General features: G+C 38.9%; 12 protein-coding genes across 27 annotated transcripts; 4 read left to right on the top strand and 8 right to left on the bottom strand.

Annotated features, from left to right (window-relative positions):
- Positions 1-15,148: 15,148 nt before the first annotated feature.
- On the bottom strand, positions 15,149-23,161 carry LOC143864823 (RING-H2 finger protein ATL58-like). The gene is made up of 3 exons (XM_077375671.1): positions 22,437-23,161; positions 22,259-22,344; positions 15,149-15,636 (listed from the first exon to the last, which is right to left on the bottom strand). Exons 1-3 carry the CDS (start codon positions 22,638-22,640, stop codon positions 15,225-15,227), a joined length of 702 nt encoding a protein of 233 aa, XP_077231786.1. The 5' UTR covers positions 22,641-23,161; the 3' UTR covers positions 15,149-15,224.
- Positions 23,162-26,000: 2,839 nt separating this feature from the next.
- On the bottom strand, positions 26,001-32,249 carry LOC143864831 (uncharacterized). Its single transcript, XM_077375679.1, has 5 exons — positions 31,436-32,249; positions 30,784-30,854; positions 27,709-27,814; positions 26,401-26,533; positions 26,001-26,296 (listed from the first exon to the last, which is right to left on the bottom strand). The coding sequence occupies exons 1-5, from the start codon at positions 31,504-31,506 to the stop codon at positions 26,132-26,134; spliced, it is 546 nt and encodes a 181-aa protein (XP_077231794.1). The 5' UTR covers positions 31,507-32,249; the 3' UTR covers positions 26,001-26,131.
- A 4,522-nt stretch (positions 32,250-36,771) lies between these two features.
- Positions 36,772-56,846, bottom strand: ATSPS4F (Sucrose-phosphate synthase family protein). Its single transcript, XM_077375458.1, has 15 exons — positions 55,980-56,846; positions 54,843-54,932; positions 49,492-49,718; positions 47,408-47,471; positions 46,454-46,656; positions 45,207-45,687; positions 44,305-44,436; positions 43,632-43,763; positions 43,183-43,359; positions 42,076-42,129; positions 41,834-41,896; positions 40,219-40,609; positions 38,917-39,374; positions 37,717-37,844; positions 36,772-37,165 (listed from the first exon to the last, which is right to left on the bottom strand). The coding sequence occupies exons 1-15, from the start codon at positions 56,166-56,168 to the stop codon at positions 36,886-36,888; spliced, it is 3,069 nt and encodes a 1,022-aa protein (XP_077231573.1). The 5' UTR covers positions 56,169-56,846; the 3' UTR covers positions 36,772-36,885.
- Positions 56,847-75,948: 19,102 nt separating this feature from the next.
- On the bottom strand, positions 75,949-78,877 carry LOC143864773 (putative carboxylesterase 18). The gene is made up of 2 exons (XM_077375591.1): positions 78,321-78,877; positions 75,949-76,818 (listed from the first exon to the last, which is right to left on the bottom strand). The coding sequence occupies exons 1-2, from the start codon at positions 78,854-78,856 to the stop codon at positions 76,281-76,283; spliced, it is 1,074 nt and encodes a 357-aa protein (XP_077231706.1). The 5' UTR covers positions 78,857-78,877; the 3' UTR covers positions 75,949-76,280.
- A 15,588-nt stretch (positions 78,878-94,465) lies between these two features.
- Positions 94,466-124,037, bottom strand: LOC143864761 (eukaryotic translation initiation factor SUI1 family protein). Of its 4 annotated transcripts, XM_077375568.1 has the most exons (10): positions 123,827-124,037; positions 118,054-118,106; positions 117,596-117,796; positions 102,494-102,605; positions 101,277-101,467; positions 100,646-100,740; positions 100,160-100,567; positions 97,812-97,920; positions 96,180-96,828; positions 94,466-94,912 (listed from the first exon to the last, which is right to left on the bottom strand). In XM_077375568.1, exons 3-10 carry the CDS (start codon positions 117,728-117,730, stop codon positions 94,788-94,790), a joined length of 1,824 nt encoding a protein of 607 aa, XP_077231683.1. In that variant the 5' UTR covers positions 117,731-117,796; positions 118,054-118,106; positions 123,827-124,037; the 3' UTR covers positions 94,466-94,787. The 4 variants fall into 4 exon arrangements, with proteins under 4 accessions (XP_077231683.1, XP_077231682.1, XP_077231684.1 ...); XM_077375567.1 differs by lacking the exon at positions 118,054-118,106; XM_077375569.1 differs by lacking the exons at positions 118,054-118,106; positions 123,827-124,037 and adding an exon at positions 117,943-118,034.
- Positions 124,038-129,714: 5,677 nt separating this feature from the next.
- On the top strand, positions 129,715-137,715 carry LOC143864843 (protein NRT1/ PTR FAMILY 5.4-like). 2 transcript variants are annotated; one of them, XM_077375703.1, is made up of 5 exons: positions 129,715-129,847; positions 130,742-130,959; positions 131,996-132,519; positions 133,506-133,972; positions 136,790-137,715. In XM_077375703.1, exons 3-5 carry the CDS (start codon positions 132,373-132,375, stop codon positions 137,589-137,591), a joined length of 1,416 nt encoding a protein of 471 aa, XP_077231818.1. In that variant the 5' UTR covers positions 129,715-129,847; positions 130,742-130,959; positions 131,996-132,372; the 3' UTR covers positions 137,592-137,715. The 2 variants fall into 2 exon arrangements, with proteins under 2 accessions (XP_077231818.1, XP_077231817.1); XM_077375702.1 differs by lacking the exon at positions 131,996-132,519 and having other exon boundaries at positions 129,721-129,847.
- A 7,349-nt stretch (positions 137,716-145,064) lies between these two features.
- LOC143864725 (CCR4-NOT transcription complex subunit) lies at positions 145,065-169,164 on the top strand. Of its 2 annotated transcripts, none has more exons than XM_077375511.1 (12): positions 145,065-145,279; positions 153,014-153,124; positions 154,809-154,895; positions 158,989-159,042; positions 159,290-159,438; positions 159,792-159,945; positions 160,032-160,166; positions 167,157-167,228; positions 167,312-167,385; positions 167,474-167,615; positions 167,901-167,979; positions 168,880-169,164. In XM_077375511.1, the coding sequence occupies exons 1-12, from the start codon at positions 145,133-145,135 to the stop codon at positions 168,975-168,977; spliced, it is 1,302 nt and encodes a 433-aa protein (XP_077231626.1). In that variant the 5' UTR covers positions 145,065-145,132; the 3' UTR covers positions 168,978-169,164. The 2 variants fall into 2 exon arrangements, with proteins under 2 accessions (XP_077231626.1, XP_077231627.1); XM_077375512.1 differs by lacking the exon at positions 145,065-145,279 and adding an exon at positions 148,904-149,065.
- A 3,895-nt stretch (positions 169,165-173,059) lies between these two features.
- Positions 173,060-177,647, bottom strand: LOC143864732 (RNA-binding (RRM/RBD/RNP motifs) family protein). Its single transcript, XM_077375520.1, has 4 exons — positions 177,453-177,647; positions 174,108-174,319; positions 173,685-173,865; positions 173,060-173,590 (listed from the first exon to the last, which is right to left on the bottom strand). The coding sequence occupies exons 1-4, from the start codon at positions 177,484-177,486 to the stop codon at positions 173,436-173,438; spliced, it is 582 nt and encodes a 193-aa protein (XP_077231635.1). The 5' UTR covers positions 177,487-177,647; the 3' UTR covers positions 173,060-173,435.
- A 5,769-nt stretch (positions 177,648-183,416) lies between these two features.
- Positions 183,417-189,854, bottom strand: LOC143864839 (serine/threonine-protein kinase Aurora-3-like). 2 transcript variants are annotated; one of them, XM_077375693.1, is made up of 6 exons: positions 189,667-189,854; positions 189,345-189,587; positions 188,202-188,297; positions 184,329-184,543; positions 184,169-184,241; positions 183,417-183,851 (listed from the first exon to the last, which is right to left on the bottom strand). In XM_077375693.1, the coding sequence occupies exons 1-6, from the start codon at positions 189,796-189,798 to the stop codon at positions 183,744-183,746; spliced, it is 867 nt and encodes a 288-aa protein (XP_077231808.1). In that variant the 5' UTR covers positions 189,799-189,854; the 3' UTR covers positions 183,417-183,743. The 2 variants fall into 2 exon arrangements, with proteins under 2 accessions (XP_077231808.1, XP_077231809.1); XM_077375694.1 differs by lacking the exon at positions 188,202-188,297.
- Positions 189,855-190,924: 1,070 nt separating this feature from the next.
- LOC143864765 (smr (Small MutS Related) domain-containing protein) lies at positions 190,925-197,018 on the top strand. Of its 7 annotated transcripts, none has more exons than XM_077375584.1 (7): positions 190,925-191,165; positions 192,736-192,942; positions 193,133-193,528; positions 194,010-194,482; positions 195,748-195,817; positions 196,279-196,338; positions 196,709-197,018. In XM_077375584.1, the coding sequence occupies exons 3-7, from the start codon at positions 193,194-193,196 to the stop codon at positions 197,001-197,003; spliced, it is 1,233 nt and encodes a 410-aa protein (XP_077231699.1). In that variant the 5' UTR covers positions 190,925-191,165; positions 192,736-192,942; positions 193,133-193,193; the 3' UTR covers positions 197,004-197,018. The 7 variants fall into 7 exon arrangements, with proteins under 7 accessions (XP_077231699.1, XP_077231698.1, XP_077231694.1 ...); XM_077375583.1 differs by having other exon boundaries at positions 193,130-193,528; XM_077375579.1 differs by having other exon boundaries at positions 192,736-193,528; positions 194,067-194,482.
- A 1,507-nt stretch (positions 197,019-198,525) lies between these two features.
- LOC143864816 (NAD(P)-binding Rossmann-fold superfamily protein) lies at positions 198,526-212,946 on the top strand. Of its 2 annotated transcripts, none has more exons than XM_077375660.1 (5): positions 198,526-198,804; positions 199,100-199,169; positions 209,455-209,636; positions 210,064-210,236; positions 212,675-212,946. In XM_077375660.1, exons 1-5 carry the CDS (start codon positions 198,595-198,597, stop codon positions 212,742-212,744), a joined length of 705 nt encoding a protein of 234 aa, XP_077231775.1. In that variant the 5' UTR covers positions 198,526-198,594; the 3' UTR covers positions 212,745-212,946. The 2 variants fall into 2 exon arrangements, with proteins under 2 accessions (XP_077231775.1, XP_077231774.1); XM_077375659.1 differs by having other exon boundaries at positions 198,534-198,804; positions 209,443-209,636.
- Positions 212,947-235,855: 22,909 nt separating this feature from the next.
- LOC143864759 (DNA (cytosine-5)-methyltransferase 1B-like) lies at positions 235,856-263,091 on the bottom strand. 3 transcript variants are annotated; one of them, XM_077375565.1, is made up of 14 exons: positions 263,001-263,091; positions 253,523-253,675; positions 244,176-245,144; positions 243,176-243,719; positions 240,988-242,488; positions 240,687-240,851; positions 240,026-240,224; positions 239,795-239,906; positions 239,451-239,598; positions 238,879-239,076; positions 238,504-238,782; positions 237,526-237,687; positions 237,179-237,397; positions 235,856-236,108 (listed from the first exon to the last, which is right to left on the bottom strand). In XM_077375565.1, exons 2-14 carry the CDS (start codon positions 253,527-253,529, stop codon positions 235,968-235,970), a joined length of 4,644 nt encoding a protein of 1,547 aa, XP_077231680.1. In that variant the 5' UTR covers positions 253,530-253,675; positions 263,001-263,091; the 3' UTR covers positions 235,856-235,967. The 3 variants fall into 3 exon arrangements, with proteins under 3 accessions (XP_077231680.1, XP_077231678.1, XP_077231681.1); XM_077375563.1 differs by lacking the exons at positions 253,523-253,675; positions 263,001-263,091 and adding an exon at positions 249,710-250,011; XM_077375566.1 differs by lacking the exons at positions 253,523-253,675; positions 263,001-263,091 and adding an exon at positions 245,460-246,048.
- Between the last annotated feature and the right edge of the window lie 203 nt (positions 263,092-263,294).

The following is a 263,294-nucleotide window of genomic DNA, read 5'->3' as shown; positions in this document are numbered from 1 at the left end:
ACCTCGTTTGCCTTGTGCAGGACTAAGCACTCACCACAGGACTCATACTCAACCTCCCTCGTCACTCGCTCTCAGTTCTTACGCCACTGCTGTACCTGTTACCGATTTTAGGCCTAACAGATTGGCGCCATCCGTGGGACCAAGAACTAAAAGCTGTTCTTACATATCTCACTTACAAAAATGGCAGGGCGCAAGAGTGCGCGGTTAGCTTCTGCGCAGAACGACCAAGCCGCGCTACCTCGCAGGACCCGGAGCGGTCGAATCGCCTCGATGGTAGTGGCAGCATCTGCCGACCAAAGCCTTTCTCGCTCGGAGCATCACAATCCCGTGCCCACCTCGGAGCAAGTCCAAGCCCTCTTCCAGCAGATGACGGCCCTTGTTGGTCAGTACCAACAACTACTTCAAGCACCCCCTCCACCTCCTCCAGAGGCCCCGCGATCTGCCCAAGGAGTCCACAGGGGAGAGTCATCACGTCATGGGGAGGGCAGAACTCATCACTCCGCTAGACAAGTTTATCGCCCCATAGTGAGGCACGCCCAGACAGAACCTCATCACCACGAAAGATCGCGGTCTCGCTCCACGCAGAGGCGTCGGCCTCACGAAGATCGTTTGCCACCGGCAAAATCTCGGCCTCGTCGTAGGAGTCCGGAAAGTCAGTCCGGTTCTGCGGCAAGCCCATTTGTGGGAAGAATCAGGTCCCCAGACCGCAGAACGGATCCGCTGCTACAGAGAATGGAGGAGATGAACCACCGAATAGAGGAATTGGCGAAGGATCAGAGCCGGCCCGCCTCCAGAGCGTTCTCAAGCAGAACGCCGTTCACTAGTGATGTCCTGAGTGCTCCAGCACCCAGAGGATTTAAAATGCCTGCCGTCCCTCAGTACGACGGCACTACCGATCCCGTGGATCATTTGGAGACATTTAGAACAATGATGCTCCTCCACGGCGCCTCCGACGGCTTCATCTGCAGAGCCTTCCCAACGACGCTCACTGGCGCGGCAAGAGACTGGTACTCCAGGATCAAACCAAACTCCATCAACAATTTCGATGATTTTGGAGAGGATCTGGTCCGCCATTTCATGAGTAGCCGTAGGCCGAAGAAAACGACTGCATCCCTGATGGCCTTGCGACAGGATGATAATGAACCCCTGAAGGTGTTCGTCCGCCGATTCAACAGGGAGGCACTACAGGTGCCCAATTTAGATCCCTCAGCGGCTATGAACGCACTCCTCACCGGTGCAAGATCTGATGATTTTCGTCGAGCGGTGGCTCGGCAAAATCCGCACTCACTGGCGGATCTCATGGCCGGGGCAGAAGAGTACATAACAGTGGAAGAAACACTGGCAGCTCTTAATTCAAACCGGAGGATAACCTCTGAAGAGAAGAATCTGCCTAAACAGCGTAGGGAGGATAAACCTCCCAGGAAAGAGAAGTCTCCACCCCCTCAGAGAAGAGAAGAGAACTTCACACCTCTCAATACCTCTAGAAAGCACATACTGGCGGCGATCAGTGAGGAGGAGTTTGTGAAGTGGCCGCCTAGAATGATCTCCAAGGGAAACAGAAGAGATCCTTCAAAGTACTGTCGGTTTCACAAGGACCACGGCCATGACACAGAGGATTGCTGGCAGCTCAAGGGAGAAATTGAGCAGCTGATCAGCCGGGGTTATTTGAAAAAATACATCCAGAATGACGGCCGCACCCAAGAGCGCAAAGGAAAGAGTCCCCAGGGCCGTAGCCCTCGAAGATCACAGCAGCCCCCTCCTCAGGATAAGACTTCTCAGGTCACCGACGCGCAGCCTGAGGTACCCCGATCTCAACCAAGGGGGGTTATCAATACAATCATGGGCGGACCAGCCGCTGGGGGCACCTCCTCTGCTGCTCGAAAAGCATATGCACGGCAAGTTAACGCCGTTCACACAACCAGCAAAAAGTCAAGAACGGAGAATGAGATCTCCTTCTCGGACGCAGATCTGGACAGCCTTATTTTGCCCCACGACGATGCATTGGTGTTAACCATGCTCGTTGCTAACTGGGAGGTAAAGAAAATTCTTGTGGACAACGGGAGCTCAGCGGATATTCTATACTACCATGCCTTCGAGAAAATGATGATAGGCGACGACCGTCTAAGGCCGGCGAACTCATATTTGTTCGGCTTCTCCGGAGAGGTCGTAAAAGTGGTAGGACAGATCGAGCTCCCTGTTCTTGTCGGAGATTCACCATGTCAAGCGTTCGCCATGGTTAACTTCCTGGTAGTGAAGGCCACCTCGGTCTATAATGCTATCTTGGGACGGCCTGGCCAGAATCTGATCCGAGCAGTCGCCTCAGCCTACCACCAAAAAATGAAATTCATAACCCCTAATGGCGTGGGGGAAGTTCGCGGAGATCAGCCTCAATCAAGGGAGTGCTATGCAATGGCACTGAAAGGAAAAAACGCAGTGGAATCACTGCCAATCGAACTGCTTGATGTAAGGGACGAACTCAGGGGTACTCAACCCGCTGAGGACCTACTCTCCATCCCACTGTGCCCGGAGGACGGTGAGAAAGTCGCTCTGATCGGTTCCTCCCTTAGTAGTAGCATTCAACATCAACTCACCGAGTTTCTCCAGGGCAATGCAGATGTCTTTGCATGGGTTCCTGCCGATATGCCCGGCATCGATCCAGAGATCAGCACTCATAGGCTTGGTGTCGATTCAACCTGCAGACCGGTGAAACAGAAAAGGAGACACTTTGCTTTTGAAAGGCGACAGGCAATAAAAGAAGAAGTGGAGAGGCTTCTGAAGGCTGACTTCATTCGTGAGATTCGATATCCGGACTGGCTAGCAAACGTAGTCCTAGTCAAGAAGACTAATGGAAAGTGGAGAACCTGCGTCGACTTTACTGATCTGAATAAGGCTTGTCCCAAGGACAGTTATCCGCTCCCGAAGATCGATCAGCTCATCGACGCCACAGCGGGTCATGAACTGTTGAGCTTCATGGACGCCTTCTCCGGATATAACCAGATCAGGATGTACGAATCGGATATACCAAAGACCTCATTCGTCACAGATCAAGGGACTTATTGCTACCGAGTCATGCCCTTCGGCCTCAAAAACGCTGGAGCTACTTACCAAAGGCTGGTGAACAGACTGTTTCAGAACCAGATCGGCCGAAACATGGAAGTTTATGTGGACGATATGCTGGTCAAAAGTCGAAGTGCACAAGACCACGTGTCTGATCTCAGAGAAACATTTCAGGTCCTAAAGAAGCACAACATGAAACTCAACCCCACCAAGTGCACTTTTGGTGTCAGTTCGGGGAAGTTCTTAGGATTCATGGTGAGCCAGCGAGGGATAGAAGCAAACCCAGAAAAGATCAGAGCCGTGATGGAGCTTATCGCCCCAAAAACCATCAGAGAAGTTCAGCGGCTCACGGGAATGACAGCGGCGTTGGGTCGCTTCATCTCCAAATCGGCGGAGAGATGCCTGCCTTTTTTCAGTGCGGTTAAGGGCCTCAAAACTGCGCCCTGGACGGAAGAATGCCAGATTGCCTTTGACGAGCTGAAAAGGTATCTGTCCTCCCCGCCATTATTAACAAAGCCGGAGCCAGGTGAGGAGTTATTTCTATATCTCTCCGTTAGCTCCACGGCACGGGCAGCTGTCCTCGTCCGCGAAGAGCACCGCCAGCAAAAACCAATCTATTATGTCAGCAAGGTTCTTCACGACGCAGAAACACGGTACCAGCGGGTCGAGAAATTGGCTTACGCGCTGGTAATGGCTGCAAGAAAATTAAGACCGTACTTTCAAGCTCATACTGTAAAGGTCTTGACTGACCAGCCGCTTCGGCAAGTACTCCATCGACCAGATATCTCCGGACGACTTGTGAAATGGGCCGTAGAGCTGAGCGAGTTCGACATCCAGTACGCTCCAAGGCCAGCCATCAAGGCCCAAGTACTGGCAGATTTCGTAGCAGAGTGCACCATCCCCCAGCAAGTCGCCGACCCTGAAACGGTACTACTCCCAGTTGCAGAGAAAGCGGTTCCTGACGAATGCATAGCAGAAACTCAGACAGAAATCTTGCAACCGCCGGCAGAGCAGGACTCCATGACCAGCACACCAACCTGGGAAGTATATGTCGACGGTTCTTCAAATAAAAACGGCTGTGGAGCAGGCCTCATCCTCACTGGGCCTGAGGGGTTCACTGCGGATTATGCTCTGAGATTCGGATTCCGTGCGTCCAACAATGAGGCAGAATATGAAGCCCTCCTTGCCGGAATGAACCTAGCAATTCAGACCGGCGCCCGGAAATTAAAAGCATACTGTGACTCACAGCTGGTAGCAAATCAGATCCAAGGGGTCTACGAAGCACGAGATGAGCGTATGGTTAAGTATCTTGCCAAGGTTCATCAACTCTCCAGCCGGTTTGCCAGTTTCGAGGTCATCAGAGTACCACGAACAGAAAATGCCAAAGCAGATGTACTGTCGAAGCTGGCTGCTTCTGGATACACCACTCTTGGAAGCATACGTATGGAATTCCTACAAAGATCTAGCATCGAAAGAGAAGCCGCAGATATAATGCAGGTGGAGAACGAGCCGTGCTGGATGGATGAGATCATTCATTACTTACGGGACGCGAAACTTCCCGAAGATAAGAAGGAAGCCCGTAAGGTGATACAGAGAGCCGCCCGATTCTCCCTCAGCAGTGACATTTTGTATAAAAGGTCCTACACTCTCCCGTACCTGAAGTGTCTGGGACCAAGTAACGCCGCGTACGCATTGCAAGAGACTCATGAAGGAATCTGTGGAGAACATCTGGGGGGCAAAGCCCTGGCGATCAAGGTACTCCTCAGAGGATTGTATTGGCCCACCATACGACAAGACGCGCTGAATCTGGTTAAAAAGTGCGAGAGGTGCCAGAAATTCTCCCCCACCATCCACCAGCCTGCTGTGGCGATGGCCCCAATTATCAGTCCACTCCCTTTTGCAGTATGGGGGATGGACATTCTGGGTCCTTTTCCACCGGCTTCCGGAAAGCGCATATTCGTAGTAGTGGCAATCGACTACTTCACCAAGTGGGTGGAGGCAGAACCTCTAGCCCAGATCACTGAGCAGAATATACAGAATTTCTTCTGGAAGGCAGTGGTCTGCAGATTTGGGATTCCCCGTGCCTTAATCACAGATAACGGCAAACAGTTCGACTGCCGGAACTTTCGGAAGTTCTGCTCTGACCTAAAGATTGAACAGAGATTCACTTCGGTTGCTCACCCCCAGACCAATGGGCAAACGGAAGTAACTAATAGGATCTTGCTTCAAGGGATAAAGAAGAGGCTGGATGAAAAAGCTGGCCGATGGGCAGATGAGCTCTACCATGTTCTGTGGGCTTACCGCACCACTCCTCGCACGACGACTGGTGAATCACCATTCAACCTCTCTTTTGGAACCGAAGCCGTGATACCTGTTGATATAGGCACCCCATCTCCCAGAGTCATCAGTTTCCATGAGCAACTGAACAGCGACGGACTCCGCGCCAATCTCGACTTACTAGAAGAAATCCGGGAGGAATCTCGAATCCGGGTCGCCGCTTATAAGCAGAAGGTGTCGAATTATCACGACTCCAAAATTCGCCCCAGAGAATTCAGGACAGGGGATCTGGTCCTGAGAAAGGCAGCCGTCTCCCAGCCGATGAAAGTAGGGAAACTTTCCCCAACTTGGGAGGGACCCTATCGAGTGAAGGAAGTTATCCGGCCAGGAAGCTACAAGCTAGAGACACTGGAGGAGCACCTATTACCCCACGCATGGAACTCCAAAAACCTCAGGAAATATTATCAGTAGTCGAATTATCCGGCGTGAAAAGGTGATCTTGTAAATTTGTATATTTGTTGTTATGAATAAATAATCTTCTTGCAAATTCAGTGTCACTTTTATATCTGAAAACCCAGTTCACAAAACTTGGGTACTCACTGGAAACCCAGTTCACAAAACTTGGGTACTCACTGGAAACCCAGTTCACAAAACTTGGGTACTCACTGGAAACCCAGTTCACAAAACTTGGGTACGCACTGGAAACCCAGTTCTTAAACTTGGGTACTCACTGGAAACCCAGTTCACAAAACTTGGGTACTCACTGGAAACCCAGTTCACAAAACTTGGGTACTCACTGGAAACCCAGTTCACAAAACTTGGGTACTCACTGGAAACCCAGTTCACAAAATTTGGGTACGCACTGGAAACCCAGTTCTTAAACTTGGGTACTCACTGGAAACCCAGTTCACAAAACTTGGGTACTCACTGGAAACCCAGTTCTTAAACTTGGGTACGCACTGGAAACCCAGTTCTTAAACTTGGGTACTCACTGGAAACCCAGTTCACAAAACTTGGGTACTCACGGGAAACCCAATTCACAAAACTTGGGTACTTGTTAAAAGACCAGTTCGTCACAATTTGACCATCAACAGCCTCATTCACAGGTTATCAAAATTAAAAAGACAAAGTCAAGCAAATCACTCAGTTGAGAAGTATCAGAGACAGACAAATGTGATTTCATTGATCAGAATATGTGGGGCCTCGAGGGCCATTACAAAATTCACTTTAAAAATGCTGGTAAGAGCTGTAGGGTCTCAAGGACCATTACAAAAAGATGTCAAAACAAAAACAAAAAAAATTCTAAGCATCTGGAAGAGAGGTGATGTCAGCAGGAGCATCAGCAGGAGTATCTGACTCCTCATCAGTAATCTTCGGCCTGGCAGGGAGAGTCATGTTCTGCATCAATAGGTTTGGATTGCAGGCCTGGAGCTCCTGGAGGCAGTCGTAGTATCCAAGACTATAAGCCTCGCTCGACAGGCTGAAAAGTTCAGCCTCCTTTGCCTCTGTGGCCTCTTTCACTGCCTTCTCCTGCCTTTCAGTAGCTCTTCCTCTTTGAGCCTAAATGGCTTCAGCAGCCTTGGCCAGTTTCCTCTTCTCTGCGGCCAGATCCTCTTTCAACAACCTCCTCTCCTCCTCTATTCGCCCGATGCTCGTTTGAAGCTCCTGCACCTCAGCGGCCAACTTTCCGTTCACCTCTTCAGATGCAGTAATGGCTTGGGAGAAATTCTTACTCTTCTCCTTGAGGTCATTATAGTAGAGCAAGATCTGAAGAAAGAAACAGAAAGAAACAGGCATCAGTATGGTGAAAGGAAGAAATGGGCAGAAAGTTAGCAAATCGAAGCACCACTTCCTTACCTGGTAAGCTGAGGATAACACAGCCTCCTCTCCTGTAGCTGGCGGCTCGTAAAGGACCTGTTGCTTGTCCTTCCGCAGCAAACACTTGCTCATGAGCTCTGCTGCTACTCGGCTCTCGCCTAGGGCAGTGTCATCCTTCAAAACGGCCCAATTGGGTCGAAAGACATGCTCACTAAGTCCCGTAGGAGGACGAGCCCCAGAACCGGCTCCGGTAGAAGCACCACCGGATTTAGAAGAGCCACCGCCCTGAGCAAAGGGGCCTATTAGCTTCACCGTAGTCTTGGGCCTCTGGGATGGGGGGTGGAGTGCCCTGTGACGGGGCCGGACTCCCCAGTACAGTCGCCTTTCTCTTCTGGCGCTCCTGTTGTGCCTGTGCAGCACCCTCCTGTGCCCGTGGCTGGGCTCCTTGCCTGATTTTCTCGACGGTTGATTGTTTCTTCATCTCTGCAAGACAAATGAGCAGCCAACGGTCAGAAGCAAGTATATAAAAAATAAACAGATTGCATAGACAAGTCTAGCTACATACGTTCTGGAGTCGCGGCACTCACGCCCAGCCCGACCAGAATCGCCTATTCAGAAAACTCCTTACAACGGATGAGGCCCGATTGCTCGATCTCCTTCCGCATCAAGGCGAATGTTATCCTGTCCTCACCTTCGAGGAGCGGCTTTCGACTCAGTTTTGAGGTATCTGGAGTGTCCCACACTAGAGGGACGGACCAGGGCTCACTGGCCTCCTGATCCACAACATAGAAGAATCTATTCTTCCACGAGTGAATCGACGAAGGAATGCCAGTGATTATCTTCCGTTCAGGGCGCTGGCTAATGTAGATCCAGCCCCCTTCTTTATGCTTCTTCAGGTGTGCACACGCACGGAACAGTGACAAAGTCACGCTCCTCTCTAACCGACCGTGGACGAGGTATAAAAACCCAACTAATAATCTCCATGAGTTCGGAGCTACCTGGGCCGGGGCTAGTCCGTAGTATCGTAGCACCGCTGAGAAAAAGGGGTGCAACGGAAATCGGAGTCCTGCCCTCAGTGACTCCTCATAAATACAGAGATCCTGGCTCTCGTTGCAGGCTCTGTCTCCCTCTATAGCTGCCCTCAGTTCAAATCTCGGGGGCACACAGTATTTATCCCTGATATCTCCCAGCATAGACCTGGTGAGGTAGTTCTCCTCGACTAGAGCTCGCAAGTTGTATTTTGGATCGGCATCCATCCGCGCTCTAGCGATCACCTCCACCGCCCGGCCAGGAAGGAATGTTGTGGACGCTTCAGCAACGTCGCTCTCAACACTCCCTCCTGCTCGCGGGAGACTGCCAGTCAAGGGTGGAGTGGCATTCAGATCTAAGATCACTTCATCCCTATCCCCTCCGTCGTCACTATCTACAAGGTCTATCCTATCAGACGCCCTAGCCACTACAGGCTCCTGAGGCATCCTAAACTCCGAACTACTGCTAGTGGAGGACCCCGTACCGGACTCGGAATTGGAAGTACTACCAGACATAGTAAAAGGAAGGGCTGAGAGGAATACCGGTGAGTGGAGCTCGTAAAGATCTTGGAACGCGACTGCGAGCTACGGGCTGCGAACTGCGATCTGCGATCTGCGGACTGCGAGCTGCGAACTGAGAAGTGGAAACTCCCAGAGCAAGAAGAGGAAAAAGATGAAAAGTAAAAAGTAAAAAGTGAAGGGGGGTAAACCTCCTTATATAGTTTTTAAGAGGCGGTTTGGCAATAAATGCGATGCACGCATCTCAAGGTCATCCGGATTGCGCCACGTACCCCCTATTTATGACGGACACATTCTCCCACCATCAATACGATCAAGCACGCGCGTAAACATTCACGTCCCAAGAATGGATCTCCGCACTCCGCACTCCGCACTCCGCATTCAGTCCGGAAAAAACCGTACTGGATATAACGCGTTCTCACACAACGACAAAAATCAGTCCGGTCCGCACCGAACTGGCCGCAAGACGACAAAATTCAGTCCGGAAAAAACCGTACTGGATATAACGCGTTCTCACAAAACGACAAAAATCAGTCCGGTCCGCACCGAACTGGCCGCTAGACGACAAAATTCAGTCCGGAAAAAACCGTACTGGATATAACGCGTTCTCACAAAACGACAAAAATCAGTCCGGTCCGCACCGAACTGGCCGCAAGACGACAAAATTCAGTCCGGAAAAAACCGTACTGGATATAACGCGTTCTCACAAAACGACAAAAATCAGTCCGGTCCGCACCGAACTGGCCGCTAGACGACAAAACTCAGTCCGAAAAAAACCGTACTGGATATGACGCGTTCTACAAAACTCCGGACTCCACTTCCAGCCGAACTCCGGACTGCGAACTCCGGACTCGGAACTCCGAACTCCGGACTGGATATAACGCGTTCTATGAAGCGCCAGGAACCAGCCCGGTTGAAGCCGTACTCCGGACCGCGAACTCCGGACTCGGAACTCGGAACTCCGGACTGGATATAACGCGTTCTATGAAGCGCCAGGAACCAGTCCGGTTGAAGCCGAACTCCGGACTGGATATAACGCGTTCTATGAAGCATCAGAACCCAGTCCGGTTGAAGCCGTACTCCGGACTCCCAACTCCGGACTCCGAACTGCGAACTCCGGACTGAATATAATGTATTCTGCAAAGCGCCAGGAGCCAGTCCGGTTGAAGCCGTACTCCGGACTCCGAACTGCGAACTCCGGACTGGATATGATGTATTCTGTAAAGCGCCAGGAGCCAGTCCGGTTGAAGCCGTACTCCGGACTGCGGACCCCGGATTGTGGACTCTGTACTCCACACTAAATTCTCCGATTCACCTCTGAACAACATCTGCCCATCCAGAAAAACGATCGTCACACTTTCCCAAGTCCCTCAATGACTTGGAAAACTGGGGGGCAACTGATGGGGTGTGAAAACACCAGCCTCTCACAGGCTGCCACCTGTCCCAGAGTAGGTGAGATCCAGCCTCTCACAGGCCGCCACCTGTCCAGGACACCTCACCCGTTTTTCCCTATAAATAGGGAAACAGGGCTCAGACAAACGGGTAATGCTAAAAACCCTCTTCTCCCTAAAAACTGACATTTCCCTTCGCTCTTGCTCATACTGACTTGAGTGTCGAAGGACCTGTCCGGACTAAAATCCGGTCTGGTCTTCTGACCTCGTTTGCCTTGTGCAGGACTAAGCACTCACCACAGGACTCATACTCAAGCTCCCTCGTCACTCGCTCTCAGTTCTTACGCCACTGCTGTACCTGTTACCGATTTTAGGTCTAACATGTCTCAATTGGACCCGTGAGCTACATTGATTAGATTTGATGAGAATTCATATGGTGAGTGCGCCTGAAGTCCAGTATTTTCTGATAGTGTAGTGGGCCCACTTCACTGGATGATCTAAACCGTTCATATGTTGGGCCACAATCTAAATAGGCTGTACCACATAGATCATCTCATTAGGATGATCCTAACCCTTTGATCTATAGAGGTTTCTATAGTGGCAGTCCCTCTACAGATTGGAGGGTTAGGATCATCCTATGGAGATGATTTACAGATTACAACCTATTTACATTGCGGCCCAACAAATGAGCAGCTTAGATCATCTTGTGAAGTGGGCTCCTCTGTACTTGCTAAAAACACTGGGCTTAACGTGCACCCACCATATAAAATCTATAGAAACCTCTATAGATCAGAGGGTTATGATCATCCTATTGTGGTGATCTATGCGGTAGAGCGTATTTAGGTTGTGTCCCTACAAATGAACGGTTTAGATCATTGTGGCCCAACAAATGAACACTTTAGATCCTCCTGTGAAGTGGGCCCCACTATCTGTACTGCTAAAAATGATGGGCTTCCCGCGTACTCACCATAGAAAATCTCATGGACCCAAAACCTGATCAATTGTAGCGATGTCAATGAACCCAGATGGTCATCCCATGGCTCCCAAGGATCCGAACGACAATGGACAGGATTTTTGCACAACAACCGAATCGGAATAGTGTCCATTGGATCCATATCCTAAGATCTTTAATATTTTGCATCGTGTGAACCGGAGCGTCTTAGCTCCAAATGAAGGATTTTTAGTTTAGTGATAAAAGTGTGATCTGTTTTTATTAACAACTCATTTATATGTTTCTTTTTTCATGAAATTTTTCTAAAGGTTTCATTTAGCCGACTCTAACTAGTTTGGGACGAAGGCTTTGTTAAGTTGAGTTGAGTTGAGTTGTATGTTTCTTTTTCTCCTTGTTCTCCTACCCCCGAATTGTGTGCAACATAAACAGGATAGACCTTCCAATGGACGGTCCGTTTTAAAATGGATATGATGCTGACTCAAAATGTACGATCCAGAAGCCACTCCGAAAAGGATTAATGGATCATGACCAAGCCATAGGTGGATCAGATCCGAAGTGGATTCTTGGACACCCCTAATCAATTAATTTTCTGGTAGCCAATCCAAATGTGTCCTATCCGCACTCCCATGTTTTGAGAATGGCACTCCTCAGTACTTTATTAATCACTTTCTTTGGTGGCTGATGGGAATTTGGGAATTGTAGTAGCCTTTAACAACAGCTGAGCTGATTGGATAAGTACAAATTGAAGAAAGGAAATGAAGGAGTGCAGATATCATTTTGCAGAGAGAGAGAGAGAGAGAGAGCTCAGGGGTGTCAACCCTTTTTAAATTGCTATACGCTCATTTGTTTTCTTTGCTAATTAACTCTGTTAATTTATTATTAGTGTCCATTAAACAAATGTTATGCATTCATGTCTTCAGCAATACATCACCTAACCCAAAAAATTTATTAAGGACAAAAGACCTCAGTAGTATCTAATGCAAGTTTATCTTATAATAATGATTAGCAAACAATAGAAGATTCTCAAAAGGGGGCATCAAGCAACATACAGTTGGAGATCTAAAATTTTATATTCCCCATGACTGCTTTTTTATAAAATATTGGAGAGCGTTAATTATTAGAAATTATGCCTATCACCATCTCACGCTTCATTTCTTTTATTCACGCTAGTAGCATTTAAGGCTTGGATAAGAGAGAGGGACCATCTTCAGGTGAGATGTGGCAGACAAGGGTGGCATGGCATAGAGCGAAGAAAATGTCAATAGATGAGCACCCCATATATGACCATGTAGAGATTTTAAAGCTTTTCAAGCTGGGACGTGATATTTGAGAGGAGTGAGAGTTTGATGTTTGAGAGAAGAATTGGAGTGCAAAAATGCACAATTGATGCAAAAGGACATCCACGACTTTTTGTATTAGAAACCTGCATTTCATATTCTCGAATCCGGGCTGGTCCCCGAATCTCTCGGATCGGGGTCCACACATATATATAAATTAAGATTGCAGGTTTGGGATCTGAGAATTTTGATACATGTTTTTCTTTCCATTTTCATTTTCTCTCGCTTCTTCTATGTTGTAACTACATATAGTAGTGTACAACATGTATTTTGAACAATGTTTTCTAAGGAAATAATCTCTTATATCTTATGTAACTAGATTTTTGTACCAAATATTAGGCCGTGATTGTTTATGATTATGACAACAATTGTTAGTGTTGGATATATAATATAACCCGTGTATGTTCTAATATAAGCCCAATAAGATAATGGACCGGTGTAGTGGGCCTACATGGGCTAGTGTCCATTAACCAGTCATTAACTCTAATGTGTGTGTGTGGGGGAGGGGGGCAACAAACTTGGTATTCCAAACTAGATACCTTGGGTGTAATGCTTCAAGCAACCTTGCTTGACCTAATTAACTCTAACAGTAAATGCCAAACCGATTCTTGGACTCAAAATTACATTTAAATTTGAGTCCAATAATGAAAGAATTAAATGGGCGATCTTGGGGGTGGGGGTGATGGGGGGTGTCTTCTTACAAAAGCTGTCCTTCAAGATTTAAGAATGCGGATGAAAGTTTCTTGTCATCAATAGTGATGAAGGGCGACTCCCTTAATATTATTCTTAATATTATTCGATGGTTAGTTGGAAGTCATCCCTGCCCTTGGAGGCTTTCACATTAGATGGATGAATTTCAGGAAATAGTGGGTCTCGACCTATCTTGTATCGGCATGTTAGAAGAAGGTCGGCAAACAGTGAGGCTGACTCAGGTGAACGGGCTTGGCTTGTAGATGTTTGCTTCCCTACCCAATTAGGCCGCCCGGTTGTATTTTGATGTTGCTACCTCGCTAATTCTGTTTTTTCTCTACTGTTCTGACCATGTCGGTTGCTTTTCTCAAATCTTTTAATTGAAGTTCTACATCATTCAAAAAAAAGTGTAATAAAGCAAGGATTGCGGTAATCAACCCAAAAAAAAATCCAAATTAAAAAAAATTGAGTCCAATATAATAGGTTTGGCACTCACAATCGTTTGTCATAATCCTAAACGAACGGGGCCTTAGAAATAGTAGAGTGTAAATTACAATGCTGGTTCCTAATTTGAGCAATATGATATAAGAGATTAAAAGTTGATGGAGCGTTAATTATGAGAGCTCCTAATGTACATGCATACATACATATGAACATACAATCATAGTCACATACATACATACACACATCGACACATAGCATATATACATCTGGGATGAGCTGATATAGATAAGTGGGAAAAAAGCTTTAGTGACTAAGGCCCTCTTTGTAAGATTATTTTATTTTAATATTATTTATAAATTGGACATTAATGCTTTTTTTAAAGCATAAATCATATTATTTTTACCACTATTATTGCCATTGATCGCAAATTATCATACTTAACTTTAAAAATTAAAATCATTTGCATATAAGATTATATGCAAATAATTTTTAAGGGTATCCACCTATGCCCTCAAGCAATGGAATTTTGAGTACATAGAAGTTTTTTATATTGATTTATATGTTTAGGGAAATGATATCTGCGCTCCAATTTTTGACAGCCCTTTAATTTGCGATCAATAATAGTGGTAAAAATTGGAAAAATTGGATCGCATGTTTATCAAAACATTGGAGCGCTGAAATCATTTCCCTTATATTTATTTCTTATATATTATTTTATTTTATTCCCTAAGCTAGCCTTACAGCACAACCATGGGTTTCACGTGTGTGACTCCATAGAAATTACAGAAATATTAAGGAAATGATATCCCCCAATGGTTTTTATGAGAATGGTTCACTGCTTGAGGAAAAATTCACCCCCTTTTAACGTTTTTCTTTGCCTTTAAAACTTAACGAATAACGTTCAAGGGGGTATTTTACCCGTCAGAGGGGGGAAATATCATTCCCCAAATATTATTATCACCTGATATTCGAATACACAGAATTGGACATGAACACGGAAGGTAAAAAAGAGTAAACCAGAGCGAGTCAATGATGGACACATGTAAATGTTCCGTTACCTCGAGTGGACAAAGGGGTTTTTAACTCACTTGGTAGGCTCGACCATGGTTTTAAATTTCGATATCTGAAATTTCGGTGGGGACTAAAACCAAAATTTTTCTAAATTTCATTTTCCGCCATTTACCAAATTTCGTTTAAATGCCATTATTTATTTATTTTAACAGTGATGCCAGCAATATGATACGCTACAATGAGTATAAATACAAACACAAGCGTACATGCATGCATTGTACCGACAAAGAAAGAACTCAAGACTAAAGTGGGTGTAAAGCAAATTTTACACTCATTTTTCCACTTAAAAATGGGAGTAAATTTAGTTTTATACCCATTTTTAAATGCAGGCCCATTTTTACACTATAAAAGGCGTATATTTAGTTTACGCCCATTTCTAAACTTAAAAATGGGTGTAAATTTAATTTTACACCCATTTTTATACTTGAAAAAGGGAGTAAATTTAGTTTTACACCCATTTTTTAGAATTAAAATGGGAGTAAATTTAGTTTTATGCCCATTTTTACACTTAAAAATGGGTGCAAAATTTGTTTTACACCCATTTTACATGGGAAGAAACAGAGCTAAGCAAGAACCATAAATGCCCTTCTCTCATTAACCCACATATAATTACAAGATAAACCTTTCTAACAACGCCCTCTCAGAGTCTCTCCTCAACACTATCATGATCTGCAATATCAATCACAACTGAACCTTCCTCATCACACCCACACTGTTCAAATTCTCTTCTTGCATCCCAGATCTCCTCCCCCTCACTACTACAATTGTCCCTCTCCTCTCCTCTCCACCTTTCATCCCCTCTTTGGAGAGCTCCCTCTCTGCTTCCCTCATAGAGACGTTCCCGGGTTTGTGTTTCATTTGCTTGGATTTCTCGAACATCGAGAGAGTTGGGGGAAGGTTTCGCAGCCGGAAGAAGTGAGACCCGACAGAGAGGACAAGTAGTGTTGGCAGCGAGCCATAGATCAATACATTCCATGTGAAAGGTGTGGCCACAAGCGGGGATTTGTTGAAGCCGGTCGTTAGCTTCATATTCCCCAAGGCAAACAGAGCATCTGCAGGAGGAAAATTAATGGGTTATAGCCTATAAGTGACAGGAAAACACATCTTACTATCACTATAATTATCATCAAGTTTATAGGAAAAGGGAGGGGAATTAATGGGTTTTAGCCTTTAAGTGACAGAAAAATACATCTTAATATCACTATAATCATGGTTTTAAATTTCGGCCAAAACATTTCATTTATTTTGGCTGCTGCCTAAACGAAATTCACTTGGTTTTGAAAAATTACAAGATTTCGCCCGAAATTTCAGTATTTTGTTAATGTTTCGGTCGAAATATGAGAAATATGTGACTTTTCATATTAAAAAAAAATTCCGGCAAAATGTCGACATTTCGACGGAACCCCTGACAAAAATCAACTCCACTAGTAGAAAAGAGAAGAACAATGAGATTACTTTAAGATATTTTTTAAAATTGATAAAAAAATAAAAAGAAAAACCAGTGGCGAAGAATCTTACCTAAATTTCAGGCATGATTTTGTACCGAAATATTTCCGTGATTTTACAAGATTTCGGTCGAAATTTTGTACCGAAACCGAAATGTTTCCGTTTCACTGATGACTGAAACCGAAACTTAAAACCTTGACTATAATTATCATCAAGTTTTGTAGATTGAGGAATTTCAGAAGGTGGTGGTACGTGATATGAAAGTACATTTTTGTACTGTGATTAAGCCTATATTAAAACATCATTCACAAACGGTAAGTGAAGAAACAGATGTTTTGGCTATAGAAGAAACTAACCGGGATGTTTTAGTCATTAGTAATCTATTACCAATCCGTTAATCGTTTTCGTTCTATTTGTCTTTATGTTTTTTAGGGGCATCCCCTCCTCTGTAATTCTTATCCTATAAATGCAAGCTATCATTTTCAAAAGATACACCTTAATATCACTATAATTATCATCAAATTTTGTAGATTCAGGCCTATTTGTTTGGATTATCAAAAAAAAAACCGGGCCCTTGGGAATTTCAGAAGGTGATGGTAACTAGTAAGAGCATACCATGTTTAGTTTCTAAAATTTGTATGCACATTTGAGATATCTTTGTTTGTTTAATTCACTAATAGGCTCATACAGTTTGCATAACCAACTAAATTCTGATCAATATACATTATGATTTCATATCGTATGAAGGAAATGATAAAAAAACTTAAATGGTTAAATATAGCCTTTGTAATAAGGACAGCGTCTAAAAGATTGTCAGCTCAGACAATCATTGACACGACTATAAGGGAAAATACTCCATGCTTACAAGTTCTTGTTTTTGGGTATTATTTGAACGATCTTATACGGTTTAAATCTAGATTCTTTTTTTTTTTTTTTTATAATGTTAAATCTAGATTCTTTTACGATATATTTTGCTTGGGAAGTTGTCTCCATTCACGAGGTAGCTGGTCTGAAGTGCCACAGACCAGCCGCGAAAAGCCTTTTACGATGGACCTTAGCAAATCCCATTTTGCTTTTACTAACTATAACTTGGAAGTGTATTATGTCTTTCCATCCATTATACAATTGTACAGATGTTTCAGCACACTGGCCCTACTGAGATTGCCACATCTAACACTGACATGGGTGTCCCATACGTCAGAAACAGACATAGACACAGGAGCAGAGATACGAATCAGCATTTTTTGAATTCTACGACATGGGTGTCCCATACTATGAGATAAGACACAAGGCATGTATAAATAAAATATTTTTTTTTAAATGATGTATAAATAAAATATTATAAAACTTAAATAGATTTAACTGAGAATATGGAATTAATAGTAATTTTAAAATATCATCTATAAAACTTACATGTCCAAAATTATGATTGCAAATATGTGACACTAATAAGCAAAAAACATTATATGCTAATTCGAAGAGAGCAACGTATGTATCAAAATTCAAACATTATAGTTATTTTGACCAACAGAAATATTTATGAAGTATTCAAGTATCAGTGTCCGATAATCAATATCATAGTGTGTCGGAAGTGATACGTTTAGCCTACAAAGTATATGGGTATCACAGATCTGCATTATTGTATTGATAATCGCACACCTCACTTTATTGAACACTCTTTTAGCCAGACTTTCATAACATTTAAGAAATTGAAATAGCCTTTAACAACAAATTACAAAAGAGTAAATAAGAAGAGTGTCATTGGGGTTGAGCCTGGTCAAGGATTTATGCCTCAACCTTGAGGTCGCAGGTTCGATTCTCATTATCAAAACACGGGAGTGCAGATAGATATCACTTCACTATGTATATAAGTATTAAGTTGTTTGCCTAAACAATAGCTTCATGAAAAATCAAGAACAGTTTTCTTACGTAATCTCAAGATAATCCAAAAAGTAAACTTTATGACTGATGCAAGAAAAAAAGTCGCAATTTGAATTGAGAAAACCTACGATCAGTGGACATGGATTTGAATTCCATGTTGTCAGTTCCCAAACACAGTTTTTAATTACATTGGTTTGAGTTCCAAATGGCAAGAATGTCAATGGTACAAATGATGAAAGTATGAAATTGACAAATCATTTGACTTTACAACTAGAGGAGAATGAGTGACAACTGAGCAAAAGAAGGTGCATAATGATCCTTTTGGAAATTGTACAGTTCTCTGTGTCACAGTTAATCCGAGAAGCTAGCATTATAGAGGGTTTTCAACTTACCATCAACAACTAAAAGAAGGAATGTGTTTTCTTTGACCATGTAAAGATAAGTGGATGAGAGTATAGAAGATGATTTAGAAACCAAATTATAACTGGATGTGAGTTGAAAAAATGTTGGTTAATGATTTAAGAAACAGATGGTACAGAGGAGAAGAGAATAACTGAAGTTTTGATTTTGCTTGGGGAGAGAAAAAGGGCCAGAGACAAAAAAATGATAGTGGTTTTGACCAAAAAATCAAATTTTATCTCCAACTTTGCATTTTTTAATAAATTCACTAAGTGGAACATCAACTAACCAGGTTTTCGAAGAGAATCAGTTCTTGCTTTGTTGGTCATTTTCAAGTTAGCAGTTCATTTCTGAATATAATTTGTGAGTTTTTGAATGTTGGTTCCAACACAAAGGGAAGGCAGAGAGAGCAACTAAGATTGCAGTTCGACTAAGCACTATAGTTACTGCCCTATGTAGAGAGTGGATACTCGACCATATTTACTTGTGTCACTTGAACATCAAGTACTCAACTCGCCAAGAAATTGAGAGAAAGGGTAGAAATCAGTTCTTGGATGTCATTTCCAAGTTGACTGCTCATTTCTGGATAGACATGGCAAGTTTTGGAACACTGGTTCCAACGCAAAGGGGAAAGAGGCCAAATATAAGTTCATGATTGCACGGCAATTAACATCCTATGCATAGAGTGGATACACAACCACATTTACCTGTCACTTGAATATATTGCATTCAAGGTTTCAAATTTCAGTTTAGGATTTGGTTTCGGGCGCCACAGAAACGGTAACGTCTCATGGACCCAAAACCTGTAAAATCACAGAAACGTATGGAAACATATGCAAATACTAGAATTTTAAGATGAAACTTCAAGAAATACTAGGATATGCACAAATACACGATTAGAAACCATCGCATATGCAAGATAGGCATCCATATTGGTTTAATAAACATCGAACACCTAGTGACATGCATTGTCGCACATGTCTAATAATTCAGTACACACTACATTTCACATATGGGGGGCCCAATGCACGAGGCTCTCACCATTGCGCGGTCTGGGGAGGGCTAGATGTACGCAGCCTTACACTTAATGGTGGCAATGGTTCGGTTTCGGTTTGGTTTGACCCCCAAACCGAACCGAACCGAAATTTGAATCGGTTAACCAAACCGAGGTTCGGCCAATTTCGCCACTCCTTACTCATAATCATTGGAAATCGGGGGCAACGGTTCGGTTTGAAATTTGAATCGGTTTGGTTTAACCAAACTGAAACCGAATTTTTGGGTCGGTTTCGGTTTGGTATCGGTTCGGTTTCGGTTAGATTGCCACCCTTACTTACACTACATTTTACATGTAATTGAAATAAAGTTTTATACATAATACATATACCACATTTCACATGCAATTCATAATAAAATAATTATCTAATAGATAATTATATAGGATACCACTAATGCACTTATGATTTTGGTTCGGTATCGTTTCGGTGGGATGGAAATGAAAACATTTCGGTTATTGTGTGATAGTTTCGATGGAAATTTAAATCCATGATTGCATTTACACCATCCACCAAAAAATTCAATTTCACATGAAAAAAAAAAGGTATCATATACTAGTGTCCATTCATATTTCAGGCTACATGGCTCGCCCCAGTTGCAACTCTACATATGTAGCCACATTATCTATCCCAATGTTTAAAAACTCCCTGTTTTGACTTAGAACATGTACAGCTCAACTTGGCACAGCTAGGCGCTAATTATAATGAGTCCACAGAATATCCGCCATGTATATGAGTGCCTCAACTGATCGTTGTCGAATTCCCAAATTTTCTGTTGCGTTGACAAGGTCAAATCCAGAAATCAGAAGAACTATTTCTGAGCAAAGTCTTTCAACATTACCCCTTTCCATAATAACAAGTTTATACTTCTGACTCATTCAACAGGCAAAGCCATTTGATACACATGAAATCCAAGAGACACTATCAGTCATTGCGTCAAATAACAATAGATTGCCCTGCTACAACTAGCCTCACACGTAGGTTTGTCATTCATCACAACATCAAATCAAATCGGGCAGTTCCATAGCTAAATCTATTTTGAACTTTCAATTGAATCATGCCAAAGCAACAACAACAAGCCCGTATGCATTTCGTTCTAATAATCGATGACCAAAATCAAGCTATCTCTTGCAACATCATACTAAATGTTTCATGAATGAGTGGACGGAGGGAGATTTATAGGCAATGGGTATACAAAGAGAGTAAGCTGCAATACCCGGAGGTAGCAAGCCTTTCCTGTCACTACAAAGTTCACCATTAGTTCTGTAGAAATGGACCATGGGAATTTCCCTTGTGGGAAGACATGAAGACCCAGAGAAGATTGGACTCTTTGAGGACAATGACCACAGAACTTGAAACACATGGTGGACTCCCTAAGGACCCAACAGAGTTACTCAAAAGTTGAGAGTTGCTCAAGTACTCGACTGAGTCATTCAAGTTTTTCCAGACGCAAATCCATAGAGCCAGTGTTACAAAATGCGGATGTGGGTCAAAACGCGCTCAAAGCAAATCCTAGTTGAGTTGGCACAACGCGGTTAAGTACTTGGTTGAGGACTCGGTTGACGTGGTAATAACTCAATAGAGTCAAAAGGAGTTTTGATTGAGTTTATAAGGCAAAACATGGACTCGGACAAGAACGCGACCAAGGTAAGAGGAAGTCGACTCGGGAAAGTCCACGATAATGCGGAGTTTTGAAACTATGCATTGAGCTGAGAAAGTCGCTTTAGTACTTGAAAAGGTTAAAAGAACAATTTTTCAAGTACTCAATCACATTGATCAATCAAACAGAGATTCAACAACTAAAAGCAAGATCAATTCTTTGGATACTTCCTTTCTTCAAACGAAACGAACAAAGATGGAAACAGATCGATTCTCCAAATGCCCTTCTGTATATTCCTCAATGTCCCGGCTCTTCCTCAATAATCCTCTGCTTTCGGAAGAAATTGACAAATTTCTTGGGAATCCTACAAGAACAATTCGTTCTTTTTTCTCTGAGAGATGGTTAGAACTTAATCTTGGTTCAAATCCTACCAAGAGGTCCACTAGAGATCAGAAATTGCTGAAGAAACAAGCTGTTTCTTTTGTTGGTATCAGAAAATAAAGAAATTGCTGATACATTCAAGATAATTACGTATTTACAAAATACAGTCTAAATTCATCCTATTTCATTAGATACGAGATGTGCTATGGTTCTGAAGGATGAACCACTGAGTCATTAATTCTGGATTGAGTAAAGAAAATTCACTATTGAGTTTCTTTTTAGCACTTGATAGATCTTTTCAATGGTTTATGAGTAACCACCTGAACTAGGCATGGGATCAAGGGGATTGACTTGCAACCCCTCAGTCACCCACCGAGTTTTTGAACAGTGGTTCGCCTAAAGAAATTAATGTATAACAACAAGCAACTGTTCTGTATGTTGTAATTAGGCACATCATGGTTAGAGTGGTTTCTCACAAATTGGACTTTTCAAAAGGTGGTTCCCTTTTTTCTCAGACAACAACACGAGAAAAATGAACTAATAAGTTGGGCCCAGCCTACAGTTCAATTGGACAATGATCTGCGTTGCAACTTTGAGGTTGCTGGTTTGATCCTAGCTTTAACTACCAAAATGGGTAACACTGATAAAAAAAGAAAGAAAACAGATTAGTTTCTGTCTTTTTTTGGTAGGTAAGCTGGGGTTAGGCAAGACCCCTAACAATGTATGTTTGGGCAATTTGTTAAGCAAAGCAGCCTATTTGATGCACACAAGCGCAAATAAAGTGCATAAATTGCATATATGTGGTCTCATACATAAGACAGTGAACTGATAGTAAATTCAGCAAAAAGAAAACTCATTTTGTCAAATTGAAATAAACATATGACAATTAAGCAACATTATAATTAAATTACTTACTGTATCTCTCTGATTGAGAAGCTCTCCTTGAATATGATTACCGGAAGCATCTCCCTAAGTTCTTTTTTTAAACCCGAATCGGATGGCTAAACCACAAGAACAAGGAATGAAAACGAATAAACATAAAAGACCATAAAATTTATAAAATTTGGAGAATTAGTAAAATCAAAAAGCTTACTCTAGAACTGACTTCATCAGCTTGGTATGAGGTCATCATTCGCAATGAGTCCACTCTCCTTCGTCGCAGGCAAAAGAAGTAAAGCAAAAGTAAAAGACTAAAAGTGAAGAAAAGAGGCAGTGAGAATATGAAAACTTGGAATAGTTTCAACTCAGATGAAGTTGTTGAGCAACAAACAGGTGGGTCTGAAGAACTATAAGACATTATCAACCCCTTCAAGATTCAAAACCCGAAATTCTAAAACTTAAGAGAACCCAAATCAGAAAAACCAAAGATCTATATGGGAAAAACCATGTGAATTACTCAAGTTGAGCAAAAGAAGAGAACTCAAATAAGCAAAAAAAAAACTGAAATTCTAAAACTGAAAGAGAACCCAAATGAGGAAAACCAAAGATCTATATGGAAAAACCATGTGAATAACTCAAAGTTGAACAGAATAAAGAGAACCCAAATAAGCAAATCTAGAAACCAACTGAAAATTCTTAACTGAAATTCTGGACTAGACAAAACTCTGATCAGTTTCACAAAAGAAAACCCAAATCATTAAAACCCAAATAAGCAAATCTAGTTAACCACTTGAATTGCTAAACTAGAAAACAATGGAAAGAACAGAGAAAGTGCAGAAAAGAAGAGTCATTATATGGAAGAAAAAAAGAAGATGGAAGCCCTAGATCTGACAAAAAGAGAGAAAACCGAAAACAGAAAGGATCTTTTTTTACTAGTTTACCAAAAAAGTAACTGATTGAGATATTTTAAGCAAGAAAAAGACTGAACAATGGAAATATCAGAATTTGTACAAAACCCAGAAAGGAAATCCAATGTATTAGCGAGGATTTGATTGAAATTTAAAATAGAATTTTTCGCATTATGGAAAGGAAAACTAAAAGGAATTTTAACTAACGAGATTTTATATGGTGTAAGCCCTTATACTCCCTTATTTTTCAAAATGTACTGTACAGACCCCACTATAGGACGATCCAAACCGTCCATGTGATGGGCCACAACGTAAATAGGTTGTTCCCCAAAAATCATTTCCACAGGATGATCCTAACCCTCCGATCAATAGAGATTTCCATAATAAGCAGTTCCCATATAGATCGGAGGGTTGGGATCATCCTATGGAAATGATTTTTTGGGCACAACCTAATTACGTTGTGGCCCATCACATGGACGGTTTGGATCATCCTATAGTGTGGTCTGTACAGTACTTTTTGAAAAATAAGGAACTATAGGGGCTTACACCATATAAAAACTCTTAACTATAAGTCTATAATCAAAGTCCAAAACTAAACTCTTGTTTCCTTCTTTTTTTTGGGCCCAAAAACTCCTTTATCTTTCACTTAAATGACTCCTAAACCCAATCCGAAATTCATTTAAATAAGATTAAATTAAAATAATCTTATTGTTAAATAGAAGCATAGAGCACGACGGGAATCAATGTTTTAAAAAAATAAACAGGTCTTAACGGACAATATATTTTTGTCTCCTCTTTTGTGAAGTTTCATTTTGCTTTCAATTGAAGGTGTTCTAAGTTCTAAGTTCTAACCACAAAGCAAAGGCAAAAGGGTTTTTTTGTATAGTTGATTTGTCAAGGGGGTGGCCCGGAAATAAAGGGGACAAATATATCACTTTCCCTATATATCACTTTGGCTCTTTTTACCACTTCTTAGTTCTTACCGATTGTGTAGGCCTCACATGGTTTTAAATTTCGGCCAACATCCGAAATTTCGGTGGAGACCGAAACCGAAATTTGGTGAAATTTTGAATTTCGGCCTTAAAAACTGAAATTTCAGGATTTTGAGAATTTCTGTCCGAAATTTCAAGAAAAATTTAGTTTTTTTTTTAAAAAAAAATGTTACAAAATTTCAGTCCAAAATTTCGAAATGAATTAAATATTCTTTTTTAATTATTACCAAATTTAGACCAAAATTTCAAATTTTCGATCGAAATTTCGGTTTTTGAGGGTCCGAAACCGGTACCAAAACCGAAATTTTAAACCATGGGCCTCACTAGACTTTTAAAAAAAAAATACGTGCACCTATGTGCCCAAGCAACGTGAACAAGGCCTTAGATTTTGGGAAATCAAGAAAAAGTAAAAAAAAGGTGGTACTCTCGGTCTCCATATCAATTTCCTCAATATATCGGTAGTAGCATTTATATGATGGTAGATGCACGTGCAATCCCAAAAAAATTGGGACCCACATTTTTGGGTGATCTAAACCGTTAATTTGTTGGAACCTGATGTAAATAGGATGTGCCCAGAAAATCTTTTCCATAGGATGTTCCTAACCCTTCGGTCTGGGGAGGTATAAAATGGACGGCACAGTACAAAAACCTCCACAAGTTGGAGGGTTAGGATCACCCTGTGGAGAAGATTTTCTGTGCAAATCCTATCTACACCGGGCCCAACAAATGAACGGTTTAGATCACCGAAACAATGTGGAACCCCCTGTTTTTCTTATCATCAAACAGGTGTTATCTATCATTTCTCCTTTTGGCCCTAGCAATCTTGGCTGTGCTCATATAGCTCTTTGTCCATGCCCAACCTTCGACCTGTGTTACTCGTGCACCAAGGTTTATACATGTTTGTTTGGCAACAAAAAAAAATTGGGCAACCTACTGCCACTTTCAGGTGGAGTCAGCTGCAGCCGCCTTGCCTGCATCTGCCATCAATGACATTGTCACTGCCTTGCCAGAGTCCATTGCTGTTGATAACACCAAAACAGATTCCACCCAAGAGACAGAAGAGCATTGCTCATGTGCATACATATAATATGAAATACACATAGTATGTACTTTTAACATTATTAATGTTTCATCTGCATTTACTTAACAATCGTTTCCTAAAGAAACTTCTCTTGTATTTTGTAGTATATTGAGTATGAGATAAGAGCTTGAATTTATGGAACATTAATTATTTGAGCGCCAACTGTAAATTGTAATTTAAAAAAAAATAAAAAATCACTCGGACCCATCTTGTTTGAAGATCTAAACGTTCATTTGTTAGCCCCAACATGAATAGGCAAGTGGGCCCCAACATGAAAAGGCCTTGCTGATAAAATTATCCCCATAGGATGATCCCAACCCTCTGATCTATAGATGATTCTTGAGGCACAACCTATTTACATCGGGGCCCAAGAACCTAATTGTTTGGATCTTCGAATAAGGTGGGCACCGGTGTATCTTTGAAAAAAAACATTGTTTAGGGTTGAGGCCTTGGACGACCCAACCCAACTTTTTTCAAAATCTTAGGGCTAATATCTCTTTTACGTATTTTTCCTGTTTCTGCCTCAGGCTAACCCGAACCCAACCTGACTCGACCCAACCCAATCTGGGAAAATGGGTTAGACAGGTCAGGTTATGGTTGAGATATTTAGAGGCAGGTTGGGTTAGGGTTGACCATCCTCGAACCGAGACTCGGGATGGGTTGAGTTATGGTTGAGGGAATGCTATCTCGGGTTGGGCTAGGTTTGGCCTCAACCCAAACCAGCCCGGCCCGATTTGCACCCCTAATATTGTTCTCTTCCAGGATTTGCATTGCCAAACTAGAGAAGAGTTACCTGGTTAGCAGAAAAGCATCACTCAAATTCAATACTGAATTACAGGCTACAATATATAAATCTGCTGAAATGAAACTTATATACAGTAGTTATGTATTCAAAGGTCCCAATTCCATCAATGGCAAAGAATAGAGGTTAGACATCCCTTATCTTGAGCTTGACTTCGGTGTGGGGATGGAGCAGCTTCTTCGGACTCGGCGGAAGAGAGCTGAACTTGTGAACTAAGAGTTTAAAACATGGAAGGAACACTACATAAAGTGCACCCAAGATGAAGGGCGCCGCAATGAGCCAGCCTAATAACTGCAAGGGAAAAGTTTCAGTTTGAATGCAGTCTGTGTAAAGATGGAGATTGATAGAAACAGAATGTTTAAAATCAAATAAGAGGAAAGTTTAGGGGTTCATACAGCGTGGACGAAGCTAAGTAGAACTTCTCGCGAAGCTTGACCTGTCACGACCTTCTTCAAAGCATCGGAATTCAACGGAAAATGGGGACCACCAGAGATGACTTCGCCGAGCCGTAAGAAGGGAACCACTAGACTGGACAACAGAATATGCTAACATGGATCAGAGCATAAACATGAATGTAGAAGTGAGTAAATCTGTAGGTAACCATTCACACAGTATGATAGTTTCTATATTTTCTGCTCCCTTTTCTTCCTGGTTATAAATACACTAAAGAGTATTTTCCCTCAAACTTGGGGAATTGTTACAAATAGAAAAAATAATTAAAATATGGAAAAATACAAAAGAAAAAACAATAATTTGAAGCTCTTTTGTTCACTTAAGACTTGGGACTATTAATGATAGAAATCACAATAGAATAAGACCTGCCAAAGGCTCACATTTCTCTCAAGCCAATACCCATGATCCATATCTGTATGATAAATTCGTATTGCTTTCGCAAAAAAAAGCATAAGTCATATTTTTCAGTTAGATTCAAAGGACAGTTTCATCATTAAAGGTCAATTGCATTGAAGGACAATATAATCATGGGCAATCTCTATTTTCTTTTACTTATTCGCATAATCTAGAGGAAAATAATTCACAGTACCTGTTGTTATTCATGGTCACTCCGGTGGTGGCCATGGACACTGGGTGATTTCAGTAAATAAATAAGAACCTAATGTATATAGCAATACACTGCAAAATTAAGTGGATTTACAGGTTGTTGCATGAAACATAGAAACATATCATTACCCATGAACAAAGACGTTGGGGTCCTGTACAATGAGAAAAAATAACACCTTCTTGCCTCTAGCAAAATGTGCAAAAACAGGGCTTTTCAGGAAGGGGAAAGAATCTGCGAATTCAACTATTTGTAATTTTGTATTAAGATCTCTCCCTCTTTTAGCGTGAAAACACATGCAATTAGGTTAGTTGTCTTACTTTAAACAATAGTTGAGGAGGTTCATCTATATTTTCAAAAGGTAGACAATCTTCTCTCTTTCTATTGAATATATGGTGCTCTAAGTGTTCCTACACATCTAATAAGTAAATGGAACCAAGTCTAAAAGATACAATGCTATATTTGTCAGCAGCCAATGACTTATCAAGGAATCAAAGGTTTCACTGTTTAAAAATATGATTTCGCAATAAGGATGCCAGTAACAAGGTAACAGGGAAGAGAGATGAAAAATCTTAAGGGCATATAACCAATTGCAGTAGAAAATGAATAAAATGACGGCCTTTGACAAGGGAGAAGGCAACCTTACCTCAACTCTATAGGAGTAGCAACAAAATTAGCAAGCATCACACTAGGTGCATGGCAATGATTTCCAAGCAATCCAATAGCGAGCACACATAGAAATACGGTGACTCCTGTTAGTGACAGGATCAACTGAAATCAGTAATACATTTAAAACCAACATCCTGATAGGGATCTCAAGCAGAATCCTACTGATAATCACATTTTTGTAGCCGAGAGGCAGGCGATAGCTTTAGTATTTATACAAGAAAAATATGGGAATAGCACAAGCCTCTTATAAGTTATAAGCATGGTTTAAAATTTTGGTTTCGGCAACCGTTTCGGACCTCACCGAAAACCAAAATTTCGGTCCGAAATTTGGTAATTTTGTTCGAAATTCCAGACCGAAATTCCGAAATTTTGTAACACTTTTTTTTTTTTAATAAATGATGGCATTTAATCGAAAAATGAAATTTCGGAAAATTTCGGTTTCGGTTGAAATTTAAAACCATGGTTATAAGTATGTTTAGAAAACCAAGCCGAACCGGTCTCCAGTTGAGGTACCCATAACAGGGATTCAGCAAAAGTAAAAGCAAGTTAAACCCAACCAGAAAGGTGAAAACCACCACTGTGGTACAGAGAGTCCGATATGGATTAGATGAAATTTTTGTTTTTCATTTAGACTTTTATCGATATTTCATTGAAATTTATTTTACTCTTCTTTATGTTTTTTTCCTCTAAACAATCATATTTAAATCTAACCCTTTTTTTAATTCAGATATATTGGCAGAAACACAGTTTGATGTTAGAAGTTTAAAACAGGAGCACAGTTCACAAACATATACAACTAAAAATGAGAAAAGAAGAAAAAAAACTGCTACATCCTTATTACTCAGGCATATGATATCGAATGACCAGATTAGGACGAGACACGCCTTCATTTGCTAACTTATCATCCTACATCACTTATTTCCTATAGGCAAAAAAATGGCTAAACCTGATATTTCATCTAGGATTTCAGTTTTTTTTATGAGTTAGAAGAGACATCTTTTCTCACTATAGTGCTGTGCTTAGCAAAGCAGGAATGCGTCTTTATCTTTGTATTGTTTGTCTCTTTTACCTCTATTACTTTTTTTTATGGAATTCTGGAGGGCACAGGTAGCTTTGTGAGAAATAAAAAATTGAAATTGCTTGGGTGAATCGTTGCTCTCATTACCTTCTAGGAACATTTGGCATGAGCATAGTTATTAAAACTGCCCTGTTCCTGTCGAAGTGAACCATAATAGTTCATAAGAAAACTAACCACGTGGTACTAAACTCGTTTTGTGTAAAAGTTTGATAGTTTTTTTTTTTTATGATTATGGCCTCAAAACATTTATTGACACTCATAAAAAAGAATCTATTTACATTTTGATTTTCTTTTGAAATGTTTTTCTTCCCATGTGTATCTCTCCAAAAAGGGTAAAAAATGGATGAAATATAGACATGGCTAGCAGAAGGAGATGATCATTGTGACAATATTGATAACAAAGAGTTTACTCCGATGGCTTTGCTTCATTAAGACACATTATTAGGGAATTATTCTTGTCTGTTGATGCTCTTAGACATGCCCTCTTGTATGACGAAGTGATTACCATGAATAAATTGGAATATGTCAATGTTTTTAAAACTGAATGAAGGGCCTAACCCTTGAAGAGGGCAATTCCATCCAAATTAATTCAATTCAAACTAATATATGTGTTTTTATGGAATTTTGAGTAAACAAGACTGGTTTTTAACCAGTTCTGATCCAATATAGTCAATGCAGGATTACTCAAAATGTGCAATGGATGGTTAGCGGTTAGCCCCTCCCTATGATTCGCTTTAGCTCAATTTCAATGAAAGCAATGAGGATGCCATAGGGAATGGGTAAGGTTTTTCAAATGGTTATTTAGCCTTTGAATGATTTGGAACCACATTAGTGGTCTTTAGCGTGGATCTTCCTTTACTTCCTCTTCCTATTTTTAATTTTTAAAAAATAATTACTGGATAAAAAAAGGTGTCAGCTTTTAAAAATAATGTCTTTAAATCAATGAAAAGAAGGAAAAAAAAACAAAGGTTATTCAACTCAAGTTTCTTCATACATGATCCTTTGTGCTCATTTCATAAAAGATAACAGAATTAGAAATGCCGACAGGTTGAAGATCCAAACATCAAATTGTATCAATACCATAAATGCAAAAGTAGGTCGTCCTCGAAACATTAACCAACAAAAATTTAAAATGAACCCAGGTCACATGAAAGAGCAACTTATAGCTAAAGTTACAATAAGAAAGAAAGCAACATAATCTTACACAAAAACTCCTAGCCAGAGACGAAGCATGCCTTTATTGATAGCCAGTAGTCACACAGAATTTATATCAGAACATGTCAATCTTTTTTATTAGCAATGGCATGCTAGTCCTTCACACAGGGGAAAACCCCCACATGAACTTAGGTTTACCCAAGGTTCAAGACCTATCTGTGATACCCTAATACATGTGAGATGGGTATGGAGATTACATGAACACAGATATTATACTTTATATTGTGAGACAGACCCCAGCTATTCTATCGAGACTATCACTTCTGAAGGCCATTCTTGGTTTGAGACAGTTAAGCATACAAACACAGCCTCAAATTGCCACACAAACTTCATGACTGGCCAGTTGTGACGTTTATATTAAAGATTTTTGGGACATGGAATTAAATCCCTCGGAATGTTGTATCTTTCAGATGCTTCTAATTTCTCAATATAAAATTTCTTTTTAAAGAAAGAACATCATTCTTGGGCTTGACAACAATATAACACCCATCAGGATTATTATTTCTGATAAAAGAAAATTTTCAATTCATCTCCTATTTGTTTTGGGTTCAAGAAAGGTCTATTCACAGGTTATTATACAGTTGAGCCGATACTGAAATTTAGCTGTTAAGTCAAAAAAAAAAAAAAAACAACAACAACAACCAAGAAATTGGATACCATTCAAAAAAAAAAAAACAACCAAGAAATTGGACTATCAAGTATTAATATTATTTTTTTATATTAAGAGGCAAAGTATTGAAATGATTAGAAGTTCCATACCACAAATTGGGAATACTCCCAATGTTATGCCAAGAGCTGCAGAAAATGCCAATTGCTTTGGTTCCGCGCCCCTAACAAAAAGCACCATAGAAATTTCTTAGCAATTTCTTGATAGCTTGCCATCCAGAAATCGAGATCATATAAAGGGAAGAAGTCATTGGAAAACCATTGGATCTAAGTAAATTTATGAAAGGAAGAGAACACCTAACTGATTCTAGCTGAAATTTATAAGATGTATAATTTTTTTAAAAGAATATCAAATTTGAAAATACAGAACACAGGTGACAAATTCAGTCCCAAAAGTTTGAGAAACAAAACAGTGAACTACTCCAATTTCATAAAGATAAGTAAAATTATCAAAGGAAGACTAACCAAAATTTCCATATCTTAAATGGTAAGACAGTAAGAGGAAGGAATTAGACTCCGTCCATGTAAAGTAAACATTTTCAAACTTAAAGCAATTTATACAATAAAAAGGATCTGATGCATCTCAAGACAAAAACAGGCAAAAACCCAACTCTTTTGCTCAAGATGTCAGAAAATTATTGAAAATATATACCACAAAACCAACCCAACTCAAATTCCCAATTAAATCCATTCATATGAAATATCAAGAACTCAAAAAACAAAAGAAAGTGAAATTCATAATTACCTTCTTAGTATTTCCACAAGAGGATCAATGATCTTCTTATTGAGCCATGGCATTAATGGAATCCCTGGCATTTTGGTGCGAACCCTTTGATATAAACCTTCTTTCTTCTCCTTCAACCTTCTTTTCTAGAAATCCCTTAGACCAAAAAGCCTAAGCCCATATAGGGGGAAAAGGCCCTTGTGAGAATAGATTTTTGAAATGAAATTCCTTGGATAATGATGAGAATATTTCTTGTGGGTATCTTTTAAGAAAACCCTTCACCCAAATCCTTTTCCTTCCTCTTCTTCGTATTCACTTTCCTCTTCAATTTTCTTATATAGAAAAATAAATCAAACGCGTATGGGAAAACCCCCTTCTCATAAAATCTGATTTTGGAATTGGTTTTCTAATGGAATTATTCTGAGACTGATTTGGATTTTTCTCTGGGTATATTTTCTACAAACTCCTTCGATTTGAGCCCCCAATTTCTACTCTTCACAGAAATCCCACAAATAAATATAAGAAAAACAGACTCATAAAGTGGAAAATCCCCTTTTAGTAGATAAAAAACAAGGGAAAGCGTAGAAGAGTTTTAAGCCCTTTTATAGATGGAAAAAGAGAAGATTATAAGATATTGGGATTTCCGTGGGTCCTTTATTTTCAAATTAAGAACTTGGATGGTGTTTAAAGTCACTGGATGAAGTGGATTTAGAACTTTGGATTGAGAGACGCTGAAAATGGTTGAATTTTCGGTATCTTTCTTCTCCCTTTTGGGTTTCTTATCAGAGAGATTCGTCTAGAGAGAGAGAGAGAGAGCTGCGTTTATTTATGAATTGATCGACTGATGAGTAGATGACACGAGGTGAAGGCGACTATCAGATACAGTAACTGTTTCAGCCACATGTTGAGTATGATATCTCCACTACCATCTGATGAACCCCACCTGATGGCCCATGAAATCCACCCTGAGCAGAAAATCCTAAGCCTTCGATCAAGTTGCTCAAATTTGAATTCTTTCAAAAATAACAGAGAAATGATCTAAATTCATATCTATGATGGGTCCCAGAAAATGATTTGACACACCTTATTGCATTGTTGTTAATTGCATTTGTTAAACAACTAATTACTTTAAAAGCTTAAGCGGTTAGAGTTGGTGTTATTTAATCATTTGTGCTTCAATCAATTACCATGCTAAACAACCAATTACTCAAAAGCTTAAGCTGTTATGAGTTGGTGTTACTTAATCATGTATGCTTCAAATCATGGCCTTTTCATACGTAGCAAAACGGGATTTCGTTTGGAAGATAGAAGACAAAAACCAATGTTGTGACACATGCCCAAAAGACAAGAAATGTTTTGTCTTTATTAGGGGTGTAAACGAGCCGAGCCGAGCCGAGCTTGGCCATGCTCGCCTCGGCTTGTTAAGCTCAAAAGCTCAGCTCGGGCTCGGCTCGGTCAGGCTCGGCCAGGCTCGCGAGCCTTACCGAACTCGGGTTATATTGTGTTCACACCCCTCATCTTCCCTGGACAGCCCTACTAGTGTAATTTGACTAATTTTTTTACACTATGGGGGGTGGTCCTAGTAACAAATGGGGTTCCAAAAATGAAGTGACATATTTTGCCCCCCCCCCCCCTTTCACTCCCTGGACAACCCTTTTAATGTATAAATTAATATATAATATATATATTTCAATATATTAAATTCTTAACAAGCCTTAACGAGCCGAGCCGAGCAGAGCCTGGCCTAAATTGGGCTCGTCTCGTTAAGCTTAACGAGCCTGGTGAGCCGGCTCGGCTCGGCTCGTTAAGGATTCGAGCCGAGCTCGAGCGAGCCTCCGAGCTTGAGCCAAAATTGACACCCATAGTCTTTATTTTCCAAATGTAATCCCGTTTTGGAAGTGTTTTCCAAACTCATAGAAATGCATTTATTGGCATCATCATTTTGCATGTACTTTTGTAGTTCAAGTTTTTTTTTTGTTTTTTTTTCTGGATGCAGAATGCTTTTGGTTCAATGTAAAGCCTCTAGACATTGGGCTTCTCATCTTTCATCTGCAATCCTTTATCTAGAACGTTAATGCCGCAATGTTATTTTACAGCATTTCGACACATTAGTTGATCCAAATCGTGAGATATGGAGTAAGATTCTGTCCCTATTTGGTATAGCCTGGGGTTTTCCCTGATCACATGACAGAGTTCTTGGATAGTTGGTCACTTGCCCCATGGCAAAAAGGGAGAGATCTCCTGGAACTTGGGACTCTTGGCTTCAATTTGGATCATATGGAAAGAGAGAAATGCCAATAATGTGGTAAAAAATGTTTCATTTCCTTCCCCGAGATCATCTCCTTAGTGGTGTTCTGGGCAAAAGCCCTCCCTGATTTCTCCTTTTATTCGGCCTCTGACATTAAAAGATGTTGAAAAGAGATTTGTAATAGCAAAGAAAACGAAGATATGATTGCCCCTAGGTGGTCTCCCCAAGATAATAGGCAATTGAAGTTAAACTTTGACAGATCTAGCTTGGGAAACTAGGAGGCTTCAGGCATATGAGGTCTTCTAACATATGACAACAATATCACGAAGTGGGCTTTCTCAGGCCCAATAGGGATTATTAACTTACCAAATTCTCCAAAAGCTTAAGCTCTTGGGGAAAGGCATTATTTATCTTTTATACTTTAACACTCCCTTGCATGTGTGGCCCACTTGGCAAACACGTGGCACATGTGGTCCCACTTTGAGCCGACCATTGCATGTGGGTTTTTGCTATCCGGGAGGTTTGAACTCGAGACCTTTTGCTCTGATACCATGTTGAGAGAAAATAGTTAGAGGGAAAATGATGAGTTGAGAGGATCTCCCCGCACTCTATTATATTTATACTAGAGATACATGTACAAAGTCCATTATGCCCTAAAGCTTATCACACAATCTAACATGGATAAAAGATTCTAATGATACAGAAGTGAGGCCATCCTTCAAGGCATCAGATAGATGTCAGAAAGTGGAATGGAAAATCTCATAGTGGAAGAAGATTCCCTAAACATTAGACCTGGCAAACGGGCGGGTCGGGCCGGATTTGACCCGGCCCGTACGGGTCAAACGGGCCGGGTCAAAGTGACCCGGAAAATTCTACGGGTCATTGACATTGGACCCGCACCCGGCCCGTATGGGCCTGGTCGACCCGCGGGTCACCCGGATTTTCGACGTATTTTTTAAGAGTTTTTTATTTATTTAGGGATTTGCTAGCCACCTTCTCCTGGGCTATTTTTCGGCTTGTAGCCCCTCCTTTGCTGCAAAGATTGGGTGAAGTACGCTCTGGGCAAAGGTGGCTAGCAATAAAGAGAATAAAGAGAAGTAATCATTACGGATTTTTGAAAGATTCTAGAATTTGTAAGTTTGAAATGAAAAATTACCGCAAAAAGGTCAAAAGTAAAAAAATTACATATAAAATATGACAATTACCGAGAAAACTACAAAAAAAAAGTAAAACAATATGACAATTATAAGAAAAAAACCGTCTTTTGCACTTTTCTACGGGCACCCGCGGGTCCACCCGACCCGGCCCACTTTTGACGGGCCGGGTGGACCCGCGGGTCAATTTCTAACGGGTCACCCGGACCCGTAAATTTACGGGCGGGCCGGGTGGACCCGCGGGTCCGGGTCACTTTTTGCCAGGTCTACTAAACATAGTTGATTAGGTAGTTGGAAGGCCGATCCCCACAGCCGTAGAGAATTTTTGAACTCTTTGATAGGGTTGCTGGTAATTCAATATGTTATCATCACATAAGAAGGTCGATGAATGTAGAGGTGGCCAGTCTAGCTCGCTATGGTTTGGAAAGATCCCAACTGAAGTTTTTGTACTCTCTTGTCCTCCTTGAGGAGTTCATGTTTCTTTTTTCCCTTTTCTTTTTGTATTTCCTGTATTGTTTTTGAGTTTGGGTGCTATGACTGCCTTGGTCATGGTTGCCTTTTAGTTATAAAATTTCACCAATTCAAAAAAAAAAGAAAAAAGAAAGGTTGATCCAAACTATGTCCATTGGATCCATATCTTTGTTGGGACCTGGGTAGAACTCGCCCTTAAAAGCTAGCCCTTGAGGGGAGGCTGCTCCACCCCTAATAAGCCCATCCACATTTTATTTTTCTGATGACAGATCGTTGCTTTGGCGTGGAACCCCAACAGTCATAAGGTCTGAAATTACTTGAATCATCCATAAAAGTAGATGAAACATTCTAGATTTGTTTGGAAGGCGCCTACGAAAATATACACTATATTTTCCTTAGTTTACATCTATCCGTGAAGGAATGGGGCTATTTTTGTAACATTTGAAAAACATAATAAAAACCACAAACAACATTTCATTTTCATGCTTTTCGTTTTGATGATGATTTTTCTTTCTCTCTGGGTCTCTGACAAGTAGGAAAGAGGTGAGTCTTGAGAGAGACAGAGGAAGAGAGATAGAGAGGAAGAAACGGTTTTGACTAAGATAACCCAGTCATAACTCATATTTTGTAGAGGGGTGGCCCCGGAAAGAGAAGGAGCGAATCTTTCAGCTCCATATATGTATGTAAGCAAGGTTTTAAATTTTGGTTTCCGAAGAATTTCTGAAATTTCTACGAAATCAATTAACGTAAAAAATTTCGGGCAAAATCCTCGACAATTTCGGCTGAAATTTTGGGATATTATTCAATAATGAATAAATACCATATTTTTTGGTGTTATCGGCCCGAAATTTCGGGGAAAATGAAATTAAAGTTCAAGGAAAATTTTGATTTCAGTCTCAACTAAACCCAAAATTTTAGATTTCGGTCGAAATTTGAACCATTTTTTTAAGGAGGAAAATGATTGTGAGCTTGAAGCTCATATAGCTTATATAAGCTTGAGGGCCCAAGCACACGTGGGCACACGTTGTTAGGATGATCCATAGCATTCATTTGAAAGGCCCTTACATAGGTGTGTACAAAAAATCAACTCCATAGGATCATCCTAACTCATTCAAAAGTGGAGGACAAAATGGACAGACACCTTTTTGCCACAAATCTGCCCATTTTTCCCCCATTTTTGCCCTCCGCTTTTGGAGGGGTAAAGATGATCAATGGATGGTTTGGATCCCTCAAGCTCATATAAGCTATATGAGCTTCAAGCTCACAATCATTTCCCTCTTTTTTAAGTAGTATTATTTTTCTACGAAATTTTAGCCAAATACACTCGTGTAGGCAACGTTACTACTCATTTGAACTTAGAAATAAACAAATTTTATATTGATTTTTGGCAAGGACACCCATGTAAGACAATATTACGACACTCATTTTGGACTCAAAAAAAACAAATTTTATACTTGATTTTAGTTAAGGACGCCCATCACATGTAAGACAATATCTCATTTGAACTTGAAATAAAACAAATTTTATACTTGATTTTAGTCAAGGATATATACCCATATAGAGACATAACAAAAGCCCTCATCAAAGTGAATATAAAATCACTTCATCCCAACACTTTCCAACGCAGTAGAGATGCCATGGCTTCCAAGAGCTTCTTCTTCTACATAGACTATGTTGGGGCTATCTGTTGGAACTACATCTTCCATTTTGTAGCTCTCTTCCCCTCGCAGGAATCTCTCACTCCCACATATGACTGAGCCCTTGAGAATGAGGGTCTTGTGGAGACCTACCAACAGTTCGTCATAGTCCGTATCACCTTTCTCGCCCACGAACACGACCGTGTGGGAAATATCAATTCCCCATCTGATGGAAATATACCTAGATAACAAAGAAGCAAAAGAAAGGAATTATTTAGTAGAGAATTTTCTAAATTTGGGTTTCTTTTGGCTGTTTGGGTCTAGGGTGAAAAGAAATTAGGCTCAGCTTCTTTCCATGTAAAATGGGTGTAAAACAAATTTTACTCACACTTTAATTAAGCCCTGTTTGGATTGCAAGAAAAATATTTGTGACTGAAAATATTTTGTTTGAAATTTTTCTTTCTTTCAAAGATTTAGAATGGAAATGATACGATTGTGGTTAATTTAGAGGGATACTACTATAAATTGAGGGTCTCACTAAGTAAAAAATTATTAGTGTTAGTTCAAGATATCGATTCTCCTGAGTAAAAAAAAAAAAAGTAAATATTTGTCCTTCTGCAATCCAGACAGGGCCTAAAGAAATAAAATGGGTACAAAACAAATTTTGTGTAGTAACATTTGTTTTACATCCGTATTTTTTTACGAAGAAAGAGATGGAGCTTAGGAAAAGAGAAACAAAAGGAGTGGAAATGATTAAACAGAGGGGTGGAAATATCATTTCCCAACGCTTACCTTAGTGCTTGAACTCTCGATGCGAACAAGGGAACCACATTCAAGCGTGTGGAGGCACGGGTGTAGATGAGGTTGCAACGGAAGCCCCGCATACGTAGCCTTTGGCGTATGTCGTCAATTTTTCGACCCTGAAAAAGAAGAAATTCCATGAGAATTTCAAAGAGGAGTGCAATTTTCGCAAGAAATTAATCAAATAATCAGAATTTACTTAGCTGCAAAATATATTATTACTAGAGCTATATTACTAATTGTCAATATTCCTATTCAATTTAGTTCAATATAATTAGGAAAATGATAGTTACGCCCCTTTTGATCACCAGGACACCCATTGCCAGTGTACTTTACAATCAAAGCCACTGGATTTTTCTAACATCAAGTACATTGGCCCCCTTTTTGTCATTCATACACCGACTCTGGGTGGTGTCTCTGGTGATCAAAAGGGGCGTAAATGTCACTCCCTTATAATTAATGAAAAAGGATCACAATTTTCTGTTAAAAAAGGAAACTAATAAAAAATTTCAACCACCGTTAATATTAAACTGCCATAAGAATAAAGAATAAAATAAATTGGCATATACAAGATTATCTAATTTCTTCGGTTGGTAGTGAGTCCATACATCAATAATATCTAATTTCTAGCGGGTTTTGAGCCGCTATAATATACAGTCACAAATATCTCTGATATTTTTTTTAAAAAATAGTTAGAATGTTTGTGTGTGTGTGTGTGTGTGAGATAAATTGACAAAATTTTAAAATTATTTTAACATTTTGAATGATATTGAGATATCTTTATATTTTATTTTATATAAAATATCAGAGATATTTTATATTTAAATTTATATTTAAAAAAATATATAAAATATCTCTGATATTTTTAATTTTTATTTATATTTTTTTCAATTTTTTACTTTTCCAATTTTCAGTATATAAACCCAAAAATAAGAAGAAAATTTTAAATTTCTCAAGTACACTGTTCCAACAAAATTTATGAGAAACAATTTTTACTCTAATACACACCAAACCTTTGGTTTACCAAACATATTAATGGGCCTCCTTTTGTTTATCTTTTCCTTAATATGACCAATTTTCAGGGAAAGACTGAGAAAAGAGGGTGAAATGCAGTCATTTTTAAAGAAGAGACAAACAAGAAAGGGTGGAAATGTCATTTCCCAAATAATAATCTTTGAAATGATTTCTCACCTTGGCTCCAGAATTCACCGAATAAGCATAGCAACGAGAGCTACTTGCTTCCTCAACGCTTGCCACATCATCCCCGGCCCCACCATCCACCTTGGCAAGCCTAGGTACTACAGATCTTATATTCTCTCCCGGCCACCTGTATTCCACGTGGGCCCCATATTCCACATCAGTAACAAAATCCCTCCACGGATAATACACCTCGCTCCCACTACAACAGATCAACGCATCGAAATCATCGGGTGCCACATGGCAAGATCTCAACGCTTCCACAGTCTCAGCCAATGTGGACCCCGTAGAGAACACAAATCCCGTACATCCAACTCGGCCCAATCGGCCCGCAGCCATCACACCCTCTATAATTTGCCGGAGTCCGGCAGTGATTTGGCCGCCGGCATCATAACAATCGGCAGTCACAACAAAGAGCCTCTGCCGCCGGCCCGGCGAGAATCCAGCACCGCCTGTTAAAGTATAAAAGATTAAATAACACCATCACTAATAGCTTTAAGTTTTTGGAGTAATTGGCTATTTCACATGGTATCAGAGCAAGGTCCTGGGTTCAAAACTCATTGATATTAAAAATTCACATTTAATGGTGAACCCGAAAGACGGCCACATGTGCCACGCGTAGGCCAACCTTAAAATAAAGAGGTGCCACACGTGAGGGGGAGTGTTAAAGTATAAGAGATCAAATAATGCCATCTCTAACAGCTTAAGCTTTTGGAGTAATTGGTTGTTTGAAATGGTATCAGAGCAAGGTCTTATCTTCAAAACTCCTTGATATTAAAAATTCGCATGTAATGGCGAACCAGGGGCCATATGTTCCATGCGTGGGCTAACATTTTAAAAAAATGATAACACATGTAATGGAGAACCCAACTGAGGGGCCACATGTACCGCGCGGTTAGGCCAACCTTAAAAAGAAAAAGAAAAAAAGAGGGGCCACACATGAGGGGGTCTTAAAGCATAAAAGATCAGATAACACCTTCTCTAAGAGCTTAAGCTTTTGGAGTAATTAGTTGTTTCACATGGTATTAGAGCAATTAAAATTTCACATGTAACGGCCAACCCAAGAGGGCCCACATATGCCACGTGTAGGCCAACTCCAAAAAGAGGGGCCACAGGTGGGAGGGAGTGTTAAAGTATAAAAGATAAAATAAAGTCATCTCCAACCGCTTAAGCTTTTGGAGTAATTGGCTGTTTTACATTAACATTTGGAGCAGTTGGTTGTTTAACACCCTAAAAAAGACTGAGCCACAAGTGAGTGGGAGTGTTAAAGTATAAAAGATTAAATAAAGCTGTTACCGGAAATTGGGTGCTCCGGCCGGTTGTGGCGTTTCATGAAGGCTTCGACTACGGCCTTTTGCCGGCCAGCGGAATCTAGGTCACCATTGACTTTTGATTCTCCGTCGATGGAGAATCTTATCGAGAGATCCTCAACGTCTCTTAGGGAATCACTTAAGGGCTCTTCAACACTTGGCGCAATCTCGAGGTGGGTGGTGGGATGGCGATTCCGGCAATGTTCGATGTGGGAGAGGTAATTCCGGCAGTGCTCCGGCCACGAGAAGTGGTGGATGTTTTTTAAGCCGCTTTTTCTACAGTCGACCCACATGGTTTTGTCTGCCACAAGTTTTAAGAGGGCATCAGCTATGGCCTTATCGTCGTGTGGATCAATGAGTAGACCGTTGTTGAGTGCCTGTAAAACGGAGAAAAAATAATGATTTGGTCGCGGTATACATGACGGCTTCATGTTTTGGAATTTCATACAGTAACCATAAAAAAGGGAAATGATATCCCCCTCCCCTTTAACGGTTTCTGCGAGAATGATTCACAGCTTGAGGATAAATTCACCATTCACCCCCTTTAACGTTTTTCTTTTCCATTAAAACTTAACGGATAACGTTTGGAGCGGGGGAGAGGGGGGATTTTCTCCATCAAAGGAGGGAAAATATCACTTCCCTAAAAAAAGAGAAATAATTTCAGCACAACTATGTTTTGATACATGCGCTCATGTATCTTGTCTTTTAGCATTTAATTGTCACGTAAGTGCTTTTTGGGAACCGTAAAAACCTTGTACAGCTCTTTAAATACTAAAAGACAAGAAACATGAGCGTCTTGTATCAAAACATAGTTGTGCTGAAATCATTTCCCAAAACAAATTAGGGTTTCATGTATTCAATTGGGGTTGTTTTTTTGGCCGTATACATGAGAGCTGCATCATAATATGGTGCAGAATGCCAGAATAGTCTGTATTGGGAATTTCATGTGGACATGGCCAGTGTTTTGATATTGACACTCTCTTTCTCTATGTATTTGAAACTTCTGTCGCCAGCTAACCAGAAGTTTAGAAACCAATTGTATGGAAAGAAATTTAGTGTATCCAAACATGCCCAACCTGGGTCCTTGAGTGTTGAGAGTTAAAGAGGCCAAGATACATGTGGCTAGGAATTCAGCCTATGAACATGGATGATAATAACATTAAAAATGATCAGGAAATCCGGCCCAAATCCATTCATCTCAGCAAAATGGACCAATACATGGGCCTAGCCCATCGAAGATGCTCAACCCATCGGGCCCGAAGGCCCATCTCTTGTTAGAATATGTGAGATCCTAAGAAGATTTCACTAATTCTTGGATGATTTACAATAGAGCTCAAGGTGTGCTTATATTGAGCACATACATGATAAACATAGAAAGAGATCAAGTAGACTATGGAAAGAGATAATGATGGAATATTCTAGTCTAATATACTTACTAATTAAATCTAGCTGCCTATTCTAGTGGGTTGCCTCATTAACCAACTTGCCTAATCTCCCACAATAAGATTTAACAGTGAGATCTACACCTAATCCAACGGTGGATCTCACATAGGATCTCACATATTCTAACATCTCTCTCTCACACACACGCACACACTTACCTTGTGGATGTCGACGGGCCCACCATTCTTGGTTGCAACGACAGGTAAACCGTAAGCAGCAGCCTGCAAGAAAGTAAGAAACAATCAATGAAGGGTTCTTTCTTTCAAAATTCAATATTGTGTGTATATAGAGTTCTTAATTAAACTATTCAAATACCACAATCTCATGCATCCACCAAGCTAGCATTTGATTACTAGAGGTTAAAGAAGAAAATCCGTGGAATGAGTAGATGTTTTATTACCTCTATGATGGTGAGACCAAATGGTTCCACGAGAGCCGGATTGATAAAAACACCCTGCAAAAGTGGTAATGAAAATCAATTTATTTTGATTCCTCATAAAATAATTAAACGTTACATGGACCAAGTAGATGACCTGAAATAATGGAGATTTTACCATTCTTGGGTAATTACAATCAACCTTTTATGGCACTATGCCTACTTTTTCTCCTCTCCCATTATTAGTAATGACACCCCCTACTTTTTCTCCTCTCTCATTATTGGTAATGACACCCCCTACTTTTTCTCCTACTCTCACATTATTTGCCGCGCAACCAAACACCACTACACAATTTTCCGAGGTAATTCTAGGCAAATCAAAATTCTTGTCTCTTCCCTTTGACTTCCTATTCCACTACTCTCCGAGTCGGTCCAAGCAACCAAACGTAGCATAAAATAAGGGAAATGATAAATGCGCCACTTTTCATTACTTCGAACACCCAGATGCAGTGTACGTGGCAATCAGGTCAGTTGAATCCTTCCCGAGTATATCAGCCCCTCTGCGGTCATAGATACATTGCAGCTGGGTATTCCAAGTAATGAATAGGGGCGCATTTATCACTTCCCTGAAATAATTAATGGCACCCATATGAGTTTGTCGCTTATGCAATTGTAGTTGGGACTCTGGTAGAACACACCCTCAAAAGCTAGCCACTATGGGGTGCCTCGGTCCTTATAAGCCCTCCACATTGGTCTCCCCCTTCACGCGGGAGCAACATGGGATGATCTGAAGAGAGATCTTTCCCGAGGAATTTTCTACATCTTTGAGGGTATACCACAACCCAACTCTAATACTACTTCGCCATTAAAAGCTTGCCATTAAGGGGAGTTTGCCCAAGTCCTTATATGCTATCCACATCAATGCACTTGTTGGGACGTGAGTAGAACTGAACCTTAAAAGCTAGTTGTCAAGGGGAGGGTGCCGAAGTCCTTATAAGGGTGCCGAAGTCTTTATAAGCCCTCCACATCATTCGCACTTTTCCAATGAGGGATAGTTGTTTTTGTGTGAAACCCCAACAAATGTGTCTTGTTAATGCTACTATGCTAGTGAAAGGAAAAGAATATAAGTACCTTAGTCTTGGCAGCAAGTCGATATATTTGGGGGACATCGGACTGCTTGTGATGTTTGGGATAGGCCACCTGACCGTACAGATCGTATTTGTCGATGAGTTTGATAACGGCAGTAAGAACTGTTGCACTGCTCCCTGACATCTCTTCTATATCATCTCTGTTTCCAAGTATTAAGGTCTGCATCCCCAAATCATATGTAAATATCCGTGGGAATTTGGTGCACATGTTTTCTTCTATGAAACACACTGGAATTTTTTGTCGTGTTAAAAAATTCGGGTTCATATAGGCCACGTTTTGCGGCCATGAAAATTTATTCCATGAAATATTTGTGGGCCCAATTGAGGGAGAGGGAGATACTTCAGGGAGAGCCAATTTTGGTGGTTTGAAAACTAAAAATTAAGCATTTTAGTGCATGGTTTAATTAATAAAAAGGCCACAAAGCGTCTTACCAAGTTCGCAAGCTCTCGCAGCGGACGACACTCACCAAATGCCTTGAGTAATGTGGTGACATTTTTCTTAGGATCAGGCCTTGACAATGCAAGGATCATCGGCTTGTGAGGATTTGTGAAAAATCGCATTATCTGCAAAGTTAATACAGATATTAAAGAAAATTAGAAAGAAAAAAGAGATTATTTCTGCAGAGTTTTGTGACTTTTTATAATTTGGGATATAAAAACAGCCAATCCTAACTGTTCATTAAGGGGCAGTCATGATCAAATCAATAAGACATGTCAACGGCTGTGATGTCTTCCTATAATTAATTTCTTGTCTGAGTTTTATAAAATGCCTTTAGGCCCTGTTTGGATTGCAAGAGTTTTTTGTAGAAGTTTGGAAAAGAAAAACTTTTACAAAATTTCTTACTCTCTCTATTATTTGATAACAAATGGAAAAAAAAAAAATGCTACTTGAACTACAGCTGATCGGGGACCTCGATTAATAATAATATCCATCCAAATAAGACATTACTATTATCATTTTTTTCTAAATTGTGTATGTGAAATAATTTCCTAGGAAGATTTTTTCTACGAGAAATACTTTTCTTGCAATCCAAACAGGGTTAGGAAAAATATATAAAATGAAAAAGAAGAAGAAAAGAAATATGATTAAGGAAAAGTGTACAACCTCGGACCATATTGGCGGTAGATCTCTTCTGCTCGGAGTTCTGTTGGGTCCAATCAACGATGCAAGATCGACATCACTTTCTATGGAGTCTTGTGCCACCACATTGCTAAAATCCATCCCTGGTGGTATCACCTAATAATTTAAAATCAATGTTATATATTAAAAATAATAACTCCATACTAATCGGTGAAATTTTCACTAACGAAACGTGCAGTTTACTAATGATAGGGGTGCAAAACTCAGTGCCATCATCAAACAAGGGAGTGCCAATATTATTTCTCATAAGATGTAATTTGCAGATTAGAGATTTATAATTGAAAGCTATATATATGGCCATATGGGTAAAATAATAATTTTCCTCTCCATTTTTTTCTATGTAAAATGGTCATAAAAAAAACAAATCTACGCCAATTTTTCAAAAGGGAAGTGACATATTCATCCCCTTTTATTTCTTGGGAGTGTCTTTATGATCATAGTAAGCAAAACGTGATTCTGAAGAGAAAAAAAAGATAATTTAAAAAAACCATGAAAAAAAATTATTTAACACGTTTAAAATTTTGTTATTTAAAAATATATATAAACCTGGGTCAGGATGGAAAGTTAGACAAAAAACATATGTTTTCTAAAAAATGGAACTTTAAACTAAGTATTTCTCGAATGATAAGATTTAATGAAGTTTTGAACTGCAAACCTACATGTTTATGTTTCCAAATATGTCATTTAAAACGTAATTTTGCTAACTATGTTTGTGACTAGCTACTCTTTTTAAACTACAAGAGGTTGCCCGGGGAAGAAAAGAAGCTGCATATATCATTTCTCTTTTAAAAACTCATTTTACGTCCAAAGAAACAGAGATGACAAGTAATTAAATACAAAACATGAGAAAGGGAGGGATAGCTTACCACCATTCTAGGCATGTATCTTCCAAAGCAACTAACTCCCCTCCTCCTTCTAGCCCTTAGCTTCCTCTCAAGCTTGATATCAAACCCATCATAGAGACCCCATTGTTCTTCAATCTCTTGCCTAGTACTTGTCACCACCATCTCAGCAGCATCTAACCCTAATTCCTCTCCCTCAATCCTCCTCATGATCTTGTACGTTGAATTTATATCCTCCTTTGAGAGTCTCCCTTGCTTCAACAGCTGCTCAAACTTGTTTCGCCCAAGCGAGTGCCCCGTCAGCACCATTGGAACATTTAGGGCTCCGGCTAGGCGGGCCGCCACCTCTCCAGCATCTGCATAGTGGCCGTGGATCACGTAGGGCCATGTTGGCTTCCCTCCGTCGAACTGATCGCCTAGGGCACGGGCCATGTCGACTATGTGCGCCAGGGCCCGGTCCACAAACTCGGGTATGTGTGGCCACAGTGACTCCTTGGGTATGTACCTATCATGAATTATCACATGAAATCAGAAAGTTCCAAATATGGGCTTGTTTTAAGCAGTTCGGAGACCCAACATGATCAGTGGGCTTGATCAGTGAGACTATTAGCTTATCTCACTTTCCCTTGTTTTATTGAAGCAAGTTGGAATTGGCACCCATAAATTTAGGCATTTTAGACTTACAGGGCAGACTAACGGAGGTGTTGTGCCTAATTTTTAAGGGACTCCAGCAATACATGTTAGAGTATTTTTACGGTGAAAGCCTGTATAGTCCAGTATTTTTTTAAATATACTGTACGGCCCATAGCATAGGATGATTCAATGGTCCATTTGATAGGCCACAACATAGATAGGTTGTGCCCAAAAAATCCTTACCATAAGATGATCCCAGCCCTCCGATATATGGAGGTTTCCATAACAGACAGTTCCTCTATAGGTCGGAGGGCTAGGATCATCATATGGAAATGACTGTTTGGGCACAACCTATTTACGTTGTGACCCTTCAAATGGACAGCTTGGATTTTCCTATGGTGTGGGTCATATGATACTTATTTAAAAATACTGGATTACAGGGCTTACACAGTATAAAATCTCATATATGGGATTTGCTAGGGACTTTCGCAAAAAGGCATTTCACCCGTGGCGGTTGCATGAGAGAGCAGATGAATTAAATGAAAAAGACTGACCTACCTTATTTCCCAATTACATCCCTAATCTTAAGAAGTGATTAATGTTTAATTTTATTTTCAACAAAGAAAAAGAGTATGTACCTGTCACGTGGTCCACATGGGAGCCGAATTATATAGGCCCCACTGCTATCTCCGGTGGCATCGGACGGACAGATCAACATCTCGGATGGCTCACCGTAGCTCCAGTCGACGTCTGGTGATGAGATTTGGCGGGTCAAGAGATCAACACGGTAGACCCCTTTGGTGGTGGCCAGGGCTTTGGCCAGCTCAACCACATATTTAACCTGATCACCACGAGAAAAAAGGGATATCAACAGATAATTAATTCATAAAACCTTCTTTCAGAGCTGATAAGCAACTTAATTAACTGCTAGCATCAATCCCCCATTAATGTTTTTTTTTTTGCACAATGGCTCATCCATGGCAAGATGAACCAAATGGACGGTCTAGATCATGGGTGTCTTATGTGGACGGCGATGATGGATTTCAACGTAGAACTTTAGAAAGCAAATGGGTTTAGAAAAATCAAAATGCTAAAAAGAAAATTGCTTTTAAGGACGTTCCTGAATGACACTTACTGGAGCCCACTTCTGCCATGTGATCAGATCCGTTGATCCTATCGGCAACCATAGGGCCGCCTAAATCCCGTTGAGAACACCATGATCAGATGATCCAAGACCATGTGAGTCACCTCATGATGTTCTACACGATCAACTGTCGTGATTTCACATAAACTCCCCCTACGACCCCATTTGGGACCCAAAAACGGTCTTTTTATCTTTAACAGTAAAAGTGATTTTCTGCTTAGTCGATCTCTATGGGAAAAAAATAAAGAAGAAATAGTAGTGAATTTAGTGATCCAGTGCAAATCATTTGTACCATCGTACCAACACATGGATGGTGAGACAGTTCGTCTCGATCGTCCATCAGGCGGGCCCCACTATAAAACTTGGCCAGTGTGAAAAAAACCCACTAATAGACGATCCTAACCGTTCATTAATCTTTTGAAAATTGGCAATGCATTAAGGATTTTACCTGTCCACCTGTATCTGAATCTCTTCCCAACTCCATGTTTTCACCGCGTACCAAGCCATGCAAGCTACGATCAGAAGAAACAGATAGTCAGGCATAGAATAAACAAGAAGGAAAATGATATTCACACATTCGGCACTTCTCTTAACAATTTTTCTTATCTGCTTTTAGAGGCTCTTAAGATTCTCTAGTTGCTCTGAGCCTCTGAATGGCCAATCAAAAAATTAATGAAGTGTGTAGTGTGATTATCAATACAAGGGGTGTGACCTTAATAAAACAATAGGTCCCTATTAAGGGCAATCCGGACCATCCAAGCACGTGCCCTCACCTTAGATCTCAAATGGGTCAAAAGCATGCTGATCAACTGATGCTAATTGTTTTTCTATAGCCTAAAATGGATAGTAAAATATTATCCATAGGCAACCATCAAGATTTAGGGTGAAACTAAACTTTAATTGAACCCTCATTAGGGTTGCCCTGTTGGATTTTTTTTTTTTTTTTTTTTTTTGTGTGGAAATGATGGTATTTTATTGATGAGAAAAGCATGCTGATCAATTGATAGTCGAACCGTGTGGCCCTTCACAGTATCAAATATCTCGCATAACCTCCACAAATAATATTATCCAATTCTCCTCTAGCCGCCAATCTGATGGCAGGTTTGGATGTTTTTACATTATAAGGATATTTGATACCCAATCTGGAGGCTTGTAGAGTCCTTTTTGTTTTGGATTTTGGATTTTGAGGACTGATTGTGAGTCCAAAACTGATTATTGGACTCAAACTTAGGTTTATGACCTGTTTGCTTTAGATTTTGAGAAACAATTGTGAACCTGAAACAAACTAATTATTAAACCCAAATTCACGTTTAGGCCACGCTTGTTTTGGATTTTTAGAACTGATCGTGAGTCCAAAACTAACAATTGGACTCAAAATTAAACGTAATTTTGAGAACTGATCGAGAGTCCAAAACTAACCGTTGGACAAAAAAATAATTAAGGGAAATGATATTTCCCCCCTTCTGAGGGATAAAATCAACGTTATTTGTTAACTTTTAAGGGAAGTGATATATCCGCCCCTTGTGATTACTTGGGACACCCGGCAGCAGCGTACGCAGCAATCAGTCCCGCTGAATCCTTATAACGTTAAGTACATCAGACCGCTGGGTGTCCCAAGCAATCAAAAGGGGCGGATATATCACTTCCCTTAAAAGTAAACAAATAACATTGATTTTATCCCTCAAAAGGGGGGAAATATCATTTCCCTTAATTATTTTTTTGTCCAACTGTTAGTTTTGGACTCTCGATCAGTTCTCAAAATTACGTTTAATTTTGAGTCCAATTGTTAGTTTTGGACTCACGATCAGTTCTAAAAATCCAAAACAAGCATGGCTTAAACGTGAATTTGGGTCTAATAATTAGTTTGTTTCAGGTTCACAATTGTTTCTCAAAATCTAAAGCAAACAGGTCATAAACCTAAGTTTGAGTCCAATAATCAGTTTTGGACTCACAATCAGTCCTAAAAATCCAAAACAAACAGGACTTTACAAGCCTCCAGATTGGGTATCAAATATCCTTATAATGTAAAAACATCCAAACCTGCCATCAGATTGGCGGCTAGAGGAGAATTGGATAATATTATTTGTGGAGGTTATGCGAGATATTTGATACTGTGAAGGGCCACACGGTTCGACTATCAATTGATCAGCATGACGTCATAAGGATTCAGCAGGACTGATTGCCGCGTACGCTGCTGCTGGGTGTCCCAAGTAATCACAAGGGGCGGATATATCACTTCCCAGTTTTAAAGGCAAAGAAAATCGTTAAAGGGCGTGAATATATCCTCAAGCAGTGAACCATTCTCAGAGGTGGGGTGGGGGAATATCATTTCCCAAAAATAAGCATAATTTTGAGTCCAACAATCAGTTTTGACTCACCATCAATTCCGAAAATAAAAAACAAACATGGCCTTAATTTTGAGTCCAATAACGGATAACCAATTTAGAACTCACAATCGGTTCTCAGAATCCAAACAACTAATAATCAATAGTAGGTGGCATTATCAGAAATGGGTGAAATTAAGAAGGGTACCTGATCAAGACTATGTAAAGGCGCTTGGCCTTGTCAGTGTCCGACCATATCTTGAGATCAGAATTGATTCTGTGGATGCTATTATCCCTGAGCAATTCAGCTTGGTTAGCATCTCCTTTCTCCTTCTCGCCTTCAGACAAGTCGGATAGATCCTCTGCTGCATCGTTATGCCCTTGCTCACGCTCCAGACGTCGCTTTGCGAGCCTTTGGGCATCGTCCCATGCGATCTGCCATGAAAATTTGGGTGAAATAATTTTTAAAATGTATCTCCCTCTGGAAGATTTTGTGATGCCAAAATGATTGCTTAAATCTTTAAAAAGGACTCTCATCAGTAGCTTATTTTTCTTTTATCTCTTTATATTTATAGATTTTAATTTACGGCTCCGATCTCTTATATCTTATTGCTCAAACCAGGAAACCAGCATTGTTCATATGCTTATATGTTATAATCTCTTACTTCTAATACTTAATATAAAAATCCAATCACATAAGATATAAAATTTTATACGGTGTGTGGCCATATAGTCCAGTATTTTTCAAAAAGTACTGTATGGCCCACTCCATAGGATGATCCAAACCATTCATTTGTTGGGCCACAAGGTAAATAGGTTGTCCTAAATAAATCATTTCCATAGGATGATCCTAGCCCTCTGGTCCATAGGGGATCATCGAATGGAAATGATTTTTTAGGACCCACCCTATTTATGTTTTGGCCCAGAAAATGAGCAGTTTGGATCATCCTATTGAGTGGGTCATACAATACTTTTTGAAAAATACTGGACTATATATACGGCCACACACCATATAAAGGAAAAGTTTGGATCATCCTATTGAGTGGGTCATACAATACTTTTTGAAAAATACTGGACTATATATACGGCCACACACCATATAAAATTTCCTTTCTCAGAAAATTTGTTCATTACCTACATGAGAACAACAACGTTGTTCAAAATACCTACTACGTAAGTATATATATTGTACGTAGGTATAAAAGAAATGTTCTTTAGTCTCAGTGACAGTGGCGCCTATGAAAGTAGGGCAGCAGCACCGGACTCCTACCAGTAAGGGGTCATTAGACTTTTTCCTTTTTGTGTTTGATAGAGATAACAATTTTATATGGTGATTGCCCCGTATAAAAAAAAATCGCCAGAAGCTCCTGATTTGGCTAAAAGAGCAGAACCAAAGAAACAAACAATCTTTTTTTTCATCCATTACAAACACATATCTTTTATTTCATCCATTAGATTAGCGAGTTTCCATGGAATGCCTCCCTTTGGCCCCATGAGACTATGTCAGAGACCGTGTGACTTTTTTCTTGACACACAAACATGTATAAAACATGGTGCACCAATAACGTGGGTAAGATAAAGACACAGAGTTGAATGCCACATGGTTAGAGGTGGAATGGGCGGTTAAACAACTATACTCCTATTTGGTAATTAATACTCTCTAATACCTCATATAAAATGCATCCATTTACAATATTAATTATTAGAACTCCAACTATTCAATCCAAATTTGCAAAATATCCCAATTACTCATCGAGAATCATGATTTTATCTATACAATTTTTAAGTTTCTGAAAATATATTCCCTATTGTTGGTGCTTTTAAGTGTGGCCCACATTGGGACCCACACACGTTGTGGAAGTACAACTCTTCTAGAAGGTATCCATTTTAAGTTGTATTTGGAAAAGGAGTTTTAGAGATAAATCCCAAACTATTTTTAATTAAAGAATAAAAAGTGTGGTGGGATTTGAATTCCTAGTTCCACTTAAATTCCCCAACTTTATAAATATCTGGGTAACCTTGATGGGAGGATATACCGATATTATATATTTAGTTTTCCATCAAAAGGGGTCCCTAATCTAAGAAGAAAAGAGTGCCCCTGCGATTTCATCAATTAAGGCCTAAATGGGAGATCAAAAGAATTTCCTTTCAGCGTTCGTGGGATGAGTGGAGATCAAGGGTTTTGCTAGATGGATCAGCTTAAAGTTCTAATCGCCATGGCCGGAGCTATGCTTCCGCTAAGAATTACTTTGTAATTTCAGTTAACACCTACAGGTTTGTCAATACCAATTATATTAACGAGGAATGATAGAATGAAGGGCGTCCTTGCAAAACTAGCTTCAAGGGCGTTCTAATTGGTTGATTTATGCAAAAGTCAACTAAATTACAGTTGTTACTCTAATAATTAATGCTCTATATATTTATAATCTCTTATACTTATTGCTCAGACCAGGAACCATTTTTGTTCCTCTGCTGATGATATACACTCAAGAATTTCTAATACTAATAAAAAAAATCTAGTGTTATAAGATATAATAAAGTACCATATGAGGAAATGTCATTCAAATTACGTGTACGCGAACATTAATATTGTTCACAATACTTACAGTATGTAAGTACATATTATATGTAGGTTTTTCGGTTTTCTCAATGGAATCTATTGTGATCGCAACAATAATGGACTCTAGCATGATAGCGGCAGGGACACTAATGGAAGATGCAAGTAGGAAGACTTTTGCCTATATGTGGTATTAGGAGATCGTCGGGTTTTCTTCATGACAGACAGACATGCGTTAAACCTGGTGAACCAAAAACATAGGCACGGCAAGGACAAAGAGTTGGATGAAGGAAGTGTGTGGCAGTGATGGACAACACAATATGATAATTAAATCTCTAATATCTTATATAAAATGATAGGTTCTAGCCTTATCAGATGGCAATTACCGAGAGAGAGAGGGGGGAAGGGTGTCCTCTTGGTAAATCGGATTTTAACCAAATTCAGAAATTTCTTTTTTCCTTCAATTATGAGAATAAATACAAATTAACTTTCCTCCCTCCATCTCGAGAAAGATGGCAACTATCTCATAATTACTACCTCTACATAAGAAAGCGCATTAACTAGGTATGTTAAACTAAAACATAAAAGAAAAAATTCAAAACACAGAAGGTGCTTAAGGAAATAAATCAAATCTCCAAAGGGAATGTCGCCAGATGTGTAACATTGCCGCCCCTTAAGCCAAGCCATGTTCTCATGGCGTGAAGGAAGGAAAATGTGTAACTTCCACCACTGTATTATTTTCAGCTTCATCCAATGGCATATCAGGTTCCTCCAAGTCTCTAATCATTAAAATTTGCATGCTCTTACATCGATGATCGGGTGTGAATCACTCATCATAATAATAACAAAAACCTTGTGCGCACCTTTTACACATCTCCTCTGATGAGACCTGTTTGACCGGGGCGATAATCGTTCCGGACTCACTCTTTGGGTTGGGTGGGGTAGTTGTAACACTCGACCCAACATTTGTTGATCCTCCCAAGCCCGTATGACTCTTCATAGTGCTCATTGGAAATGCTACACAAACTAAGGCCTGGGCATGTAGATTTCCGCAAAACTTCTCTTGTTGACGACGAGCTAGACTCATCGCATCCTTTAAGGGAAAAAGGTTGGAATATTAATACCTCTTGTACAATCTTGTCTCGCAAGCCTTGTATGAATGTTCCCATGAGCGCCTTGTCTGTCCACCGGTCAACCTGATTTGCAATCCGTTCAAATTCCTCTTGAAAACGTTGGACAATTTTCGATCCTTGTGTTAATTTGAGCAGCAACCCATCTAAGTTCTCATGATCAGTCAGACCCAGGGGCGGAGCCAAGAATTTACACTTTGGGGAGCCAAACTAAATTACGCTTGGCTGTGTTGGCCATTGGGGGTGCCATGGCTACTAAACTACCTAAATCATGCATGTACATGCATGCAATATAAAAGGAATTTTACAAGTCATAGCCTCCCTCGTGCTATATGTGCATCCGCCCCTGGTCGGACTGAACCATAAGAAGAGTGCTTCTGTGAGTTCTTTCCAAGAACGAATACATGTGGTTTTATGCGTTCATTGGACCCATGTGGAAGCCACCTCGTCCATGTGAAATGACACCAATAGAATCCTTTCATGATTTGCTATCCTGTGATAGTTAAAGAATTGCACTGCCTTATATATAAATTCAAGGGGATCACGCCCATCAAATCTAGGAAAGCCTATCCGTGTGAAGTGCATTTGGCTCCTTGTACATTTTGAACATGACTACCGTTAATTGATTCGCCTTCACCCGAAACAATCAACTCGCCGTCACCGGCAATATTTGACATCTATGATAACAATTGTTGCATTGCCTGTAGAAGGAGATTAAACTTGTCATCAAGTTGCTCCTTCAACTCAGTCACTTGTTATTCAATGCGGTTGACACGAGCTTCCATCTTTTCCGCCGGTGGCACCTTGTTTCTTCCTAGGCATGCCTAAGAATCGATTACTCTGATACCAAATGATAGGTTCTAGCCCTATCAGATGGCAATTACCCAGAAATAGAGAGGGAAAGGGTGTCTTCTTGGTAATAACAAAATTGCAGAGATTGCTTTAGTCCTTCAATTATGAGAATAAATACAATTAAATTTCCTTCCTCCATCTTGAGTAAGATTACAACTAGCCCATAATTACTACCTCTAAATAAGAAAGCTTATTAACAAGGTAATTTAGAGTAAAACATAAAGGAAACAAATTCAAAAAGCACAAAAGGTGAAATAAATCAAATCTCCAAAAAGGGAATGTTGCCCGACGTGTAATATGAAATGCAGCCACCAACAATAATAAATAATAATTATTAGAGCCCCAATTGTAATAAAGACATTTGCTATTTTTTTATTTGGTTTGAAAAAGAAATGATATAGGGAAATGTTATCAGCACTACTGTATTTTGATGAGGGCACTCCTCACTTTATTAAAAGTACGGTATGGCCCGCTCCATAGGATGATCCAAACCGTCCATTAGACGGGCCACAGCCTAAATAAGTTGTGCCCAAAAAATCATTTGCATAGGTTGATCCTAACCCTCCGATCTGAATGTTAGAAAGTTGATCCTAACCCTCTATAAATCGGAGGGTTAGGATCAACCCATGGAAATGATTTTTGGGGCACAAGCTATTTAGGTTGTGGCCATCTAATGGACGGTTTGGATCATCCTATGGTGGGGGCCATACCGTATTTTTAATAAAGTGAGGAGTGCCCTCATCAAAATACAGTAGTGCTGATAACATTTCCCAACAATCTGTTCCCCATTTTAACTTTTCGAGAAATTGTTGTTTTTATCAGCGACTCCCCTTTTCTTCCCCAGGACAGCCCCTCGGCCCCCTTGTAAAGTAATAGATTAGTCAGAACTCATAAACACACTAGAGGGGAAGGGGTCTAATATATCACTACCGCTTTATGATTATTTCTGTTATTTGTTATTATTTTAAGGAAATGATATTTCCACCGCCTCCCTCTCTCTCTCTATGAATGTTGGAATACCTGCTTCTTTTTGCGGGCGAGATGCCATATTCTCCAGCACATATTCTCGAGCCTGTTATTGCGTTCACGTGTATTCCTGGTCGCGATCACCTGCGTTCACGAGACTATTCATCAAAAGCTCTTCCACACAATCTCAGAAAACCATCACAACAAAATTCAATGGAAAAGCTAATCAAACACAGAATAAGGAATTATGTTAAAGAGGATAACATATTCCACAAATATGCTAAAATACTTATATTCCACAACTTTCCAACCCTTCTTTTCCAAGTGCAAAGTAACGAATTTTCTTTTATTGTATAAGGAATTATGTTGTCTGGGCCCTATTTTTCTTCTTTTCCAACCATTCAACAAGCAAAATTCATTTGATTGAATGGTTAGGATTGTATTGCGACAAAATCAAAGTATGAAGAAATAAATAAATAAGAATTTTGCATTGATGCTAGTCACACTACTATCTGATCATAATCGGACGGTTAGGATTGTATAGTGATAAAATCAAAATGTGAGGAAATAAATAAATAAGAATTTTGCCTTGACACTACTATCTGATCACATTTGGACGGTGCTATATAACTCGAGCAAGTGATGGACCCCACAAATCATCATCCTATTGTTGGTTGTCAAATTAAAGCTGATCAACAGGCGGGGGCCCAATATAGACGGTCTCTTATTTGAGCATAGGATTGATCAATCGATCTTAACCGTCCAATTTACAAACTTTTCTCAGATCATATTTAAACCTTTCCATTTTAAAGCCAGTATTCAATGGTTAGGATTGTCTGAGCTATGAGATTTCTATCCTGACCAGATATTTTCACAAAAAGAAAAAAAGAAAAAACAGACATAACTATTTTCAAGTAAAAGAAGAAATAAAAGGGTATTAATGTAATTTTATAATTAACAAATTAAACAAAAAAGGCGCAATGATATTTTGGCTACTCATGTCGGGACTACCAAGTTTTGATAATTACACTAACTTATTTTGTCTTTTATTATTTAAACAGCTGTCAAGGCTATCATAGTTCCTAAAAAGCTCTACGATAAACAAGAAAAGACAAGCTGAGTTTGTGCATTTATTAAAAGACAGTAGTGCCAATATCAGTAGCTGGCATTTTCTGGTTGTTTTTCCATTACCTTTATCCAGGTTCTGTGGAGGTCAGATTCGTCGAAGCTGTTCACCACCTCCTCTACGAAGTATTTGGTGGGACTGAACTCGAAACCCGTTTCTTTGGATAACGAAGCGTTTTTCCTCTTCTCCAGTTTGCTCGCTCCCGCGTCCAGAATCGCCTCCAAATATCCATTAATCCACTCATTTCCCGCCATATCTTTCACGCTTCTCCCCGTTTCTTTTTAGATAATTAAAAAAAAAACCAGATTTAACTGATTTTCCGAATAGAAAAAAAGAAGAGAAAACAGGAAAACGAAAGCAAAACGATTTCGAAAATCGAATTAAAAGAAGAGAAAAAACAGAGAGAACGAGGAGTTAAAAACTTAAAAAGACGAAAAAGAACACTTTTTTCTTAGATCTCAGTTTCTTATGAGTTGATTGATGGTTATAGAAATCTAATCGAAAAATCAGAATTCTACCGGATTCTCTGGAATATCAATAAAAGATCAGAAAATCGTAGAGTTCGAATTTCGTTAAAAATCAAGTTATCAGAGGCTTGAACAAATTCATTCTACTGAAATGAAGAAAAAAGATGATCGAAACAAAAAGGTTCGTTCGTTCGTTAGATCTGAAAGATTCAGATAACAGAGCTCAGATTCCTTCAAATCAAAAGAAAATCCAAAAGAAAAATCAAAGAAGAAATCATACAAGTCACGGATTTGGTTGGAATCGAAAGTAGAACGGATCGAAAGCCTGTGCTATTGAGCGATTTCTAAAAAGTAGAAAGCTCGAATTCCTTCAAAATCTCATAAAATCTCTTGAAGAACAAAGACAAAGACAAAAACAAAGAAGAGAGAGAGGGTTTTGGTTTCGTCCTACGAAACCGAGTTAAGTGATATAAAGAAGGTTCATTTTATACACCTCGGATTTGAAATCACTCCTCATTTCCAGTTAAAAGGGCTCCGATTAAAATGACCAAATTACCCTGTGCTTTCGTCAATTTAATTTGCTTCTTAATTAGGAAATGATATATTGCACCCACTTTCTTCCCGGGACACTCCATTATAGTTTATTGGTGAGTGGTGACTACCTTTTCTAACACCAAGGAGCTGGCCAGGGAAAGAAAAGGGGGGCAGATATATCATTTCCCTAATTAGAGGGGTAATTAATATGGGATCCACCATAGATTCCGGTAATTATAGGCGTAATTAAAGAGGACCCGGTATAGGTTATGATAATTATAGGCGTAATTAATAAGGGACCCACCATAGATTCTGGTTTGTCAGTTGGGCCCCACAATGTATCCCCAGTGACCCCCAAAAAATCATCTCATCCTTTAGAAGATCCTAACAGTTTGATCAGTGGCTTGTAAACTGCACGTGCACAGAAGATAGTACTTTTTTCGAGTGATCCTAACCCTTTGATTTTCCAAATGGATTATTACAAAAACAAAAGGGTCCACGTTAAACAAGAAACCTAAATATTTGATCGGAGAATTGAAAATTATATAGTAGATGAACGGTTGAGATTATCATAGATGGGAGGCGGACCCATCTCAATCCAATGCGCCTGACTAGAATCCTCCTAGACAAACTTTTGCCCAAAACAAGCAATCAGCAAGAGTAGGAGTACAGGTGGGCAGCCACCCTCAGATCACTTTGCAGGTTCTACATGGTGGCATCTATGTGCAATCCGGACCATTGATCTTGTAGCCCTCTCATGGCGTGACCCACATGGTCTTTGTCCCATGCCCAGTTAGATATCTTGTCTGTAATTAAGATATGGATCAATTACCAATGGGGGACAAAAATTAGTTGATATTATCAACAGGAGTCTTGTCATTAAAAACTGGACGAAAATGCATTTTTCTTAAGCAACACGTTTTGCTTTTCCACTTTTCCCTCTTCTCCCTTATTTTCCTCTTCTTTTTTTTCACTTTTTCATTTTCAACTTTGTTTTTTTCTACATTACCAGTCATCTTCTTCATCATTTTAGCCACCATTGGAGGAGAGAAAGCTCGAAAACTTGAAACGTGAGTTCATTCCCATCTCTCTCTATATCTAGGTTTTGTTTTTCATTTGTTATAGGGTTTTGTATTTCTCTTTCTCCCTTTCAATGGAGGATGAGGAAGATGAATCGTACGGTAGAAAGAAAAAAACGTGAAAATGAACGAGTGAAAAAAAACATGAAGTAAAAACGTGTTCATAAAGGACTTGATAAGCCCATTCGGAATTTGGTAACCCCATTTTAATACTGGATAACCCCAACCCAAGAGACTTGAAAACCCCCTTCAAAAACTCCAGTACCCTTGGGCAATTTTAAGGGACTTGATAAGCTCATTCGTAAGTTGGTAACCCCATTTTGATACTAGATAACCCCAATCCCAAATACTTGAAAACCCCTTCCAAAACTCTAGTACCCTCGGCCAATTTTCAAGGACTTGATAAGCCCATTCTGAAATTGGTAACCCCATTTTGATACCTGATAACCCCAATCGTAGAGACTTGAAAACCCCCTTCCAAAGTCAAAACGTGTTGTATATGCCAAAGGATATTTTCGTCCAGCTTTTACTGACAATACCTCTTTTGTCCCCCGTTGATAATTTTTGAAAAGCATGGGTCATGTTGATAATTTTGCCTAATGTTTGTACCCCATTGGTAATTGGTCCAAAAGATAAAGGCCTACAAAATTAATAGTTTAGCTTTTCTTGTGAGAACCATAAACAAAGCTCAATTGATTTAAGGGCTAGGATCATCCGAACAAAGCGGAACAAATGAAGATGAGGCAGAGTTTTGGCCGTTGATGGTCTGATCAACGGACCCAATCATGTCGAAGTAGAGTAAGTGGGCCCAAAAAGTGACTGTTACAAAAGAGCCTAAGAGTCGCTATCATTTTAGCATTTAGGAAAAAATATTTACAAACTTATTATAAAAATGTCGGCAATGGACAAAACTCTATTTTGAATTTACCGGCCTGAGAGATGCGTGGGAACAACTATCTTAGCCAAATGGACGAACATTTGAAACTTTGGAATTATTCTCTTTTCAATTGAAGTACATATGGGTGTGCATTAAGTTTGCAATATGAGTGCAGTTTGGAATCTAAAAAAGCTTAAGCTACACGTAAACCGAAAGTTTTTTTTTTTTTTTTATGGGCAAAAACCTAAAGTTTGTCAAGTCAACAACGCAAATTTTTTGTTTGGACTGCGAAAAATCATGGTTAAGTTGGAAACTAAGGCCCCGTTCGTTTGAGATTATGTCAACAAATTGTGAGTCCCAAACCGATTATTTCAACCAATTTAGCCTTTACAATCGGTTTTCATAATCTTAAGTAAACAGGACCTAAACGAGTACAAGATGTTTAGTCACTGCTAGGGTCAAAATAGGCCTCCAACCACGTGCTGACACGTGGCTCATGTCCTACACACACCTCGTCACGCACATAGCCCTTTTCTCATTTATTTACGAGATTGTTTTAGGAAAAAATACACTTACACCCCCTCAACTTTATGACACATTCAACAATAATCCTATAGTTTCAAACTCATCAATTACACCCTCTAATTTTTCAATGTGTATAAGGTAGACCCCATTTTTTGAAACATTATCAATGCTAATTAAGATCTCGTCTCTAGTCCGCCGACCAAAAGCATAGTGGGCCCACATTGTTTGGATGATCCAAAGATTCAATTGATGGGCCCTGATATAGATAGGGTGTGCCCAAAAAATCAGCTCCATAGGTTCATCCTAACCCTTCGATTTGTGGACGAACCGTCAATTGAAGGAGTATTCCTTATACACATTGAAAAGTCAGAAAATGTAGTTGATGAGTTTGAAATTACAGGGTTTTCGTTGAATGTGTCACAGAGTTAAGGGGGTCTATCTATATTTTTCCCTTCTTTTTTTTAACCGTGGCAAATGCGCGTGGGGAAACTACACCACAAAACGACAAGGATGGACGTGTAGCTTTTGTTCATTGGGCGTGAGAATGTTATTTTCTTCCCAAATATAATTAAATCTGTTGCCACGTAGACCCTCCATTCAACAACCATAACGGCAGAGGGAATTTTTTCAAGTATGACGAGAGTGAGAAAGAGACTAGCAAGGCGCGCTCGAGTCATGGAAATCATGACTTCAATCTCCGCTTCAATCTAGACCATTGATCTGGTAGGCCCAGGTAAAAAAAATTTAACGGATGGAGAATCTTAACCATTTAATATGGTTTTAGGGGCACGTACAGATGTGTGAGATCTAGACAGTTCACCTTAATATATCCTTTGATCAGAGTGATAATAATCAATATCTTGTCCTCATGCCCTAAATTTGCTTAGGTGCGGTTTGGATTTAGGGGAAAAAGTTCATGGAAATTTTTTTCCTTGGAAGGTGAGTTTTCCCATGTGTTTCGTAAACTCATTTTGCATGGGTTTTTTCCTAAAATAAAAAATTTCCTATGTTTTTCAAGGAAAATTTCTAACCTAGTAGACCTTAGAATTTGATCTTATATGGAATATTCTTTCTATGAGAAAATTTATTTTCTATAGTTTTCTTTGCTTAGTCCAAAGACCCATCCCATCTTTGGGGAAGAAATAGAGGGAGGGAGATTTCCATAATTTCAGTTTATAATTTGGCCGATGAACCGGTAATTAACTCAGCCGGTACTCGGTCAAGTTACCCACTGCCAAAATGAGTAATTTAGCCATTCAAATAAGCTAGAATATAAAAGAAAGATTATAAAACTTATCTCGATCGGCTATGGCAGTGGTTGATCGGGCTGAATCTTTTGCTTTCTCTCTAGTTTGCCTAATCTCTAGTGAGAGAGATCTCTTTTGGTTAGCTAGATGGCAGCAGAGACCAACCACTCTGTTTAAAGAAAAAGTCCTCCAAGAGTCCTCCTCGGCTTAATTCATTTATCCAATTACATTATCCAAACCTACCTGATGACGGCTACAATAATCATCTATGTCTTAATAAGGATAAAATGCACTGATCGATTATCCTTGTACCATTTACTGATCACTCTGGTCAGTGGGTAATTCTAACAATTTCACTCTTAATCTTTAGATTGTTGATCTTAATAAATAATAGCTCATATAAGATCTTGCATGACGCACAAAATCAAATCAAAATTTCTTATACTTAAAAGGAAAACAAAATTTTGGTTTAAAAATTTTAAAATTTGAAACTTAAAAATGTTCAGAAAGATTGATTTTCACATTATGTCATCTACAAGTATAGTAAATTAGATCATGAAGTATAATAATATACCTATTGAATATCAATATTTGTTTCTTTTCTTTTTTTTCCTTCTTTACGGGGACCTGCCATTAATTGAGAAGCTCGAATCCAAGGAACACGTCGTGTCACACATATTCTCACCCTGGTCATATGATGAATTGACCAAAGAAAAATCTAAGAAAAAATGGAATAAAAAAAGGGAAAAAAAAAAAAAAAAAAGAGGGAGATAAGAAAAGGAAGGTATACACAGAGCTAAGAGAATTTGAGGTGGTTACAAGATAACCAAAAGGCGATCAAGTGGAGAATATGGGCTCAAGACAAAAGGAAGGGATATTTTATAGAATATCCCCCTATTGGACTAAGATACTCCCTTTCTCACCATTCCTCCCTCTATCTTCTCCAACAATAATCCCACTGATCTTTTGACATTTGGCAAAGGGGCTGCAACTGCAACCACTCAGTGGGGGAGAAAGGCTCTTGTGTTTTCTCTGCTACAACTTACAAGTCGGCCTTCGCCTACACGTGGCATATGTTATTGTGATTGGGGGCATTGATTTGGTGGGCCACCAAATAGAAAAGTCTTGTTTGGTGGGCCAGTGTAGATTTTTTTTAGGGAGATGATATTTTCACCCCCTGCATTACGTGCACAGCCCCTTATAACCTGATTTGATATGAGAATTGGGCAACTGCAACTTTGTGTCAAATCACCTTATAAGGAGGGGTGTGCAAGTACTGCAGGGAGGGGGGGTGAAAATATTCACCCCCCCTTTTTTTAATGTCCCAAAGGATCGATTGTCACATTTCACAACTATAGATAGAGAGGGGAGTTTGTTTTGGATCAATTTTACGCACAAAAACATGTAACTTGAACCAAATCTTATTCAATTCTTATCGAGGAGTTTCAGTTTATGATGATATCCCTCTAAATTAACCATAACCATAATATTTCCCTATAAACTTTGGTAAGAAAAAAATTTCCCGAGTAAATATTTTTCCATCAGAATGTAACAAGGCCTAAGTAATTGTTATTTTAGTGGCGGACAAGTGTCTACCCAACAATTAAGACTCATTTTGGGACCCAATTCCCTATTTCCCTACTGGCAAGTGGTCATGCCAGAACTTTATTTCCCAAAAGCCTAGATTCCATCTAGGGGTGGCAATCCAACTGAAACCGAACCGAAAATTCGGTTTCGGTTTGGTAGAACCGAACCGTTGCCCCCGATTTCCAATGATTATGAGTAAGGGGTGGCGAAATTGGCCGAACCGAACCGAAACCGAACTGAAAATTCAAATTTCGGTTTGGTTTCGGTTCGGTAGAACCAAACCGATTCAAATTTCGGTTTGGTTTGGTTTGGGGGTCAAACTGAACCGAAACCGAACCGTTGCCACCCCTAATTCCATCCCATCACCAAAACGAGCAAATCAGAGCCTCAAGTTATGACCACTCACGCTTGAGATAATTTGATGGCAAATCTGCCCTAATGCGGTGTTCGGCAATAGCTGAACTCTCCCAGGTTTTGCCCATCACAAATAGGAGAAATTATACGGTCCAGCTCAAAAATACAATGGGCCCACATTGTTTGGATGATCCAACTCCAAATCATTCATTTATTGGGCCCTCATGCAGTCAGGGTGTGTCAGAAAATATTTTCCATAGGATGATCCTAACCGTCCGATTTGTTGAGGCTTAAAATTCATGGCACAGTATAGAAACCTTGGATCAGAGGGTTAGGGTCATCCCATGGAGAAGATTTTCTCACCATATCTACATCAGGGCCCAACAAATGAATAGCTTGGATCACACAAAAATATAGGCCCCACAAAATTCGAATTCACCCCAAATAGATATTAAGGGTGCAACATGGGCCAGGCTTAACCCGACCCCCACAGATTTAACCTGATTTTTGCTCGGCTTGGGTTGCGTTTAGGGTTGACACCCTTGGCAACCTGACCCCACCTTGCTTCTTTAATTTTATTGTGATTTTATAGCAATTTCAAAATCATAGAATTATAGGATTGTGAGGTTTTCTTTTTGTTTTTGCTCTTTGCTAACCTGAACCCAACTCAATTCAACCGGGACGGACTGGGTTTGGGTTGATAGATTTAAAGGGGCTTAGGTGGGGTAGCATTAAGGCTTTGGATTCTTAGAATGGGTATCCAAATCTGATTCTTATTCCTATTACTTTAGAAACATAATGGGGAAAAAAAGACTTAAGAGTAATGCTTGGGAAATCGGTTTTACAAACAGAGAAGAGAAGGAAATCGAACAAGTAGGTTATTGCCACGACATCACAAGTGACACAATCAGTTCTTCAGTTTAGGAACTTGCCAAAAAAAGGTGATTTTAGTACACATGGCAGATTCTGATTGTCAATTGCCCATCGGTCTTATTTCTGGGTTACCATATCATTTTTCAAAAATTTAATTCAAAAAAATCAATAAAAGTTTGATTTCAACCGATGCTGGAATCAGAATAGCATACCGATTCAAGCTCTGATTCCAGCAATCCAAACGCGTTGATACACAATTGGTTGTGAAATATGTAGTATATATGACTAAATTCCATTGTTGCTGAAATTCTTTTCTCACTTGAAGGTCTCCAATCTCTGTCCTTCAATCCAGCGATAGCCGGTTAAAAGACTGGATAGCATTGTGGTTTTGCTTGGCTTTTTTCTCTCTTCCTCTCTCTTCTCCCTATCTATCTCTCTCTCTTCTCTATCTATATTGGTAATGACACCCAATACCACTACTCTATGAGGTTGACAACCAAACATCACTTGCCACAATTCTACGAGGTAAGTTCTAGGTAAATCCAAGGGTTGTCACTTGTCTCCTCCCTGTTGACCTACTAACACCACTAATATACAAGGCGAATACCTGCAACCAACCAGGGTCTTTGACGGATGAAAATCCAAGTATGCATGGATTATCGAATGCTGGTGCAAAACAGGGCCAATTAATGTTTTCCTAGAGCATAATTATAGTAGATCAAAATCAGGATCATCATGATTTGAGGCTAGCAAAGAATCAATGGCTTAAAAGATCTAAAACCAACGTCTGTTTAATCTATTTAACGGCTATGATCATTCAAACATTGCATCCAAAATGCAATTGGGCTGCACACAGAAAGGGCTAAGTCACTCTTACGATCAATGGTAAAAGACAATCTGGGAAGTCACTTTTACGATCAATGGTAAAAGTCAATCTGGGAGCAACAACGACGCATATGTATGAGATCATGACCATCCATCTTGTAGAAGATCATGTTGAAACCTACATGATCTTGGCCCCATCTCGAATGGGTAACCCACGCGTGAGATAAAGGACTACAAAAAACTGGCTACTATTACTATATAGGTCTCTATTTTCATAAGAGTACAGTCCAGTGGAATCATGAATTCATGACCACGGGATCTGTGTTTCCTGTTATATAGGTCACAATCATCTCATCTGAATCATAGTTTTCTTCATTACTATTTGTTCTCTTCCAAATGAGCACACTCACCTGCCAAATCCCTCTCCTTTTTCCCGCTAACTAACCATCTTGAACAACTACTGTGTTCTTCGTTTTAGATTATGACAGCCGATTGTAACTCCATAACCTATTATTCAGCTCAAAATGACGTTCAATTTTGGGCCCAATAATAGGTTTTGGACTTGCAATCGGTTGTCATAATCTTAAACGAACAGGGCCTAAATTTCTCTTCTGCCAGTTTATGATCATCAGAAGAACCTATTGTCTTTCTCCTGCACAGTTGATTACTAAATCGAGCGCCATTTTCATCACACTATTTTGGCTATCCTTATCACCATATCCATGTAACTGAATGACAAGTTAATGAAACGTTGTGATGGAACGGTGTGAGAAGGGGTTGCAGTGAAAGATCTTGACGGCTGAGCGGCCATGTAGGGAGTTCTATAAGAACGAGCCTTTGCGCGATTGGTTTCTTATTGGAAGATACTTAAAGCCCTTTTCTCTCCACTTTCTACATTCCTTCATTCTTCCATTTCCATCCGCATTTGTGATTCGTCTCTGTAACCATCAATCCAGATCTTCTAGAATGATACCTGCCACATCCATATCTAGAATTATGCAAGCAGAAGTAGCTAGGAAGATGGGGAGGAGGTGTTAGATCGACCTCTCTGAGGAGGTGTGAATAGGACAAGACAAGACAACATAACATGTAACGTTGCCTTGGTTAGTAAAACAATCAAAACGAGAATTAATTCAGGAAGAAATAAAAAATGATCTAAGATGGAAAAGTGTATGATCATAGGACAACAGTGCCTTCCTTCAAATCAACAAAAGAGTGAGTTTGAATTTTAGGGAACAAACAATGTATACTTATTGAAAAAGTAAATACTCAATCTTGCATTCTGAAGGTTTCTGGTTGCAACTTCCAAACTATTGCACTTCATGTTGAGAGATATTTTGGGATTGCATAGTATTTAACTTTTGAATATAAAGCAAGAGCATTGGATCAGTGTATTTTTTCAACAAAAAACTTTGGTGAAAAAATTACAGAAATTTTCAGACAAAAAAAGACTATTTTTCAAAAAAAGAAATTGCAAAGGTTGGTCTGTTTTGCGACCATGATTGGAGAATTGGATCAGTGTACATATTTGTAATTCTTTTACAATGGGATTTCAAATTTTTGAGTTTAAAGCACAACATCTAGAAGAGTCTGAAAGTAGGTGTACACGTGAGAACGGCAATACAAATAAATAAAAAGTAAGCTAATTTAAGACTCAAAGAACATAAATTGTGAAATTGTGATGCTGATTCAGCATCCTAGGAAGAAAGTTTATGCAACCATAGTTAAAAGTTCAGATAAGAATATGGAATATCTTAAAAAGAAGTTGACTGAACATTTAGACCTCAAGAATGTAGATTTTCCAGTATTCACAATGTTGAGGAAATGGAAGCCTACTTTCAGACTCATTTCTCTAATCTTTTTTTTTTCAATGGGCATTTTTTCCCCCAAAAATAATCGAAGAAAAAAAGTCATTTTTGGGATATTCAATTTATGTTTAGTTCTCATTTCTCTAATCTTTGTATACAGAATCCCACTTGAGGGTTTTGTAGATCCATGAATAATGCGTTGCTTGCTAACTAGTTGTGGAGATTTGAAGAATACGGACTTCTGGACCAAAAGAACAGAAGCATGGAGTCAACGACTGAAATTGGATGCCTTGTGACACATACATGACATATAGAGTTACATGCTACCACTGAAGAAATATCATGAAGATTTTTATCCCCTTTATGAGAGGTATGCCCTTCAAGATGTACAAGGGGGATAGAGTTCTTCTTTAGAGATATCCTTGGTCTAGCGAGAGGCCTTTGACGGATGTGTTTCTCCATTTTTTTGCAGTGGCTATTGACTACTACCAAAGACATTTCGGTTAAAGATTCCTTCTATTGCATTAATGGTAAGTTGGAAGGTTTACTCTAGAAGAAATTTTTTCGATTGGGAGATTGATAGAGTTGCCTGGTTCCTGAAAATGTCGGAGTCTATGTTTATCAAGCAAGATGAGAGGACAAAGAGGATTTGGATATGGGCCACGAATTGGGTTTTCTCAGTTCAATATTCTACCAGTGCATGGTGCCGGCCTTTTGCTTTCCTTGCAAATTAACCGGCTACGGATAGCTCCTGCTCCGCCTAGAGTGTGTGCTTTAGGGTGGACCGTAGTGTTCCATTGCACAGTGACCAGAGAGGTCTGGTCGTGAATTCTGACGCTATTTGAGATGTATTGGGTGTTCCCTAATCATTTTTCAGATATTTTCAAAGGCTAAATCCGTGCCCCTTGGCCTAAAGGGGATGAGACTTTATGGAACGTAGCCCTTCTGGCTGCGATTTGGGTTGTTTGGGAAAAGAAACAGTAGACCACATCTTTATCCATTGCACAGTAGCAAGAGAGGTCTGGTCGTGAATTCTGACACGATTCGAGATGTATTGGGTGTTCCCCATTCTTTTTCAGATATTCTCAAAGGCTGAAGCCTTGCCCCTTGGCCTAAAAGGGACAAGACTTTATGGAACATGGGCCATTCTGGCTGCGATTTGGGTTGTTTAGGAAGAAACATTAGGCTATTTAAAGGAAAAATCAGAGGCTCATCCAGTATCTTCCAGAAAGCGCTTTGAATGTTGCTTCCATGTGTTAGAGTGGTTCCCAGCTTTAGAGGGATTTCTGATTACTATCTGGGACAGTGGAGATTGAGGTTTGTTTTAGGGGGCTTTAGTTGTGCAGGATTTTGAAGGTTGTGTGAACCCTTGCACTCTGTCCATAACGGTTAGGGGAGGGGTTTGGACTTTTAATGTGTGGACATCTAGACTCTTGTGGGCTTATATGAACTTCAAATGAATACTCCAACGAGAACTTCAAACTTACGCAGAAATTGAAATTGTGCATTAGTCGTCAACAAATGTGCAACTTTGAAGTCTTAAAAGTTTTAACATTCAATTTTTATTGTTACTCTGAGGCTTTATGGCCTCCAAATATTTCCAAAAGAAAGATTTGTACGTCCGTGTAATGGTAACTTAATTGTACTTTTAAAATAAATAAAAGTATTGCACAACTTATGGATCTTGGTGGGTTCGAACCACCATCCTCTTAAGAACGTTGTCGTTAGACCTCATTTCCCAAGTGCTTTACCATTTGAGCTAAAGATCCACCTCTTGCCTACATCATATGAAACCCAATATAATAGCAAGTAAATGACCAGAAAGAGAATAAAGTCCAGGGCTATCAATTCCCAGCACTTGGAGGCACTTGGAGGCACAAGGAAGACGGCCCTAAAGTTCGTGTGAGTATTAATGGCAAACTGGTATATAAATATCTGGACTAGGGCAAGAACCATAGAAGGAAGAAAAATGGTGAATTCAGCCCGGAATCATCCATTGAACAGTACCTATAAACAGCATACAAAAACAACTTTCGAGTCATACTAATGGATGCCAAAAATTTCAGGAGAATTTGACAAAATAGAGATAAAAATATTCTGAGTTCCTAGATGCAAAACAAGAAAAAAGAAGAAAAATCAGTAACAGATGTTCGTCAGCCTCTTATTCGTGCCATAAAAGTGTGCACAAAACTGCAACAAAGTGAAATTTCGCCCTATTAATTAGCATATGACAAAACTGACTAAAACAGCACGGCATCAAGTGAAAATATTATGAATAATAGTTAGCTAGAGAAGCATTGGAATGCATTACAAATAAAAGAAACTTGAATAAGAGATTGCCACTGAGAAGCAAAACTCAAAGAAAAGTGAAGGCGGACAGTTAAAACCCACTACTACCAAGTAAGAAATGCCAAAAATACAAGACAATAGGAATTACAGCAGGAGCTCTCTTTTGCCTGATGATTAAATTTAATTCTAATTATGTTCAAAGAGCAAGGATAGCACCTTAGACTTTTAGTCATACACAAGAAAAATTGACAAGAACGAATAACATATTCTACAAACAAGTTCTATAGCTTTTCCATACGTAAGCACAAGGATTAATAAATCTAACTATACTATCTCCAAAAAATTATTCAAGAGATAACAAGTGAGGTTGAATTACTTGCTAAAAATGTCTTGGATGTTCATACCACCTCCCCTGACCTTCTTAGCCATATCTATCATAGCTAATCCTTTTCTCATTATCCAACAGCACCTCAAAAGCTGATAAGCGAGAACTTTTTAAAATATATATATAGTTCAAATAAAAAAGAGGAAAATTGAAACAAATGCAAGTCCCTCTAATAAAAAAAGGGATACTGATATCGGCATTACCATGCTTTGATAATTGCACTAACTCATCTAGTCTTTTATTATTTATACAGCCGTAAAAGGTTATTACAGTTCCCGAAAAAGCTCTAAAAAGCCAATTAATAGAGAGGCACACCTTGCACTATTTTATGCTTAATCTCCACGCTGAAGCACACCTCTGGCCAACCATTCCATAAATCAAAGGAAGAGCCAAATTTGAAGCTCGGTAGAGACTTAACCCATGAAATAGTGAGGGCAATTACTTTGATGAATAGGAAGTCCGAACTTTTAGAGACACCTTTGAAGACTCGCGTTCCTTTCTTTCTAAAGCACCCGAATGAACTTTTAGAGATACCCAAATGAAGACTTTGGCAAGTTTTTATGAAATTATTACCAAGATAAGTTGTCAATTTCGTTTCATTTCAACCGAAATGTCTCATACGATTTACAAAAAGGATATAAAAACCAGTAACAAAGCATACTAGTCGAACTTCCGTTCCGTCTCGATTCGTCCATAATGCCAAACATGATGACACAGGGTGCTTCCTTGTTTTGTCCAAAGCCGACTTTTTTGAAATTTACTGTTACTCCAATCTAACAGCACTCTTTAAATTTTTACTGTTTTACATTTATTTTATGTTCATTTTTACCTTTTTATAATCGTTTGAAGGGTGTTTTCATATTTTGCCTCCTAAACAAAAAAGACTAGAAACCCATCTAAGCCGCTACTTTCTTCACTTCTACACTCCATCTTTCTCAATTCCTTTTGTTAATCTCTACTGTCATTATAGTCGACGCCATGGTTTTAAATTTCGGTTGACACCGAAACCGAAATTTAACGATATCCGGAATTCCGTCCGAAATTTCGAAATATTGATTGTCTTTACCGGATTTCGGCTGAAATTTCAGTTTGAGATGATTTTTTTACGACCCCCACCCCAACATGAATTGTGGGCAACTTTAGCGCTTTTTGACGCCAAATCATGGTAAAAGGGGGGGCGCATCCCTCCTACAGGAGGGTGAAAAAAGTCATCGTCCAGGCCGAAATTGGTACTGAAAAAACCATGGTCGACGCATTAGCAATTTTTTGTGTTTGTTCTACTTCCAAAGGGTATTTTCTATTTCCAAAGGCTTCTATTCTAATTTTACACGAAGGTTTGGGAGGCTTGGAAGTGGAGGAGTCCATTCTTCAAAATTGTATACATATTCGAAAGAGGTACCCCCTACATACTGCATACTACATTTTTAGTTTATTTCATTTCTATTTCTATGTCTATTAAATTTTAAAAACAAGATGAGTTCGGGACCTTCGGGATAGGAGTGCAACTCAGGTCGGGTTCAACCCGAAAAAAAAAAAAAGTCGGGTCGAGTCAGGTTGAGTTGAGTTCGGGTGGGGTTCGGGTTGAGTTTTCCCGACCCGGGTTGAGTTCAGGTCGGGTTCGGGTTGGGGGTTTGGGCAACCCGACCCAAGTGAAACCCGACATTTTTTATCAATTTTTTTTTAAGCTTAAAAACTCGGGTTGGCTCGGTTTGAACTCGGGTCGGGTCGGGGTCCGGTTAGAAAAAAGGGCTCCTTGAGTCAAGTCGGGTTGACCCTCGTCGGGTTAGAAATCGGGTCGGGTTGGGGGAAAAAAAAGGTTCCTCCGGTCGGGTCGGATTGGCCTCAACCCGACCCAGCTCGAACCGAGTTGCACCCCTACTTCGGGAGGAGCCTCATGTATTTGTTGGAAGTGCAAGAGTCTTTTTTTTCTTATTTTCGTTGATGTATTGCAATAAATTTGATGTTTAAAATAATAAAATGTATCTGCAAGCAATAAAATATATTGCAATAAATTTGGTTAGTATAATGGTTTCTCACATTTTTTCAAAATCTCATATTTTGTTTTTTTTTTATTTTTAATTAAAAAATTTTGGTCGTAAAGTCTTTTCCGAAAGAAAATACCAAAATGTTCCGTCCCCACTGACCAAAATGAAACACCGAACGAAACAAAATTGACAGCTAAAGCCTTATTTGTTTTGGATTTTGAGGATCGATTATGAGTCCAAAACTGATTAGGCCCTGTTCGTAGATGTTTGGGAATCGATTGAGTCCAAAACTCTTTTTTTTTTTTTTAAATGGCAAAGAAATTTCATTAAAAAACAGAGACCGAGAAGGTCCCTCAAAGTATAGAACCATAAAATTGAAAAGGAAAGGAATACATGAAGAAATCGAATGATTAGGGAGGAAGGAAATCAAAGAGTTCAATGCTCTCCCTGGAAACTCCCTCTTTGGCTAATCTGTCCGCCTCACCATTAGCTGACCGCTTAATATGAGTGAAGGATATTGATGTTGGCCCAATTTTGTCCTAGATCTCATCAAACAAAGCAGCGAATCTCCAAGGTACCCCGTGAGGATCTCTTAGCCATCGAATTACATTGAGAGAATCCCCTTCAACCACCGCCTTATTTAAGTCTACATTTTGAAGCAACTTAATACCTTGGTGGACAGCTCGAACTTCTGCTTCACTAGCATCCGCCACATCAATTGGCCACTAAATGCCCATAACACCGCGCCATCTTCATCCCTCAAAATGCCTCCAATGCTCGAAGGCCCTGGATTCCCCATTCTAGACCCATCAAAGTTTAGCTTAAGAATCCCTTGGGATGGAGGTTCCACACTTGAACTAATTTGGGATCCCTACTCAATCCATTACATATTTCTTCCCATCCATGCCATAGATCATAAGCAGATACAAACTGAAAGCATGGTAAAGTTTTCACCCAAGATATAGTTAGGGCAATCACTTTATTGAAGATGTACTGGGCTCCCCTTGCGAATCCCTTGAAAATCCTTGCATTTCTTTCCATCCATATCACCCAAATAGTGGCAACAAAAGAGAATCTTTTTTTGGACTTGAATCTTTATTTCTTTTTTGAATGGTACATTTAATTGTGAGGGCTAGAGGGTGAGCCTTGGCACAACGGTAAGGTTGCTCCATTGTGACCTGGTGGTCACGAGTTCGTGTCACGGAAACAGCCTCTCTGCAAAGCAGGGCTAAGGCTGCATACATCTAGCCCTCCCCAGACCCCGCAATGGCAGGAGGCTCGTGCACTCGACCGCCCTTTTAATGGTACGTTTAATTTTGAGTCCAATAATCAGTCCGGGGCTCACAATCAGTCCTCAAAATCTAAAACGAACAGGGCGTTATTGAAATTTTTGAGTCAAGCAATCGGTTCACAATCCGTCCACAAAATCCAAAACAAACAAGAGATGAAAATATCTCAAAAGGAAATCTGATAAAGATGAAAAATAGCTCAAAAGGAATTCTTTATCCAACAATGCACCGTATACTAAAGCAATAGATATTGCATCAAACAGATACAAAGAAATAATAGGTCAAAAGGAACTCTGTATCCAACAATCAACTGTACACTAAATCAAGATAAATTTCATCAAATAGAAACAAAGAAAGCAAGCAATATAGTGAAAAAAACCAAAACGCAAGATGATGATAATAATAAACGAGAGACGATCGAACCTTCTCTCTGAGATTCTTCTAGGAGCTTCTGTTGCGATTCTTCTAGAAGGTTCTTCGCAAATTTCCTCTTCTCCTTTCTATAATAACCGCCTAGGGTTAGGGTTTCACGGAATTTGAATCGAGAGCGGAATCCATGAAGGAAGCATAAAATTTAGGGTTCGGAGCAGCACCAAAGCGGATGAAATTGGGAAATTTGGGTTTCTCCAAAACTTACACAGAAATAGGAAGGCGAGTCATAAGTTTTGGGATTTGCTAGGAAATTTTATAAAAAGGAATTTCGCGGTTGGCCATTGCATTTAAGAGAAGCCACATCAGATGAATCTATAAATCAATAAGACAAAATCTCATATGGCGTTCGCGCGTGCTTTTGCTTGCAAAAGTAGGAATGGAATCGGCCACGTCCCGTTTGATCCAGACCGTATATCTGCTGGGCCCGTTTATAGATGAACCCTTTGGATGATCCTAATAATTGGTTTGGCTAGGTTGCAAGAGGAAAAGAATAAGATTAAGAAATTTGTGAAGAACCCCGAATTGCCCACCCCTAAGCTCCGATTGGATTGTCCAAAGGATTCGGAATCGATGCATACTCTGATTCCTATTCTCATTCCCCCCTTTAAAGGAATGAGAAAAAAAAAAAAATTTAATTCGAATGAATTCTAATAAAAACTCCATTCCAATTACTATGGAATCGGAATACCACCTCTTGTAGTCGGATACTGAATCCGACGCTTCTCCCACTAATACTAGACCCGGCAAAAAGTGACCTGGACCCCGGGTCCACCCGGCCCACCCATAAATTACGGGTCCGGGTCACCAATCAATGACCCGTTTGAAATTGATCCGCGGGTGCCCGTAGAGAAGTGCAAAAGGGTTTTGGCACCTTTTGGCACTTTTTTTCCGTAATTGTCATCACTTTTATTTTTTCTATGTAATTTTTTCCGTCATTGTCATAACTTTGCTTTTTCTATGTACTTTTTTCCGCAATTGTCATATTTTAGAACATTCTTTCGGTTTTTTTTTGTTAATTTTTCCGTAATTTCTCATTTAAAACTTAGTTGCTTTTTCTACGTACTTTGCTTGCATTTTACGTAATTTCCCATTTAAAACTTAGTACCCATGGTTTTTATTTACTGCTATTATTTATTGCTAGCCACCTTTTCACAAATCGTACTTCTGCCAATCTTTGCAGTTTGCACCACGCGACAATAAGACAAATCTCTCAAACTGTCAACATAAATGGGTTGCGAAGTTGGCTAGCAAATCCATATACAAATAAAAAAAATCTTAAAAAATATGTCAAAAAAATCCGGGTGGCCCGCGGATCAACCCAGTATGGGCCGAGTGCTGGTCCAAGCTTAGTGACCTGTAAAATTTTCCGGGTCGTTTTTTACTCGGCCCGTTTGACCCGGACCTATACGGGCCGGGTCAAAACCGGCCCGGGCCGCCCGTTTGCCAGGTCTAGCTAATACCGTCGGAGTGTCAATTCTGCCTCCTCAGATACCATTCTTTAATGTTTTTTTGAACCAAACGTTGGAATCGGACAGAATTTGAATTTGATCCCATTCCAATGCCTGATTCAAAATATCCAAACGCACCCTATTTCTCTCTGATTTCTCGTGGTGTGTAAGGCTTTGTTGTAGATGTAAAGGTCGTTTGCCGTTCAATTGGTCTTATGACACCCAATAATGTTTATTTTTTGTCATTTGAATGGGAAACGTTGGCTGTATTGGCTTTTGCTGTGGGAAGTGATAAATCCGCCCCTTTTGGTTACTTGGGACACCCAGAAGAAGTGTGCGTGCGTGGCAATCAACCCCAGTGAATCCTTCTGACATGAAGTACATTAGCCCCTATGCAATCATTGATACACTACTGTTGTTGGGTGTCCCAAGTAATCCAAAGGGGCGGATTTATCACTTCTCTTTTGCCGTCTATGTTTAACAACAAAAAACACACATTGGTTAAGGTTGTATGTTTTTTGAGTTATTGGGGATACAAAATAAGGCTTAAGATGAATGGCTCAAATCAGTCAAAGGTGGGACCCAGCATGTGGAATAGATGGGCAGTATAAGAAAAATCGTTTGACCATATTTAATCCTTTTTTGTCTGGGCCCGGCCCAGGCCCCTCAATGGAATGTACAAGCAAAGTGTAAATTAGTCTGGCCCCACCAAGTGTAAATTCCTGGCTTTGCTCCTATTGGTGATGCATCTCTATCGTTATTAATGTTGCAATAAATATAGTTGTCATCAACTTTTAATTTCCTTTTTTAGTACTGCAATCTAGGGGTGTCAATGGATCCAGACAGTCCGATGGATCGTCCGAATCCAAACGTTAATGAACTCCCTAAACATATGAATAGGATCCATGGGCATATTTCAAATCATCAAATCTGGGATCCAAATTTTTTTGGATTGTGTATGGGCACATGCACAGATGCCCCATTGGATAGTCACAATCCGAAATGGTTTACAAAAATACCCTTCAAATTTTGTTAATGCTAACCTTTCTATGAAGGGTATTTTGGTCAAAACCTCTCTTATCACTTAATGAATCGGATGGGAATGCGACTTCACTCATTTCAGTCGTTTCATTTCATACTTTCAAGAAGGAAAAGAGAGAGGGGTTTTGTTCTTTATGCATCATATTCTTTGATAATAGTTATACATTATATTTGTGTATGTAATTTTGATTAGTTTTATTATTTATAAGCATTATTATACACATAGATTAAACATAGATAAATTTTTAATTTAATTGAAGAAAATGCATAAAGACACACTAATAGTGGACTGCCATTCTATCTCTTTTTAGAAAATTAATTGTTTATTTAGCTTAGTGGGACATAATAGGACACTCCGATGGACGGTCCGAATCAAAATGGATCGTGATCATGACATGGAAAGTAAGATCTGAAGAACAATCCGACTCTGACCCGACCGATAAGGAATTTGAATGGATCGTGACTATGACATAGGTGGATCCGACCCGAAGTGGATCCGTTGAAACATGCGCTCCAATCGGAGCTTAGGGGTTGCGCTCCCGGAATTGCCTTCCATATTTTTATAATTGCACTAAATCATCTTGTCTTTTATTATAAAACCAGCCGTCAAAGCTTATTACACTTCTCAAAAAGCTGTCAGAAGCCAATTAAAAAAGAGAGGACAAAGTAATTTAGTGCAATTATCAAAACATGGCGGTGCCAATATCAATTGCCATTTTTTATTCTTTGCAATATATTTTGAGCAGTGATAAATCGACTCCCCATGTGTCTATCTCCCTCCTCTTTCTCTCTCTAACCTAGAGGAGAGAGAAAGACACATGGGGAGTCGATTTATCAATTTGAGGAGTCGAATTATGGCCGTGCTAGTTTGACAGATACCATTAATGATCAAAGATAAATATCGGGAAATGATTTTTGCCGTGTAGTATTTAAAGGGAGGTAAGAGGAAATCCCTTTAAATACTACACGACAAACAAGTGGAGCGTATGTCCTGACAAATAGAAAACAACTTACACATAAAAGACAATAAGAGTTCGTACAACATGAAATTATAACGATAGTGATATCTAACAACACTACAATAATCTGAACGTTGATCCTTTGTAGTCCTTTATCTTACTCTTGGAATGTTCGTTCAAGGTGTAACGATCACTATGCGAGTCAGCTCATGATTTCTACAAGATCAACTGTCTATATTTCATATACATCCCCTCTTAGAAATTAGATTTTATTATTAATCGCAAAAGAGAATTTCTGCATAGTTATTCTCTACTAGTAGAGATACACCCAAAGGCCCAAAGAGGTGATCTTAACCACAGGATTAACAATTTTGTTCTACATTTTTAACCTTACTAGATTGCTTCTCAATGAACTTCCTAATCTCCGTAATTACCATTGAAGATTCGGGCAATTTTGGAAATACGTAAAATCCATGTATAGTTCTCGGATACTCTACCAAATACGCCTCGAAACCTGATTTTTTCAGCCATTCAAAATATCGCTTCTGCCAGTCCTGTAACGGGTCAAAACCTGCTACGAAAATGAGCGTAGCGGGAAAATCCAAACCCGATATGTCGACCGATCTCGGGCCCCCTGACACGTTGGCCACCTCGTGGTCCCGGTCCGAACCCTCTGGTAAGAACACTTTCCACACCCAGTCTGCCAAACTCAATGAATATAATGGAACTCGGACGAGTCGTAACTCGGCCGGGGTCCGCTCCTGTCCGCCTAAAAACGGTTGTAACAACACCAGACCGATCATTTTAATTGCCCGAAACTCGGATTTTGGGATCTCAGAGATCATTCGGGCCACGTGGTGGGCCACGTTTCCACCGGAGCTGTCCCCTGCGAGGAAGCATCTGTTGAACAATAAATGATTAATAGGTATGCTAGACTGAAGGGCGCCCTTGAAAGAAAAGCTGACAGGGCGCCCCAGTTGGCTGCAAGGGACTTGCACTTTGGCCACATGCTGCCAATTGGGGCGCCCTTTCGGCCTTTTATTTTTTTTATTTCATTTTTGGAAGGGAGCCCCTGAATTCGTCAAAGCAAAATGCTTAAGCTTTTGGAGTAGCTGTACCACGTGATTTTATATGGTGACCGACCTTTACATGTAAAGGTTGGAGAGAGAAAACCCATCCACCATCCACCCTTTATTTTTTATCCGACAAAAGCCTCTTTTTTTTTGACTCTCTGTTCGAATAAAAATTAAGGGTGCGGAGTTTTCTCTCTTTCCGCCCTTGTTTCTACACGGTCGGCCACCATATAATTTCTCCTATATTAGACCTAGAAGCATGAGTCAGGAGAATGTTGTAGTATAAATGATTAAATAATACCTACACGAGATTTTATATAATGTGTACTGCATAGGATGAACCAAAGCATCCATTTGTTGGGCCGCAGCATAAATACCTTGTGCCCCAAAAATCCTTTTACATAGGATAATCCTGACCCTCTGATATATAGATGTTTCCATAGTATGTAGTCCCCATATAGATTGGTGGGCTAAGATCATCCTATGGAAATGATTTTTGGGGCACAACCTATTTACCAGTGGCTCAACAAATGGGCCGTTTGGATCATACTATTGAGCAGGCCGTACCATACTTTTGAAAATATGGGTCATTATCAAAGATTACAAAGAATGGGGACGTAGGAGTGTCATTATCAAAGAATAGTTGCACTTATCACCAACAAATACAATCCCTCCAGTCTATGGAGGGACTACACATTATGGAAACTTCTATAGATCGGAGGGTTAGCATCTTATGAAAATGATTTTTTGGGCAAAACCTATTTTGATTGTGACCCGACAAATGGACAATATGGATCAACCTATGGAGTGAGCCATATTGTACATTTTGAAAAATACAGGACTGTACGGGCACATCATATAAAATGTCCACCAACTCTAGGATGATCCAAACCGTACATGTGATGGGCCATGATGTAAATAGGTTTTAGGGGTGCACCTTAGGTCAATTTTTCATAATTCGGGTTGAGCTTTTACCTTAAAATAAGGTTCGGGTTTAGTCCAATTCATTTTTTAGCAAAAGCTCAACCCGACCCACATTGCTCCCCTAATAGGTTTTGCCCAAAAATCATTTCTATAGGTTGATCCCAACCCTCAGATCTATAGAGGAACTGCATATTATGGAAACCTCTATAGATTTGAGGGCTAGGATCATCCTATGGAAATGAGTTTTGGGAAACAGCCTATCTCCTTTGTGTTCCATCGCATGGACGGTTTGTAAAGTACTTTTTGAAAAATGCGGATTATAAGGTCTCACACCATATAAAATCTCCTAACTCTAATAGGCTAATAGCTCAAGCTTTTAAAGCAATTTGTGGTTTCACTTCACACCTGGCCCAGTCCGCGCCGGGAATCAAACCGTTAGATTTGTCAAGGAATCTGATTACGTCGACGCCATCATCGTACGGCGCAGGGGAACGGTACTCGGGACACTGTCTGCAATGAACGGACACGATGATGGCAGGGATCTTGCGAGCAATCCTACGGCACATAGCGTCATATTCCCTCGTGTCCGGAGATAGAACGACAAAACCCCCGCCGTGAAAATAAACGATGACGGGAAGTCCGTTTCCTCCGTTACCGTCATTGACGGTTTCCGTTGGAGTGAAGACTCGAAACCACACGTTTCGGGTCCGGTCAACGGTGACATCGAAGGTTTTAACTCCTTTGACCGGTTTTCCGTGAGCACGGGTACGTGGGACGAGGAGCTTAAGGAGACGGCGGTTAACGGTGCCGTTATCCCGCCGTGCGGCGTTTGCAGCGACGATGATGAAGTAGCCAAAGAGCTTTGTCGTCCACGGGAGTGAAGGTGAAGAGCGGGGCTTTTCGGTCATTTCACCCTTCTTTTTTTTCCCTCTTCTTTCCATTTTTTGGTATGTTTGGGGAATTTATTTGGTAGGTTATTTTATAAGGGAGATTTTGGGGTAGTTGGGAGATAAATTGGGACAGTTAGACAGTTACGATATTTTCTTATTTGAATCGAACGGCTAGGATTCGTTAGGATTGTTTGCTTTGTCATTTTCACAGTACTTTGTTCTGCCTCGGATAAATGATCATATCAGGGGAATCCAAATGTGGTACATTGATTGGATCATCAGGGCATCTTTGATCTATCAAAGCTTTGTTCAGGGGCAGTGATATTCGCACCCCCCGCCCGACCAGTACAACACTATACAAACCACTACCGGTCTCTCTTTTAACATAAACGGATGGTGGTGCCAACAATTAATTTATTTAAATGCTTGAACAATGTATGCCCCATGTTTCTCAGAATGACTTGTACGGCCCACACCATAGGATGATCTGAAACCGTCCATTTAATGGCTCACATCATAAATAGGATGTGTACACAAAAATTATTTCCACGGGATGATCCTAGCCCTCGGATCTAAAGAGAAACTGCATATTATGAAAACCTCTATAGATCGGAGGGTTGCGATCATCCTATTGAAATGATTTTGGGGCACAAACTATTTACGTTGGGCCCATCAAATGGACGGCTTGGATCATCCTATGGTGTGGGCCGTACACTTCATTTTGAAAAATAAGGGTGGGGCCTACAATTGGGCCTTAATGTTACTAGGCCCCCAAATCAACTCCATCGCATGATCCTAACCCTTTGATCTATAGTAAACTACACCCTATAGAAATTTCTATAGATTGAAGAGGATCATAGAATGGAGATTATTTTTATGGTAAGGGGGCCTACCAATTGAATCATTTATATATTTGAACAAAATGGACCCACTTTATTTTTAAAAGAATACGTGCACTTCCGTATATATTCCAATATAGAGATGATTTCCAGGGAAAGGCTCTTTTTATTGGTTCAAAATGCACTTTATGATCCAAACCATACATTTGACGGGCCACAATGTAAATAGGTCGTGCCCCAAAAATTATTTCATAGGATGATTGCAACCTCCAAATCTATAGAGGTTTCCATAATATGAATTTTCTCTTTAGATTGAAGGGCTAGGATCATCCTATGGAAGTGATATTTTGGGGTGCAATCTATTTAGGATGTGGTCCATCAAATGGACGGTTTGGATCATCATATGGTGTGGACCTTACAATTCATTTTGGAAAACGTGGACCTTACAGTTCATTTTGGAAAACATGGGTGGGGCTGGGGCCTACCTGAGCAAGCTAGGATTTGAATAAATTAAATGTTGGGCCCACCATCCGTTCATGTGAGAGAGAGAGAGAGAGAGAGAGAGAGAGAGAGAGAGAGAGAGAGGTTTGTATTCACGACGTTTAAGGGAACAAATAGAAGTTTTTTGCTTTGATTTGAACAACTGAGATCCGTTAGGATGATCTGATTGAGAAAATAGCCCAATACTACCCCTAATTTTTTTCTATTGGGAAAATCCAAAAAAGAAAGTTATTCTCGGCAGTATTTCTATTCTTTTTTCCTTTGCATAAATGAAAAAAAATTGGAGAATTGTGTTTAGCTGACCCTTACGCCCATGTCCATAATTGTCCACTCTCTGTGACATTTAGAAGTGATTTCTGATGATTTTTCGGAGAATTAGATTAGTACTATAGAAATGATTTTTGGGGCACAACCTATTTCCATTTTGGCCCAACATATAGACAGTTTGGATCGTCTATGGCGTAGGCCGTACAGTACTTTTGGAAAACATTGGACTATACAGCCACACACCATGTAAAATCTCCTCCTGTATATGTATATATTGCAAATATTATTTTGCGGCCAATGAGTAGTTTTATTCTTGTATATTACTATTGTCACTAATAGTTAGATAAAAAGGTGATATAAAAGTACAAACTTGAGTGACTTACCTAAGTAATTTAGGTTAAATTTTGTTCATTTTGTTTCATTATATTAAATTTATTTTTTAGTTATTTATTGGGTTTTTTCTTTTCTACGCTATATTATTTTTTTAATGGTACAAAGAAGGTAAAAAGATATGGCCACGACCAAGATGGTATCAACATGAAAAAAAAGAGACAAAAAGGGAGAAGAGATGAACACTAACACCACACAGAGTCGGCCGGCGGGGATCAAACACCTCCCAAACGAGGCTTGTCAAAGCTCATCTGCCTCACTGTTAACCGCCATCGAACGTTACGATAGTCCAATTCCCCACACAAGCATGAATCTCATACATAAAGGCCGCCAAACTCCAAAGGTGGGGGTGAGTACCATTAAACGACCTAATCATATTAAGGGAGCCCCTCTATCACTAAAGATGATAAGGTACTACCAACCCCAACTGAAGCCTATCAATTACTGCCCTAAAGGCAAGCTCATCTGCCACACCGTTAGCCACCCAGCTTCTAGCGTGATGATATTGCCAATTCCCCACACAATAATGCATCTCATCCATAAAGGCCGCCAACCTCCAAGTGTGGGGTGATTACCATTCAACCACCTTATCATATTAAGGGACTCCTGGCTCCCTCCACCACTAAAGATGGTAAGGTAAGCCCACTTTACAAGTCCCCAATCATCCATGAGAAGATCTCCAACACCAACGGCCCCGGCTTGTCAAGGCTTGATCGAGCCATCAAAATTCAACTTCTTATTTGCTGTATTAATTTTATTTGATATATTGTTGGGGCTCATGCTGATAAATACTCTCATAAAGAAGACCGTTGGAGAACAACTGCACTTTGTTTGATAGTGTGTCTGGGTCAATAGAATACATACTTATATGAGGAAGACCAAACAAATCGCTACAATATGAAGTTATAAAGAAAGAGATATGTAACCACTAAGGCTGCCACTTGGTTTTACCCGACAACCCAGGTTAACGACCCAAAAATAACCTGTGGAAATCTTGGCTTTGGATTGGTTGGGTGCTTATCAAGGTGGCAAAGGGCATGGCACGAATAGCTACAGTGAGTGTGCTGTGCCGGCCCGGCACGAATTCGCGGGCCGTGCTGGGCCTGGTTGGGTGGCCCGGCGGGCCAGCACGACACGGCCCGGTTCCCCTTTAGAAAATGCATATTTTTTTTAGGAAAACCCAAAAATACCCCCCAAAAGTTGTTTCAAACGGCTAGTTAGTGGGTATTTTCGTCCAAAACATATATTTTCATAAAATCTTGAAAATACCCCCCCCCCCAACAACTCTTTTTTGGGGGGTATTTTAGGATTTTCATTGTTTAAATCTTTTATATTCCCTAAATACCCTCCCCAGCAACTCTTTTTGTGGATATTTAAGTCATTTCATGTCTTTTACCAAATTAACTCCCCCAACAACTCTTTTTTGGGGGGTATTTTGGGATTTTCATTGTTTAAATCTTTTACATTCCCTAAATACCCTCCCAACAACTATTTTTTGTGGATATTTAAGTCATTTTATGTCTTTTACCAAATTAACCCCCAACAACTCTTTTTTGGGGGGTATTTTGGGATTTTCATTGTTTAAATCTTTTTCATTCCCTAAATACCCTCCCCAACAACTCTTTTTGTGGATATTTAAGTCATTTCATGTCTTTTACCAAATTAACCCCCCCCCCAACAACTCTTTTTTAAGGGTATTTTGGGAAGTCAAAAAATAACCCACCCAACCCTATAAATACAACTTTCCACCCCCTTCATTTCTCACCAAAGCTCACTCTCTCTCTATTATCTAAACTCTCCAATTAACTTCTCTCTCTCCCTAATCAAGTTCACCCTCTCTCCCTCTCACAATCAACTTCTCCCCCTCTCTCTCCAATCTACTTCTCTCTCTACTTAGTAGCACTAACTACTCATTAAGAGGGCGGTGATTGGCGATTAACACGAGGACGGCGATTGGCGATCAACAAGAGGGCTAAATTTTGCTCAAATAGGTTATGGTTGATACCCATTTAAATATTTAATTACAATTCTCCTTTCATTAATTTTTTTAAACCTCTCTTAATGGCCGATTCGAAAGAAGTTTTCTTCCCCAACATTGGCCATAACAGCAACCAAGTCATGGCCAATGATGAGTTAATAGAAGCTTGTTTTGGAGGTCAGTGGAAGGAAGACGAGGTTGAATTTGAAGTCCAAAATGAACCCAACCTTAGTGCTAATGGGAGCCAAGCTCCTTCTCGCTCTAAAGTTAAAAGGGGGAGAACTTCAACTGTTTGGTCTACCTTCACTCGTGAAGAGATAAGACGTCCCGATGGAAAAGTAGAAGTTAGGGCAATTTGTAAACATTGTAAAAGGGATCTTAGTTGTAATGTTTCGAGTGGAATGAGCCACTTAAAAAGGCATGCCGACGCTTGTGGTAAAAAGCATGGCCCGTTAGACCCTAAGCAAACTCAACTTAGTCGCACGTCTAGTTCAATAGGAACATTTTCCTACTCTTATGATAATAATAGAAGAGAACTAGCCGCATACGTTATACACTCCGAACAACCATTTGTTTTTGGAGAAGATAAACGTTTTGAAAAATATGCTAAACAAGCTTTAAATCCTGCTTTTAAAATGGTACCTAGAAACACTATAAAATCAGACAGTTGTAAACTTTTTAATGAACGTAAACAACAACTGATTTCATATTTTGAAGGATTTAATAGGAAAATTGCACTTACTTCCGATATTTGGAGTACCAAAAACGGTTATTCATATATTTGTGTAACCGCACACTATATCAACTCTAATTGGCTTTTAGAAAAAAGAATTACTAGCTTTAGTCTTAATGATTAATGGTTTGAAGAGGATTTTTATGTGAATTTCCATCAATGGTTTGAAGATACTCGATATAGGTATGTATGGGGCTTCCTTTGATCGGACAATCTCTTTTGGATAAAAATCTGCTGCATAGTTTGCTTACTTCCATATGTGGGAAATTGTCCATTTTTTGAATAGGGAGAGCTGATCATGAACTTGCGAAATTATGTTCTTCTTCCATTGGCATGGACTGATTCCTTTAACAACGTTTACTGCTGTCAAAGGATCAGGGATATTGTCATGGGACGAAGATTATAAATTATCACAATCTTTTCATCATGGATCTACGAACGAGGGCAAATGCCCACACAATCTAAAAGTATTTATATATGACCTTGATTTCCATTTATTAACATTATAAAGAGAGATACATTGGATTTGCACGAAGAGTTTCTTTGTAATTCTAGATATATTGTCTAGGTATGATTTTAGACAATATTGGCATGATTGACTGCCGCCTTCTTTAATTATGAAATGGTAATTTATTCTGTTAATAACATATAAAATAAAAGAATGGTTAGATATAGGGAAATGAATTTTCACCCCCTTAAAATGACTATTTCCATCCCTTGGTTTGCCATTTTGACGACAGGACAAACCAAAAGAGGTGAAAATAACAAAAGTAATTTCAGAAGGGAGGTGATATATTCTCCCCCTTTACTTCCCCGGAGTGACCCGGGGAAGAAAAGGGAGTGAGTATATTACTTTCTTTCAGAAACAAAGTGTTTTGCTAATGTCACTTCACAAAAGGATCACAGATGACGAAAAGCATTTTTTTTTTTCGTTCAACCTTCTTTTAAAAGAGATTGTCTAAAATTCGAATCAGCAGAGGATTTTTATCCAAAAGAGATTGTCCGATCAACGGAACCCGAATCCCAGCTTATATGGTCGGAGATACCGATGCACGACATCAACGGAACCTAGATCCCACCTTATGCAGTCGGAGATACCAAGGCACGACATCAGCGGAACCCGGATCCCACCTTATACGGTCTGAGATACCAGGGAGCCCGAATCCCACCTTATATGGTTGGAGATACCGAGGCACGACATCAACAGAACCTAGATCCCACCTTATACGGTCGGAGATACCGAGGCACGACATCAACGGAACCCAGATCCCACCTTATACGGTCGGAGATACCGTGGACGATATCAATGAAATTTGGATCTCCACCCTCCGGTCCAAGCCATGCGCTGGCCCGGAAGGGCACAGGAAGTGAAGAGGTGGAATTGGGAATGATCCTCCGAATAACACCCAAAACGCTTCCCATGTAAAAGACTTGTCCCTACAAAGGACAGGCAGGTCTGTCGACTCCACGCTGATCACTCGAGAGAAAGATGACTATCATATAAAAGGAATAGCCAAACATCGCACCCACGACGGCGTGGTATAGGTATCCTTTCTCTCCTATAACCATCTAGAGATGGGCTCGACATTCTCCACACCAGGAAAGGCCAACGAGCGGTTCCTCAGAAATTGATAATGAAACATACGGACGGACATTCATACACAAACTAAAAAGGCTCGGACCTCAGGATAAGGGTCCAGCCGCACTACTACCATTCTACTTAGATGGAAAAAGAGCCTGGTTGAGCAAAAAAGGCTCGGACCTCAGGACAAGGGTCCACCCGCACTACTACCATTCCACTTAGATGGAAAAAGAGCCTGGTTGAGCAAAAAAGGCTTGGACCTTAGGACAAGGGTCCAACATCACTACTTCCATTCCACTTAGATGGAAAAAAGCATGGTTGAGCAAAAAAGGCTCGGACCTCAAGACAAGAGTCCAGCCGCACTACTACCATTCCTCTTAGATGGAAAAAGAGCCTGGTTGAGAAAAAAGGCTCGGACCTCAGAGCAAGGGTCCAGCCACCCTACTACCATTTCACTTAGATGGAAAAAGAGCGTGGTTGAGCAAAAGAGGCTCGGACCTCAGGACAAGGGTCCAGCTGCACTACTACCATTCCGCTTAGATGGAAAAAGAGTCTGGTTGAGCAAAAAAAGGCTTGGACCTCAGAGCAAGGGTTCGGCCACCCTACTACCATTCCACTTAGATAGAAAAAGAGCCTGGTTGAGCAAAAAAAGCTCGGACCTCAGGACAATGGTCTAGCCGCACTACTACCATTCCACTTAGATGGAGAAAAAGCCTGATTGAGCAAGAAGGGCTCGGACCCCAGTACAAGGGTCCAGCCTACTACCATTCCACTTAGATGTAGAAAAAGCATGGTTGAGCAAGAAGGGCTCAGACCCCAGTACAAGGGTACGTCCACACTACTATCATTCCACATAGATGGAAATAGAGCCTAACTAAGCAAAAAGGGCTCGGGATCCAGTACGAGGGTTTGGACACACTCCGCGTAGATGGAAATATAGCCTCATTGAGTAAAAAGCGCTAGAAATTCGGTACAAGGACTCAGCCGCACCCACGAATCAAAGATAAATCTGGCCAGACCCGAAGGTAAGATCAAGATCCCTTCCTCACGGCACAGCATAAAACATAATGGTCAATGCCCCGCTCAGCCTCCTCGCACGCATAAGGGAAAACAAATGGAATATATCTACATTGCTCACAAGGCATACAAACAACGATAAAGAGGCCCGTAACCAACGGGGCCTTCAAAATAACTTTTTTCAAAGAAACAAAAAGAAGAAGGAAAAAGGCTCATGGAGAAGAAGACGGAAAAAACCCTCCTTTGTAAGCCTCAAGAGAAACCCTTGGGTTATGAAATGAAATAACCCGCTCTACACGTGTCCTCCTCCGATTGGGAGGTCAATCGGCGCCCCATAACTACACTGTGACCCCATGAGAAAGAACCGCTGAATGTAGTAGCACGCCCCTTCGGCTTCCCAGATTACCATCAATACCCTCGTCACTATATTCTGTGACCGGATAAAGAAACTTACTCCCTTGGTCCATTCAGGTATTATGATAGGGAGAAAATACGGTAGGTCCGTTAGATCCCGCCACGTGTCACCCTTATACCAAAGGAATCTAATTATGATCAAGAATAGTATAGAGACAAGTGTTGGGGGGGGAATAAATAAATTCCCCTTTTACTTTAGACACATGGCATACATGCTAATGCATGGCAAGCACACCGACAAGTGGCAAACATGCTAAAAGCATGGCATGCACAAGGACACTTGGCTTATACTCCAAAACATGGTGTAAGAACTCTAAGCCTATAAAAGGCACCCCCTTGCTCAATGGCAAAGGACACTCTTCTTCCCCCCATAAGCATGTTTATCTCTATTAGTCTTGCTTAGATATCTGTGATACTAATACCTGACTTGAGCGTCGAAGGATGCCCCCGAGTCCCCACTCAGGGACCCTTCTAACGTTGTTTTCTATGAGCGTAGGCACCCATGAATAGGAGCTTTACCAACCTAAGCTGCTGGTTTTGCCGATAGCGCTCGCCCGATGCCCAGATCTGGATTTTGGCATCATCATGTATGACTTCTGGTTGAAGATGAGTTAGATGACTCCCATACCATAGACGTGTTTGGGCTAAAAAATCTGAACCATTGATCTTAGTATTCCTTGTTGAAGTGACATGATCCAAGCATTTAGGGTTTCATTAAAAAAATCACAACCGTTGATCTTTGTAGTCTTTGTTGAAGTGCCATTCTGTTTGGGTGACCCAATTAAGGGGTGCCTTCCTCAAAATTGACGAGCTAGTTTTCAGTCCGGTGTGTGTGTGTGTGTGTCAGATGTGACATGCATCTTATTATGTTGCTACGTCCATGGTGCCATCTTGTGGGCCATACCATGCTTTAAAATACAAAGATCACATCAATCAGAGAATCCTAACCCGTACAGGTGTGGCTCTTTGGCTTAAAGTCTTGAGTAAGCTCCCCAGAGACGAGAGTTTGAATCCCCCGGGTTTGCCCGATGCCCGTGGTTTACGGATGATTGCGCGCATCCGGAGGGAATTAGTCCCACTCTAGAAAGTGGGGTGGGGACATCATCAAGAGAAAAAATAGAGAATCCTAACAGTCCGTGAATAGATTGTACTAGCATTGTTAGCCCATGCCCCATGCCCCATGCTATATATGTATGTGTGTAAAATAATGGCCCCACCTCATCAAAACATGAGGTGCGAAATGGCGGGCCCAACAATATGCATGGGCTATGGTGGAGATCATGGAATCCGCAAAAAAAAAAAAAACTAAACAAAAAAACGGGATTGGAAAATTTGGAGTTTATTAGGGTATTGGTTAAAAAAAACGCAGTCAAAAAATCAGAAACTCAAAAAAATGCCTTTAAAATATCATTTACAAGATATAGTTAGGGGTTTCAATGGATCGAGATGGTCCGATGGATACTCCGAATCCGAACTTCAATGGACGGGATATGGGCATACTAGAAAGATCCATGGACGTGTTTGGATCCTCATTATAGCCTTATAAGATCCGAAATTTCTTAGGATCGGATCCAGACATGCAAAGAAAATCCGATGGATAGTCACAATCTTACAAATTACCATTATAAAGTATGTAATAACCAAGGTTTTAAATTTGGACCAAAATCCGAAATTTCGGATTTCAGTGGAGAACGAAACCGAAATCGTGGTAATTCGAAACGTTACAAAATTTCCCCCCCGAAATTCAGTCCGAAATTTCAGGAAAATCCCAAAATATCTGGAATTTTGACATTATTTAATATTCTCCCGAAATTTTGGCCGAAATTTTAGGAGAAGATAAAAACATATTTAGTAATTTCGTCTGATTTCATCTGAAATTTCAGTTTCGGTGAGGACTGAAACACATTCCAAAACCGAAATTTAAACCTTGGCAATAACATATGAAATGTGTAGGGTATTTCTGTAAAATCAAATAAATTCCAAATTTCTACTATTTCGTGATTCACTTTCATTTCCCTCCATTTTCATCGATCGATACATCTCTTCCTCCATCATTTTCTTTTCGTAACCCTAACCACTCGGGCAATCCATTCATGTCATCGCTAGTCGCTCACCTATACCCTAATCCATTAAGCCACTCCATTACGTCGATAGTCACAATCTTGTCTTGCATGTGCTTCATCCACAATAATTAGAAAGAAACGACCTATTTGGATCACATTTTTGTAAGGGAAATGATATATCCGCCCCTTTTGATCACTAGGAACACCCCCTGTCAGTGGATCAGCGACTAAAGAGGGGCTGTTGTACTTATGTCGGAAGAATTCAATGCCCCTACTTGCCACAAACACTGACAAGGGGTGTTCCTAGTGATCAAAAGGGTCGGATATATCACTTCCCTTTTATAATCTTCGAGATTTGTAATCGTTGAGTTTTAGTCAAGATAAAAAAGAATAACATTTTTATTCATTTGTGTATTCAAAAGTCTTGTTTGGATTTCATTTGGTGAATAACTCTTCATTTGTTGAATGGCTACGTTTATGGATTTCCATCATTGTGATTTGTGCAAGTACTAGGGAGGCTCTAAGTCATTTGAGAGATATTGCATATCTTATGATCCAGTAAAGGACAGGAGTTTACTCATAGTCGACTAAGCATTTTACCTTCTTTTTAACATTTTAATTGTGTACAATGTAAGTAGGATATACTAGGATCTCCGATGGAAGGGTTCGATTTGAAGTAGATCATGACAGGAGACATGAGAAGTAGGATCCGATGGACGGTTCGATTTGAAGTGGATCGTGACAGGAGACATGAGAAGTAGGATCCGAAGAACATTCTGAATCCGATCCAACCGATAAGAGATTTGAATGGATTGTGACTAAGACAGACATGGATCCGATCCGAAGTGGATCCGTTGACACCCCTAGATATAGTGGGGGTAAAGTAAGAAAGTAGGCCAAAAAAATGTGTTTAAGTCGTTTTCCCAGAAAAGATAGTATTAAACTAAACGAACAAACCGATAAAAGGTGTTTCTTCATTAAAAAAATACGTTTAAGAAACGGCATTTTGCCAAATATGGGTTCACTCATAGGTGTAACATGGATGGCTGCATCATATGCACGGGTGTGGGTAGAGATGGTGGGCCCTATATGTCAAAACATCAGGTATAAAATGGTGGGCCCCATTCATGCTATGCATGGGCATAAAATGATAGGCTTTACCATATAAATCCATGTGTTGTGTAATGATAGCCCCCACTCGTGCTAAGTGTAAAAAAAATCCGCTATATAAAATTTCACGTAAAAACGGCGGTAATGAAGTGTGTATAAAATATAGTGGGCCTACCCATCCAAACATGAGATGTAAAATAGTGGACCCCAAAATATGAGGTGTAAATTATGGGCCCCACCCCATGCATCATTTTGGGAGAGATGGTGGGCTCCACCATACAAAACATAAGGTGTAAAATGGTGGGGCCCAATATGCTATGCATGTAGTGTAAGATGTTGGTCCTACCCATCAAAACATAAGGTTTAAAATGGTGGGCCACACCTTGTGCATGGTTTTGGTAGAGAAGTTGGGACCTACCCATCAAAAGATGAGGTTAAATGGTGGGTCCACCTGATGCATGGGTATGGCTGAGTTTGTGATGGTGCGGCATTGTTGCCGGAATCAATTACAGTGGCGGGACAAAAAATTTCATGGAAAGAAAACGAATGACAAATGGAAACGAACACTATTAGTGTATAGGGAAATGATATTAGCACTGCATCCCATCTTGTCGTTTAGTATTTAAAGAGGGGAAGTGATAAATCCGCCCCTTTTGATTACTAGGGACACCCAGCGCCAATGTGCGTGGCAGTCATGCCCGTTGAATTCTTCTGATGTAAAGTACATTAGCCCGCTCTGGGTGTCCCTGGTAATCAAAAGGGGCATATATATCACTTCCCCTTAGAGAGCTATCACAAGGATATTACAATTCTCAAAAAGCTCTTACAAACCAATTAAGAGAGAGAGAGAGAGAGAGAGGAGCTAGGGTGCATCTATAAAAACATTGCTGATATCATTTCCCTAGTATATATTATAGATAGATTATAATGAGGGTGACCTTGTATCCAATCTTTTGCAAGGGCAGCCTTCACTTTAGCATTCCTTATATTGTAGATAATATATATATATATATATATATATATATATATATATATAGAGAGAGAGAGAGAGAGAGAGAAAACGGTTCCTACACATATGTGTAGATAAGTTATCTACACACTAGCTTAAAATACAGTGGGGGCCACATTATTTGGGTGATCCAAACCATTCATTTTTAAGGCCCTCATATAGATAGGGTGTCCACAAAAAATCAGATCCATAGGATCATCCTAACTATTCGAACTTTGGAGGCAAAAAATGGACTAATTTGTGAAGGTTTAAAGACATCCATTTTACCTCCACAAATCGTAGGGTTGGGATGATCCTATGGATCTGATTTTTTGTAGACACCCTATCTATGTGAGGGCCTTTAAAATGGATGGCTTGGATCACCCAAACAATGTGGGCCCCCACTGTATTTTAAGCTAGTGTGTAGAGAACTCTCTACACATATGTGTAGGAACCGTTTTCTCATATATATATATATATATATATATATATATATATATATATATATATATATATATGAGAAATTATAAGGTGGCCGCCCGGGAATTGTGGGTGGTACTACAAAAGCACCACGCTTGATATTTGATCCAACAACGGCCTCTTAAAAAGTGGGCTGCTGTGACATCACGGGCGGCCACCACATAAAAACTCTAGATAGATGGATATCTAAAGCTCACTCAAGACTTAATAAACATTGGAACCAAGAGATGATCCTGAGACCATGTATGGAGATCATTATGAGCAGGGGCGGAACCAGGAATTTACACCGGGGGGCCGGACTAGTTGTAAAAAAAATGCATGATACACACACACATCCATAGAGAGTATATGGTTTTCCTTTTTTTTGGCAACATGCTTTTCTTGCAATCTAGTTTCTTTGTATGGCTATAGATATTGGCACTACCATATAACAGTTGCATAAACGGCTTGTCTTTTCTGTTTTAATTGGCTTGTAAGAGCTTTTTGGGAGTTGTAATAACGTTTCAAAGCTGCATAAATAATAAAAGGGGATTTGCTAGTATCCATCACAGAAGGCATTTGGTGGATGGGCTGTTGCATTTGAGAGCAGCCAAACAGATGGATTTTGTCTTCATTCGTGAGATGGCTGCTCTCACATGCGACAGTCCATCCGCTAAATGCAGTCTGTGATGGGCAGTAGCAAATCCCTAATAAAAGACGATGAGTTAGTTCAATTATCAGAACATGGAAGTGCCAATATCAGTAGCCTTGCCAAAATAAGTTACTCTTATTAATATTTCCCTCACTACTGGTGCTTGGTCATGTAATTGGGATTGAAATTCCTACACTTTGATTAGAACTGATATACGGTGGGCGACCGCTTTATTCCCAATCTTACCATTTCTGTTGTAACTTGGGTCGGATGAGTCAAGATTTTTCATGGGAAAACCGGATAGACTTATAAACCCAGTGCTACCCCAGATGGTTTTTCTGATTGAATTAGGTTTTTACATACTGCAACATGATTTCCACCCTAGTCCCACTTTGTGATGAGTTGGCTCAACAAATACATGCTGCACTCTGATTTCTTCATATGAAAAGTAACTTAATTTCATCACAAGCTTTTGACATTCTAACAGAACATGAGGAATCCATGAAGAGATGACATTCATAGAAACCCAAAAAGCTTAGAAGAAGTAGGACTCTAGATTAGAAAATGCAAATGTAGAAAAGGAAAACCATATGAGGCAAAGACAAAACCCTAAAACCTAAAATAAAGAAAGCAATTGAAATGAATGATTTAGAGATCGATTCGATTACCATTTTTGCTGAAGGGGGTTTAGAAATAAAGAGTATATGGATGGAGGTCCCCTTAAAATAATGGGGTGAATATTCACTTGATCACTTATTCACTTCCCTTTCCAAGTTTCAGCAGAGAACTCTCCTAAAAGGCTAAAATGGAAGTTTATACGGTAGTTTTTTACTTTTTGTAACATAAGGCTAAGGAGATGGCTTAGATGGGGGAATTGATATTTTCACCCCTTGGAATTGATATTTTCACCCCTTGAGAAACTATAAAATAATAGATATTTAATTTTTTTGCAAATCTTTGGGGGGGGCGTGGCCCCCCAATGCAATACGTAGTTCCGCCACTGATTATGAGGTAGTTGTTGTATTGTGTTTTTTTTTTTCTTTCTTTTTTGAAATGGTATTAGTCTGTTAAGGAAAAAAGAGTGTATGACCAAGGCAGTTATGGGCCTAGGGCCCAGGAGTACAAATGAAAAGAAAACACAGAAATTCTTAGGAAGAAATTCAAAAAACTCTAGCTCCGCTCTACTCACACCTACACGTCCGAGACTATCCGCCTCATGGTTTGCCAACCTCATGACGTGTTGGTCGCAAGCCGAGACCTTCGAACTGATCCAATATCTCATCAAGGAACTTTGAAAATCTCCAAGGATGATGAGACTGGCCCTCCAACCATTGGAAGACATTTAGAGAATCACCCTCTACCATAAGATTATCCATCTCTCTAATAACCGGCTTATGGTCGGAAGATAGCCCTCACTTTCACTTCCGCTTCATTAGTGTTCGCCGTACCTATAGCCCTAACCATCTGTTGTTGTATTGTATCGTTGCATATCACAAATGCCCAAGTTTGTGGTAGATGCTGTATTTGTTGCACATCACAAAGATTCAACTTTGTGGCACATGTTGTAGGTAGCAAATGCAGAGTGCCATCAAGACCCCAAGTCTTTTTAACACATGAAAATGACATGACATAAGATTTAAATATTTTGGGCTTATATGGCACTCTGCATAGTCTAATATTTTTTTTAAAAGTACGTTACAGCCCACTCCATAGGATGATCTAAACCGTTCATTTGTTAGGCCACAAAGTAAAGAGGGAGTGCCACAACAATTATTTCCATAGGATGATCCTAACCGTCGGGTCAATAGAGGTTTCTAGATTGTGCAGTCCCTCTTTAGATTGGAGGATTAGGATCATCCTATGCAAAGGATTTTAGAGGCACAATCTATTTATGTTGTGTAACACCAAATGAACGGTTTGGATTATCCCATGGAGTGGGTCGTACACTACTTTTCGAAAAATACTCTACTTTTTGAAAAATACTGGACCATACAGGATTACACCATATAAAATCTTTTATATTCACACATTTCAGATGATAGAGACACCCTAAAAAGCATATTCATACCTTCATCATCCAGGCACCCCTACAATGAATATTCACACCTTTAAAATGATACAAACACCCTACAATGTATATCCTCACCTTCCATATGATCCTCACCACAGGATTAACCATTTTGTTATATTGTTTTAACCCTGTTAGTTTGCTTCTCAATGAATGCCCTCATCTCCGTAGTAAGCCTCGAAGTTTTGAGCAATTTCAGAAATACATAAAATCCATGTACCATGTTCGGATACTTGACAGACAAAAGGCATCGTATTCTTATTTATAATCAAACAGTTGAAAAAATTTTAAAAAAAAATTGGAAAAAAAATTCTTTTCCAGAAAATTCCTACAATATAAAAAAACACCCTACAATGTATAGTTTCATAGGATGATGATCCTAACATTGGATTCTCTATCGTGCAGTCCCTGTACAGATGAGGGTTCGTATCATCCTATAAAAATCATCCACGGTATACAAACTGTTTACGTTGGGGCCCAACAAATGGACGGTTTGGAACATCCTCTGAAGTGGGCCCCACTGCAATTTTCAAAATGCACAGGATTTCACGCGCACTCACCATATAAAATCTCTTTAATTAAACTCCATTTTAGAAGACTTTTCCTACTGATAACTATTCTTCCCCGGTAAAGGCAGCATACTTACTGATCTTAAAACTGTTACGCAAATAGTTTTAACAAGAGTTAAATAGTTCTTCAAACTGCCTCACAAAAACAAAAGATGGCACTTTAAATCAATGTTCGTCTCTCAGCTACACTAAATACAGGAACACTACATCCACCGCTAGTGTGGAAGGAACTCGCTTTCCACCATTTTAATGGAAAATTTCTCTCCCCAGTTTTCTTCTTATTATTTTCTTTTGCTGAATTATTTTCTTTTGATGAATTAGATGGAACAAGAAAATTACCTTCTTCTCTTTTTTATTTCTTGGTCTTGTCCAGCACTTCAATGTATCTCTTTGGAATGCCATACTGTTCCATGAGGTGTTTTGCCAAGTCCTCAATCACCCCTCCTTGAACCAGCACTTCATTCTGTCCTTTCTTACCTGAAAAAGGAGGAAAAAAAGTAACTTTTAGTTATGGATTTTTAAAATATTGAAGATTTTTCAAGCATTAACTTGAGAATTAAGTTCATCAGAGGAATACATGGTTTGTATATGAAGCTGATTTTTCAAGCATTAATGTTGTTCATCAGAGGAATATATATATTCCTCTGATACGTACCAGGGCATCACACCACCAGCAATCTCGAGGCATCGCAGCTAAAGCTCGGGCTTAGAGAATCACTCAATCTAGGATAAGCAAGTTTCAACAATTTTTCTTTATTCATCATCATCATAAAATTGGCCAAAGGCCTACATTTAAATAGTCTTCATAAGACTTCTAGATCCCCCCCTATTACTTTAGTAGAGTTGTCCCCAAAATTAGAAGCAAAACCCACAAAAATTCATAGGGACTCTCCTAATTGTAGATACTCTAGAATGACTTTTTAAAGCAAAAGAAATTACAAAGATATAACGGAAAACTATCCTAAGACAAACACTAGACTCTAATTAAACAGAAATTCCTAATAGACTTGAACTTCTAGCAAACCAATTAGGAAATAACTCCTTTGGTTTAAATTTTAAACAACTCTTATTATTTAAAAGAGGGATGATAGATGCAAAGGGCGCCCTTGCATAAAGCGCAGGAAAAGGGTCCTTGGTTGGATCCACATCATTAAGTGTAACTGATTTTACTTTCTCAACCGATTTTCAAAACAAACCGAAAATGACGTGGATCCAATCAAGGGCCCTTTTCCGGCTTTTTCTACAAGGGCACCCACCCTTGCCTCTATTATTCCTCTATTGAAAAACAACCTTTTAATATCCTAAGAGTCCTATGCACAAAATAAACAAAAGCCAAGTTGAGGTTTAGGTGGATGGTTGTCATCACATTCACCTTAGATCAATTCTTCATGAGCTAGGTTGAATTAGGGTTTTGAGGGCCTTAACCTATCTAGCTTGATAGATTACGATTTTCCCATCAATTGACTAGCTACATGTTAAAAGATCCTCCACTTTGGGGAAAAAAAGATAAACGGCATTCTATTGTTCCTTGACAAAGTTAGCACAATTTCCATTAGAATTTTTCTTGAAATTACTAGGACATTATGCAAGTAGGTCTAAGAAATTAAAAAAATCAGAGGATATTATATCAAGAAGTGGGGCATACTCTACAATTATGTCATATGTATTCCTAAGACGGGATAATGAAAATTTGTAGTAAAGTGCCAAACAACATGATAACAAAAGAAAATGAAAGATGGTATACCTGGAAGTTCTGCCACCGATGTACTGCATGCAAACTTCTTCTGAAGCTCTGATGCCAATGCCTCTGCATCCATCAAGAACGATTCCAACCCTGAGACTCTCGTCACCTTCTTGTTGCCTTGCCGCCGTTCTGTCATTATCTGAACTGTTTTAAGAGCACCTTTGCGCACACTTGACTCATATCCCCTCGTCACTCTGTGGTGGATTTGCATTCGGCTCAAAAATGTTGCTCCTAGATCCTTCTTATGAATCGTGGTTGGGTAACTTGACCCCTTTTTCACTGTTCCCTTGTAGAGAGCATCACATAGTATTGCATCTAGAACCACAACCGCCTTGTCTGTTGGCTTGACCAAATTCTGATTTTCTACATATCTAAAGACAAGGTCAGTGGCTTCTGATGCGCTGAAAAACTTTCCAATGTCGGCTCCGACCGATATAAATATGGGATTGACATGTGTGCTTGGTTTATAAATCTCAACCACCTCAAGCTGAGACTTTGGTTGGCGGCCTTCATTGGTTGCAGAATCCTTGTTCTGGTCAATAGTCTCGGGTCTCCGCCTCTCTGGTCTGAAGGACTTGTAGTCTGGATGATTGCGGTTTACAGCTAGCAACACAACCTCCTTTTTATGCTTGTCATCCTTCGTTGAGATCTGATCAAATAGTACAATCAACAGGGTAGAAGCAATAAGTATCCAAGAATGAAACGGATGCCAGAGGAAAGCTTTTTTTTTTTTTTTTTTTACGATTTGACCTCCCATCATGCATGGTTTGAAATTTCAGCCGAAAACCGAAATTAATCTCCGAGACCGACACCAAAAGTACCTTGAATCGGTGTCGGTCCAAGATTTCGGCCACAATTCTGAAATTTCGGTAATCGGTCAATTTTAATTTTTAAAATTTTTCCCCAAAATTAGAATTTTAGTTGAAATTTTAGCTGACAAATCGGATTTTTCCAAAAAAAAAAATTACCAAAACCGAAACTGAAATTTCAAGCCTTGCCAGCATGGACAAAGAGGACATAACTATGTCAAGGTCCATATCAAACACCCCATTGAAAAACACAAATTGATCAAGATAAATTTATTTTAAATGAAGTAAAGAACTCCTTTGACCTTTTATTGAGCCAAAGTGCAGTTTCTATTATAAAATCAGCAAAGTTTCACGGTTCTGAGCTCAGAAACCATAAAACCATTTCTGAATCAAGTCTCAGTTTTTTTTAACAACGGTTACTAGTAATCTCTAACAAATTTTTTTTAAATGTTTATCTAGCAAATATAAGCAGATTTGGAAATCCAGCCAGCTAAGGAAAACTAGGTGAGATGAAAGCAGGGTACTCTGCTAATTTTCCAAAAGAACCAAAATATACTTCTCACCAAGTGGGGAGAAGCACAACAAATTTCTCTTCCAATTGATGGTCAAAGTAGTTATCTTAGTCATCATCAGATGAACTTGATAGTTCAACTATTTCCATGTAAATGGCCTCTTATGCAAAGAATATCTGTATCATCCACACAGAATTCCCATAGAATTGACTGCAATTTGGTAATGTTCAACATCATATAAATACATTACCAAGTTCCTTTTCAAGATATTGTATTTTTAAAAGCTGAGAAAAAAGATAAGATATGTGCACCAGTCCTGCAGATGATTTAGATTGCAACCACTTTGCGAGTTTTTTGTGTGATGATTTCTTAACATCCAGAGTGATGCCTGGAGGTCTGCAAGGTAATACATGACCTGACCTACACATGATTTTATAGCAGCATTGGTTAGTAAATCATGTGATGCGGAATAAATCATAATTGGAACTTAATTTGGAACTAATGACAATGAGTGAAATAAAGATTATCTACACAAAATGAGATAAAAATTATCAGAGATCCAATCACAGCTTCTTCTTTTTTTGAAAACAAGCAAGAAAACCATGCTTCACCCAAGAACATGTGTTCATGAAATAAATTCTCCCTGTATCTAGCGCCCTCCCAAAAGCTTATACGTGAACCTTATAAATTTCAATTACCATGTCTCAAAAGCTTAGTATTTGATTGACGGATCTTGGCTATAGCAAAGGTTCCAAATCAATAGGCCCACTTTTATGTGAACCCAAACCCCTAACCCCCTAGCAGTTTTCACACATCTAAAACCCCTAATTCCACTTCCCTGCTCTAAATAGGACCCTTTTTTTAATTATAAACCCAATAAATCAAATTAAAGTTCACAGTTATTCCTAACATAGTTTCCATAGTGGGAAGCGAATGCAAGAACCGATGCAGGAAGTAGAAGCCAGAAGTGAAAGGTGTAACAAGATATTATTCATAGTATTCTTTACAGAGTACTAACATAGCAGCTGCACCAGCCATTAGTAAGGCGACAACTTGCACAATCAGTTCATTCCTACAATTCAACTCTTGTTTCGGGATTAACTCTTTCATCCGCTTTGTAGGACGACTAGGCATCCTAGTCTAAATAAGAATAGTGAAACTTAATAAGACGAGGCATCCCCATCAAACCCAACCCAACAGAACCCAAAGGAGCATCAACCAACACCATGAAACGCCCGGAGAGGAAGATAATGATGCGATTGGTACGTAACTACGTACACAACCCTCGATAACCAAGGTATTCCAAGAGGACTATTGTTTCTGCCAAGGAGGGAGCAGGTCTCACGGAAAAGGGGGGAAAATCAGCAAGCGAGGATAAACATCAAGAAACGATGTAGAGAAAGGAGGAGGGGACTGTTTAAACAGCCTTATCTAGATGTCTAACAGTCCAAGGATTGTGCGAACAACCAAGAAAAGATGAAAATAAGCGGGAGAAGATGTGGGAAAATAGAAAGGGGATAAGAGGAGGTAGAAGTTGAAGGATAAGGATCCAGGTGTTGTTACGAAAGTGGACAACACCGCATATGGGGAAGAGAAGGAGAGACAATGGGAATAAGAGAAAGAGGGAGAAAGTAGAGGAGAAATGAGAGTAAGAGGAAGAAGGAATGGTGGGAGGAAGAAGGGAGAGAAGAAGAATAAGTTGGAGAGAAGAATAATGGAAGAAGAAGAAGAAGTAGAGAGAGGGTAAGAAAGGTGTAAAAAGAAGCAAGGTGGAAGCGGGAAGAAAGGGAGAAAACCCTTACCTTGGGTGTGCGGTTTTCTCCCCTTATGGTTCTCGCTCACGTAAAATCAAGGATGGGGAAGTTGAACGATCACTCCGAAAGCTCCCTCAATTAGGGCCATAAATAGGGTATTTGAAAAGCGGGATAGCTTAAGTGAGTGGAGCTAACAACCAGCCAATAGGAAATAAGCTCACTTGAGGCATTGTGTAATGAGTAATGACCTAAGTGCCCTCACTTAAAAACACAAGGAAGACTAGTAACTTGAGGATAAAATTGTCCAATGATGAGTTGATACATAATAAGTGATGGTAGGCGTAGGGTGGGCCCTAGATGATGTGGACAATCCCTACATCGAGCCTCCAAAACATCCAAATACTAAAACAAGTCATAAAACTCAACTCAACTAAGCCTTTGTCCCAAACTAGTTGAGGTCGGCCAATGAACTAAAACAAAAGTCATAAATGCAAAAATAATAGCTAAGCAAATATAAAGTCCCTAAGAATGCCATAGTCATGGCCGGATCACATCAAATGGGTTTGAATCCCATCTATATGCTTCTCCTCTTACATTGTTATAATTTAAAATTGTAAGTCAAATAAATCCATAGCAAGCACTCTACCTAGTCAAACATTTTATGCTCCCACCAATTCAAACGTAACAGAGTCGTTTATTTCTTTTAGAGTACGATGTAGGTACATAAATTATAATTTTATCAAAGAGTAGAGAAAAAAGATCTGATTTGGCAATTCAGCTGCTATAAACAACAAAAATAGAGCATGCCAAGAAAAAATTCATGTCAACCGACCAAAAGACCAAATTAAAAACCCATTAACTGAGTATAAATGTTGATAGACAATGAGAGCAGGTATATATCCTACCACAATGTGCTTCCCGGCATGGGCAAGTCTTTATCATTAACAGTTGTGTGCAAGGCTTGCAACAGGCATTTGTCTAAAAGGTCATCCATTTCTTCACTAGACAGAGTATGCTGGTCCTTCTCCTCATTTGCCTCTTCAGTAGAAATATTATCGGCTACCTTCAAACCACTCATATCACTAGCTATTGCAGAAATTTCATTCTTTATATCAATGGGTGCTAACACATCATCTTTCTCTGAATCAATAACTTGGTTCACAACTTCTCCGTTATAAAAATCATTATGTAGCTCATTTGAAGAACTTTCGTAGGAATCGGATGTCAGAGAAACTGATGATAAAGCAGGGTCCTCAAGCACAACATCCTCCAAAAATCCCGCATTTGGCACGTAGTGACCTTCTACTGATTCCCTGCAAGATACGCTTTACGTCTTAACACTGGTTAAGATTTTTATGAAACATCCAAGCCACTTTGCCTACTATACTTGCCACAACAAGTCACGGTAATAATGTGTTATCCGCAATGCCTTGCCACGCAACCCGGCTTTTAGTGCTTCAGAACTACTCATCGTAGTAGTCCCAACCTGCCAGAGATCAATATTTGTCAAGAAATGACTAAATATTGAGGAGCATGTAGTTATTGTCAAGCATTTACTACTGTGAAACCTAGGGATGCAACTTGGGTCGGGTTGGACCGGTTGGTCAGGTTGAGGCCAACCTGAAACCGACCCGAGGAACCATTTACTCAGCCCAAACCCGACCTGAGTTCCAACCTGATGAGGTTCAACCTGACCCAACCTGAGGAACCCTTTTTTCCAACCCAAACCCACACCGACCCAACCTGAGTTTTTAAGCTTAATAAAAAAATGATAAAAAATGTCGGGTTTCACTCGGGTTGGGTTGCCCAAGCCCTCAACCAGAACCCGACCAGAAAACTTGACCCAGGTTAGCAAAACTCAACCCGAACCCGAACCCAACTTTTTTTCGGGAGTTGCACAAAAACCAGTAAAACTTGTAATGGCACACAGAATGCAGAACGAAAACAAACTTCTCCTAAAATAGTTTCAGGTGCGAAATGAAATTCATAGCCTTTTAAGTGGCTGTTTAAAACAAAGCTTACCGCAATTGGTGCTGGATTGCCAGGGACTTTTACAGCCCAAAGTTGTCCTGCTGAAAATGATGAAAGACCTTCAGGTGGTATACTTATACCAGGGAACATCAAATCTGCGCCTCCAATGACAAAGCGAGATACCTCACCCCCCTTGAGAAGAAAAGCAGGCAAGAGTTCGGGAACCGTCCAGAGTGCATAGACTGCCAAGGTCAACAAAATATCAGCCTAACCACTCCAAAATAAAAATATCATTTCACTATATAGTTGAGAATCGACTTTTAGTGTCGCAGAGTACTCCATCCATGCAGTGTATGCACACATCAACTCAACTCAACTAAGCCTTTGTCCCAGTGCATGCACACATGCGGCAAATAAATCGGCCACATATTGATGTTTCGGGCAGTGATTCATATGCATGCTGTGAGTTTCTAGGAGATTGTAAATCTCATACCTTTATGAAATTATATCCAAGAAAACAGTCAACAGGAACCATAAACCATGGCACGAATAACCCACCAACTCATTTGAACACATAAATAATAAGAAACATATAAAGAAGATGGACAGAGGAACAGCTCAAGTACTTGAAAGCATGGTTTTAAATTTCGAAATTTGCCGAAATTTCAGATTTCGGCCTTTACCAAATTTCGGCCCGAAATTTTGAGAAAAATGTGATTTTTTTTATTTTATTTTTAATACACTTTTTTAATTTAGTACCAAATTTCGACCGGAATTTCGGTCGAAATTTCGGAAATTTCAAGTACCGAAACCGGTACCGAAATTTTAAACCATGGTTTAAAGTAAGGCATGGACCACAGTAGCAGTATAATCTTTTCAATGGCCAAACAAATGTAAATCAGAGTTGTTGCAATTGAATAACAAAACTTTGAAGCCATATTAAAAATAAACTACCGTTGGATGCTTTCTAAGTAAATGAAATAAAATATATAAAACTATGCAAAACGAGCATGACGAATTTGAACACAGTATGCATGAAGCAAGAGAAAAAGAAAGGCCAACATAAGCATAATTTGGTGGACCAATAAAAAGGTAAATCCGTATTCTACAGCCAAAATAATATATATAGGAGGATAAAAACAACAAAGAGACAATAATGTACAAAAAGAATTAGAGACAATTAAGAAAACTTGTACACAATACACCATAAGTATAGGAAGAAACTTATACACAATGGAGAATAAGTATAGTAAGTAGGCATTAAGGACCTGTTGGGAATATTTCAGTGCCTCGGCCATCAATATCAAAAATCATCGGAAAGCCTCCTTCCACACCATATACATGTGCTCGATTTGAGAATTTAGCAATTGTTATCTCCACCTAGAATAAGAGGTCACAACACAGTTCAATAAATACAAATCAATGAACCAATAACATAAACACAGACAATTCTATAGGTTTTTTTTTGTTGTTGTTGAAATGGTAGACAATCCTTCAGATATTGAGATAAATCAGAAAAGGCAACATTAGCAATCAGATCCACAATAATATGTGAAAACAGATCATGACCATGCATTTGAAAAGTTTGACTGATAGACATTGCCAAAATATATTGCTCATCAAGCATCAAAGAATTTAGAAATGGCATGCCTATCATGCTATAGCCTAATTACAAACCATCTGCACAACTATTTAAACTGGTGATAAGAGGAACTATATGAAACAAAAAACCAAGGAGAAAAATAACAAAAAACTAGAGTGACCACCTTTTTTGCCTAAATATTTGACTTGCATCTAAACAAATGGAGGATAATACTACAACCGAAGGCCAATGACATGAACTTGAAAAACTGGCACACAGTGAGGGCGAGGTTTCTGAGCTCTAGCTCAGCCTGAGCTAGAGCACTACAAATACACCATCTTCAAGTTGTTTGACTAATCCAATCCATTCACTCTATAGGACCTCACATAGATAGGGTGTTCCTAACAAACCATCTCCATACCATAATCCTAACCATTCGATCTATAACCCTAACCATTCTAACCATCCATTTTAAACCTCGACAAATCATAACCATAACCTATAATCCTAAGCATAACCAGAAATCATAACCTATAGAATGAATGGGTTGGATGAGTGAAACAACTATGGGAGAAAAGGTTTCTGAACTCTAGCTCAGGCTGAGCTCGAGCTCAGAAACCTTTTCATAAAATCTTACAGCAACAGCATAGTGATGAGCACATTTTTTTTTTTTGAATGGTCGAGGACATTATTTTTTTTAATAGCTGAAAAAATATTAAAAAATGCAGTATCACACATAAGACCGGATGAAGGAGGTCCTACAAATAATACAAACAACACCCAATAAAAGGAAGAGAACCCCATAGGCCAAGGTTTACCCCCCGACTCCAGCTAGGCTGGGAGCCTGGTATTCCCAAAGCTAAACCATCAAAGTTCAACTTAAAGGACCCAATAATTCGAACTACCCACCAAATTCAAACAACACATGCGGATGTACCATATCCACCTCAAGTCAGCCTTGGAAACCAACACAAAGTTCTTACGTGAAGTGGCCCATAAAATATCAAAGCCGAATATCGCGAGCAACCCACTCCTTGGAACACCCTGGTGTTTCTCTCCTTCCAAGGAGACCAAAGTCAGCCACCAGAGACAGGTTCCACAAAATTCTCCCTCCCCCAGAACCCAAGAAGGAAGACTAGGACTAAATAACACTACCAATCGGGCTGGGGAATACCCATAGGAGCCCAAAGAGGTCAAGGACAAACATCCAAACCAAAGAAGCAAATACAAAGTGGAAAATGAGATGATTCACCAATTCAGCATCTGCGATGCACTTCAAATAAAGGTTGGTGATGATCCACTGACGATGGATAAGGTGATCCACAATAATGGTCTTATATAAGCGCACTCCAACATAAAACCAAGACCTCGGCACCAAGATACACCAACGTTTGGAAGAATACATCAATGATCCACGGCAAGAAGAGATTCAAGGATAAATGGAGTTAAAGGAAGAGACTCCCAGGGGAAAACAAATCCACCACAGTCGAATGAATAAATGACGCCTCCGAATTGCTGAAAAGCTATCATCCTCCGCCACTTCCCAATGAAAGGAGATAGCCCAGGTCACAAGACCTCCTAATAAAAAAGTGGTGAGCACATTATATGATTATTTTATTTTTCACGAATGAAAACCAATGTGTAGCAGTGGGTGTCATGTAAAATCAAGGGAAAGTTGGAATGGGCATTGACTAGAGTAACTATGAAACTATTAACTAAGCACCTCAGAAACGTATTCACTCAAAGGCTCATAGTTCTTTTATCCTACGAAAGCAAAGCTGTTCTACTATGTTTTCTGAGACAAAAAATCCAAAACCTGGCATTGATAAATTTGTTATCCAATCCACAGCATACTTCAGCAACTTTATTAGTGGAAACAAAGACTAGGGAAATCAATTACTCACATCCCTCTTTCTCCGTCAATTTTTACTATACGTGATCACTACTCCGATCTTACAATGATCCATTTCTCTAGATCAGTCAAGCAATGAAAACAAAGTAAATAAAATAGCATGTGCATTCTTTCACCTCTCATCTTCAAGTTCACCAGTTGTTTGTTTTTTCGTCCCAAATCAACTATCCCCAAAAGGAGTGCATCATAGGAAATCAATTGAGCAATTACCACGTCAAGTTTGTACATTTCAGTATTGCAACTGCATTAGAATTACTTGGCATTAGTTATTCATCATAAGCTTCTACAACAACACCCACTACAGTGACGACCACTATGGCAAACCATATGGCATGCACATGCAGGATATGTTTGAATACAGTTGTGTAACGGATAGAATTATCAAAATATGACCAAAGTGTACAGAAGAGAGAGACAAACTGGAATACCAAATATAATTATTCAAAAAAAAAAGATCATTGCCAAATATAGAACGACAAAAATTGTAACAAAAGCTTAAGCCAAAGGTGTAAGAGTATCATGGAGACTGTCACATATATAAGATCCGCTAAAGAGCTTGCCACCTTATGACAGCGTAGCTAGTATAATGAGCGAAAAAACAGAAAACATAGGATCTCCTAAAAAACATCTGCCTATCCACGGTTAGACTTAATTGCACCTATACCTTCTAATATAGGAGATTCCCCTCAACAACCACAGACATGCAGAAGGATAAAGCAAAACTTTCAGACAAAACCTAAAAGCTTCCACAGAATGAAAGTAGTATCAAGAACAGAATGGGTAAGCATATTGGCAGACATCTCTCTATGGTCAAAATTGAGCTCACAGTTAAACAGTACACAACCAAGAATAAACAAGTGGAACCAATAATTCACAGCCCTGGTTGCACCAAGAAGGCCCCAATAAGGCCCTTCCAATCAGAGAAAAGACTTCCTGAGGATAAATCTTTAAGATGACATGGAAGGAAAATCAAGTCGCATCTACCAAAACAGCATCAAATTGTGTAAAATGTACATACGAAACTTTCAATGACACAAGCAAAAACCAAAAAGTTTCATTTTAGAAAACCAATAAACCCTGATGAAGTGGAGGCCAAACCTCCTTGAGTTTATGGAAGACCCCATGTCCTCCCATGGGCCTTTTGGAACAAGCAGAAGCGTAAAAAGTTCGGTGTTCCGAACCTCAGATTTGCAATTCCTCTGAGAAGGAAGAAGAGCAAGAGCTAAAGCGATGGAGGAACAAGCGTGCGCCGTGGCAGCACCTGTAAGGTTACAGTCTCTTTCTGTTTGCTCTGACGCACGGAAGGGAGGGAATCCTCATTGCCCCTTCTAAATGGTTACAGGACTAGGGCCCTACTGGCGATGTCTGCTGTCTCGCTAGAAAAGCTCGAAGGGAACAATCCTGAATAGAAAGGCAACTGCCTGTAGAGCCGCAAGTGCTTGAATTGCGATCACTTTTATGCGAGAAAGGGAAGTCATCCATGCCATAGTCACAAATACTTGCCTCAAGAATTTCTCGTGGTGCAAGTCTCGGGAGATTTTAAAGTTTTTGTTGCTTTCAGGTTTATATGAGGGAAAAAACTGGAAAAAAAATTTAAAAAATAAAAATCTACGAAAAAAAATAGAAAATTTTAAAAATATTATGCAATTATTGTGATATTTTTGTGATATTTTCAAGTTAAACCATTACGAGTTTATATAAGGAAAAAAGATTGAAAATAAAATACATAAAATAAAAATCTAAAAAAAATTAAAAAATATCATCTAATCATTGAGATATTTTTGTGATGTTTTTACGTTAACATATAAAAACGAAAACATCACAATATTTTAAAAACCCCGAGATGATTTTAGGTTTTTTTTCCGTTTTATCAAAATGTCACGATATAATCAAGAAATTTTGAAAAAAACAGAGATGTTTGTGACCATTCCACATATCCTACATACATAACTCGACCCTCGTAGAACAAATTTTGTGTGCTATCCACTCCTCGAAGCCCACGTACCCATGAACACAGTCAGACCATATTGAGCTAAATTTGCAAGTAAAATCCGACCATAATGAGCTAAGTTTGCAAGTAAAAATCCCTGATTTGGAGCACGGAGGCTGGTGTTTCGAGAGCTGCTCTGGTAGAAGTTGCTTCGCATCTTAATTTCGACTCGGATCCAGAGGATGATAGCATCTTGTCGGTAGAAAAGAGAAACATCGGGAGAAGATCCCAAGGGGGTCGTGGCTTGTCTGTGGAAGTAATAAAGAAGGTTGGTGATCAGGCTAACCAGGTCGTTCCTAGCTTTTGCGTGCGTTGCGGAGCTTTGGTCTTAGTGATCGAGGGGTGCGTCGGTTTTTGGGCTAACCAGAAAATAGGGAAGCCAGATGTGGTTATCAGAGTGGATAGTCTTGGTAATTCTGAGCTAGAGACATTTAGTATGCTTTCCTTTATTAACGTGCCCATAGAAGCGAAGATCTGTTTGCCTCGTCCATCTGATAGTGTGGAGTTGCAGGGTTTCGAGAAAGGGTCCAAGGAAAAATATCCAAGTTATTCTAGTCCGACGAAGCTCTGTCAGGGGGAAACCTTTCCATTTCCTCAAGTTTTGGCAAAGGAAGTAAATTCTCATCTATTTGGTGAGGGGATGAGATTCATGAGGGCTCCCTTGGAGATATCTGAAGATCCTCCTGGTGAACCTGTAGGAGTCAACTTTATTGAGGAAGTTGATGTTATTGTCAGTCATATTCTGGAGGTTAGTAAGGATCTGGGTGTGGTTTATGCCGGACCTGAGGAAGATTTTATTTCTGAAATTCAATCAGCTGAGATGAGAGATTCAGTGAATAAGGAGTCTTTGCGCAAGGGGGCCGGAGAGTCTTCAAGAAGGAAAGATAGAGAATTACAGAAGTTAAGGATGGATTTAAACTATGCTAGAGAAGTGGCATTGGATGGGGAGTCTGTTGATCAGAAGAGAAGAAAACCTAGTGGTAGGAGGGGGGAGCGGTCAGCAAAATCTGGTGTGTTATGAAGATTCTTTCATGGAATGTCAATGGCCTGAATCATCAGAATAAGCGAATTCACATTAAGGAGTTGGTTCGAAAGCTAAAACCGGATCTTATTTGCTTGCAGGAAACAAAATTTGAGGTTGTAAATAGAAGTGTTGTGCGAGGGTTGGGAGTGCAAGCGGACTGGGACTTTTTGTTTGTGGGATCATCTGGAGCTTCGGGTGGGATTTTAGTAACATGGAATGAAAATGTCTGGAGAAAACAGGATGTATGGAGGGGTAGGTTCTCTCTGTCGGTGGTCTTAAAAAAGGAGGAGGGCGATTCGATGTGGTTGTTTTCAGGGGTTTATGGGCCGGTCCTTAGAGCTGAAAAAAGTCTGTTCTGGGAGGAATTGGAGAAGTTTAGGGTGTTTTGGTCCATTCCTTAGTGTATTCGGGGGGATTTCAATGAGGTTACAGAAGTGGGAGAAAGACTGGGTTGTGGGAGATCTACCATAAACATAAAAGCGTTTGCTGATTTCATTGCAAAATTTGAGCTACTTGATATTCCTCTGGCGCGAACTTCTTTTACATGGTCTAGGGGCCCTAGCAGAAGTCGGCTGGATAGATTCCTTGTCAGTGCTGAGTGGATGGTTCTGATCCCTGAGAGTTTTTCTAGAGCTCTGGTGCATTCGGTCTCGGATCATTGCCCTCTTCTTCTTGATCCGCGTTTAGAGTCTTGGGGACCTCCTCCCTTTAGATTCGAAATGGCTTGGCTTAAATATCCAAACATGGAGGATCAATTGGGAAATTGGTGGTCTTCGTGTAGTGTGGAGGGTCCTACAGATGTGGTGATTGGGAAAAAAACCTAGATTTGTTAAGAATCAATTAAAAGCTTGGTCTAAGGAACAAAATCATCTGGATCAAGGTAGGAAGTTGTGGTTAGAAAGCCGACTAAAAGAACTGTTAGCTCTGGAGGAATGTGGTTTAAAATCAGAGGTAGAATGGGAAGAGTTGGGAAAAGCCAAGCAGGAACATAAAGGGTTGTTGTTGCGGGAAGAGATTTCTTGGAGACAAAAATCAAGGGTGAAATAGCTGAAGGAGGGAGATAAGAATACGGCTTACTTTCATGCGATGGCTAGTGCTAGAAGAAGGTCGAATAGGATCGAGTCTATCTCAGTGAATGGAATTATGTTGAATTCTAAGGAAGAGGTTTCCTCGGCTATTGTTGATTTTTATGCTAAGTTATATGCTTCAGAAGGAAGTTTGCGTCCTATTCCTGAGGGAGTGGAGTTCAATAGCTTAAATCTGGAAGCCAGCGCGAAGTTGGAACAACCTTTTGAGCCAAAGACAAAGCTCCTGGTCCGGATGGTTTCTGCTTAGCTTTCTTCCAAGCTTGTTGGCCGGCTGTTAAAAGTGATATCCTTCGTTTCTTCAAGGAGTTCTTTGACGATATGGGTCTTGATAGGAGCACAGGGGCTACCTTTATAACTTTAATTCCCAAGGTTAAAGGGGCCTCCAGGGTGTCTGATTTTCGTCCAATCAGCCTGGTTGGATGCTTGTACAAGATGTTGGCCAAGGTGTTAGCTGACAGGATTAAAGTTCTGCTTCCTTTTGTAATTTCAGATAGTCAGAGTGCTTTTGTTAGTAAAAGGCAAATTCTGGATTGTTCTCTAATTGCGAATGAAATCATTGAATCATATTCAAGAAGTGGATCCGGGGGCGTGTTATGTAAGCTAGACATGGAGAAAGCCTATGATAGAGTCGACTGGGATTGTCTGGATTATCTTCTGAGGAGGATGGGTTTCGGAACTCGATGGAGAGGTTGGATGAGGCAATGCATTTCCTCGGCATGGTTTTCTGTCCTGGTTAATGGGTCGCCAAAAGGTTTCTTCAAGTCTTCCAGGGGGCTAAGGCAAGGGGATCCTCTCTCTCCCTTTCTTTTTCTAATTATTGCGGAAACCCTCAATCGATTGATAGTAAAAGGAAGCAGTAGGGGGCTGTTGGAGGGCTTTATCATTGGTCGTAACAGAGTCGAAGTGTTGCTCTTGCAATTTGCTGATGACACCATTTTGTTTTGTGCTTCTAACGGGGTGAAGATTTTAAATTTGAAGGCTTCGCTAAGATGCTATGAGCTGATTACTGGTCAACGATCAAATTTCCAGAAATCCAGTTTGTTTGTTATCAATATTCCTTTATCAGAAGCTCTCGATTTTGCAAATGTGATGGGTTGCAAGTTGGAGACTCTACCTTCATCTTATCTTGGGCAACCTTTGGGGGTTGGAAAGCCGAGAAAAGAGCTCTGGACACCTATTGCAGAAAGAATATAAAGAAGGTTGGAAACCTGGAAAAGAAACCTTGTGTCGAAGGGTGGAAGATTGGTGTTAGTCAAGGTGGTTTTGGCTAACATACCTGTATACTATCTGTCCTTATTTAGCTGTCCGGTGAGTGTAATTTTGAGAATTGAAAAGATTCAAAGAAGATTTTTGTGAGGTGGGTCAAATAATAAAGGAGGAATCCCTTTAGTAAAGTGGGATAAGGTTTGTGTTCCTATAAAGAATGGAGGGCTGGGGATCCGGCGATTGAAAGAGTTCAATCGTGCTCTTTTAGGCAAATGGTTATGGCGTTTTGGTGTGGAACAATCTTCGTTATGTGTAAAAGTTATTGGGAGTAAGTATGGTTTCTTACAGGGTAACTGGTGTTCGGATGACAAGTATGGTAAGAAAGGATGGACCATTTGGCGTAATATTTTGAGGTTCAAGCAAAGTTTTGAGGCGGGGATTCGGTTTAAAGTATACATAGGAGATCGTATCAAATTTTGGTTGGACTCATGGTGTTGCGCCAAACCTTTGGCGGTGCTTTTCCCTGTGTTGTTCTCGGTGGCCTTGGACAAAGAAGTGAAGGTATCTGATTGCTTCGAGAGAATTCAAAATAGGGTGGTTTGGAACCCGTGTTTCAGAAGAAATTTCTTTGAGCGAGAATTACCGGTTATCTCTCAGTTGCTTCAACTCATTGAGGGGTGCTATATAAAAAGAAGTGGGGTGGACAAACGGATCTGGATATGGGATTCATTTGGCTTCTTTTCCGTGAAATCCTTTTATTATCAATTGATGCCTGCTTTTGGATCCCTTATTTCTGCTGCTGTTTGGAAGTTTCTGGGGCCCCCATCGGTCTGTTTTTTCAGTTGGGCAGTGTGTAACGGGAGGATTCAGACCAATGATTTTCTAAGAAAAAGGGGTATGTGCCTGGTGGACCATTGCTCGCTCTGTCTGGAGAATGGGGAATCAATTAACCACCTCTTTATTCATTGCAAGGTAACAAGGGAGATCTGGGGCTTCATTCTGGACAGGTTTGGCATTTTTTGGGTTTTCCCAAGGTCTATAGAAGATTTATTTTCGAGTTGGGATTTTGTGCCCTAGAAGAAGAAAGGTAAGGTGCTCTGGAGGATATGTTTAATAGCCTTGTGGAGGGTCATTTGGAAGGAAAGAAACTCGAGAGTTTTCGAAGGAGCGGCAAAGTCATCGTATTGGTTATATAATAAAATCATAGCGTTAGTTATTTTTTTGGTGAAAAGCAACCCTCTGTTCACTTTCGTATCAGCATTCGATCTTTGGGAGGGGTGGCGCATTGTGTGCTCTAAAGGTTTGAGGAGAGAGAAGAGAAGTCAGAAATGGGAAGCCCCCCCTGAAGGTTTTCTTAAACTAAATTTTGATAGGTCCTGTCTGGGTAATCCGGGTCCAGCTGGGATTGGAGGTCTTTGTAGGGACTCCCGAGGGGGAGTATCGTGGGCTTTTGCAGGTCCAATTGGAATGATTGATTCTTCTGAAGCGGAAGTAAGGCCTGCATATCAGGGGATTAAGCGACTAAGTGATGATTCTTATGATAGGGTAATTGTGGAAGGAGACTCTTCAAATGTAGTCGGTTGGTTAACGGGGAGAGTGGTCCCTCCGTGGAGATTTTTGAGTTACTTTGAGGAAATTTCTGATCTCATTGCAGTCATCTATTGTTTGTAAGCATGTTAGACGCGAAACAAATGGGGAGGCGAATTCCCTCCCTAGATCTGGTGTTCTAAAAGAGGGGCTGTAGTAGTTCGATTTCCTTCCCCCGTGAGAAGTGTGTGATGTCTTCGTGTCTTTTTTCCTTTGTGTTTTTGTTGTTATTTATGTATTCTCTCTATGTATCTTTGGTGGACCACCTCGGCTCCCCTTTTTAATATATTACCATTTCAAAAAAAAAAATCCCTGATTTGTTCAACACCCACAACCTGGGCACTGACTCGTGTAAGCAAGTGCATCTACTAGTTGATTATTACATCAGTGCCTTGTGCTTCAAAACAAAAGCGAACATGTTTGCAACTAATGTTATGTTGCAAGTAATGTATCACAATTAGTAATGTATCACAATTAGCATCATGATCAACAAATAAAACAAACTTGACACTAAATCAAATAGTACTGCCAACAAGTGCACGTCCTGTAAGGTCATAGAACTCCAAATCATATGTGAAATTCCACTATCGTTAGCTTACCTACCAAATAAAAAGAAGAAAATACTGCCACCCTGTATCATTCACTTCTCACTAGAATACACCCCTAGTCTCCCCTCATTGCTCAACAGTCAAGACTGCTTGTCCAACATGTGAATCATCACAATCAACGTCAAACAACTAATCAAAGTTTGGTGCTGCCAAAACAGGTACCTCGGACAGGTTTCTCTTGACTATTCAAAAACTAGATAATGCTTTAAGTAACTACTCAAATCTGCGATTCTTTAAGAAATCGAAAATAGAGCGCTTATCGAACTGATATTTAGTGAAACGATGTTTCTCCACAACAGCCCCTTGTGGTAAAGTCTAGAGACTTAGAGGAAAGAAAAAGGAAGGTACAACTTGTCAAGTGGACTTAGAAAGCTTAAAACTATGTTGATTGAGGAATAAACTTTGGGGATAAATGGCATGCTTGGATGAGAGAGTAAATATCAAATCCATCCTTTTATATCCTTATAAACAGTAGCCCAAATGGTTATTCTCAGAGCTCGAGATGTCTTTGTCAAGGAGACTACTTATCACCTTTCCTCTTTACTATGGGGGGTGAAGCTTTGAGTAGAATCATTTGTAGGCAAGGACCTTATCGAAGGAGCTCACATTAGACTATTAGAGAATTGGGAAGCATAACTCATCTTCAATTCATCGATGACATGCTCATCTTTTGTAAAGCAATTTGGGAACAGGTCAGTATTATCAAAATTATTCTAAAATGGTTTGGGGTTGAATCAAGAGCTCAGTAATTGGTAATAGAATTGAGGAGGGTAAAGTTGCTGAATTTCCTAGTATCAAGGGCTGCAAAACTGAGAAGTTCTCGATCTTATGCCTCGGCCTTCTGTTGGGATTTGGTATTCCTTGTAAATCTTGATGGGCCTCGGTCATTCAAATAATGGAAAAAATGGCAAGATAGATCTCTTTAATCTATTTTTTTCTAAAGGCTACAACAAACTTACAATTATCATATGTATTGAGTTTTATCTATCCAAATATTAAGTTTTTCATACGGAAATAAAACATTGTTATTTACTTAACCTCCCGAAATTCCTAATGTATAACAATGTTAACATGTAAAAGAATTAAAATTAGCCAAATTCACGAATCTTTTTTTGACGCTAGCCGAATCCGACACTCGATACCCATATTGGATTCTGACACCCGTATCTGTACCCATGCAGCATAGTAGAAAATCAATATCCAAGACTATCTGAACAAAGGGAATTTTAGACTTGTCAACAGACGCTCCTTGTGCCAAGCCAAGAAGGAATCTGCGAATCATTTCCTGGTCTTTGGTAAGTACAGCAAATGGATTTGACATAATATTATCAGGAGGTTAGGAGTTAACTAGGTCTTTCCTGAGTGAATTATGAAGCTATTTTTCAATTAAAATCTTCAAGGTTTGGGTCTTCTAGGCAAGGTCCTTTGGATGTCAGCTCCTTTTGCCGCCATTCGATCATTATGGAACGAGCAAAACAGCAGAATATTAGAGCAAAGCTTCAACTAAAAACGGTGCGAAGCTGAAAATTAAAATACAGATTATCGATGGGTTAGGGCCATCCTATGGAGATGATATATGGGGTATATGCTATTTACGTTGTGACCCAACAAATGAACAGCTTAGATCATCCTTTGAAGTGGGCCCCACTCTACTTCCGTAAAATACGGGACTTCACCTGCACTCACCATATAAAATCTCTCTCTCTCTCTCTCTCTCTCTCTCTCTGTGTGTGTGTGTGTGTAAAGCACCCCGCGCGATGCGCGCGTACTGCATAGTCACATGATCACAGCATAACAAAGCGTCTAAAATGGTAATACAGTAACAAAACTAAGACAATTTAATAAAGCCTCTAAAATGGCAATACAAAACTAAGAAAATGAGTGGGATTGGAAATATCCCTCTAAATCTTGGGAAGAAGAAAAATTTCCCAAGTTTTCCATTATAAATGCTTTTCTTGCAATCCAAACAAGCCGGAAAAGTTTGAAAAAGGAAAAAAAGTTCTTGAACAATTTCTTGGAAAGCTATTTCGTGGCTGGCTTTTGCTTGTGAGAACAGCCACCTCAGATGAATTGAATAAATAAGAAAAAATTTGCCAAAAGGTCAACCTGTGTGGTTGTTCTCACATGCACAAGCTAGCCGTGAAATTGCGTGACAAATCCCTTTTTACACAGAAAAAAATATAACTTAACCACCCCTATTTACAGCTTTAGTATTTTAGAGCAATTATAAATTTCAAAAGGAATTTTTTCCATCAGAATTATTTATCTTGCAGTCCAAACAGGGCTGCAAAAGTTTGGGAAAGAAAAACATTCTTAAAATTGGAGTGTACAGCCCACACCATAAGACGAGCAAAACCGTCCATTTGATAGGCCACAATGTAAATAAGTTGTGCCCTGAAAATCATTTCCATAGGAGGATCCTAGCCGTCTGATCTTTACACGTTTGATTATATGTAGTTTCTCTATAGATTGGAGGGCTAGGATCCTCCTATGGAAATGATTTTTTGGGCACAACCTATTTACATTGTGGCCATCAAATGGACGGTTTGGACATCCTATGGTGTGAGCTGTAGAATCCATTTTGAAAAATAGGGGTGCATAATGTAGGATCAGGGGGTGAATTTATCACCGCCCAATGCAAAAAAAACTTATATGAAGTGGGCCCACAGAGCAGTAACGTGGGAGATATGCAGGAGAGAGAGAGAGAGAGAGAGAGAGAGAGAGAGAGAGGACATTGGGTTTCCTGACAACAGCAGCAAATGCTGACTTTCAAATTAGATTTTATATTACATGGAGACATTGTTATTTTGTCGTTTAGAGGGGATAGGTGGAATCATTTTGTAGAGAAAATAACTGCATTCATGGTATTTTCACTCGAAAATCCTCCGTGTCAGTGTAACAGAATTTCCACAACCAGAAGTGGGGCCCACGTTATGGAATTTTATTTGTAAAGCTGGAGAAGTCCGTCCCAAAATAGGTGAAATTACAGGTGTCGACATAACAGATTGTGAATCTCTTTTTAAAGACGTAGAGGGAATGAGTGAGAGGGACGGAGAAAAACGCACGATAAGCGGGAAACGTCATCATAGAAGTGGGGCCCATATTATGGAATTTTATTTTGAAAGCTGGAGAAGTCCATCCCGGTCAAATTACAAGTGTCGACATAACAGATTTTTCAAAAAAATAAAAAAAATTCCGAATTTCCGTATCCTTATTATATATATAGACATATTTTATATATATAGGGTATTCTAGAGGGCTGCTCAGAGTGAGCGATACCTCATAAACCTTTTCCCGATATATATATATATATATATATAAGCTACGCTCGAGTGCCCAATCACATACGGGCCCACTTTGTTAGGATGATCCAAAGCATTCGTTTGAAAGGCCCTATCATAGATAGGGTGTGTACCAAAAATCAGCTCCATAGGATCATCCTGACTCATCTATTTGTGGAGGGCAAAATGGACAGACCACAAATCTGCCCATTTTTGCCCTCCACTTTTGGAGGGGTTAGGATGATTCAATGGAGCTGACTTTTGCTACACACCCTATCTATGATAGGGCCTTGCAAATGAATGCTTCGGATCACCACAAAAAATGTGGGACCCATGTGATTGGGGCACTCGAGCGTACCATAAGCTTGGTACGCTCGAGCGTACAATCCTCTCTCTCTCTCTCTCTCTCTCTCTCTCTCTCTCTCTCTATATATATATATATATATATATATATATATATATATAGAGAGAGAGAGAGAGAATGGTTTCTACACACTAGTGTAGATAAGTTATCTACACACTAGCTTAAAATACAGTGGGGGCCCACATTGTTTGGGTGATCCAAAGCATTCATTTGATGGGCCCTCACATAGATAGGGTGTGCCCAAAAAATCAGCTGCATAGGATCATCCTAACCCTTGAACCGTGGAAGCAAAAAATGGGCAGATTTGTGAAGGTTTATACATGTCCATTTTACCTCCACAAATCGTAGGGTTGGGATGATCCTATGGAGCTGATTTTTTGTGGACACCCTATCTATGTGAGGGCCAATCAAATGAATGGTTTGCATCACCCAAACAGTATGCCTTCCACTGTATTTTAAGCTAGTGTGTAGATAACTTATCTACACTTGTGTGTAGAAACTGTTCTCTCTCATATATATATATATATATATATATAAAGGATTGTACGCTCGAGCGAGCGTACCAAGCTTATGGTACGCTTGAGTGCCCAATCACATGTGTCGCACAATTTTTGTGGTGATCCAAAGCATTCATTTGCAAAGGCCCTATCATAGATAGGGTGTGTACCAAAAATCAGCTCCATTGAATCATCCTAACCTCTTCAAAAGTGGAGGGCAAAAATGGGCTGATTTGTGGGCAAACAGTGTCTGTCCATTTTGACCTCCACAGATGGATGGGTTAGGATGATCCTATGGAGTTGATTTTTGGTACACACCCCATCTATGTAAGGGCCTTTCAAATGAATGCTTTGGATCATCCTAACAAAGTGGGCCCACATGTGAATGGGCACTCGAGCGTACCATAAGCTTGGTACACTCGAGCGTACAATCCTTTTCCTTATATATATATATATATATATATATATATATATGGACACACACACACATGCACATGCATATATGTCAAGAGAGCGAAGGAAAACGCTTGTTGTCTTACACCTCTCATGAATCATCACATGCGCCTCACAATAACACCATTAAGTTGCTCACTAGAGATGCTCTCCCATGACAGGTTGTTTTCAAATATTTGGAAATCGAACACTTGCTCTCCCTGAAAAAGGTTGGAAGGTTGAACTGCCTCATATACTCTCCTTGCACAAGGTCTTGGTGCTTTTACTTTTGCGGAAGATAACAATCAAAAAATTATATTGGTAACATAAAGTAGCACACAGCCCAGGGTCAAGATGAACCCGAGACAATATATAAAATAACATTAGTAAAACTACAGTAACAAAAACAACTACAAATGGGGAAACAAATCTTCGATGTAAAGTCGCCTCCTCTTGCCAAGGTATTTGCCACATTCAGGGTCCCAAGAAGGACGTAGCACTTTGGATATTGATTCTTGCATGATATGCGTGATTTTTCGTTTGGCTCATCTTTGTTATAGCTTACTAGTTAACTTTATGTTTCTGCTTATAGTTTATAATTTACGTAGTTGTTGTGTTTGCATTTAACTATCGGAAAACAATAACAGAGTGTACAAAAAATCCAATCACATGTGTAAATATTATCACTATCTAAATCTCAAGCATACCATTAAAAAAAATCTCAAGCATCTAGCACCCAATAAGCACAAATCAACCAATACTATCATGAACTTGGTGCAATCGAATAAACAACTTTTACCTTTGGAGGTAGTATCAAATCAATATCAGCATCTGAGGCATGTGGAAACCTTTCCTTTATGGTTCGCTTAAGCTTTTTCCTATCAGCCCCGGACAAGCGCTGCAATGACTTCGCCTCAACTGCCTTCTTGAACATTATGCACAGCTAGTATTGATGATGATCCAAAGCACCAAGTCCAAAAAAATCACTAAACAAACAATACTGCATCACATAAATAAAATAAATAAGACACCAAAATATTTGCATTTTCATATGTGTGTGTGTGTAATTATTATGTGAATAGGTTATTTGACTGACTATCCTTTCATGTCCATGAATACATAGTCAAGTGTATATGCCATGGTTACCTTCACTGTACTAAAATCGTATCCAAAGTTTTAAATGTTTGATGTAAATAACAGTCTCTGAGTCATATCAATGCTTTTAAAGGCGGGAGGCATAAGGCGAGGCATTTTTACCCGATCTGTGAGGAGTAAAAGCCGAGGCATCAGGCGTTTACCTCACAAATTTCCTGGTTTTCAAATAAAAATTAAGGAAATAAAGAATATAGCAAAAAATTACAAAAAAAAATCTTGAAAAATATATCCCCCATTTCTAAAAACAATATAATCATCCAACCATCACATTAATACACTAACAAAATAAAGTACATGAATATATTTTCCAAAATTCTCTCTCTCTCTCTCTCTCTCTCTCTCTCTCTCTCTCTCTCTCTCTCTCTCTCTCTCTCTCCTTGATTTCCTTTGCATATCTCTATGCAAAATACTTCTTATCACTCATATTTATATATAAAAGATCAAATGCATTCCAACAACCACCGAATCTTTGAGAAGGATGGCTATGGGCCTATGGATGGATATATAAAGGAAAAACGCCAAAATTGGATTTCAACTCATCACAATAAGAGTGTACCATGAAAAAAATTTCTATGATCACCAGCTTCATTTTGATGATAGAAATGCACTAAAAGTGATAGATTTTGATTCTATTGAACAGTTGCAGAGTAATCACAAAAACAAGGTGATTCGGATTGTAGGCCCAATAAGAGACATATTTGCCCATTAGGACTCTAAGGAATTTATTTACATGTTATTTAGTTTCCAGGATTTTTATTTCTATAATTTAGTTGTTAGGATTTTATTTTTCATGGAATTTTATTTCCATTGCCTATATATAGGTCTCATGTATTAAAAATTAGGAGTTTTTGATGAAATAGAATACAGATTCTCCCCTCTAAGTTCCTGTTTCTTCTTACTCTTTCCCTTTCTTCTCCTATAATTTCTACTCTTCTACTACTCCTTTTCCCCTCTTTCAATTCTATTCTTCCTCTTCTTCTGCCCATTCTCCTCTTTCCCTCATTTCTCTTCCCATAGCCTGCATCCCAAGGTTTAGAGGAAAAAAGTTTTTAAAACACCAATAGTCACTTAAACCTCTCAAACGACCATGGTTGATGTTAAAATGGTTTTAACAGTTAATTTGAGAAGATAAAATGCCTCACAGGAAAAATTGGGAAAGAGAGCCACAATGAAATTAATGCCTCACAGGAATATACTTGTGAGGGGTACCCCTCACTAGTATAGAGCCATTTTTTAATGTTTCGAGATATTTTCGGCAAGCCTCGCCTTGAGGGGTGCCTTGAGGTGTATGGCTCAAACACTTTAAACATAAATATACATACATTTTATTTGACTGACAAACCTTGTGTCACTCTGAGGCATGAATGCATTGTCATGCATATATGATCTGAATATCTTCTATATATAAATATTGTATATGGGACTGTCCATATCAGCGGTGAACAGTAAACCCCCATTCCTCTTTAATATAATATATATATATATGTCTCTCTCTCTCTCTCTCTCTCTCTCTCTCTCTCTCTCTCTCTCTCTCTCTCTCTCTCTATATATATATAGTATCGCATAGGGTGAGCAGCCCTCTATAAAACACCATCTACATGTAGCTTCACTCATCCAACCTATTCAGCCTATAGAACCCACATAGATTAGGTGTCCCTAACAAACCACAACCCATAACCCATAACCCTAACCCTAACCCAAATAGTTAGTAGCCATCCATTCCAAAACCTCCACTAATCATAACCATAACCATAACCCTAACCCTAACCATTATCCTACCTATAACCTACAGAACTAATGGGGTGGATGACTCAACCAACTATGGCACATAGGGTATTTAGACGACTGCTCACCCTGCATGATAACCCAGAAACCTTTTCCAAGGAATGCTAAACTGAAGTGCGCCCTTGCAAAAACCTGGCGACAAGCGCGCCCGATTGGATCCATGTCACCCAGCCACATTTATAATTGCAGTGCACCCCATTGGATCTACGTCACCCAAACACATTTATAACGGCACTCAAAATGAAAAATAAAGGTTTCTTTTTGCAATTAGGTGCCCTTGCTGTTGGGGTTTTGCAAGGGTGATCCATGTGGGCCCAGATCAAAGGGTCCCACACAAGATAATATTAAACATGTGTGGATTTGAAATGTGTGAAAAATAAGATAAACATAAAAGGAATGTCTCTTACCTTTCCAAAAAAAAAAAAAAAGGAATGTCTCTCTTTCATTTTGTTGTAAAGAGTTTCCTTAAAAAGGGAAGTGGGAATATCTCTAGGAGAAAATATCCTATGAGAAAATATCTCCTAGTAAACTTACTATTTATACTTTTATAGTAAGTCGGCGATTTACTACTAAAAGTAAATCTGCAACTTACTACTTCTGTTTTGAATAAGAAGATATCTTTCGTCTGAAAAGAAAAACCATGCATTGGGATGAAGAATTGTGAGTCAAGAGAATCTCTCCCACTACTTTTCTGTTTTGTATCTTTTTCTCTTCTTAGATCAGTGTTCCTTCCATATAGATGATTAATAGAGGATGCATTTCTTTAATCTAATCTTTCTAGGATTTGAAAGATAGGTTTCTGAGTAGGGTTTGTTTCGCCTACTCTAATGTATTTGTGCTTTGGTTCATCTTTATTTAGAAATTACATGCATACATAGAAGGTGTACTTGAAAGTCTCATCAGCCAGATCGGATTATTGGTCATATAAATTCCAAAAAACAATTTTAAAAGTCCAAAAATACAATTTTGGGTCAAAGGGGGCCGCCTTCAGTGTAGCATTCATCTGTCGTGTAGCATTCATCTGTCTGCAGACACGGGCACGGGCGTATCTATGCACTACTAAAGCAACCACATTCTTCCCCATGGAAAAAAAAAAGGAAAAAAGAAACACCCAAATTATTTAGACTTTTAAGCCGTGTTTTTTTGAGATTGTGAACTCAAGATTAAATGTAATTCTGAGTCTAATAATCGGTTTGGAACTCATAATCGGTTGTTACAATCTCAAACAAACGGGGCCTTAGTTACATGTTAATTATGAAATAATAATCGAATATGCATGCATACATATATAAATTTAGGTAGATATCTGCTTCCAGAACAATATACTTCAATCAAAATTGCATAGATTCATGCATGAGTGTGTGTATTAAACTATTAATAGTTCGGAAGCATTTATATAAATTATGTGTATCAGTGTATGTATATAGTTCTGCACATATCCAGATATTTGAAGGCCTTGTTTGTTTGAGATTGTGGCAACCGATTGTTAGCCCCAAACCTATTATCGGACCCTGTTCGTTTGAGATTATGACAACTGATTGTGAGTCCCAAACCTATTATTGGGCTCAAAATTACACTTAAACTTGAGTCCAATAATAAGTTTGGGGCTGACAATCGGTTGTCATAATCTGAAAGAAACAGGGCCTATATGTAATTTTGAGTCTAATAATAGGTTTTGGGCTCACAATCAGTTTAAATGAACAGGCCCTTAGCAAATGAAACAACAATTAATTGATTTGATTCATTGAGGAAAATTAACTAACGAATCTTCATAAAAACTAATAATCCAGCAAAACGAATCGATTGAGCTGATTAAAAAAGAAAATGAAAGGAAATTACTAAAGCATGATTGACAATACAAAAATTGGCAGAACAAAGAAAATTGTGAAAACGAATAAGAAGAAGAAAAATAGAAAGAATTGCGTGAATTATAAGGATTAAGACTAAGCTAAACAGATGATATCTGATTCAATTGAAATATCGAAGCAAGTGAAAGAAATCAAAAAAATCAAAATCCAGGATAAAAACTTACCGATAATTTGACATCTTATTTTGCTTCGGAATCTTAAAAGATGGATGTTTTTTTTTTGTTATTGTTGAAAGCTTTCAACCTTTCATCTAATAAGCAGAGTTCCTCTCCTTCGAATGTTTTGGAAGCAGCAACAATAGGGAAAAAATCAACAGTTCTATCCTTAGATTATTTTGTGTTTCTGCTTCCTAATATAATTTCAAAAAAACATCATTCCATAATTATATACATCAACTTTTGTAGTTATAGGATTGCCAGAAGCCCATTCTGGCGCAAGATAGCCTAAGATTTCCCTCAAGGTTGTTAGAACCCGGCTGCAATCTCATCCTATGAGCTTCGATATTCCAAAATCTGACATCTTGGGGCAAAATTTAGCATCTAATAGCACATTCTCTTGCTTGATGTCGCAATGTATGATGCAATCTCTGCACTCTTCATGGAGATAGGCTAATCATCTAGTAATCCCAAGTGCAATTTGGTATCTAACCTTCCAGTCCAAAAAATCAGAATTCTTATGGAACAGATTACAAGCTAGAGAACCATTTGGCATGTAATCATAAACCAGCAATCTTTCACTACCTTCGGCGCAAATTCCACGAAGTCGAACTATATTAATATGTTGAATAAGTCCAATTGTACTCACTTCCATTCGGAATTGCTTCTCCCATTGTCTAAAGCCCTCAAGTTTCTTCACAGCCATGGCATTTGAATTTGGCAAAGTCTCTTTAAAAACAGAACCAAAACTACCTGCCTCAAGTTTCTCTGAGAAATTATATGTCACCTTCTTCAAATCCTTGTAGCTAAACATCACAAAAACCCCTCAGGGAATCGATCTTTATCTCCGTCTTGCGGGTTCTGAACTTCCGGCGACTAGCATTAAGAAGGGAACTATTATTTGGTATATTGTTTTTAAAGGCGGTTTAAATCCTTGGTGATGTTTAGCTACAAGGATTTGAAGAATAAGACATAATTTCTCTGAGAAACTTAGGGTAGGTAATTTTGGTTATGTTTTTAAAGGGACTTTCCCAAATTCAAATGACATAGCTGTGAAGAAACTTGAGGGCTTTAGAGAGGGGGATAAGCAATTCCGAATGGAAGTGAGCACAATTGGACTTATTCAACATATTAATATAGTTCGCCTTCGTGGAATCTGCGCCGAAGGTAGTGAAAGATTGTTGGTTTATGATTACATGCCAAACAGTTCTCTAGCTTGCAATCTGTTCCATAAGAATTCTGATTTTTTTACTGGAAGGCTAGGTACCAAATTGCACATGGGATTGCTAGAGGACTACCCTATCTCCATGAATAATGAAGAGATTGCATCATACATTGCGACATCAAGGCGGAGAATGTGCTATTAGATGTTGAATTTTATCCCAAAGTGTCAAATTTTGGAATGTCGAAGCTCATAGGATGATATTGCAGCCGGATTCTAACAACCATGAGGGAACCTTAGGCTATCTCGCGCCAGAATGGGCTTCTGACAATCCTATAACTACAAAAGCTGATGTATAAAGTTATGGAATGATGCTTTTTTAAAATTATATCCGGAAGAAGATACACAAAACAATCTAAGGATGGAACTGTTGATTTTTTCCCTATTGTTGCTGCTTCCAAAACATTCGAAGGAGAGGTACTCTGCTTATATGGTGTAGACCATTATATATTTATATTCCAGTATTTTTCAAAAAGTACTTGTAGTGCTTACATCATCGGATGATCCAAACCGTTCCTTTGATGGGCCATAAGGTAAATAAGTTGTGCCCCAAAAATCATATCCATAGAATGATCATAACCCTCCGATCTATAGAGGTTTATGGTGTAAGAGGGTTAGGATCAACTTGGTTACGAGTCCCCCTCAATCGGGGGAAAGAGGGTAATCCCTTATCAAAAAACCCAGATTTCCTGTGTAAACCTAATATTGAACACACACAAAAATGAAAATAAACACAAACTACAAAATACCTGTGTAAATGGTTGAAGAGTACAGCAACCCTAATGTCAAAAAAAAAAAAAAAAAACGAAAAAAGCAAAATAAAAATTGGGATAGAGAGTACTGACTTTTTTCTTCTTCTTTTTTGGATTGAAGAAGACGAAGAAAGGGCGTGAGATCTAGGGCTGAAAATCACCTTCTCTACTTCGTTCTCTGAAAATGAGAGAGAGGTGATGATGGACGACAAAGGAAATATGAGGGACGAGGGATGCGATAACCCTAGCCTTCCTTTTTTTTCCTCTGAATATCACGGAAGCCTCGAAAACGAATCTCGGTATTACGAAATTTTGGTTTGGTAATTACAAACGGGCCCACTTTGTCTAGCCAATGGGAAACCCCTATTACACTCCAGCGTAATGTGGGACTCGACTGGAATTTTTGAAATTATCTGTGTATTTGAAAAGGGCTCAACTGTCATTTTACATGTGATCTGTAACCCACTGGGCAAATGGGAATGCTGTTAAACAATAGTGCGCAGATACCCCCTCTAAGCTGCTGCTAGAAACACTCGTCTCTTTCCCATAATCTACTGCTATATAGCTAGAGAAAAAAAGGAATTTTTTTTCTTTCTTTTTTTTGAAAAGGGCAACAGCATATATATATATAAAAACAGAACCGAGGTGGTCCTGAAGGAACAAAGATAATACAAAGATAGCAGTACAATAATTCAAGGAGGTAGATAGTCAAAGCACTCAAACGCGGCCCGAAAGACTCCTTTCTTGGCAAGGGTGTCTGCTTCCGCATTGGCTGATCTCCTGACATGGCGAAAAACTATTGAGGAGCCCTTAGCTCTGTCCTCTATTTCCTCTAAGAGAGGCAAAAATCGCCAAGGGGGAGAAGCGTTACCCGAAAGCCAGCGAATAACATTTAAGGAATCCCCTTCGACGATAATTTTGTCGCACTCTAGACGAGGCATCGAGAGAAGCCCGCTATGAACGGCTCGGACCTCTGCCTCGTTTGAGTCTGCCACTCCGATAGGCCCCGAGTAGGCCCAGAGGACTTCCCCTTTGTGGTTTCTATATAACCCCCCTACTCCTGCCATTCCTGGATTGCCGATAGACGATCCGTCAAAGTTAAGTTTCAGGGACCCCGGAGGAGGAGGATTTTTACTTTGGTAGCCGAATTTGGGTTGGGTTGGGTTGGGTTAAGCTTTTTCGCAAATTGGGTTGGGCCGGGTTGGGAAAAATCAACCCGAATTTGAAATTGGGTCGAGCCGGGTTGGGCTGTCGGGCAACCAGACCCGACCAGAAACCCCAAATTTGGGTTCTATCTGAAGAGTTCTGTATATGTGTTTTTCTTTTTCAACATTGAAATAGTCTCCACAGTCCACAATTGACGGTTTGGATAATCCTATGGTGCGGGCCATACCGTACTTTAATAAAGTGAGGAGTATGATCATCAAAATATAGTAGTACGGATAACATTTCCCTTTGTTAATGGCTAGTCCTTGTTTGGTTTGGATTTTCAGAACCGACTATGAGTTAGAAACTAATTATTGGTTCTCAATATCCAAAACAACCCGACTTGAGTTTAGATGGTCAACAATTGGTATCATATCAAATCGGGTCAACCCGACCCAACCCAGCCTGAATTGGAAATCGGGTTGGGTCGGATTGAACCCAGTCGGATTGGAAATTGGGTTGGGTCGGAAAATATGGGTTCCTCGGGTTGGGTCGGGTAGAGACACAAGTTGCACCCCTAACTATGACGAAAAAACTACTTTTCCTTATTCACTATATGCGGGTCAAATTACAGAAAGTTTGATATTATGAATGCAGGACACCTGTAAAAATATTGACGAATTCTGGGCACCTTAAGAGGAACAACAATTATGGAAACCTCTATATGTTGGAGGGCTAGGATCAGCCTATGGAAATTATTTTACGGGCACAGCCTATTTATGTTGTGTTCCATCACATGGACGGTTTAGATCAACCTACGATGTGGTCTGTACAGTTCTTTGTTGGCCCGTGCATCGCACAGGGTTTTTTTTTTTGCTAGTAATCTATATATACTAGTGGCATACACGTGCGATGCACGGGGCAACATAATAATGTATGTTATAGAATTTGTTTTTTTTTTAAAGAAAGAGAAGAAGATAACATTTGTAAAGAAGATTAGGATTCAGGAATTAGAGGTACCCCACTGAGAATTAGTATTTTTTAGAACGGAAAGTAGATTTTTGAAAATAGAGAAAATGTTATAATACATGAGAGAGAGAGAGAGAGTAGGGGCGGCGAAACAAAATTTCTTAAATCAATAAATAAGTGATCAAGCAATAAAGCCCTCATAATCATCATGCAACATGAAACAAATCAGAGGTCCTAATGTCCACCTCCGAGAATAATTTATCTTATCAATATTTGCTCTCTATCAAAAGTTTTGAACATTTGACAATGAAAAATAATAGTTACGTCAAAAAATAATAATTGCACTCAACCATAAACACAAAGATGTTATCAAGTTTCTAAAAAACATTATAAAATGTCATTACATGTAAAACAATGGTTTGGATTTCATGAAGAATACCCAATTCTTTGTCTATCTATGGCTTGGATTTCATTAAGAATTCGTTGTCTATCTCCTTTTGATGTTCCTCAGCTCCACCATATTATGCAACTTTGGGTTTCATGAAGAATACCCAAATTCCGAAAAAAAATAGATATAGGTCATAAGTGGAAAGCTATAGAGAACCAAAGATATGCAAGAGGAAGTAACGAAAAGCATACCCATTAGTATGTAACAGATAAGAAAAAGTTCCGTTCTTTAAGTCGTTGAATTGGAACATGACAATAGAACTAATGACTGCCGATTGTATAAGCAATGTCATTCCCATGTATACATGCTCAAATATTGAAGCAATCCATAGACCCATGTCTGCTTTTAACCTACCTTACTACCATTAAACAATATGAGACAGGGTATAAAAATGAAATTACCATTCTGAAATATATTTAGTACTTCTAATTGGCTCTTTCTAGCAGACTATTTCCTTTTCTGTAACTGAACTTTATGTGAAATCCTGTAAAAAAAAATGCACAGAAATCTGCCCATCTGTAACAGTACTTTATGTTAACCAGTTATAGTACCTAACCATACATTTTATGTGCTCATAAATGACTGTCCGGGATTTCTCAACGTATGGGTGTTTTTTCTCATAAAGGTTATGACATTCAATGAGATATGTTTTCCTCAAATCACTGTCTTATATTATTTGTATTTCTAATTTCGTGTCAATCTCACATGCAGGTTGCATGTATTTCTGCATATAAAATCAAATTGTCTCCTCATAAAAATGGTGCATCATCTAATTCAATAATCCTGTTCTGCATCTGCAGGGTGTGTACTCTGTTTGCAGTGAGCAGTCCCCCAAACCCCAACAAACATGGAATATCAACAAATACAACAAAACAAAACAAAATGTGGAAGATGAACATTAATTCAAAAACTAAGAAAGGAATTGTTAACTTACCAACTTCTCCAATAGCTTAAGCTAAAGCTTAAGCTTTTGGAGAAAGGCGTTATTTATCTTTTATACTTTAACACTCCCCAGCACGTGTGGCTCACTTGGCAAACACGTGACACATGTGGTCCCACTTTGAGCTGACCATCACATGTGGAGTTTTGCTATCCGGGAGGTTTGAACTCATACCTTTGCTCTGATACCATGTTAACTTACCAACTTCTCCAATAGCTTAAGCTTTTGGAGAAAGGCGTTATTTATCTTTTATACTTTAACAGGAAATTAGAAACAATTCGAATAAATTGGAACTATAGAGAAATTCCAAATGAAATCCAAACACAACATAAAAAAATAGTGTATTACAATTAAAAATTCATCCAACAAAAAAAATGAAATATAGTCGAAAAACAGCAAGAACATTAATTCAGCGGAAAAAAATATCAGACAAATCTAAACCAATGATGGAGACTAAACAAAAGCATGAAATTGGATTGAAAACAAATTTCAATTGAAAAATGCTAGTAGTAGGAAGGTTGAGAAGCATAAGCACCTGAAGAAAAGGACAGTACCACTTGAAAATAGATATCCCAGCACCTCCTCTAATGTTATTCTCTGGCTTATGGGTGCAGCCTCTCCCCTGTGGCGTTTTTTATCTCTCTTTGAGGAACTAGATGATTTATTTCTTCTCTCATCTATATCCTTTAGACATGTGAGGAGATCAGCTAATTCAGAGGCTGACTCCCTAGCTAAGAGTGGTGTATTTAGGCCTAGTTTGGAGCGGTTTGATTATCTCCCTCATTGATTTTGTATTTTCTTTTTATCATTTTCTGTACCTTGCTGTGAACCAACTCGGTTCTTAATATATTCTTTTTCTACCGTTTAAAAAAAATAAATAGATATCCCAGTGCTAATTAACAGGAAGAGAGCATTTAACAGAGGGAGAATAGAAGAAGATGGAGCAAGTAGCATTTTTATCTTTTTTTTCAATGAGGTATATCCTTTTAAAGAATTCTACAAATTTGTCTTTTGGAGATTATAGTTTCAATAAAAGATTTCTATTCAGAAAAGAAAGGTGGCGCACCCTCGTAGTCCATGATTCCGTTTTACTATTATATTATATGATATGATGATATGATTTCCATAATGTGCAGGCCCTCTATAGTATGATCATATTATGGAAAGTATTTTCGAGGCACAACCAATTTACAAACTTATTTAAGTTGTAAGAACGTTTTTATAGGATGATCCTAGAACTTCGATCTATAGAGATTTTCATAATGTGCAGTCCCTCTATAGATTGGAGAATTATGATCATATTATGCAAATAATTTTCAAGGTGCAACCTATTTACGTTGTGGCCCAACAAATGGACAATTTGGGACAATTTGAATCATCCTATGGAGTGGGTACGTACATTACTTAAAAAAAAAAAGGCAAACGCCATACAAAAACTCCCAATTTTATATACTCTTTCCGAGATTTTATATGGTGTAAGCCCGTATATGGTCTAGTATTTTTTAAATGTATTGTACGTCCTGCTTTATGAGATGATCCAAACCGTTCATTTGTTAGGCTACAAGTTTAATAGGCTCTGCCCCAAAAATCATTTCCATGGGATGATCCTAACCCTCCGATCTATTAGAGGGACTGCACATTATAAAAAGCGCTATAGATTGGAGGGTTAGGATCATCCCATAGAAATGGTTTTTGAGGCACAACCTATTTACATTCTAGCCCTGCAAATGAACGTTTTGGATCTGGGGAAAATGAGAATGCCTCAAGAGGATGCTTCATCAAACCCCAATAAAAACATGGGGATTTTCAACCTCTACCACCTCTGCACAGAGGGGCCGAGGCACATATAGCATGAGGTGGGCCATGGCCCCTCAATGACCAATGCAAGCCGGTGTAAATTAGTCTAGCCCCCACAAGTGTAAATTCCTGGCTCCGCCTCTGTCCGCACCGGTCTGTTTCTTCAGCAACCCCAGATGCCTCATCTCCCCATAAAGTGGGCCGCACAGTATTTAAAAATAAATAAAAATACTTGAGGGCTATGATCATCCTATGGAAATGATTTTTGAGACAAAAACTATTTACATTGCAGCCCAATAAATGAACGGTTTGGATCATCCCATAAAGTTGGCCATACAGTATTTTTTTTTAAAAATACCGGAGACTTAGGATCATCCTAAAGGAAATTATTTTTTGGGCACAAACTACGTACTTAACATTCTAGCCCAACAAATGAACAGGTTGGATCATGGCAGAAGTGCACCGCACTGTATTTTTTAAAAATACTGCTGGCTTACACCATATAAAACTATCCTTTTCATGTTATGACTTATGAGAATGCACCGTATGTACAAAAAAATCACCTTTTTCGTGAGTTTACTAAATTAAACTAGAATGACAAATCTTTGCTAATAAAAGAATTCATAATTTAGCAAAGATCGGTTGTTCTGTTTTTCCTTCAGACCACAAATTTTAGATCATAAAAGTCTCAAAATTTTCAGAAGTTGTATGGAGATGGAGACCTCACATTCTCGCCTCGTGAGACTTCACGAGGAGGAATTCGAGGTGCAAAAACCGTCCAAGGAAGGATGGAGGTCTGCCATCTACATCATCGGTAAGCTAAGACCCTCCCCCATTCTTCTAATTAAGCTCTGTTTGGATGGCAGGAAAAGCATACGATGGAAAGAAAATTCTTAGAAAAGTTTTTCTTTCAACAATTTAGAGGGGAATGATATGATTACGGTTGAGTTAGATGCATGTTAGCAGAACTTGAAGGCCCTTCTAAGTAAAAATTGAATAGGGTTGGTTCAAGTTTTTTTTTTGTTTTTTGTTTTGTGTGCGCCTAAAAAAAATTAGGAATTTTTTGAAGTTTTTTTCTTTCGAAAAAATTCCTACAATCGAAACGGGAGAGTTTTTTTTACGGTGGACAGTCGAGCATGTACATGAAGCCCCAAAAATACATTGGGCCCACATTGTTTGAGTGATCCAAACCATTGATTTTGTTGGGCCCTGAAATAGATAGGAGTGCTCAGAAATACGATTAAAAAAAAGTGCCCAGAAAATCTTCTCCATAGGATGATCTTAACCCTCCGATCGGTACGGTATTTTTTATATGGTGCCTTCCATTTTAAACCTCCACAAATCAGAGGGTTATGATCATCTGATGGAGAATATTTTCTAGGCACACCCTATCTACTTCAAGGTCCAACAGATGAATGATTTGGATCGCCTAAAAAATGTGAGACCAATTGTATTTTTGGGATGCACATGCATGCACGGCCATACATCATATATTTCGAGCCTAGAAAGAGGAATCACATGGAAATACCATGGAATGAGGTTTGATCCTATCCATGGAAATTCACAGAGATTCCGTAAATATCTCCTTCCAAAAATCAAAAGTTCAAAACAACTGGGACTTCTTCGAATATCGGATGTGGTTACTAATTCATGATCTGAATGGTTTAACAAGATTCTAATGTTTAAATTATCCTCTATTTTTTTTCAGCGGTGGAGATCGCAGAGAGATTCGCCTATTGGGGGATTGCCGGAAATCTCATAATATACCTCATAACTGTCCTCCACGAGCCAACTGTTGATGCAGCAAAGAGTGTCAATGTCTGGTCAGGTGTAGCCCATCTGTCTCCATTGGTCGGAGCCTTTATTGCAGACTCCTACTTGGGTCGCTATCGAACCATTCTCTATTCATCCTTCATTTATCTTGCGGTTAGTTTCTTCATAACAATTAGGCCCTATTTGCTAGGATTTTTCAAAATCCATAAAGCAATATTCCTGAAAAGTTGCGATCTTTAGTGAACAATCATGATTCTATAACTAAGTATTGCAATCTTTGGTGAATAGTCATGATTTTATACCAACGATCACATTGTTTCGAACTAGTTTTCATCAAGACATAAAGACATGCTTATTCGAATGAACAGACACATATGTTCTGAAATGGTGCATTGATTCAAATGAACATACATATTTGTTATGAAATAATGCATTGATTCTAATAGACATGTCTATTCATTGACGAACTTTCGGAAAAGACGTGTCTGTAGAAAGTGAACAGACACATATGTTCTATAAATATGCATTGATTCGAATAAAAAGAAAATAGACATGTTTATTCATTGATGACATTTAGAAAATACATGTCTATAGAAAGTGACTATTGGTTGGTTATAAATATGTGGGTTAGGATTCAATTCAAAGAACTTCTTTAGATTCGTTCTCTCTTCTCTATTACTTCTGTAGTTTTGCTTCAATTACAAAACCGCAATGTTCTAACTGAAACAGATTAATTTCTGGGCCAAAATTCTCTTGGGAGACAGATTTGCTGATTACCTTTTGCCGATTTATAAGGGGCAAATTCTGTCTTAAGGAGAGAACGAATTACGTTCGATTTAGGCATTAATTTTCTTCATTCAATTATTCAACAATCTTAAGACAAAATTTGACAATGGAGGAGATGAATGCAAAGTCGTCAATCCAAAATCAGATTGGCAAACTAGATAAGTTTGATGGAACCTTTTTCAAGTGTTGGAAAGGAAAATTGTTTTTTTCTTTACCGGTATGAAGTTAGCGTATGTACTGACAGCAAATAAACCCTAAGAGAAGGCATAAGAGATATCTAATGAAATTGCAAAAGGCTCAAATGGTGTGAAGATGATTTCATGTGCAAAGGGCACATTTCTCTTCTCTATTACTTCTGTAGTTTTGCTTCAATTACAAAACCGCAATGTTCTAACTGAAACAGATTAATTTCTGGGCCAAAATTCTCTTGGGAGGCAGATTTGCTGATTACCTTTTGCAGATTTATAAGGGGCAAATTCTGTCTTAAGGAGAGAACGAATTACGTTCGATTTAGGCATTAATTGTCTTCATTCAATTATTCAACAATCTTAAGACAGAATTTGACAATGGAGGAGATGAATGCAAAGTCGTCAATCCAAAATCAGATTGGCAAACTAGATAAGTTTGATGGAACCTTTTTCAAGTGTTGGAAAGGAAAATTGTTTTTTTCCTTACCGGTATGAAGTTAGCGTATGTACTGACAGAAAATAAATCCTAAGAGAAGGCAGAAGAGATATCTAATGAAATTGCAAAAGGCTCAAATGGTGTGAAGATGATTTCATGTGCAAAGGGCACATTTTGAATGCACTGTTAAACATTCTCTATGATATATATGCTGCAAAGTTCGTTGATGGAACGACAAGGCAACTTTGGGAGGATCTAGACAATAAATACAAGTCTGAAGATGCTGGCCACAAAAAGTTCCGAGTAAGTCAATTATTTGACTATAAAATGGTAAATAATAAGTCTGTTATGGCCCAAGTTCATGAACTACTGTTTATTATGAATCGATTAATATCTTAGGGCCATAACTTAGATGAAACTTTTCAAGTATCCACTATTATTTCTAAGTTACCTATGAATTTGAAAGATTGCCGTAAGGAATTGAAACAAAAGACAGATGCAATGACTATGCAAGGGCTTATAGAATATCTTCAAATTGAAGAAAATTCTCGCAATTTCGATAATCTGGAATTGGAAGGAAATTCACAAAAGGCTCTTGTTATAAAAAATGCATCTCAACCTAAAGGTCATAAGAGGAAAATAAATGGTTCAAAAAATTCTTCATCCAAGAAATCCAAGAGTGATAAACCTTGCTAGAAATGTGGGAAAACTGGACATTTCAAGAAACAATGTCGAGTTTATCTCAAGGAAAATGAAGCAAAGAATCAAGCAAACTTGGTACAAAATGAAGACATTGTTGCGGTCAATTTGGAAGTGAATATGATCAATGATGATGTGGACTGGTGGGTAGATTCTGGAGCAACTAAACATGTTGCAAGGAACAAGAATTTGTTTGAGACTTATGAACCATGACTATTACTACTACTCCTATAGTTGCTTTTGCCATTTTTTAGTTTTTTCTTTTGGGGAGAGGGGGGGGGGGGAGTGTAAGCTAAGGTTTGGCGGGGACCCCTACTGGTTTATTAGATAGAGAGAAGGATGTTGCATTTATGGGAACAAGCCTCCATCCCTAACTCAGAGCGTACATGAGAGAGGAAGATCCAACAACTCGGGAGACAAAAACAGAACACTAAACCTAAAAGTTCAAATTGCTCAATACTCTTGAGTCACATAATCGGCTAGATCTTGTGTTCAAACTGCTATATGTTGTTTTTATTACCATCTTTTTACATTCATTAATTAAATTTCATGTAATTAGCTATAAATTAATTGATTAGGATTGATTGCAGGGACTCTTAACAGTTACTCTAACTACGGAGAGTAGTAAACTCTTATTTTTTATTTCTCTTTATCTGGTGGCCATCGGACAAGGCGGACACAAGCCATGTGCACAAGCATTCGGAGCAGATCAATTTGATGAAGAAAATGTGAAAGAGGTGGAAGCTAAGAAATCATTCTTCAATTGGTGGTACTTAGGGACATGCATTGGCGGGTCTTCGGGACTTTTGATCGTGACTTACACTCAGCACAATATAGGATGGATGGTCGGATTTGCACTTCCCACAATTGCCATGTCCTTTGCACTTGTAACCTTTCTCTCAAAAAGGAAATCATACGTAAAGCAAGCTTCGGGAGGGAGCCCATTCACTCGTATTGCACAAGTCCTTGTTGCAGCCGCTCGCAAATGGCGCCTTTCTTGCACAACGCCTGTTGAAGATGAAGAACGGGTCCCCCTCTCTCGCACTAATCAATTCAAGTAAGCAAAACTTTGCACTTCTTGAACTACATACTCTAAGGGTGTGTTTGGCGTACCGTTTGAAATAGCGTTTAAAACGCCGTTTTGCAAAACGGTGTTTTGGTTCAAAACGGCATTTTGCCAAATGGCGTTTTCATGTTTGGTTCGCCAGATCAAAACGGCATTTTAAACGGCAAACGGAGGTATTGTGTGTTTGGTTGCAAATGTCCAAAAACGGAGTTTTAGTGGTAAAATGACCAAAAAGGGCATTGTTTGGTTGGCCTCAATGTAACTCAACTACTCTCTCATTAGGCCCAATATTAAAAGGTCATTAGGATCTCATTCAAACACTATTAAAATTAAACATCACTGCCAAAAAAAAAAAATGGCTATACCTTTGGGGTTCTTCTCCTTCTTCTTCTTAACAGGCCGGATTTGACGGATGAGTGAAGGCGCTGAGGCAGTGAGGCAGACGAGTGGGTTTGCAACTTTGCAAAGTAGATGAAGAAAGTACGAAACTAAGGTTTCTTTTAATTCTTTTGTCTTTAAAAAATCAAAATTAAGAGATCATATAATGATATCAGCAACCCCATTATTTTGAATTAAATATTAACAATTTAACAAATTTGTGTCCTCAAGAATGATATTAATACCCCCACTTTTTTGGTATTTGACGTAACGCATAAAGTCGCACGCATATATGTAAAAATGGGTTTTGGTGAGGGCAAACACGTAAAATCCCACAGCCCAAAAACTCTGTTCAAAACGCCGTTTTGCAAACGGACCTCCCCCCCTCCGTTTGCAAAACGCCATTTTGAGGGTTCAAAACGGTGTTTCAAACGGCGTTTCAAACGGTGGCTGCGCACCCAAACACTCCCAAACGGCCATTTGGCCGCAAAACGGTGTTTCAAACGCCAAACGGTGTTTTAAACAGTACGCCAAACACGCACTAAACCTGAGTCCTAAATTAGGTTTTAAGACCGTGAAGTTGAGTCTTTGTCCTAGTGGTTATGCCCTCAAGCATGAACCATTGAGGACTTCTTGAACTACGTACTCTGAACCTGAGTCCTAAATTAGGTTTTAAGACCGTGAAGTTTAGTCTTTGTCCTAGCGGTTATGCCCTCAAGCATGAACCATTGACGGGGTATTTGGGTATGGGAAAAGAAAATTATGGAAAATAATGTTCTGTTAAAAACCATTTTATGGAAAAAAAAATTATAAGGTCTACCAGGTTCTCAATTTTCCTTAAAAATAAGGAAATTTTTTAATTTTAAGCCATGTCTGGCAGCTAGGATTTTTTTTTTTTCATGATAAATAAGTGTCTCCGACTGGTGGAGAGGAGTAGGGCGGGGGGGGGGGGGGGGGGGGGGGGGGGTGAAGGAGAGATTTGGGAGGGCACGGCTGAGATGAGCGTTAGAAGTGGCAAAAAATAAGGGTGACTCTAATTTCCTAATTTGCCCTACGCCTGTCTCACCACTTGGAGACTAGTTTATCATGAAAAAAAAAAATCATAGGGCGCGTTTGGCTACCATGAAATTTTTTTGCTGGAAAATTAGTTTACCCAATGGTGAGTCTATCGGTGGGAGAGGGCTAGACATGTGAGGGACTGAATGAAGAGAAGGTAAGAGAACCCTGAAAAACAACAAAACAAAATCCTCCACCCAAAACATGATTGATTTTTTTCTTGTTTTTAGTCACTTCACACCCTCTAATCACTCGTTCTCTCTCAAGTCTCTCGTTCTCCCACCCTCCCTACGACCCTACCCCTCTCTCACCACTTGAAAAGCTTATCTATCATTCAAAAAGAGAGCAAGCTTAGCTGCGCTCGAGCACAGAAACAAGGTGGGGCCACATTTTGGGTGAGATCCAAAGCATTCATTTGATGGGCCCTTTCATGGGTAGGGTGTCCACAAAAAATCAACTCCATTGGATCACCTTAGGGTGTCCATTTGTGGGGCCAAAAAATGGACAGATTCCACAAATCTGTCCATTTTTTGGCCCCATAAATGGACACCCATTGGTGATCCAATGGAGCTGATTTTTGGTAGGCTCCCCATCCATGATGGGGCCTTCCAAATGAATGGCTAGGATCACCCCCCCAATGGCCCCACCCCATGTTTCTATGCTCGAGCGCTGCAACCCTGTTCTCAAAAAAAAATCATGGTTGCCAAACATGGTCTGAATTAGGTTTAAAGACTATGTAGTTGAGTCTTGCAGTCCCTAATGGTTATGCCTTAAAGCATGTGCTGCTAAGGGGTGTTCAAAGAAAATTATGGAAAATAATATTTTTCATGAAAAAATATTCAGTGCAAAATAAGATTCCTTGATCTAGTAGTTCCGCAATTTTCATTGAAAAATAAGGAAAATTTCAATTTTTGAAAAAAAAAACATAGAAAAAGAGTTTAAACAAACACTTGAAAATTCATTTTCCATGTAAAAAATTCTAAAAAATAATAATTCCTCTTCATCCAAACAGCCCACTAGGGGAATGTTCTAGTGTTTGATGCCACACAACGAGTCTTCGCCGTTGATGAAAATCACTTACGTCCCCAAGGGGAGGCCTCGATTTTTGTAAGACATGGTAGGACCGAATTGGATTCAACTATAACTGCCGTCCGATCTCATTAATCACACGATAAGTCTGTCATTTCTGATTTCTGGCCTTTCTTTAGTTCTTTCTGCTGGTAGGATATGGTCGCCTTTTTAGAAATCACAGGATGAGGGAGAGATTTCTAAAACCTTGATTTCTTAGTTAAACCCTTTATCTCCAACCTACTCACCCCACATCTGCAACCTACTTCCATTATAAAATCCTGACTAACTTGAGAAATATTGCAGGTTTTTGGACAAAGCTGCCATCAAAGACGAGGTGGATGAACAAAGGGAAAATAAATGGAGGCTTTGCTCAACAGCTCAAGTAGAAGAAGTGAAATTACTCATCCGTCTAATCCCCATATGGCTAACCACCATAATGTATGCAGTGGCCGATGGTCAAATTGCCACATTCTTCACTAAGCAAATCAGCACTGTAAACACAAATCTTACCCCCACAATCAAAATCCCACCCGCATCCATTCAAGTCATAGTTCCCTTCATATCAATTCTCATCATCCCATTTTACGACCGGATTTTCGTCCCGGCGGCTCGAAAACTCACCGGAATCCCCACCGGTATAACAACGCTCCAACGTATCGGAGTTGGGATTTTTCTATCTGTAGTATCCATGGTCTTGGCTGCTCTAGTAGAGACAAAAAGACTTAAAATTGCGTCACAACTCGGGCCCGAAGATGCACCTATGATTCCCATGAGCATGTGGTGGTTGGTTCCTCAATTCGCGATTTTTGGAGTGGCTGATATGCTTTCGTTGGCGGGTTTGCAAGAATTGTTCTATGATCAGATGCCCGATGGAATGAGGAGCATGGGATCTGCAGCCTTTCTCAGTATCCTCAGCATGGGGAATTTCGCGAACAATTTTATCATATTTTTTATAGAGATGTTTAGGCCAGAATGGTTAGCTGGTGATCTTAATCACTCACGTTTGGACAACTACTATTGGGTTCTTGCTGGGTTGGGCGCTCTGTGGCTTGTGTTTTATTTGATTGTATCAAAACGTTTTATTTACAGGAAAATTCATGGTTGAGGGTTTGGTTTGTAACTACAAAACTTCTGTTGGTGCCCCTCATTAGATCATTGTATTTTTTGTTGATCCACAGTGCAAAGGTGAAAAAAGGACCCATTTCAAAAATTTATACTCTTAAATGACAGTTGATATGGTGAAAAAATGCCATGCTATGAGAGCTCATTCCAATTCCAAGGCCAATACAATGAGATAGTTTATGGGCCTCTTCGGATTCCACTAAAATTGGTCATTATTTGCAAATAAGATTTGTATTAATTTAGGGCATGATTGGATTGCAGTAATTATCTAGAATGAGTTTGGAAAAGAAAGGCTTTTTCATAATTTCTTCCTTTTCATTTCGCAAATGAAGTCAACTTAAAATTGTGGAAATTGACATTAACATCCACAACAGGCATTTCCTGATAGGATTTTAACAATTTTTTGCCTTGTGGCCATTTTATTGCAAGAAACCTAACTAATAAACCCAAGTCGCTTTTTTGTTGTACTCTAATATCCATCATTGATGGAATGAATGAAAATCCTAGCCGGTTTGATCCTGTATTCCTATTGTAGGATGAGATGGGCGTTATGAATGTAGAGACAGAGACCATAAAACACATCACGATGGTGGTGTGAACATGGAACCTGTGAAAGGAATTTTAGCTCTAAAGGGATCGAATCCTAGCCAGTTTGATCCTATATTCCTACTCGCTCTTTTGGTATCGCCTTACGACAAGTGAAAATATATCTCCGTTGTCGCCTACAATCACCTCAATACCATCATATTCCAAGGCTTCGTCTCTCTCTTCACCATCCAACGCAAGCTCTGGCTCAACTAAATTCACTGAACCTCTTTGGGGACACTGATCAGACCTATGCCTTTGCTGCTGGCACGTAATAACACTTATCTTGTACAGGTTGGGCATATGGATTCTTTGACGGAGTCCCTCATGTTAGCTTTGTTTGACTACTACTAGCCATCGCATCTCAGGTCCCTTTAACATGTGGTTTAGACTAAGCGGTCACGGTTTGCTTCTCTTTATCTGAAGTAGCACGTAATAAATCAAAAGAAGTTTGAGGGGATACCTCTGTTCTCCCAAGAGGGCTCTCTAGTTGCATCTCAACCCCAATAGTAAGAATTATAGCATCCATCAAGGTAAAAACAGACTGTAATGAAACTGGATCACGAATCGTCATTCGCAAACCTCGAATGAATCTTGAAATTTGTTGTTGTTAGGATTCCATTAAATCGTTACGCGATGAGAGTCTATGAAATTCTTCCGTATAGGTCTGCACCGAACGATTCCCCTGCTTGCACTTCTGATGATGCTGAAACAATATTGCATAGTATGGTGGTAACCTCTCTCTCAACAATTTCTTCATCTTCATTCACGTTCGTACAAGTGTCTTTCTTTGCCGTGTTCAGGAAAGCTGTAATTGTTCCTCTGGAATCTCCATATAATCAAAGAACCGCTCGACCTCTGCTAGCCAATTCAAGAAATCTTTAATATGAAGATGACCACTGAAAGTGGAAAGGTCGATCTTCATATGGAAATTCCTTGTATCATGATCACTACCGTCGCAATAACCTCAACTATCATTTGGTCTCGCAAACACCTCTTCGGCATATCCATCATCTTTATTGGAATCCTCCTTGTAGGCCGGAGGCCTACTCGGATTAGAAATGTGTCGAGGAAAGTGCCCTAGAATAGATTGCCCGCAAGCCCCTTCGTCGGTACAAAGTCTAACAATGACGCGATCCCGATTGGGCTCCACTGTAAGCCTCCCAATTGCCGACTCAAAACGTTGAAGCACCCGTTGGTTTTCATGTTGGAAATTGACAAATTCAACCCTCAAAGGGACTTCTCCACTATCAACATTGTCGAAGTTGTACTCTTCGTCTCGGGCTGCCATTAGCACAAGAAAATCCTCGCCTTGATACCAGCTAATGCAGAAGATCAAATGGGAAATCCACTAGGGAAGAAGAAGAAGCATAGAGTCTACTAGTCAAGGAGGAGAGCGATTTGATAGGGGGGGGGGTTGGAGGGGAGAGGCTCTTCAATCACATTAATGGCCAGAAACTGCCTCTCACGTTACTTTTTACTTTAGTTTGTTGTTTGCCTTTACTTTTTGGATATAAGTTAATAGGAAATATTAAATAAGTATTATATTTGTAAGGATGGAAAGAAAAAACAAAAAAGTCAACAAAAGGTCAAAAACTACAAAAAAAAAAACATGTATACTGACAAACTGTGTATATCTTTGGCGGGTTCACAGGTCGGGTCGGGTTTCCTGGTCCCCAACCCGAAATTTAAGTCGGGTTCCAAATCCCAACCCGGACCTGGACCCGAACCCAACCCGAAATTGGTCAACCCAACCCGCCCAAAAATCGGGTTCAACCCGACCCAAGTTGCACCCCTAGTTCTAACGTGATACATCACTTGCCAATGGGCCCAATCGGTCCACCGGATCGTTTAGATCTGATTCTAAATGGGTGGGACATAAACCAGTGACGTGGGTTCATAATGCCAAGCAACCAGTTACTCCAAAACCTCAAAATCTCAAGCTTTTGGCGAAGGCGTTATTCATTCTTTTATACTTTTAACACTCCCCCTCACGTGTGGCCCCTCTTTCTAGGGTTGGCCTACACATGGCATATGTGGTCCCTATTTGGGGTTTGGCCATTGCATGTGGATTTTTGTTATTAAGGAGGTTTGAACTCAAGACTTTTTGCTCTGATATCATATCAAACAACTAGTAGATTCTTTTATACTTTAACACATAAAACAAAGTTTGGATTCAAATTTATCATGAGTCATGACACAAACATAAGTAGATTCAATTGAAATCCATTGACCGCCTTATCCTTTACAAAGGGTCCACTAGTATATAGCTCATTAGGGGTTTGCTAGCGACCATAAGGCTTTTCGCGGCTGGGCTGTTGCATGTGAGACTAGCCACCTCAGATGAATTAAATGAATAAGACAAAATCTGAGTCTGTGGGGGCTGCTCTCACAAGCAACAGCTCAGGCACAAAATACCTTCTGCGATGGTCCCTAGCAAATCAAAACTCATTATTATATACGTGTCCATACTCCACTTGACCATTAATTATTATGCACTTGAGGTCCATTATTTTATGGCCCTTATACCCTTCATATATGGGCATCACTAGTATATTAACTCATCACTACCCCCATTAGTTTTTTGTCACCATGCTCTTTTTCCTTTTCTAAGCACTACGAGTAGATTAGTGATCATAATGCATGTCCTGTCCACTAACTTTTTGTTACAATCAATAGCAAAAGAAAGACATGGTTATTGCTGTCGACTAATTTGGTAGAGAAACAAAGAATGTCTGCAAAATTTTGTCTTTTACTGGCAAATTTTCACTTTTACAATAAACAGTAAGAGACAAAATTTTGCCTCATCTATAGAGAGCAATTTCAGACAATGGTCTAACTTCCCATACATAAGAAAAAGGAATGTAAAAATTAAGGGTCTAGTAATTTCACTAAACTTGGATAAATTACAAAGAGAATCAATGGTGCTTATATAGAGCACTTACATGATGAACATATAAAGAAGAATATAGTAAACATGGAAAGAGATTAAGTGAGAAGGGAAAGAGATAATTTAAATCTAATCTAGTTACCTAATAAGCTTACCTACCTCAATTTACCACCAAATCAAATCAAATCTTAAATCCTAATTTATTAAGCTTGCTCCATCTAATCAACTTTCCTAATCTTCCACCAAGATGATCCAACGATGGGATCTTCATACTTTAACATGCCCCCTCAAACGTATGTGGATTGAAAAATCAACATACGTTTGATTACAATGAAATTCCCCAATAAGAAAATAAAATGTTCTCCCCATATGAAAATATAATCTTTTGATTGAAGCGCACTGCTGAAGTTTGATGATGAATATGTCCTGATGTTGTTGCCGAATGTATATTGTCGAAGAATACGCCACTTGTTGATTTGCCGTGAAGAGATGGATGAGAACAAATCATAGCCTCAATGGGCTAGACAATACTCAAGCCTCGATGGACGAGTAAGAATGAGTCATTATGGAGCAAAGCCGGAATGTGCAAGAAATGGATCACTATGGACCAAAGCCGGAATGGGCAAGAAATGGGTCACTATGGACCAATGCCATAATGGGCAAGTCATTAGGTCGATTTAGAATATCGAACCTTCTGGAAATAGGTCACATTGGACCAAAGCCTCGAAGAGCAAAATGATGCCTTGATAGGTGATAATGAGCCTCAATGGGCTAGATACATGGGTCGGCAAGTTCCAATCCTCATGGAATTTGGAAACAACTCTCTCAAGCACGCACTTCAAAACAAATGAAGCACCTCAATTGGAAAGAGAGAATATTCCGGGCACGCACCTCAAATAAAGTACCTCAACCGAAATATACATATAAAAAAAAGAAAAGAAAGTGAAGGAGAGAAAAAGAATTGGTGAGAAGCGGCAATTAGATGGTTTAGAACAATAACGACAATTACATGAGAAAGGCGTAATAATGGGCCAACTATAAAATTTTAGATGGGGATTGGAGATATGAAATATGGAATGGAGGGGCTGCCTTTTATCAAAGCTAGTGCAAAAGTTTTGCTAATGAGGAAAGTCTAAAAATTAGAAGAAAATGTTGCTGCCATTATCAATTTTGAGGTGAGGGCACCATGGTTCACCGAATATAAAACGGAAAAAAAAAGAACGTGAGAAGGACATGGACGAACTCATTCTCTACCCTTGTGATCTTGTAATGGCACTTCTGCAAACACACTGAAACAACACAATGGTGCTGTTGGATGGTTAGGACAAATAAAACTAAGAGAAAAATAAAAAAAGACAGTAAAACAAAGTTGGGAAAGATGGTGGCCGGGCGGACGGCTAGATCGGCCGTCCGTCGGAAAGCAAAGATTGTAGGGTTGTCGTCAAGGCCGCACCCGGGTAGGATCGACCCGCTCTGATACCATGTAAAATTTTCTAGTAATTTCACTAAACTTGGATAAATTACAAAGAGAATCAATGGTGCTTATATAGAGCACTTACATGATGAACATATAAAGAATAATATAGTAAACATGGAAAGAGATTAAGTGAGATGGGAAAGAGATAATTTAAATCTAATCTAGTTACCTAATAAGCTTACCTACCTCAATTTACCACCTAATCAAATCAAATCTTAAATCCTAATTTATTAAGCTTGCTCCATCCAATCAACTTTTCTAATCTTCCACCAAGATACTCTAACGATGGGATCTTCATACTTTAACATTTTATCTATTCTTGATGGAACCATAACGAGGCATGATGGATAAGGTCGAAGAATCATATGATGTTTTCAACGACACTTATCTGACCATATAAACAAGAGTGAGGCACAATAAATATTTTTAGGAAGGCGCAAAAAAATGACTTGTAAAGATGGCTTTTCTTTTAGCATTTTTCGAAACAAGCATATGTTCAATATATAAATTAGTTTCTATAAGATCTTAGAGCATTATTGCTAATTTTATCTATTCTTGAGCATTATTGCTAAAGAAAGCTTTCTTACTGGCTTTCTTTGTGATGTATGCGATCACAAAGAATGAATTTGATTGAAGACTTCAAAGGAGAAAGAAAGCCAGTAAGAAAGTTTGGGAAGCATATTCAATATTTTTTAAAACTGGAAAGTGCCTAGGATCCGTGTGGAACCTTGAAATTTTATTCATATACCAAAAAAAAAGATCAACGGAGTATTTATTTTTGATGGGAAATGATATTCCCACGCCCTTGATTCAATAATGGCATTGTACCCTAACAATTTTTCTAATTAGCTTTTATAGTTTGTCACAACTCCAAATTTACTCTCAATAAGCAACTATAAAAGGTGTAGTAAAGCAGAGAAGAGAGGGCCATTGAAAAAAGGGCAAAATTCTCTCAATAACCAAATTTTGAAGGGAAATGATTTCAGCGTCACAGTGTTCTGATAAACATGCGCTCCACTTGTTTGTCGGGTAGCATTTAAAGGGCTTTAAGAGCTTTTTGAGAACCGTAATATCCTTTAAATACAACACGACAAACAAGTGGAGCGCATGTTTATCAAAACATTGTGGTGCTGAAATCATTTCCCTTGAAGTAAAGAATAGAGTGTCAACATTGAAACAAGGGAGTGGAAATATCATTTCACTTTAATTTTAGGGAAATGATATAATCAACACATTTCTTCCCTGGGCCATCCCTTCATAAATACTAGATTTTATATGATGCTGGTGGTATAAACCTGTATTTTTCAAAAGGTACAATACGACCCAGTCCATAGGATGATCCAAATTGTCCATTTGTTGGGCCACAACATAAATAGGCCGTGCCCCAAAAATGATTTCCATAGAATGATCCAAACCCTTTGATCTATGGAAGTTTCCATAATGTATCGCTCTACAGATCGAAGGGTTTGGATCATCCTGTGAAAACGATTTTTAGGGTGCAATCTATTTATGTCTTGGCCCAACAAATGGACGGTTTGGATAATCGTATGGACCGTGCAGTACCATACATTTTGAAAAAGTATGGGTTTAGACTTTATACGGCACACACACCGATAAAATCTCACAAGCCCGTGTTTTTCAAAAAGTAGGGTACTACAATCCAATCCGTCATCCTAACCTTCCGATCTATTTAAGCTTCTATAATGTGCATTATGATGGAGGGTCCGATTTGAAACGGATCTTGACCGAGATACAACAAGTAGGATCCGAAGAACACTCCGAATCCATTCGGATCTAGATATCTGAATTACTTGAACACTCCTAAAAAAACAGTGGTGATACTTGACAAGTACAGTACGTAAAAGGGGTGGCTGGGGAAGAAAAGGAGGTGAATATATCACTTATATTCCTAATGCTCTGTATGGTTGCCAGGTTTTTTTTGGTCCCAGGAGTTATGTGGGAGAAAAAAATACCCTGGGAGATAGGTGGGAAAAAAAAGACCTGGAAGTATCTTGGTAAAATAAAAATCCCATGTTTGGTTATGTGGGAGAAAAAAAAACCCTGGGAGATATGGTGGGAAAAAAAAAAAACTTTGTTTCGTTGCTTGAATTGTTGGGTAGAAAAAAATTCTTCTCAAGCTTATTTTTGGTTCCTGAGTTTATTTTTGTTCCTGGGGTTATCTTGGGATGGGATGAAAAGGCAATCATTACAAAAGTGGGATTAAAAAATTCACCCCACAAGTAATCATTACAAGAGTGGGATTAAAATAAACCTAGTGCTAAAAGGCAACCAAACATGGGACGGGACCAAAATTTAATTTACTCTCCCATAAAACTCCCAGGAACAAAAAAAACCCGGCAACCAAACAGAGCATAAGTGATTATAAAACATGGGGACCGCCCATAGAAAAGGAGATGAACATATCACTATTATGAAACTTATTCATAAGCGATTATAAAACTTGGGGACCCACTGCCCATTAGTAGTCATCTCGACTACAAAAACCCCTTTTCCCCCTCTCTCACTGCAAGATTTTTTTTTCTTGTTTCATCTTCCTTTCTAGATATCGAAGATGATTGGTATGCAAGATTCAAAGACTCTGCTCTCTCTACTGAACTCAGATCAACGATCCTTCGAAGAAATCTGGAATGATTTCATCACTAAATTCCAGCGCGAAATCCACTTCAAAGCATGTTGCTCCCTCGCCGTTCTCCTCGAGGCAAGCAATAATTTCATTATCTCTTTCTCTCTTTCTTAAATCCTTCGATTCTTTTATCTGTTAGGGTTTCTGAAATTTCATACAGATTCTGGTGCCCATTTTAGTTAGGGTTTTAGAGATTTAGGGTTTCTTGATTCGTTTGTTCTAGGGCTTTTGTTTCATGCTACATGTTAACTGTTTGTGATGATAGCAATTTTTGTTTTTAGCATCCTGAAGCTCATTTTATTGGAAGAATTACAAGCAAGAAATTCTAACATCCACCCAGGATTTTGAGGAAATCCAAGATTCTACAATCCACGTATCCAAACGGCCCCTTAGGGTTTCTGAAATGTCATGTACATTCTTTTGTCTTTAATTAGGGTTTAAGAGATTTATGGTTTGGATTCTTGGCCCTGAGAGCAAGTGAGTTTTTTTTTTTTTTTTTTCGTTTGTTCTAGGGTTTTTGTTTCTATTCATCTTACATGTGAACTGTTTGTTCTGTTCACAATTTTTGTTTTTAGTATTTTGAAGCTCAATTTATCTATTTGATTCTCTTGGAAGATTTTCTGATTCGTTTGTTATATGGCTTTTGTTTCATGTTACATGTTAACTGTTTGTGATGCTCGCAATTGTTGTTTTTAGTATTTTGAAGTTCATTTTATTGGAAGAATTACAAGCAAGAAATTCATTATCTGTTACGCGGATTTTAGAATCTTGGATTTCCTCAAAATCGTAGATGGGAGACGTGAGAAGGAGGAGAGCAGCCATTGTTTTCTGATTTCTCGCCCTTCTTTCTGTCAGCAAGAGAGTAGGAGATCATCCCATGTTTTCAGGTTTTATAAATCTCAGGATTGGGGTGGGGAGAGATTTCTAAAACCTGGATTTCTTTCTTAAAATCCAAGATTCTAAAGAGAATATTCTAACATCCACCCAGGATTTTGAGGAAATCCAAGATTCTAAAATCCACGTATCCAAACGGCACCTTAGGGTTTCTGAAATGTCATATACATTCTCTTGTCTTTAATTAGGGTTTAAGAGATTTATGGTTTGGATTCTTGGCCCCGAGAGCAAGTGAGGTTTTTGTTTTTTTTTATTCGTTTGTTCTAGGGTTTTTGTTTCTATTCATTTTACATGTGAACTGTTTGTTCTGTTCACAATTTTTGTTTTAGTATTTTAAGCTCAATTTATCTATTTGATTCTCTTGGAAGATTTTCTGATTCGTTTGTTATATGGCTTTTGTTTCATGTTACATGTTAACTGTTTGTGATGGTCGCAATTGTTGTTTTTAGTATTTTGAAGTTCATTTCATTGGAAGAATTACAAGCAAGAAATTCATTATCTGTTACGCGGATTTTAGAATCTTGGATTTCCTCAAAATTGTAGATGGGAGATGTGAGAAGGAGGAGAGCAGCCATCGTTTTCTGATTTCTCGCCCTTCTTTCTGTCAGCAAGAGAGTAGGAGATCATACCATGTTTTCAGGTTTTATAAATCTCAGGATTGGGGAGAGATTTCTAAAACCTGGATTTCTTTCTTAAAATCCAAGATTCTAAAGAGAATATTCTAACATCCACCCAGGATTTTGAGGAAACCCAAGATTCTAACATCCACGTATCCAAACGGCGCCTTAGGGTTTCTGAAATGTCATATACATTCTCTTGTCTTTAATTAGGGTTTAAGAGATTTATGGTTTGGATTCTTGGCCCTGAGAGCAAGTGAGGTTTTTGTATTTTTTGTATTCGTTTGTTCTAGGGTTTTTGTTTCTATTCATTTTACATGTGAACTGTTTGTTTTGTTCACAATTTTTGTTTTAGTATTTTGAAGCTCAATTTGTCTATTTGATTCTCTTGGAAGATTTTCTGGTTCGTTTGTTATAGGGCTTTTGTTTCGAGTCATGTTACATGTGAACTGTTTGTTATGTTTGCAATTTTTGTTTTTTTGTATTTTGAAGCTCATTTTATCCATTATTTTGGAAGAATTATCTATAGTATTTGAAGCTTAAATTTTTACGAGTAGAAAATTCAGAGTAATTGGGAAATTTGCTTCAGAGTCTGATGAATTTTAATTTTCTTGATTTGAACATTTTCTTTGGTGGCTGCTGAAAGTTTTACTCTTCTTCTTCTTAGGGGTTTGCCTATGGGCACTCGATAAGGAGCATTGGGAACATAATTTCACACATGTTTTGATAAAAAAGTGTCAGAACATTTGTAAAACCCTCAGAACATGTGTAAAACTATGTTTCCAATGCTCCCTAAGGGTACTCGTTAGCAAAACCCTTATTAGGGCTCCTTACTATTTGTGTGATTTAGTTGAAGAAACTTGAAAGGGCCATATGGTATATTCTTTCTAATCCTATGGTATTGCAATTTTTCAATGTTCCACAAGTTCTCAGAAAACTGAGATCCAACTCATGGAAGTTTCCGTTATTAGAATTTTCAGCAAAAATACCCCATGGTGTAATGATGCAAAAATATTCCTGCTTTGTGTAATATTGATGCTAAAGCAAACCAAAAAGTTTCTAGAAATTTCTTCTGTCAAAAACTTAAATTCCAGATTTATCTCATTCATATTTCTCAATAATGGTAAACTTACATCTAGTTTCAAGAATCCTTTTAAATTGAGCAGCATCACTCCATTACACCACACTAGAGCATGTAAGTCAAAACAAAGACGATTTGAGTATCGCACCCAAGAGAAAACTTAAGTTCTTACTCTTCTAGCAAAGAACATATAACAATCCCCTGATACTCCTATCTATAATCCTACTTCTAATCTCAGTTCTAGATCTAGTTTCGTACAAGCATGTACTCAATAATAAAAGAACGCCCATGAAGTTTCCTGAATCTGCTATTATGAAAACCCAAATTTTGATTCCCTTCCTTTTGCTTGGGGCTTTAACCTAGTGAGTTATATGATATTAGCAAAAATGGTCCATGGAGTTTGATGCAGAAATAGTCCTGCTCAGTGTAGTATTTAAGTGAAACCTAACATAAAAATTTGTGGAAATATCTTATATCAAGCCTTTATTTCAATCATATCCGGTCAATAATGAGAAAGTTGTAACTAGTTTTGAAGGAAACCTTATAAGTTGAGCAGTCTCACACCACTCTAGAGCATTTACATCACAATAGAAGAGGATTTGGGCATTACACCCAAGATAATAAGTAAGTTCTTACGCTTTTAGCAAAGAACATATAAAACTCCCTTATACCCTTATCTATGACACTATGACAGTATTTCTAATCTCGGCTCTTGATCTAGTTATCATCATAGTTGTAAATTTCGTTTCGGTGGCCATTTCGTTTTGGCGACCGAAATGAAAATTCCGGACAATTTCGTTCGAAACTTTTCGGTAAATTTCTTCAAATTTCTGTAAATTTCAGTAAATTCCAATTGATTTCGGTCAATTTCGGCCGAAATCCGGAACGAAACGAAATTTCCGTCATTTCGTTCCGGTTTTCGGCCGAAATCGAAACATTTCGTCCATTTCGGACCAAACGAAACGAAATTTACAACTGTGGTTATCATAGAAGTATTTATTCAATTAGAAAAGAAAGTCCATGAAGTTTTGTGAACCTATTATATGAAAATCCAAAATTTGAATCCCCTCTCAGTGGCAAGATTTTCCTTTCTTGTTTCATCTTCCCTTCTCGATATCGAAGATGATTGGTGTTCAAGATTCGAAGACTTTGCTCTCGCTACTGAACTCGGATCCACGGTCATTCAAAGAAATATGGTCTGATTTCATCACCAAATTCCCGCTCGAAATCCATTTCAAAGCATGCTGCTCGCTCGCCGTTCTCCTCGAGGCAAGCAATAATTTCATTATCTGTTTCCGTCTTTCTCAAATCCATCGATTCTTTTATCTGTTAGGGTTTCTGAAATTTCACGGAGATTCTCGTGTTTTTAGTTAGGGTTTTAGAGATTTAGGGTTTGGATCATGCTTCGATTCTTTTATCTGTTAGGTTTTATGAAATTTAAATTAGATTCTTGTGTATTTTGTTAGGGTTTTAGAGATGTACGGTTTGGATTTTGGTCCCGGAGATCGAGCGAGGGTTTTTTGATTTGTTCTTCTAGGGTTTTGTTTAGATTCATGTTACATATTAATTGGTTATTCTGTTTACAAATCTTGTTTTTAGTATTTTGAAGCTCATTTTATCCATTATTTTGGAAGAATTACAATCAAGAAATTCATTATTTGTTTCTCTCTTTCTCGAATGCTTCGATTCTTTTATCTGTTATGCTCCTTTTGGTTGCTCGGGTGTGGCTCGGAGAGTAGTGGAATATGAGGTCAAAAGAAGTCAAGAGGGAGGAGAAGCATTTTGATTTGTCTAGAATTACCTCGAAGAATAGTGTAAGTAGTGATTGGTTGCGCGGCATATACTCGGAGAGTAGGAGAAAAAGTAGGGGTGTCATTACCAATATAGGGAGAGAGGAGAGAGAGAAGGAAGAGATAGAAAGAGAGACCACCATTCCCTACAAAATTTAACCAAAAGTCCTTGCTTTTGAAAAAAAATTGGTTTAAAAGTCATAGGGAGGGGACAAGGAGTCCATGTCACCAGACAGGCAATTATTTCATGGGAGACATCCAAGGCAGTAAAAGGGGACTCCAATGCTATTTTGGCAACGGAACGAGGAATTTGTCCCACGTGGCAGCTATATTCTCTAGCAAACTTTTGAGAAAGTAAAAACCCAATGGCAATCAAACGGAGCATTAGGGTTTCTGAAATTTCATGGAGTTTCTCATGACTTTAGTTAGGGTTTTAGAGATTTAGCGTTTGAATTCTGGTCCCGGAGAGTGGAGCTAGGGTTTTCGAATGTGTTATTGTAGGGCTTTTGTTTCGATTCATGTTGCATGTGAACTGTTTGTTCTGTTCACGATTTCTGTTTTTAGTATTTTGAAGCTCATTTTATCCATTCTTTTGGAAGAATTCTATTCGGTATTTGAAGCCATAATCTTTGACGGAGTAGAAAATTCATAACAATTGGGAAATGTGCTTCAGTCTGATGAATTTTACTTTTCTTGATTTGAACATCTTTGCTGGCTGGTGAGAAGTCCATCAATCATCATCATCATCATTAACGTTTTGCATTGGGGCACTCGTTAAGGAGCATTGGAAACATAATTTTACACATGTTTTGATAAAAAAGTCTAAAAACATTCATAAAACTCTTAACACATCTCAAAACATGCTTAAAATTATGTTTCCAATGCACTCATTAGCAAAACCCTTATTATTATTATTACTATTATTATAGGAAAAGGTTTCTGAGCTCGAGCTCAGCCTGAGCTAGAGCTCAGAAACCACTACTCCCATAGTTGGTTGAGTCATCCAACCCATTTAGTTTATAGGTTATGCTCATGGTTTTAAATTTCGGTTTTGGCTAAAATTTCGGACTTATTCGAAACCGAAATTTTAGCCGAAATCCGGAAATTTCAGGCGAAATTTGGTATTAATGCCGAAATCCCGGATTTTTTGGGATGAAATTTTGATCGAAATTCTTCAAGGGAATAAAAAATTAATATTTATTATAAATTTCGACGAAATTTTTGAAATTTCGAACGAAATTTGGAAAATTTCGGGAATTTCGATTTCGGTATGTTTCGGTTTCATTCCCCAATTTCAGTCGAAATTTAAAACCATGGTTATGCTAAGGGTTATGGTTAGGGTTATGATTTGTGGAGGTTTAGAATTAGATGGCTACAAATTATGGTCCTATAGATCGGATGGTTAGGATTATGGTATGGAGCTGGTTTGTTAGGAATACCCTATCTATGTGAGGTAGTATAAAGTGAATGGGTTGGATGAGTCAAACTACTATGGGAGATGGTGTATTCTAAGCTCTAGCTCAGCCTGAGCTATGCTTCCTTATGCTTGTTTCAGCGAACTTTAAACACAATCTTGTGTTAATATATTTTGCAAGTAAAACTGGTTGTTTATATCAATCTGTCCATTGAGTCATAATTTTTTATATTTATTCAGAAGTAATTATTGAACATCCTTTGATGGTATCCTAATGCTATAGCTGGGCTTATTAACATAGGCTGTCTTGCCGATAATTGAGATTTTTTCATCTTAGTTATACCAATGAGGGAAAAAAAATAAAAAGAAAACAGTTCATAACGAAATCACTTTCTGAATGGCGATGGAATAAGACTTCTGAAGGACAGATGAAGATTTGGCTAGGAAGATTAAGCAATTCAGTATGGATACAAGAAAGCTTGTTTTTGAAATCATTCCAACTAAATGCCAGTTGATATGCATCATGCATAAAACCTCAATGGGCAGATGCATAAATAAATCATTTATTTCGAAATCATTTATCAATATATTTTCCAAATAAATAAATCGTTTGTTTGGAAATCATTCCAAATAAATGCCAGATGCATAAACTTCAATGGCCAGCTTCTGCTTCAAACAGCACTGTTCTCCTTTTACTGAATACCTATGTTGCATGGATTCTTTGCCCCTATGCCGAATCCGTGTCGACACGGCCCCACATGCGAATCGGACATGGATTCATGTGGGACACACCCGGATTCTTGTCGTAGCTGTGTCCCACACAAATCCTATTTTTTTTTGGGGCGAATCCGATTCATCGTTGTCTCTTTTAAAATGCAAATCCGGTATATTTTCCCTTTAAACGTGTTTTCTTCTTAACTTTTTTTATAGGAAAGCACAACACATACTCTTTTAGTAAAAACCCTTGCTCCTCGACCCCCTTCCTCTTTCGACTCTCTTAATACAAAACTCACCTCGGCCCTCTTCCCTCAATGTTTTCATGAATACATACACACACATACATACATAAACGTACACACACACACACACACACACACACATATATATATATATATATTTAAAATTTTAATTTTGAACTAAATAACTGAATCCGAATCGTACTTTTGGGGGTTTGCCGAATTTGACACCTCGAATCGGTGTCGGATCCCGACATGCGAATCTTAATCCATGCAACACTGCTGAATACTTATGGACTGCAGCCTCTATATCTTGGCAGTCCTAAACTACTTGTCCTGAGATGAACTCATAACAATTATATGAAATATTATTTGTTGTGAAAGCCCCCACAATAGCGATCTGCAATTTCAACTGCAAAGAAAACGAAACAAGGAAACACAAGCAAACACGGACGAAGACAAAAAGATTTATGTGGTTCGGTGTAAAGCCTACATCCACGGCAGAGGCAATGAGAAAATCCACTATAGAAATAGCATATTACAAGAGAAGATCAATATCTCTCATCAAATCCACCAAGAAACCCGAGTACACCCTTTGTCTCTTTTTTGCTCTCAACCCTCTTCTCAAAGAACAAGCTCACCAAAATAAATCCTAAAACCCCTTTATATAAAGCGGGCCAAAAGTTTCTCGAGTTGGGCCGAAATCACTTAAAATGGGCTGGGCCCGTGCTTCCGGGTCGCACACAATATTTCGGACGCCAACCGGGCTGAATTTAAGATACCCAACTCAACATTATTTTATCTACTACAGTGACAATGCATCATGTACATATTATATTTGCTTAGCGATCCTGTATGTCCATAGCTCCAGGTCATCTTCTATGATCTGATATTCTTATTTATGTTGGTAGTTCACAAATATAGTCGTAAGTTGTAACAATCCTTTCCATTGCTTCGATTGCTGACTGGTTAATTCGTTGTTTTTTTACAGGAAGAAAAGGTGCGTGCCTTTCTGTGGCCTCAATTGCTGACTTGTTAAATCATTGTTTCTTTTCAGGAAAAAATGGTGCTCAGGCCAGGACAGCGTTTGATTGCATTTGCTATTCTTCATCAATCCTATTCTACTCAGCAATCATCTCCAAATCCATTCACTTCTGTTCTTGTAAATGTAAGTATATCATATACTTTTTCCATATTGTTCATTGTTCATATTTGCAAATTTATCTTAATTACATGGTTATATTGGCTGGTTTCACACAGACACTGGGGGGAGGAAACGGCAATATTGACGTTTCTTTTTTCTTTTTCTTGTTTCTTTTCTTTTCTTTTTTCTTTTTTAGAGAAGGGGTGGGGGGGGTCTGTATGTGTAGTCGGTGTCCTCTCTCTCTCTCTCTCTCTCTCTCTCTCTCTCTCTCTTGAAAGTCATCTTGTTGTGGGATAATGAAAGAAAACAACTCCCCCACAGGAGAATTTTTTGAATGGTAAGGCCCATAAACCCCTAAAAAGGAAGAGTGGTCATCATTCTTTATGAGTCCTTTGTCTGAAAGATCAGGAGAAGTGGAGATTGTGGAGATCGTGGATGGAAGCATATATTTCTGATCTCTTCCAAAAAAAAGAGTAGGAGAAGACAAATGATCAGATATCTTGTCCCGGTGCTTTTGGATACGTAGGAAATGGGAAATACTTGACAGAATACCGACTGGTCCAAGCATGTCATCCGCTAGAGGAGTATTCATTATCATAGTAAGGAAGATATTCTTCCTTCTAACTCATGTAATAAACATTACTGACTCCTTTTCACCCGATTGAAACTATACCTGTCAAATTATCAGAACTCGAGTCTATTGCCCTTCATGTTATATAAGTCGAACTTGCATGTTATAAGGAATGCCACTTAACCTGTTAGGCTTGTCTATTTGCCCAATTCTCACTGTGGAACACACCATAGCCAGCTTCACCAATGTTGCCTCCATCTATCTCGTTGAAGAACTTGATTCACCCTGGCAGAGGACTTAGATGAATTTAAGGGACAAGAAACACAGTTGAAGTCTCTGCTCACCCATCTGGGGCAATTCTAAATATTCCGCATAAGAAATAATAATCCTGCTGGGAGAAATCTATAATAGATCATATATGAGATCTTGCTACCTCCTATTGAGACAATGATGTGCATAAAAATGGTTCTTCCCAGGAAGCTTGTCCATGTTCAACAAGCAAAAAAATAGTAATCCAGCCCAGAGATAAAAGTTCTCCTTCCGTAATAGTGTAGCACCTCTCTTGCCTGAGGATTCTATAAAATGATGTGATGCCATAAATGATCCCTAGACCATACTCCCCTGTCTTCAATTCTGCAAGTCACGAGCATAGATCTGATCCAAATCCCTCTGAAGCTGATAAAACATTGGAGCTTGTTTCAGGATGGCTAAAATGCTCTTTTAGGAGACCATCTATTGCCATGTCCTCCCCAACCTATCCATGTAATTTTTTACTTCACATTTCTGTTTGCTGCTGCCATGGTCAGGTATCTAGATAATCATCGATACACATTCTCCACTTTTACTTTCGTTTGTAGGGAAACTAGGATCTGAGTGATGGATGCAATTCTTATTTTGCAAGCATAAGTTCACTAAATTTGAATGCTAGCACATGTGCCTTTTTTTTTGTAACTAGGTCGTCTGCCAGCATAAATATTCTTGAAAGTTGCAATTTATTATGGTATGTGTTTTAAATTAATTTGCTACGTTGTTTTTTATTAGTTGTGTAAAAGGTATGGTATCTTGTATAAACATAAAGTGCACCATGAATGCTGGAGTTGTAAACTTTATGCTTTCAATGCTTGACATCTTTTACAGGCAGCATGTGATGATGCGGCTGAGAAAATGGAAAGGGCATTTATTCTCCAATTATTGGGGTCTTCCGGTGCCAGCACCAATAAAGAGGTGCGACATTCTGTCTCTATTGCTAATTTGGTTTATTAGATGCGTATGTGGAGTAATATAGTTTATTTACATTTAGCAAGGGGTTCTGATTCAGTTTGTTGTACATGACTTGCTTATGTACACCGCATCTATTTATGACTATGGAAATGTCTCTCTCTCTCTCTCTCTATATATATATATATATATATATATATATATATATATGAGAAAAGAGTTCCTACTTCCTACACGCTAGTGTAGATAAGTTATCTACATCTCTCTCTCTCTCTCTCTCTCTCTCTGTATATATATATATATATAGATATACATATGAGAAAAGGGTTCCTAAGGGTGCCCTCATATAGCTTATATGAGGTGGCTCTTTAAAAACATAGGGGCCCCACATTGTTAGGATGATCCGAAGCATTCATTTGAAAGGCCACATCATAGATATGGTGTGTACAAAAAATCAGCTCCATTGGATCATCCTAACACCTCCAAAAGTAGGGGCAAAAATGGATAGACACATTTTGTCCACAAATCTGCCCATTTTTGCCCCCACTTTTGGAGGGGTTAGGATGATCCAATGGAGCTGATTTTTTGTACACACCCTATCTATGATGTGGCCTTTCAAATGAATGCTTCAGATCATCCTAACAATGTGGGGCCCCTATGTTTTTAAAGAGCCACCGCAGCTAAGCTTAGCTGAGGGCACCCGCAGGAACTGCAAGCTCTATATATATATATATATATATATATATATATATATATATATATATATATATATATATATATGAGAAAAGGGTTCCTACTTCCTACACGCTAGTGTAGATAAGTTATCTACACCAAAGGTTTTAAATTTCGGTTTCGGTACCCATTTCGGACCCCACCGAAATCCGAAATTTCTGGCCGAAATTCGGTAATAATTAAAAAATATTATTTAATTAATTTCGAAATGTCCGAAATTCTGAAATTTTGTAACTATTTTTTATTTATTTAAAAAAGCTACTTTAAATAAAAAATTAGGACCGAAATTTGGTATTTCGCGAAATTCCAAATTTCGGCTTTGGTCCCAATTGAAATCTGAAATTTCAGTCCGAAGGCCGAAATTTAAAACCATGTCTACACCCTAGCTTAAAATACAGTGGGGGACACATTGTTTTTGTGATCCAAAGCATTCATTTGATGGGCCCTCACATAGATACCCAAAACAGCAGCTCCATAGAATCATTCTAACCCTTCGAACTATGGAGGCAAAAAATGGACAGATTTGTGAAGGTTTATACACGTCCATTTTTACCTCCACAAATTGTAGGGTTGGGGTGATCCTATGGAGCTCATTTTTTGGGCACACTCGAACTATGCGAGGGCCCATCAAATGAATGCTTTGGATCACCCAAACAATGTGGGCCCCACTGTATTTTAAGCCTGGGGTGTAGATAACTTATCTACACTAGGGCGTAGGAACTCTTTTTTTCTCTCTCTCTCTCTCTCTCTCTCTCTATGTGTGTGTGTGTGTGTGTGTGTGTGACTTTGCTAGGCAATTTCGCGGAAAGCCATTTCGCGGCTGGGCTTTGCATGTGAGATCTCAAATTAGCCAAAAAGTCAACAAGTGCGGCTGTTCTCACATGCAAAAGCCAGCCGCGAAATGGTTTTCCGCGAAATTGCCTAGCAAGTCTCATATATATATATATATATATATATATATATAAAGGTGTTAAGTGCTTACTTTTACCAGTGGTACAGGCTGGGGATCTCAAATTATGGGTTGCCCTTCCCAATGAGTGTAAGATAATAAGTACTGTTCGGAAGACATCCTATGGGGCATAAGAATCCAAATAATCACGCTTATCTCTCACTGCCAAATTAAAAATAGATTTTAGACTGACATGTGAATCAACTCATTCTTAATTTTTATTTTTTTGAGAAGATCAACCTTTGAGCCAGTGTTCGGAATACTTTTTTGGATATTTTACTGGTGAAATTGTCCGTAAATGGTCTCTGCTCAACTTGGATTGTGTTTAAGAAGAGGCATCCCTAAGTGTACTCCACCTATCTTGAACTCTATTAAGCTCTACTTTGATGGGGCGCCTTTTGGGAATCCCGGCCTTGCTGGCATTGTGGTGTGGTGGTGTGGGGTGCGGGGGTTTAGGAATCCTGTGGGGATGTGATGCTCGCTTATTCTGGTTCGATCAAGAGGAGTGAGTCCAGCAGGGTGGAGGCTTAGCTTTAGTAATGGGGCTTAGATTGTATTCTTCTAATTTTGATTGTATCTCCTTGCTAGTGGAGGGGTGACTCTTCAAACGTGATTGCTTGGGTCAGCGACATTAAGGTGGCGGCGGTTTACTAATGAGACCAATGAGATTAGAATAATTGTGGATTGTTGTAATTTTGTTTTAGCTTTTCAGCATCTTTCCTGTACTTCAAATGTGTTTTTTAAGTACTTCTAATGTGTTGGCTTACTGGTTAACCAAAAAAGGGATGCTTAGTGATAATATGTCTGTGGGGCAATCTCTGCCTCCATTGTAATTTTGGGTATTTTAATGCTATCTATTTTTTTTAAGAAGAAGACAATCTATGGGTCATACAAGGGGCATATGGGTATGTATGTGAAATAAAGACAATTGATCTTGTAGAACATCATGAAGCGACTTGCAACCTGCATGGTCTATGCATGAATAAGGGCAGCATGTTCATATCTAAAAAAAGATGTGAAAATGCTTACTTTTACTCATTCAGATAAGGTTATTTAGATACATCAAGGGATACGCCTCAGATACTCCTGATTTTATCCTATTTTATTTCCCTTTCCTTTTCCTTTCTCCTTCACAATTCAGATAAGGCTCATATCATATATTCATACCAAATTCTTTTATTCTTGATTTACGATTTGTCTGATCATTTTTCCTTATTCTGAAAAAGAAAACCCTCAGGCCCTGTTTGGATTGCAAGAACAATATTCCTTGTGAAAAAACTTGTCCGAGGATATTTTGTTTCCACAATTTAGGGGGAATGACATTGTATGGCTTATTTAGAGGGAGATCAATAATAAATAAAACTTATTTCCTTTTTTTTTTCATGTGCAAACAAACAATGAAAAAGAAGGAAATTATGGAAAAAAGTGTACTCCAATTTTTTTGTTTCCACAACAGCTTCATTCTTCTCGCTGTTTAAAAACTCCTGCCCAAGTCAACTCAGTCTTACCTTGCTTGAGTTCTCTTCCAAATCGAAGTTTGGCCCTACTATGTCAGCCAAAAACTCCTTTGACTCGCCTGAGTTAATGAAAAATTGACCATGTCAATCATTGGCTCGCCCTATTGCCTCCGCTTTGGCATATCGGAGTTATCGTACGACTCTGGGTTTTTAAACACTGACTATAACAAATTGTCTGAAAAATCAGGAAGTTGAAAATGTAGGCCCACATGCTTTGAGCTCCCTTTTCCTTTGGTTAGATTTTTCATTTTTCTTGGTTAGGTCTTGTGATTTTTTGTCCCTTTCTTTTCACACCATTGTATGTTTTTTTATGGTAGCTTATTTCTTCAAAACTAAAACCCTAAAGAGTTGGAGATGCTCTTGAAAAGCTAAAATGGGCAGTCTATTCAACTTTTTTCTCTCTTTTCCATCTGCCTTCTTGATGAACTCCTCACGATAATTAGGGTGTTCATGGCAAACGTTCAAAGTGGTGCCTGGATTTCTAATGGGCAATGCAGCTGTTGAACATCGACAGAAAGGAAATTTTCTAAATGTAACCTGTTAAGCTTGGTTATTGTTCTTTCCGTTTGGTTCACTTTGGCGAGTTTACATTATTTGTTGTTATATATAAACGTGTGATGCATGTAACCATATACTTATTTACAAGGTTTGAAATTTCGGTTTCGGTGGAAATTTCGGTGTGAATCTCTACCATTTCGGCCCAAGTTTTAAAATTTTGGTTTCGGTCCCAGCCGAAATCCGAAATTAAAACCATGCTTCTTCATCAGCTGACTCATTTGTGCAGCTTTGTTATAATCTTAATATATTGAAATTTTCTCTTTCTAGATTTTGGTAGCTTTGGTCCTTCCGCATCTGACAATATTGATTTATTCACTTAATCAGAAGTACTTCACCTTTGCAGGTTCTCAAACAGTCTGCCGTGGATTTCATTAAAGGATTTGATCCTTCTACACATGTGAGTTTATAATTCTTGTTCTGATGAGAAAATATTGAGATTTCTTAAATGCTGGCTGTGGGTAATATTGAGTTAATCTTTTTTTATTCATTTTTGATGAATATTAATAATATTCATTTTCTATAATATGAATTGAAATCATATTATTGAAAATGAAAATATTCTTTTGGCTTGATGCTATCTTTTTGTACCCAGTTTCTCTTCTGTTTCCCAATGTGTTGATTTTTTGTTTGTTTTAATGGTCCAGCTGGATTGCCCGCCACGTGAACAGCTGCTAAAGCAATATTGTGACAGAGTACAAGCAGAGCCATATAATTGCATTTTCAGGGACGCGGCTGTGCAAAATGTAGTATCAGACCCTGACATACCCAGTGGTTGTGATGTAAATTCACCCGAGTATGTATTGCTTCTGTCTACAAGGCATTATAAACTTGGGCTTTAATCTCTGTTATAAAAAATCGAGCACTGCTAGCAAAACGGGATCCTGTTCTGTGAAAAAAAAAAACAGGGATAGACCATTGGTGATATGCGTGGGTCATATCACTAAAAGACAAGGAAGGGAGCTCAAATCCCCATAAAACAAATTTTTTTTTTGGAAATGGTCAAATCTGTCAGTCGTATCACTCCCGTCTTTATTTTCCACACGAAATCCCATTTTCAGTGTTTTCCTAAAAAAAACCATATCTATGATGCAATTACTTGTATGTTGTTGCTATTTTAGTTTTATTAATGTTTGGATTACATTTCAGGCTTGAATTTTCACATCCTGGAGCCAAACCAAGGATTGGGTATGGAGATAGAGATGGGGCGATAACTGGGTTATTGCAGAATGTGTCATTTGAAGGGTTGGATCCTCAATGGATCAGGCCTCTTCCACCAAGGCTTCCAGTACAAGATGGAGAGGCGAGAATTTTTTTAAGCTTTTGTAGACATTTAGCTGCAGACTATTCTGGATCTATTGAACTTACCCCTTTCTGAACTTCTTACAGCTTGTATGGCTCAATCCTGACAATAACCATGAGCTACTGTGGGATTATGGCATGTGTGCTGACACTAGCCGGGCTGCGGTTAGGGATTTAATCGCAAAATCCTTGAAGGGACCACTTGTCCCTGCACAGCAAGAGGTGAATGTTTTTTTTATGATCTTATATATTTATATGCATGTGTGTGTGGATATACACACATCAATTAGAAGAACGAATCTTACTATATGTAGCAAGAGGCATTTCATGATCACATACATGAGGCCTTCATCATAAATAAGCTCTATCATCTAAGGCAGTTAGTCCAGCTGACATTAATATAAGCACTTAGGTCCTGTTTTTATTGGATTTTGAGAATTGATTTCTGAGTTCAAAACTGATTATTGGACTCGAAATTGCTTTTAATTTTGATATCAGTAATCAGTTTTGGATGGACTCAAAATTGCGTTTAACTTTGATTTCAGTAATCAGTTTTGGACTGGGGTAAGGTAAGGTTGCTCCATTGTAACCATGAGGTCACGGGTTTGAGTCATGGAAACAGCCTCTCTGCAAGCAGGGGTAAGGCTGCGTACATCTAGCCCTCCCCAGACCCCGCAATGGCGGGAGCCTTGTGCACCGGGCCAACCTTTTTTTAATCAGTTTTGGACTCAAAATCAATTCTCAGAATCCAGAAAGTACAGGGCCTTGCTTGTCGAAGAGATTTCATTTATATTCATGGACCCTAGTACCACTAAATTGGCATCATTTCAGCTCTTATTGCCAACTACTAGTTGGAAATCTGTCCACACTGGCTCTGTATCTGTAAGCCATTTTGTAGGGATGGCTCCCTTTTTTCTATTTTCCTTTATTCTTTATTTTCCACGATGCCTTTTTTGATGATGGAGTTGTTAGAGAACTAATAATTGGAATGGATTCATTATTCATATGCATGGAAGATAGGTAACACTGTAACACTTTAGTTGTGATGCAGCACCGTGAAGAAAAGTTGAGAAAAGGGGAGAGAAATAAACGAAAGGGAGAGAAATAGATGAAATTGGATAGAATTAGAAGAATAGGGGAAGAAGAGAATAGAAGGAGAAGAATAGAAGAGAATAGGAGACGAAGAAGAATAAGAAGAATAAAAAGAATAGAGGAGATTGAGGAGAAGAAGACTTAGGGAAGAAGAGAGGAAATTAGAGGGGAGAATCTCAATTCATTCTATTAATCATCAAAGTTACAAAATAAGCTGTAAAGAGGCATATATATAGGCAAATAAACAACCTAAAAGATAGAAACCTACTAAAATAAGAATTCCTAAATATAACATGAAAAATAAAATCCTAGAAACTAATAACATGGAAATAAAAATACTACTAGAAACTAAATAATGAGGAAATAAATCCTAATATGTGCATCAAGTTGTCTATTTTGCACCATAGTTCTGACACCTAGAAAAATCACTGCTATATAAAAATCACTATAGTTGTCTATTTTTTGTCACCATAGTTCATGTTTGTTTTTCTCAAGTCTCATTTTTTGTCGCCAGGCCCGGTAAATCTTCCTGGGGGAAAAGACCACATGTTGACTGAATCGGAGTATAAGAGTCATGATTCATAAAACATAATGGCTGTTGTTTCTCATTTTGCCCATCTGGTTGATTGTATAATGCTCATTAAACACAATCTTTTCAATTGAAGAGTCTTTCCTAACCAATCAGATCCATCACCTTTCATGCATGCCACTTATCTTTGCCTATGGATAATTTGGCCCAAAAAATGTGGTCGAGCTATGCTGGTCTGTCATATCCAATACATGTCACGAGCATTGAAAATGGTTGGGGCAATGGCCAGGGAGATTATTTTAAATCAATTAGGCCCAAAACTGTGGTCGAGCAGTGCGGTCTGTCATATCCATTAAATGTCATGAGCATTGAGAATGGTTGGCGCAATGGCCAGGTAGATTACACTTCCAGATTTAATGCTTTTCCCCATTTGCAATATCTAAAATAATGTGGAATAGATGCGGCCAGGGATTAGTAATCTCCCTGGCTATTTCCCTACGGATGCACGCAATCACCCGTAAACCACGTGCATCGGGTATGCTCGGGGGGATTCGAACTCGAGTCTATGGGGAGCAAACCCACAACGCCAGCCAACGTGCCAACCCCATACGGGTTAATAGATGGCCCTATGTGGCCATTCAATTAACGCACTTGCCGTTGAAAGAAATGCAAAAGCCTTATTTTCCACCACACCAATTTCCCCTTGTTCACTTGCGTTTTTTTCCCTTAAGGAGGGAAATGACGTGGTTTACATGTCGACCAACATGGATTCCCTGTCGGCCCGCCTTTCCTTGTTTTGGTTTCCATCTTGCAACTTTCGAAAATGCCATTTTCTTTAGGAAAAGGTTTTTATCGCACTCTTTTAGCCAGCTCCTTGCTCACCTCCCGCCTTGAAATTCTAGAAAAAAATCCTTTAACAAATTCCTCTCTCTCTCTCTCTCTCCACCCCCCGCCCACCCATTGCTCACCTCCCACCCCTGGTTCTTTTCTTTTCCTATTAACAAAGCGCTATTTTTTCCTTCTTGCCACATCATTTCCTTAGGTTTTCCGATCTGAGGAACGTGATTGAACGGAGCCTATGGGATTTTGTGTCAATTTTTTTAAAGAAAATTTTGATATGAATAAGAATAAAAAAGGTTGGTTCAGTTTGGGCATTCCCATGGGAAAGCTTAGTGTATATTTTTTGCTTTGATAGGGTCTGGGTATACCATCGACCTTGTCACCTTGTGCATGAATGGTCTTGCCGCTATTTAGGTAGAAAAGACCTCTTTTTTACAATGACAACAATTTATTAAGAAAAACGAATGAGCCAATACTGTCTGCTTGTTTTTTTTTGAATGGTCAAAGATTTCATTAATGGGACCAGGATGGCCAAAGAATACAAATAGAAGAGAAGATACAATGTACAAAAAAGATACACCAAATAGTATCACGGATGGAGAAAGTCAAATTGTTCGAGGGATCCCAAGTGAACACAGCTTTTAGCTAACTTATCCGCCTCGCCATTGACCGATCTCCTTATTTGGTGAAAGGAGATTGAAGAGGAGCCCACAATATCAAAAATCTCATTGAGAAAATCTGGAAAACGCCAAGGGATGCGAACCAGAAAGCCACATAATGACATTGAGAGAATCACCCTCTACCACTATTCGATTTAGATCTACCCCTCCAAGAATTTGATACCTTGATGGACCGCTCGCACTTCCACCTTGCTAGAATCGGCGACACCAATAGGCCCCGCAAAAGCCCACCTCACCCCACCATTTTCATCTCTTAGAACTTCTCCAATGCTGGCCAGCCTTGGGTTGCCAAAGCTAGATCCATCGAAATAAGCTTGAGGAATCCCGATTCCGGAGGCTCCCAGAATTGGATAATCGGGGAATAGAAATCAACACTTGAACACACTTCCCTCCAACCGTTGCACATATCAAGGCGGAAACGAAGTTCAAACATGGACTTTCGTCCAACTGTTCCACGTATCAAAGGCAAAAACGAAGTTAAAACTTGGAAGAGATTTTGCCCAAAACACTGAGAGAGCCATCACCTTTGTAGATAGGAATGAGGCATTTTTTTGCTACCCCGTTGAAGATTCTTGCATTCCTTTCCTTCCATAATACCCAGATAAGAGCTAAAAAGGAGATGTGCCATAAGTTTTTTCCTTTCCTCCTCCATGGAGAAACGAACCAACCCTCCAACGCTTGCATAATATCCACAGGCAAGACCCAAGAGATACCAAACCTCTGTAAAATGCTACCCCAAACTTCTCTGGCCATCTTACAATGGAGGAATTGTTGGAGCTCTAAACATGATGAAAACTGATCGTGTGTCCTCCGACCTGATTTCCTTCAATGCAACTATATATTCTCTAAAGGATATTTGCTCTAGTACTAGCTGATCACATTGAGGGTTTCACCTTCCACAATGAGATAGTCAAGATTTGCCTCTTTCACTAGCCGGATGCCGTAATGACTCCGTAAGGAGAGCTTGCACTTTCGCAATGGTAGCATTTGACAGGGCTAGAGGGTCAGAGAAAGCCCATTCGATTAAGTCTTCATATTCATTCAAAAGACCCCCAATACCTGATATACTGATGTGATCAGGCTTTAGGGGCATCTGCCATTTTGAGCTAGTTTCCATTTTAGACTAGCTTCTATGAATGGTTTTTCCGACTCAACAAAGGGAGGCGCCTACAACTACTCAAATCTCAGTTGTTGCAAGAGTTGCGAACAAAATCTATGCAAAAGGATCAAAGGATTTTGTTTTGCTCAGAAAATTTATGCTTAGGCAGCTCCCTCACTGAGCATAGCATCATGAAGATGAATTCGTATCTTTTTAAAACCCATTGTTTTTCCTCAATTTGTCTACTTGAACAATCATGAGCACCATGGTTTGGAGATCTTTAGGGGCCGTTTGGATACGTGGATTTTAGAATCCGGGATTTCTTCAAAATTGTAGCTAAGAGACAAGAGAAGAAGCTGACCAGCCGTCGTTTTTGACTCCTTTTTGACTTCTCGCCCTTCTTTCCATCAGCAAGAGAGTAGCAGATCCTCCCATATTTCCAGGTTTTAGAAATCTCAGGATGTAGGAGAGATTTTTAAAACCTGGATTTCTCACTTAAAATCCTAGAAACGATGTCAGGACAGCATACAGCAGCTTGATCATGAACCCTCTTTTACACTGTTTTCAAACTAACAAGCCCCAGCTTGATCATGAACCCCTTGTGTGCCAACTGCCAATGCGCGTAAGACTACTCAAAAAGGTTAGTGATATGCGCCGGGAAGGCTGAAACGGCACCAATGACCTGAAGGACAAAAGCCCAAATAGCTTAGCCAACCTGCAATGAATGAAAAGACGGGTGACGGTTTCACCTGCCACAATATGTAAGGCATAGTGATCAACTTTGATACTCCTGTGACTCCGAAGGTGATCACTTTGAGGATTTTTTTGAGGCAAGCCGTCAATGCAAAGGCATAAACTCTAGGCAGGGCTGGCATTCTTGATGCTTTGTGGGCTGGCGAGGACGATATGACATGCATCATGCGGCGATAGAGAGAATGAACATAGAAGATCCCATCAGTGCTCTAAACCTAGATTCTTCGATCGCTCCCGAAGCGCTTAATATACATCGATTCTAAGATAGACATCAACTCTACAACTCTGATGGCCTCAGTTCAAAAAAGTTTCTGCTGAACTTAATCCTCCAATTAATTTTGTTATTCTCTTATGAGCGATTCTTTGACCAAGCAGTCCTGCTCAACCGCCACTAAATTCTAAGTCCGAGAAAGGCCAACTTCTTTGGGGTATGGTACTATGGTCCCCTCTGCTCTAGCATCAAGATAAAATTGAGATGGTTCCCTCCTCTGCCTCATATGATCAAGCTCAATTTTGCCGCTCCTTTTTGGAAACCCGGACCCAACCAACATCGTTGGTGTTTTCTCAACCATTTGTGGATGTAATCTTGGCTTCGGTTCCATTGGTGTCATACATTCCAGCAAAGTGGAGTCTAGGGCTCATCTAATGGTGTATTCAATTATTCATGGATGAGTTGGGGGGGGGGGGGGGGGGGGGGGGTGGGCGCGGCGGAAACCTTGTAGGTTGGGAGTGATTCACTTGCCAAAAGTGGCGACCAAGGGATGCAATATATATGCGGAAGTGCCTTTGGCTGTATTCCTCATTTTGTTCCTTTTGTTCTCAATAAATTTTGTGTTACTGTCTCAAAAGTCAAAAGTAGTGACGTTTCTTCGTTTTTCTTGAAAAAAAATGTATAGGCCCATGAGATAGAGGACTCGCCAAAAGTGGGCCTTTCCGTGTCAAAAAAAGAAAATAAAAAGCCAAATATTTGTGAGAAGTGACGTCGTTCTTGGATTTAGGGTTTCTAGTTTCTAAATAGAAAGATCGGAAGCATAGGATATGTGTGAAAAGATCTTAGGAAACTGAAAAGCCAAAAAGATAGGAAGGTACAAGTGTTTTGTGCAGAAACAAACATGTGAGATCATAATTTAAGATCTATGATATTTAGCATTCAAATATGCAGGGTACTGGTGAATACTGTAGTTTGAAGTTTGAGTCCACACATGAAACTAAGATGATTAGTCTTCAAATGTGGATTGAGTGTCATAACCCCATAACAAATTGGGTAATCAGTTGCATATATTAAATGATACTGAAATGTATGATGTCTGTGTTGACCTTGTGTTTGACACCCCTATTTGGATAAAACCTTAGGCTGTGTTTGGTAATCATTTTCTTGAGCAATTATTGGGTTCTGGTGCTCCAGAGAATGAAATTTTTAAAAGAGTGGTGCTCGGTGAAACATGATTTTCTGAAGACATTTTCCAAATTTTCCTTCTGTAAACGCATATCAGCCGACATTTGGAGCGAAATAGAGTCGCTCCTTGGAAGTGCTTTGGAGTTACAGAAACAGAATCAACAGAGCAGTTGCCAAACACAGCCTTAATTTTCCTTTATTTCTTGCATTTAAGAATTATTTGTATACTAGTTATATAAATATAATATATTCTAGTTACTTAGATACTTTGTTAGGTTATGCTTTGATGAAATCATATATCTGATTATGGATGTTTTAGCGTGTGTTGGGTTTTCAAAGCAATTATGTCTGACACCTCATGTCTCCAATACTAACACACAAATTATGTCTGACCCCTCATGTTTCCAATACTAACACATGATGCCCTGTTCAGGTTGTATAGGTCGTAAGATTAGAGATGATTAGAGGTCCCTTCGGAAATTTATTTATCGTGCAGTAGTAAAAAATGTGCTTGTACAGGATTTATTCTCATTTACATCGTTTGATATTCAGTATACATATCTTTCTTCTTTGGACACAGATGTCTGAAGTGGGAATTTTTGAAATTGAATCTGGAATTTTGTTAGATAAATGACGAACTTTATTAAATGAGATATAAAATAGTCACTAAAACAGTAGAGATTTCTATTACTACAATGGAAGTTGAGAATTGATAAAAACATTCTTGTTAAATCTGGCTGTGTAGATATCTTTTCATTCTGCATCCCTTATTGTTCAGTTTCATTCGTAGTTTTACGGTTTAACTGCTTAATTGGTTCTGCAGCAAGTCTTGGTGGAGCTTGCAAATGACCCAAAGCTTGTCTATCATTGCGGGCTTACTCCACGGAAATTACCTGTACGTGATTTTTTGCCATATATTTTATATTTTTTTAAGTTTAAATTGTGATTTATTATGCATCTTGTTGTGGTTGTTTTCAGGACTTGGTGGAACACAATCCCTTTGTTGCTGTTGAAGTTCTCATAAAGTTGATGACTTCTGCTGAAATTGGAGAGTGTGTTCTTTCTCCTGTTTTATTAAAGGATATTCATATTCATCCAAAGTTATTTGATTTTACTTACCATATCTGTTTGTGGTAACAGATATTTTTCCGTGCTTGTGAATATGGACATGAGCCTTCATTCAATGGAAGTTGTGAACAAGCTTACACAAGCAGTTGACCTTCCAACGGAGTTTGTTCACATGTACATTACAAATTGTATATCATCTTGTGAAAATATTAAGGTCCTTTTCTTTACTTTAGAAAATATATGCTATTTATCTATTTTTATTGGTAGTCAAGTGGTATAAGAGAAAATGGCAATACCGACTTCCATTAGTATCCACTTGGTGAATAGGATAGTAATGCTAAAAATATTTTTGACATTTTATTGTCAAGTATGTTTTTTTTTTATCGGTAAGCTGGGATCGAACCTGAGACCTCCAGGTTGAGAAACAAAGCCTCAACCGTTTATTGTCAAGTATGTTGAATCATGGTTTTCTTGTTGAATATTTTCTTCTTTTTTCCAGGATAAGTATATGCAAAACAGACTCGTGAGACTTGTCTGCGTCTTTCTACAAAGCCTCATCCGAAATAAGATAATCAATGGTAAGAATAGCTGCTTTTGTGTTCGTTTAATCCAATTGTGATATTCCATAAAAGCCGCGTACAGTGGGGACATGATCTCCCAATAAAAGCAGAAAGAGTACAATAGAGGATAGTCACACAATCCTCGAAGGCATCAAACAACACCAATGTGTCCTCCTGTTTTTCTCCCCCCTTCGCAAGTCCATCCGCCAAGTCCGCATATGAACCATGCATTATATGTACTGATGCATATAAGAATATTTAACTATGATCCCTTGCATATGCATGTATGCATTTATTTACATGTATTAGGCAATTTGTAGGGATATTTTCACAATAAAAGTAAAAAATGAAGCTATCTCAATGATTTTTCAGTATCTTGGGGAAATTTTGGAATTTTGTTGTTTTATCCATAAAAATCACGGATATTTAAAAAACATTACCGGAGATATTTGTGGCTAAGGTACCATTCTCTTACACTGCATGCAATTTATTCACGTATGTATGTATATTGCTTGTATGCTTGATGGATCCATGCATATATGTGTAGATGCTGTTTAAAAACTCCGTGTCAGTCATCAACTTACCCTAGTCAACTCCCTTTTACCTCGGCCACATTCGTCCGACTCTTGAAACACTTCCCTGTTTAGTTATGTATGTGGTATCTGTAAATTATACATGGATGTATATCTGTACATCCATATGTGAATGGGTAATGTTATGTGTGTCGTTGGATGAATCATGCATGATGGATGTGGGTTTGCCTGTGTTTTGTGTTTAGGATGGATGGTCTATGTATGTGGTGTCTATACATGTATTTTTTGGACTAACGTGTACGTACGTCTGTGTGTGTGTGTGTGTGTGTGGATGGATGGTTGTAGGGCCATTCATGTTACTGATGTTGTAATTTTGTTTATGCAGTTCAAGATCTGTTCATTGAAGTCCAAGCCTTTTGTATCGAGTTCTCGCGGATAAGAGAAGCTGCTGGCTTGTTCAGGCTCCTTAAATCCTTGGAATGAATTCTCTCTCTCTCTCTCTCTCTCTCTCTCTCTAGCATATTATCTTTTTCTTTTAATCCAAAATTTTTTATTTATTTTTATCAGCTTTCTTTTGAGTTGTTTCTGATTGCTTCGTTTTAGTTAGTTTGTATGTTGTAAATAGGAAATTGAAACAAATAAAGAGGCTTCACGATATACCTTCATTTTACACGTGATAGATTGGCCAATTAATCTGGACCCTCAATTTGGTTTGCTATCATTCAGATGGTCAGGATTGTTCGATTAGTGAGATTTTAGGATTGAGCTGCTATCTGGACCGTCCAATCTACTGACCCCTTGTTTGGTAGTAATGAAGTACTTGTTGAAGCAAGCTCATAAACAAGTACTGTGGTTAATGTAAGCTCATTGAATTACTTGTTTATGAGCTTGTTTAAGCAAGCTCATAAAGAAGTACCGTGGTTAATGTTTGTACCAAGGCATTTGCTAGGTACCATCCCAAATGGTATTTCATCGGATTTTCTGGGAAAGGTTTGGAAAGGAAAAATATTTCTATATCCTTTATTTAGACATGAGAAAAAAGAAAAAGATAACTCGAAGTTACTTATAGGAACCTTCAATTTATGATAGGGGTGCTACCGGGTCAATTTTTAGGAACTCGGGTTGAGCTTTTGCCTTGAAATCGGATCAGGGTTGATTCCAATTCATTTTTTAGCAAAAGCCCAATCCGACCTGGCTCAAGTTGCACCCCTTATTTAAGATACCCCGCTAAATTAACGACAATCATATAATTTCCCTCTAAAAGCAGTTGTTGAATTCCTTGGTCCCTACGCCCTTCTCCCATAACGCCGAAGAGATAAGAGGGGCCCTATGGAGGGAATCCATAACAAGAGTACACAGAAATCTATATCAAGAGCTTTTCTTGGTATCCCAAACAGCGCATTATTTCTCAGGAATTATATGGTGTTTACACGAAGATAGGTCCAGAGGCTCAGTGATCAAGCCATTGAGAATATTAATAGATGTGATAGAGAATAGTAATACATCCGACGTTTAAAATTTCGACCAAAATTTCGGAAAGGGCACCCCCATTAGAGGATGATCCGTTAACTCCAAGTTTTTCATACCTATGTAGGGGTCAGAACAGTCAGACACAGGGCACCATGAAAATTGATGATGAATTGTAGAAAGTCCAACGTGCATCGCTAGGATTAGCCATTATGGTAAGAACTATCCCATTAATTGCTTTTTTAATCATTCATTAGACTTGTTAGAAAATGATCTCACAATAGCTATGAGTATATCTACATGTCTGGTTGTGTGCATTATTGTTTCAGAAATCTGCAATATGTCAAGAAATCTAGGCTGTTCTGGCCTTTCCATAGAATGCAGCCATTGTAAGGTCCTTATGAATATTTTGTTTTATTTCCTAGATTTCCAGCCCCTTGACAGAGGGGTTGTGAGTGATACAAAGGAGGATATATTAGCTCATTTTTTTTTATGCTGACACAAGAAAAATAAGCGTAAAGATTTCAAAGGTTGATGGCATGGGAGCAATAAAAGTTGCAGGCTAATCTTCATATGGTGCTTTGTTCTTCATGTTGTATGTCAATATTTGGTGGCATTGAAAATTAAAGGAGGGATTTTCTTGTCTCGGTGCCAAAATTCTTGAGAGATTGTGTTATTGAGTAGACAGAAGGAATTCCCAAGCACGAGATGACCATTATCACCATTGGGTGGGTGCATCCACTTTATAGATCAACGAAATGGATGATCTTCCTACTCCAATAAGGTTATGTAACCCTCCTTTAATGTGCAGTTATCGTTTACTAAATCTTCAGAGAGTATTATTGGGTATGTTATTCTTACATTTTCCTGCTTTCATCTGAATTTGAATACTTTGAGGGAAAAAATGGTGTTTGAAGGGCAAGTGGGAAAAGGAAATTGTAGTCTGATTTATGTTGAAAAAAAAGGTTGGATACATGAATCAATAAATAGTAATCTTGGATCTTGGGGATTTGAACCACCATCTTCTTGAGAACCATTCAACTTGGAACCATTATCATCTCAAGTGCTCTACCAAATTTGAGCTAAAGACCCATCTTATAAGAACTATAGTTAGAAGTGGTCCGAATTTGAACTAAACAATCCAAGGATAGCCAATGGAATATAACTCATATTACACTTGTTGAGACAGAAATTCAAGGCCATCCTTTACCTATAATCTGTCATGTGTAGGTCATTTCAAGATTAGAGGACACAAGGACTGTCCAAGTAAGAAGAGTAAGAATGGTTAAGAGCATAGTTTGGAGCTCAAATTCTTGCACTCGTGGGGTCTAGTGATGGACCGACTTAATCAACTCAAGTCAACTCGACTAAGCCTCTGTCCCGAACTAGTTGGTGTCGGCTAATGAATCCTTTAGAAAATTTTCTCGAAGGAGGTGAAAGAATCTACCCGGTTCAAATTGAATAAGTCTAATCTTCACACTAGTTGGGTTTGTCTACAGGGATCAAATATGTTCTTGTGTAATCATCCACCCAATGGGAATTGGTTGTTATTGTGTTAATACTTCATCTAACCTACCTTATAAGACTAGATAGCCATGTCTCTAGTAAGAAGGTTCCAGTAGCTGATTTCAACTAAGCAAATTTTTGCTACTCAATTTCAATTCCCACCATTATAGTAACAAGGCATTCCTAGATAACCGACTACACTTCACTTATATTGTTCTAAGTGCTTTAAGAGGCAACAAAAGGATACATATAAACAGTATTTTTCAGCCAAATTCACTATAATGGGAGATCATCAATGATGCTAATGCTCCCGGTTCTGTCAATTTGTGATATAAGTTACCAACAAAATTGAAGGAGCAGAACTTCAGCAACACTCCAGTAAACATTAAAGGTACTAGCTTAATAATTCGCTCAAAACATCACCTCTGTAGCGGACTTTCGCTACTGAAGTCGCTCAAGGTTTCCTTAGAGAGTTTGGTGTATGATCTGAAGTTTATAAGCAAGCAGCACTTTTTAGACGGAATTGAAGAATCGTCAAGCCATAAACCTTGGGGAATTTGAAAGGGAAATGATAAATGCGCCCCTATTCATCACTTGGGACACCCAGCTAGAGTGTATCTAGGACTGCAAAGGGGCTGATATACTTCACAATTGAAGGAATGAGGAGACCTGATTACCACGTACAATGCAGCTTGCTGGGAGTCCAAGTGATGAAAAGGGGTGCATTTATTATTTCCCATTTGAAATTAGGAGAACTCTATCACCAATACTCAAGCTTGCTGTCCACTTGATCCGTCCAACAGAGAGAAATGCATTGGACTATCATTTCTGGGTTTGTTTCAACGACTCGCCACGAGTTCTTATTTCTTCAACAAACTTGAGGTTTTTAATGTGTTTTTCCGATTATAAAACATAAGTGATTATTTTTAACATTTTTTCTCAAAGGCATGAATCAGTTTAGGCAGGTTGGACTTCCCAGTGCAGTGTGAATATTTATGTCGTGCCTGCCCAAGTTTTGCCAACCATTATTTTCAAAAACCTCTCCGGCAACAAATTTTAATAAAAGCATATCAGGCTGGATCTTTTTTTTAAAATCAAATTCTCTTTAACAAACTTCTCAGCAATCATAAGGATGAAAACCTAATCCCACCCATCAATTCCTGTTTGTTTTGGACATTGAGATCTAATTGGAATCCAAAACTGATTATTGGACTCAATTTTACATTAAATGTAGATTTGAGTTTAGTTTTCAAAAAAAAGAAAAAGAAAAGAAGCACATAGATTTGAGTCTAATAATCAGTTTTGCACTCACAATTGGTTCTCAAAAAAACAAAACAAATAGGTCCTTCTAATTTTGAGTCCAATAATCAATTTTGGATCAAAATAAAAAACAAGCATGGCCTGAGGTTTTGACAAGAAAAATTGGGAATGGGAAAAAACCATTTAGTTTGTAATATTTTACTACTACTGCTACCAGAGTTCATTGAAGAGGCGAAAAAGAACCACTAGTTTATGTCACAGGAATGCTCTGACATAAATTACATCAACTACAACCATAGTTCAAATAAATACTTGCATATGAGGGGAAAAAAGAGAGAAATGCATGACTTCACTAATGAGAAAGCCACACCACCTTTTTACAATCACATGACTCAAAATAAATACCTGAATCAGCAAACAAACAGAACTGTGCCCCTTCACTAATAAGAAAGCCACTACCTTTTTACAAGACTATTCTAAAGCTATATTAGTGAAACAAGAGACACAGAAGCAACAACATATCCCAAGTCCAATGCAACTACCAATCCAAAAACTAAAACCAACTGTGATTCTACTTCTAAAACTACCTAACAGATACCTGTTTCCACTACCCTTCCACCCCATCAGTACAAATTCAGTTGAAAAGACACAAGGATACATTACCCAGTTGAGATTAGTAAAGGACAGGCAATTGGGTTTCTAGACTCACTAAGTTCTTGAGTCATATGTTGCTCGGCTCGAGTGAGCCTCAAACCGGCTGATGCTACCCAGAGTTGCCCCAAAGACGCGCCTACTGTAGTCAAAGTTGTTGGCATTGAAATCCGATCTATATCCATTATTTACTACTCCAGGAGGAGTATATGCTGTATATAAAAGTTATATGAAAATAAGAACACATAGCTTTTATGAGTATTGAAGTAGATTAGTAGTAAGGGTTGGAGAATATTTTTTTATCACCTTGTGGATAATTTGGAGAGTCTGATTGGGTGTACGCCGAAAATCTGCATGGCGTCAATGGCTGTTGGAAATTCACTGTGTTGTTTAGGGGAACGGGTTGCGACCTCGGTTTAGGAGGTGAATTTGACAATGGAGTTGTGGGAGTAGACAAATTTTGAGAAGGCTTGTCTTGACCAGAAATCTGTTCCAAAACCCATAAATTACGAGGAAGGTGTGAATCTCATGTCACAAACACGGAGAGATGTGTACCATAAAGGTCAAGAATCCTCACAAAAGTAAGCTAGAATGACATTGTTAGAGTTAAGAGTTACAACTATGATGATTTGGAAAAATTCTAGATGTGGACATTTGTTATGGGACTAATTCTGATTCTAGATTGTTATTGAAATAAGATTTAGGAAGCATGAACAAACAAAGACGCACCGCAAATTTCAGTGTCCTATTGTAAAGAGAGACGAGGCCAGAGAAAAGCTTGACGGCATAATTTGCAATCTCCTCAGTTTCGTACTCGGCAAATGCAAAGCCCTTAGGGCGATTGGTTTCCTTATCTCGAGGTATATATAAGTCTACTATACGGCCTGCCTGAACCAGAATCTCATACAAGATTCTATCATTCACCTTTTCATCCAAATTACCTATGAGAAATATAATTAAATAGAAATTAGAATAAGACCACAGAGCATACTACCTGAACTAGCACATAAAATTTAAGACCACAGAGCATCTCCACCACCCAACTATAATCTCACAAAGGGCTTAAAAAGTAAGAAAAAAATGTGGTTAGGAAAAAAGCTTATAAAAGTAGATAAAAAATTTAAGAGCTAAAAAAAGTACATTAAAAATTGAAGTAGAGGTAGTTAGGAAATGATATCTGGAGGATTCCCTCGTTATAATACGGTGGCATTCTTCCCTTCATCCTAAAATTTTCTAATTATCACTTAATTGCAGTTACAGTGCCCAAGAATCTATCAAAAGCCAATAACATTTGTGTTTAATTAAGCAAGGCAGGCACTATAAAAGAAAACGAGTGGGTATCAATTCCCACAAGTGGCAGCAAAATTAACTAAAAGACAAATGATGCAAGAGGGCTTATGCAGAACTAAAACATAAATAAAAAACATTTAGAAATGTGAAATTGAGGATGGAAGAAGTATACTGGGAAAAGGCATGGAAAGATACAAAGATGGTTAGGCGAGAGAGAGAGAGAGAGAGAGAGAGAGAGAGAGAGAGAGAGAGAGATTCAAAGGATTATGGTTCGTGAATGTGTGGGAAGAAGGCCAAGGAAAAGAGACTTGGGATTTGATAGTGGAATGTGGGGAGAAGAGACTGCGCATACGTAGAAGCAAAATTTGGTCTCATTGGGATGGAGGATCACGCTCATTAAGGTTGTACTAGCTAACATCCTCATTTATTGGTTGGCGTTGTTTCGATGCCCATATTGCTTTGGGGAGGATCAGGAGAAAAGCAGAAAATGCACCTAGTCAGTTGGAAGGAAGTCAACCAAGTCTATCAGGGCAGGTGGGATGGGTATCAGTAAGAGGTGTGAATTCCACCCATCTTGGGAAGTGACTTTAGAGGTTTGGGGAGGAAAGAGATTATCTAGGGACAAGACTGATAGAGAGCAAATAAGGGTCGTTACAGGGGCAATGGATATCTAGTGACAGATATACACAATGGATTGACACTGTATATCTATTGTAGATATAGACACAGCGGATTAACGGAGTAAAGGGACATCCTTAAACAGAACCATAAGTTCAGGGAAGGCATACGATAAAGAGTTTACGCAGGAGGCAGAATTAGGTTTTGGATGCACAAATGGTGCCAAGAAACTCCATTTTTGGGAACTGTTCCCAGACCTATTCTTCGTAGTTGCTGAAAAGGAGGTGCTGGTGAAGGATTCCTTTGAGCAGACGGAAGGTAGCATCTTAGAGTGAGATCAACTTCCAGAGAAATTTCTTTGATAGAGAATTGGACCAGGTGGAAAGCAAAACAGCTGGAAATATTGGGGGCTTGCTTTATAAGAAGACTTGTGAAGACGAGAGGGTTTGGTCATTATGCTCTTCTGGTGTTTTCAACGTCAAGTCATTCTACCATCACATCATTTCTAGTCCTAGATCCTCACCCCTAGGGCATCCCAGACACCGAGGGTATGCACATTTGGATGATTCGCCTTCTAGATAAGATCCTCACAGTGGGACTACCTTCGCAATCTCCATATGCTCACTGTGGACCATTTTTGCTCTCTGCATGGAGAGAGGGGAAATGGCGGATCATATGCTCTTACACTGCAGGCTGGTTAGAGATGTATGGTGCATGGTTTAGGCTGCAAAGTTCTCAGTAGATTTATCCTACATTGGGTTTTCCTGGCCAGGCTTGCTGATCTCTTGGAGTGTTGGTCTTTTGTTCCCTGGAGGAAGAAAGATAAAATACTTTGGAATGTGATTTTGCAAGCTACCATCAGGGTCATCCGGAGAGAAAGGAATGAGCAGGTGTTTAAGATCTTTGTAAAGTGACCACAATTTGTATTCACAGAGATAATAGCCTTCTTAACCATCACAGGGGTAAAGATTCCACGGAATTCCTTCTTCTCAAAGATACAAATCCAAAACCAAAAAAAGGAAAGAAATTAAAAGATATCTTTTCTCTTTCCGGTCACCACCATCTAGATTCCCAATATAAAAGCAACACAAACCCTCAGACCTATAAATTTCATACATCGAGATATTTAATAACAAAAAAAAAACAATAAATTTGAAGCATATAATTCCAATTGAAGAAAAAGAGGATAGCACCTAGATCTCAGAAAGAAAGAACCATCAAACAACATCAGAAAACAAATTAAAAAAGAAAAAAAGAAGACGAAAAGAACATATATATATATTTTTTAAAAAGGAACATTTAATTTCATATTTCATCTATATATAAGAGAAAAAAGCCTTCGAATAACATGTTCCCCTCATCCACAACCAGATCTAGAAAAAAATCAAAACAAAACCAGAAAAGATGAACAAAACATCTAAAAGAATAATAAGAATAAAATCCAATAAGAGAAAACAGCCTTCTAACAAAATGCTCCCCTAATCTACAACCAGATCTAAAGGGGGGGAAAATCAAAGGAAATCCTGAAAAGATGAGCAAAATATCTAAAAGAATAAAAAGAAACTACTCTAACAACATATTCTCCTCATCTACAACCAGATCTAGAGAAAAAATCAAAATAAATTCAGAAAAAAGATGAGCAAAATATCTAAAAGAATATAAATAATATAATCTAACAACATGTTTCCCTAACCCACAACCAGATCTAAGAGAAAAAATGAAAATAAATCCACAAAAGATGAGCAAAATATCTAAAAGAATAAAAAAATGCAATCTAACATGCTCTCCTCATCTCCAACCAGATCTAGGAAAAAAAAATCTAAAGAAATGGAGAAAAGATGAGCAAAATAGAAAACAGCCTTCTAACAACATGATCCCCTCATCTAAAACCAGATCTAGGAAAATAATCAAAAGAAATCAAGAAAAGTTGAGCAAAATATCTCAAATAATATAATCGAACGAGAGAAAACAGCCTTCTAACAAAATGATCCCCTCATCTACAACCAGATCTAAGAAAACAATACAAAAAATCCAGAAAAGATGAGTAAAAAACCTCAAATAATATAATCGAATTGGAGAAAACATGCCTTCTAACCACATGTTCGCCTGATATACAACCAGATCTAAAAAAAAAATTCAAAAGAAATCAGATTAGATCCGACTCACCCACATATACCGTGCAACCTGGATTTCCCGGCATGATTCTCTGAAATTCAGACAAAAATCTAGAAGGAATCGATCTACGAACGCGATTCTAAGATCTATAGAGAGAAAGACCTAAAAACACACGACGAAGAAGAAAAAAAAGGAGAAAAATAAGCCGCTAAAATTCTATCCCTCTAGAAATAAGATCTGGATATACAGCGTTTTGGCTGTATATATAGAGAGAGAGTCTATTACCGTCATAGACGGTTGGATATTTTGGGGACTAGGCGGAACTCAAGTTCAATCATAACCCAATTTAAGGATTCTCTCCACGTCCACCACGATGGCGACTTCTATTTTTGTAAGGAAATCCGCGTTAACGGCGTTTACTTGTGCCGTTACTTTAGATATAACGCCGTTTCACCTTCGGCTCTGTAACCTCTGTTAGGCAGACTCCACTTTCTAATTCTGGTTCTTTAGAATTAGAATCGGAATAGGAAACAAAATCCAATAAAAATCGGAACGTAAAAAATCAGAATCCACGACCTCTTGGTTGTTACCCAAAATTAATTTTTAACTTTTTCGTGAAGGGCCACCATATTTACAGATTTTTTAATCTCAATCCTTCACAAAAAGTTGATATTGTAGAGTAATCTACTATAGCGGGAGTCTACTGCAATATAAGGGGAGGAAAAATAAATTTTCTTTCTTTTTAATCTGGGATTTACACGTCAGCATTACTCTTTTACCATTAAGCCATTTGCTGATATCTAACATATATCTCTATGAGAAATTATTTGGGGGGTAAAATCATAATCTACATATGAAAAGTACCGACACGAGGACCTTTTTATGACAATTACGGAAAAAAACTACCAAGAAGAGGTAAAGACATATGACAATGACGAAAGAACTACTTTATATTAGGGGTGGACATGGTTCCGGTTCGAACCGAGGAACCGAACCGAACCGGCACATATGGTTCGGTTCGGTTCGGTTCCATAGTTATATGGTTCGGTTCCGGTTCTAATAACCTGGAACCGATGGAAATTCGGTTCGGTTCTGGGTTTGGATCCCGGAACCGAGAACCGAACCAAGAACCGACCCACCTTAAAACCCTTAGTCAGACTGGAAAACAAGTTTTTTAATCTCAGCACTTGCCCAAATATTTTTAATCTCACCAAACAAGCCTTAATATTTTAATGGCAGGAAAGAAGATGTGGGAATCCTTTTTGTTTTTAATATTAACTTGAAAGTTTTTGTAAGTGTAAGAAGAAAGTGAAAGGCTTTTAAAAATAGTAAAATATTATGAGAGTAGTTTGTATAACGCCCCCACAAAGTCATATTCATCATTTCATTAGAGACTTTTGTGCTCTGCTTTTCCCATAATGATGATGACAAGCTGGAAACAAAAAATTATTCTATCTCAAGAAAAGAAAACCAAACATTCAAACAACTATTGTGAAGAAATTCCGTTGATTTGATGAAGATCGGGTAAACCCAGAACCGAACCGAACCGAACCGATTATATATGGTTCTGGTTCGGTTCGGTTCCAAACTTATATGGTTCTGGTTCGGTTCCAATTTCAGGGAACCGATTATATATGGTTCGGTTCTGGGTATACCCCAAAACCGAACCGAACCGAACCATGTCCACCCCTACTTTATATTACTCATGCATGACACTTGCAAAATATTGACGGATTCCGAGCACCTGAAGATGAACAACAATTATGGAAACCTCTATCGATTGGAGGGCTAGGATCAACCTATGGAAATGATTTTAGGGCACAACCGATTAATGTTGTGTTCCATCACATGGACGGTTTGGATAAACCTATAACCCTATATAGATCAGAGGGTTCGGATCAACCCATGAAAATTATTTTTGGGTCACAACTTATGTAGGCAGTGGCCCATCTAATGGACGGTTTGGATCATCGTATGGTACAGGCCATACCGTACATTTTAATAAAGTGAGGAGTGCGATCATCAAAATATGGTGAGTAGTGACATTATAAAATATGGTAGTGAGGACATTAGTACTATATATAATTTGAAACCATCGTTGTTACTTGAATGTTCCCACGCAAGTCGGGTTAAACCCGAATTTGGGTTGGGTTGGGTTAAGCTTTTTCGCAAATCGGGTTAAGTTGGGTTGGGAAATATCAACCCGAATTGGAAATCGGGTCGGGTAGGGTTGGATTGTCGGGCAACCCGACCCGACCCGAAACCCGAATTTGGGTTTCATCTGAAGAAATTCTGTATATGTGTTTTTCTTTTTCAACATTGAAATAGTCTCCACAGTCCACAATGGACGGTTTGGATAATCCTATGGTGCGGGCCATACCGTACTTTAATAAAATAAGGAGTGTGATCATCAAAATATCGTAGTGCGGATAACATTTCCCTTTTGTTAATTGTTAGTCCCTGTTTGGTTTGGATTTTGAGAACTGATTGTGAGATAAAAACTGATTATTGGTGACTCACTATTGGTTTGGTTCTCAAAATCCAAAACAACCTGGCTTGAGTTGAGGTGGTCAACAATTGGTACCATATCAAACCGGGTCAACCCGACCCAACCCAACCCGAATTGGAAATGGGGTTGGGTCGGGTTGAGGAAATTGCAAATCGGGTTGGGTCAGGTTGGAGAATATGGGTTCCTCGGGTTGAGACCCAAGTTGCACCCGTAACGATGACCAAAAAACTACTTTTCCTTATTCACTATGTGCGGGTCAAATTACGGAAAGTTTGATATTACGAATGCATGACACCTATAAAAATATTGACGAATTCTGAGCACCTTAAGAGGAACAACAATTATGGAAACCTCTATAGATTGGAGGGCTAGGGGATCAACCTATGGAAATTATTTTACCGGCACAACCTATTTATGTTGTGTTCCATCACATGGACGGTTTAGATCAACCTATGATGTGGTCTGTACAATTCTTTGTCGGCCCGTGCATCGCACGGGGATTTTTGCTAGTTATTGATTGTGAGCATAGTCAGGCTGATCTCAGTCTAATGGACTAATTATAAATAGGTTTTTTGTGGTTCTCAAAAAACACTTTCTGGTACATCTCGGTCTAACCTTATGCTAAAAATTCCAATTGAAATACATGGCATGAGGAATGCTAGACTGAAGGGAGCCCATGTGAAAATGAGATGAAAGGGCTCCCCCATTGGCTGCACATCACTCTTAAAAGTGTAAAAGTCAAGGAATGTTAAATGCACTAGAGTGAGGTACAGCCAATGGGGAACCCTTTCATCTCATTTTTGCAAGTGCTCTCTTGAGTCTAGCATTCCTCTTATTATTGGGTTCAACAATCCAAATTACCAACTTATCCAAATGATATTTAACAGATGTCAAAATCATGTAAAATCGAGGTCAAACACTGTCTGCCTTACACCATAAATGCCAAGACCTTCTACTTGATCTTACCTTCTTGATTTTCCCTGTCAATGAGATTGACCTTCTCACCTATTGGATTCCAAGAAGATGGTGAGATATAAGAAGGGTAGAAGTCATAGTTACCAGGGTGGGAAACGATTTCGGGAAACGAAACGTGAAACAGAAACAGAAAACACATGAAAAAAATACATGGGAAACGAGAAAACGATAGAAAATCATATGAGAAACGTCTTAGAAAACTAGAAACGATAGAAAAAACACAAACAAGAAAAACACAAATATGTGGTTTTGTAGATTTAAATTTTGTTAATTTCAAATTTGTATTTGATTTTTATTTTATTTTTATTGTAATATATGCTATTGTTTTCTTTTTAATATCTATTCCACAAATTTTGAGGTCTTTTTTCCAACATGATTTTCGTAAGTTCCACACATGTTTCCTACAATTTTTACATGCATTTTTTACGAGTGTTGCATACGTTTATCACGTGTTTCACACATGATTTACATAAGTTTCTCATATGTTTCCCATGCGTTTCGGAAACATTTCTCCAATTTTTTTTATCATGTTTTGGAAACGTTTTGGAAACGTGAGAAACGTGTTTAAGGGAAAACGAGTTTCCCACCCGCGAGAAACGCGTTTAAGGGGAAATGGGTTTCCCACCTGCCCAAGGAGTTTCTGGCAACTGTAGTACAAGTGTACTACACACTTTACTGTTTCATTTTTTGTCACAAGTAGTTTATGCTACATGCAGTTGTGAGATGTTTGAGTTGATGACACTTTTTTTTTAATCTTAACTGTTCTCTGATATCCTAAAATGTTTTTAGACTGTATCCTTTATAACTAAGATTAGTGGTTTATGGAAATTCAATATCCTTAATTCCTTTGTCACAGCTAAATATGTTTTTAGACCGCTTTTTTGTAAGCATGACTAGTGATTTGTGGAAATTCAACATCCAATTCCTTTCTCACAGTCACAGCTAAAATCTGATTGGCAAATGAGTATATTCTAACAGATATACATATGTGCTTCTCCAAGTGTGATCCATCCTGTGAGAGAAGATTAACTATTGTTTCTCTTCCAAATGCAATTTTGAGTCCAATAATCAATCGATTCTCAAAATCCAAAACGAACAGGGCCTTAATATGCTAGTTAGTATCCAGCTTGCGGAAAGCTGCATCTCTTGTTGATTCAGACAAGGTTTCTGATTAGACGGAGTAATTTTTATTTTCAGCTCGATATTTCAAATGCATAATGTTCAATTTTCTTCTTTAACCCAAGTTCTTCCAGACCTGCTTAAATTGTTAGCAAAATTAATTCTCCAACTGACAAAAGATGGAAAAAACATGGTGATTGATGAGATGTGGTATACTGGTATCAGGTTATAGAATCTGATGATATTACAAGAAAACTGCTTTTAATTTCATGGCTGCATTCACTTCCTTGTCAAACTATAGCAAGAGTAGCAAAAATATATAAGCTTCTAGTAGTTCAACTAGTGGAGGGGGCAACTGGGAACAAAATGATGGTAAATATAGTTCCAAAAACTTAGGCTTTAACAAAACTAGCGTGCACTTGTAAGAGAATGCGATGAACTCTCCAATTCTCTTATCTTCTTGGAAGTTCAGTTTTCAGTACATTTGATTTCATGCTCCAACAGCCTGACTACATCTCTCTCACAAGAAGCCAGAATAGGTGAAGCAATATCTTAAATCTGAGAAGCTTCAATAGAAAGGTCTTTGGAGGCAAGGTTGCAGCAGATTAGTGTATAATCTTGGAAAGTAGTAAAGATCTTCGCAATCAATTTCAAATGAGAGAGAACTGCTATGAAAATTTTGCTGTATATCTAAATATTTGTATTGATTAATATTACACAATAAAAAGAAAGACTTTCATGCAAGCAGATTGTTCTATAAACCAAATATAATGTATTTGAGCGCAAGTGTATGTGGCAGGGTAGGATGAAACAAAACATTACATAGTGGTCGCCAATGATGCAATGAGTAGAAAAAAGAAATGATTGATGGTATCGGGGAGGCACTTAGACCGTTTTCCATTTTAGAGCGGCTTCCTACATCATTTTTGTGGCCTGTAAGGCTGTAACATTTGTCTAATGAAGCTTTCCAATGGGAATGGAGAATAGCTACTCTATCCAAGGATAAAATTTCCACAACGGGTTTTGACTTTTGAGGTATTTTTAACAATATTACTCCTCTTTACTATACACAATTCTGATTGGATGTTGATAGCTTTTGGGCATTGTAAGAGCTTTAATGTAAAATAAAACACAAGAGTGACATTATGAAAACAAGGTGAGGATATCATTTTCTTTATTACTGTTCATGTCAAACAATTTATGGTAGAAGGGTATCCCCCTCTGCTGATACATGTCTGGTTTTACAAGTGTCCAATTTGAAGCATTGGAATCAATTCAGAAAAGCTAAACTCTTTTTTCATGTAAAGTTGTTCTCTTAATGCATGCCCAAGGCAAGGGCTATTGAAAAGCTTGTTGATGCATCTAAATGACACAACGCACACAAGGCACTGCAATTTGTAATGAGATATGGATTCCCCAACAGACACACACAAATTGTATGATTATCAATGCTTTGTTTTCTACCAGTATAACTAGCATTCTATCTGCACAACTCCTGAAAATCTTTTTTTTCTGTCTAATGTTACAAGAAACCAGTAACTGCAAGCAAAAAAAAAAAAACACCCAGAAAAAGTCACCCCATATTGTATGTAGTAATGTACATCAAAAGTTACTCTCCTATGCAGAGCCAACCAACTAAAAAAAGTTCAACCTCAGAGTCAGAGCCTGCTCAGTTCACATTGTATGTAGTAATGTATATAGAAGCCTTTGGAAAAGAACCTTCAGTCCGCCATTTCAATTCAATGCCCCTCATTGCATATACCCGAAGGGTCAGCATTGTTCACAATCCATGGATGCTCTACAATTCTCTGAAGGGATAGCCTCTTCAAAGCATCCTTCACCAAGAGCTGCATATTTACAATTAGGATATCAACAAATATGTCTGATTCTTGGCAAATAAGGAAATACAGAGGCCACTTATATGAAACAACCATTTACTCCAAAAGCTTAAGGTGTTGGAGAAGGCATTATTTAATCTTTTATACTTCAACACACCCTCTCACGTGTGGTCCCTTTTTTTAGGGTTGGCCTACACGTGGCCCCTTTTTTGGATTGGCCATTGCATGTGGTTTTTTTAATATCAAGGAGTTTTGAACCTAGGACCTTTGCTCTGTTGGAGAAGGCATTATTTGATCTTGTATACTTTAACAACTTAAAATCATACCTTCCTGATGAGATCCTTCCCCTCTGCAGACACATGAGGGGTGGAAGGGAAGTTCAGGTCGACTTTTATTATCCTGCATCAAAAGTATCCATTGTTAAGTACTGTGTGGAGAAGGTAAGCTATAAAGGGAATGAGGCAGATGAAGGGGTAGTTTCCTAACCTTTTGCATGTATTGACCTGGCTCTCAGTTTCGAATGGAGGAACACCATAAAGTAATTCGTAACAGAGGATGCCCAAGGTCCAGTTATCAACTGTGTAGTCGTGTGCTTTGTTCTCCACAATTTCAGGGGCTAGATAATCCAAAGTGCCACACATGGTGTGCCTCTTGGTTCTAGACTGCACTGACCATCCAAAATCCGCAATTTTCAGCCGACCCTGCAACATACATAATTGAATTCACCACAATTACATCCCTCTAGCTTCTTTTTTCGGTAACAAGCACATAGACAATGCATATATTCTACATTTTATAAAATTCTCCAAATAACTTTAATTTTCTTGAAAATTCCCAGTGAAATGAATTCCGAAATAAAAAAAATCGATGAGAAAAATGAAAGGTTGAAATTCTTGAATTTTGTGGAGGATTAGAAGTTGAAGAGCATCTTGATTGGGTAACCACATTGGAGTAAGTTTTTTTTTTATTATTATTACAAGTGCCAATGCATAAAAGAGTGTTGCGGGTTGCTTTGAGACTTAGAGACCATGTGGCGACATGGTGGTAATCAATGAAAATTCAAAAAGCTCAATTATTCCAATTGGCAATTACTACTTGGGATGAGATGACAAGACTGATGGGAGGGATATTTCTATCCTCTAATTATCAACAAGCATTATATGAATGAATCCATAAACTTACTCTAGATACGAAGACGGTTTCTCAATGCACGGTGGAGTTCTACAAGTTACATTTAAAATTCAGTTGGGGGACACCCAAGAGCAACTAATTGCAAGGTACTTGAGCATGTTGAATCCATTCATCCATGACACTGCAGATCCACACATTTAAAACTATTTCTAAGGATCAAGTAAAGCGTCAGGCTATTGAAGAAATTCAAAAGAGGGTGTTACTTAGACCTTTCCCAATCTGGACAGCAATAGACCATATCTCTCTGGCCTCTAATATAGGCCAACAAGGTCGGAACCAAGGTAATTTTTTGGTCTCTAAATCCTACATCAATACTTTTATGGCTCCAAAAGTGACTTCATCCAAAATAATCCTTAATAGAGCCAATGTGAAGCATTTTCAATGTGGAAAGATGAGGCACATTTTATTTGAATATCCTCAAGCTAGAAAATTGCTCCCAGTACAAGAAACAAGAGAAGACATGTGAGAACAAGGCTATGAGGAAAGATTTGATCAAGGCAATGAAGGTGTTATGGAAGAATAGGATAATATTCTTAATGAAGACTCTTGTGGCCCTTGCTTGGTGAGTAGGGAGGCTTTTCTATACACCTAAGAAGGTGGAAGGACATTGGTTGAGACATAATATATTCTATATTACATGTTCTACCGGAGGACATAGAGCCAAACTCGTCATTGATTCAAGTAGTTGTGAGACTCTGATTTCTCAAGAAGCGGTGAATAAGCTTAACTTAAAGATGGAGGCACACCCTCAACCATAAAAGCTACCATGATTGAATAACTCTAATGAGGTAAGAGTATATTAACGGTGCTTGGTTTGATTTTTTTTTTTTATAGAAAATAAGTACAAAGAAAGTGTGTGTTGTAATAAAGTACATATGAATGCATTCCACATTCTGCTTGGGAAATCTTGGCAATTTGTTAAAGCTGTTATATATGATGGTAGAAAGAATGCCTACACTTTTACAATTAATGACGAGAAGTCTACCTTGATGCTTTATAATATCTTCTTCTAGGCATGAGTTTGAGAATGAGTTGAGCGAAGATTCAGTGACTATTCATAAACAAGTGAGAGCTAATGTTAAGTCTAGCTATGCAAAGTATAAGGACAATGCTGATCGTCATTGTTGAGAGCTTACTTTTGAAGTTAGTAAAGAACTATTGGCACATCTTTCAAAAGAAAGGAATCCTAGTGGAAAGTATCGTAAACTAGAGCTTACGAAAAATGGACCATGCAAAATTTTGAAGAGATCAATAATAATACCTACAAGTTGAAGTTTTACACATAGCTCCATATTTTATTCGAATGTTCTCAAGCTCGAAATAGCGCCCGGTAGAAGAAATACGATAAGACATGCTAGAACAAGGTTAGACTGAAGAACTTGATTAAGGCAATGGAGGTGTTTTGGAAGAATAGGGTAATTTTCTTTATGAAGACTCATATGGCCCTTGCTTAGTGAGTATACACCTAAGAAGGTGGAAGTACATTGGTTGAGACTTAAGACATAATATGTTCTCTGCCATGTTTTCTATTGTAGTTCATAGAGTCAAACTCACCATTGATTCAGATTCGGGTAGTTGTGAGACTCTGATTTCTAAGGAGGCAGTGAATAAGCTTTACCCTGAAGATAGACGTGTTGGGAAAGTTGTGTCTTGTTTCCTATTCGGTAGAGGCAAAAAAGGAAAGTAGGATGTTCAGGTTTTTGAAAAACCTAAGATATAAAGGGCTCTCTTTGAACAAGAAAGAGGGTGGGCGGCTCAAGGCTTGGGGTGTGTCGGCTACCTCAAGGGGAGAGTGAGCGAGAAGGAGAAAGAGAGAAGGAAAGACAGAGAGGAGGAGTGAGAGAAGGAGAAGGGGTTTTGCTTCTCGTGGTTTTTCTCTTGGGCTTTCTTTCGGGTTTTCTAGGGCTACTCTCTTGTACAGTTTTGGGTGAGAGGGCAAGAAAAGGGTTGCGGGTTTGTGAGTTTTGGCTTAATCCATTGTAATCCTTGTATATTGTTTTATCATAGTGGAAGATCATGTTCTCGCTTGTGCCGAACAACGTAAAATCCCGGTGTTCATCTTGTCGCTTTCTTGTATTTATTTTTACTTTTTTGTTTCATTTGTGAATGATCGGATCGGATTTTCTCAACAGGAAGCACACCTCAACCATACAATTTAGCATGGTTGAATAACTCTAATGAGGTAAGAGGATCTTAACAATGCCATTGTCTATAGAAAAATAAGCACATCGATAGTGTTTGATGAAATATAGTACCCATAGATGCATGTCACATTCTGCATGGGAAATCTTGGAAATTTGATAAGGATGTTATACATGATGGTAGAAAGAATGCCTACACTTCTTACATGAAAGGTGATATGTTCACCATGATGCCTTCCAAAGGTAATTCGAATTTCGAAAAGGGAAAGTGTATAGTATATTTTTCAAGGCACGAGCTTGAGAACGATTTGAGATAAGATTTGGTATTTCTTCATAAATAAATAAGATTTAACATTGAGGCTAGCTATGCAAGTACAAGGAGAATGCTGATCGTTATTGTTGAGAGCTTACTTTTGAAGTTGGAAACAAAGTATTGGGTGTATCTTTCAGAAGAACGGTATTCTAGTGGCGGGTATCATAAACTCTAGTCTAAGAAAAAAGTTCCTTGCAAACTTGTGTAGAAGATCAATGCTAAGCCCACAAGGTGATGTTGCCTCCAAATTTGCATGTTAGTGACACCTTTAATATCAAGCATCTTTCTCCCTACTACATAGGGAGCATGGGAAGAAATATATTTGTATTTGGTATAATTTCAAATATGATTATACTGGTAGAAATTTGGACTGAAAAGCTACTCATCGACTTTTAGACATTATTCGTTGTAACTTGTAAGAGTTTAATCATAAATTGGTTTCAGAGCAGCAATCTTAGATTTGTTTTACAACAATAGGTATCAGAGCATCGATCATAGATTTGTTCTACACTACTAATCTAGCAACCACATGCATTTAATCATCCTCCCATGCTTTTTATGTATCTTATTTTGAAACTCAAGTAAATATATATAGTAGATATGCGTGTTGTAAATAGACAAAAACATGCATTTTCAGAATTTTTTTCCTTCAACTTATGAACATTCTCTTCACCCAATCATTTCCCAATTCGAACTAACTATAATTCTGCATACCTCCAGATCCAGCAACAAGTTCTCTGGCTTGATGTCCCTATGAATCACATTCTTCTCATGGCAGTAAGCCAATGCCCTAGCGAAACTTGCAATATACTAAGGGAAAAAACAAAAAACACTTCTCATTTAATTATAACAAGCATGTTGAAGTATAAATGATTAAATCACAACAACTCTAAAAGCTTAAGCATTTGGAGTAATTGGTTGTTTTGCATGGTATCAGAGCCATTGCCTCACAAAATGTCCTAGGTTCAATACCTGACAACTCTTTGATATTAAAAATTCACGTGTACAGCCAACCCAAAAGAGGGGTCACTTGTGCCACGTGTATGGCAAGCCCTAAAAAATGTTGGATTTTGTTCCAATAAATGAGTTTTAAATCTTCTATTAAATCTTGAACATGTATATAATAATGATGAACATTGTATATAGAGATTCATGTATGGCTCTATATTTATTGAAACATTAAATGTTAGAAGTTTCAATGAATGTGGAGATTCATGCATGAGGACTTGGAATTTATGAAGAGTCATCTAGAGATTCATGCATGACCTTTATGATTAAGGATTCATGTAAGACTCTTAGAAGACTCACCTATAAATACATGAATCCATTAATGATCACTTTTAATGGGTGTCCTTTGGGTTGCTACTTGAACTCTATAAATAGAGCCCTCATTCTAGCATCCAGAAAAACCAAGAAAGGAAACTACTCTAGAGCCTCTCAAGAAAAATAGAAAGTATTCAATAGAGAGCTTGCCTTGTAGGATTGTTGAGTGGTGCATTACAACAATCAATTCTCCTGCTGTTCTTGGAGGTGGTTCAGTCGTGTGATCCATGCACCGGAGTTGGGCGGAATAATACTTTAAGGTGAGCGTTCAAGGACGTACGGTAGTATATCAATCAAGATCGTTATTAATCCATCATCCATTCAAGTCAGTATAATTATATATTTTTGCACTGTTTTTCATTAGTAGATCCATTGTTTTCAACTGCTTGCTCCAACAAAAAAGAGGGGCCACACCTGAGGGGGAGTGTTGAAGTAAAGATGATTAAATAACCCCAACTCTAAAAGCTTAAGCTTTTGAAGTAATTGGTTGTTTCACAAAGCAAGAACCTATAGTATAAGAGAATAGAGTTTTACGGTGGCAGCGTGTTTTTCAGAGAGGTATTTCAAGTCCCTGAGCTCTTTGAAAAGCTCTCCTCTTGCGGCATATTCGAGAATCAAGAAAATGCGCTCATCATCATGGAACCAACCGAAGATTTGGAGGACGTTTGGATGGCTGAGATTGCTTTGGATTTCGATCTCTCTTCGCAATTGGTAGTGCAAATTATGCTTCTCAAGCTGTTGTTTGAATATGACTTTGAGGGCTACTATGTACTTGTGCTGGAAAGATGAATTAAAGAAGAGGGTTTTATGTACAATTGAAGAAATAAAAGAAATGTTGAAATAAATCAAGAGTGACCTTTTTTTCTCTGGCTAGGTAAACTCTGCCGAATTTTCCTCTTCCTAGGGGCTTCCCGATCTCGAAATCTTGGAGGGTCCATGTTGGGAGCCTTCCCTTGCTGTTGGGTTTTTCTTCTGAAACTTTTTCCATGGAATCTCTCTCTCCCTCTCTCTGAATTTCGAAGGGCAAAGACTAAAATGGGAGATTTTTCTTTCAAAAAACGGAAAAGAAAGGCGCTAAATTGATGTGGTTTGAATTCGGCCAAAAACAGCGGCAATGTGTGCTACGTGGATGTCATCAGGTCCATTGATCCAATCGACAAAAACATGCCCACGCCATTGGGCAATGTGTGCTACGTGGATGTCATCAGGTCCATTGATCCAATCGACAAAAACATGCCCACCCCATTGGGCAATGTGTGCTACGTGGATGTCATCAGGTCCATTCATCCAATCGGCAAAAACATGCCCACCCCATTTGGTTGGGCCGGCCTTGATCTATGACCAGGAAGGAGAAAATTTTCGGAAGTGATACATTCCTTCCCCTTTTATTTAGTTGGGACAGCTCCCTCTAATGTATTTATGATTTTATGACTGCTCTTTCACACTAGAGGAGGCTGTAGCAAGTAAAAAAAGAAGGGGCAAATATATCATTTCCTAGAACATGACCTATACTGCTGTACATATGTGAGGTCAAACAATGAATGGTTTAGATCACCCAATCATGTAGGCCCCACTATATTGTTTTTGCTGGAGGTACATGCATGACCGTCCATTTTAATAATTTATTTGTCGTTTAACATACATTGCCGATTATATTTAGATATGTAGTGATTTTTTTACCGACCACGTTCAATCATTCATAGGAAATAAATATGGAGATTTGCTAAGAACTTTCGCACAGAGTCATTTCACGTGCAGATTTTGTCTTATTCTTTCATTCATGTGAGGTGGCTGCTCTCTCATGCGACAACGAGCCGGGAAATGCCTGTCAGTGGAACTCCCTACCAAATCCCACGTTATTGGCATCAAGATTGGGTGATTTGTGTGAATTTTTGGGCCAAGAGAAATCCAAAGAAAAGTCTATACAAATGGACGGTTCAGATCAATCAAATATTAGACCCACAATGAGGTCGCATTGTATTATTTGTACCTTAGCATCCCTCCGTAAGGTGAAAGAATGGCCTTGAAGTAGGAGGGTAGCTCCGTAAATATGGATCTGTTTTGGGGGTTCTTTCCTGCTGTTTCACACTATAGATACCTCGGCCTGTGGTTGGAATCTTCTTCGTTTTCCTCCACGGAGAAAAAACTCATCTCTCTCTCTCTCTCCATGCCGTTTATGGATACCAGATGCAGATCTTCTACTCCATCGATCTTCAACTTTCCGCCGTCCGATCGACCTATTGACCTCTCTGAACCGTCAGATCTCACGTTCTCGACTCGTTCAACGCCATGGTTTCGAGAGCTCTGGGGTAGCCTTCCGATATAGCTGAAATTCCATTCTACAAAAAAAAGAAGGTAAACCCTAATTTCTATCCTTATTCTTTAAAAAAGATCCAAAAAATTCTAATATCATGTTTGTACTATTTGATTTTAATCAAAACATTGCAGTATGTGGCTTTCTGAGGGAGAATCTCCAAATTTTATTTCTGTATTGGGGTGTAGTGAATGGCATTGGATATTGTTTTTTAAAAAAAAATAAAAATATGCCTGCAAGTTTTTTTAAACCCGGAATTTATCTAGAAACCTTAAGGCCTTGTTTGGAGTGCAAGAAAAACATTTCTGATGGTATTTTTTCTTTCCACAATTTAGAGGGAATTGATATGATTATGTTTAATTTACAAGGATATTATCATATATTGAAGGTCTCTCTAAGTAAAAGTTGAATATGGATGGTTCAAGTTATCTTTTTTTCATGTGTAAACAAAGTAGGAAATTTTAGAAACATTTTTCCTTTCCAAACTTTTCCAAAAAAATTGCTGCAATCCAAACAGAGACTCAACTCAACTAAGCTTTTGTCCCAAACTAGTTGGGGTCGGCTAATGAATCCTTTAGAAAATTTTCATGAAGAAGGTGAAAGGATCTACCCGGCTCAAATTGACTAACTCTAATCCTGACACTAGTTGGAATAAAAATTACAAGAAGAGGACATTAAACCTTGTCTCTAACCATCAAGTTACAATAAAAGTATAACAATAAAACCCATGTCCCAAAAATAAACATAAAATTATGAAGACAAATGGATAATACCCGTATTTTTGCGCTGATTTTAAGTTGGATTTTATGTTTTTGAAAAGCTGAAATTATTTACAAAATTTCAAATTTCATGTTTTTGAAATTTGATTTTGACCATTTATTAAAGTTTTTCAGTTTAGGCGGATATGCTAAATCTCGTTATATTAAAGTTTGAGAAAATTTTAGTTAAAATGGAAAAAAATAATTGAAGCATCTTTCATGCTTTGATTCTGATGAAATTAAAGGTTTGAAGTGTTTTTATCTAGGTTCCACCGAATCCCTTGATTTTCTTCTTGTTGATTTTTTGATTTAGAGAATTTAGATGGATTTGAAACAATTGAACTTAATGCCTTCAAGCTTTGATTTTAAACATTCCCAAGAGAAGCGAGAAGGGCTGTTAGATGTGATCAGCTCGGTATTCCTTCTGTTCGAGTTAAATAATTATTTTATATTATGGTGTGGTTATGTTGTTGATTTCTTTAGTATTTTGGTTGTGTTCCAGAGGCAAGGTGGAATGTCCTCTTCATGTACTTCTTTTATTTCTATCAATACAAATTCAGGTGCCACCCGGGTTCCTAGATAAAAAATTTCTTCTGCTTGATTTTTTATGCTAGGTTTTCAATCTGAAGGTTATCCATGGAGAATCATTAATCAGAGTTATCAAATTTCATGGTTCAGTTATGAGAAAATAACTGAACGTCATGGAAAATGTTGGGCTTCATTTCCATTAATAACAAGAAAGTTATATTTATTTCTTTATTATTTATGCTTTGAAATTTTGAATTATGGATGAGAATTTTAAATTGAAGTGAAATCTAAAATTTATTTAATTCGCAATGTGGTTTATGCATAGGGCAAGGCGCAGTAAAAGCTCATCTTGAAACTGGGAGATTCGAAGGTTGACATGCATATTTTTCACTTCTTTTGAACAATGGACCACTTTAATCTTGTTGATTCTCCCAAATGATCATATTGGCCAGTCCATATTCGAAAATGTCACGGGCAAAGGGTAGATCTTCTGGGTGGGCTGCCTTTGATCTCAATCAGCGCCAGAAACAAGGTAACAAGCCCGAGCTTGACATGGATCCGTACCCTCCAATGCCAAACATAATCTCTGGGGGGCGTAGGGAAAACTTTGTGATAAATAATAATCCACCAAAGTCTTTTGCTTCAGTGGTTCAACCTTCTTTAGATTTTCCATCGCTCATGGATAACTCCAAAAATGAAATTCTAGTTGATAATTATAGCAGGAAGTTCACCAATCGAAATGCAGAGGAAGCTAGCATTATTCCAACTCTTAGAAAGCTGAAAATGCTACACAGCTGGGCTGATGAAAGTTTAATTGAGGATACTTTAGCAGCTGTAAATAGCAATGAAGACGAGGCTTCTATTCTTTTGAAAGCCATGGTTTCATCTGACTCCGAAGACTCGAAGTCTAACCTTTCTAGACCTGACCCTGTTCCTGAGGGTCATCTACATGAGGATAAAGTTGAATGTGTAGATCAAGGTGTTTCAGAAAATCAGTCAGCTAACAGCACGCATTTGAAACTTATTTCGGGTCAGTTGTTCTCTGTACCCGTTGAGCCGGAGTGGGAAGAGGATGATGTCTACATAAGCCATCGAAAAGATGCAATGAGGATGATGAGGTATGTTTGCCTTGTAACTAATTCTCTTAAGGAACGTTTGGCTACCATGATTTTTTTTTTATATTATAAAATAGTGACTTGAAGCGGTGAGAGAGGGGTAGGGCGGGTGAAGTGGCTAAAAATCAGGAAACAAAAAACTCTACTTAAAATAGGATCGACATTTTCCTGATTTTTAGCCACTTCTCAACCTCATCTCAATCGCCCCCTCTCAAATCTCTCTCCTGCCACCCGCCTTACCCCTCTCTCACCACTTGGAGACACTAATTTATCATGAAAAAGAAATTCCTGGCTGCCAGACATGGCGTTAGTGTACACAAATTACTGCAGTCCGCTTGATCCTTAGATGATCTACTTTTACCTTTTACGGAAGCTTTTTAGTTTTTACTAATAGGGCACGTGGATGTTGGTTTGTCCACGATACCAAATTTTCAGAAAAATATTTTTTGTTCTTATTACGTGCTGTATATGTGATATTCTGCAGATTCAGCTTTGGATCTATCCGTTGCCTAAGAAGTCCACTTTTTTTTTTTAATAACAGGTTGGCATCTCAGCATTCACGTGCTGCCAGTAATGCCTTTATAAGAGGAGACCACTTGTCGGCACAAGAGCTCTCAATGAAGGCCCGGTCTGAATGGATGGGTGCAGAAAAGTTGAATGCCAAAGCAGCCAAGGAAATTCTGTATATCCGGAACAGCGAAAATGATACATGGAAGTTGGATTTGCATGGTCTTCATGCATCTGAAGCTGTGCAGGCCCTACAGGAGCATCTGCATAGTATTGAAACCCAGATGCCTATGAATTGTTCGGTATCTTCTGATGGACTATCCAAACCTTTAGCGGGAATTGTACGTTCTCCTTCAGTTGAATTTACTAGTTGCTTGGATATGGACGCAAAGGCAGATAAACAATATGCATCATCTAGGGAAAGACCAACAGCGTTACAGGTTATAACAGGTATGAACCTGTGAGATTTAATTCAATACATACGAATGCCTACATATGTATAATTGTAAGCAAATGTATGTTTGTTTAGACATGTTTGTCTATGCTGTTGATATTGCATCATTGAGCGATATGGTCCCATTTATTTGAAAGTTCAAGAACTTAGTGCATGACCCACTTTTCTCCAAATCGTTCTTTGAAACCTCAATGGCTAGATGGCTAGTGAAACTCAAAAGTCAAAACCATAGGAATCAACACATATGAATCACTATTTGACATGAATACAAAAAAAATTTAACAGGTAGTGTATATAGGTCCTTATGCTGTACAAAAACCACAAGCCACCTTATCCAAGAAGACCAAGTATTGGGTGGGTTGCTTACTATACCCTGATGTGCACTTGTACTTGCACAAACCAACACCCCCCTTCCTTTTTTGTTGCTGTTTTAAAAAAACCCAAAACCTCAATGGCTAGATGGCTAGCAAAGCTCAAGAGTCAAAACCATAGGAATCAACACAAATGAATCACTATTTGACATGAATGCAAAAATACATTAACTGGGAGTGTATATAGGTCCTTATGCTGTAGAAAAGCCACTAGCCACCTTATCCAAGAAGACCAAGTATTGTGTGGGTTACTTACTATACCCTGATGTGCGCTTGTACTTGCACAAACCAACACCCCCTTCCTTTTTGTTGTTTTAAAATAAACCCAAAACCAAACTGAAAGCAGAAAAACTGAAAATTGAATTGCGCGAGTAAGAGTTTTTCCCCTCCCTAAGTCAATCAAAAACTCCTTTAACTTGACCTAGTCAATGATTGATGATGTCAATTTCTCATTAACTCACATGCATCAACTCCTTTTTACCTCGACTAATTCCTACACAGCATCAAGGAATTGAAGCAGTCTTGAGATCATATGGCACAGTGCAAATTCGACATCTTTGTGATTCAAGGTTAGAAAATTGCCCCTTTAGCACACTTTCTTTTTACGTAGCCAAACTAGTTGATGTACTCTCCCTCGACACTGAACGGATATAAGCCATGCCCTTTGTCTCAAAAAGAGTGCTCTCGATCTTTATTTTTCCTAGCATTATTTAAAACCATTTGATCCTAGTTGTCTTGCATAGAAGGAGCCTGATGACCGTGACTTTTCTTTTCTCACCCCTCAATATATCTTCTCGTGCTGAGTCCAAGTTGTTAAACACTGATTTGGGGCTGGTAACCATAGCTGAGGACAAGCAAATATAATCTAACCTACTCCATATTTTTCACAGGGAGTGGTAACCATAGCCGAGGACAAGCGGCACTTCCTACAGCGGTGAGAAGCTTCCTCATTGAGAACGGGTGAATATCTACCTTGTTACCCTTACAGCAAAAAAAGCCAATAAATTCTGGGCAGGTGTACCAGGATTTTTTTTTTCCATGATAAATTCATCTCCAAGTAATGAGAGAGGGGTAGGGCGGGTGGGAGGAGAGAGATCTGAGAGGTCAGGATTGAGATGAGGGTGAGAAGTGGCTAAAATCGGGAAAAAGTCGATCCTATTTTGAATAGAGTTTCCCCTCCCCCCCCCCCCCCCCCCTGATTTTTAGCCACTTCTCACCGTGTGGAGACACTAGTTTCCTGATTTTTGTTTCCTAATTTTTAGCCACTTCACACCCGCCTTGGAGACACTAGTTTATCATGAAAAAAAATAAATCATGGTAGCCAAACGCGCCCGTAGTTTCTGAAAGATTCATGTACTAGAAATGTTTGATTATGGCTATGACCCTCTGATTTTCTTGCCCTTCTATTCCATTGCGTGCAGATACCGTTTTGATGATGCAAGACCGGGGGTGCTTTCCGTTCAGCCCAAGTTCCGTCACAGGTGAATTCTGAGATTCTAATGCCATGTCCAATCATGTATTTTACATTACATTTGATTATCCTAAATTAAAATGCTACTTATTAGTTTCTAATTGGAAACACAGGGCAATGTTTGTATCGATGAATAATTTATTCCCTCATTTCAAAATTGTACAACATACAATTAAATTGTATCAATTCTCATCACATTGTCCATGAACACCGTATGAGAAACTGAATTATGGATTACTGATCTTTAGATGATCTTGAAACCATCTGAATTGTATGATTATAAAAGCTTGGGGCAATTGTAATAGCATTTATGTAGAATAGTTTATGCTTGCTAATATTGTGCTCTGTACTCCCATCAACTGGCATTCTACTTCAACAAGGGCGACTTTTGGCCATTTGGGCTGCATACGGATGACATGTTCAGGGCACAGATTCACGAGAAATGGGCTAAGTGACTCCATTTCACTTCCAAAAAAAAACAGCAGTTTTTGCTGCTTGTTTAGCATGATTTGGAGAAATGGGCATCAGGGCTCATGTTTGTCAAATTATTATTTTTTCTCTCCATTCTCTGCATGGGAAGAAGAGCAAAAGCGCTGCGGAGACGAGTGGTTGAAAGCTATACCATATAATATAGACATGGAAAAACATTTAAATGAAGGGCTTGAATTGTGCTGATATCATGTGGGTCGTTCCAAACTAAGGTCCCTGTTTGTATTGCAAGAAAAATATTTTTGACTGAAATTTTTTTTCTTTCAACAATTTAGAGGGAGATGGTTCATTTAAATGATATATTATCATAAGTTGGAAGTACCTCTAAGTAAAAATTGATTAGGGTTGGTTCGGGTCGTCTTTCTGTGTGTGTAAAAAAAGTAGGAGATTTTAAAATAAAAATTCCTTTCTAAACTTTTCCAGAAAATTCCTTTGGACAAAGAGACAGCGTATCTACCAAAACAAGGGCAGTTTAAACATCAGTTTCCATCGTTTAGATGTCTTTCAAAGGAAAATGCTATGAAGACTGAGTCTATAATCCTCAGGACCCATGAGTAATTAGTTCCAGTTGATTCGGCCGGTGAATATAACTCCGGTCATATGGCTATTCACATTGTCCCAACATCGTAGCTCCTTGATCAGCAACATCAATGGTCCAGATTGCACACATTTTAGATGGGGACCCACCAGTATAATCGGACTCATTTCTCGAAAAAAATATGCCAAAACCTACCCACAACCGAAATTAGGAGATTTTTTATATGGGGTATGGTTGTATAGTCTTGTGTATCTCAAAAGGTACTATGCGACCATTTCATAGGATGATCCAAACCATACATTTGTTGGGACACAATGTAAATAGGTCGTGCCCCAAAAATCATTTCCATAGGATGATCCTAGCCCTCCAATCTATATAGGGACTGCACGTTATGAAAACCTCATAGATCATACAGTTAGGATCTTCCTATGGAAATGATTTTTAGGGCACCACCTATTTACTTTCTGGCCCAACAAATGGATGGTTTGGATCATCCTATGAAGTGGGCCGTACAATATTTTTTGAGAAATACAACTATAGGTATGAATGCCCTTGTTCTTCTCTTTGATATCCCGATGGCTACATCAAATATTTCATGTGGTAGATCGATCTAGTGACTGTTCAATAACATGCAAGTTACATGATTGGTGCAATGATACTAGGAAATATGGAATCCCTAAGCAGTTCCATGGACAGTCCTTTTCTGGTTCGGGTTTGTTTGATAGTGAAAATGCCATGAAGTGCCAACCGAGATCCTTGATACGGAAAAACAAAAGAAGGAGGAGGAATAGGTATTCAAGAACAATCATTTGGTTGGTCAATAGATAGACATGCACTGTTAGAGATATGGCTTTGGGGTTTCCACTATACTTGTTTGGCTGGTCCATTAAAGACCAATGCTGCTCCCCAGGCCTAAGACCAGCAACCAGTGATGCATTGTGGAAACATAACAGTGGGTTTATTATTGGTAATATTGCCGCTCTTATTTTACCTATAGATTAGAGATCAGCTCAATTCGCACAGCATATTTACGTTGCGGCCTAACAAAAGAACGGTTTGGATTATCCTATGAAGTGGGCCCCACTGTCCACTTTGAAAATTTCTAGACTTCATGGCCACGCAACATATGAAAATCTAGCCTCCGCATTTAAATCAGATCTGTTACTGGTTTTCTCCCGTGTGTGTGTGTGTGAGAGAGAGAGAGAGAGAGAGAGAGAGAGAGAGAGAGAGAGAGGAATAATGGTTGCTCTGAAGGGAGACGGGGTTCCAAAAATTGTTCTGATAACGGGGGTTAGCAAAGGGCTTGGAAGGGCTCTGGCGTTAGAGATGGCAAAAAAGGGTCACACCATAATAGGGTGCGCTCGCTCACAAGATAGAATCTCTTCTCTACAAGCCGAGCTCTCCCAACACGACCAAAATCCCAACCATCTCCTTGTTGCTGCTGATGTGGTTACTATCTCCACCCCCTTTTTAATTTCTTTATGTTATTTTATTTGGCTTTTGTATTGTTTTTGGTTTGATGGGTTTCTAAGTTCTAACACGGCTGAGTTGATTTTTTTTTTTTCTTTTACTCAATTTGTTTTGAGTTTGATAGTTTGTGAATTTCTGGGTTTTGGGTTTTGGGTTTAAAGACCAATCCAATTTTGATTTTTTTCCAAAATTTTTCACTCTTGAGTTTGTTTGTTTGTGATTTCCCATTCGTGGGTTTAAAGACCAATCCAATTCTCTTAAACTTGTCTTTTAGAGGTCTGATAGCGACATTGAGGGATTGGCGCGAGTTGTGATCGAGACAAGGGGTGTACCAGATATCATAGGTACGAGAACTCCAGTAAACTCGCCTGCTTTCTTCCTCTTCTTAAATGTATGCTGTTCATAGTTTGTGCTTCTCCTTCCCTGCCATTAATATACAGTCATCGAACATGATAGGTAGATAGATAATTTGTTTTTAATTGCGGAAGTTAAGACAATCTATGGCTATTCTGCTACAATTCAATCTTTATTGACATGAAATGTTCCATAAAGTACAATCTATGGCATAATATTCTGCCACAATTTAATCTTTATTGACTTGTGAAATGTTCCATAACGTTCAAGTTATGTCTCAAATCATGCAAATCTTTTTTCCCATTCTTATTTCTAGGCTCATTAGGGGAGGTTTGCGTGATTGACCTTTTCTTTCCAATGCTTTTGACCTCTTGGCTAACTAAGGCTATATTTTTCTGTTATGGATTAATGCTTGTGGAGTTTACAGACATTTCTTGCAACTATGAAATGTTTGGAGGTAAGCTGAGTGCACGCGCGCGTGCGCACACACACGCACATGCACATGCACATGCCAACACACACGCATGACTTATAGATTTATATAAGTCCTCTGTTGGGACAAAGGCTTAGTTGAGTTGAGTTGAGTATAAGTCCACTGTTCAAGGTATACACTTCTTTCTTAATTTCTTGAATTTTCTACAGCTGCTTTGTCCCACATGAAAGCCTCACATGTGACCAAAAGGTGGTTATTTGAATAGAAAGAATTCAAGAAAGGCTTTTTGAATTTTTTGTTATTTGCATTGTATTTTTTTTTTCTTGTAGCTATTTGATTGTTTTCTTAGGAAGTTAGGATTCCAGGAAATTGAATTGCATGACCTTCTTTTAAGTTTTAATAATTCATAAGAACAGATTCAACAGTTCATGTCATTTGGACAATTTATCCCATAGTTGCCAGAGTGGGAAGCGAGTACGAGAATTGATGTGGGGAAGCGAGGGTTTTAGAAAACAGAAAAAGCTGGAAGCAGAACGTTTTAAAGAAAATAAATAAAAAATGTCCGGGAAGCGTTGCTGAAAGTCGACATGGAGCATATAATAAGCTTCATTCAAAGCAAAAAAAAGTACATATAAAGAGTAGGATTGTGGTAGGTTAGGGATAGAGGGTTAATATAGGTAAGGATTAGAAGTAGAAAAGAACAGAGAAGCAGGATTCGTACCCGGAGTTGGGGATTCGCGAATCCCCGAATCGCGAATCCGAACCGTGATTCGATTCGAATCCCCGATTCTGGGGAACTCCGATTCCCAATTTTGGGAACCCCGATTCCCACTTTATAGGAACCCCGATTTCCAGGTGATTCCCTGCGAATCCCCAGCGAATCCCAACTCCGCAGCGACTCTCAGCGAATCCCCGACGAATCCCCGTCGACTCTCTGGCAAACCCACGATTCCCGCTTCCAACCATCCCAGGAGCCTTCGATTCCCGCTTTCGAATCCCGCCTTGGCAACCTTGGAAAAGAAAACTTCGTGACTAGTTAGAATTACTAGTTTTAGGAATTTACAATTTTACATGTTTTATTCATATTCATCTGATGTTATGTTTTTAGAAAAATTTTCACATAATTTCATTTGAAACTAACAATGGCTTTTCTAGTTTTAAATGCACTTTAAAAAAAAGAAAAAGGAAGATCCTTCAGCGTTATCATAAGGATAAAATATTCTTTTATGAAGATGTAATTACCTAAATTGGAAGCATACTCTTGATTAGGAGGAAACATGTAGGAAGCATCTGGAAACCGCGCTTCCCCTAAATTTGGGAAGCGAGAAGAACTTAGCTTCCGAAGCGAGCTTCCCATCCAACTAGGAAGTTTCCTGTGACTATGATTTATCCTTCTGTTGCCCTCCCATTTCTGGTTGCCTGTGTTTTTTTCCTTTCTGACGCTCTTTTGCTTTCAAGACTCGTTGGTCTTTGATTGCTGCAACATATCTATGCGGCGACACAGGTTGCGTCCTCGAAGTAAGATAAGATAGCATTTCCATTGCATGCCACGACTCAAACATCAAACATCTGGCTTGCGTGGCATTACTACAGATTTCAAACTCAGTTTTCAAGCATCAGTTTTTTAATACTCCAATCTTGGTCGATAATAGACTGACTGCTCCATTGTTTTCTGTGAGAAATTAGATGTTTAAAATATTACAATTGAAAAACCCACTATTATAGGGTTTTTTTTTACTTTTTTTAATAGTAAACCCATTTTTATTGGTTTCTTTAAGCCCTGACCATTTGAAGGCATATTGTATAAAATATCTCATGTGAATGATTGGTGGTAATAAAATCAAAAGTTTTAACTTTTTATCAACCCCCTTTGAAGTTCCATTTTTGTTAAGAATATTGGAGTGAAAAGAAATCAAGCAATGAAATGTCACTGTATGGATAGGAGCCTGGGTCCTTGAGATTGGTGAACATTATTGATGAAGATGTGATCTTTTAGTGAGGCAAATGAGTAGCAGAGGCCAGCTAAATGTGTGTTTAGGTCATTGTTAAACTCTGCTGTTCTACCTCATGTGATTGCATTTTCTTTTTTTGGTAGGTAAACTGGGATTGAACCTGCGACCTCTTGGTTGAGATTCTCCCTCGCATTGTGTAGACGCGTTTTCAGCATCACCAAGGGGCAAGCCCTGTGGAGTGAGTCGGGCACGGTTAGTGCTGCTAGAAAACAAAACCGGGGAGGGTGGGAAAAACCAGAACCGGATAATATTTACACATCAAAACCCAACAACAACTGGAATTGTGCAACTTGTGATGTTCCGTTCTAAGAAATTACTTGATTCATGCTGCTTTATATCTAAGGATCAAGAAAGATACTTGGAGACGATCATAAGTCGATGCAGTTTAGATATTTTCCATGTAACTCTCTCTCTACACACACACACACACACACACACACACACACACACACATAGTGGGCAACATACACAACAAACTCAGATTTTGAAAGGAACAGTTCGATAGCCTTCTGCAAAAGCAGTTAGTTAATGAACAAGGGATGTTAGAGGGGAAGTAGTCTAGGAGCCTACGATGAATGTGAAAAGTGGGCGAAACTCAAACTGAGTAGGAGGAGATAGCATGGAAGCAACATTTCCAAGCCATTTAGTGCAAGGATGGGGACATAAGTACGGCCTTTTTCCATCTTGTGGCTAATGAAAGGAAGAACAACCATATTAGATGTGTTATGTTTAGCGGGAATCGTATGGAGGACCAAAAGGAGGTGGAGGATGCTGTAGTGGAGTTCTACAAGAAGTTGCATGCAAGAGAGTGGTTGGGTAGGCCCATATGGGATAGCGTCCAATTCACTTATATTAGTTAAGACAATGCAATGGAGATTGGAAGATTGTTTGAGAGGAAGGGATTAGGGAAGCAGTAACTGAAATGGAGAGGGATATGACCTTGGGATATTGTGAAGCGGCATGTGCTCAAGATGCTATCTGTATTCGTAGTGACGGGTCACCTCTTAGACTATATGCCCTAAAAGCCGGTCATTTTGTAGTGCATATGATTAATTAATGAACTTTATGACAACTAATGGGCACATTAAAGGAATGTGTCACGTGCTTTATACATTGACACATGTTTGTCCTTAGGTAGCATTGTAGGAATATTATGCTCATGGATTCGCAGATCCTAAAGGCTAGGGAGATATGATATTCCAGTTCTTTGCAGACCTAAAAGGTTCTTGGTTGGGGTTGGGACTAGACATCCCTTCCTGTACACAAGTAGCATCAGACCTTGCCCATACACGAATAGGGGTGGCATAGCTCCATCACTTGAGATAATGGACCCTAGGCAGGCAGAATGGGTGCGGTGAGTGGTTCGCGCAATGACTCTCCAACATAATCAACTCTTAAAAAAAGAAAAAACCCGTCCCCAGTGGAGTCTAGAATCTACTTTCCATAGAGTCTGTTGTCAACTGCTCAAAGCATTCAATTCCCAGCAAGATCCAATTCTTTCAAAAAGGGTGAATACCCAAAATCCCAGCAAATCATGTGAGTCCGGTCCTCAGCAAGGAACTCGCACTCCCATTTTCTCGGCAAGAGACAAAGCAATTCTGAAAGGGATCAATCTGAATCAATCAATCAATCCAAATCAATCAATCAATCCAACAAGCATATCAGGTAAAAAAAAAAAAGTTCCCGCTTCTTTGGAGAGACAAAGCAATCTCCAAAGAAATCAATCCAAATCAATCAATCAATCAAAAGTAAGAGATTATCAATTTTTTCATAAGAATTTTACTCCTCAATCTTAATGCGTGAAGGTTTCGCATAACAAAGCTTTCCCGTTTGCTAGTACGTGAAGGTTCCGTCTAACAGATTTTTCTCTTTTGATTAGTACGTGAGTGTTCCGCCTAATTAAATTTCCTCCTTTTGTTATTGTGCGAGGGTTCCACGTAACAAATTTCCCTTGCTTGTTATTGCGTGAAGGGTTCCGCATAACAAAACTTTCCCTTTTGATTAATGCGTCAAGGTTCCGCCTAATTAAATTTCCCCTTTTGTTATTGTGCGCGGGTTCAACGTAACAAATTTTCCTTGCTTGTTACTGCGTGAAGGTTTCGCATAACAAAGCTTTCCCTTTTGATTTGTGCGTGAGGGTTCCGCCTAATTAAATTTCCTCCTTTTGTTATTGTGTGAGAGTTCCATGTAACAAATTTCCCTTGCATGTTATTGCATGAAGGTTCCGTATAACAAAGCTTTCCGTTTTGATTAGTGCGTGAGGGTTCCGCCTAATTAAATTTCCTCTTTTGTTATTGTGTGAGGGTTCCACGTAACAAATTTTCCTAAATTTCACTTATGCCGCCGAAACAATTGGTAAGCCGGCATTAAGATTGGCTACGCCACCATAATATATATGGTACGCCGGCGATTCTTGTCTTACACTGACGTTAATTTAGGTATGCCGGGGTAAATAATGGGTACACCGGCGTTAATTTAGGTAGGCCAGTGTAAATAATGGGTACGCCGACGTTAATATTAGGTATGCCGTCGTGAATATTAGGTAGGCCGGCGTAAAGCCTCTGTAGACCTTACCAAAATGATTTGTTCATCACTATGTAAGAGTTGGGACAGAAGGACATAACGGCACCGGAAATTGAAGGCAAGGTTGAACAGACAGTAGAAATTAAGTAAAGCGATGGCGGTATTAGTAAATGACACCACCGTTCCATGTAGATGTCCACGTGTCGTGGATCCGACCGTCTATGCATATTGGCGACGACGAAGATTTAAACGAACCCAAGGGACTCTGGGTTCAACGGAAAATTTCGAATCCAAACCAAAGCAGCTGTCAACAAAGGCGCCACTGTTCGGAAAAAAATTATTTACGATGTGTCAAGCATCCTTCCGTCTGCAGTTATTTCCGACGGCCAAGATCCAAACGAACCCAAGCTTCTGTCTGTTCAAATACACATTCAGACGAACCCAACGAAACTTCATACAGTGCGCCAAACGTAAATGAGGGTGCATTAAATATAGGGGGTTTTCCCTCCAAAGAAACTAGTAAAATAATGAAAAAGTGAATGATGAGGACCAACATCTAGGTCTCCATCTTGGTCCTGATGATGTCAGAAGGGTATTGGGGTCTTTTTCCCACCCCATTTTGAAGAATCGCCCATGTTTCATTATTGTTTTAAAAGGTACCCGAAATCCGTAATTCCTCGAAACATGTGCCCACATTCCGTACTTTTCTCACGGTAAATTATTAAAATAAAGGAGTGGCAGTTCATAGGCGAGCATATCAAATCAATGATCAAGCCGTTTCAGACCATCGGATCAAGAAATTGATGACGCGTATCCACAACTGAGATCGAATTTATGCAAGATTGTGTTTTCCAAGTCCAATCAGGTGAAGATGTCATGAGAACAAGATGGCGTTCATATCAACGGCCCATGTTGATCCCATAGAATAAAGAGTTTTGGTTCTATTTAGTATTTCTTTTATTCTTACAAATTAGTTGGAGGAATTTTAGTAAGAGTGGCCGTTCAAATTAGCTGGGAGAGATTTAGTTATTATAGGACTTTTTTGAGAAATTTTACGGAAGAATTATGTTGGACGAAATTATCTTTTTTCATTCTTTAGTTTTAGTTAATTAGGAAAGCAAGTTGTAGTAGAAATTATCTTTTTTCATTCTTTAGTTGCAATCATCCATCTTTACCTTCTTGTTTTAATGCTAGCAAACCTAAATTGATTAGTCTTTATGGACTAATGTGTTGTCTTTGAGTGTTGTGTCTTAGACAGGAACTTGACATGTCATATCGCCATTACACAACTCAACACAACACATGGCTTGCGGATCAAGAAACAAAGGGACCAAAGAGCTTGCACCTACATTGAAGACATCAACCTTGGAAGATGTTCAAGTGAAACAACTCAAGTTGAAGATCCCACAAGCATGCCTAGCAAATGCTAGTAGGAGCTTGGAGTTGAACAAGCATTGGTGACAACTCATGGACCATTCAACATGCTCAAGGAATGGAGGAAGTCACAAGACCTAAAGCAAGTCGAAGAGTTCACTTGCAAGTTCAAGTTGTCCAAGAAAGTGCGGAGGAGCCAAGCTATCTAAGAAGACTCAAGGTTTATCTTTTTAGATTGTATTTGGAGTCCTCTTGTTTTAAATGTATTTGCACTTTCAAAGGTTTTCATAAATAAATTTAATATCTTTGAAAACCATCTACACTCCCTATAACATGTTTGAAAACCTTGGACAAAAGCCCAAAGACCATGGCCCAAGTCCCTGAATTTTTATAATTAAAATCAAGTTTTCAAAGCAGGGCCGGTCGACAGGGTTCCTCTAGCGACCGCGGTAAGGTGGCTGGAATTCTAGTACCTACCGATACATAGTGGGCCGGTCAACCTGGGCGTCCCGGGCGACCGCGGATATGTTTCTGTAGATCAGAAACAAATCCATCATGGTCGGGCCTACCGACCGCAGATAGGGATCTGGACAAAAATAAAAATATTTGGGTTGCTCTCAGCGGGCGACCGCGATAGCTCGGTCGACCGTAGTGATAAAGAATTTTAAATTAAAAAGAGAGCGCCCGATAGGGCGGGTGACCGTGACACCTCGGTCGACCACGCCGGTGTGGAAAAGTAGCCGCTGGGTCTCAAACGGCTAGTTGATTTTTGGCCAGTTTATTTACAGTTTTGACCCAAACGGGGTTCCGCCTAATTAAATTTCCCCTTTTGTTATTGTGTGAGGGTTCCACGTAACAAATTTTCCTTGCTTGTTACCGCGTGAAGGTTCCGCATAATAAAGCTTTCCCTTTTGATTAGTGCGTGAGGGTTCCACCTAATTAAATTCCCTGTTTGTTATTGTGTGAAGGTTACATATAACAAATTCTCTTTGTTTGTTACTGCGTGAAGGTTCCGCATAAAGAAGTTTCCCGGTTAGTTAGCGTGTGAAGGTTCCACCTAACTAAATCTCCCGTTTGATCAGACCGTGTAGGTACCGCTTGTTTGTCTAAAATCCCATTTTCAGTGCGTGTTGGTTCCGCCTGATTGTGCAAAGTCCAAATTGCCATTCAATAAAAATTCAATCCCTTTTGTTTTTTTTCGATTGCAACCCGGGACGATCAAAATGTGTTGTCTCTTCAGCTTTGGCATTCGTACGACAAGCGCCCTCTGCCAAAGAGGGGCATCTGTAGACACCCCATTTTGACCGGACCCTAAAATCCCAAAATCGAATAAGGATCCCGAAATCCGAGCCTCAAAATCTAATTCAGAATTTCCCAAAGTCATGTTTCAAGTTCCTGAGACAGACCATGAATTTTCTAAAAATTGAATCCAGTAGTACAAAATGAACCCGAATCCCCTAAAATTTAACCTGAGTTGCGCCCCACTCCGTATTTTTAATCTCAAAACCAAGCAGAAGGGGAGTGCATTATTGAAGTAAAAGAGTGCCGATATCAGTCCATATCGACAAATTATGATTATAAATTTTTAGATGTTGCCATATCAGACAATTCATATCCTTGTGAAAACTCGACACACGAATCCATATCAACAAATTATGATTATATACTTTCTATTTTAGCCATATCCCCGTTTCTAAATTTTGGGGTTTTGCCGTGTCCGACACTGTGAGCGTCGACACGTGACACTCATGTTCGTGTTCACAATTCATAGATACACACACAAAGGACACTTGAAATTGAAAATGTAAGAGCCAGATAAACCACCTATACTTTCTATTTTAGACATGTCCTCGTTTCTAAATTTTGAGGTTTTGCCGTGTCCAACACTATGTGAGCGTCGAGTGCTCACATGCGACACATGTCTGTGTCCACAAATCATAGACACACACGCACGCACGCACACAAAGGACACTTGGAACTGAAATGTAGGAGCCAAATAAACCACACATATTCTAACATTACCTGTCAAAATTTAGTCAGTCATAATATTCTATTTTTTTTTTAATATGTAAGTTGGGATTGAACCTCCGACCTCTAGGTTGATATAATATTCTATGATGTTTATATGTTTGGAGCAAGGTTTAAAATTTCGGTTTCGGTACTGGTTTCGGACCGTGAAATTTCGAAATTTCGATCGAAATCTGGTACTTGACCCGAAACTAATATTTTATTCAATATTAAATTTCGGTCGAAATTTCGGTGAAATATTAAATTAATATTAAAAAAACATATATTTTTGGGTCAAATTTAGGAAAAACCGAAATTTCGACCGAAATTCTGAAATTTCGGCCGAAATAAATGACCGTTTCGGTTTTGATGCATTTTGGTGTCGGTCTCCACCGAAATCCGAAATTTCGGATTTCGGTCGAAATTTCAAACCATGGTTTGGAGCACCTAGGTTCCAGGATAATCACACATTCCAAAGAATTCAGTCTTTGTCGATTACCTACCAGTGTGCGATTCCGATTCATCTCCCTGCAATCCATAAGATAAAACAAACTTTAAAACCATCAGCAACCACTTGAACTCTCCTCTGTTCCATTTTTGGGCATCATATTGTTCATGTATGATTTTTTCATATAGGTAGTTGAATATTGAATCATTTTGTTTATGATTTGTATCTAGTGACAAAATCCTTGAAATGTATAAAATCTGACAATGCTCCAGCAAATTCAAAGAAAAAATGGAAAAAAAGGTTAAAATATCTTATGGTTTTGAAAATCTCATGTTCTACACAAATATTTTTTTCTTATATCCTGATATTTTAATGATATTTTCATCTAGGGATTTACTAGTGTCCATCGCAGAAGGCATTTCACGGATGGCCGGTTGCATGTGAAAACAGCCACAAACTCACTTTTCAGCAGATTTTGTCTTCATTCATGAGGTGGCTGCTCTCACATGCAACCGCCCATCCGCAAAATGCCTTCTGCGATGGATGCTAGCAAATCCCTATATTATCTTTTTAAAGTCCCCCCCCCCCTCTCTTTTTAGACTATTTATACATTCGTGATAAAAGCCTTAGAAAAACTAAAATTTCTCTCCAATAAATGAAGCTATATTGTAAAACATCCATAACTCTCTCATTTTGAGTCGAAATCAAGTGAAATCTATTTCTATCTGCTAGTCTCGAAGTTTTCTTCAAACGCAACAAACGGCACCGAAAAAGTCAAAGGGATGAGAGAGTTTTGGTCCGTTTCCTAAAGACTTGGCGAAACGTCACCCAAAATTAAAACCTCCACAACTCTACCATTTTAAGTCCAAAAGTGGTGAAATTTCTACCAATCGGAGGCCTTCAAATTCTCTTTCAACAGAAAAAAAAACCTCATCAAAAAATTCTGTTGGATTAGACCTCAGTACAAGTTTGGTCATCATATTCAGATCCATCGTGGGTATTTGAATTCTGCATTGTAGGATGAACGTTGGTTGACGAACTAACTGAAAATCATTTCGTAGTTCTAACTCCTAAATCCCTATGATGACATGGAAACATTGCACTCTTGAATATGAAGTTGTTCAGCAATTTTTTTTTTCAGTATCCCTAATAACAATCATCATAATTTTCCCTCGTTGATAATTTGATAGTATGCATTTCATGACTGTGAGGGCGAGCCTTGGCGCAATCGTAAGGTTGCTCCATTGTGACCTGATGGTCATGGGTTCGAGTCACGGAAACATCCTCTCTGCAAAGCAGGGGTAAAGCCCTCCCCAGACCCTGCAATGGCGGGAGCCTCATGCATTGGGCCGCCCTTTTATGCATTCCATGACTGTATTATTCTCTTTATCAGTATATTGTATTTGATCTTTGTTGTTGCAGTCATATGCCCATGCATGTGCAGAACTAAAAATGTAGTTGCACAGTAAACAATGCAGGCACCATTAATAAAAACAATAAGATATGGGAAGTGCCAGCGGAAGAGTTCGAGACTATCATAGATACTAATATAAAAGGGATTGCAAATATGCTGCGTCACTTTCTGCCACTTATGGTGGAAAAAAAGCAAGGGATTATTGTCAATATGTCTTCTGGCTGGGGAAGGTCAGTAGCTGCAGAGGTATGGATGAGTTTCATGTAATAATGTGATTTTATAGGTCATGTTTGGCTGCCAGGAATTGTTTTTCATGATAAATCGGGCGTCTCCAAGTGGAGATGGGGGTGAAATCGCTAAAATTCAGGAAACATAATCCCGGAAACTAGTCTCCGGTGATGAGAAGTTGGTAAAAATCGGGAAAAGGTTGATCTGGTTTTGACTAGTGTTTTTTTATTCCGGATTTTTAGGAACTTCACATCACTGGAGACACTAGTTTCCGGGATTGTGTTTCTTGATTTTTAGCGATTTCACCCTCATCTCCACTTGTAGACGTCCGATTTGTCATGAAAAACAATTCCTGGCAGCCAAACGTGCCCATAGTGTTTATTATGTTAACACTTGGATAATATTTCAGACTCTTAAGTCTTAAGTCTTAACCATATTGGGACAGGTTGCACCTTATTGTGCTTCAAAGTGGGCAATTGAGGGCCTAACACGGTCAGTGGCAAAGGAATTACCTGTTGGGATGGCAATTGTTGCGCTTAATCCTGGTGCGGTGAACACGGACATGCTTGCATCATGTTTTGGCTCTTCTGCTTCCCTATATCAAACACCCGAATCATGGTATGGATGTTCATCCCTCCCTAGAATTTCATTTCTTGTTATTTGGGCATTTCTTTATTATTGATTTGGAAATGTAGTTTGTGACCGTGCAAACCTTTGGAAAATCTGATTTTGGTAGTATATTCTTCCTAGAATTTTATTGGTCCTTATTTGCTTAAGTCATCTATTGCTGATTTGAAAAGCTAGTAAACTGTTAATATATTTCATGTGATTAAGATTATTCCTTTCAAAAGAGAGGGAAGCACTGCAATTGCTAGAAATTTTCTGATTTTGTTAAGATGAGTTTATGTATATATTCATATATCTCATAAGGATGTACAATCATGTGGATGAATAATGAGGGGATCCGATGATATGAAAGTTAGATCCTTTTCTTAATTTCTCTCAGTAAGAATGCTATTCGGGGGACTCTTAGGATGAGCTGCCTTGACTCCTTTCCTCCTGCAGTTATTTGTGGTCAGCGTCCTTCTAATTTGAAAGAGAGATGCTAGCCTCACAGTTGAAGCATGACAGGCATCCCACCACCACGAAATTGCGAAAACAGGAAGAAACTCTCTTTCTTTATTCATAAACCATCATTGTAATCTGACCCTAGGCCATACAATTTATAGGCATGGAGCATCCCAACGAAAATGGTATTGGGGTAGGATTAGGATTCCCAATCCTACTTGCTAACCTGTTGCACACATGGTTTCAAATTTCGGTTTCGGAATGCGTTTCGGTCCTGAAATTTCGGTCAAAATTTCGGACGAAATAAAAAAGTAATATTTTATCTCGTACAAAATTTCGGGAAAATATTAAATAAGAAATAAAATTCAGATTTTTTGGTGATACTCCTTAAATTTCGGCGAAAACAAAATTTCAAAATTTCGGTTGAAATTTTGCAACGTTTCGAGTTTACCCAATTTCGGTTTCGTTCTTGACCGAAATTCGAAATTTAAAACCAAGGTTGCACAGACTCTAACTACTTGTAATCCATTCCTGAATTCATTATAATACTAGGACTCCTGATACAACCCTGTTTGAACTCTTACCAAATCCTAGATAACCTAGGATTGATTTTTATTCAAACCAACTAGGTTTCTTAACAACAATTAAATAAAATCCCCAAAATAACACCCCCAATAATTTGATTACATCAGCTGCACCCCCCCCCCCACACACACACACACACACAGTCCCAAAAAAAAAAAGGACATCCGCAAGAAGGTAATTGACCTCATTTTCATAAAATTAAAAAAAAAATGATAATGATGCTCTTTTTTCCTGTGGCTGGAATTTCTTTGGATTTCGGGCTGGTCAGGTGGCCCATGTGGACCCCACTTGACTGCAAACAGTTTGGGCACCATTGCAAGGTTTTCTTATCTTGGATGGTCCTCCATCATTCTCCCCCTCTTGAAAAGGCTATAGCTTGTCGAGTGCACTGGTTAATTTGCTTCAAATGAGGGTTCTGGCAGCTGATTAATCTGTGTAGAGCTCACACTTTCATGGGCTACCCTCATGATCGCCTATGGCTTCCTCCCGGTAGTATAGCTGTCTAGCACACATCCCACATTCCATTTAGTGCCCACTGAAGCTCAGAATATCCGTGGTTGCCACACTACTGACAAATCGTTGTCTTCTTGGGTCGCCTTGGTGTCAACTTGTGCCGCTTTGGATCTGTCTGCGGAACCACCATTTGTGCCTCCATTCGTCTTATTCGTTTCGCCATCCTCATGAACAGTGCACCCTGTGGAACATTCGTAACTCTTGCGGTTGTGACTCTCTGGAAGACATGATTTAACATTGGCTCTGCTACCAAATGGGTGCAGGACGGATCTAAGGGAGGAGATTAACATTGAAAAATTTGGGAATAAGAGGCATCACACCCCCGCCCCACCCACCTCACGAAATTGCCTAAATAGCAAGAAACTCTTCTTCTTTATTCATAAACCATCATTGCAATTTGGCCACAGGCCATACAATTTATAGCATGGAGCATTCCAATATTATTAGGAAGTTCAGTTAGATTAGGTATGGATTACAAGTGGTTAGAGGTTGAGTGCAAGAAGGTGTTAGCAAGTGGGATTAGGAGTCCTAATGTCCTATTCCTTCTCCAATACCATTTTCATTTAGACTATATTTTTGCATGATCCTGAATTTTTTTAGCTAAATCAGTTCATGTCAAGAGGCACTGTTGCCTTGCAATTGCTATTTGCTTCTTATCCTTGAGTTTACATCTCAACTCTCAGACAAAAGCCGTTGCCGTTTCATTTTCCTCAACTTTCTTTCTGTACTTCACAGGAAAGAATTTGATTAATCCTTAACATTATTCTTGTTCATGCATTCTATGATGCTGTTACACACTAACTTTGTTTACAAGTTAATATGTTACAGTTTTTCAATCTAGTAATTTGAGAAACTTGTTCTTTGTTTCTTTTATTCTTTTGATTGATCAGGGCTCCAAACGCTGCTTCTATGATACTTAACCTTACAGCGGAAGATAATGGTGCAGCTTTGAATGTGTGAAAACAAACAGCCATGAGTAACTCAGTGGCCATTGCATGAACAAATATACAGTCCTTTTTGTGGATATTTCAACAGACTGTTGCTCGTTGTAATTCCATGATATGTATGTTGAGGCAGTAGAAAATGAATCTTGACCATTTACACTTTGTAGAACTTTAAATCTCTTGCAGAAATTTCAATATCCATTGTGGGCTTCGCTGAATTCCATGGAAACTGAAGCCTTATAACTCTCTTGATGTTTCACATCAAAAACTTACATTGTTGCCAATAAAACATGGATAAAGAAAAATCCTTTGGAGTTACAGATAAGAGTACAGTAGATCCATGTTCAGATTCTTAGAAATCTTCTCACTACTAAGTGCTGTCCTGATTATAATCAATCAACAATGAATGATTTGGCTTTCCAGGGTGAAATCCCCATAAGAAATTTTATAACTGTGTATTTACAAACATAATGTATTCTTATATATGATACATTTGGACTTTTTTGTCCGTAACTTATACTGAAGTACCCATGAAAGAATGCTTTATTAAAAAATAAATCATCCCATGACTATCTCGGTCGTGGCTTTTGCCTATCTCATAAAATTCCACCATTTAATAAAAAAAAAAAGGTTATAAAAATTGGGAAATGTTATCAGCACAACCATATTTTTATATTTGCACAAACCCATCCGTCTTTTCTTCTTTACTTGGCTTGTGATAGCTTTTTGGAAAAGTAATAACCTTTTGACAGCTCTTTAAAAAGTAACAAACAAGTTAGTTTGTCAAAATATGGTTGTGCACTTGTGCTGGTAAAATACAGTGGGGCCCACATTGTTTGGGTGATGCAATCCATTCATTTGATGGGCCCTCACATAGATAGGGTGTTCACATAGATAGGGTGTGCCCTGGCAATTTCACCCTAAAACCAGGGATCCACCCCGCCCCTCCCCGAACGGGCCAGGGATTCCCCGACTTGTTGTGGGGATGGAGACTTAAAAAAATTTCCCCGAAGCGGGGATGGGATGGAGATGGCCCCGCCCCAATTTACTATGCAAGCCATTATCAATATCCTCTTATTTTAGTATTGTTTTAGTGTTTTTAAAGTTAACAGTAAATATATTTTCTATGCTAGTGATATTGGCACTACCATATTTTGATAAGTGCACAAATACGGCTTGCTTTTTTTTTTTTTTGGGGTGTTAAAAAACTTTTTTGAGGTGAGGATTTTTGTGTGGGGCGGGGATGGGGGATTCCCTGCCACCGCTGAAGTGGGGACGAGAAAGGGGAATGCAACATCCGGCCGGGCCCCGCCCCGCCCCGCCCCGTTGCCAGCCCTACAAAAAAATCAGCTCCATAGGATCATCCCAACCCTTCAATTTGTGGAGGTTAAAATGGACTAGTATAAACCTTCACAAATCTATCCATTTTTTACCTCCACAGTTCGAAGGGTTAGGATGATCCTAAGAAGCAGATTTTTTTGTCACACCTTATCTATGTCAGGTCCTATCAATGAATGCTTTGGATCCTCCAAACAATGTCGGCCAACTATGTTTCTGGCAGACGGAGAAGATAAGTTATCCACTCGATCGAATAAATACACTTTTCTCATATGGAGCTGATTTTTTGGGCACACCCTATCTATATGAGGGCCTATCAATTGAATGCTTTGGATCATCCAAACAATGTGGGTCCCCCTATGTTAGTGAGGTCTAGCTCATATAATTATATGAGCTCTAGCTCACAAATATTTCCTCTACACATATGGGATTTGGTAGGGACCATCACAAAAGGCATTTCGTAGACAGGCTGTTGCATGAGAGGGCAGTCACATAGGCTCAGATGAATTAAATGAATAAGAAAAATCAGAGCCTATTTGGCTGCTCTATCATGCAGCAGCCGGTCCACAAAATGTTCTTCCGTCTTAGGCTCAATTCCTTTTAAATTATTGTGAGTCAGTCCCATCCACAATCTTTCATCGCATGTCCTTGTCCGTGCAAATGTTTCTTTTACTCGTGCAAATGTTTCCTATAAATGTACAAGTGGGGACACGTGATGTAACGTCTGTTACAATTTTATTACTTTATATATGCTGTTGTTGTCGGGGCACGGTTTTTCGAGTGGATGGAAAGCAACTTTAAACTACACGGTTTTCAATATCAGCCACCTATCTTATAAATATTTCATTCTTCATAGTTGTTGTTCTATCAAAAATTTGGGTCAACACCGACACCGAAATGACAGAAATCCGAAATGGCCGAAATGTACAAAATTTCGGTAATTTCGGCGAAATTTTGGACAGAATATATTTTTTTTATTCCTTTACAAAATTTCAGCCGAAATTACAGAAATTTTGGCCCAGAAAACTAACATTTCGCCCCTCTTTACCGGATTTCGTCCTAAATTTTAGGATTTCGGCTGGGTCCAAAATTTATGACGAAACCGAAATTTCAAACCATGATCACAACTCATAACTGACCTTAATATTATATTCAAACTCATTCCTCAGATTAAATAATACTTGACAAGGAAAAGTGTCTTTTCAGGGATGAAAACCACCATGAAAGAAAACTTTGTATTGCATTCACATGCAGTCATCACTTTGTAGGAAATGTTCTCTCATATATATATATATATATATATGAGGAAAATGATTGTGAGCTTGAAGCTCATATAGCTTATATGAGCTTGAGGACCCAAACACATGTGGGCCCACATTGTTAGAATGATCCAAACCATTCATTTGAAAGGCCCTTACATAGATAGGATGTGTACAAAAAATCAGCTTCATAGGATCATCCTAACCCATCCAAATGTGGAGGGCAAAATGGACAGACACCATTTGCCACAAATTTGCCCATTTTTTCCCTCCACTTTTGGAAGGGTTATGATGATCCAATGGATTTGATTTTTGGTACACACCCTATCTATGATGGGGCCTTACAAATGAATGGTTTGGATCACCACAAAAATGTGGGACCCATGTGTTTGGGCCTTCAAGCTCATATAAGCTATATGAGCTTCAAGCTCACAATCATTTTCCTCTATATATATATATATATATATATATATATATATATATATATATATATATATATAAAGTTCGGTTCTTCGGTTCCAGAACCGAACCAAGAACATTAGACCCGGAACCGAACCGAATAAGTTCGGTTCTTCATCAGTGGAACCGAACCGGACCCAAAGTATTTTTAAACAGTTCGGTTCCGGTTCGGTTCTGCCACCCCTAGCCCCAAGTGAAAAACAAGGGGTGAATATATGATTTATCTAGAATTAAAATAATGTGGGCGTGTATTTACGTGGAAATACATGGGTAGAAAAAAAAAAAAACAATGGGTCCTACCTATTTGGATGATCTAAACCACTAATCCTTGGCCCCTTCCATAGTTAGCCTGCGCCTCAAAATTCTTCTCCGCGCGTTAACCCTAACTGTTTGGATACATGGATTTTATAAGATAAAACCTGGATTTATGAGCTAAAATTGGGATCTTACAGCCTGAGAAATATAGAATTCAGGTCTTAGCTTGTAAAATCCAACTTTTAGGTTATAAAATAGATACTTCCAACCAAAAACCTTATTCTTACACTCTCCAAAACATCCAAACATTTCAAATTTGAATAAACAAATAAGCAAAAGGTTTCATGGAAAGCAAAAGGGTCAATTTCAACACTTGGCTCTTTCCTTTCTTGTTGGTTGAATTTTCTTATTCATAATTGCAACTACTTTGGGCCACACCACTCTTTCCTTTCTTTTTGATACTTCAAACGTTTTCCTTTCCATTTTCTTTTTTGTTTTTGTTTGGCACCACTATCATCCTCTCTATATGTTTTTGATTAATAAACTTTTCTTAAACACACAAAATAAAAAAAGGGGAAGGGGGGACATAAGCTTTTGTTCAGTAGGCCAATCAGCATGGTAATTGCCAATCAAAATATTGGAAGAGCTCAAATTGGACTCCTTCTAATGAAAAGGTACAAGCAATATTTGCTGCTATTTCAACTCAATTGCTAAATAGGCCCAGAAATATAAAGGCTGATGCGGGATACGGGTATAAAAATCTGACACGGGTACCAAGTATCAAATACTGTCAACCTTAAAAAAGTATTTAGGTTAATCCGATATAAAATATGTAGAAAAATAACAAAAGTGAAAGCTGGAATATGAAAAATGACACCCTAGAAATATAAAAAAGTAGAAAAAAACAAAAGTGAGGACCGGTGGTGGTGGTGGTGGTGGAGATGAAAGCACGTAGAGACAAAGTCACGTGGAATCATGTTAAAACCGAGTCCACACTTAATAGGAAAGTAGGACACGTAAATGAAAAATGACAAACCCTAGAAATATTCGATCCACAGGTCCACGCGGATGAGATAGCCATAGCCTCTCTCCGATGGTTAGGAAAGAAAGCCATGGTCACGACAAGAGTGAATTGTGGCGTCTCTCTTAACATGAAGAAGCTTCTCCCCTCCTTCCATTTGCGTAATTGCATCACTTCCTCTACAATCAAAGGTCCAACGAATGAACATGTGAAGATAAGATTCTGTGATGGAATATTTGTTTTTGATGCAAGTTGGGGGTTGTAACGTAAGAAAAGCAGCATAGTACGAAACATGGGTACCTTTCATCTTATCGACGAAACACGCACCATTCTTCAAATGCAAGTGGAAAAAATACTCAAATGCCCTTCCCGACATAATCAGAGCCTAGATAGCCTCATCGTATCTGGTGCAAGGCGGTACACCCCAACCATTCTATTTGTAGCACCTTTTCCATTATTTTATTATTTCTTAATGAGAAAATGTGGTTGTATATAATGCATTTCTCGTTCTCCATTAATGCATGAGACGCTGACGGAATTGCATAAGTAATCCTCGCATCCTCACCACGCTTATCTCTATACGGATCAAATAAAGGGCATGTCGTTGGCGTTTTCAAATAGATGTTGCCGTTATCCACTACAATAAAAGGTAGTATTAGCGACCATTTTTAGTGACCCAATTAAAAAGTGGTCGCTAATGCTACTATTAGCGACAATATTTTTAGTTTTAGCAACACAATTTAGTGGGTTGCTAATACCAATGTTTCTTGTAGTGTCACGTATAAACGTTGATTTCCTTATGTAAAGCACGCGCAAATTTGGGAGGGATTCAGATAGAACCGATTTAACAACATAGGAATGTTGCCGGGATTCGATTTATGTATTAACTCCTTTGGGTCAAGCTATCGGGTACGCCGCCGGAGTCTCGAGTACACTGTCGGAATTTCTGGGTTCAAACATATCAGGTATACCGCCGGAATAGAGTACGCTGCCAGAATCTTGAGTACGCCACCGGAATATCTCTAGTACATTAAAATATGTCCACTTGTCAAGGATCCAACAGTCTCTTCTTATGGGTGATAACCAAGATTTAAATGAACCCGAAGTTTTCTTGGTTCAAACACATGTTCAAACCAAACCAAAGCCAGCAATAAGAAAGTCGTCATCGTTCCATCAAAATCTGTCCACGTGTCAAGGATCTATATGTCTTTGCCGGCCAAGATTAAAACGAACCCAAAGTTCAAACACATTCAAACGAACCAAAGGATGACAACCAAGGTGGCCTTGTGCAGCACGCCGGCGTCCCTGGCATTAATGGGGGACGGCAAATGCATTAAATGCAGCCCCAATTTATCGAAGACAATACTAGAAAAGAAAAAAAGGTGGCTACAAAGAGAATAATGACAAGTGCTGATTTTATCACGAAGGGTATTAGGGTCTTTTGTGGACCACTTTTTGAAGAATCGTGCATGTTTCGTCGATAAGATGAAAGGTGCCCTCGATAAGATGAAAGGTGCCCGCCTTCCGTATAATGTTGCAATAAGTGCCCCCATTCCGTACTTTCTTCTTTGAGCATCTCTTGACCACCATATGCTTTTTTACGCACCTTTCATTCTATAAGGCTCTGTTCACTTGCGTTCCCGGGGAAGCAAATCCCTGGAAACAGACTCCTTTTTGCTTGACAAGACCTTGACAAGACATAATTTTGGTGTTCACTTGCTTTCCTGAGAAATTAACAAGCCTGGGTGGAATATGTCAAATAATGACATGGAATTGCCAAAAATGACGTGGAAATGTCTCTTTTCTCACTAGTGTGGGAAACCAAATCCCATTATTTTGGTCGGATTTGCTTTCCCGGGAAAACTAGTGATAAAAGGTGGGCAAGCAGTTTCTCGGGAAACATTTTCCTGCATAGATCCTGCGCACGTGAACAGGCGCGGGAAACCTTTTCCTACACAGTTTCCCTAGATTTCTTTTCCTAATGCCACGTCAGAATCCTGGGAAATCTTTTCTTTTCCTTTCCCGGGAAAACAAGTGAACAGAGCCTAAGATGAAAGGTGCCCTCTTAGTTTTAGGATTCATAATAAATCGAGCATAGGTGAGACAGAGCAATGAGAACGAATAGAATGGATGGGGATGGGAGGTTGAGAGAGGCCATGTTTAGTTTCACCCTCAACTTTGCTGTAGTCCTATTTGGATATGTCCAACAAGAGGAAGAGCTTTCCATACTCATGGAACTGGCCATTTTCTCCACCCTTGTCTGCGACACTCTCATTGCTGCTAACATCTCTCTCAAGGCCACCACTCTCGCTCATCACCTCATTTATCTCTTCATGGATATTGCCTTGTGTTCTACACTCTCTATTCCTCTTCAAGGACATTTCAAGAAATGGGTACCAATAGTATTCATCCCTTGTGTCTTTCCTGCCTTTGCTTTTTCCAAGTATGTATTAGATGAAAGACTACTTTGCCGGGGAAATTCTACTTCTCAAGCTGATCCCAGCCTAGGAGGAACTCATCCACATGACCCAACTTCAGCGGACTCTAGAGTCTCCATTATTCCACCATGGATTCAACCCTCCCATCATTCGTCGTCCCTCACCATTCCTACACACTATCCGACCCATATAATATCAGGCCCCCACATTAATCATCCTCTACTCACAACGGCAAACTGGCCATCTCCTCACACCAACCTAATGAACTATGACTATTCATTCCACAGTGGACTCTACCTTAGGAATCCAGCGCCACCACCTTGGGCATCCATTCCACGCCGTCGATCTCATCAACTTACACGAAGCGCACTCGGTGAGCCTTATGTTGTCATCACCATCTTTCAATCGGACCCACCCAACGTACCCATGGTTTTAAATTTCTAGTTAATTTGCTTCTGTATATTGTCTGCTATGTATTAATATCCATGTGGGGAATGTTTGTTGCTGCTGCTGTTTTTTTTTTTTTTTTGGGGTGTGTGTATTGGTCATGTAGCGGCTGTTGGGGCTACTTTTTTTTTTTTTTTAATGTTTATGTTGGGATGTTACAGATAAAAAATAAATAAATAAATAAAACGTAGCAGAATATTGCATTTGTCTTTCTTATGCGGGAATTGTAATCTATATATAATAAAAAAGAAGGGAGGTTAAGATTTCATCTAATCCGTCACTAAAGCCGTTCGTTCTGTTAGTACGTGATTCTCTTTGGGTTTTGTCTGTCTGTAGGTGGTGGCTTTTCCATGATCAGTAATAGTTCACCACTTCGGTCGTCTCTTCATTTTCATAAAATGTCAAACAAAAGGTGGGCCTGGAAATATCATTTCCAATTCTGGGGAAAAAAAAAATTCACACTGTCCCAAGCCTTCTATTTTATCATAGTTTCTTAGATTTGAAACCATGTAATCACCGAAAGATTCTAACAAGTATTTTTATTTCTATATAATTAGTATTAAAAATATAGTAGTGTCATTTAAAATAGGCAGTTCCCAACCATAGTACGTTTCTTATCTAATTTCTCTTGTCAGATGTTCTTTCAAATACAATTTTTATGTTCCAAATCTCTACATCTGGAGAGTAAGTTCCAAATCTCTATGTCTATAACTATCAGTATAATCTGTATGTCTGCAAGGAATCATTTTTTAATCTCTTTTGTGGAATTTATAGGTTTATCAAAGTTGAAATATATTAGTTCGACCACTTTATAGTTAGTTAAATTTTGATCCAAGGTGTACTGACTACTCACATATGCAAGCTTTGTTTCTTCAATTGTCTATTCCCTTTCTTGGGAGGGATTTTGAGAGATTTTCTTTGTGTAGAGACTGAAAAGAATTATATAACAGTGTGTTGGGTGCAAGCTACCTTGACAGTCACTTCTCTTTCTCATTGGTTGAATTCTTAGGTTTATAAAATTATTCTTAGCAATTAAGGCTAGGTATGTTCAATTTAGAATGGGAATCAGTTCAGTACTCATTCTTATTATTTCTTTTTTCCTGGTTTTTGTCCCACTTAATGGAATGTGATGATTATAATTAACAGGGAGTAGTTCAAACAATTAACTAACCAGGTTATCACCTTTATTTTTTCCTCTCCAAATTGTTTTAATTCATCAATTTATTATTATTTACCTTTTATTTGTCCCCGTGCATCGCACTGTTCGTCCCACTAGTATAGTATATAGTATAACAAATAATATTATGTGCAGCGAAGGATATGATCAGGATTTTTATTTAACCTTATTCCTATAATCTGGAAGGGATATATTCAACCACTTTATTACTTGGGACAACCCCTTCTAGTTTGTTCATGACTACTCATTTACACTAGAGATGGCTGCCCCAAGTAAACAATCGGGGCAAATATATCATCTGTCCAATAAAATGTCCTCTTGGATTAGGTTGGGGAAAATGATATATTCGGCCCCTTTTCTTCCCCACGCCATCCCCAACATCGTAAGGGCGCTGATATCCCCGCCCCCCCTTGACGGCTGGATAACGTTAAACACGTTAGGATATGTCACTTTCCCACCATTTGACCGGGTCTCTCTCTCTCTCTCTCTCTCCACGCACACACAACAGGAACAGTTGGTCAAACCGTAGGTGGAATGGTGGGCCCATCTTTGAACAACGTAGGCGCCGCCCATACCACACCATAGGATAATCCAAACTGTCAATTTGATGGGCCATAAATGTAAATAAGTTGCGCCCCAAAATATCATTTCCATAGGCTGATCCTATCCCTCCGATCTAAATAGAAACTACATCTTATGCAACCTCTATAGATTGCAGGGTTGTGATCATCCTATGGAAATGATTTTTGGGGCACAAGCTATTTACATTGTGGCCCATCAAATGAATGGTTTGGATCATTCGATGGAGTTGGTCGTAAAGTAACATTAAGGCCCGTCCACAACATAAGACGATCCAAGCCATCCATGGTTTGGATAATCCTATGGAGTTGGTCGTGCAATAACATTAAGGCCCAATCGTAGACCCCACCGATATTTTTTCAAATTGAAGCGTACCGTCCACAACATAGGATGATCCAAGCCGTCCATGGTTTGGATCCTCCTATGGTGTGATTCGTACAGTAACATTAAGGCCCAATCTAGGCCCCACCCATATTTTTGAAAATGAAGTGTACCGTCGAGACCATAGGATGATCCGAGATGTCCAAGTGATGGGCCATAACGTAAATGGGTTGTGCCCCCAAAGGGTTGGCCCATCAAATGAATGGTTTGGATCATCCTGTGGTCGTATAGTAACATTAAGGCCCGTCCACAACATAGGACGATCCAAGTCGTCCATGGTTTGGATAATCCTATGGAGTTGGTCGTACAGTAACATTAAGGCCCAATCGTAGGCCCCACCGATATTTTTTCAAATTGAAGCGTACCGCCCACAACATAGGATGATCCAAGCCGTCCTTGGTTTGGATCCTCCTATGGTGTGGTTCGTATAGTAACATTAAGGCCCAATCTAGGCCCCACCCATATTTTTGAAAATGTAGTGTACCGTCGAGACCATAGGATGATCCGAGCTGTCCATTTGATGGGCCATAAAGTAAATGGGTTGTGCCCCCAAAAGGGTTGGCCCATCAAATGAATGGTTTGGATCATCCTGTGGTCGTATAGTATCATTAAGGCCCGTCCACAACATAGGATAATCCAAGCCGTCCATGGTTTGGATAATCCTATGGAGTTGGTCATACACTAACATTAAGGCCCAATCGTAGGCCCCTCCGATATTTTTCATATTGAAGCGTACCGTCCACAACATAGGATGATCCAAGCCTTCCATGGTTTGGATCATCCTATGGTGTGGTTCGTACCAATTTAGGCCCCACCCATATTTTTGAAAATGAAGTGTACCGTCCAGACCATAGGATGATCCGAGCCGTCCATTTGATGGGCCACAATGTAAATAGGTTGTGCCCCAAAAATCATTTCCGTAGGATGATCACAACCCTACAATCTATTGAGGTTGCATAAGATGTAGTTTCTATTTAGATCGGAGGGCTAGGATCTGCCTATGGAAAAATATTTTGGGACGCAACCTATTTACGTTTATGGCCCATCAAATGGACGTTTGGATTATCCTATAGTGTGGTATGGGCGGGGCCTACGTTGTTCAAAGATGGGCCCACCATTCCACCAATGGTTTATCCTGTTGTGTGTGTGGAGAGAGAGGGAGAGAGAGACCGGTCAAATGGTGCGAAAACGTTAGCCAGCTGTCAGTGGGGGGGGGGGGGGGGGGGGGGGGTATCAGCGCCCAAAATAATAGTCATAAATAAACTAGACAGGTGGGGCCACCGATGAAAGGGGAAAATACATCACTTCACTGTCTTGTTTCTCGGAAATCGTCTCCATATGAAATGGACAGGTCAAAAATAAAAAAAATACAAAAAGTATTGACACCTCCACAAATAGAAGGGTCAGAATCAAGAGATTTGTGTGGCATGGGACAGCAAATCTGGCACAGAGCCGCCAACGAAATAAAATTTTGACCGGATCTTTATAAGTAGGGTCCAAACTCAGGCCCGGCGAGTCCTGTTTTCCAAAACCCTACGCTACCCTAGAAATTATCTTCAGTCGGTTGGGTCAAGTCCAGTTTTTATGTTTCAGCATATGACAGAGGCAAATTTAAAAGAACGTAGAAAACCACTAATTTTCACACAAAAAATCTCCAAATTTATGACATCAAGTGTATAAATTTAAATTTAAGAATGAAACTATTTTTTCATATGACAAACATGATTACTTCAATGAAAACAATTATATTAATATATTGGAAAACAATTTGTCATGTTATTCAAGAGATATTTAAGAAAGCCATGGTACACCTATATGGATCAGGTCGGGTCTCAATTTTTTTTTCTTCAAGCCCGACCCTACCCAAGATTGGGTCTGATTTTAGGTTAAAAAACCCTACTCGCTCAAGACCCATGATTTCTAAACCCGACCCCGGTCTGGTCGGTCATTTGCAGATCGGGCCAATGTGGGTCAGGTAAAACCGGACCCAGCATGTCAGAGCAGCCACACATGACACAGCCTCACTTAAGTGATAGTCATGCTTGCACATACATGAACTTTTAGGATTTATTAGAGGGTTGATATGCTTCTGGCTTGATGTGTTTTATCATGCTTGCACATACATGAACTTAAGTGATAGTCACCATTGATCCTGTCACCTACCTAATGGGCTCCACTTGTATGATGCTCCAAATCGTTCATTTCCAACGGTGTATTATAGAAGGATCATGCCCCATAAATCTCTCCCATCCTACAATTCTACCCTTAAACTCAGACTTTCCTAATGTTTCCCAAATAGGATGATCCTAAGTCTCTGACCGGTAGAATGACGCATTAGAGGAATTTCATAGATCTGAGTTTTACATTGTGGACATCCGGTTTGGATCCTTTGAGAAGTTAGGCCCCATCGTAATTTTTTGAAAAATACATGCAAAGTGTGCACGCCCATCATATAAAAATTCCAGTAGAAAATGATCCGGCTATTATAGGCTCAATCTATGGTTGATATAAGGCCATCGTATAAAAACCTACGTAGAACATAACTTGGTGGGCCCCACAATATGTCATTTTTGTTGGATTCATTATAATGAAGGCTTGGGTAATGTAAGGGGTAGTACGAGGGGTAATGGGCTTTTCTTTTGGGCCAAGGAGAATGCTCGTAGGCAATTCATACTATGTAAATCTGGTGGGATTACTGGTCCTATTGTAAGTTTTGCTAGTATGAATATATTTGTCAATTTTCAGAGAGAGAGAGAGAGAGAGAGAGGACTTTCCTGTTTTGTGAAAATGATTGACGAAGAGTGTTTTGTCGAGAGGATGTACAGCGAGAGAAACCCGAAAAATTACTCTAAAAACGAGTAACAAAGATAGCTTTAATGCTCCTTGAGATGCAGTCATCACTTTAAATAAAAAGCCTAGGGCCCACTGCATGGACCAATCTACTTTGCCTTCTTCCTTCATCTCAACAGGCACTCATTTTACAAAATACAGTGTAGGTGTGATGATCAGGACCGTTGATTTTTGTCACCAGCAATAACGAGACCAAATGGGAATAATTGATCCCAAGGTAATTGGGATCAAGATAAATCAAGGCTTAGAGATATGAAAAATAGAATTTTCAATAAATGCTCCTTTTCTTATCAAGTATTAGGTCAAATTTTGGACGGTCAGAATCATTCAATGGTGATGAATTTGGTGTATGGCCCAACCACTCCAAAACCGAATTGCCAAAGAGATAAACGGTTTGGATTCCAAAGTTTACAATGGAAGCGGATTCCAAAGTTTTAATATGCATTAGTAATTAAAATTCCCATCTAATTAAAGAAAATAAATATTAAAACCCAAAATCAGTATTTTTGAAATCCAGGATAGCATCCAAACAGTATAATAGTGAATCCTTGAAAATTACTGGATGTTATCCAAACAGCATATTTTAAAATCTAGTATTTTAAAATCTGATTTTCTTCAATCTAGGATTTTATCCAAATGGCCTAGGCCTAGGGCCCTCGGGTTTTCATGATTGATTTTAAATTTGGGTAGCAGCTAGAGAGGTTATATTTGCAGAAGTGAATAAAAGGTGAGAAGAACAAACTAGCATTCGCATGTCTTTATATTTTAAAGTTATGAGCCAATAGAAAGCCATTATAACGCTACAGAGGGCCAATATGGAAAACAAGAGATGCAAACACATCTTCTACCTCATAATATTTAGGGATTGATAACCATGAATTTAGATATTTCTACGGTGTGAGTTTGTCTTATATAACATAAACCTTCTTTCAGTTTTCTAAACTAAGGAAAGCAATGAATATTCTCCTGAGCTCTATTCTTAAGGTTTTCTTCTCTTATTCGTACCACATCAGGGTCCCACTCATAGGATGGTTATAATCATCTAAACATGACATGCATGTTAATTCCCAGTGGGGCCCACTCATCGGATGGTTAGGATCTACTCTAGATGGGTGATTCATCGTGGGGCCACTCATGGGATGGTTAGGATTATCTAATGAAGACTATAATTCATGATGCTCTCACTGGATGGTTAGGATCTACTCTAAACATGTGATTTTTGGTGGGGCCACTCATTGGATAATTAGGAGCATCTACTAATATGTGATTCATAGTGGGGCTTAACATTCAACGAGAGGGAGGGAGATGATATGTGATCCAGAGTGGGGCTTAACATTCAACGGTATCCTGTATGTGTGTGTGTGTGTGTGTGTGTGTGTGAGAGAGAGAGAGAGAGAGAGAGAGAGAGAGAGAGAGAGAGAGAGAGAGAATTTTATAAATAAAATATACAAAGCAAGAAGAGAAGAGGAGCAACAGTGGACGCCTTTTTTTCTTTCTATTGCTTTATTCCATCTCTCAAAACATATATAAAACATCCCTTTAAATAAAACAATTGTTGCTGAACTTGCAACACTCCAAAAAAAACTCACGTTTCACCTTTTTCCTACTTCTAGTTGATTTCTAAAAACACTATTGGATAAACTCCATGCACTAACTGCAAAATATAGATAAGGCCGGATAAAAACCAACACATCCTTCACCTACTCAACACAAATAGCACTTCCATACGAATTCTAATAAATCCAAGGGCAGTGATATTTTCAACAAATATCACTTCCATACGACTAAACTTGGTTTAGGTGGGGCGCACTGGCTTGAATTACTTTTCCCACAAGAGAGAGAGAGAGAGAGAGAGAGAGAGAGAGAGTTTGTTGGGGTGAAAAGGTTATTGGAAATAAGAACGAGAATGGAACAGTGAGAGCTAATATGTTCGGTGTGTCAGATCAACATTAGGACAATCCTAGGACCATTGCCTAGAACTTAGAACAATCTGTTTCGGCAAAATGAAGTCACAGCCGTTGATCCTATTTGATGTTTATCTACGGTGTTGGATGAAGCTACTTTTCCACAACGAGTCTAAGGAAAGTTCCAAACTTCCAACTTTAAAAAACGCTACTTTTTCCACACCGAACCTAAGATATCTCTTTTTCCACACCGATCCTAAGATATCTCTTTTTCCACACCGATCCTAAGGTAGCTTCCAACTTTCGAACACTAGGAAAATAGGAAGCTTCTTGTAATCTTGTCCAACGTCTCCGGCTCGAGACTATATAAATATGTAGCTAAATCCGGCCAGCTAGAGGTTGAAACAAAGCAAAGAGAGAGCGATATATTAGAATGGATGGGGAAGGAAGGTTGAGAGAGGCCATGTTTACTTTCACCCTCAACATTGCTGTAGTCCTATTTGGATATGTCCAACAAGGGGAAGAGCTTTCCATACTCATGGAACTGGCCATTTTCTCCACCCTTGTCTGCGACACTCTCATTGCTGCTAACATCTCTCTCAAGGCCACCACTCTCGCTCATCACCTCATTTATCTCTTCATGGATATTGCCTTGTGTTCTACACTCTCTATGATCCTCTTCAAGGACATTTCAAGAAATGGGTACCAATAGTATTCATCCCTTGTGTTTTTCCTGCCTTTGCTTTTTCCAAGTATGTATTAGATGAAAGACTACTTTGCCGGGGAAATTCTACTTCTCAAGCTGATCCCAGCCTAGGAGGAACTCATCCACATGACCCAACTTCAGCGGACTCTAGAGTCTCCATTATTCCACCATGGATTCAACCCTCCCATCATTCGTCGTCCCTCACCATTCCTACACACTATCCGACCCATATAATATCAGACCCCCACATTAATCATCCTCTACTCACAACGGCAAACTGGCCATCTCCTCACACCAACCTAATGAACTATGACTATTCATTCCACAGTGGACTCTACCTTCAGAATCCAGCACCACCACCTTGGGCATCCATTCCACGCCGTCGATCTCATCAACTTACAAGAAGCGCACTCGGTGAGCCTTATGTTGTCATCACCATCTTTCAATCGCACCCACCCAACGTACCCATGGTTTTAAATTTCTAGTTAATTTGCTTCTGTTTATTGTCTGCTATGTATTAATATCCATGTGGGGAATGTTTGTTGCTGTTGCTGATGCTGCTGCTGCTGCTGCTGTTTTTTTTTTTTTTTTGGGTGTGTGTATTGGTCATGTAGCGGCTGTTGGGGCTGCTTTTTCTTCTTTTTTTAATGTTTATGTTGGGATGTTACAGATAAAAAATAAATAAATAAATAAAACGTAGCAGAATATTGCATTTGTCTTTCTTATGCGGGAATTGTAATCTATATATAATAAAAAGGAAGGGAGGTTAAGATTTCATCTAATCCGTCACTAAAGCCGTTCGTTTTCCAAGATTTATACGCTTCCATTTCCAATCGCATACTGCACGTAATATGTATATGTAAAATATCGAAAAAAAGAAAGAAAAAAAAAGCTGAGGACGTTTTGTTTGCCAACGCAAATCCTGGCTTTTGGATTTCCCTCACGATTTTCATTGCGTTGTTTCGAATCTCTCTCGATATTTTAAATACTCTAAACGACAAAACCACAACTACCATCTTCCTTCTCCATTTTTTGCCTCTTCCATATCCCAATCCCTAACCTATCTTCCTCTAACGCAAATTATCCCCGTTTCTCTGTCTCGGTATCTATTTTTTCTGATGGGCATAAAACCACTCGATGCTGTGCATTTTAGTGAACATAAAAAGGAAGAGTAAAGAGAGAAATTTTTTTGGAGTTTTAGGTTTACAATTTCTTTTTCCCTTCTATTTGGAATTTGCTATTTTTCTTCTTCCTCATTTGTCCTACCTTTCTCTCTTACAAATCAGAAGCACAACATGGAATGAGGCGTATAGCAAATCAGAAGCAAATCCACATAATACATAAACAAGTTCCATGCATAGTACCTACGAGTGCAAATCCACATAATACATAAACATGTTCCATGGCATATCCAAACAAACAAAGCATGATAAACAACAACTATTGATAATAGCAGCATCATAGACCATAGTCGGAGGAATGGCGGACAGGAGAGCGACGATGAAGGAACTTGTTGACAAACAATACACGCATGTCCTTCGGGCGGTTCAGAAACCCACGACCCTCTTTTCCGTTTACAACCAAGTAGTCGTAAATGTCATAAATGTCACCACGGTCAAGGCCCTCTACCTCCTGTAATGCTTCCATTACCTTCTGGCATTGGATATCAACCCTCTCATTCCTAGCATGAAGGGCGGAAGCATGTCCTTCACGCTTTGAGTGAAATCCAGTACACACTCCTTCATGTCAGACACGCCTCTCTTCTTCCTCTTAGAAGAAGCAACAGATTGACTTCCACCTGCAGCAGCACTTGTTTCCATTGGAGTACGTGTCGGAGTGCGCTGCGACCGCTGCCCGACCTCAGGTGGCGAAGTCCTACGAGGGGAAGGTACCTGGGGCATTTCTTCGGTCAGAATATAACTCGGCATGTCGTCGTACTGAGACCCAGTACCAATAAAATCAAATTGAGATGAAGTGTGTTCAGTGTATTCACTCTCGTCATTGGCCACGTTGACGACGTAGGCCTCCTCCTCAGAAGGCCGCGTAACATTCTTATTTGTTTTTTTGTAGGTTCCATGTGCATATTCATCTCCAAATATTTCAGCCATCTCCTCATAAAAATCATGACGCTGACTGAAGTACCTCTTCCTGTTAGGATAAGACTAGGAATAAAACAAAAGCAGATCAGTTGAAAGCTAGCGGTTTGCATTATATAACTAAAAAAACCATGGATATGCTTATAATTAATACCTTCAAGTACTCCATGGCAACGTCCCTTGTAACTACGATTTTCTTTTTCTCTTCATCTCATCCAAAGCCACTTGTGGCAAGCATCTCAGCCACAATTCTGTAGTTGGCTTTCATTGTCATAACATGGTTTTTCACTTGTTCAAACGTCAAATCCGTACCGCATGCCTGATTAACTTCAAGTAGTGCATACTTATACGCACTCTTCTTGAAGCCGTTGGGAATTTTGCCCCCCTCTATGGCCTCATGCCTAAGGGTTTGTAATAACACCAAGTCCATCTCAGATGTCCAAGACGCATTTTTTCCCTTCCCTTCATCAACCGCATATTTTTCCTTCCCATCATCAGCCGATGTTTCCATTCCCTGCCTCATGTAACAATATCATATCATCATCCATAACAACATTCATATTACCTCAAAGATACACATAAAACCTTCCACTGGAACAATAAAAACAAACATGCATGAAATCCCATTACAGTACCATAAGTAATAAGATAAAACTTAGACAACCACAACAGTTTACAGTACCATAAGTAATTAGATAAAACTTAGAGAACCACAACAGTTTACAGTACCATAATTCCCATAAGATAAAACTTAGACAACCACAATAGTTTAGTGTTTGCAGGACCATAACAATACTTCACTTAAGAGTATCAAATTAACTACACAATCCAAATTTCAAAACAAAATAAACAGTTCGACATCAGTTGGCCGCACCGTAATCATTCCACATGTCACTACAGATCTGCTCCCGAATCCGATTTTCTTTCCTAGCATCGGCTGTTCGGCCCAATCGTGGTGCACTTTCACGTTCTTCTGCCTCGGAATCATCTTCATCGGGAGCTTCTCGGCGGCGGCGGCGGCGGGCACGTTTACCTTCTACTTCAGCTACTTCCCTATCAACCTCAGCAATATACGCATAATTCGGCATCACCCCTCGTAGGAAGTTGTGCACATCACAACATGCCATAACAATGTCAACTTGCCTTCCATAGGCGTACATTTGTTCGCATGTTAGGATGGGGAAACGCTTTTTCAGAACACCAAAAGCACGCTCAATAATATTTCGGGCTAAGGAATGCCTATAATTGAAAAGCTCTTTCTTTGTCTGGGGTGCGCAACCTCTCTATTCACTTAGATGGTACCTTGTAACGTGGTAAGGAGTGATAAAATTGCTTAGTAACGGGAAGCCTGCATCTGCAAGGTAGAACTTCCCAGGGTGGCGGGTAATTCCAAAGTCGTCAGCGATGGCGTCCCCTAAGATCCTAGAGTCTGACGCAGACCCTTCCCATCCCGCGACAACAAATGTGAATTTCATGTCAAAGTCGCACGCGGCTAGTACATTCTGCGTTGGGTGGCCCTTACGACCAATAAATCGCTTCTTCATTTCGGCCGGTACTTTTGCAGGGATGTGTGTCCCATCTATCGCGCCGATGCAGTCCTAAATAATTACAAGTGACGATATTACTGTTATGTGTTACACTAGAAATTAGAGATAATTTTAACGGAAGGAGGTTACCTTTAAATAAGGGTACCATCTTGGATTTTCCACAATCTGCGTAGGTGTCTCCGAAGAAGGTGGTATTATAAATTGGTCTACCATAGACAGAATGGCACGGAGAACCTTATTAAAGCAACGACTTATGGTTTCTCCAGACCTTCGACAATACACTTTCATGCAACGGTCCTCAGGTTGTGTGCAACTGTGTGCAGAAAAATCGCAACATATTCGTCAACATTGCAGTGGATAGTGTCCTTAGAAATATTCACGAATCGTCTAAAGCATTTGACGTTCTTCCTAAGGAGATTATGACAATGCTCATCGCTCTCTACTACATAGTTCACGAAACCGCGATCAGTGAGATAGTGGTTCTGGTAAGGACCCCTTTCTATGAAAAGCCATTCTTCGCCCATTACCGTCATTAAAAATAAACACGCACCAACACAAACAACTGAGGCCACTTCGTCAACCAAATCATCTTCATCGTCACTGCCTCCACTTCCCTCGGTATAGACATCAGCATCTATTTCCCAGTCATCATCCTCCATCCTGATGTCTTATCGCAGTTGGATCAAGTCTAACATAAATAATTCCGTCAAAATTACTGCCGTGTTAGTAACCATTTCATGAGTCAAAATTCGAACCCAACATAACCGTGTCGTGTAACAGTTACAAAAAATCACAAAACCACAGCTTCCCGTGTGTTGGATTCATTGATTAAAAATATAAAAAAACATGTAAACAATACAATTCATGTGCACATTCGCATCAGAAGAGCCCTAATAGCACAAACCAAACTGATTTCCTTATTACGGTTGAGGAAATGGGAAAAATCTAGTAAACAATACCATTAAAGCCCAAATAAAAAATTTCATTTCACCACAAGCCAAACAGATGGGATATGAAGAAACAGTCTTATCAAATAAAGAGAAAAAAAAAATTATATACATAATGCAAGGAATGGACATAAACGATCTACAAAAATAGTCATCAGTTAACAAGTTTTTTATTTTTGATGGGCAAGTTAACAAGTTCAGAGATTGAAACAGTAATAATGAAGCAACCACCTAGTAGAGAAGTCGGATGAGAAGAAAAATGTAAAAAGAGAAGAAATGATTACCCCAAAACTCCATTCAAATAGTACTGGAACAGGGGAAGAAATGCGGAAAAATAGACTAACAAATAGCAGAAAACCCCAAATAAATAAATGCATTTCGCCATTTTAGGGTTTAATATGCGGAAAAACCCGAGAAGAGCGGGCACGACTTCGCCATTTCGACCAAAAAACCCCACAAAGCAAACTGATTTTTCTCACTAGGGTTTTAGATACATCGAACAATAAAACTCCCAAAAAAAATTAAACCAGTCGAATATCAGACATGCAAACCAAGTTACAGCAAGGATTTCATCCTTTTTTTTATGGGTAGGGTTCCACAGAACAACAAAAAACCCCAAATAGAGAACTCAACACTTCACAATGCAAGAAAGCCCTCAAATAGATCTAACATCATAAAGCTTTGATTCAAAGGGGGAATTTTTTTTTTGAAAAAGACGAACTTACCGGACTGGCCTTCTGCTTTTTGCTCATCGACTTCAGTGGAGAGGGGAACGAAGAGGAGCTTGAGGAAGAGAGAATGGTGGTTGTGGCCATGAATGGTCTCCTCTGTTAATTTTTTTTTCTGCCCTCACGTCCTCTCGGAAATGCCTCAGGCAGTAAGAAGGAATCTTCAGTCATTTGAAATCCCATTCCCATCCCATTTCTAAAAAAAAACTCTCATTTCTGGGTTTGCCATTCAGCATGGTGGAGAAGGCCACGTGGGCCGACAAGCATCCAACAGGCCCAGTGGTCAAACAGAGTTTAAAAAAAAAAAAACACATCCAAACGGTGGTGTGGAACTTCATTTGGAAATAAAATCCCACCCCAATGCCACATTTCTATGCAACCAAACAGAGCCCAAAAGATTCTAAGAAGTATTTTTATTTCTATATAGTAGTGTCATTTAAAATAGGCAGTTCCCAACCATAGTACGTTTCTTATCTAATTTGTTTTCCTTTTCTATAATATTGCCAAATTTTAGGAGTGGCAATGCAATCTGACTGATTGCCATTCAAAGGGGAAAAAAAGAAGGGATAATTACATTTACAACCCCTCTAGTTTCTGACACATCCACTTCCACCCCTATAGTTTAAAACGTGACAAATACACCCCTGTAGTTTCAATTAATTTGTTTAAGGTTTGCCCCCTTAGCTGAAGGTTCGTCCATAGATTGAAGGGTTAGGATGATCCGATGGAGCTGATTTTTTGGGCACACCCTATCTATGTCAGGACCCATCAAATAAACGCTTTGGATCATCCAAAAAATGTGGGTCCACATTATTTGGATGATTTTTTGGTAGTGTTTGGATTCGGATATGGGCCCACATTATTTGGATGATCCAAAGCGTTCATTTGATGGGTCCTGACATAGATAGGGTGTGCCCAAAAAATCAGCTCCATCGGATCATCCTAACCCTTCAATCTATGGACGAACCTCCAAAGGGGGCCTACCTTATACAAATTGAAACTACAGGGGTGTATTTGTCATGTTTTAACCTATAGGGGTGGAAGTGGATGTATCAGAAACTAGAGGGGGTGTAAATGTAATTTTCCCTTAAATTTATTTTGAATCAGTGTTTAAAAACTTGGAATGCACACGTAGCACATTTTCACTATTATAAATACTTTGCAAGAATACTTCTCGATAATCAGCAAACATGGAAAAGTTGCGCGCAGTCTATTTTGACTAATATGCTACCTTCACATATTCCTATCTTTGGTAAAATTTGCAGATCTTACATAGTTATTTGTTGATGACCTCTTGTGTTTCTAGGGTCCAATTCACTGAAGAAATCTTTCTTGCTATGCTTTTTTGGTTGGAATCAGGGTTACAGAAAGGAATAGCAAATGTTCTATTAGAGAAGGAAATATCAAGTCTTCTGCAAGATTTTATAGTTGTTTATATGGGATTTGCTAGGCATGAGGCATTATGCCTGGGCTGTTGCATGTAGGCCCAGATTTTGTCTTTTTCATTTAACTAATCTCATGTGGCTGCTTGCACATGCAATAGCCCAGGTGCCAAGTGTCTTCTGGGATGGTACCTAGCAAATCCTTGTTTATATATCTATAATATAAACAGCAAAATGAAAATATAAGATTGCTTTGGTCATCTGAGCCTGTGGGGTTGTTCTTTCCTAGCAAATCCCTTATCATCAGAATTAGTCACTAGGCAATTTTATGGAAACCCATTTAGTCTGCTGACTTTCGAGTAGAAAGACGAGCTTAATCCACTATGAGGGTTCATAACTATAAGAGGAAAAGCCATTTTGCTACCTTAAAGATGAAAGTGGGCAAATATATCACCTCACTTTCTTGTTTCACGAAAATAAAATCCATTTGAAATGGACAGGTCAAAAATAAAAAAAGTATAGACACATCCACAAATAGAAAGGTTAGAATCAAAAGATTTGTGTGGCATGGGACAGCAAATCTGCCACAAAGATCCCCAACGAAACAAAATTTTTGACCGGGTCGGGTCTTTATAAGTAGAGTTGCAACTCCGTCGGGCGAGTGGGGTTTTCCAAAACCCTACCCTACCTGAGAAATTATATTGGGTCATGTTGGGTCATGTCAGGTTTTTATTTTTTAGCAAATGACAGTGACTAATTAATTTAAAAGAACGTAGAAAACAACAAATTTTCACACCAAAAATCTCTAAATTTATGTCGTCAAGTTTATAAATTTAAGAATAAAACTAATTTTTCACATCACAAACACGATCATTTCAATGAAAACAATTATATCAATATATTGGAAAACAATTTGTCAGGTTATTCAAGAGATATTTAAGAAAGTCATTGTACACCTATATGGGTAAGGTTGGATTTCACCTTCTTTTTTCTTTTTTTTTCCTTCAAACCACCCTAACCAAGACCCATGATTTCTAAACCCGACCCGGGTTATTTTCAGGTCGGGTCAATGCTGGTTATTGTCCGCAAACTTTTCCTGTTTAAACCAAAGAAACTAATAAAAAAATTAAAAAACAATATGCATCTCCTGCAAAGGATCGTTAAAGAAGTCCTTGAAAAGGACCCAAGTCATTATCCAACATACAATATATGCTCTCTATCCAAACAGAATTAAAATAATAACGTGGTTGGTGTATTTATGTGGAAATAGAAAAAAACAATGGGTACTACCGATTTGGATGATCTAAACCACTCATCCTTGGTCCCTGCCATAGATATAGGCTGTGCCTCAGAATTCTTCTCCATGTGATAAACCTAACCGTATGGATGACACGGTCTTTCCTTTCTTGTTGGATGAATTGTCTTATTCTTAATTGCAACTACTTTGGGCCACACCACCCTTCTATCGGGGTGTTCTAATTTTAAATTTTTTACATAAGAATGTGACTATAACAAGTAATATATTCAGAATTTTGGCGGGTTAAGAAAATATAGTGTTTTATTTTTTATATAAAAAACTTATTATTAGAATAGATAAAACTCAAAGCATGTGATAATTGTAAATTTGTTGCAGTAATATTTAGAGAAAAATAGCTAAAAGAGATTTAGTAGTTTCCCTGTGAATTTATTTGAATGATATAGTCTAATCAGAAGTATAAAATCCATTCAAGTTGAAGACCGCTTTGCATCCACAACTTCTTTGAGTTTCCTCCCCAATGCAAATGCCAAAGGAGGAGGCACAGCATTGCCAATCTGCCTGTGCTTGCTTTGAATGTTACCACAAAAAACATAGCTATCTGGGAAACCCTGCATGCATACATAATACAAAGGTTAAAATATATATTTATAAACAACTTTACATGCATATATAAGGTTTTTCTGGTCATCTGAGATTATTATTGTTATTATTATCATCAACATTATTATTATCTATAAGGTTGTTTTGGTTATCTTAAATTATTATGGTAAAAATGTAAAAATATGAGAAAAATGTCTTTGGGTGTGGTTATAGACAGCAAAAGGTCTTTTAGGATGACTATATTCTTTACTTGGGCGAGTTCATGCTTATTTCAAAGTCTGAACCTCTTTGGCAGATTGTGGGTTAAGATGGTGGTTTTCGTGGAAGGTTATGAGAAATGATCCATTTTTTATATGCCATTTTATAGGAAAGTATCTACAGGGGCTTGAGAGATAAGGTAGCTTGAGTAGAAGATAACAAAGTAGAATAAAATTGTCATCAATTGGCTTTGATTAACATGTAAAGACGGTTAAAAGCATTGATCTATAGCAGAGAGGAAGAAAACCCATTTTATTAAACAGATAATGCTATTAAAATGGGACATGCTAAATATCGTTGGGCAGAGGATGCCCAATGACTGGAACATATTTTTTACACCAGATTTAGCTAGTCCGCCTGCTATCTCCTTTGCACTCTGAGGGGAAAAATTCATTATTGAGACAAGAAAATTTTTCTCGAGGGTTATTTGAAGCTTAATTTTGATTAATATTCAAGCAAAATCTCAAGTCATTGAAAGAACTGAAAGTGAAGCATAAGTGAGGGTATTAAAGATTCAGAGATGATGATAGATGTTTCCCTAGTCCACGTTTGAAAGAGCATATTACAGACTAGTTCCTTTGCTAAGAAAGGGATTTGAGTAACAGTTTTGAGAAAACAATGTCTATTCATGCTGCAGGTGAAAATAGAACCTTTTTTTTTGGAATGTGTAGCTCTATGCACGTTCATGAGTTTATAGATAGAAATGTAAAATCGACAGGGGCTTTGACAAATCAACTATTTAAGATAGTGGCAATACTAGCACTTATGATGATGAATTGATGATGATGATGATGATAGAAGAAGGAAATCGAGGACCTACTTGAGACCGTGCACACTCGCGAACTGTAAGAATCCTGTCCTGCTCAGGGTGAAAGCACATGCCCACCTTACCCATGGGCTGGGGATCTGTAATGGAAGTTGGGAAGTTTCCTCCCCAATCCAACCTTCCATACAGTCCCTTCCACTGATTGTGCCTCTCGGCTGTGTTTGGTAGGCACCAGGGTATCAAATCAACCATTTGTCCACTTGACAGTTTAACCTGTGCATTCCATATCAAGCCTCATATCAACTCAAAAATGATAAAATAGCCAGCTAAATTTAAAAAAAAAACATTAGACCATCCAAACTGTTATAAATTGTTTAACAGTTGCAATAGGATAGCTGTACCTTCTCATCTGGGAGGTCATGCCAGTCAGCACCTGGGTGCTTTGGAATCCTCTGGCATCTGAGAAGGTTCAATTCATTCATTTCTTTTGATATGTGGTCAGTTAAGACCAACATGTTTCCTCGAATTTGCTTTTGAAACCAGGACACAGGGTTGTTTTTATACTGTGACAGACAAAAACAAGGAGCCCTAGTAAGAGCAGGGAAAATGTAATAAAGAAGTAAATGGTATTCAGAAAATTATCCACCAAAAAACTTGTTGAAGTATGGGATTTGCTAGCGTCCATCGCAAAAGGCATTTCGCGGCTGGTCTGTTGCATGTCAGACCAGCCACCTCGTGAATGAAGACAATAGCTTTTGTCTCCATTCACGAGGTGGCTGGTCTGATGTGTGACAGACCAGCCGTGAAATGCCTTTTGCGATGGACGCTAGCAATTCCCGTTGAAGTATATGTGATTAAATAACACCAACTCTAACAGCTTAAACTTTTGGAGTAATTTGTTGTTTTCACCTGTGTCACAAATATCGTTCTCGAGAATTTCTCAGCAAGGGAAAATCTCGGGATATATTAATTTTTTTTTTTTCAGGTTTATATGGGGAAAAAGATAAAATAAAATAATTTAAAAAATATATAACTATATAAATTTAAGAAAAACATAAAATAAAATATTGTTAAAATCTCGGGATTATTTCGGGATTTTGTCGTTTTATCAAAATGTCGCGATAAAAACATGATATGTTGAAAATATCAGAGATATCTGTGACATAGGTTTTCACAATGTATTAGAACTATTGCCTCACAGCAAGTCCTTGGTTCAAAACCCAACAACTCTTTGATATTAAAAATCCACGTGTACAGCCAACCCCCCCAAAAAAGATGGGCAACACTTGAGGGGGATTGTTGAAGTACAAATGATTAAACAACACCAACTCTAACAACATAAACTTTTGGAGTAATTGTATTTTTTTCACAAAACTCACATCAATTTGGGTTGCAAACGCTCCATTTCCAACCGTCGGGAGATCTCCAATAGTATCCCTTACAGTTATGGAACGGAAAGGTGCCCCTCCAGCAGTACTCCTTGCAGCTGCATATAGATAGTTTCCAGGCAATCTGATTTTCAACTCTGGACTTGCAAAAACATGCATTGGCTCAGGCCACTCAGGGAGTATCTCTTCTGGAGACGCTGCCCATATGAAAGCTCTTTTCCGAGACTGAGAAACACCATAGGCTCCAGCCTCTAGAATACCAAACCTCACCTAAAAAAATCACGCAGAAATGCAAACTTAAATAGCTGATTTCTTCAAAATGATATTTCAAAAATCCAGTCTTAAGTTTATGCAAAAGATCAACACCTGATAGCCCATTTCGAGAAGTGACGCGAGAGTTAAACGGAATGTCTGTCCTTTGTTGAAGGATACAAAATTCCTCACGTTTTCTAAAAGAAAGAATCTTGGCCGGAAATATTCCGCAAAAGACAAAAATGCCAAGATCATCTCACATTGGACCTTACTCCATGTACTTTGATTGAATCGGTTCATGCCAGAGAAGCCCTGCAAAAAACATAGGCCTTGAACAAAATTATAATGATTTCCTAAAAATTTAAGAACTAATTGTGATGGTGCTCAGCATGTGAGATCCTGAAACTAAAAGAATGAACTAGCCCTATTTGGATGGCAAGAATTTTGAAAAAAATTTGGAAAGGAAAAATATTTCTAAAATTTCTTACTTTTTTTACACACGAAAAAGATAATTGGAACCAACCCTATTCAAATTTTATTTAGAGGGACTTACAATTTATGAAAATATCTGTCCAAATTAACTATAATCGTATCATTTTCCTCTAAATCAAGGAAAAAATTCTCGAGAAATTTTTTCTTGCAATCCAAACAGGGCCTATGGTAAGACGGGAAGATTATTATTAGACCTGACATGGTGGCCCTCCATTGATAAAATCAACTTGACCCGGCATTGGTAGGCTATTGATCTTCTCTTCACCGAGCAATGCAGCTAATTCCGCAGCTTCAGGAGTTGAGATACATTCATCTGCATCCCCACACTTTGCCATTGTAGCCCTGCATTTCAAACCATTTATACGTAAACCCAAGTAGAGAAAAAAAAAGCTAAACAAGAGAGAGAGAGAGAGAGAGAGAGAGAGAGAGAGAGAGAGAGACTAAAAAATTAAGACAGAAAATAGAAGAATCAAATAACACAAAATAAAAAAGCAGGGTAAAACTAAAAAGGAAGCCATGCTTCAAATGCAGCAATCACCTTAGAATCACATTGCAATTATCAACAAACAACAATGCCTCTGGATGATTGCGGTTAAAGGCTTCTCCTGCAGGCTGTTCATATTCAATCGCCCATTTGGTAAACGAAACCCCTGAAAGTTTATAGAAACAGCCAATAAATCACCATGAACAAAAAAATCAGAAATTAAAAAAAGAAAAGAAAAGAAAAATACACTTAAGCTGAAATACGATGAACCAATAAGAATCTCACCAGATTTTTGTAACCCTTCAGACAAGCCACCACAACCAGCAAAAATATCTAGAGTAGCCAGGCGGTTCTGTTGATGCGCATTTTTTAGCTCATCAAAATCGGGTTCTCCTTCTTTGCACTTTCCCTTTTTCTTTCTTGATGCATTCTCGTCGACCACCACCTTTACTGAAGATGCCCTTATCTTGACATTAGCAGGCAACTGTTCACATAACACAACTTGGTTAGTTACCTGAAAAATTTGTAAAATCCATAAAAAATGCTCCGTGGTGCAATGCCACAATATATCCGATATTTTCAAAATATATAATTTTTATCGCGATATTTTGATAAAATGACAAAATCCCGAAATAATCCCAAGAATTTAAAAAATATGGTGATATTTTCATTTATTGCGATAATATCACGATATTTTTACGATAATTTTATTATGATTTTTATTTTATATTTTTTCTTAATATATATTTTTAAATAATTTCATTTCATCTTTTTTTTCCTGGTATAAACCCCAAAAATAAACAAAAATTAATATATCTCGAGATTTTCCGTTGCCGAGAAATTCCCAAGAACGATATTTGTGACATAGCCGTGGTGCATTTAAAATCCATCATCACCTAGAATTAGCATTGTGATAAATTTTTAAAGAGAAATAGGGACAAAGTACCTGTTTGAGGGATCCTTTAGTAGAATCATAGATATGTTCGCAGAAAAAGATAGGATCAAATATTGCGGGCCTATCCAAATATGGCAGATCGTGCTTCCTTATAACTTCACACTTGCCTTCGATTGTCTCTACTGGCACGCTAAGTACTTCTTCAGAGTAATAGACCTGGAATCCCACATAAGAGAATTTTAGAGTAGCAGGCCAAGAAAGAATTTCAAAAACAATACATAGAACTATAGAAGTATTCTCATCAAAGACTTTATAAAGCATAAATATGCATCATTCTCAGAAGAAATCTCACATCTCTGACGTCAGAACTATATGCCTTTTCGGAGGAAATGTCCTCGGGCCTATAAAATCTCCTGACTTTGACATGCGTAGATTGTGGATCAGCTTGTTTAGGTCCTTTGGGCACTACAATCTCCAGCAATTCACACACTACGTAAGCTCTAAGTCCCACATTTCTCCCACCCTTGAATGTCCCCACATTCTCAGTTTCGTTCGCAAAGTATTGAGGCTTCATATAAACAAAATTATGAACATAGTACTCAGTCCTCTTGTAGATAAAATTAGTTTCCGAAGAATTTATTATAAATCCCTCTACTTGAGATTCTCTTAGTTTGCAAGAGTAACAAAAACCGGTTCCGAGACCCATTGTTTCAAAAGGGAGAGAAACAAAAGCACCTCTCTCAGGACAAAACAAGCTTTTACAGTAGTACTCCTTTGGCAGTCCACTCTTTTTCCTCTCTTCTGCTTTTTCCCTGTCAATTTTATCAGCATTGGCATTCTCCTTCCTATGTTGATGTCCCCATGGCATCAACCGAATATCCACCACTAGGGTTTGTTTAACATCCCCTAATTCAAATTCCAAACACTCATTTGTTAAGAAAACCTCCCTTTCATTTGCCGCATTCCCAAGAACAGTTTGAGATCCTCTCTTTAGCATTCTCCCATGAACCATTTTCCCACCATCCAATTTTTCTAACATGTACTCTACAAAGATCATAACTGGCACACCTTCCAACTCATCTTGTTCCATCAATACAGCTTTACCCACATCAATTATGTCACCACGAACATTCGCACGTTTGTAGAGAGTCTCACCTGAGCCCATTTTACCAACTGAGTCCCCATCCCATTTGATCTCCTTTATGGTAGAGTTGGACTTATATCGTATTGTAGTTAAATGGGGGTTGGGAGCAATCTCTTGAATTAATACATTCTCTTCCTCCACTCCCTCCTCATTCTCATCTTGCTCCTCCTCAGCCTCTTCTTCATCTTTTAACTCATTGCTTTGTTCCTCCTTTGCATCCTCTGGCAAGTAATTTGAATAGTACTCTCCCCAAATCCTGTTGATAAGCCTAGTAGTGGTGGCCTGCATTGCCTTTCTCTTTGACACCACAGGTGCCATTGCTGCCCTCGGATTTAAGTTTGCTCCCTTTGTCACTACAACCTTTTTCTTCATAACCAATTTAGTATGTTGTCGATCTTCCATTTTGACAGAAAGACCAGTGACAAAAGAAGACCTCCTTATCATCTCATCTGGATATTCAGCAAACTGTTGGAGAATAATTTGCCCATGAACAACTACGTATCTCTCCACCGCCACTGGATTCAAAGAAATATAAGCTGGATGGTCTTTATCGAACTCCGACACTTTCTTGATTACATCTGCAAATGAAAGTCTCGATACCCGGCTTTGTTCCTTCAACAAGGTGATGATACCTATTGCAAGCCTTGCGGTTTTCAAGACCGTTTTATACCATGGCGCATATTGCTTCGACGGCTTGCCAAGCCTGTACCTGAAGGTTGAGAAGAAGCCCAAAATCATACACCAATTTCTTGATACCAGGAGAAAACACATAAAAAGCTATGTTGCATCAGTACGGATATGAGTGTCGGAATCCTACATGGGTATCAAGTGCGGATTCGGCAAACCTCAAAAAGGACAATTCGTGGATTCGCCAAAATATTTTAATCATTAAAAATATATATATATATATATATATATATATATATATATATATATATATATATATAATAATAATAATAATATGGTTGTAATAAGTAATATATTGAAAATTTTAATGGATTTGCTAGGGACCATTGCAGAAGGCATTTCGTGGACCGGCTATTGCATGAGGGTGCAGCGACCTCCGATAATAAGACAAAATCTGTTGAAAAGTGAGGCTATGTGGCTGCTCTCTCTTGCAACATCTTCTGTAATGGACCCCAGCAAATCCCAAATTTTAATAGGTTACGTAGATATAATATTTTATTTCCATTCGAGAAACTTACTACTAGGATGTGTAAAACTCAAAACGTGCAGTAATTGAAAAGTTGTGGTCACGGATTCTTCGCCTATTTAGAAGAATCCATGTAACATGGACAAAAAGTCAAAAAAAAGAAAAAAAAAAGGAACTAATTGATGACAATTGATGATAAATCTAAGGTACTACACGCTCATAATAAAAGGGAAAAGGAAATACCATGCCATGTTTGTTCGGATCGATATGTAGACCATTGATGACCCAAACTCGATCATCCACTCCTTGATTGCACTCAAATAAATAGGAATGCCATCCGTATTCACTGTTTCGGACGCAGTAGAAGACTGTCCCGGTTCATCGTCAAAACAGAACCCACTACCATTGTCCTCTGTCATAGTCCCTGACCCAAATATCATTACATCAACATCAGCGCATGGTTTCATCGGAATGAGCTCTAAAGAAATAAGCCTCGAATCCGAATTATAAAGAGACCAATTGTGAAGCATGCTCCGGGGAAGCTCTGAAGGATAACATAAACCCATGTCATTCTCAAAAAAGACATACTCGTCCATTTCTTGGACAGATGTATTGTAATATGAAGGTAAAGGATAGTCATTTGCAATCTCGTCTTCATTTATCTTTATGTAAAACTTATTTGAAGAATTTGGAGGACGCCGAGTTTTCTTTTGTTTCATTGATTTCCAATCCTCATCCTCTTGCAATAACCGTGCCAATTTCCCGTCCTTATCTTCATCAATTGTACCTGTTAAAGTATAAAAGATTAAATAACACCATCTCCAACAGCTTAAGCTTTTGGAGCAATTGGTTGTTTCACATGGTATCAGCGCAATGAGAAATTATATGATGAAAGGCCTTGCGAACACGTAAAGGTGGTATGTCAGAAGTACCACCCTTGATATTTGATCCAACAACAGCTCCTCAAAAAGTGAGCTTCTGTTGGATTAAATATCAAGGATGGGATGATGGGTACATGTTTATACGACCCGCCATCATATAATTTCCCATAGCAATTGTCTGCGTTCAAAACTCCTTGATATTAAAAATCCACATGTAATGGGCAACCCAAAAAGAGGGGCCACATGTAGGCCAATCCTAAAAAGAGGGGCCACACGTGAGGGGGAGTGTTAAAGTATAAAAGATTAAATAACGCCATCTCTAACGGCTTAAACTTCTGGAGTAATTGGTTGTTTCACAGTACCAGAGGAAGAACCAGAACAATCCAATTTCATTTCGTTCTTAATCTTCAAGCTCCCTTCTAAGACCTTTGGCGCCGGCTTCTTAAATTTGATACTCGTACTCCACTTATCTCTTAGGGCAACAAGAACGGGCAATCCTGTGAGAATTTGATCATTTTTTTTCGATGCCTTATCCAAACCCGCCAATTGATTATAGATAAAATCACCCATTGACACAACAAAATCCTTGCTAGGTGCTCCCCCAGCAAAGTTTTTGCTTCCACTCATTGAACGAACAACTCTGCCAAGCAATTCATCGAGACTCAAGTCAGGATTTCCACCCTTAGATTTTGATAATTTCTTGAAAACTTCAACACATATACGCGCCTTTTCAAAGAAGTGCTCAAAAAACTTCTTGTAACTACTTGCGGGTTTAACGCAATCATAATCTGTAATATCAGTTGAAACCCAAACTACTGGAGATCCGTCTTCATAACCAGAGATTGCCCAAGACTCTATTCGTCCGAAACCTTCACATCTGACTCCCTTATCTTTATCTGAACTTTCATATAAAGGCATGATAATAGCAGTGATATACAAGTCAGCAATTTCGGACATTTCAAATGGCTGAGGTACTCCATTAATATCATGGAAAATAAAATCCACAAGGTCTCTGCTAGGTCTTGGATCATCTTGCCCGTTTTCAGTTAACCGAACAGCAAGGATCTCCTCGTCCACCATGTGGTCTTGTTTAATCCCAACAATAGAGGATTTTTCAGATAAACGGACAGATTTTTTTTCCTTGAAATCTGAACAGGCAGCAGCTCGTCTTGGCATTTTGCGAGAAGCTAAATGTTCTCCACTCTTCTCAGGCTCGCATCTCTTTTTCGCCTTATGATCTGTAGCCGGTACCTCATTGGGGTCCACTTTAACATCATCTGCAGCCACTTTTGGCATCGGACGAGGCCTGCCTCTACCTGTGTTCTTCGTGCCTGAAGCAAGAGGTTAACATGAGAATCAAAGAATAATTCAAAAAAAATGAGAATCATGAGAAAATCCATCCTCAAAACTTATGCAAAATCTAGCAAGAAACCCAAGCAGGGACAGAGCAAGAAAATCAAAGAACCAAGATAAGAAAAGACAAAGGATGAAAAATGAAAGACGAGGAGTAAACCTAGAACAATAACAACAGCGAGAACAGGAAGCATCAAAAGAAAGATGCTAAGAAGAATATGGAAGCTAGATAGCCAAGAAAATAAATAGAAGAACATTTTTTTTGGTAGGTAAGCTGGGATTGAACCTCAGACCTCAAATTTGAAGAACAAAGACTTGACCAATTGAGCTAGAGGCTCAATCCCAGATTGAATGGCACCAAATCTGAAGTATGCTTTGGAAGCCGCCCGAAGACAACGTCAAACGGTGACACGCCAGTGAATCTGCTCATGTTGTTGTAAGCAAACTTGGCCTAAGCTAGAGCAAGATCCCACTGCTCTGGCCTCTCACTTGATAAGCTTCGTAGCATGTTGTCAACTGTCTTGTTCACCATTTTTGTTTGTTAATTCATCTGGGGTGATAGGCACTTCTATACCACAAAGAATTATCGAACCTCCGCCATAAAGTCGTTCAGAAGTCAGAACAAGCTCAAGAACTTAGTATCCCGGCCAGAAGTAGTCTTCAACGGCACTCCATGAAGTTGAACAACCTCTCGAAAGAAGAGATGTGCAATGTTCGCTGCATCATGCGTCTTCTTGCAAGGGATAAATTGAACCATCTAAAAAAATTAACCTCAACAAATATGGAATCCATACCTCATTGAGTCTGCAGAAGATCAACAGTAAGTCCATAGAAAGGTCTTCCCATGGTGCATTTGGAGCCGGAAGAGGCATGTATAACCCCGTATTCTAGGATTGGCCTTTAGAAGTCTGACAAGTAATGCATCTCTCGACAAATCAAACCACATCCCATCGTACTTTTGGCCAAAAATAGCGTTCTGTGACCTTTACAAGAGGCATATCACGCTTGAACAAGGTAGTCATACTGCCCTCCAGTGCGATAATCTGCCCAAACCTAAGAGAAATCCTCAAATGAAGAATACATGTCCTTTAAGACGTCAAATCCCTTGATCTCTGTAGTCATTATAGTAAACACAGTAATACGCCTACTAAATGCACCTGCCACCTTATTCTGCTGGCCTGACTTGTGCTTTCAAAAATAGTGTACTGCATATAGGAAATCTATCTGGCATGCATATGACTGGAAACTGATTGGTTGTTAAAGAACCTCAGCACACCCTTGCGAGCATCACTCAATATCCTGTTGTAGAACGCAATGGGCCTACCTTCCTGTAATCAAACTCCAATCTTAACTCCAAAAGCATCACACCCCACCTCAAATAGTTTCTTGAAGTAGGGTAACACCATAGTGGAAGCTTGAGTCAACTTCTTCTTAAGAAGCTGAAATGCCTGTTCAGCTTCCTCTATCCGTACAAATCTTTCTTGAAGGTCTTAGTCACAGAAGCTATAATAGTACTAAAATTAGGGACAAATCTTCCATAAAAAGTAGCAAGGCCATGGAAACTTCTGACCTCACTCTCACTATAAGGTGAAAGCCACTCCTGAATAGCTATGATTTTTTTGTTCATCGATATGTGTACGGATACGGTATACTGTTGAATCCTAGTAAAAAGCAAAAGACTAGCTAACTCGTCATGAAACTGCACTTCTTAAGGTTCAAGCACAATTTCTCATCTCTTAAAACAGTAAGAACAATCCTAACATGCTCTATTAACCATTATATCATTAAACTATTACGAATTTATCAAAGAAAAGACCCTCTATAGATTGAAGGGTTAGGATCATCCTATGTAAATGACTTTTTGGGACACAAACTATTTACAATGTGGCCTAGCAAATGAACGGTTTGGATCACCCTATGGAGTGGGCCATACAGTACTTTTTTTGAAAAATACTGGACTATACAGCCACACACCATATAAAAACTCTCTTTTTGATAGCTCTCCTATCAACACGCAACCTCCAGATATTTTGCAAACTCTTTGCTACCTCCATCAATGATGATGTTGCAAACTCTATCTTTAACCATGCACTCGCATCTGAAGTGATTGTTGTGCGGTGTGAACTCCTCTAAATTTTGTGTGCACATCACACGCCATATCACCAAAGATTGCCTGGGAGCACAATTAGCAGGTATGATATCTTTTGTATGATGATCTTCTTCATATTCATGTTCATCACACTGCTTTTAATCATCCTCTCCATGCTCAACACAAATGGCAGATTGGTAGTACGCCAGCTGCCGTAGGGACATTGGTTCAATCAAGGACCTAATTGATTGCACTTGTAGCGTAAGATTTGTTGTTTGAACTACGACTGTACAGATCACATCGTGGAACTGAGGTCGTTGCCGAAGTAGATGGAACATCACCTCTACATCCTCTTCCTCGCGTAGGAACACCTGGACAGGCTTACTTGTCCAAAGGGAGGATTCAGAACTAACCGCCTTCTCTTTCACTATTAGGATCGCTGCCTGTGATGTCTCTGTCACCGTGTCACGGCTTGACTCACGTAAGGAGTCCTCGAGGACAATCAGTTGAGCATGGCCTCAACTCACCTCGCCATATTCATTGCCTTAGATGGAGTCCAAACTGGGTGAAGAGTGACCTAGTCTTGGAAGTTGGAGCCATTCAAAAAAAAAGTGACCTAGTCTTGGATCGCCTGACGAAGACCTCTAGTGTAGCATGTCTACCCATTGTATCTTGGTCTCTGAGATATCATTCCTAGATGATAGCATGTAGAACTCCTATGTATAATTCTGCATTGATCTATTACCTTGGCGATAATTTTTGTTATTGTTGGAAGAGTACGTAGTCATAGTCAATGGGTAGAAACCTCTCAAGAGGGATTTGACACATTCGTTCCCACTTCCAAATTAGTCGCTTCCTTGTCCTTGTACGAGAGAGTTGGAGTTGCTCCCATCATGTCAAAGCTTCTCTGTTAAGATTATTAGCCACGAGTTTCATTTTCTTCTCCTCGGGTAGTATCATGCAGTAAAAGAAATCTCTTGACCGCTGCAAGAAAATTGAGGAAGTCTTATTACAAAGTTGAACGTTGAACTTGGAAAATCTACCTTAATCTAGAAGTCGTGATCACGATTCGCTCTTGTGGAACTCGACCACAGGCATGCCTTGGATGGAAGGTGTCATCGAGCTCCTCCTCGCTAGAGTAATCCTCCTTTGGAAAGATAAGGAACTCTAGTGTCGGGGTGTGGATCTTGAAGTCCTCACCGATCGTTGCCGTCAATATGGGGTTGCTCGCACTCAAGGGAATTCAACCGTGCCCATTGCTCCATTATTTGATCAATGGTAGCTTGGAGAGTGTTAATCATCTCTATTGATACATTGCTTGATTCTCGTTCTTCGTTGGAAGCCATGGAAACTACAACTTAACTCTGATACCAACCGGCATAGTCGGATGCGTAAAGAAAAATCGGGGGTTGATGAATGATCACTGTCGACCTCCGATCGATAGACCTTAAGATCCGCCAAAGGGGCTCTTCGAATGGATGAAGAGTGAGATGAAGTCTCTTATGAAAATTTAATTTAGAAAATTGGTTCAAGTGCAAACATGTCTTGCACTTGGGTATATTTATAGACAAGAGTAACTCCTTTCCAATCTCTAACTCCTACTCATAGACCAACTCAACTACCTAAACACACTATGATATAACTTGTTAACTTACTTGGACTTTACTACGCCAAAAATGTGTTCCTAGCCTACTTGGAATTGACTACCCCAAAGATGTGTTGCTAACCTTCTTCTCGTGGGCCACATGACAATTTAAATAGAAAAATGAGAATCAAATCAAGACTAAAAAGAACAAGAATAAGAAACTAGGGCAAGGAGGCCCAAATGCAATAGGATAAGCAGAAAATGAAGACAGTATTCAACAACAACAACAACATCAATAACAACAACAACAAATAGTTGCATTAACAATTAAAATTAAAAAACAGAAAATGCTAAGAAATATATCGGAACAAAAAATGTACCCGATAATTAAGCAGAAGTGTTTTTCATTTTTATTGCAGAAATTGAATTGAATTAAAAAAGTACAGATCAAATAGGAGTAACAAGAATCCCTAATAAGAACTTGCACAGAAACCCAACAGAAAAAAGAAAAGTTTGCAAGTTAAAAAAAAAAACCAAAAAAAAAAGATTTTAAAGGGAAAAACAATTGGAACCTAATAACAGCACAAAACATAATGAAAAATATCTGAGAGAAGAAAATTAGAAATAAAAGAATTTGCAGGAAAAGAATAAAAAATACTTACAAAAGCACTTAAAACCAAATTAGAACAGAATCTAGAATAAAAACACACCCAAAAATGCAAATTAGGTCTTATTGAAAAGAAGACCCAGATTGAATTAAGCTGTCTATGATTATAAAAACTGTGCATTGGCATTTGATACTTTTAATTGTCACAGAAAGGGAGAAGGGCGTCCATTATCAAAATGCAGAATAAATTGGGAAGAGTTACCTGAAGCAAAATCGATGGATTTGAAGGGAATTGGATTTAAATCCAAGACCGTTGCAGATCCCATTTTGGGTTATTATTCAGTAAACAAAAAATTAAGAATAAAGAATCTGAGCTCGTGTGAAGCAAACCCTAAAAATTGAAGGGGAGTGTATGAAACCCTTAAAATTAGCTCCTGTAAGGGTTTTCGTGGTGTGTTTAGAAAGGAACAAAAGGGCGGGAACAGATAGAAGGAGAAGTTCATTTTGTCTGAATTCGAGCCAACCCCAGAAAAAAACCCTAATTTCCTTTTGGTAAGGAGCTTGAATTTTGGAAAGCTTGAATTTTAGGCAGTCGAACGTTGGAGGAATAAAATCTTAAAATGACTAAAATACCCCTACATTTGTCCCATACTATGGGGTTTTTGGTCATGTTTGAACTTCGAAGTCAGCTACGCTTGGTGGGCCTGCTAAAAAATCATTGTGATCAGATGATCCTGACCATTTGATGGATATAAGTCTTCAAATGAACGGTTATAAATAAATAAATAATTCATTACAAATCCACATTTAACAAGAAATGAAATTCTTTTATCAAACGATTGAGATTCAATGATAAGTCTGGTATCAATACCACATACATAGGGCATAGTTGGATTACCGGAACAAGGAATAAGAATGATACGTGCATGTGTTATTATGGTGTATATGGGAATGTTTAAAATGTAGTTATTATGTAGTCTATGGCTTATGTGTTTTGGTTAGTGGGAGTTAGTTGTTGATGATGTATCTTGCAGGTAGGCAAATGGATTGATGATGTGTAACTATCTTTGTGTGTGGTTTAGTAGTTATATTATAATTGAAATGAAGAGAATTTGCAACCAATATAGAAACTTATATTTAAGGAGAGTCATGGTTCCTTTCGAATTGAACCGTCATGAAGTTCAGTTGTCTTGAATAAACCTTTCTCCCATCTCTCTTCCATCTTCTCTTTGTTTATTTGTGTAACGACCAATTAGGCACATAACAAGTGGTATCACAACAATCAAACCTGGACAATGACTACATTTTGGGGGATTTTGAATTCCGTGCGTGATAGTTTTCGACAAATTAAAGTGCCTGTTGCAAAATTGATGGAAGGATGACAGCGATTTTGCGGAAGACTTGAACAAATCAGCATACAATCGAAGAAATGTGCCAAGATAAATAAAAGTTGAATTTTGAAAATGTTGATCTTATGGTGGAGAAAGATGCACGAATTGTTGACGACGGAGACACTTTAATCGAATATCATGCCAAGGATTATCTCGATTTTATTCAACCGTTCGATCAATCCATTGTTTCGATGTGGTTTCATGAAGAATCGTACTTTTTTCCAAAATTGATCAAAATGGATTTTGAAGGTGAGGTACAAATGATTGCGACAGTTGGTTTTAATAATAATAATTGTGTTTGTTCAATAAAATTGTGTCCAGGAATTTGAGACCCGGGTGAAATAGACTATTTTCTCAAATTATTCGACCTTGAGGGCAATGTCATTTCAAGGGCGAAGGAATGATATGTGCATTTGTTATTATGGTGTATATGGGATTAGTTAAAATGTAGTTATGACTTATGTGTTTAAGATAGTAGGAGTTAGCTGTCGATGATGCGTCCTGTAGGTAGCCTAAAGGATTGACGATGTGTAACTACTTTTGTGCTTGCATTTAATAATTATATTATCATGGAAATGAAGAAAATTTACAACCAAGCACAGAAACTTATGTTTTGGGAGGGTCATGGTTCCTCTCGAATTGAACTGTTAGAGGTCCGGTTGCCTCGAATTAACCTTTACCAAATCTCTTTTCCATCTTTCTTTGTTTATTTGTGTTACGGTCAATTAGGCATGTAACAAAGATTCGGCGCCTGTTTCTCTATTCATGATTGGCATTGTTGGCGTAAAAGGAAATGCAGGGCAAATTTTTGACAGAATATCGGGCGGATTTTGATATCGTCTAAAGAGGTGGTATTTTCAATCCATTCCTTATGCTAATGCTTACCTAGGCAGTAGAATCGGAATTGATATTCCCTTTATTAAAGTGATTGGAAAAGGATTGGAATTTGATTTCAATACCGATTCCTGATTCCTATAATCCAAACACAACAACAATGAATGATGAAAACATAGAGATAAAATTGGCAGGAATACTACCAATGGGATCAATGGTGAAGCTCAATTATAAGGTTTGGGTCAGTGGTATGCTAGGTTCTAGGCTCCTTGATCAGGATATGTATGTGCAATCAAGACTTCCTATCTCATTAAACATTATGAGGATACTGAGATGGTTTTGGTCCCATCTTGAATGGATGTCGCCCATGAAAAAATAAAACAGTGAAATCCTAAAGGAGGCTTGATTGATCAAGGACTCAATCATTTCCAGCTTATGTTTTTTTTTATGAGTAAGCTGGGGTTAGGCGGATACCTACCAGTATATTAAAAAAAGAAAGATGATACAATAGCTGGAACAGGACCACTACCCAATCTTTAGAACAATGTCTATGGAAAAGGGCAAAACAACTAGGGTCGTGATACCCTTGAAGACAAACTCAAGACAATCAAGAGAAACAAAATACACGAGCTGGATTTGTGCAATTGGTGGGTCTTGGGGGACAAGTGATCCTTCGAGCATGACCCCATACTCAGGTGAAGCCTTGTTTATTGTGATCCAGGAGATCTATCAACTTTTGGATATACTTCCTTATTCTCTAGCTTTTCCTCAACTCCTGAACTATTGGGGGTTGACGTTAATCTCATTGGGATGAAGAAAAGGGAAGTAAGTTTTCCTTTTTTTTCCTTTGGACTTTTTGCCGTGAGTCTTCTTTAGTGTTGGAAGGATGATCCTTCCATATCATGATTTCCTTCTTCAATGTGGGATGTCCCTTCCTCAAGGGTATCTAAATGCGATAATCTGTTTCCTTGGCTCTTTAGGGGCAATCTCTTTAAAACTTCAACATGAGGCTCACCATGATGGTATTTTCAGCTTATGTTTAACTCATTTTGCTCGAATTTTTTTCTCTAGTGGAAAACAATACTTGTTTTCTATGTCAATTGTAAACCTACTTCACCCTAGAATTTTATATCACAAGTATATGTAGACATATAGATTTTTTTTTTCAAAAAAAAGGTTCCAAAATAATATGTGCTACACCCGAGCAATATGATGGCACGAGAAGAACCTGTAGATAAGATGCATTTTTTGATAGGTAAGCTAGGATTGAACCTACGACCTCAAGATTGAGATAAAAAGCATCAACTACTGAGCTATAGGCCCAGCCCCTATAGATGACATGCATTTAAGCATATCACACAACTTCAACTAGTTATCAAAGTAAGCAATTTATAAACAGGGAACAATATTTTCATCCACTTTTGGAGCATTTCCGCCCTATTTTTACCTAAAATGATTGCCCTTTCGCCCTCTTAAATTTGTTTTTTCCCTAAAATTGAAAGGAAAAGGCAAATAAAATGGGGTGGAAATATCACTTTCCTTATGCATATTCTTAATATAGATGTTTTTTTTTTTGATGACGTAGGATGTCCCCACCCCTTCGGGAGTAGGACTAGTCCCTACGGATACACGCAACGACACACACACCACGTGTATCAGGTAAGTCGGAGGCGGGATTCGAACACTCGTCAATAGGGAGCATACCCGTGACTTTATGCCGAAGAGCCAACTGCCTCGGCAGTTGTTGGGCTTCACATACCTTCATCTTAATATATCTAATTTTCTATTTACAATAAGAATTATGCATGTTGTGCATCGTGCATGCAATTGTGTTTGAGAAAACTCTTTACCTCTCATATTTGTAGGTTGCTCTTTGTCGTTCTAGGAAGCTATGAACCGTCGATCTTAGATCTCACGTGCCAGAAGTACTATCCTCTACTGTGATTGCGGGTGCTTGGCTATATATGATAGCTATTTATAATCCGTCCTCTTGCACTGGGCACCTATAGATAACAAGAAAAGTTCTCAAGTTAATGCAAACTGAACTAAATATGAAAGAATATATAAGATCTCACATTTGGATTGATTGGGTGATAGATTAGGCAATTAGGATAGATGAATTAAACATAGAGCGACTGATTACAAAAAAAGAAAAACCATTGCGAAAGAGTTACAAATAGTGTGACGGAATTTTTGTGACCGCCGCTAAAGGGTAACAAATATTTTTCCGTCACTATAAATGTTTTACAACGATGGAACAATAGCAACATTTTTTTTCGTCGCAATAAAGTGTTTTTCTTGTAGTGTTAAGTAAGATTAAGATTTTTATCGTTAGCACCTTGTATGTTTATCTTAAACACTTTCTATATTTATCCCCGTAGTTCTATATAAGTATTAGAGCACATTGAAATCTAATATAAGCTTCACTAATATTCATCTCTTTCAGAATCAACCTTGATCTCGGCCTTCAAAAGCTAGCTAGTCCCTAGGTCAATCCATTGAAATTATTCATATTTCGAATTGGTTAATTTTCATTAGGTTAATTCATCTTTATTATAAACCTAATAACTATCATAAAATAAGAGAATTTCTAAAGGGGATTAACAATTCATTGAGCATTTTACCAAGGTTTAAAAGGAGATCACCCATGAAGAAATTGGAAAACATATATTGATTCTTTCAATAGAAAAAGGACAAGATCATCAAATAAAAGAAAAGGAGCAAATCTCTCCCTTTTGTTCTTTAATCATTAAGGGCATTACTCTTTATAGTTGAAACTGAACTCTCTCTCTCTCTCTCTCTCTCTCTCTCTCTCTCTCTCTCTCTCTCAAAACAAGTATTTAAAACCAAAATATCATTTTAGCAGGTGATAAGTTACAAATAGTGTGACGGAATTTTTGTGACCGCCGCTAAAGGGTAACAAATATTTTTCCGTCACTATAAATGTTTTACAACGATGGAACAATAGCAACATTTTTTTTCGTCGCAATAAAGTGTTTTTCTTGTAGTGTTAAGTAAGATTAAGATTTTTATCGTTAGCACCTTGTATGTTTATCTTAAACACTTTCTATATTTATCCCCGTAGTTCTATATAAGTATTAGAGCACATTGAAATCTAATATAAGCTTCGCTAATATTCATCTCTTTCATAATCAACCTTGATCTTGGCCTTCAAAAGCTAGCTAGTCCCTAGGTCAATCCATTGAAATTATTCATATTTCGAATTGGTTAATTTTCATTAGGTTAATTCATCTTTATTATAAACCTAATAACTATCATAAAATAAGAGAATTTCTAAAGGGGATTAACAATTCATTGAGCATTTTACCAAGGTTTAAAAGGAGATCTCCCATGAAGAAATTGGAAAACATATATTGATTCTTTCAATAGAAAAAGGAAAAGATCATCAAATAAAAGAAAAGGAGCAAACCTCTCCCTTTTGGTCTTTAATCATTAAGGGCATTACTCTTTATAGTTGAAACTGAACTCTCTCTCTCTCTCTCTCTCTCTCTCTCTCTCTCTCTCTCTCTCTCTCTCTCTCTCTCAAAACAAGTATTTAAAACCAAAATATCATTTTAGCAGGTGATACATGGCATAGTTTAAAAAACTCAACTCAATACCAAGGTTTTAAATTTCGACCGAACTCCGAAATTTCGGGTTTCGGTCGAGAGCGAAACCGAAATCGGGTATACTCGAAACGGTATAAAATTTCGACCAAAATTTCAAAATTTCATTTTCCCCGAAATTTAGGCCGAAATTTAAGGGATTTAAAGCAAAAGGAAGATATTTTTTTTTGGGAAATAATACTTTCCCTAAATTTCATCCGAAATTTCAAAATTTTGGCCGTAAATTTCAGTTTCGGTGAGGAACGAAATCACTCCCGAAACCCAAAGTTAAAACCTTGCTCAATACTATATATATAGGAAATTGTTTGTGAGCAGTTGCTCAGACAAGCTTATCTGAGCAGAGCTCACAAACCATAGAGGGGCCCACATTTTGGGGGTGATCCTAAGCATTCATTTGGAAGGCCCCATCATGGATGAGGTGTTTTAGTCTAAGTTACCTAGTTAATAGACTTTCTTATTTAGTAGGTAGTAACTATGGGATAGTTTCCATCTTTCTCAAGATGAAGTGGGGAGAGTTAATTTGTATTTATTCTCATAATTGAAAGAATAAAGGAATCTCTGCATTTTGGTTAAAAGATGGTTTTCCAGGATGACACCATTTCCCTCTCTTTGTGGGTAGCTGCCATCTGATCGGTCTAGAACCTATCATTTTGGTAGCAGAGCAATCGATTCTTAGGCATGCCTAGGAAGAAACAACGTGCCACCAATCCGAAAAAGACGAAGGCTCATGTCGATCACATTGAAGCACACGTGACTGAGTTGAAGGGGCAACTTGATGACAAGTTTAATCTCCTTCTACGTGCAATGGGACGATTGTCATCACGGATGCCGACTATTACTGGTGACGGCGAGTTGAATGTTGGGAGTGAAGGAGGATCAATTAGCGATAGTGTATGTTCAAAATGTGCAAGGAGATGGGCGGATCCAAACATGCTTCGCATGAATAGACTTTCCTAGATATGATGTACATGATCGCCCTTGAATTTATATACAACACAGAGCAATTCTTTAGTTATCATAGGACATTGGATCATGAGAGAGTTCTATGGACGTCATTTCACATGGATAAGGTGGCTTCCACATGGTTCCAATGAATGCATAAAACCACATCCATTCTTTCTTGGAAAGTAACTTATAGAAGCACTATTATTACGGTTTGGTGTGACTGATTACAAGAACTTAGATGGGTTGTCGTGCAAATTAACACAAGGATCGAATACAATCTAAGTTTATCAAGAGGAACTTGAATGGATTGCAAATTGGGTTGAAGGGTGGACAGACAAGGCGCTAATGGGAACATTCACACAAGGCTTGCGAGACGAGATCGGACAAGAGGTATTAATGTTCCAACCTTTGTCCTTAAAGCGTGCGATGGGTCTAGCTCAGCGTCAAGAGGATAAGTTATAACGTTTGTGGAAATCAACACGCCTAGGCCTTAGTCATGTGGCATTGCCAACGAGCTCTACGATGAGTCATACAGGTTCTGGAAGATCAACAAATGTTGGTTCGAGTGTTACTACCACCCCACCCAACCCAAAGAGTGGGTCCGAAATGATTACCGCCCCAGTTAAACATATCTCATCAGAGGAGATGCGTAGTAGGCGTGCACAAGGTCTTTGTTATTATTGTGATGACCACTTCATGCCTGTTCATCGATGTAAGGACATGCAAATTTTTATGATTGAAGATTCGGAGGAACATGATATGCCGTTGGATGAAACTGGACACAATGCAGTGGTGGAAGTTACACATTTTCCTTCACGCCATGAGGACGTGGCTTGGCTTCGGGGGAGTCAATGTTACACATTTGGCAACATTACATTTTGTGATTTGATTTATTTCCTTACAAATCTTTTGGTTTTTTATTCTATTTCTTTATATTTTAGTCTAAGTTACACAGTTAATAGAATTTCTTATTTAGTAGGTAGTAATTATGGGCATGGTTTTAAATTTCAGTTTCGGTATCGATTTCGGACCCCATCAAAATCAAAATTTCGACCAAAATTTCGTTCGAAATTCGACGAAATCAAAAAAGCCATTTTTTATCACGTCTGGAATTTCGGCCGTATGAAATTTCCGCCGAAATTTCAAGGAAATATTAAATAATGAATAAAATATATTTTTTCCTAAAATTTCGGACCGAAATTGCAGGAAACAATTGTCGAAATTTCGGCAAAATAAAGTACCGTTCGGGTATTAGCTGTTTCGGTGTCGGTCCAGACCGAAACCTGAAATTTCGAATTTCGGTCGAAATTTAAAACCATGATTACGGGATAGTTGCCATCTTTCTCAAGATGGATGGAGGAAAATTAATTTGTATTTATTCTCATAATTGAAGGAATAAAGGAATCTCTGCATTTTGGTTAAAATCTGGTTTTCCAGGAGGCAGCCTTTCCCTCCCTCTGTGGGTAATTGTCATTTGATAGGTCTAGAACCTATCAGTATTTCCCGCAAAGATTAAAGAACAAAAGGAAGGGGGATATGATTTTTATTTTTCAAGTAAAGGAATGAATATTGTTTTCTATTTTCTTCCTTAGCGAAATCCTTTTAATCACGGTAAAATGCTCAATAAATTGTTAATCTCATATAGAAACTCTCTTATTTTATGATGGTTTTTGTATTTACAATAAAGATGCATGAATCCAATAACTCAAATGATTCAATGAATTAAGCTGTTTATTAATAATTCCAATTGATTGATCTAACGATTGGTTTTGAAGGCCAAGATCAAGGTTGATTCCAAAAGAAATGAATGCGAGCGATTGCTTATATAGATTACTCTAGGGAATTTAACCGGGTGGAACTGATAATTTAATCGACTGGATTCTAGATCAGGCAACCACTCTAGATGAGGTAGCTAGATAGATTAAGTTTTTTTTTTAATCTTTGTCACCTTCTATGTTTATCTTAGTTACTTTCTGTGTTTATCTCTGTGAGCTATATAAACACTCATTAGAGCTCATTGTAATTGTTGGGGTTCCACGCAAAAGCAAATAGTCACACATCGGTAAAGTGATGCGGATGGGGATGGGTTATAAGGGAATGGGCACCCTCCCTCTAACGGCTAGCTTTTAGGGGTGAGTTCTACCCGGTTAAATTCCCTACAAATAGTATCAGAGCTCAGAGCGTGATAAACCCGGTTTTCCACTGAGGGCGGGAATGTCCCTCGAGGAAGATCTTGGAAACCCCGGTGTAGTATCTCGTGGTTCCCACGTTGTCGCCGTGTGGAGAGGCGAGACGGTCCACGTTGCTTCCGCGTGGAGAGTGAGATTGTTGGGGTTCCACGCAAAAGTAAATAGTCCCACATCGGTAAAGTGATGAGGATGGGGATGGGTTATAAGGGAATAGACACCCTCCCTCTAACGGCTAGCGTTTAGGTGTGAGTTCTAGATGGTTAAATTCCCTACAGTAATCTATTTAAGCATCGCTAGCATTCATTTCATTTGGAATCAACCTTGATCTTGGCCTTCAAAACCAATCGTTAGATCAATCGATTAGAATTATCAATAAATAGGTTAATTCATTGAATCATTTGAGTTATTGGATTCATGCATCTTTATTAGAAATACAAAAACCATCATAAAATAAGAGAATTTGTAAATGAGATTAACAATTTATTGAGCATTTTACCATGATTAAAAGGATATCACTAAGGAAGAAAATAGAAAACAATATTTATTCCTTTACTTGAAAAATAAAAATCATATCCCCCTTCCTTTTGTTCTTTAATCTTTGTGGGCAATACTGATAGGTTCTGGAGCTATCAAATGACAATTACCCATAGAGAGATGGAAAGGGTGCCTCCGGAAAACCAGATTTTAACCAAAATGCAGTGATTCCTTTATTCCTTCAATTATGAGAATAAATACAAATTAATTTTCCTCCCTCCATCGTGAGAAAGATGGCAACTATGCCATAATCATGGTTTTAAATTTTGACCGAAATCCGAAATTTTGGACCGAAATTTCAAGTTTCGGTCCGGACAGAAACAACTAATACCCAAAACCATACTTTATTTCGCCGAAATGTTTTGAGAATTTCGGTCGAAATTTTGGTTTTCTGCAGTTTCGGTCTGGAATTTTAGGAAAAAATATATTTTATTCATTATTTAATATTTCTCAGAAATTTCCATCGAAATTTCAGGCGGCCGAAATTTCAGACGGGATAAAAAATGGCTTTTTTGATTTCGTCGAATTTCGAACGAAATTTCGGTTGAAATTTTGATTTTGGTGGGGTTTGAAACCGGTACCGAAACTGAAATTTAAAACCATGCCCGTAATTACTACCTACTAAATAAGAAATTCTATTAACTACATAACTTAGATTAAAACATAAAGGGAATAAAATCAAACACCAAAATATTCGTAAGGAAATAAATCAAATCACAAAATGTAATGTTGCCAGATGTGTAACATTGACTCCTCCGAAGCCAAGCCATGTCCTCATGGCGTGATGGAAAATGTGTATCTTCTACCACTGCATTGTGTCCAGTTTCATCCAACGGCATATCAGGTTCCTATGAATCTTCAATCATAAAAATTTGCATGCCCTTACATTGATGAACATGCATGAAGTGCTCATCACAATAATAACAAAGACCTTGTGCATGCCTACTACGCATCTCCTATGATGAGATCTTTTTAATCGGGGAGGTAATAATTTCGGATCCACTCTTTGGGTTGGGTGGGGTGGTTGTAACACTCGACTCAACATTTGTTAATCCTCCAAAACCTGTATGACTCATCGTAGAGTTCGTTGGCAATGCTACATGACTAAGGCCTAGGCGTGTTAATTTCCACAAATGTTATAACTTATCCTCTTGACGCTGAGCTAGACCCATCGCACACTTTAAGGAAAAAGGTTGGAACATTAATACCTCTTGTCGGATCTCCTCTCGCAGGCCTTGTGTGAATGTTCCCATTAGCGCTTTGTCTGTCCACCCCTCAACCTGATTTGCAATCCATTCAAGTTCCTCTTGATAAACTGAGATTGTATTCGATCCTTGTGTTAATTTGCACGACAACCCGTCTAAGTTCTCATAATCAGTCAGACCAAACCGTAATAATAGTGCTTCTATAAGTTCTTTCCAAGAAAGAATGGATTTGGTTTTATACATTCATTGGAACCATGTGGAAGCCACCTCATCCATGTGAAATGACTCCCATAGAACTCTCTCATGATCCGATGTCCTATGATAACTAAAGAATTGCTCTGTCTTGTATATAAATTCAAGGGGGATCATGTCCATCATATCTAGGAAAGTCTATTCATGCGAAGCATGTTTGGATCCGCCCATCTCCTTGCACATTTTGAATATAGACTATCAATAATTGATCCGCCTTCACTCCCAACATTCAACTCGCCGTCACCAGTAATAGTTGGCATCCGTGATGACAATCGTCCCATTGCATGTAGAAGGGGATTAGACTTGTCATCAAGTTGCCCCTTCAACTCAGTCACGTGTGCTTCAGTGCGATCGACGTGAGCCTTTGTCTTTTTCGGATTGGTGGCACGTTGTTTCTTCCTAGGCATGCCTAAGAATCGATTGCTCTGATACCAAAATGATAGGTTCTAGACCTATCAGATGGCAGTTACCCACAAAGAGAGGGAACTGGTGTCATCCTCGAAAACCAGCTTTTAACTAAAATGAGAGATTCCTTTATTCTTTCAATTATGAGAATAAATACAAATTAACTTTCCCCACTCCATCTTGAGAAAGATGGAAACTATCCCATAATTACTACCTACTAAATAAGAAAGTCTATTAACTAGGTAACTTAGACTAAAACAAAAAGGAAATAAAATCAAATTAAAAAAAGATGTGTAAGGAAATGAATCAAATCACAAAGGGGGGCAGCCCAATCCAACGAAAGAAGATTTTCTCTCCGAAATGATGAGAAAGTCCACGTGGCGCCCCCTAAAGGAGATTTGCATGCGAGATCAAAGTATAAATACACCATTAAGTCCCAAAGAAAGGGGCTGGAACAAAAAAAGGAGGAGGAGATATGAGGAAAAGAAAACGGGACTGGATCCCATCCGATCCCTCTCGAGGCCGGCTAAAGGAAGGAGGCCCACCTAGAATTATTAAGGTTTGCTGATCCTAAGTGAGAGAGGGGAGAGAGGCGCTGGACGCCCGAATCCCATCCCCCCCCCCCCCCCCCCCCCCCCCTCCTTCCTGCTTGTTACCTCTGACCCGACCACCCAGTTATCAAAGAAAAGAACCCGCATATTGGTCTTGGTAAACCCGATTATACCTCAGCCATTTCTTGTTGTCCATTATATCGTTGGCCTAGAATCTGACTTGGGTGTCGAAGTGGTCGTCCGGGACCCACCCCAGACCCCCTAACCCCTCTGTTTGTGATTGCAGACCTCAGCAGAGGCCCTCTGCCCACCGCGCGATCGCAGACCCGGATTCCGGCGCCATCACGCACCTATCTACACGACTGCACGTTGGGAGTATGGCAAAAGTGAGTGCCTCCCTTAATGTTTGATCCAACAGTAGCCTAGCTCGTATAAAGTCAGTTGTGAATTGATCAAATATCAAGGGTGGCGTTTTGATTATGTACAGCTATGGATGTTTACCATAAAAAGCTAGTATAATGATGTTTGTGTGAACTATTTTATTTACTTAAAAATTATAACTAAGCCCCTCCGTTGTACATATTCTTTCATGCGCCCTTATCTTGAGTAATCACCCTCATTTTTATAGTTGGAAAATGATTTTCCCAATAAATTTTTTTTTGTAAAATAATATTTCTAACAATAAGAATATCTTGCCATGTTTCCATAAAATAACCATAGTACCCTTTTCAAGATTTTTTTAATATTAAGATTTCATCTCATTCTTATTAAGGACATTTTAAAAAATGTGTAAAAAAATAGGTAAAAAAAAAGGGACTTAATTACGCTTTCTAGGGTTAAGAGAATTTTGATGCAATTTAGAAGGTATGTTTACAAGAACATTCTTACAAAATTGCCTATAAATAATATGCTATTTATAGATAAAGGGATGCTAAACTGAAGGGTGCCCTTGTAAAAACCCAGGCACAAAGGCACATCATTAGATCAACTTCACCCTAATCAAATAGTATGTTCCGCATTGTGGCCGCTCACTTAGTTATATATGTTAATCTATTTATAATTTGTTGCTCTTTATCAAACAACGTCCGCCAAAGGATCATAAATAGCGAAGGATTTTATTAACAGTTGCTAATGAAATACACGTAGCGACGTAAAAAAATAAAAAATAAAAATCAATCCCTATAAAATACTTATAGTGATGAAAAAAATCGATCGCTATAAAATGTTTATAGCGAGGGAATAATAGCGACAGTTATATATGTTAATCTATTTATATATAATTTGTTTCTCTTTATACTTGTTACTTGATGTGTTATTCGCGCGAATCCTCCTAGAAGTTTAAAAATTTTAAAAATCACCCAAATACATTTAAATCGGAATTAACCACCCTTGATCTTGGTCTTTTAAAACTCAGTCTTCAAATCAATGGATTGAAATGAGTCAGATTCATAGTCTGAATCAGTTAATCACCCTTTTCATGATATTTTTAATAATAGCGGAAAACAATGAAAGATTTAAACAAGATTAATAAATTTAAAGAGCATTTTACCCGCGCTATAAGGAGATCTGCAAATAAAAAAAATTAGGAACTCCTATTGAAACTTAGAAAAGAAATACTCACCAGATGAAAAAAAGGAGATTATCTATCTTTTTCATTTGCAAACTCTGCCATCTCTCTGTGTGTGTGTGTGTTCTTCTTCTTCTTCTTCTAGGTTTTATAAACGAATGAAAAAGGGTAGAGAGGGGGAGAGTAGAAAAGGCTGTGCATGCAATTGATTCCCTCTGCAAAGACAACACGTTCAATGTATCATCGTTATATTTGGAAATCTCTATCTGTCTCATACTCATGTAGTCCCTTCCCACGTGTTTGAAGATAAAAAAAAGATCTTTTATAAGCCTATACATAGTATAAAAG

Source organism: Tasmannia lanceolata, unplaced genomic scaffold (assembly GCF_043159265.1).
Source record: "Tasmannia lanceolata isolate RefF3 unplaced genomic scaffold, GAP_Taslan_0.1 ptg000054l, whole genome shotgun sequence".
In the NCBI taxonomy this organism is placed as follows: domain Eukaryota; kingdom Viridiplantae; phylum Streptophyta; class Magnoliopsida; order Canellales; family Winteraceae; genus Tasmannia; species Tasmannia lanceolata.
This window is presented reverse-complemented; position numbering and strand designations above follow the sequence as displayed.

Coding starts and splice junctions, on each gene's coding strand:
- LOC143864725 (XM_077375511.1), top strand. CDS start 145,133: ATGATTGGTATGCAAGATTCAAAGACTCTGCTCTCTCTACTGAACTCA. Junction 154,896..158,988: donor GTGCCAGCACCAATAAAGAG/GTGCGACATTCT, acceptor TCACCTTTGCAG/GTTCTCAAACAGTCTGCCGT. Junction 160,167..167,156: donor TTGTCCCTGCACAGCAAGAG/GTGAATGTTTTT, acceptor TTGGTTCTGCAG/CAAGTCTTGGTGGAGCTTGC.
- LOC143864732 (XM_077375520.1), bottom strand. CDS start 177,486: ATGCCGGGAAATCCAGGTTGCACGGTATATGTGG. Junction 173,866..174,107: donor ATAGGACACTGAAATTTGCG/GTGCGTCTTTGT, acceptor GTTTTGGAACAG/ATTTCTGGTCAAGACAAGCC. Junction 173,591..173,684: donor CTCTCCAAATTATCCACAAG/GTGATAAAAAAA, acceptor TTTTATATACAG/CATATACTCCTCCTGGAGTA.
- LOC143864773 (XM_077375591.1), bottom strand. CDS start 78,856: ATGGAAAGAAGAGGGAAAAAAAAGAAGGGTGAAATGACCGAAAAGCCC. Junction 76,819..78,320: donor CCCGGCGCGGACTGGGCCAG/GTGTGAAGTGAA, acceptor ATTGTTCAACAG/ATGCTTCCTCGCAGGGGACA.
- LOC143864839 (XM_077375693.1), bottom strand. CDS start 189,798: ATGGAAAAAGTTTCAGAAGAAAAACCCAACAGCAAGGGAAGGCTCCCA. Junction 189,588..189,666: donor ACCTAGCCAGAGAAAAAAAG/GTCACTCTTGAT, acceptor TCATCTTTCCAG/CACAAGTACATAGTAGCCCT. Junction 183,852..184,168: donor GGAAGGATCTCATCAGGAAG/GTATGATTTTAA, acceptor GTAAATATGCAG/CTCTTGGTGAAGGATGCTTT.
- LOC143864831 (XM_077375679.1), bottom strand. CDS start 31,506: ATGCCAGGGATTCCATTAATGCCATGGCTCAATAAGAAGATCATTGAT. Junction 30,855..31,435: donor CTTGTGGAAATACTAAGAAG/GTAATTATGAAT, acceptor GCTTTTTGTTAG/GGGCGCGGAACCAAAGCAAT. Junction 27,815..30,783: donor GGGAGTATTCCCAATTTGTG/GTATGGAACTTC, acceptor TGTCACTAACAG/GAGTCACCGTATTTCTATGT.
- ATSPS4F (XM_077375458.1), bottom strand. CDS start 56,168: ATGGCGGGAAATGAGTGGATTAATGGATATTTGGAGGCGATTCTGGAC. Junction 54,933..55,979: donor TCCACAGAACCTGGATAAAG/GTAATGGAAAAA, acceptor TCGTGAACGCAG/GTGATCGCGACCAGGAATAC. Junction 42,130..43,182: donor GACTTGCTGCCAAGACTAAG/GTACTTATATTC, acceptor CCACTTTTGCAG/GGTGTTTTTATCAATCCGGC.
- LOC143864759 (XM_077375563.1), bottom strand. CDS start 249,773: ATGGGATCTGCAACGGTCTTGGATTTAAATCCAATTCCCTTCAAATCC. Junction 239,907..240,025: donor TGAAGGGTTACAAAAATCTG/GTGAGATTCTTA, acceptor ATAAACTTTCAG/GGGTTTCGTTTACCAAATGG. Junction 237,688..238,503: donor CGTTTGCAACCCAAATTGAT/GTGAGTTTTGTG, acceptor TGTCTGTCACAG/TATAAAAACAACCCTGTGTC.
- LOC143864765 (XM_077375578.1), top strand. CDS start 192,846: ATGATCATATTGGCCAGTCCATATTCGAAAATGTCACGGGCAAAGGGT. Junction 193,529..194,009: donor GATGCAATGAGGATGATGAG/GTATGTTTGCCT, acceptor GATATTCTGCAG/ATTCAGCTTTGGATCTATCC. Junction 195,818..196,278: donor AGCTTCCTCATTGAGAACGG/GTGAATATCTAC, acceptor CATTGCGTGCAG/ATACCGTTTTGATGATGCAA.
- LOC143864761 (XM_077375568.1), bottom strand. CDS start 117,730: ATGTTCAAGAAGGCAGTTGAGGCGAAGTCATTGCAGCGCTTGTCCGGG. Junction 100,741..101,276: donor GCAATCCAGCACCAATTGCG/GTAAGCTTTGTT, acceptor GATCTCTGGCAG/GTTGGGACTACTACGATGAG. Junction 97,921..100,159: donor ATGCCGGGAAGCACATTGTG/GTAGGATATATA, acceptor AATCATGTGTAG/GTCAGGTCATGTATTACCTT.
- LOC143864816 (XM_077375659.1), top strand. CDS start 198,595: ATGGTTGCTCTGAAGGGAGACGGGGTTCCAAAAATTGTTCTGATAACG. Junction 198,805..199,099: donor TCCTTGTTGCTGCTGATGTG/GTTACTATCTCC, acceptor CTTGTCTTTTAG/AGGTCTGATAGCGACATTGA. Junction 209,637..210,063: donor GAAGGTCAGTAGCTGCAGAG/GTATGGATGAGT, acceptor ATATTGGGACAG/GTTGCACCTTATTGTGCTTC.
- LOC143864823 (XM_077375671.1), bottom strand. CDS start 22,640: ATGTCTTATAGTTCTTCAGACCCACCTGTTTGTTGCTCAACAACTTCA. Junction 22,345..22,436: donor CTGATGAAGTCAGTTCTAGA/GTAAGCTTTTTG, acceptor CTTGTGGTTTAG/CCATCCGATTCGGGTTTAAA. Junction 15,637..22,258: donor TTCTCAATCAGAGAGATACA/GTAAGTAATTTA, acceptor TTCCTCCTGCAG/ATGCTCTGTTTGCCTTGGGG.
- LOC143864843 (XM_077375702.1), top strand. CDS start 129,742: ATGGAGATGGAGACCTCACATTCTCGCCTCGTGAGACTTCACGAGGAG. Junction 130,960..133,505: donor CATCCTTCATTTATCTTGCG/GTTAGTTTCTTC, acceptor GATTGATTGCAG/GGACTCTTAACAGTTACTCT. Junction 133,973..136,789: donor TCTCGCACTAATCAATTCAA/GTAAGCAAAACT, acceptor GAAATATTGCAG/GTTTTTGGACAAAGCTGCCA.